General features: G+C 43.3%; 1 protein-coding gene, 1 long non-coding RNA gene and 1 pseudogene across 2 annotated transcripts; 1 reads left to right on the forward strand and 2 right to left on the reverse strand.

Annotated features, from left to right (window-relative positions):
• Positions 1–26,529: 26,529 nt before the first annotated feature.
• Positions 26,530–166,224, reverse strand: PREP (prolyl endopeptidase). Its single transcript, XM_055136906.1, has 15 exons — positions 165,520–166,224; positions 159,505–159,579; positions 135,888–136,021; positions 134,239–134,369; positions 129,038–129,247; positions 119,253–119,374; positions 99,790–99,895; positions 81,324–81,515; positions 75,842–76,039; positions 65,647–65,750; positions 37,668–37,804; positions 34,975–35,069; positions 31,523–31,654; positions 30,814–30,970; positions 26,530–27,287 (listed from the first exon to the last, which is right to left on the reverse strand). Exons 1-15 carry the CDS (start codon positions 165,562–165,564, stop codon positions 26,993–26,995), a joined length of 2,133 nt encoding a protein of 710 aa, XP_054992881.1. The 5' UTR covers positions 165,565–166,224; the 3' UTR covers positions 26,530–26,992.
• LOC129404708 (U11 spliceosomal RNA) lies at positions 55,684–55,844 on the reverse strand (annotated as a pseudogene).
• LOC129404414 (uncharacterized) lies at positions 73,758–75,852 on the forward strand. The gene is made up of 3 exons (XR_008629843.1): positions 73,758–73,859; positions 75,439–75,538; positions 75,725–75,852. It is a non-coding gene; the product is annotated as an uncharacterized LOC129404414 (long non-coding RNA).
• Positions 166,225–288,358: the final 122,134 nt, after the last annotated feature.

The following is a 288,358-nucleotide window of genomic DNA, read 5'->3' on the forward strand; positions in this document are numbered from 1 at the left end:
CTGTATACATAATTCCAATAGCACATCAGTTACCTACCACCCCCTCAAAGATGCTATGCCCCTCACTGCCAACTCCCCACCCCCCACTTCCCAATTTCACTTGCAAACTTAACGGCAAAGATGACAAAGACTGCAGGTTCATTGCCGCTTTCTTCTATGCTGAATGCTGGTGATGAAGCTCACTTCATTACCAAGGACTGAGAGAATATCTGCTCCCTGCAGACCGGCTACTCACATTGGTTCATCTTTGGCAGATGTTGTCCGAGGGTACCCCGCATCCTGCAGGTAGAATTGGAAGCGTATCTGTAACACCCTAATTCCTGAGGAGAAGACTCTCTTCTTGATCTTCTCACCCTGGTCAATATTTCTAATCTTTTCTTTTGTTCTGTTTCAGTTTATTTCTAGGACTATCCTCCTTCTCTTTTTCTTTGATTTTGCTGTTGTAATGATGCACACAGCTGGCTTTGCTGTTCTACATTTCAGTGGTGGTATTCTTGGGGGAAGGCACACACCCCAGGGTCTGGTGCTCCCATACTCGGCCGTGGTGCTTGCCAAAGACTGTTTTCCTTTCATGGTGTTGCATGCATGGTGCTCACTCTTTGGTTGTCACCCACCCCTTCCCAGCTGTAGCGTCTCATTGAGTAGCTGTGGTGCTTACATGCATGCTTGCCAGGAGTGCTGTGGTGTTTGCATGCTTGTCATTGTGCGGACTGCTGGAGATCATACCCCCTTATTGTGGGGCTTGCACACCCCTGTCTGTGCTACACCCAGCAGTTGCTTGTAGCTCGAGGGATCATAGACAGCAGAGCACTCAGGCTCAAAATGCAGAGCTGCCAGAATCAGGCATGTGGTAGCACAAAGGATTCAGCTTGTGGCCTTTGTTTGTTTGTTGTTTGCAAGGCAGGTGCCATTAAGACCCTGAGCTATACCTCTGGGCCCCATCCTGGTTGAGTTTAAGGAGTCCATTTTCAACTTGCAGTCAGACCAAAGTCAAAATAAATGAACAAGAACCCCAGGATGGAGAGAACACCTTATTTGTTTAAGTCTAGTACCCAATGCACACTATACACCATTTAAATTTCTCTGTTTTGGAGTGATTTCAGATTTAAAGATATTTGCAACTAAGATTAGAAAGCTCTTCATCAGGCTATTCTAAAATTAGCCTCATTTATAACCAAGATATTTGGCAAGTTAAAAATTGACACAGGGATATTATTAAGAGAGACAATTCAGATTCCACTAGCTTTATCACTTCTATCATTTTTCTGATTCAGACTCCTGTCCAAGATATTGCATTGCCTGTAGTTATAAAGTTCTCCTTAATCTCTTCTGATTTGTAATAGTTTCTCAGTCCTTTTTTTTTTGTTTAGTTTAGTTTTTCATGAGCTTACAGTTTTGACCTTGACTAGTCAGGTATTTTATAGATACCCCCTCAATCTTTTGTTTGCTGCTTTAATGTGATTAAATTGGAGTTAAAAGGTGGGGGTATGGGGGCTGGAGCGATAGCACAATTGGTAGGGCATTTGTCTTGCACGTGGCTGACCTGGGTTCAATTCCCAGAATCCTATATGGCCCCCCGAGCATCACCAGGAGTAATTCCTGAGTGCAGAGTCAGGAGTAACCTCTGTGCATTGCCGGGTCTGGCCAAAAAAGAAAAGAAAAAAAATTAAAAGAAATAAAAGGTGGGGGTATGAATGCTACAGAGACTATGGCCATTCTCATCCCCTCATGTAAAGACACGTATGTGAGGAACTTGACTTAATTGCTGGTGGCATTTGTCACTGTTGGGCTAAGGGAGGGTTTGCTAGGTTGCTCCACTGTGAAGTTACTTCTCCTTCTTACCACAGTTGATCATTCGGAAGTAAGTCACTGCTTCAAAGGGAAAAGATTCATTAAGTTCCACTGACTCAAAGGTTCCATAAATTATCCGAGATTCTTTATAAGGAGGATCTTTCTCTCTTCCCCACTTATTTCTTCATCTGTGCTGACATGGTTTAAAGACAATTTTTAAAAGTATTTTTATTTATCATACTGTTATGGGTAGGGTTTCATGGACACAGTGTTCCCACATCACACCCTGCACCAGAGTCCCCTCATCCCTCCCCTGCTATGGTCCAAGTTTCCTTTTCTTATCCTACTCCCACCTCCAGGGTCAGTTCTGTAGATCAGTTCTCAGGTTCTGTTGCCATGGGTTTTTATGTGATCCTTTGGGGTATAAATCAATGCTATATTATTTATCTCATTCTCAACTTGTTCCAGCGCTGTCCATGAGAGCTCTTTCTGACTCATTCTTGAGTTCCTTTGACATGCCCTATCTTGAACATTTTTATTGATTTTTTGGGGGAGCTCTGCCTTTCTTTCTGGTACTACGATGATGCTCATAGCTTATTTTGTACTTTCCCTGTATTACCAGCAGCCTGTAGTTTACTCAAGAAGCCATAGTTCCTTTCACTGGAGAACCCCCAATTATATTTAATACAACCGTGATAGCTTTAGCAGAGTTTTCTATGGGGAAAACCTTGACTCAAAGCAGATCCACACGGGGCCCAGGTTGAAGCAAGGTCCTTTCAAAGAACCTTACAGCTGGCCTCAGGACACAGATCCTGAGGGTTTGAATCCTGTAGGAGATGAGGCAGGAGCATTTGTATCTTGGATTCTTAGAATTGCTGCAGAATAATGTAATCCTTTTGCCCAGTCTCATAATGGGAATTAGAATGCCCGTATCAAACATATCTAAGTCAAAGATGCCTTTGCAAATGGTGATCATTAGCCTTCCAGAGTTCATTTTAATATCTTGAGTGCCAATAGTTGTTTCAGTGTGAAACCTCCTCTCTCAGTCTTAGAGTATTGGAAGATGCTGTTGATAGATAGCATAAAAAAAGAATAGACTGGAGATTTCCTCATTGTGTATTAATGAGAAAACTGTCCACAAGATTTTTTTTGCCCTTGGACTAGGCTTGTAAGTAAAGGTATTATTATTAAAGGTACTTAATGTCATGAATTAATAATGGATCAACTGGATATAAGATCTCTTTCCCACCATAGCCATGACAAGGATGATGGATTGTTTCCCTTATCTGTCGCCATTGTCTTCCCACCATGGTGAGTAAGGGTGATAAATGCTAGGGTTAACTCTTTATTTTTCCTGCAATATTGCCCTCATTCTTAACATAGCTTCTCCAGGATAGGCCTGTGTCCAGGGCAGAAATCTTTCTTTCCTGTCTATAAAGCTGCTGCCAGGGGGCACCACTTAAGACAGACTCGGTTTGACCTTGCTATCTCTCACCTTTTGTAAGCCCAAAGGAATCTGGAATAGCAGCAGGCAGCGGGGAGCCGTACCTAGGCCTCACTTGGACACTTCACAGGGCAGATCTCTGTGACGCTCATTAAATATTCAGCAATCTATTCCCAGTTTAAAACAAACAGAGGTGATCTTTTCACCCTGTCTAGTGGAGCTGCATTACAACGGAAAAATGACTTCCCTGCTTCATTAAACATTTAGACTACTTCTTGGCTTGGTACAGCTGCCTGTCATCGTGACGGCTGATAAAGTGCAGCCGTGTAGACTTCCCCTTTAAAGATGGAAAACTTCCATCAGATTCTTACTGAAGATCTCTGGCAAAGATGACAGGAAGGGGGATGGGAGCTTTGGGAAGAGAACAACACACTCTGATTCCCTGAAAATTGGCGCAGATTCTCAAGAAACAAGTGTTAGAGCTATCAAATATGTATAAGCTTGATGATCGCATTATTAGCACTTATTTCTGGTCTAAAATACATTCTCTTGCATTGAAGTCGTGCTGGAAGCATGAGAAATTTCTGAGAACTCAGCTGTAAAATCATTCATAAATTGCACTAATATTCATAGCGATGATGACCTAGAAGACACGGGAAAATGTAAGCTTTTTTGCTTGTTCCTGTGCATTTGGAGCTGTTTGGCCTTTCCCGGTTTTTTAAAAAATTGATTTGGGGGGCATACCTAGCAGTGCTCAAGGGCTACTCCTGGCTCTGAGCTTGGAGATTCCTCTAGGGACCATGCAGTGCCAGGGATCAAACCCAGTCCTGCTTCGGGCAAAGCATGCCCTCCAACAAACGGAGCTTCCTCTCCACCCCCTTGTTATTATTGTCATTATTTAAAGGTTTCCATTTTATCCTATTGTGTTAAGAGCCTACTCATTTCTTCAGTGATTAACTATTTTTGTAGCATATCTTCACATGTCCCCACATAAGTATTGTGTGTCCTAGGAATTCAAAGAAATTGTGCAGTTAGATAATAATGACAATATCTGTATAGCTGTGAAGTGCTTTAACGTTGTGTTCACAATTTTATTTATCATTTGTAAGAGACAACATTGTGTTTCTTTTTCTACCCTTAAAATCAAGGAAAAGGTTAAAAATAGCAAGCATAAATTTATTTTAAAAAAGTATGGTCTCAAGTTATTTTGCTTTATTTTCACTTTCTTTCCCTTCCACCAGCATTTTTTTCTTTTTCATTATAGCCTCTGCCTCACGATCCAACTCCAAAAAAAAAGTCTGTGTTGTATAGGTCAGGTACTGCTCTGTGTTTGCTCAAGACAGTTTAGGGAATAATTCTCTTCTGGCTTAATTCTGCTTTCTGTTGATTCTTAAATATCATTTAGTAATGAAATCTTTTAGGTGACTATAACTTCAGAAACCACAGAGATATAAAAATAAGGTCTAGCCAAGTAACACACAGCCTGAGGATGATTCTAGGTCCTCTCAGTGGGCCTTATTTATTTTCCTTCTACTGGGATCAGATTTTTATCTTCAGTCCTCTGACCTTTATAATGTTCATTTTGCCCATCTTATCACAACCTTTTCTAAGAGGAGTTTTTTGGGCTGTACCTATATTTCCTCTGTGGTTCCTTTCCAGAAAACTTGGCTCTTGTCATCTTTGACTTTGAATGGATTAAACTGGGGGTTGGAGTGATAGCACGGTGGGTAGGGCATTTGCCTTGCACGTGGCCAACCCAGGTTCAATTCCCAGCATCCTGTATGGTTCCCTGAGCACCGCCAGGAGTAATTCCTGAGTGCAGAGCCAGGAGTAACCCCTGTGCACCACGGGGTTTGACCCCAAAAGCAAAATAATAAAAATTTAAAAATAAATAAAAGGATTAAACTTAGATGTAATCACGCATGAACAATGCTATACTTCCCCTGATGTGAACGTGAAGGTTACTGAGTCTTTCCCCTCCCATCATAGGACAGGCTACAAAATATTCTATTTCTGGGATCCTTGTTCCAGAAGCCACAGGAAACACACAGAGAGCTCATACTCAGAAACTGATTGGGTTGAGTTGTTCTGCTTCCTTGGTCAACAGCCAAATGTGTCACTTGCATTTTAGCATTTCTACTTAATTTTTGTGTCACATGTTTTTGTATCTCTTTGTTTTGTATGTTCCATTTGAAGTCTGGTGGCAAGCATTCTTACACGCCCACCTCCTGTGCGTGTATAAATCCCCATTCCTCCACTTTCTTTTGTGCTTTTCATATCTTGTTTTACTGGATCTTTCTTTTAATAATCTGGGCTATCAGATCTGAAACGCAAACCAGGATAAGAATTTTATTCATTTGCACAGAGATATAAACTCCCCAGAATCAGCAAACTCTTTCCTGGGAAGGGCTGGATAAAGTTAAGATACCAGTTTGTTGATTCTCCTTTCCTTGGACTTTTGGGGAAAAACAGTTTTACAATCTTATTATTTCTGCTATGGATTATGGTATAATAGAATTTCATACTTAGCAGTGCAATAGAATTGAACCTTGTCAACCTGGCAGGACTTTGATGACAACTGGTACATGACATGAAATTAGAGACCCCAGATGTTTATTCCAGTGTATCTGTTTTAATTTCCAAGTTCCTAGTGACATTTTCTGATGTATTTGGGTGGCTTATTTTAAATTTTGCTTGATTTTCCCCATTACGTTATTAGTGTCTCTCTGAAGGTAACTTGCTGGTTTCTTTGCTTATTCTCTTGTTTGTTTTTGTGGTATTGAGGATAAAATCTAAGTCTTGCACGTGCCAGGCATATGTTTTCCCATTCAGCCACATCCTCAAACCCATTTTCTTTTAGTTAATTGTCAGAGTCCATACTAGCTGGTGCTTGGGCCAGTGGCACATGGGACAAAGGGCAACAGAGCTGGGAACAGAGCCTAGTGTTCCTCCCACGTGCTAGGCATATGCTCTACATGCTCTATCACTGAGATACTGCCCTGCCCTCCCTCCAGCCCACCTTCCTGATTATTTATTTATTTATTTATTTATTTATTTATTTTTACTCTTTGGGTCACAGATGGTGATGCTCAGGAATCACTCATAGCTTTTCACTAAGAAATTACTCCTGGCAGTGTTCAGGGATGCTGGGGATAAAACTCAGGTCATCCATATGTAAGACACGTGCCTTACCCACTGTACTATCTTTTCAATCCTAAATCACCTTCCTGATTCATTTTATCTCTGCTTTCAAGGATTTTCCCTAAGTTTATTAAATACCCAGCAAATTTCTGACTCCAATATCCAGTAACATCAGTGCTCTCCAGTGTTGAATAAATGTCCTGTTGGCTTTTTTATTTAACTTACCAGCTCTCGTTTCACTGTGCCTTTTCTTTTAGCCTTTGTGGTCTGAAGACCTCTGTCTGCCTTCCATCTGAATAAGCACTCTGGGAATAAACAGTGAATTTTTAAGTTCTGTGCTACTCTAGCAACCTTATACCCACTCAGTTGGTCTGCAAAGCTCTAGTCAACCATAGTCAGCAACTTGGGCCAACACAGAGAAAAGCAGCAGAGCCTTCTGCAAGCCCTGAGACCGTGCCGGACTCTTCATCACTCAGCGCCTCACAGAACTTGGTGACAGGGACATGTGCCAGTTAGTCTGAGGGTCTTCCAAAAGCTTTAGTCTCCAACACCTAGTCAGAAGCCAATGGACTTGAACCATGAGACTCTGGTTCCAAATGATTTTCTTAGGGGTCTTTGAAGAACTGGCCTTCATAGAGCCCCTCTACCCTGGCCAGGGAAGAGCTGCCAGGATGTTTTCTAGCATATAACGGGAGATCCTTCACGAAACATGTCCGAACTGAATTCACTGTCAGCGCTTCCATAGAATTTTGTTTTCCATGGTTTGACAGTGAAGATGTGGCCACCCTCCTCCCCTCTCTACTCCTCCCTGGGTTGTAAATTCCTGGTGGCAGAGGCCTTGCCTCATTCCTCGCTCCACTGCCCTCAGGTCTGCCTAAGTCTTGACTGAAAATGCCTGTAGAAGGAACATCACCCAAAAAAGTTGGAAAAGTATGACTGAGAATGTGCAGATTCTTTTAGGTGTGGTACTTTGGGAGATTTGAAGATTTGTTTTGCAGTGTCTGGGATTGGCTTTTTGTTTCTCTTTCCTCTCCCATACTCTCTTCATCGTTGTCGGGGCTGGATGTGATGCGCCCAGGGTTTGTGTTTTGGTCAGCTGTGGTGTTTGCGGAGGTGCTCACACACTGGGGCGTTGCCTCCACCACATGTGCTCCCCAGAGGCTGAGCTTCCTGCCTCTGACACCTTTTTTGAGCGGCAGTGCTCACCCACGGTGGCACCCCTGTTGTGGCCCTTGCACTCAGCTGACAGCAGTGTGTGGGAAATTACTTTTGCCACTGGGGATCACATAAAGCAGAGATGCCACTGCTCTCAGCACACACGTGACACCAGGAATTTAAACTCATTTAATCGGACGCATGCAAGTCAGGCTCTCTAAACCTATGGGCTGTTGCTCTCAGCTCCCTTTTTGAAGTCCATATGGCAAGGGAATTGCTGTCTTTGTTTTGTTGCCATATCCAGCAATACCCAGGGGTTCCTTCTGGCTCTACACTCAGAAATTACTCCTGGTGCTGCTTGGGGGACTAGATGGGGGGGAGGACCTTAAATCTTGGGCTTAAGGTAGGGTTAGAACCTGGATTATGCAAGGCAAGTGCCCTAACCATTGTACTATCACTCTTGCCTCATGTGCTGTCATTTGACATCACAATTAGTGATTATTTAAAGGGCTTTGTGTCTTCATCCACTTGTCTTGGCATAATCACATGACTCAAAGGCAAAAATTGACGTGGTAAACCTGAGTTACATGGTTTGTTTCATCCTCAATGATCTTTTTTATCTGTCTCCCACCCCAATTTCCTAGTTTGGGGGGCTTGAGAGGAGGTTGGGGCCATACCTGGTGATGTTCCCCTATCTCTGTGCTCAGGGATAACTCCCGAAAATGCTCGATAGGACATACATATATGACACTGAGATCAAACCCAGATTGACCACATGCAAGGCAAGTACCAGTCCCAGGTCTTCAGTGGAAATTTTTACTTTTAGGGGAATTATTCAGTCCTATTTCATCAGGAGAAGGTGAATTATGAGCTAGAGAAACTATTACAGGAAGATGTAGGGCATTCTGAAGAATGTGTTTGCTCTTTGAAATATATTAAAGTACAGGTTTGCATTTTTCTGACCAGAAATATCTGGTTTGGCTTGAGGGAAGATTAGGTGTGCCACAGTAGGAATCAAAGAAAGATTCAGTATTCAACCTTTGACATCTAGTGTTGGACTTCTGGGTCTGCAGGGAAGCATTCACTCGAAAGGCAAACTTTATGGAGGAGCTTTAAGGGATGATCAGAGGCTGTTCTGGTGGTTACATCCTAAAGCAAGGCAGGAGCAGAGTGAAACCAACTGATGACCTAGGTAGGCAGGGTGTGTGAGAGGCAGAGAGAAGGAAGCAGGCAGTGATGGCGAATAGGTGGAGACAAAAGCAAAGATGAAAGAAAGAGGCCCTGCCCTTCTGTGGAGCTTGAAGAAGATGGAGATAGCCACTGATTGGTCATCCTTGGAGGGGAAGGAAGCCCGAGGCAGCTCCTGGCTCTTTGGTGCCAGCAGGAGGTGGGCAGGAAAGCAGTTGTGGCTGTGCTCTGAAGATGCAGTGGGGAGAGAGGCTCTGGCACCGGCAGTTAGGATGACAAAGCTGCAGAGTGAGAGGAAGGGGTGGCAGCAACAGCCAGCTGGTAGAAGTCCGCTGTCCTCAGCTATTCCCAGCACAGGAAACCAAACAGACCTTCCCTGTGTGGCAGACAACCAAGCTCAAAGGAGGGTGAAGAGAGTCAGAGAGAGAGAATACAGTGGGGAAGGCGCTTGCTTGCACCTTTGACCCCGGTTTGATCCCAATCCCTGGCACTGCACAGGGTCCCCTCAGCAGTGCTAGGGGTCATTCCTGAGCACAGAGCCAAGAGTATATCCTGAGCACTGCCAGCTGTGAGCTAACCCCTCCCTTGCAAAGGAAATAAAATCCTTACCTTTCTTCAGAAAAATGAGAATGTAAACTCAACCGAAGTTGGAATGTGTGAAGGCCTCTCATTTTAAAAATAAAATCTTTAGTGCAGTAACGTAATTTGAACTAAATTCAGGTCTACTCGAGAATTAAAATAGGATGGCAACAGCACTGCAGAAATTCAGAAATGAGAAGAAAAGCTCCTTGAGGCGCCCCTGAGACCACCCCCGAGATTCTGGTGTGAACCCCACATCTGAATCACGGAGGAAGCTTGTCAGAGGGCCTTTTCAGGTTTCTGCTGAGAATCTCTGCACATCTCTGTGGAGAGGACCCAGGAATATGTATTTTTAACCACTGCCCCCTCCCCCAAAGTGGCTCTGATTTGTAGCTGGAAGATTAATCTGTTCAGTTACTCAGGGGGTCATTTTATCACCACTTCTTCCTGGGCTTTACTTTTTATTCCTGTCCAACGGCAGTTGGAAACCACTTAAGGCTTAACACAGCAGGTGACTTGATCTTAGTTGCGTCTCTTCAAGCTTGTTCAGGGTCTACTGAGCAGAGAAACTTTGAGAGGATTTGGAGTCAGGGATACAAATGATGGGGCATGGGATGGATAGGGAGTAGTACATGGGGCTGAGGACCATTTAGGAGGGGGAATTGGTTGAATCTGGTGTTGTCTAGATTTCAGAAGGATTAGTCAGGGGCCAGAGCAATGGTACAGGGTTTCAGACACTTGCCTTGCATACGGCTGAGCCCAGTTTGATCCCTGGCACCACATTATCATCCTCCACGCATTACCAGATACTCCCCTAGAGCCCCCAAGATCAGGGACAGGAGTAGCTGGAGTATTGTCAAGGGACACCACCCCCAAAAGAAGAAATAACCCAAGGCTTCTTCCAGGTTTATGGAACATGTAAGGGTATTGGTTGAGAGAGGACATGTAATATAATAATATTGACACTACATATTATATAAGATATTGCATAGGTCTTTTAATAATTTGTCTATATATTTTACAAAATGTGTTATTTTGGGGGAGGGAGGGTAGGAGAAGAGTATTAGCTACATCTGGTGGTGCTTAAGGCTTACTCCTAGCAGTTCTTGGAGGACCATTTGCAATTGTTGCGGATTGAACCCGAATTGATCCAAACTATGGTATTTAAATATGTATTTCAATTTGGACATGATATAACCATTAAATTAGAAAGCAATATTCAGGAGGGAAAAGCAGTAATTTTACAGTGTAAAAGCAGGCAGACAGCAGCATAACTAACTGATCAGTTAGATTTATAGCACAGGAATATGTCCAGCAAACCATGCAACCCTGGCAAGAAACAACAGTACATCTTGCCAAAAACACATAGTCTCATTTAGTTATGAGAAACCATCCTACAAACTCAATATCCAAAAGAATATAGCAGTCTTTTTCAAAGGTGTCTGGGTCACTGAAAGGCCAGGAAAAACTGAGAAATGACAACTAAATACAAGATAGAATGTTGTGTAGGGAAAGGACATTTAGTGGTAACACTGACAAGCTGTTAATAGATGTGCAGTTCACCAATAGTCCTATGCCAATGGTAGATTCCAAATGATAATTGCCCTATGTTTATGGAAGATAAAACCATCAGACAAACACAGGACTTAAGGGTTATTTCTGCACTGGCTTATAAACTTTTCTGTACATCTAAATTGAAAAGGTGAAAAAAAATGCAACATTTTTTTCATTGTGCAACAATTAAAAATACTATTAAAATGGTGGGAAAGATAGTACAAGAGGTTCAGCACTTGTCTTGCATGCAGCTAGCCTGGTTCCATTCCAGCACCGCATGGTCCCCTGAGAACCACCTGGAGTGAACCAGGAGCACAAACACTGTGTTGCTCCCAAGACTCCCACTACCACCACCAAATGTTAATAAAACACACCTTTTTATTTTTTATTTATTTTTTATTTTTATTTATTTAGTAATTTTTAATTAGTGAATCACCGTGAGGGTACAGTTACAGATTTACTCATTTTTGTGCTCATGTTTCCCTCATACAAAGTTCGAGAACCCATCCCTTCACCAGTGCCCATTCTCCACCACCAGTAAACCCAGCATCCCTCCCACCCTCCCCAATCCCATCTCCCGCCACCCCATACTGCCACTGTGGCAGGGCATTCCCTTTTGTTCTCTCTCTCTAATTAGGTGTTGTGGTTTGCAATAAAGGTGTTGAGTGGCCACTGTGTTCAGTCTCTAGTCTACATTCAGCCCGCATCACCCTTCCCCCGCATGGCCTCCGACCGCATTATACTTGGAAAACACACCTTTTTAAAAAGATATACATCCTCAGGAATGAAAAGCTAGGTCCTTGGAATAGTGCATATTCCAGGAAGTTAATGTCTATGTAAATTAGTTATTTTCTAGGTGGGTCATAATTTTTCCTTCACGACCAGTTTGGCTTCATTCAGACTGCAAACTCTCTGTAGCTCTACCACGTAATGGTTCAGTGGTAGAGCACTTGCCTTGCATGTGAAAGGTCCCAGGTTTGACCCCCAGGGCTCCCATAACAAACAAAAATCTACCACCTGGATCTTTGCTCTCAGTGGGGTTTGCGGAACTGTGGGAACGGCTGCCTGTTGGATTGCTTCTGGGTGTCTCTCCTGGAACCATCCCTCCCAGGAGCCACCTGCTATTCTATTTGTTCCTTTATCACATAAACCTTAACGCCCCCTTACCACTGTTCTGATATCTAATAGGAGAGTTGAGTGTAAAGTCAGAAGTCTAGGTGCTAGAAGGAAGGCGGTTTCAGATTTTGCTATCTTCTGTCACAAAAAAACAGTGTTGGGACTGGAAAGATAGTGCAGTGGTTAAGGTGCTTCCCTTGTACACAGCAGAGCCTGGTTTGATAACTCACACCACATGTGATCCCCTGAGCACCAAGCCAGGAGCTATCTCTGAGCACAGAGCCAGGAGCATTGGAAGGTGTCATCCCTAAACAAACAAAATAATCAAAAGACAAGTGGCATTGAACAATTTTTTTTCTTCTTCTTTTTTGGGGGGTTGGGGTGGGGGGGTTGGGGATCACATCTGGTGATGCTCAGGGGTTACTCCTGGCTCTGCACTCAGGAATTACTCCTGGTGGTGCTCAGGAGACCACATGGGATCCCAGGGACTGAATCTGAGTCTGCGGTGAGCAAGGCAAATACCCCCTGTACTATCACTCTGCCTCTGAACAACCAAGATGGTTGAACTGGAGGGATATTTACACTTTGCAGCAAGACCAGAACAGTGAAGGAGCTGGGGAGATCGAGATGTATGTAGCATCATCAGGTACGTGCAGCCTCTGGGGATGGAGGGTGCAGAGACCCAGGCCCTGGGAAAGTGCCAGTCACAGGTCTAGTGCTTGGGAAACATAACACAGTGCCAATTCTCCCTGGAAGCTAGGGTGCTTATGTTTTGTTGCTGACCCTGATTTCAGGCTAACCTCACTTTGAGTCTCTCTGCAAAATGCCTGGAAGCTCTGTGTTTTCCTATCAACCTAAGCCTTTGTTATGTTGGAACCAGAGAACAGTCTTCTATTTTCATTGCCCAATGAATGTAAATCACATTCTAAATCTTCTATTACCATTAAGATAGTTTGCTTGAACCCCTAAGGTTATTTGATATTAAAACCGTCCATAAGTGGCCACCAAGACATTCCTCTTGAAAAGTAGAGAAAAATGATAGTTTTTTGAGCTGTTCACACAGCATTGAAAAGAGTCTGTTTGCCTTTATGTCTGTCTGCCTGCAGCCTGCTGTTGTACCCCAGAGCTCCCGGACAGAGTGAGGCCAGGGAAGGTTCAGGGTATTATTCCAAGGACTTCATGTCAGCAGGCCTGATGTTTGAGTCACAGTTGCAGACTCAGTAGAAGGAAGAGGGACAGCTGTGTCCTGAGAGGTGAAATATGATATGAGCTCTGCAGCTCAAAATAGCCATATCTGATATACAGGCTATCACTTCAGTTGCATGCCTCCCTCCCCCGCCCCCCGCCCCGCCCCACCTGCCTTTCTTAGGTGACACTGTGATTCTCTAGGTGGCTATTCTCGGATAGTGCACATCCAGAAATTCAATTGCCTCTCTATTTCTTCGTTTTACGATCAGACTTGATTTTGACATCTTTATTTATGTACAGTTTACCTACCGTGAAATCCACTCATTGCAAGTGTGCAATTCAATGGCTTTTCTGTAAATTTACTGGGTTGTACAAACACGACTATAAATTAGTGTTAGAGCAGTTTCATGACCCTCATAAAATCCTTTATGTGCAATTAGTTAGGTCCCATTTTCATCCCCAACTCCATGTAACCCTTTATGTATGTTCTGTCCTTAAAGATTTACCTTTCCTGGCACTGCGTATAAATGAATTCATAATGACATGGTTATTGGTGTCTGGCTTCTTTCACTTAGTATAATGGTTTTTGAGGTTCATTCGTGAGGTTAGCGGGTCAAAGTTAATTTTGAGATGGTGGGTTGCTACTGCTGAAACCCCAAAATTCCTCAAAGGAATTTTTGCTATGTGAAAAATAGTCCTTCTGCTTTTTCTTCCTCTCTACATCATTTTCCCTAACACTAACAGTAGTGTTAGACTAACACTAACTAAACTAACACTAATGCGTGTTAGTCTGACCCTGTTCTTTCACCTCTGGAAATCCTCTTGAATTCATGTGGCCACGCTGACTTGCCTTTCTAGCCTGGCCCACCATGCTTGGGTTTTTGATCAGCTATTGCTTCCTTAAGGCAATTTGCCCTGGCCTCCTAGATAATAGCATCCTTGGCATGCTTTATGGTTCTCTATTCTGAAATTATACATATATGTTTAAAAATTTGTATGGAAGCACTGTTATTTATAAAGTTATTCATAGTTGAGTTTTAAACATTCAATATTCTAGCACCAATCCCATCACCATCCACCTATGTCCCAAGGTTCTCTCCCCCCTTCGCCCTCATCCCCGCAAACCTGAACCTTGTGAAAAATAGTCTTCCTGCTTTTCCTTCCCTCTATGGCATTTTTAAGTTTGGTAGTTAGAGCTGGGTCTCATGTTTTCAGTGTTGTGGACTTTGTGATTTGGATATGTAGCTCTATGCACCTTTCCCATGCCACCCATTTACACTGTTCTGTTACATTTATTCCCCCTCTTACTATCCCCAGCCAATTTCTTTTTCAAACTGAGACATGGCTATGTGACACTAGTTTTAAATGTACAGCATCATAATACATGTGTGTGCTGTGAAACAACAATAAGTTGAATTAGCATCCATCACCTCCCATAGGTGAAAATTATTCTTCTTGTAATGTGAATTTCCAAGACATACTCTTGGCAACTTTCAAATCACACAGCCAAATAAAAATTGAAGAGGAGGGGGACCAGGAAAAGACATAAAAAATCCTATCAAGCCTTTATCAATAAGGAGTTTCTAATGCCTTTTTAATTAAAAGAAGGAAAATTACAATGATCTATGTCATCATATTCCATACAAGCCAGATATTGTACCAAAAGACCCTACAACACCTCAAAATCCAATAGTTCAATCTCACAGATGCAAAAATTAGCAAGAAAAAGTCCTCTAGCACATATAGAAAAATATGCATTGTGAAACAGGAATTCCAGAATTGAAGGGATTACAGACGATTCAATATAATTAAATATATTTCACCACATTAATAGGTCTAAGAAAACTCAGAGATTTAAATGTTATTTCAAAATATTTGGTATTTATTTCTAACATTTATTGGCATTAATCAATAACATCAAATGTTTCAATATATAATGAAACATTTTAATACTTATCTCTAATGTTTTAAAGGGGCTAATTGGGACAGACAATGTTAACTCAATGGTTGTGCACATTGGATCTCTTGCACTGCCAAAAACAAGGATAAAAAGATTAATCATAACAGATTTCTCCAAATTGTGCTAAATTTGTATGCAGTCCTGGAGGGTAAAATGGAACACATCAAGATGCCTATGAGAAAATGGCTTGGCATCGTATACTCTTGAATTCTTCAAGATGATATACAATTTTCACATGAACCACATCAAAAATAAGACTGGTCAATGGAATGGAATTAAAGTCTAGAAATAGTCCAGAGCATACTTTGAAAGTTTTTATGATAAAATGTACATTATTTATATGTTGCTGTAAAACAGTTTGCCACAAAGTTTGCTAAACATCACTTATTTATTGCAGTTATCTGAAGGCTGGGCCTTGCTTAGCTCTATTCTCTGTTTAGTTCTAGCAGGCTGCCAGGCAGATGTCACTGAGGCTAACTAGGGTGCCACAGGGAAGTGACAGGAGAAAAAATAAGTGATCTTGTGCATGGAGCACCCTTCCTTTATTCACTGATGGGAACTCAGTTTCCAAATAATGCTGCAATGAACACGGGATTACAGATATTCCTTAGAGTTGGTATGTCTATCTTGGTTTGGGTTTTTTGTTTGTTTGGTTTGTTTGTTTGTGGGTTATTTTAAGGATTTTGACTTGACATGAGATACACAGTCACATAGTTGTTCATGATTGGGTTTCAGTCACATAGTCTTTTAATGCCTGTCCCCTCACCAGATTATTTTTCCTACCACTATGCTGGAGCGATATCACAGTGGGTAAGGCATTTGCCTTGCATGTGGCAGACCTGGGTTTGATTCCTCCATCATTCTCAGAGAGCCCGGCAAGCTACCGAGAGTATCCCACCCACCCAGTAGAGCCTGGCAAGCTACCCATAGTATATTCGATATGCCAAAAATAGTAACAACATGTCTCACAATGGAGACGTTACTGGTGCCCGCTCGAGCAAATTGATGAACAATGGAACGGTGCTACAGTGCTAATGTCCCCAGTTTCCCTCCCCTCACCCTGCTGTCTGCCTCTATGGCAGGCATTCTCTCTCTCTCTCTCTCTCTCTCTCCTTTTGGGAATTATGTTTGCAATTGAGTTTTATGATAACCTTTCATAAAGGTACTGAAAGGTATATCCTATTACCTACTTTTGCACTCAGTTATTGTCCAGAGTGAACATTTCCAACTATTATTGTCATAGTGGTCCCTTCTCATCCTAACCCCCACTTGTGGCAAGCTTCCAATCATGGATCAGTTTTCTTGGACCATGCTAAGCAGTGCTTGGGGTTACTCTTGGTTCTGTGCATGAAGGTTGCTCCCAGAAGTGCTCTGGGACCATGGATTGCCAAGGACTGAACCCAGGCCTCTTGCATGCATCAACTACCTCTCTGGCCCAAGTTAGTATTTCTGTTTCTTTTAAATAAATACTTAGAAGGGAAAATTCTGAATTGTGGTAGTTCTATTTTATTTTATTTAGGAATCTTCATACTGTACTTCACAGCGGCTGAACTAATTTATATTCCTACCAACAATGGACCAGGGTTCCCTTTTCATCACATCCTTGCTAACACTGGCTATTTCTAGTCTTTTAGTCAGTAGCTGTTCCAGCAGGTGTGGGTTCCTTCACTGTGGTTTTCCTTGCATCTTCCCGATTAGTGATGCTGAGCACTTATTTATGTTCTAGTGGCCACTCATACATCTTCACTGGAAAATGTCTATTTGGTTAATCCTCTGCCCATTTAAAATGGTTTTATTTTATTTTTGTGATCACTTGGCTGATGTAGAGTGGTTAGTTTCGTCCACACTGAATTTCTCCTCACCATCCGTTTCCTGTATACATTTGGGAAGGGTGTTGCTGGGGGCAGCTCACATTCAAGGAGTGAGACGTTATACACTGCCTTCCCAGTAGTTAAGTCTCTCTATCAATGACATGAGATGATGCTCAGAGACTTCTCTTTTTCTATATTTATGCATCTATTTCCCCCAGCCCCAGGAAATAGCTCTAAAATAGATGATACATTAATGAGAGAAGTTCCATCTCAATAATTATCAGAGCGATGCCGGATGCAACCATCTGTGCTTTGAATGATGCCCAGAACAAATATTTGTGAATGAATATGTCATGTCTTAAAAGATGAGGGGAAGAGAACAATGTGTAGAGGTGACAAGAGGAATTCCAGGCAGAGGAATTCCAGCAAGGTGAAATGTCACACACAAAAGAACATGACTGGTATGTCTGAGGTCCGTCAGGAAGGTTTTGGCAAGGCTCTGGCTGCATGGCTGAAACTGAGCATGGGGGACAGTCCAGGGCATGTGTACAGACTTATGAGCTATTTTAAGGATTTTGACTTTTACGTGGGGTGAAATGAAGAACCAATGGAGGATTTGTTTGTTTGGGGGCCGCATCCAGCAGTGCTCAGGGGTTACTCCTGGCTTTATGCTCAGGGACCATTCCTGGAGGTGCCCAGCTGACCACAATGGTTTTTTTTTTGCTTTTTGGGTCACACCCGGCGATGCTCAGGAATGTTACTCTTGGTTCTGCACTCAGGAATTACTCTTGTAATGCTTGGGGGACCATATGGGATGACGGGGCTTGAATCTGGATTGGTGCAAGGCAAATGCTGTACCTGCTATACTATTGCTCCAGCCCCACAGACCACACCGTTTTGCTTATGGGAATCGAACTTGGGTAAACTGAGTGTACGGCAAGTTTCTTACCCTTTGTACTATGTCTGCAGCCTGCCAGCGGAGGATTTTAAGTAGAGGAAGGAAGTCCTTAGACTTACTTTGGTTGCTGTGCTACAAATTGGCTGAAAGGTCAAAGGCAGAAGCTGAAAGATTAGAAGGTTTGTTATATTAGCCCAGGCCAGCTTGTCAGCAGTGGAGATGGTAACCCAGGAGGCATGAGATTTCAAGTGTGTTCTTGCAAGTACAATAAGGCTTAGTTCCATAGGTGTAAAACTTTATGGTACTTAGAAGTCCTTCAACAAGAAAGGTTCATGCTTGCTTTCATACTATGTTGTCATCATCTTGATATTCCTTTTTTTCTCACAGTTTTACTGAAATCTCATTGATAGGTAATAGTAAACTTTAATATGTACATCGTGATGATTGCATAGGTATATATTATGGAGTGATTGCCATGATTAGATTAGTTAACACCTCCCATTCTTGCTGTTTATGTGAGTGTGGTGAGAACATTTTAGGTCTATTCATCAGCCACTTTCAAGAATATCATACAGGGCTGGAGTGATAGTATGGTGGATAGGGCATTTGCCTTGCATGCAGCCGACCCCGGTTTGATTCCCAGCATCCCATATGGTCTCCCAAGCACTACCAGGAGTAATTCCTGAGTGCAGATCCAGGAGTAACCCCTGTGCATTGCCAGGTGTGACCCAGAAAGAAAAAAAAAAGAAGGAAAAAGAGATTTTAGGTGTGTTCTTGCAAGTACAGTAAAGCTCAGTTCCACAGGTGATGGTAATGAAAAGTCCTTCAACGAGAAAGCTCATGCTTGCTTTCATACTATGTTGTAATTAATAATTTTGATATTCCTTCCCCCACCCCCAGTTTTACTGAGATCTCATTGCTAGGTAATAGTAAACTTTAATATGTACAATGTGATGACTGCATAGGTATATATTATGGAGTATGGCTAATATGGCTAACTATCAGTTACATGCTGTGCACCCAACTCCCGCAAACTTATTCATCTCTCCATCTCTGGGAACTTTGACTAACATCTCTTCATCTGTATTTACACCCCCACCTGCCTGAGTTCTTATAACCCCCCATTCTGTTCTCTTTTTCTATAAATATGGTACTCTTAGATGACATACATACATACATGAAAGGAAACATAGTATTTTCAAACTTTCCTTGCATTGTGCTCCTGAGACCATCGTTGTTGCAATTAGCAGAATTTCCTTTTTTATAATGATCGAATAATAATTCATCACATACACACACCCCTCTCTGTCCATTCATCTGTTGGTGATTTTCATATCTTGGCTATTGTGAATAATGCTGGAATGAAGAAGAATACAGATATCTCTTAAAGATTATGATTTTGTTATTAATTTTTTAGGAATGTGATTGCTGGATTACATGGTAGTTCTACTTTTAATTATTTTTAAGTTTTACAGGATGTTGATCTGATCACATAATATGTTGCAATAGTTTCCACCATAGCATTAGATAACATCTATCACATAAGTATAATTTCTTTATTTTGTGCTGAGAACACTTAAGAGAGCCTCTTAGCAGCTTTGAAGCATATAATAGGGTTATATGACTGGAATGTATATTAAATATTCACCAGTTATCTAGTTGCAAGTTTGTAACCTTTAACAATATCCCCTCCCCCCGCCCACCCCAGACTCTGGTCACCCCCAGACTGTCCTGTGTCTATGAGTTCAGCTTTTTTAGATTTTCCATCTAATGATATCATGCTCTATTGGTTTTTCCTCTCTCTGGCTTATTTACAAAGCATAATACCCTCAAGATCCATCATGTTAAGTTACTGCAATGGGAAGATTGCCTTCTTCACAGAACTGATACTTTATTGTATCTTTATCTGGTATATTCTTTATACAGTCATCCGTTATGCACAAACAATGCAATTGTGAGTATTTTGTCTTGTGCTCCCATTCTGCAAGCTGTATTTTAATTTTGTTGGTGGTTCTCTTTCCTGTACAGAAAAAGCTTGACGTTTACTGCAATCCTACTTGTTTGTTTTCACTTTTGTTGTCTTTGTATTTGGTCTAAAATCCCAAAACATCACCCTTGCAGACTGGTGTCAAGGAGCCAACTGGCTATGTTTTCTGCTAATTTTATGCTTCCAGGTCATTTGTTAAAGTCTTTTATTCATTTTGAGTTCATTTTTGCGTATGATTTTAGAAAATGATTTAACTTAATTGGTTTCCTTTCATTCTCTTCTCCCTTGAAAATTTTGGTGCTTTGTCATAAATTGGTTGATTCTATATGCACGAGTCTCTGTATTCTGTTCCATTATTGTGTGCTATTTTATGATGATACCACACTGTTTTGATTACCTGTTTTAATATAGTTTGTAATACAGCTTGAAACCAGGATGCTTGAGGTTGCTGGCCTGGCCTTTCCTTTTCTTAAGAATGCTTTGGCTATTCAAGGTCTTTTTTGGTTTTGTACAAATTTTAGCCTTGGGGTTAGTGATGTTATTTCTGTGAAAAATACCAGTGGAATTTTCACAGAGAAATACTGAATCCATAATGCTTTTGGTAATACATAGTTAAAATATGTATGTATGTCGATTTTGTATTCTGCAACTTTACTGAATTTTAAAAATTTTGTTCTAATAGTTCTTTTTTTATGAAGTAAGGTTTTCTATATATACAATCTCGTCTGCCAATAGTGACAGTTTTATTTTTCTTTTCCAATCTGGACAACTTTCATTTCTTTTTCTTGCCCAATTTCTCTTATACTACCTTGTTGAATAAAAGTGGCATCAAACCCAAGTAGGAGGCATTCAAGGCAAGTACCTTATCCTCTGCTCTATCTCCCAGGCCCCTATTTCTCCTGTTTTCATAGCTCCACAGCATCAAAAAGACTGAAACTACATGTGTGGAGTGTGTCCTCTTTAGTCCTCCTCACTGGGGCTCCAGCCCATGTGGGACAATTTAGTGACTCTGGGTGTTACCTAGGCCAGGGGCCTGGGCCTCTACACACTCCCCCCCTATGCCCTCCCCACTACAGGCCTTTGTGTGGGCTGGCTGCCCTGCCACCTTTCTTTTCTTTTAAAAATTTATTTTATTTTATTTTTTGCTTTTTTGGTCACACCCGGCAGGGTTACTCCTGGTTCTACACTCAGGAATTACTCCTGGCAGCGCTCAGGGGACCATATGGGATGCTGGGATTCGAACCCAGGTCGGCCATGTGCAAGGCAAACGCCCTACCCGCTGTGCTATTGCTCCAGCCCCTAATGTAGCTCTGTCATCCTTTTTGTTGTTCATTGATTTACTCAAGTAGGCACCAGTAACTTCTCCATTGTGAGACCTGTTGTTACTGTTTTTGGCATATCGAATACACCACGGGGAGCTTGCCAGGCTCTGTCATGTGGGCGAGGTACTCTCGGTAGCTTGCTGGGCTCTCCAGAGGGATGGAGGAATTGAACCCAGGTCGGCCATGTGCAAGGCAAAACGCCCTACCCACTGTGCTATCACTCCAGTCCTTATTTCACCATGAATACAGCTACAGACTTACAAACTCTTGTGATTACATTTTAGTCATACAATGTTTGAGTACCCATCCCTCCACCAGTACCCATTCACCACTACCAATGTTCCCAGTATCCTTCCCGCCACCGCCATCCCTGCCCACTCCCTACCTCCGTGGCAGGCACATTACCTCTCACTCTCTCTCCGTTTGGGTGTTACAGTTTGCAGTACAGGTACTAAGCGGCCATCATGGCATGCATCTCCCATCCCAAGCGAATCTTGCAACTATCATTTACTTAGTGGTCCCTTCTCTATCCCAACTGCCTTGTCCCCCAGCACATGAGACTGGCTTCCAAGCTGTGGAGTAAACTTCCTGGCCCTTATCTCTACTTATCTCTACTAATCCTTAGGTCTTAGCCTCCTATTATGTTACTTTCTATTCCACAAATGAGTGCAGTCATTCATCCTATGTCTGTCCCTCTCTTTCTGACTCATTTCACTTAGCATGATACTCTCCATGTCCATCCACCTATATGCAAATTTCATGATTTTGTCTTTTCTAACAGCTTCATAGTATTCCATTATGTAGATGTACCAACGTTTCTTTAACCCGTCATCTGTTCTCAGGGACTTGGGTTTTTTTCCAGATTCTGGCTATTGTAAATAGTGCTGCAATAAACATACAAGTCCCGCCACCTTTCTTCCCCAGATCTCTGCCCCCTCTCCACACAGCTCTGACCGGCAGATGTTTGCTATCGTATTTCTTACATAGTAACTTGAATTCCTCGATTTGCAGGGTTTCTGTTTGTTTGGGGGCCACGCAAGTTTACTCCTGGTTTACTCCCTGGCTCTATGTCCAGGGATTACTCCAGGCAGTGTTTGGGGGGGGGGGCTAGATGCCAGGGATTGAACTGGGATCAGCACATGCAAGGTAAGTGCCTTACCCCTGTGCTATCCTTCCAAACCTGCAGTCTTTGTTCTGTTGTTTGGGTGCTTTAGTCTTTCTGAGATGCGGTAGGATTCTCGGTGCGTCATCCCAAGCAGTTGTTCCTCTTATGAGGGAAAGAGACACAAGGTGTGTCTGTGTGGCCAGCTTACTGTGTTCGCTTTTCTCAATTCCAATTTCAATTCATTTATTCTAAAGTTCTTCAATTTTATTCCACCCCCCCAGTATTGCATTTTAATTCATATTTTCATCTTCTCATCTATTATCATTTTTGTCTTTTAACTTTTATACTAATCTTGTGATTAACTCACTATAATTGGATTTTTTAAATTTTCTATATGTTAAAGGATAGAAAAATGTATAGATTTTACACGTTCATGTTTTCATGTTGCTCAATAGCTCCCTCTTATTTTTGTTTGGTTTTTGGGTCTCACCCAGTGGAGCTCAGGGTAAGCTACACCTGGCTCTGCACTCAGGAATCAGTCCTGACAGTGCTCGGGGGACCACATGGGATGCCAGGGACTGAACCTGGGTTAGCTGCATGATCTCTCCAGCTTGCCCCCTTTCATTTTAACTTACAAAAAAAATCCAGAAATCTCCTCAGGCTGTAACTTTGAACATAAAATAAAGAAGAGACCTCAGTCAGAAAATCCTGTGCACGCACAGCATGGGGTCTTTGTGGAATCCTAGGCAGGGAGGAAGCTGCAAACAGTTTCTCGGATTGGAGACATAATGCAGTGGGTAGGGAGAGAGGAGGGGGGCAGGGGAGAGGAGAGAGGGGTTGATTCTCCTTTAGTGGGGCTTGGGAACTTCCACCAGCAGGGTGAGGCAATCAACGGGCCTCCCTTTGGCCTATAGCTGTGAAAAGTGGCTCACACCGGCTGTGTACACAGGCTGGTGTACACAGAGATGCTGGTGACCCGGAGTGAGGTAGGAGGAGGTGGACCAGGGCTCCCACAGCCTCTGTGGTCTTTGGACAACGTCTGCTTAAGCCTTTAAAAGTGCGTTCATTTGGATGTCTGCCCTTCAGCTGATGCTTACAGATAAGCAAAGTTGCCTTTCACAAACGCCAATTGGTCTGAGCCCAGAAAAAAACCAGTTTCTCGTTACCTAAAACTTTGTGGGTCTTATGAACACAAACCTCTTTTTCAAAGGTAACTTATCTTGGCAACTCATCTCTCAGGTACAGGTCTTCAAAGCTGGGATGCCCAATGGGCACGTGCCCGTCACTACTCAAGAAGAAGCTCCTAGTTTCCTCCTGATTGTGGGTGACTGTGTCCAGAATGGGGTTGACAGTGAGATGTGCCTTAGCCCCCATCTACCCACTTTGGTTTGTTGCATTTCACTGGGCCAGTGTCACTCCCAGGACAGGAGTTCAGAACCTTCCACGAGACTCTCTCAAACCAAGCCTATTTATTACCTTGTTGTTACAAGGCTAATGGGGGCAAGTGTAAAGTTTCTAAGGTCCAGTTCCTGCCCAGGTCCTGGTCAGGGAAGCTCAAGCCTTTGCCACATGACAAGATTCATACAGGGTTTGTAAAGTGTGGCCTGAAGATGAGCATGTCCACATGGTAATTACTTTGCAATGCTGCAGTGTAATTTATCATCTGCTTCTTCCCTAGAAAGGAGAGTTAATTCTTAGGGACAGGATGACCCCCCTCCCTCACCCCAATCTGGAACATGAAGGGATACAGTGAGCTAAATGGCCTTATTCACTGGCGTAGGACCTCTAGATTCTTCCTGATGTCTAGTATAACTTTTGCTTTCCTGCCCTCCCCCTTTTTGGGTCACACCCAGTGATGCACAGTGCACTCAGGAATTACTAGTGGGGGTGCTTGGAGGTCCATATGGGATACTGGGACTCAAACTCGGGTTGGCCGCCTGCAAGGTAAATGCCCTATCAGCTCTGCCATCACTCCAGCCCCTGCTTTCCTTATTTTGAAAGCCCCTCCCAGCTTTCCCACTTGTCCTTTTGTGTCTTTGTAACCCTTCTAGGCATTAGTTATGTGGGTTGTGTGGAGGCTGTAAAATTGTCTGATGAACATGAGTTAGACAATTTTACAGCCTCCAGACAGTATCTGGGAGCTTAGCAAAACTACTGAGAAACACAGTACAGTCAAGTCTATATTCTGGATGTGCAGACTAAACTTCTGGGCTTTACCCAATGTAGCAAATGTAGCACGGCCCCATAATGAGACACCTCAAACCTGTCTAACAGTTGTGGCAGCCATCCTACCCATGCAAGTCTGGGCAGTGTGTGCAGTTCTTGAGACTGGGGGTGGGGGGGGAGAAGAGGGGCACCTTACAGGGAAGGCTCCCAGAGATTTAGGAAGAAGTCCCACCTCACCTTCCAAAGATTAAATCTTAGGAAAAGTACTTTCAGTTTGTGGGATCAGCTGTTGTAGCACTGTCATCCCGTTGTTCATTGATTTGCTCAATGGGCACCAGTAATGTCTCCATTGTGAGACTTGTTACTGTTTTTAGCATAACTAATATGCCATGGGTAGCTTGCCAGGCTTTGCCGTGTGAGCGAGATACTCTCAGTAGCTTGCTGGGCTCTCCAAGAGGGATGGAGGAACTGAACCCGGGTCGGCCGTGTGCAAGGCAAACGCCCTACCCGCCAGCCCAAAACTAGACAGAAAATTATGCCTGGAAATGGACCTTGTAATTGGAGGCTAATTATGTGGCTGGCCCTTATAAATGTATCATTTTGTTCATTCCTTATAATCACTAACTGCAAAATGAGTTAAGGCTTTGAACCTGGACCTGACTGACTTCTCTGGAAACTGGGAATCTTTAACTTCCACTTTCTGCTGCTTAGGAGGGGGCCCTCGAGGGAAAGTAGGGCTCGATTCTCTGCAAACTTGAAAGTGCTCCAGACTGAGTGGGTACAACTCCGCTGTCTACACCTCAAATAACCCAGCTGATCCAGGAAAACACAGCCCCTGGGTTTGTTTGTGTGAATACATTTCATCTACTTTCAACCAGGGCCCTTAGTTCAAAGGCAGTGGGCTAAGGTTAGTGTTTCTCCGGGTTGATGTGATGTCGCTCTCTGCACGCGCTGCTGGCTTACTTTTCTCCAGGGTGTTAGAGCTGCTCTCACGGTCACTGGCAGCTCATTATATACAGTGCTCATTTAAACAACAGTACTAGAAACCCCTCTAGAAGAGAGAACTAGGCCTTCGGCTGTAAGTGGAATGTTTGCTGGGAAACAAGAGTTTGAGAGAGCTCGAAAGGAAAGTATGTATTTTTGACCTGGAAAATAGGAATTGCTATAGAAAAGTAAAAGCTATGGCAATAGTAATCTTGTAAGCTATTCTTTAAGATACTACAGGCTTGCCGTTCCAGCCTGTGCTCTCCCTTGAATATGGGAATTCCTTTCCTTCTACCCCCACTCATATCTTTGTAAATTTTATTCAATTAAAAACTAGCTTGTTCAATTAGAACCAAAAAAAAAGGTACTGCATACCAAATAATTATTTTTCTGGATCACATCTGATGAAGCGAGACAAGGAAACTGTTTTCTTTTCAAACTAAATCAGCATTTCTTAAATCCCCAAAAATAGTGGTTTATATACGAGATGTTAAATAACTTAAAGGCCGGAGGATATTACTGGGGTTAAGGCACTTGCCTTGTATGTGGCTGATGCTGGTTTGATTTCTGGCAGTACGTATATCCCCCTGATCACCATCAGGAGTGACCCCTGAGCAAGAGGCTATAGTAAGCCCTGAGCACTGTCTGGGTGGTCCAATTCTTAATTTTTTTTTTCCTCCCATAAGCATAACTTTATGGTATGGTATATTCTCATCTTAAAATTATATGAAGAGTTTAAGGGAAACAAACTATTTTAATGTATGACTTTTCCTACAAAGTGGTATATGGGAGCTGAGAAAACAGCCTGGGAACTTCTGAAATTTCTGATTATTAGATGCCTGGACAGTTCACTGAGGTCTTACATTTTCTACCTTAGGAACTCTATTTTCCAGAAATGCTTTGTAGCAAATTGACAGAGAAATAGCAGCTATATCCTAATTGGGGTGGGTTGAGGGGGGTGTTTCACACGTTAATCAGGAGCCGCCTCAGCCAGCTTCACCCGGGGCTACTGCAGACTTCACTGTTTAGAACCAAGTTGTGTGCAAGATGAGCTGCTCGGTCCCAGAGAAATGGTCCAGGATGAATCTCCTTCCACATCTGCCCCCTGGGACAAAAAAAAGTAACCAGAAATAAAGCCTCCCATTCTTAAATAGCATTTATTATTGTTGCAAAGAGGTCTTTCATGGGAACAACTTTCAGGTTCATTTAGAGATATACTGGTTATGATTATAGGAGCAAGTTTCACCAAAGTGCTAGATACAGAGTATGCCTGACTAGGAATCTTAATTCAGCAATCTAATAATATTCACAATGTACTGGCTGCCGCTTAGCTATTTATCCGAACATGCCTTTATTTAAACATGTGCCTGCCTGGGGTGGAGAAAGAGAAAACACCAAGGTCTCACTAAAAAGAAGCCTAGAAAAGATAAAATTCCGGCAGCAGTTCTGGTCCCCTGCAGTCCACGGGGTGCCGGAACAGTGTTCACGTGGTGGTGGGGGAACCAGTTCACCTAAAGCCTGGTTGGTTTCTTGGTTTTTAACGGTGTGAAAGCCCTTGAGGTTTTCTGCGGCTGTTAGAAGGGGCAGCGGGGAAAATGCCCTTTTATGGAATCCAGTCGATGTTCAGGCACCGAGCGATGAACGCAAACATATCTGACACTTCCTCTATGACTTTGGCTGTGGGCTTCCCGGCCCCGTGGCCCGCCTTGGTGTCCACGTGGATCAGCAGGGGGTTGCTCTGCTTCCGGCTGCGGCCCACAATGTACTGAAGGGTGGCGATGAACTTCAGGGAGTGAAGGGGGACCACGCGGTCGTCATGGTCGGCGGTGAGGAGCAGCATGGACGGGTACTGGACGTCCTCTGCGTCCGGTAGCTTCACGTTATGCAGGGGCGAGTACCTGGAAGGTGACAAAGGTTTGAGTGAGGCTGGGTGCCCAAAGCTGGCGCTGTGGATAACCCAGGAGGGCTGGTGGGCACCGGAACCCTGGAGTTTACCAGCCTAACTTTACTGCGCTCCGTCTGGAGAGGCGAGTCCCTGAATTGTGGGCAGGATTGTTCTAGTACTACTTTGTTTGTTTTGTGGGCCACACCTGCTGGGGCTCTGGGGACCATATGGCGAGATGAGGACTGAACCTGGACTGGTTGTTTGCTGGTTCTAAGTCCCTCCCCTCCCCTAGTACTACTGTTTTCTACTATAGGTCAGGTCAAGAGAGAGTTGAAGCAGCCCCAAAAGGCCAAGGCTCCAGGAAGCTCTGTCATTTATCTGCATGCCACTCTGGACGACCATTAGACATTCATGGGCTTATGTAAGAATCCAAATTATTAACACTTAACCTCCTTCGGGTCCAGGGGCTAGGACGCAGCACTCTCCCAAACTGGGCACACTTTCTTGAGTGGGGTAATTTCGTTTTTTCTTATTCCTTTCTAGGTGACACCAGGTGATGCTCAGGGCACCACGTGGGATGCTGGAGACTGGACCTGGGTCGGCTGCGTGCAACGCCTGTTACTATGATTCTGGACCCAGTTTTCTTTTCTTTAGACTTGCTTTTCCTGGGTACAAAGGGAGACTGGATTGACTGTGGTGATCACAGCTACAAATCTTGCTGGCTTTTGTCTTTTTGGGGCCATACCTGGCAGTGCTCAGCAGGATATGGGATTCTGGGGACTGAAACTGGGTCAGCTGCATGGAAGGACAATACCCCACTATCTCTCTGACCCTGTGCGCTATCTAGAAACATTTCTTCCAGGTTCAGCCTTGCAGTCTTCCCAGGAGAAGCCTCGGTGCTAGCTGGGTCTGGTCACCTGCTAGCTCTCAAGGTCCAGAAGAAAGAAACTGGCTCTGGCCAACAGAGGGGAAGCCAGTGGTGGCAGCACCATCTGCACTTCAAGGTAAGCTTCCAAGGAAGTTAGCAAAAAGACTCATGCACTTAAAATAGTGACTGAATTTTTCTTTCCCATTTTTTTGGGGGTTGAGGGGCACACCCAGAACTGCTCAGGTTACTCCTGGTTCTGCACTCAGGAATTACTCCTGGTGATGCTTGGGGGACCATAGGGGATGCTGGGGATTGAACCTGGGTCAGCGACACGCAAGGCAAATGCCCTACCTGCAGTATTATTGCTCCAGCCTCTCTATTAAACTCTTCACACTTCAAATATTTTATACTTTTTACTGGACTGGGGTGATAGCACAGTGGGTAGGGCATTTGCCTTGCACACGGCCGACCTGGGTCTGATTCCTCCGTCCCTCTCAGGGAGCCCAGCAAGCTATCGAGAGTATCCTACCCACACAGCAGAGCCTGGCAAGCTCCCCGTGGCGCATTCGATATGCCAAAAACAGTTAAAACAAGTCTTACAATAGAGATGTTACTGGTGTCCGCTCGAGCAAATCGATGAACAACAGGACAACAATACTACAGTGCTATACTTTTTACCAGTTAGAACCTTTTCAAAGGAAATGCCCCATGCTACATACAGAATGGAATACTTCAGTAGCAAATTAATTTTATTTTTTTAGTCATTAGGAAGTTCTAGGTTCATGCTCACTCTCTATAAACAGCACAGAAATGAGGGCCAGAGATGGCTCAGTAGGCTGGAGTGCATGGGTGGGTCCCTGGAGCACCTCCCCCAAAAGACGCCAAATACCCCTTCTGACTAGAACGGTGGGAAGTTTTCCGTGGTACGCCAAGAACACAGGCTAGCCAGTGCTGAAAGAATGCCAAATGTGAAAAGGAAGGAGAAAAAAATACAAAAAGTAGCTCGACATCTAAAATCTAAATCTAAATCAGAGATTCATAAATTTAGCTGACCCTTTTTGGGGGTGGGGGGAGTCACTCATCGCCCACTGGGGGGTGGTATCACTCCTTTGGGAAACACACTGATGGCAATGCTGGCCTCTGCCTCATTCTTATCACCCAAATGGTGCAGTGCTGAGGGAATTAAATGGGGGGACTTGCACAGGATTACAATAATGCAGGACTGTAGTCTCAAATGCATGAGGAGGGTGGACTGTGCACAAAACAAGCTACTATTCTAGTCTATTCCTCCCAGCTTCTCTGCTTAGAAGAGGAAATCCCTACAGAACTGCTGGAAGATAAAAATGATGCCGCTTACGTATTAGGTTCGGTGGTAACAAATCCTCACACAAAGTTGGCAGTTGCAGACAACACTCGGCTCTTGAGTCCACAACCTGGGCCGGCTCAGTTGAAGTCTCATGGGAAAACTCCAGGAAGTGGCTGGGCAGGGGTGCTAGAGGTCCCCCGCCCTCTATCATCAGAGCAGCCGTGGCTTTAGCTCTGCTGCATCTCTGACTCAAGTGTCTCCATGAGACTGAGCCTGTTCACATGATCCAGATGATCTTGGTTTGGTCTTTGAGAATCTGTCTGGAGCCACACCTGGAAGATTCAGGGCTCACTCCTGGAACTGCTTAGGGGGAACCAGACACGTTGCTGGTGCTAGAACTGGAGTCGGCTGCGTGTAAGGCGAGTGTCTTACCTGCTGCTATCATCTCTCCAGCCCTGACTTCTTTACCTGAGGGTCATTATGTGTCACAGTAACCACAGTCCAGTCCCTTGACAGCAGGGCCTGGGTGTTCGAATAACTGGGGGTGGGGTGGGGATCTGCAGGGCCTAGCAAGTGTTCTTACTAGTTAGAAAACAGATGGAGACAAGAAGAAGACAGGGGAGGTATTTTCATCTTTGCATCTTTGAAGTAAGTTCCCGTCAATCTCTGAATTCTGGGGGACACTGACTTCCTCTCTCCACCGGAAATCTGAGAATAACGTTCCTACTCCCAGTCTGTTGATTAACAATGTACTTTTGTAATATGTTAAATAAGTACAGAAAACAACACTAATGAAATACAGAAAATACATTTAAAATATGTGATTGTGTTCAAAGTCAACTGTATATTCTATTATTTTTTGGCAGGGTAGGAATGGGGTAGGGGGTTTGAGTTATTCCGGGCTTTGTGCTAAAATGACCATGTGTGGTGCCAGAATATGAGTCAGGGCTGTAACCACTTGCATGCAAGGTTATGACCTTGCCTCCTGTAATATCTCTTTGTCCCTCAATTATATGTTTATAGGGGAGGGGATATTAAAAAAAAAAAAAAAGATAGGCCGTAGAGAGAGTACAGTGGGTAAAGCACTTGCTTTAAGTGCAGCTTACCTGGATCTGATCCCTAGTATCCCATATGGTCCCCCGAGCACCGTCAAGAGTGATTCCTGAGCACCAAGTGAGGAGTAACCCTCGAACACTGCTGGGCGTGGCTCAAAAAACCAAAACCAAGGTTTTTTTTGAGGATCTGTGTTGTGCAAAGGGAAACTGATAGCCAATACAAGCACTGACGGGAACGGTCACCCTTTGACTGTGCTCAATGCTACATTTACTGTTAACAAAAATAAGTGCATGCTAATTAAAATCTTACTTGATAAGCCATTCAAAGTGTTGTTTGCTGTCTGAGCACCCGTAGTCAGTGGTCCAGGCATGGCCGATGGTGTATTTATGGAACTTCAGCATGTCCATTACTCCCACTTGGGCGATAACACAGCCAAAGAGGTCAGGACGCTGATTTGCACAAGCGGCTAAAACCCGAGGAAAAAACAGAAAGAGAAACAGGGAGACAGTCCATGAGTGAATGTCAAAATAAGACAAATAGCACTTAGAAGCTTTCAGAATACTGGTTGCCTTTTCCCTTAAATCACACGCCTGTTGACATGTGACTTGGCTCAAGCCGTGTTGGTTCTGGAATGGTTTTCCTTTCCTCCCTCCCTCAGGTTACCTAAATAAAATCTATTTGCTTCACTATTTGTCTTCTTCTGGAATTTTTTTCTGCAAGAACAGGCCACAAGGCTGAGAAACCTGGGTGAGGTCAGGACTTGATTTTCCGAGAGGTGTGAGAGCTCCTGCAATTTTGCCTGTCCTGGTGTTTCAGGCCCTCAGTGCTGAGGGTATGGTAGTAGAAGGGTGGCCAGAGTCAGGAGGACACAGTCCCCCTTGGGGGATCCCCACTCAACCCCTTGCCAATGCCTCTGCAAAAACCAAAGTGCACCCGGAACTGCACTTTGTATCTAAAAGCCTCAGTATCACCTAGGAAGGAAAAGCAATTAACAATTAAAAACCAAAGCGGTCCTCACCCACTAAGAGGCCTCCGTTGGAACCTCCGTTAATAGTCAGCCTCTTGGGAGAGGTGTAGCCTTCCTTGACGAGATACTCAGCAGCTCGCTGGAAGTCATCAAAGCAGTTTTGTTTATTGGCCAAGATCCCACCTACGAGGCAGCAGAGTGACAGACAGTTCATCACCCAAACAGACAGTTTAACCTGACAGGGAATTTAAATGCTCACGGGGTAGTTTCAGCTCTTGACCAACTTCGAAACCAAGGGGCTACTGTGACAGGCAGGAAAGCTCCTGACTTTAGAATGTTAATCCAGTGTGCAGACCCAGCAGCAGTCCCAACATCACCAACCTAAGACGGTGGATGTGTACTTTCCCCAAGCTCCTAGAACTTCCAAAGGCCAAGGGCCCAACGGGAAGAGGCTCTGTAGGATCAAGGACAGTGAGAATGGGGCCAGAGCAATGCAGCATGTGGTTGACCCAGGTTTGATCACTGGCATCCCATATGGTCTCCTGAGCACCACCAGGAGTGAGTTCTGAGTGAAGAGCCAGAAGTGACCATTGAGTACTGCTGGCTGTGGCCCCCAAACAAAAATAGAAAAAAAAAAAAAAGGAAGAGGGAGAATGGAGAAATGAGAGCGTGTGGGCCAAAGAACAGCTTCTGCAGCACAAGGAAGCCCCACACCTGCAAGAAGTGTATGGTGGTGGGGGTGTGGGGGTGGGGGTGAAGGGTGAAGAGATGGTGGTGGTGGGGCGTGTGTGTGTGTGTGTGTGTGTGTGTGCGCGCGCGCGCACATGCATGTGTGTGATGGTGATGGTGTGTGTGTGGAAGAGGGTGAGGTGGCACGTGTGCATGTGCGTAATGTGTATGTGTGTGTGTGTGCATTTCTGAACAATCTGGGATGGGCACATGATGAAGGGCAGTCAGCCCTGCAACCCGACCCCCTCCCCATCCTGCTATCCTCCCCATCTTAGGCAGACCCGAGCGCTCTAATTAGATAGCCAAGATGAACCACTTCTTGCAGAAATTCAATTAAGGCTGAAGCGGTGCCACTGTAGATTTTTTCCCCCATCTCAAAACAAATGTTATTAAGATTTTAATCAGAAATTATGTGGAGAATTAGAACGGCTAGGATTACTTGGTTTCCAGAAAAGCCATCATTTTAGGTTGACAACTGTATTTTTTTTAAGAGCATTAAATTTTAAACCCAATTAACATGGATGGAATTTAGATTTATCAACGAGCCCCATGTGCTGGACTCTCCCTGGGAAAGATGCACGTCAGGCTCTTGCCCTGCCTGATCTTGGAGAACTTGTGGGTTTGAGCACAGTGTGCTTTAGCCTGAGCCAAGCCCCCACCCCGCACCCCTTCGCCTTCCCAGACCACCCGATAATAAGTGAATTCACCGAGCAGGGTTCCTCTGGCTGATCAATGGTCTCTTCCCTCAGAGTGCAGTGGGCCCTGAAGCCCACAGGGGGTTTTATGGAGAACTGTAGAAAGTTCTCTGAGAAGGCGGCCGCAGAAGCAGCAGCCCAGGCACTGAGGGCAGACTAGGCACCACCCCCATTCCCCAACGCTTGATTCACACAGGTGAATCAAGTAAATCAATTAAATTAAATAAAGTAAATTCAATCGGGTAAACTGAGGCGGGGCTAGATTTGGCCGCCAGATCTGGGATGCCAAGCAGACCTCCCATGGATGCAGGGATTTTTGCCATTATTTATCCTCCTCTTGTCAGTCATCTTTAAAAGTTACCTTCACAGGACGATCGCCACGTGATTAAACTCTTAACATCAGCACAAAATAGAAGGGATCCGCTGAATTCAAACGGCACTTCAAATATGGCCAGGGCCAGAGAGACAGCACAGCAGGTGGGGCATTTGCTTCTCATGCTGCCGGCCTCGATATCCCACATGGTCCAGGAGCTGCCAGGAGTAGCCCCTGAGCATTTCTGGGTGTGTGTCCCCAAAACAAAACAAAAGCAAACGCGGAGAGGGCTGCAGAGTTTTCAGGATGGATGATGTGGAAGCAGCCGAGCCAGGCCAGGCCAGGCAGGCCTGAGGCCGGTGTGCTGGAGAGTGAATAACACTCATGCCTGGTAAGAGTCTCACGTAGTGTGCGGTCTGAGGTCAACCCTAGGGCTGCACGCCCGCGGGCCTTTATTGTAGTGCCAAACCCAAGAGGTGCCTGTGACAAATCTGCTTTCATATCTCTGCGGGTCTCCGGGGATTTGACTGGATGCAGTGAATCAGAACCAAGAGACACGGGTGGGAAGGCGACTATTTCAGATATAAAGGAAAGGAAGAGATGGGCATTCGAATAAAGCTTACTGGGCGGGGAAGATGGCCCAGAGGGCTGCTGCGAAGGCTGTGCATGCGGGAGAGCCGGGTTCGATTCCTGGCATCATTTGGTTCCCCAAGCACTGCGGGGTGTGACCCCACCCAGTTCCAAATAAAGGTCATCGCTCTTGAAAAATGGGGGGGGGGCGTGAAGCTGAGTACAGAGAGGGTCTTCAGTTAAGATGGGCTTCGGGCAGAATGGACTGTGGTGACTGCAGTATTGAAACCAGGAAAGGAAAACACGGGGTCCTTATGCCGAGACGGCACGTGACACGGCAGAGGGTGAGCGGCAAGGCTGGGAAGGGGTCACTTCCCCACGGTCTGGAGAAGAGCAGAGCCAACAGAGAGGACGACCCCCGCACTTGGGATAGCGGAAATACCTTGACTAGGAGCGAGCCAAAGAGTACAGACAGTAATAAAAGCTGGGCAAACCCAGGAGGCCAGAGAGTCTCATCAAGATTCACATCTGTCAAGATAAAAATGTGTCCCAAGGAGCTGGGAGAAGAGATAGCATAGTCGGTAGGGCGATTGTCTTGCACGCAGCAGACCTGGGTTCAATCCCCAGCATCCCATATGGTCACCTGAGCCTGTCGGTAGGATCCTTGAGTGCAGAGCCCTGAGCATTGTGGGTGTGGCCCAAAGCCAATAAATAAAGTGCACCATGTATTACTTTAAAAACATCTGATCACAGTGTACGTGAATCTGAATGCTTCTCCTTCATTAAAAAAAAAAAAAAAGTAAAGGTACTCGAAGTGAATCAGGAGAAGACTGGGTGCTTTTTTGTTTGTTTGTTTTTTGCTTTTTGGGTCACAGCTGGTGATGCACAGGGGTTACTCCTGGTTCCTGCACTCAGGAATTACTCCCGGCGGTGCTTGGAGGACCATGTGAAATGCTGGGAATCGAACTCGGGTCAGCCCTGTGCAAGGCAAACGCCCTACCCCCTATGCTATGACTCTGACTGGGAGCTTTTAATGGTAGTGTGCAGCCTGCAATGGGTTTAAAAAGCTCCTGGCTTTTCCCTTATTGAGCTGAGTGCTTTTCTGTTCCAAATCCCCCCTATTCTAGCCCAACACTGACCATGACCTTGACCCTGTCATCATCATACTTGTGTGAAAGCCCCCAGTGAATCTTTACCTTTGTGCCACGTCTCCCCATACTCGCCGCCACCTCTGATGTTGGCCACCGCCAGGACGCCGCCCAAGTGTCTCACGAAAATCAGCCTGGACACGCTGGGAGGGAGCAGAGGGGAGAGTGCGTCACCCACCGAGCCCCACCGCCTCCCCAGAAATACCCCAGGGCACGGGGAGCTAGCGCAGAGCTTCTCAGCAGTTTCATAGAACTTGATTAAAATGAAAAATATCTAACTTCTGATGGTTATTTAACTGTCTAGCTCACACTGGATGAATTTAAGCATTCAGTATATCCTATTTTTCTACATGGGTACAAAGTTCACTCTCTAAGCCAGGACTCAGGTTCACAATCCAAGGGGAGAGGAGAGGGAGAAGGAGAGGGGGAAGGAAAGGGCGAGAGAGACCTTCATTAAATACTGATTCCATCTCTACACAACTTTCTGAACAAATGACTGCTACGGGATCCAGCCTTTGTCTCCTACTCATGTGCCCCTGTTTTATTCCAGCCACTCCTAATTAACTATTCAAGTGTGAAAAACCACAAGACACCCTAACCACACTTCCAAACAGATTTTAAACAGGTTTTCCAGGTTTTTTTTTTTTTTAAAAAAAAGACATTTAGATGTTATACTGGATAGTAGATAAGAGAGGTGTGGGTCAGGGTCACAGAACCAGAAATGAGTGCTCAGGGTTAGGGAACGTTTTCTAGAAATAAAAGAAAGTTAAAAAAAAAAGCTTTTAGGAGAATGATGAAGACTTTTTTTTTTTTTTTTTAAGTCATTTCCCCCTTTTACTGGGGCTTCCGCAACTTGAAAGAGAGCACAGACCTCTTAAATTAGCTCTGGCATGGTTGCAGCACAGACCATGCTAGAGCTAATTTCCAAGGAATGAAGAGGAAGGGAGAGATGCATTAGGCTGTATGTGACCATGGTTAATCCCTTGGCCCCCAACATTTGCCTGCACCTCTGACAGCCTCCTTTGAAACTAGCAGCGCATCTATCTCCTGGGTTCTAAGAAGGAATGCAGCTCTCACGTCCAGCAGGGTAGTTTACTAGCTACAGAAATGGAAGAAGACAGGCAGCGTTATCCCTCAGGAATCACTGTGGCTGGCCCCTCGGGGGGCTGAAGGCCGTAGAGAACAGCATGTGAGTTTGACCTATTCACCGCATGAAGCTGCAGCTTGCATTTCATCCCTGTGAGCAGTAAAGGGTACAAATGAGGGCATCACATCATCCATGGTTTGCTCTGAGGGCTTCGGGGAGCCTGATGAACCAGTACCCACTGGCTTTAATCAGACTCCACTGGCAGGGTGGCCACACTGCAGCCTCAAACCCGCCAGGGAGGGCTACCATCTTGCTGCCGGGGAATCTTGCCAGGAGAGCTGGGAAGCCCAGGAGAATCCTTCAGGCCCTGTATGGAACAGGGCAGGGGCGACAGAAAGTCCACAGCACGGCTGCCATGTAGCCTGTGAGCCACTGTCCCCATGCTCTCCTCACTGCCTTCTCTTCACTGTCCTAGAGGGACACTTCATCAATCTTCTGAGAATATTGCCCTACGCAATGATTTCACAAGTGCTGAGGTTTCTTACTAACCAGAGGTCAAATCAAACTCTTGCCAGATTTTCAAGGCAGGTGAGAGAATTTGGTTCTACACCTGATGGCAGGGGCCCTGCTAAATGCTTTGTCAAGTCTTCAACAATTAGCTGAGCTCTCTACAGATATCAAAGCCAAGTGACAGTCTTCTGGTATCAAATGTGGGACAGCTGGTCCACTCCACTCAGCAGATTCCCTGGGAACACATTCACTTCTTCCTAATGGGAAAGTGCCCGCTTGAAGCTGGGTGCAGACAGCACGGGGAACTCTGCTCAGGTGATGGCTGTAAGCTGGCACTGTGGCCAGAGATTCTGTTTTACTCAACAATTCTCAAGGCAAATCCCACTTTTACTCCCTGACATTCATGACTGATAAAAGATAATCTTTCTGTAAAAAGCAGCTATAGAATATGTGAGAATTTCTGTTCCTGAAGAAAAATTACCTGGGAATAATTACATACAACAATAATCACACACAGTAGTTTGAAATGAAGTCAGATTGTGGGGGTCGAAGAGACAGGATAGCGGGCAGAGTGCTTGCCTTGCATGAGGCCAACTCAGGTTCCATTCCCAGCATCCCGCATGATCCCCTGAGCCCACCAGGAGTAGGATGTCTGAGCAGCGCTGGGTGTGGCCCCCAAACAAAACTCATAGTTATAATAAGGTCGTATATGAAAAATCCACCTCTGGCTGAGAGTTAAAAGGCTACTTTTAGACTCCAGGCTGCTGAGAAACATGTCATCCACAAATGACTTTCTCTCTGCAGACGTAGATACTAGGGGCAGGGGGTTTGCAGCACATGACACACATGGACAGCGGAGCTTCCTTTCCTCCACACCTCAACTGACCCCCTGCAGCCCGGCAGCCTCAGCTCTGAGTACTCAAAACACCTACTCCACTGAGAACGTGAGATCGACTGGTAACGATCCTCACACCTCCAACTGAGCCTGCACACAATCCTAACCTATAATCCTAACCCGCCAAGAAATAGCCAACGGTAGTTAAATAAGTCAGGAAACACGATGGCATCAGCCAGCCTCTGGTTTCACTGCAGTGGCTGGAGAAGTTCAGAAGTGCCCTTAAGGCCCGAGGCTGTCCGTGCTCACCTGTAGTTGGGGGTGATGGAGATGTTGAAGCCCCCATAGCCGTAGAGAAACGCAGGGTGAGAGCCATCCAATTTTATACCCTTTTTATGCACAATGAACATGGGGATCTTGGTACCATCCTTGCTAGAATAGAAAATCTGGAACACAAAAGAAAAGCAGAAGAGTTAGACTGGGCACTATTTAGTGACCATGCATACTTTCCCAGACTTCTCCATGGGAAAGGTGCGCAGTTTGTCAAGGGCTGGATGAAAACAAAGCACCACTCAGAGAGTGTTTGCAATGAAGTGGGTTCCGGGTTCTAGGGGGAGGGTGCGACGCCTTTGAAGACTCTCCCCATTCAGCTTCAGTTCTTCATCCCCATGTATGACCCTCACAGCTGCCCCCCAGGACCTCCATGGGGCACAGAGAGAAATTGCATTTGTCCTTGACCTTCGACCACCTCCACCCCTCCCTCCTACACTCAGAATGTCACCCCCGGGTCCTTGTGTCAAAGGATCAATTCCAGATTTTACTCCTAAAGATCATGTTTCAGATCTACCTTTATCTTTGAATGTTAAAAGACAACTGAGTCATGGCTATTTTTCATTTCAAGTATTCTATGGTAGCAACAGAAAAGTATCTTTTAGAGAATAGGAGAAGATTAAAAAAACAAATACTAATATTCCTGGTTAAACAGAAACCTTTATTTTTCCAGTACTTGATAATTAAGGATCATCAAACTTTACTGAATCTCAGTGGCCTCAGGCAAGTTTGGTCAGTATTACTACATTCATTGCACCTTTCTTATCTATCTATTTATTTATTACGTCACATCCGGCGATGCACAGGGGTTACTCCTGGCTCTGCACTCAGGAATCACCCCTGGCGGTGCTCAGGGGACCATATGGGATGCTGGGAATCGAACCCGGGTTGGCCGAGTGCAAGGCGAATGCCCTACCCGCTATGCTATCGCTCCAGCCTCAGCTCCAACATTTTTCTTTTTAAAGGTAAAAGGAATCGGGAGAAAAAGAATAAAAAAATGAGAACATTAAATTGCAGTCAAGCAAAAACGGGGCATGGAACGAAAGGCTACCAAAAATTCGATGGCTTCTCCACAAGACTTGAAATCTGGGGAGGGTGCTGTTTTCCTCGGTGCTAGGTGGTATCTTTACCCCAGTGACCAGCTGCAAAGACCCAGCTCGGAAGGGCATTGATCACCTCACATGCTGGTCAGAGACATAAGCCTTTACAGCCCGTGTCACTGGTCACTAGGAGTCAATAGTCCATGCGAAGGTACAGGACAGTATCCAGTACCAGCCCTTGGGAATGAGCAGGGGTGCGTGGGGAGTGGATCTGCAGAAAGGCACCTGGGGCCACCGGAGCCCCCTGAAGGTTGGCAGTTCGATGAAACTCTTTCTTTTCGGAAACATCGATTGAAAAAGCATTTGTTTTTGACTCTGGAGAGAAATGCCGAGAGATGCAGAACAGTTAGAAGGACTGCAGAAGACGCCGCCGAGTTCCAAGTAACTGGAGAGAACACGGTCTTCGAGTTCTTCAGTGCTGGTTAACAGCCACGTGTAAAGTGCAACTGCGGAAATGCAGATTGTGGCGCTGGACAAATACATTCGGGAAACTGGCTGGGGACTAATGGGCTCCAGCAGGGCCTCCATGCAGACCAGGGAAAGTCGCGTCACCACCACCACTGAGGCAATCACACCGAAGGAACAAAGCGTCTAGCACACACCGCTTACTGCTCAAAACTCTGACAGCCACCTCAACCCCTCAGCTCCCTGCAGCCCAGCTCAACCCCCCATGAGGCCATGCTCTCCCCAGGCACAGATCCGCACCTGCTGCCTCTCATCGCCTTGGACCCTCTTCTGCTAGCAAGCGCCCAGCCTCTGGGGCGGTCACTGTAATGTCTCTATTCGTCCTAGCCCTGAGATTTTAGAAGCCTCTCTCTACTCATCCTTCCCAAGGATGCCGCATTGGAGGCTCTTTCAGGCTCAGGGGAATGAGACCCAGCTTGCTACTGGTTTTGGCATATTAATATACCACGGGGAATTTGTGGGGCTCTCCCATGTGGGCAGGAAACTCTCGGTAGCTTGCTAGGTTCTTGCAGAGGGAGAAGTAGCTTATAGATATCACTATCACTCTTTCTAATTCTGCAGCTCTCCATGAGTCCAGGCCAAGGGTATCCTTCTAGAACACCACCAGGAGAAAATCTTCCTTACGCCCATAGATACAAATATATCCAAATTTGAAGGTGATGTGATAGAGTTGGGAAAAAGTGCTCAAAAGCAAGTGGACCCTGCGAGGACAATTAATCACAACAACAACAACAACAACAACAACAACAACAACAACAACAAAATCACAACAACTCCATACAAAAAAGGTTGTCTCCGTTTTGAAATACATATATTGGTAGCCTACACCATTTCCACTGACAGAATGGCAAGTGATATCTATTTTTTTTTTTCTTCACTGCTCAGGGGGTCTGGGGCCACACCCAGTGAAATTTGGCCTTGTTGTACAGGTCAGATGGCTCAGCACTTGGATTCCAGGTGGCGGCCAGCAGGGCCACCCCCAGCAGTGTTAGAGAGACCGTAAGGTACTGAGGAAGGATTCAGAGCTAAGCTAGTGCCTGCAAGGCAAGTGCTCCAGCCCTTTGCATTATCTCCCCAGCCCCGGATACTAAATCCTAACTTGACTCTTCAGTAAGAGAGCAGATTGAACCAAGTCTTCTGATAATTATAGTAGGACTCCATGTGGGCCTTTCAGAAATAGACATTTTCCATCACACACGTTTTACTTCTTTGATTCAGTTGAGACTGACTTCCTCATGAAACCTCTTCCCTAAAAGAAACATTTCTTCAAAGGACTTTGGGGGGCAATTTCCTCCTACGGCTTTGCACTCGCACGGCGAGGAGCAGAGGTGAGCCAACAACTTGCCTGTATTTGCTTCTCACACGAGGGCTACCCCAAGAGCTGTACCTCCAACTCTCCATGCACAGGGCCTGAGTGTGACCGATGAGCTACAAACGGCAGCTGGGTGGCAGCTCCAGTGGGAAAGACATGTGCCCCAAGTGTGAGAGGACCTGAGTTCAATCCCCAGAACTACATGCCCCCAGCACCCAGGTGTAGCTCTGAAGGACCAAGAGCACCCTTGGGTGGAGCACTCAGGGCAACCGTCTCCCAAACCTCCCAGCACCACGATGCATGTTTCCCATTTACAAAAATAACCTTCTCCCACCTGGCTTCTCTGCCAGAGAACAATCCCACAGGTGCTGGACAGCGCCCCCACATATAAGCATTAGCTTATCTCCAAGTTACTCTGGTACAGGTGGATTAGGCTCAAACACTAGCTCCCCGGTTTGTTTCTGTTACTCCTACCACCACAGTTAATTCCAGCAACTGAAACCAGATCCTACCCCCACACATATCCCCCACCCCACTCCTGCCCCACGATTCCTGAGGAGTCCGTTAGGGTCTCAACTTCCTGTTATCCAGCATTCTGCAATGTTTTTTCTTTTCCATTTGTGACTTTTTGAGTCATACCTAGTGGTGTACGTGGTGTTGGGGAACCATACCGGGTTTGGCTGTATGCAAGCCAAGTGCTTTAACCCCTGCACTACCTTTCCAGCCCTCTTCAGTTCCATTAAGACTGACGTGGATGATGTGGATGACGTGGACTGACGTGGATGACGCGGACTGACATGGATGAGCAGTCAGGTGACCTTACAGATGCCCACGTGCTTCAATGTCAGGACTGTCATGTTCTCCTGCGCTGTCACTGGGTGGATGGGTGGGCACAGGCGGTAACTACACTGCATGCCGGAGATGGATGAATGAACAAGACTCGATCACTCCTTCCCTGACGGGACTAAACCTACAGAGACCCCGGCATGATCAACGCCCTGGCACAGAACTACGAGCCACCTTAGGATGCCAACTGGTCTTTCTTCATCACATCTCCTTCCCTGTCTTACTTCCCAGAGTAAACCACTCTTGGTTTTTTTTTTTTTTGTAAAACAAAAAAAAAAAAGCAAAAGCAATGAAAAAAAAAAAAAAACAACAACCCTTGCTATTGTGATACCCAGTCTCTAGGCTCTCTGGCTTTCTTGCCCTATTTGTACCATGGGCTGTGTTGTGTTTTTTTTTTTCTCTTGTTAGGTCACACCCAGCAATACACAGGGGTTACTCCTGGCTTTGCACTCAGGAATTACTCCTGGCGGTGCTCAGGGGACCATAAGGGATGCTGGGAATCGAACCTGGATGGGCCATGTGCAAGACAAACACCCTACCCGCTGTGCTACCGCTCCAGCCCTGGTGCGGAACAGTATTTTTGTGTGACAAATCCCCCAATCATCTAATTCTAACCCAGTCCCGGGATTAGGTATGTCTCTGCGCTGTGGGGTGCCTCAGCTCCCGTCATCACAAACCATGAACACCGGAACCTGTGCTTTCCCTGCCACATGTATTCCGAGCTTTTCTTCCTGTACTTGCCTTCCAACACCTTTACAAGAGTTTCCCTCACATCTTCTTGCTCCCAAAGCCTTCTCAAGCAGCTGTTCACCACAGTTCCCAGTTTCTTCCACTTCCAACCCCACCCATCTGCACCCCATACTCCGTGTACTCAGCCGTGCTTATCTCCACAGAGGCCATCTGTGTGGCGCTCTGAGAGAGCCTCCCTGCCAACCGCCTTCGCCCTCCACAGCCCTGGGCGACAGGAGCACTCAGCTGCGGTCCTCATCCTCACCGCCCAATTCTGTAGTCCCCCAGCGACTACAACTTCGCTCGTGTTCCATTTGCTCCCTTTCTTAAATAAATAAACAAGACTTAAGACTTTCTTACCCAGACAGGAAAACCCCAGACATAACCGAAGTGCCCAGCCCGCCCTGGTCCTCTCCCCTTTGCCTGGCGAGCAAACGTTTTGCCAGCAACACTGTCCCCAGCACCCACAGCTTGCACTCAGCCACCTCTATGTTTCTGTCCCACCAATGTTCTCACCAAGGGCATCCATGGATGCTTCTGTCATCCATCTTGCCCTTCCATTCCCCTCTCAGCCCCACTGTTGCCTGCTCTTCCCAACTTTTCCCTAAGTGCACCAGGGCACACTTACTTATTTCTATTCACACACAGCTTTTATTAGTCAGCAGGACACAGAACTGTGCTGATACTACCCGACACATCGCAACCTCCTACTAATTCCTCATAAAACAAGACTTGGTATTCTTTTTGTGGTAAAACACCCAAGCCTACCTCATTAAACAACACTTATATTTACCTTCCATTTCACTAACTAAACGAGTGCATACAAGTTTGTTTAGCCATCCTATTGTAACAGATGGATATTGAGACTCTATTATTTGTTATAAATAATGATACCATGAATTCCGTGTAAGAAATCTTTTCCCGCTCATGCTCCAATTTCTCTAGGACATATTCTTAGGTGTAAGTTTGTTAAACCAAAATACATGCACATATAAAAATTGAGTAGATTTTGAGAAACAACTCTCAAAATCTGATCTATTATCATCCATCTAGAGAGCAGGATCACCTGTCACCCAGCACTTTCTGTTAAACTGGACTTGATTTTGCTTGTCTATGAGGCAAATAGTGCCATCTCACTCAGGTTTGTTTTAATTGTTTTTAAAATTAGCAAAGATTTCCATCTATTTATTAATCATTTTGTCACTCCCTCAGAGAACAGTTTGTCTTCCGTTTCAGTTACTTTTATGATCCCTTTATGGAAACTCTTCCATCACCCAGTGGTGCAATAGGGATATTTGCTTTTTTTCCTGCCCTGTTTTGCTTATAATTCCTCTCAGCCTATCAGCTGTCATTCTTCCCCCTTAGACAGGCTATGCACTCAGGGACTCTCCAGTGTACCTGGTGGAACTGGGGGACTCTCACAGTGCTGGGGACTGAACTCAGAGCCTCACATATGATAGGCATGTATGTGGTCCATCACCTCAGCGAGCTCCCCATCTCCTGCTTGCTTTTTTTTTTTTTTTAAACTTTCTTTGTGGTATTTTGAACAGGACTTAGATAGACAGGACTCCCTCACTCCAAGTTATAAATATATTTGTCTCTATTTTTTATTTCAAATTTTGTACATTTCTATTTTAAATCCAAAAGGCTGTATTTTTAGGTGTGATATGGAATCTTAACTACTTCTCTCCAAAAGGCCAACTATTACACACCATTTAACAACGATCCTTCCGGACTCCGTTCAGAAGTGCTTGTGCTGAACTAATTTCTTCCTATAATCTCATCTGCCCCCGCCTAGGACTATTATGAACTATTATGCTGGTTCTTTTCTTTTTTAAAGGGGGAGTGAAGGGGAGGGGGAATGACACATACAGCAATCTCAGGGTTTACTCCTCTCTCTAAGCTCAGGGATCACTCTTGGTGGACTCAGGGGGACCATGTGGGATGCCAGAGATTGAACCAAGGTTGGCTGCAAGACCAACACCCTACCTGCTCTACTATCACTGTGGACTTACTCTGGGTTCTTTTCAATTCCTTTAATGTTTCCCACCATCCTAATGGATCCATTATCAATTTTTTTTCCTCTTGATCAAATGTTGCTGTTTGGGCAAATTTTTCTGTACTTGGTCTTTTCTCTCTATGGGCTGGAGCAATAGCACAGCAGTAGGGTGTTTGCCTTGCACGCGGCCGACCCAAGTTCGATTCCTCCACCCCTTTCGGAGAGCCCGGCAAGCTACCAAGAGTATCTCGCCCGCACAGCAGAACCTGGCAAGCTACCCGTGGCCTATTCAACATGCCAAAAACAGTAACAAACAAGTCTCACAATGGAAACATTACTGGTGCCCGCTCGAGCAAATCGATGAGCAATGGGATGACAGTGACAGTGACAGTGGTCTTTTCTCTCTGTAATTGCCCTCTGACCTCTCGGACGGTGGGACAAGTACCTCCCCCCTTCCTGTGCTGCTTGGTGAGGGTAGTGAGCAGATCACTCAGCAGCTTTGCAGAGGGCTGTCGTCTCACCCTCAGAAGCCACATGCCCCAGACATCCATGGATGTGGATCCTCGTTGGAGTCGTCTTTCTGCAGGCAGGAGCAATCTTCCTCAGACGCCCAATTGCCAGCCCGCAGATTCCTCTGCTGTGCCAGGACCCCACCCAGTGGCAGGCATTCTGCTCTTCAGTTCCCCCCAAAAGAGGCTGCCTGGGCGCTCTCTCCTGGACTGGCAAAGCCGCTCAGAGTGTGCTATTCCGAGCGTCAAACACAACTGGTCTCCCGGCTCACTTGCTCAAGTGGAGCAGTGGCAGGAATATTAGCATGAGCTACTCATCTCCACAGGCAAAGACTGAGGGTCGTTTCTATTTGCATAGAATACAAATACAAGCCCTTAGTGCTTGAAGAGTAGACAATTGCTCAAGTTTAATTCCACTGGGCTATTTTCCCCATTATTCAAGTTTACTGTTACTAGAATACCAGGTTCCAGTTGGAAAACAAAAAGACAGACTTTTTTTTTTTGCCTGATAATAAAATAGAAAGGGAGTGGAGAAATACATCCCATGCCTTCTGTCCCCCCCCCCTTTTTTGGGCTTTTTGGGTCACATCTGGTGAGTGGCTCAGGGGTTGCTCCGGGCTCTGCCCTTAAGAACTTCTCCTGGTGGTGCTTGGGGGACCATACAGGATGCTGGGAACTGAACCCCAGTTGGCCACATGCAAGACAAATGCCCTACCCCCTTACTACTGCTCCGAGGTGCCCCCCACCCCGTTCCCCATGCTTTCTGAAGGCTCCACTGTGGGCACATCCCTTCCATGGGATAGTAAATGTTTATTTGATTTGGGTTTTTGGGGTGCACCTGGAGGTGCTCAGGGGTTTACTCCTGGCTCTGCACTCAGGGATCACTACTGCAGGGCTTGGAGGACCACACAGGGTGCTGGGGTTGACCGTGTGCAAGGTAAGTACCCTACCTGCTCTCTATTAGCTCCAGCCCTGGGATACTAAAAATTTTAAGGCATCGTTGATGGCCAGAAGGACAAAGGGCTCCCAGGGTTATCTCACAGGCACCCACTTGAGTCACAGAAAAAAGCCTGACCTTCAAGGGCTAACGGCTCTGCACAGGAGCTGATGTGTCTCATCTGTCTAACCTCCAGCTGCCAGAAAGAGGTTGTCGGGTAGATCCAGCTCAGCAGGAACTAAGATGCGGATGTGAGCAGCAGGGTCTGTCCCTGGCACAACCCTCAACAGACTACAGTCTCCACCACAGAATCCAAGACGGACAGACTGCACACGAAGCACCATGCTATTGATACCACACAGAAAATAAACATCCTAAGTACAACTCAAAATCTTTTAGAGTGAACTGCCCAAAGGTTTGGTCAAACATTGACTTTTGAAATCAGTGCAAGTGTCCCTTCTGAATTGAGCTCCCCTCCCCTTTAAACACGTAAGTGCTTCATTTTAGAAACTCCCACAGCGGTGGAATGATACTGCACACCTTAAACCAAGAACATCAAGCAAAACACGCTCTAAGGAAGCCTGAGGAAGCCCATGCTGTTTCTTTTTTACTGGGGGGAAGACACTGTTATGCTCTGGGGACCACGTGGTAATGGGGTTTGAACCTGGAGCTCCTGTATGCAAAGCATGAGCTGCAGCCCTTGGTATCACATCATCATCTTTATAGAGCATTAAAAAAAAAAAAAAGGTTTGTTCTGAGCAGCTGCAGCCTGTGCCACCTGGTGAAAAAAAGCTGGTGTCAGTTTTTTTCTATTAAGATAATGTCAAATTCTAGGAGTTTTAAATATTTCACACAGCGGCAGCAGCAGCAACAATAAACCAAGGAAGACACCTACCTAAGTAACATAAACTTGAACAAACAATGTGTATGGCGGAGACAAAGTACAAGGCGGAAAACATGAGATTGGCCACATGAGAGTTCCTCAGGAGAGAACCCTGAGCACAGAGCCAGGAGTAAGCTCTGAGCACTGCCATCAGTGACAAACAAAACAAAAACAAAAACAAAGAAAGAAAGAAAAAGAGAAAAAGAAAAAAAAGGAAAAAGCAGTGAAAGAATTTTATGGGAAAGATGATAAAATGTTATTGAAGGACATAAAGAAAACACAAGTGGCCAAGTGACTGTACATATGAGCACTCAATATCAAAGGTGTCAATCTTTACTCTGTCATCTTGCAGTATCATTAAAAAAACAAAAACCAAAAAAACCCCCAAACAATTCAGATATGACAATGGCTTGTCACATGTGAATCTCATCTAGTCGGTCACCCTCTCTTATTTTATAAATGACACACTGAGATCCATGAAGAACTAAGATAAGCTCCCTGCCAAGGAAAACTTGTGGAAAACCATCACCGTTCTCCAATCCCCTGGTCTAAGGTTTTCCTACTCTACAGCCAGGTAAATCACTCTCAGCTATTATTTCTTTAGAAATAACTTCATTGGGTATCAGCCCATTTTTTGGGGGGATGTAAAAACTTAAACATAAACTACCTTCCTCTTCCGCCCCCAAGACATTATCATTCAGTTGCAGGGAGTCCAGGAGATAAATATTCTGCTAGAGATATTGTGCTTTATTTGCTTTTCTGTTTTTATTATCCTCTTAGGGATTTAAACATGCCACAAGCCATATTCCAAATTACCAGGAGTATGATTTTTTAAGCAAAATGAGTCTGCCTTAGAATGATGATGTTTCTCTGCTCCACCAGCAGCATTACCACCTAGAAAACAATAATAACATCTCACTATATTCTGCTATGACATTCGACTACGATTTTTCTGGATGCCAAGAGTATTCTTTTTAAAGGCTTCACAGATAAAATTCACAGATGAAACATGAAATGCTCATAAGAGACTCATAGAGACACTCCAACTTTTAAAGCAATCAATTAAACTTACAGCAGCTTTTAATTCTGCACACTCCAAACTATATTCTAACGAATGATGAGCAAAGAAGAGAGCTCATCAGCTCCTTCAACCCACTTCTTTAAATTAAAGAAACTAATGAGGAGAAGAGAAATAAAAATTACATTTCTATAAGGTGCGAAGGTATTAAAAATGCCCCAGCCGAGTGTCCCTTTCCAGAGGTATCTGGAAAAGTACTAGGTGATTTTTACCCTGGGAGTGTGGGGAGAGGTTTGGTTGTTGTTGGTTTTGGGGTCACTTCCAGCATTATTCAGGGGCTGCTTCCAGCTCAATGTTCAAGGAGGAAAAAAAAAATCTCTGTAGGTGGTGCTAGGGATGGAACCTGGGGCTCCAACCTATGCCTCCGGCAGGGAGACTATGAGTTCTCTCCCTAGCTCTCAAAGTTGTTCTGGCACAAGGCAGTAGACACCAAATTCATGTCCCACTGACTTGTCAATGTGGACTCCATAGAGGAAATAAAGACTTTGCTCTTAAGAGGAAAAAGCGGGACGAGTCCACATTAATGAAGTGAAAGGATATCCTTGCCTGCAAGAGAATGACATCAGCTGTGAAAAGATCCACAATCTCCACCAGAAGATTTCCCTCTGAGATGCGCTCATTCAACAATAGGCTCATTTTTGCTGAGACACTCATAAGTGGGCAATCATTGAAGCGTCGGAAAAACAGTCTTCAGTCCCACAGCTGATCTGGCTCCGATCTGGTGTTATCTGAGGCACAGGCCCACACTCTCTCACCTCCAGTAACGGATGCGCCTTATGGGGACAAAGGCAAACTGTCCAGGCAGGGCAAGCCCTTCGCAGACAGGAATGATGGTGTGTGAGAGCAACTCCTGCCTAATTTTAGAGCTTTTCAAGTTTAAAAGGAGAATGTTCAAGGAAGGGTGTCAGGCTTCCCCAGTTATCGGAGATGACAGAGGCCACTTGCATGGGCCTGGAGTAAGTGTGGCAGAGGCCTCTGACTAGTAGCTGAGCAGCCGTGACATTCTATGCTCTAGGCAAGCAGAGATCAAGGCAAGCCGTGGCCCCAGGACGGAGCGGAAGCAGAACTCAGCTGCTGGGGTGAACAGGCATGGAAGGGCAGCTGAGGACTTCGAGGGAGGTGCCCCACATTTCTGTGCTGTGCTTAGGTTAAAAATACTAGCCTGGCATTAGAAGGTTGTAATACTTTGTTTTCCAGGCATTTAACTTGGGCAGAGTGAGGAGGAGTTAGTTTCAAAGTCTCTTCTGGGCAGAAAGGACAAAGGGAGATTTCTATTCTTGATGTGAGCCAAAAAAAAAAAAAAAAGTGCACCAAGGCTCTGCGGACAGAACCAAGAGATGAGCCCATCCCTAAAAAGGCTATCGATAACATTTTCTAGAAAATCAGAAACAAATATTAGGTATCAGCCAGTGCCAGAGAGAGTGGAGAGCTGAAGGCACTTGCCTTCATGTGGCCAACCCTGGTTCAACCCCCAGCATCACATATGGTCTCTTGATTGCCAAGAGTAGTTGAAGTCTTGATCGCTACTGGGTATACACCCCTCTGCCCCCCAACACTCCCAAAAGATACCAGTCAGATCCACATTTTTTCATAAACTCATTAGATTTCCTTAGTCCTTAGAAAACAACGCAGGGGCCAGAGAGATAATACAGTGGGGTGGGACATTTGCCTTGTATGTGGCCGACCCAGGTTCGATCCCTGGCATCCCTTGTGGTAACCTGAACACTGCCAAGAGTAATTCCTGAGTGTAGAACCTACTTGTAGCATCACTGGGTCTGCCCCACAAAGCCTAAAAATAAAATAAAAGAACATAATACACTTGATTTGTCTGAAACATGATGTAGTTTTTACCACGGGCCAAATACTATTTAAAAGACTTTATAAACCTTCTTCTAGCTAATCCACCTATGAGGATTAGCCATTTCTCACCACGAATATCTCCAGTTCTTGAGGTGTCACTAGGGGAGTTTGAGTCCCAGCTGACATATCAGAAGATGGGGACCGGGGGGTCGGGATTCTGCCTGGCCACTGAGCACCAGGCTCCATGCTCTGCAGGCACTGTCTACAATGAGTACACCCTTAACTCTCCTCCAGGTGCTCTACCAGAACCCTCTCCCATTCCCCCCACCCGCCACCCTTGACACCTTCCTGGGTTCCGGCATGGGGTCATGCACTGTTTAGCCTGTGAACCCAGAAGGCTGCCCAGAAAGCAGCAGGCACTTCAGAAAACAATACTGGGGCTGGCGCTGCAGCTCAATGGGGCGGAACTGACACTCTGCTCAAGGCCTTGCGTCCACTCTAGCTTCACATGTTCCCCATTAGCACCTCTGGGTGTAGCCTGGTGGTTCCACAGCATTGCCAGGGAGGCTCCTATAGAAAGTAAAATACGGCCAGAGAAATAAGACAGGGGCTACAACACTTGCAATCCATGTGGCCAACCCTGGTTTGACTCCTGGCATGGCATGCCGCCCCCCACCCCCACAGCACCTCAGGGAGTGGACCCCGCCCCCATTAAAGAGCTGGTAGCAGCCCAAGGGCTGAACTATCCCTGCTGCCCCCAATTATATTATTATATACAGAAATATAATAAATGTTAGATTAAAATGCTCAAACTGAACCATAAGTTTCAATGTAAGAAACAGCACATTGTAATAACGGTAGTTCCTCAAAATGAAACAAGAGGCAAGGGCCCCAGGGATGCTCATTTGCAAAGGACACCTCCATGCAAACAGGGAACGAGGGGTATGTTCCCATATGTTCCCAGCCAGCCTCACCAACGGAATAACCTCCAGCACTGCCACCAAAGTTCGTTCCCTGGTGAGCACAGTGACCTAAAGCATGTGACCCCAAAGGACCCAGGGTGTGGGGCCGGAGGGATAGCACAGCGGGTAGGGCGTTTGCCTTGCACGCGGCCGACCCGGGTTCGATCCCTGGCATCCCATATGGTCCCCCAAGCACCGCCAGGAGTAATTCCTGAGTGCAAAGCCAGGAGTAACCCCTGAGCATCGCTGGGTGTGACCCAAAAAGCAAAAAAAAAAAAACCACACCAAAGGACCCAGGGTGTGAGAGCCGCAAACTGGGCATGTGTGACCCATCACGGTAACAAGAAGGAAGAAAGGAAGGGTGGGAGGGATCCAGATAAGGAGCCAAGGTGGTTTAGTCCAAACAACATGGATGATATGCATCTCTGAAGAAACACAAAAACACAGAGACATCACTTGCTGGATCCCAACATCTCAGGTCCCAAAGATATCCTCAGATGCACAGGATCAGAAACTACACCGCAGTGTAATGTCAGCTCCAGGGCAGATGCCAAGGAACGTCTTTGTATTTTGTGTGCAGGAGGAGCAGAGGGTGGGGAGGGGCATACCCAGCTGTGCTTGGGGCTTCCCAATGCACCGAATCATTGCCAAGAGTGATTCCTGAGTGCAGAGCCAAGCGCAACCCCTGAGCATTGCTGTGTGTGGCCCCCCTTAAAAAAAACAAGAGAGCAAAAATGCTCGAAAGGTGAAAAATAATAAAATCCACATGAACTCTGACTGAGGCACCTGAGAGGAGGTATAAAATGCAGATGGTCACAAATTTCTAGTATTACTAATGGAAAGTATTATTTTTAATGAAAAATATTTAACATCTGGCATTTTTCTTAAGCACAGCTGTCAGTCTGTTCATTCAGAAACGAGGCTGAGTGACACGGCCTTCGGGCTTTTAAACTGTTTAGGATAATTTGCAGCATAAAAACCCAAGTGAATACTTGAATACCCATCTCAAATCTCGATGCAATGAAACAGTGGCAGACCACTTCATTTATGGCATCAGAACAATAATAACTGAAATACTGAAAAGTCAAACTGCTCCTGGACCGTGGGGCCACAGGACAGAACTGCAGCTTTCACAGTCTGTGGTTTGAAGCTGTTCCTTCCTAAGGGTGAATGGCCAAGAAGACCAGCGGTGCGTGTGCAAGCAAGTGGTCCGCACCCCCCAATTAACAGCAGCGGTGACAAGCGCCTGACAGCCCACAAGTGGGCAGAGTTGTCCAATGGCTGTTCTTTTGTTTGCACATTCAAGGCAAAAGTTAAGATATACCAAGACACAATGAGGAGTAACTGTCACTCTCACTATCATCCCGTTGCTCATCGATTTGTTCGAGCGGGCACCAGTAACTTCTCTCATTGAGAGACTCACTGTTACTGTTTTTGGCATATCCAATACACATGGGTAGCTTGCCAGGCTCTCCGAGAGGGGCGGAGGAATCGAGCTCGGGTTGGCCGAGTGAAAGGCGAACGCCCTACTGCTGTGCTATCGCTCCAGCCCAATGAGGAGTAAATGAACAAAAAACCATTTCTTTTCAAAATTGGTTTTGGAGCCCCACCTGGCAGTGCTCAGGGGCTCCTCCTGTATTGGCATGGGATGGTGTGTGTGTGTGTGTGTGTGTGTGTGTGTGGTTACTCCTGGTAGTGCCCCGGGGACCAGGTAGTGCTGGGAATTGAAGCCAGGGCCTCCCGCATGAAGAGCCTGCACTCCAATACTTTGAGTGATCTCCCCAAGCCCAACAACAACAACAAAACTGCTGGGAAATAAATAAATAAATAAATAAATAAATAAATAAATAAATGTCTGGGCTGCCAAGCAGGAGACGTGGCTCTCACATTCAGAGATCCGCACGTGTTCTGTCGGGTGCCTCAGTGCTGCTGCCGCTGCCTCGGCTCCCCCTCCACCTGATGCCTCGCAGGCCACACGCAGGCGGAGGAATCAACCACTCGTGCAGGGAGGAGGCAAGCGAGAAGCCCAGCTGAGATGATTTCAAGCGGCTTCCAGAGCAACTGGTGGGAAGCCCTGAGGACAATTTATTACCTGGCCGGGGCACCCGGGTGCAGAAGTGGGGTCGTGCCGGGAAACACGGGGGGCACAGACGTGGTCAATGGGAAGAAACCAGAGCTGAAGCATGGAGGTGCATCGCCAGTGGCACCGGAGAAGCAGCTCACCAGGGAGGGGGCGCACAGGAATTTGGGGTGGGGGGAAAGAGGGGAGAAACGAAGGCGAAGCACATGGCACACGGTGCAGAAATACTGCTGAGGACACACACACACAAACACACACCCCTCCCCCCCACTCCCCGATTTGTATTTCTAACCTGACCGTGAAATGTTCTATACATGTGCGGTAGAAAACCTGTAGCAACTGTCCTCTCTCCAGCCCCCACCCCCAAAACAACCTGCAATGATGAGACAGATTAAATTTCTTCTTTTTTTTTCTTTTTGGTGACTACAAAATGCTTCTCAGGTTTCCTTTTATCTCTCTGTACAACCACGAGAGAAAGATTTGGGCAGCTAAAAGTGTGGAAAGAACAGACCCACAATGATACACACACGGTGCATGCATGCTTTTACAGTCACCAGTAACGCGGGGGCTTAGAAATCCCAAGTCTCGGAAACAACAAAAGCCGAGGATGAGTAATGGGACTGTGTTTCACGGAGGCCTAGGACAGCACTTGGCACCTGGGCGATGATGGATGGCCCATTCGACGGTGGATGGGGAACGCGTGCTGCGGTGAGGCCACAGGGCACGTGCAGATGGCCCGGGAACGGGCACACCGAGCACAAACACTCATCGGGTGAATGTCCTGCCATCGCTTTATGACCTGGTAAGGAACACTCCAAACCCAGGGCTGTCTGGACAAGCCTCACTCCAGACGGCTGGGGCAGGGATGCTCCTGTACGGGCAGGAAGCATTTCGCATCCGTGCAGAGAACAAGTGCACCATCAGGCAGAGAAAGTAATGGGGGGGGGGGAGGAGGGAGAGGGTGTTGGAAATGTGAGCGCTCGAGCAATGCCAGGGAGCCAGCATGACTGTCCTACAGAAGAGGGGGAGGGAGGGTAGGGGGCTAGCCCTGGGTTGGGGGCAGAGGGTGGGTCTGGCCATTCCTCTAGGCGATGGTCAAACCAGCAAACAGAATCACCAGACATGCTACGTATGAAGTCTCTCACCGTTCTGGTGACGACAGCAAGTAGTCACAACCTTTCACTCTAATTTATACTGGGGTGCGGTGGGGGGGGCTTCTGACTATCAGGTACCTGGGGGATGACTGGGAGATCATGAGGTGCTGGAGATGGAACCCGGGACAGCCGCAAGCACCTTCACCTCTGTATTCTCCTTCCAGCCCCAGTCATCTTTTTGGGGGGATGTGCAACACCTGGGTGTGCTCAGGGTTTACTCTTAACTCTGTGCTCAGGGACCACTCCTGGTGGGAACCCTATGCGGTGCCAGAGACAGAACCAGAGTTGGCCACATGCAAGGCAAATGCTCTAACCCTTCCGGGTACCTCCTTTAGACCAGGGACCTCCCTGTGTCTTATCACAGACCCAGCCAGCTAGTCTGTGCATGGATGTACCAAGAATAGCAGATCATTCCACAGCAAGCCTGCCACCCTCTGGGGTGGGCTGTCCATGGCGGGGTGCAGCTGGAGGGGTCACCTGTGGTCAGCAAGCATCCCCACTCCCAGTTGCCTGATGCCTCCAGCATCATCTTGCTTCCCTTTGACAGTTCTGAGGCAAGGCTTCCACACGGACACGGATGGGAGGAGAGCCTGAGAGCCAGGAACAGAATTCTGAAGAGGCCTGGGGGAAGCAGATGGCTCAGATGAAGCTCTTGGATCAGCCTGTGGTCATTAGCAACTCAACCAGCCTCAGGGGGTTCCAACGGGAAGTGAGTTTTCTGTGTTCTTTAGTAAGTAGGAGAATAACATCACAGACAAGAAACAGTGTGTTCGGGACACAAACTCTCTGATGATTTTCAGGGCACTGGAGAAAAGAAGAAGGTCCTCAGTCAGGGGGCAGGGAGCTGGTATGTGAGTACTCACAAGATTTTCTGGAGTTTCTTGCTATTAAAAAGACAGAACAGGATGGGAGACCAACACCTAAGAATAGTAGAGATAAGGTCCAGGAAAATTGCTCCATGGCTTTGAAACCCATCTCATGCGCTGGGGGAAAAGGCAGCTGGGATAGAGAAGGGACCACTAAGTAAATGATGGTTGAAGGGCTCGCTCGGGATGGTAGATGCATGCTGAAAGTAGACTATGGACCACGCATGATGGTGACTTAGTACCTGTATTACAAACCATAACACCCAAAAGGAGAGAGTAAGAGGGAATGTGATTGCCACAGAGCGGGGGGATGGGGTGGGGGTGGCAGGACGGATACTGGGAACATTGGTGATGGAGAATGGGCACTGGTGGAGGGATGGGCACTCAATCATTGTATGACTGAAACTTAAGAAAGTTTCTAAGTCTGTAACTGTATCTCACTAAACGGTGATTCACTAAAACACAAAAGACAATATTCAAACAATCAGCGTTTGCAAGACTGGAAGGGAGTCAAACTGCCAGGATGCCTGGTGCTCTGGGCAAAGCATGAGGCTGGGCAATAAGGAAACCCCATTTCCAGCAAACAGAGTTTCTCTTCTTTCACGGGGCTGTTGGGGCTGGCAGGGCATGTCCCACCCGGGCTGTTCTCTCTCCTTCCAGAACCCTCTGCTCCCCAGGGCTGGGGCTGGGGCTGGGAGGTGCACTACAAGGGGGCTGTGCAGACCTGTCTCGCACCATGCACAGAAGACCCTTCAACATGGATCAGAGACCTCCTCGGTATCAGACCTGAAGCCACAAACTGTACCGCAGGAAGCAGGGGCAGACACTGACACCAGAGGCACCTTCAGTGCCGCAGCCCCACCGGCCACGCAAAACAGAACCAAAGCCAAACAAACGGGACTACAGCAAATCAACAAGCTTCCCTACTGAGGAAGGAAAGAAGACCAGAATAAAATGACATTCTCACAGATGGGGGAGAAACTATTTGCCCACTACTGATCTGACAAAGAGGGCTGATAGCCAAAATCTATAAAAGCACTGGTAAACCTTAACAACAACCAGCCCTGCTAAACAAAATAAAATAAAAGGGGGGGGGGGAAAGAGATGAAAAGAAAGTTCTGCAAAGACATACAGATGGTCTTCAGGAAACGCAAATCAAAACAACAATGAGTGGCACACATCACAAGGAACAGAAATAGTGCTGGGCGGAGACAGGAGGATAAAGGGACCCTCATTCAGTGCCCCCGGGGACCTTATATTTTGGGGGCAGGGGGGGTGTCCGCCAGAACCAACTATCACCAGCTGCCCTACTGCCAAAAAATCATGCTTCTGAAATCTCTCTCTTTTTTTTTGCTTTTGAAGTCTCTTGATGTCGATTCCGCTCATACAGCAAGGGAGCTGCCCGACATGTGCCACTCATGGCAGAAGCCCTTCTTTTGGGGACCTTTTTGAAAACAGAGTATGGATGCTTCTCAAAAAAAAATAACTGAACTTCCACTGCAAAATAGGACACTTCTAGGTTATTAATGTAACTATACAAGTTAACCTAACCATGTTAGTTCGCTACCCCAATGGGCCAAGGACTCTATTTCAGAAAAGACAGTTGTACTCCTAAATCTACTGCAGCACTATTCGCAATAGTGCTGACCTGGAAACAGCCCAATGCAGCCTCTTCATTTAGAAAATGGAAGTCCTGACAGCACTGAGTGCCAAGGATGGTTTCTCTGTGTGGAAAAAATAAAAAAAAAAAACAAAACCCAAAAAACAATGTAGAGAACACAGACAGACACTGATGTGCTGTGTACACATCAAGGTGCTACTTCTTTCGTGTGTGAGTGTTTGGGGCACGGGGTTGAGGGAGGGGAGTGGGGAGAGGGAGAGAAGGCGGTCGGATCACATCCGGTGGTGTTCAGGGGCCTGTATGTGGTACTGGGATCCAAACTGGAGCCATTCACGTGTGAGACAAGTGCCTTAGTACGTCAGAATGAGTTCCCAGGGACAAGCGAGAAGAGGGACTGGGATGAAAAGCTGCAAACTGTGTAGACGCTCAGGATATGAACCATGCCGGGATGGAGCGTGGCGGAAGGTGAGCCAGGCACAGTGGCGACGAGAGTCAGGTGGCCGGTGGGAGGTGAGTGGTGTGGCATAGGGGTGGGGACGGGGGTAAGGCAACCCCTGGGCACAGGTGTCTATGCTCGGCACAGGCTGGGCCCAGAACGTGGATAGTCCCTGCAGAGACCCTCACGGCCCTCCCCGCCCTCCTGCACCCTGCACGGGGAGGGCACAGTCTCCTGCTCTCCCAGGAGAGCTCAGGCACCCTGGATCCACACGGAAAGAAGTTCATGGCGCCAGGAACATCTTTCCTCCCACACAGCAGTGCCAGGTCAGGAATGGATCCAGGGCATGGATCACCAAAAGCGCCCGTTTATTTTCCCTCCTCTGCCATGCACTGACCGTCTGCGGGGAGGGAGGGCAGAAAGCTGGGTGGCAGGTGGCGAGCCCGCAGGAAGCCCGAGAACACGTGCGCAGCCAGACCCTGATGGCACAGGAGCCTCCGGCCTCAGGAACAATGTGGTCACAGAGCAGCAGGACAGGCTAACCCTCCCTCGGGAAACGGTAACATCACAGACCTGTTTCAAGATGGTTTCTTGGTGCCTTTAATGCGTAGTCTAATGTCACTGTGTATATGCTTATACATACACACATACATGCTTACACATGCACAAGATTAGGTCTCTATGTGTATACCAAAAGTGCAAGTAGATATGGCCCTGGAAATCTCCATTTAGAATATACCAAGGAGACTGGAAATGAGTATTAAATAGCGCATTAGAAGTGAATTTCTGGTTCCTTACTTTCTCTGATGTCACATGAGAGTACTTCTATTGCTTCACTGTTTCTGTATTCCCTAGATACCACTCAGATGTGGGCACATACATAAGGAGCTTAGGAATTCAAAGGCCTGAATTGTTTTAGAAGTGGGAATGAAAAAAACAAAACCCACCACAATCAAGTTATACAGAATGCAAGGTACTTACCCTGGTAATAAAATATGCCAGGATTAGCCTAGCTCTGCATTCTAATCTTGGCTGTGTTACCCATGGGTGGCCTTTCTTAACATACTTACATTGGGTGTAAGCCAGAGTGATAGTAGTGGGTAAGGCACTTGCCTTGCACAGAGCTGACCCGAGTTTGACCCTGAGCCCCACCAGGAGTGATCCCTAAGAGCAGAGCCAGGAGTAAGCCTTGAGCACCACCAAGTATGACCCAGAACCAAGAAAGAATGAAAGTGAAAGAAAGAAAGAAAGAAAGAAAGAAAGAAAGAAAGAAAGAAAGAAAGAAAGAAAGAAAGAAAGAAAGGGAAGGAAGAAAGGGAGGAAGAAAGGAAGAGAGGAAGAGAAGGAAGGAAGGAAGGAAGGAAGGAAGGAAGGAAGGAAGGAAGGAAGGAAGGAAGGAAGGAAGGAAGGAAGGAAGGAAGGAAGGAAGACACCGATGGTGTCATTTCCTCCTGGGTGAAGAAGAGAGCACTCAGCTAGATGGATGCTTACGTACATAAATCTGGAAAGCAGAAAACTTTGGTGGGCCCAACGCCCATCACTGGAAGACTGATGCAGGCTGGGGAGGGCCGAGAGGCGGCTCTGAAGCCAGGGAGCAGGCCACCCCTCAGGCTCAGGCCTGCCCCTCCCGCAGGTAGGCCCGGTGAGTGGAGGCCGTGCTGCAGCCTTGAGAGGGGGACAGCACAGGAGGACAGCCGAGAGCTGGTCCTCCACGTAAAGAGCAGAGCCCTGCCCAGATTCAAACCCGGGTGTCCTGCCCTGCCGGACAGAACCACTCAGAGGTCCTCTCCAAGAGTTCCTCAGACTCTGGCAGCCTCACTTCTTCTCCAGGTTAATTCAGGAATACCCTAGGCTCAAGTGCTCGGATGAACATTAAGCGTTCAGTGTCTTTCTCCAAGGGAGCAGAGCCTCTTTGCAGGGTTCCCCCCACCCCCGCACTATGTCATTTCTGCTGTATGAAATGATGGTTGGAAATGCGGCTTCTTCTTGTCGTGTTGCTGAGATGTGGGTACCCGGCCACCAGGGGGCATATGGGATCCTTGGGAGGTGGGGACCACGCGGGAAAAGCCTTTGCTGAAGACTTGGGAGAAAATGGCTACTCGGTCACCAATATCCACCTATCCTTTCCCCTAATAATAAGGCCCAACTTAAAGTTGGGGACATTTTCTGCTGGGAACAAAACATCTCTAAGCCTCCAGCGCTGGCTGTAGCCTTTTGAGTCTGGCTTCACCTAGAGGGTCAAAGAGACCGAATGGGTATTGCTATCGGCACATCCCTGGCAGCAGGTGCCTGCTCTGCTTGCCTCTCTTCCTGCCTGCCTCCTGCTTGCAGGCAGGGACAGTGAGAGTGTGGCCGGGACCTCAACAGCCTCTGAGGACCATGAGGTGGTGCTGGAAATGGAAGCCAGATGGGAGATGCTTGGATTCCTTCCGTCTTGGCCACCACTGTCCCAGGATGGGTGACTCCTGCATTTCTTTTGTGAGAGGGAAATAAATGTCTCTCTTCTTTAATCCATAGCAAGTTCTTTCCCCCTCTTATTTGTAGTTAAATCTAACCTGAATGAACACCTCTTGAAATTCAGATTAAAAAATCATTCACATGACAAAAGGTTAGTACTGTTAATGTGACAATATTAAGCTCCAATGAGAAGGAAGTGGCTTTCTACTTTGTACAGGATAATAGAACAGAACCTTGTTCTGAGTGTGGTCTAGCTTTTTAGAAAGCTGGGACTCATTGTTAACTCTGGGTAATCAGAAATCTACAAACATCAATATCAGTAAAACAGATTTCATGGATCTCAGAAGCCGTGATTCTCAGAGCAATGAAAACATAAATTTAAATCCGTAAACTCAGTACAGCTCTAGACACATAAAATACAAAAACACTTTAGATACATGTCAATTGGTCCGGTCAGCTCTGGTGCTGAGTTTATTCAGAGCATAAACTCTGACAGTTACAACCTTGCATTAACAATAAACCGAGTGGTTTCCTTCAAAGAGAATCTTGCCATTCAGACTAAATCAATACCCAGTGACTCGCTGGCATCCTGGCAAAGGCAAGTGAGCAAGTTCTCATGATGCCCCGGGCTCCCTTACCCAGTGGCCCTCCACTGGGGGCAGTCAGCAGGGGGCCTGGGCTGAGCTGCCTTCCCTGCTCCCAACCTCACACGGACTTTACAGCCTCAGAACGAAGTTCAGAACGGTCTGGAGAGGGTTGGCAGCCCCACAGCTCTGCTCCAGAAATCTGCTCAGGCCGATCCACGCAGGAATCGTGGCTCATTTCTCAAGGTTCCTGTGAGAGTTTCTACTCAAAGTGGGTTCCCTACCTACTTTCAGGTTACTGCCCAGAGACAGCTTTACAAACAACAACAATGATGATGACAACGAACTGACTTATGGCACGATGGGAGCTGCAGACACTGCAGACAGGGATGGGTAACTACCTCGGAAACAGACGTGCTTATCACCTCTAGAGCTGATACGGAAAGGGGAAGAGACAAAGGCGTGCCCTCTGGATCTGAATATTAAGCCGTGAGTCCCGAATGTGTGGCGACACAGAGCATTCTGAAGGGCAGGAATCTGCTGGGGCAACAACATACCATCCTGGAGCACGTAAGAAAGAAGATGGAAGGGGCTGGAGCAATAACCAGCGGAACCTGGGTTCTATTCCCAGCATCCCATATGGTCCCCGGAACACCACAGGAGTAATTCCTGAGTGCATGAGCCACGAGTAACCCCTGTGCACCGCCAGGTGTGACCCAAAAAGAAAAAAAAAAAAGAAAAAAGATGAAAGTTGAGGTAAGAAAACAATGTCAAGCCCTTTAATCAGATGCAGTCACCCAGGGACCCTTGTATAACCCTTTTTCCCCCTTCTTTTTACAGGTGACAGCTGGCAGCTGGGGAAATTGGGTGGCATTGGGGATCAAGCCTAGGCTGCCTGCATGTAGCATGCATGTGCTGCAGCTGTTGGAGCTGTGTCCCCAGCTTCCAAAGTTCTTTTGCAAAACATTCCCCTCACTCACTCTTCGCTAACATGCTCTGAAGGCTTGGGACTTGGGAGCACATGGCGAGACCACGGTGCTCTAGAGACATTCTCAGCAGTTTCAAAAGGCAGCCCGCCAAGGGCGTGGGTGAGTCAAGGCGCATCAAGAGTGGATGCCACGAGCTCTGCACAGAACTTAATGAGTATTAAAACAATGATTAATATTCTGAGAGCATAGCTGGCATGCTGGCAACTCTTAATTACTTATCACCCAGGTTCGAAAAGTCTAGAGCAAATTACAGAAAAATTCCCACTCCTCCTCCCAAGACATCTTGGTAGACCCAAAGAATTACCTGTTTAACTTTTTCTGTTCAGCAATATAGCCAAGTGCTTAAAGAATGGGCCTGCTAGTTCATATGCATGCCCTTCTCTATCACTCAGGTAAGGTTATTTCTGCCCAATTCCACAGAAACAGGAATCAAGATGATGAAGTCAATGCAACTTACAATTCTTGCTATTTTCTACGATATTGATTTAGGTTTGCTTTTACCCCATAAAACCGAGCCCTTCTTCCAATTTATTGTCTTTTACAAAATGTGGAAACTTGCTCATCGAGTTTATCCACAGCACATTCAGTTCCCTGTTCTTTTTCTGGTCTATAAAGTTTGTCTTTCCTTTTAGAAGGAGAAAAAGTCAATCTCTCAGCTGGCTGAACAAAAATGAGATACCGAGAAACCAGAAAGGACGTTTTGCTACGCTACATTCCTTTGTAATTCTGCGTTCCACCACGGTGCAAACTCTATTTCATCCACGAGTCAATTGACAAAGACGCTAAACGCACAGCATACCAAGGTGCCAACTTCTTTCTTCTTGGGTTTACTGTGAAATTCTGAAATGACATTGCAATGAAAAGGCAGGGGGCAGTCTCTGAGTGAAGGGTGATGAATCGGGGGCTATAGAAACACCCATCCCTCAAAGCCCGGCCAGCTTCTGCCTCTCCAGGGAGAACTTTCTCTTCCCTCTGGCCGGTCAGTGCTCTGGAATGCCAAGTTGACCAAAGCATCATTCCTTCATCTCAGGGCTAACATCCACTGGTTATATGACCTTTCAGAGAGGTTATGATTCAACTTCCTTAGCCTGATGACAAATTTCCCAGTGCCCTGCCTGGAATTCCCCTGCAAAAAGTATCTCAGGCTGTCCATTACTTTAATATGTTGGCCAACTAAATCAAATTACCACTGCCCACCCAATTACTGCCTCTGGTTTTAAATAACAGAAATGAGCTAAGGAAATAGCTCAGCGGCAGACCTGTCTCATATGTGTGAGAACCTGGGTTCAATTCCTAGCACTGCTAAATTTAAAATAAAAAAGTAAAAAATAAGTGAAACAATACTGGTTATAAATGTAGAATGATTCTAGAGATAAATTATCACTATTATACAAATGATGTAATCCCTAATGCTCATTATTTCAACTTTTATTATTTATGATTTTCATTTACTGTTTGGTATGGTGCCGGGAATCTTCTTTAAAAGGCACGGAGAGGGGCTGGAACAACAGCACAGCAGGTAGGCGCTTGCCTTGCACGCGGCTGACCCGGGTTCGAGTCCCAGCATCACATATGGTCCCTCAAGCACCACCAGGAGTAATTCCTGAGTGGATGAGCCAGGAGTAACCCCTGTGCATTGCCGGGTGTGACCCAAAAAGCAAAATTTAAAATTAAATAAAATAAAAAAAGGCACGGAGAGCAGAGGTGATAATCAATGGTATGTGGCTCAAGTCATTTACAGTAAGAAGCAGGACTAGGTAAGATTTGTCAGCAGCAGATTTGATTACCCTAAGATGAAATTCTCCACTGTGCCCCAGACAGGTCAGAAAATAAATACTTCTTCCAGGAACTGATTTCCAAAATGAGAGTCCCGAGAGATACTGGTTTTCTCCCCTGGCTGGCAGTGGGGATGAGGGATGAAGGCCATGTCAGCTCTGATACACACCAGGGTGACGTGGAGAGCAGTCCTCTGGTGTGGACTGACAACGGGTGTATCTCTGCTCCACTTTCTCACTTCCTCAGCCTCTCCTGCCCCCCACCAGGAAGACGTGTCTGGTCGTAGCCACCGCTCATGGCAGGGAGGACCAGGCAGGGGGATGGGATGCAATATTTGCTTACAAATGATAATGTGCTTCACTGAATGGTAACAGCCGGGGCAATCTTTTTTTTTTTTAATTATTATTTTGGGAAGTAAAAACAGATTTTATTTAGAAGTTTGTAGGAAGGGGAAGGAAGGAAAGCAAAGGAAGAGAGAAGTAATGAGTTTAAGGGCGAACAGGGGCTGCTCCAGAGATAAAGAGAGCCAGGGCAACCCTCTTAAAAAAAAAAAGAGAAAAGAGAAAATCACACCATAAATACAGAGAAACACTGGGGTGAAGTGGAATGAAAAGGGAGTCTTGCTCTAAAATCCATAACTAAACACAAAAGATTTTCTTTTTTTCTTTTCTTTTTGCCAACTGCTGAGGTTTTTGTCGCACACTGTCACGTTACTTCCCAGCCCAGCACACACCCCTCCCTAAAAGCCTGCTCTTACAACAGCCAGTCAGCCAACGCCGCTGAGAGCCTAATTTCGACTCGAGCACATCTGTCATGCTCGCACTGCACACCAACGTGTGGCTGCATCGCTTGACGCCGAGGCCACTGCCAACGTCGGGGTTTCAAGGCATGCGCGTCTATGCTGGTGGGACATCACAACGCATCTCAGAAAGCATTTTCACACAATAAGATGTTCTTTTAAGCAGCCCAGTGCAAAACGTCCAAAGCAAAACATCCAGCACATTTATTTCAACAGTCACCCCAAGACCTTCCGTTGGCATGACACAGAGCTGGGCTCACTCCGCGGGCTCTCTATTCTCTACGACCATGGGAATGAGCAGAGCGGCACTGGGATCCACACAGAGCAATGCGTGAAGACAGTTCCTCTGTTTACGGGCCTTCCACGAACCTCTTCGTGGTACCGATGAAGGGTATTGAGCAGCCCAACGCGAGGGGAGTTTTTCTCTTTGCGGAGTGCCAGGCACAAGCGAGTTGGGAGTTCTCCGACCATGGTGCCAGCAGCACCGCCCAGGCCCACGCCGCTCTACTGGGCTCTGTGGTCTCCTGGTGAGCGGGGGCAGGGCTGCGGGGTTTCTACTCCACGCAAACACCTGCATCTGTCAAGCCTCCACCCTGCCTCCGCCTCCATTTCTAGATAAAAACAGTACACAGGAGGCGGCGATGAGTATCTCTGTCCTGGGGAACACTGGGAAAGCACATCCCTAGAAGGGAACAGACAGAGCCCTGCTAGTGGGCCGGAGATGCCACTTGGGTCACTCTGTACAATGCTAAGAGCGACACTGGTGTGGGACATGGCCTCCCTGCCAGCACCACCTGTTCCTCCCCCTTTTTTACGAGCTAATTGTTTATGGGAAGGTCAACAAGAGGAGAGTGATGTTTAAAAATATACAGCAGTGGGGCTGAGCGCGAGACGGGCCGGACCACATGGTCTGCGTGCTGGACACTGGGTTCGAGCCCTGGTCCCCAAGGACCAGGTGAATGATTCCCAAGTGCCAAATAGGGAGGACTCCTGAGCACCATGGGATGTGGCCTCCCAAATATGGGGAGGAGGGGTGGGGGTGGTGTGTGTGTGTGTGTGTGTGTGTGTGTGTGTGTGTGTGTGTGTGTGTGTGAGTGATGCGCCTATAGGTGGCAAAAAGAGAAAAACAGCAAAGACGATGGCCGCAAAGGGATTTTTCACACTGTACACAGTACTACAGTTCGGCAGTAATGACAGAGCTGTGGTGAATTCATGAACTACCAGTACCATGAAACACGGGCCAAAGGTGGCTGGAGGCCCCCACTGGGCACCTCTCCACGCCAACGGCTCTCCCTGAACAATAAAACAAGAAGCCAAACATTTCTAACACTAACTTAAGCACTCACAAAAAGTTCTAACATTGATTTAAAATGTCACTGCCAGATAACTAACTGACAGACTCTCATAAAATGCTAGAGGTGCTTCAATGAAGAGACATTATCCCTTGCAGCAAGATGTAGCAAAAAAGCTAAGAGGCTCACCCCACGCCTCCCGGTGAGCACCTGGGCGGTTCCAGGTCTGTCTGATAAAAGCTTGGGCAGCTAGGGACCATGTTCTGATGCCACAGACACTAATTATACAGTCCACGGAGCAGCAAACTTTGCTCTCAAGAGCCAAATATGAAGCACTTGAGCCTTTATGGGCTGGACAGCTGCACCCACTCCGGAAAAAGCATTGTGGCAACTGTGGACCCCATAAACACCTGGGTGTGGCCTGTTCTCGGAGAAACAGGAGGTCTGCTTGCCAGTTCAGCATAGAACAGTGGCTGGCAATCCGCTGCCCTGGTTTCTGTATATAGAGCCTTATTTATGCTGATGAGAGCCAGCCTACCCTCAGGACCGTTTTCAGAAGATGAAGGGAGGAGCACCATACGCCAGAGCCCCAGCTTCCTGGAAACACTCTCAGGTGCTCTTTGTTCTAACCAGCCTACACCACCGCTGCTGCCTCTTCCCGAGGCATGCCTCATCCATCGAGGGGGTCACTGCATTCCTGAGTGACCTTTGGGGAGCTGAAGCAACTCAACTAGGAGGGATGGTCAGCAGATGCTCAACTTGTTTTGCCATGACAAGTTAATTTGTCCACCCATTTGTTGGTTGGCCTGTTGGTCTGTCCCGATCCATCCATCCATCCATCCATCCATCCATCCATCCATCCATCCATCCATCCATCCATCCAGGTATCTTGTGGAGTGCCAGGCAGAAACACACCTGAACCTTAGATCAAAGAGACAGACTCCCAGCACTTAAGTGAATGCTGATGTAGAACAAACCTGGGTGTTTATTTTTAATGCTAAAATATCTGAGTCACAGCACACCCCACTCTCAAGCCAGTGGCCTGCCCAAGCAGTGTTGCCTTGAGGGCTACTGCGGAGACCATCCAACAATAGGCTCCAGCTGACCTTGGGAAGAGTGGCCCTGGCGGCCAAGGACCAGGCCCTATGGCCCATGGACATAGCTGAGCTCTGTCCGCTGTGGATTTTTTCCTCCTATGCTTCTGACAAGCCAGGATGGGACTTGGCCCCGCCCTCTGAGCCTAATTTCCAAACCCTCATGTGATAGAGACGCAGCGCTCAATACCTGGACTGTCTGATAATCAGAAGCATCGATCCCTTTTACAGTCACTTCTCGGAAGACTCTTGGCTCCAGTTCCTCTTTAGTAAGATCACAGTGATAAATGATACCTAGAAAGAAGCATAAGTCCGACTTTAGTCTACAAGACTGACTCCACTCAAGGGGCAAGGACCACGGAAAGAGCAAGGGCGGAGCAGTGGGTGGGCACACAGGTTGTCACCGAATCCCTCTCCAACAGAATGCTCACAACCGCCTGGTACCTGGACGCGCCTGCTCTTCATCATCGCCATCACAACGCCATGCTCCCTTTCGTCATCATAACTTCCGTACACATTCCAGAAGTTTCTCCAAGTGCTGGGAGAGTAGGCTTGAGAGTTCTCATCACACACAGAAGTCAGAAGAGAGTTACGATCATGATAATAACCTGACTTACTGTGGTGACTATTGCGCCAAATGTTATCAAATCATGATTCTTATCAATATAATGCTGCCTCAATTAAATAAAAAGTGCAGGAAAACTTTACCTAGAGCCACTATGCACAAGAGGCGACTACGATGGAAAACTTCAGTCCACAGTGAGCCTGGGCTCTCGGGACTCATGAAACTTGGCATCTGTGGACACGAGAGTGACCAGCAATCAGGGACCAAAGGAGACTGAGCTGCTATTTTGATGAGCCAGCAAAGATACTTTGGTTGATATTGTTTTGGGGCCACACCCAGCAATGCTCAGGGAAACTCCTGGTTCTGTACTCAAGAACTATTCCTAGCATGCTCAGGGAACCATATAGGATGCCAAAGGTCAAACCCAGGTTAGCTTCGTACAACGCAAGAATGCTACCCACTGTACTATCTCTCCAGCCCAATTTATCTATTTTTAAGTTATAGGTTTTTTTTTGGGTGGGGGCGGGAGGGGCAAAGGGTTTGGGCTGTACTCAGGACTTAATCCTGGCTCTGTGCTTATAGATCCCTCCTGGTGGTACTCAGGGAACCATATAGATTGCTGGGGATGGACCTGAGTTGGCTGTGTGCCACTATCTGGCCCAAAGGTATTTCTCATTTTCAAAATTTTGCATTATCCCATTTTGCTTTCATGAAAGAGTAACTTAAGTTCCTATTTTTTCCAATGGAAAGAAACGCCCAAGGATTTTTACTTTTATGACAAAAGGCCCAAAGTAGAAACTATCATTTAGTATTAAAAAAAAACCAAACAAACAAAAAAACATGGGGCTGGAGCAATAGCACAGCGGGTAGAGCGTTTGCCTTGCACGCGGCCGACCCGGGTACTAATCCCAGCATCCCATATTGTCCCCTGAGCACCGCCAAGGGTAATTCCTGAGTGAAGAGCCAGGAGTAACCCCTGTGCATCGCCGGGTGTGACCCAAAAAGCAAAAAAAAAACCAAAAAAAAAAACCACCTGGGGCCATACTTAATGGGGCTTAGGGACTACTCCTAGTGTTGCATTGGGGGGCTGCCCCCATGTCGTACTGGGTGTGGAACTTGGGAATCCCTTTGCACTGTCTCCCAGGCTGTTCAGAACCTATTTTTGCAGAAGCTGCTCTAGAGATCACACAAATCCCAGGTGGCGAGAATGGCACTGCCAAGATCCTCCCTCCTGGGGTGACTTTATAGGGGATGCATATCTGTCACACCATTCCTGCTTTTACTCTAACGTTCCATTTATTTCAGGGTTTATGTGTTATTTGGTATGTTAATTTTAAGGGACTGGGAATGCTCCAAATTTCTCCAAATAAATGGCAGTTGCTTCTTCGCTTTACAGAATGTCAGTCAAGGAAAGATTTCTCATAAACGCTTTGCTTTGGGAGAGCTGGGGTGGGGAGGGGGAATGTGTAATTGTACAATAGAAACTGATTAATACACAGCAAGAACCCTAGCTTATTGACCAGTAATTACCGCTCCATTTCCTGAAATAAGTGCTCCTGTTCTCTAACACTCAAGAACCGTATCAGAGAAACAATAAGTGAGCCGAGAGTCGTTACTGTTTGAAAACAATGACACGGTGGTGGTTTATGAAAAAAGAATGAGTCACCCAGCGTGGCTGGTGTGGAAACAGCCCTCCCACAGAATACTTTAAACATATGCTGTCAAGTATATGATCCCAATGCTTGTTGGAAAACCAGAGTCCAAACTGTACTCCCACGGGGCTCATTCCAGTGGATTGATCATATATGAAGATGGTGGCTTGCTTCCTTCTCAATGACTCTGAGTACAGACTTCCATCCTTGTGCCTGCCTGCCTCCAAGCACCGGCAAAAATTCCATATTTTGTTTTATCAACAGCATGTGACCTCAATGTCCCTCTTTGCCAACTGTATCAAGGGATTAGAACAGGGAGTAAGACTCATGCTGAAAAGGGGGTTGGGCCACACGATTGATGTTTAAGTTACTCTCAGATGCCTGGCAGCGTCCAACTTTCCGTATAAAGCAGCATCAAACTATTGCCAGGGTGCAGGGCAGGCTGGACCACTGAAGAGCCAAAGTGGCATCTTTATTATTCTGAATTAAAGCGGCCAGCGAAAGAGCCAGGCAGGACAGAGAGTTGTGAGCTTCCCCGCCGGCTAAGTCAGGGGCACCTCTTCCCCGACTGATGTGGGAGGAAGGAGACAGCCGATGGCCAGAGACAAGGTTTTCAGGGCTCATTTCTCCCGAGTAAATAGACTGCAGAATACCGTACTGGGTGAGGGCCATACTCCCAAACCTGCTTCAGGCTGTCCATTCCCCACAAGCCTATGGTTTCTTTGAGTCAAGGGTATAGATGTGAGCGGCTTTGTTCCTATCCTCTCTTCAATTCTGAGCTCTAGGGGAGCCACCAGGGGTGGACTCCAGGATCTCACAACCTTGGGGATAGCTCCACAACCACAGTCCATGGACCTGACTCAGACAGAGCCTGTGTCCATGGAGAATCCATCCCCCCCCCCCTTCTTCCTCTTTCTGGGTTCCTCCCCTATACTACAGTCTGGGCACACAATCTAATTTATAGATGCACCGAACACTGTACCTGCCTAGATAAACATCATCTTGAAGGAAAGGTTACTTTGAGGGGGTCCTCCCCTCAGGAATGCTGGGGCTCCAGGGGGATACACCTGGTGGTCGGAGACCCTGTGATGCTGGTCTGGCTCCCACCCCATCCAGTGCAGCAGCACTATGGGACACCAAGGTGTTCCTGGTGGTACCTGGGGGACCAGGTGAGACAGTGATGAGACACGGGGGTCACCCTATGCACAGTACGGGCTCCAGTCTTTATGCTATCTCCCTGGCCCCTACATTCACTGTGGAAGATCTTTGTTCATCACAGTATAGCTCCTACTTTCTCAAAACACAAAAAACATCTGAATCGTTAAAAAAAAAAGAAAGAAAGAAAGAAAGAAAGAAAGAAAGAAAGAAAGAAAGAAAGAAAGAAAGAAAACGGAAGAAAAAAGAAAAGAAAAAACCTTCAAACAAATAACCCGCCACCAGAAAGACTGCAGAGTGCACACCGCCCTTTGAGCTTGACCTATCATGAGCAGCTGTGGCCTGTAGTAAGGACAGGACAAAGGAGCCAGGACACCTTGCTGAGAGTCCCTTGGGCAGGTGACCTCGGGTATGTCACCGAACAAGAGAATGCAAACTCCCTAGCAGCTGCCCGTGTCTCTGGGAAAGCTGAGAAGGTAGATTCTAAGGGATTCCAAGGTGGGGAAGCGAGACGAGCTCAGAGACAGATGCCCAGTGCCTTTTGTCTTGTGCAGAAGTGGTGCACCCTGAAGGAGGCGGGGCCAAACCTGAGGGCGGCAGAGTTTACTTAATGGGTCTGATCAGTATTTTCTTTCTTTGATCATTTTGTTTGTTTGTTTGTTTGTGGTGAGGAGGCCTCCCAAGAGCTGCTCAGATGGCCTGGGGCCAAGCCTAGTTAATTTTCAGTCAACCAGGTCAGATGCTCAGTAGTGACCTGAGGATGTGGGGATTGCCCAGCCCAGTCTACTGATGTGTGTTGGGGGGCAGGAGTGGGAGGGCGCAGAGCTGCATCAAACACCCACAGATGCTTGGGGAACTAAGTGATGGCACGGAGGGACTGAACCAGGGCTGGCTGCAGGGAAAGCACGCATCTTAATCTCTGTACTCTCCTGATCAATAGCCTCTATTTATAGATGACTCTGTTAGCCCATGCCACACTGTTTTCAATTGTGAATTGCCATCATCCCATGATGCACTGTGTCCTGTCTGAATTGGCTTGGTAAAGACAAGAAAAGTGTAGCTTGCAAAACCCAACAACGACAAAAATCCAATAAACCCATTCGCAGTTGGGGTGCGGAGATGAACAGACACTTCCCTAAAGACAAATGGATGGCAATGACAAAGACACAAGAATGGAACTCTCGTCCACTGCTGGTGGGAACGTCATCTCATTCAGCCTCTATGGAAAGAAATATGGGTATCACTAAAAGAGAGAAAAAAAAAGGAATAGAACTCTCATATAACCCAATGATACCACTGTTTGGCATCTACCCCCAAAACATAAAAACATTAATTTGAAAGGGTATATGCACCCTTATGTTTATCACTGCACTTAGTCCAACAGCCAAGCTATGGACACAACCCAAATGCACAAATACAGATGAATAGACCAAAAAGTTGTGGTGGATATATACGATGGAATACTATACAGCTCAATAAGAAACAACAGAAATCATACAATTTGCAACAACATGAATGTAACTAGAGGATATCATACTAAGGTAGTCGGGAGGAAGGACAGATACAGGATGATTCACTCATATATGAGACCCACAGATCTACAGCGAGGTAGCACTACAAGGGAAGAACTGATCCAGACAAATGAGTTGGGGGGGGGGTTAAAAGGGAAGGAAGCTGGGGTTCTTTGGGGAGGGAGGGAAGTACCCTGTTGGATATTAACCCTAAGTGTTTCAGGCTTCATCAGTGCATTGCCCCTTTTTCTTCCACAGAGAAACTTACAGTGCTCTTGCGAGCACCCCAAATTGCCGGAGTTTATCTTTAACCTTTCTTTAGTGCTTTTACAATTTCCCAAGTCAGACTCTGGACTCTGTATTTGTTTTAATTACTTGCTTTTCTGGGCAGAGCCTGGCACGCTCCCCGTGGTGTATTCGACATGCCAAAACCAGTAACAACAAGTCTCACAATGAGACATTACTGGCGCCCGCTCGAGCAAATCGATGAACAATGGGACGACAGTGCTACAGCGCTACTTGCTTTTCTATTCCCCCTATAGCCTTTTTGTATTTTACTATAGAGCAATGTTCTTAGCTTAAACACAGGAAGACATTAATTAATGCTATGCTCCTAATATTTGGGAGTTGACTGACTCCGAAATACAACTACTTTTGGGCGTCTGTCATAATTACTTGACTCAGGTTTCAGTTGCTGTAGTTCTTAACACCTGACGAAGGGGGGGGTCTCACTGTAGGACTGGAATGGACCCAGGGCAAACAGCAAAGCTACCCTGGCATCGAAATGGGACAGTTTAGAAAGCATAAAGGCATGTTCTTGATTGATGCAGGCCATTATGATTTAAGAGACAGGACCCCCACAGGGAAGGACAAGCTGAACTGCCTGAGGGCTTAGCCTGGGATTTATGGGAAAGGCCTTGCATGTCCTTGGAGCCCAGAAAATAAGTTTTAGAACCCAGATCTCTTATTGTGCTTATCTAAATAACTGCAAGTATTAATAAGAAGGAAACTTAATTGTTTAGTGTGTACAACTAAAGGAAAAGAGAAAAGCAATATAGAGGTCCCTGGGAGACAAAGTATCTCCTTGAGTTAATCCCCACAAGAGAATTGCCTCTGCCAAAATGTCTTACCTTTGTGACGAACAATCACACCTAGATTCTATGCCTCACCCCCCCTTCAGATGTTCTATAAGTACGCTAGCAGCTCTGCATTAATTGGGCCATTTTTAGTATCCATCTGTGGTCCCCCGGCTCTTTGTTCCTCTGCTGGGGAGAACTGGGGAGGACGGGGGGCAGCTCTGGACCACCAACACACACGTCACACACCCCACGCTTTTTTGAACTCACAGTACCCTGGTGATGGATGTGGTGCTGGAATCATGTCCATGAGAAACCACCAATAACAGTACTGTCAATCATAGAACCCCAATCATCAGAAACAAATTAAATAAAAAAAAAAAAAGAAAAGCTGAACTTGGAGTCAACATCCTAGAATCATGAATCAGAGAGGACTGCGTTGTGATTTTTTTGGATGGTGGTGGGCCATACCCACAGTGCTCCGGGAATAGGCAGGCAGGGGACTGAACCCGGAAATCTACAGACACAGCATGAGCACATGAAGCTAGCTCCCTGATGCTTTCGTGGTCTTTAAAGGAGAAAAAAAAAAGGTTTAAGGGAAAGAGAGATTTGGATTATGCAGAGGTGCTTAAGGCCAGATGAAGAGCTATGGACAAGGAGATAGGATAGTCTTTTGCCTTTCATGCGGCCAGCCTGGGTTCGATCCCCAGCATTCTTTATGGTCCTCTGAGTCCACCAAGAATAATTTCTAAGCATAACAATAAGCTGTGAGCACTGCCAGGTGTGGCTTCCAAACTAAAAACCAAACCAACCAACAAAAAAGAAGTGCTAGCCTTGCGGAGAGGAGTTGGAAACATATAAACACTGCTTTCTCAGGCTCCTCGAGCACCAATCAGGAAGGAAGCAGATGTGACTGGCTCGGTAGTTCTCGCTATAACCTGAGATAAAATGTAAGGAGGCCAAAGAAACGGGAGCAAGAGGCAAGTCTAAAAGAAGTTGCAAAAGCACCAGCAGTCAGATCTGGAAGACTGGATGTATTATACAGAGATGGCAAAAAAAGGTAAAAGATGGCCCTACTAAAAGCAACAATGCTTACATTTTTTTTAGCTTATCTCATTGCTGGTGGGGTTTAAATGCAAAGAAATAGCATCATTTAAAATAAAAACAAGTCCTTAAAAATTTCCTTGTGCTCTGATACCCCTCCCCCCCAAAAAAAAGAAACCCTCATTTATATGCCCACTCTCCTACCACTCACACACACACACACATACACACAGACACACACACACACACAGATGTTTGTGGCAGCTTTAATCATAGCTGAAAAAACATGGGAGCAACCAAGATATTCTTTGGCAAAGCACGAGAAAGGTAGAGAGACTGGGGTCCATCTGGAGGTGTGTGTGTGTCTCTCTCACTCAGTTGGAAAAGCAAAGAGCTGAGCCAGGAGAAGACCTGGAGGAAGCTGCGGGCAGCTGCCTGAGTACAAGAAGTCACGTGCAAGTTTACACACTACAGGATTCCTACTCGGGGCAGATAAAGGCGGCAAAGGTGGAATTTGGAGAATGAAAATATTCCGCAGGAATCCGTAACAACAAACACATCCCCTCATGCATGTGCCACACCCAACATGTGCAACACCAAGACTGAGTCTTCAGATACAGGGCTGGAGTGAGTATGATGCGGCAATGCAGCCTTATCATCTGTCAGTGATGCGGTGGCAGGAGGTCGGGGGTAGGGGGAGATGCAGGTGGAGGATGGGGGCATAGCCAGAAAATCTCTGTATCTTCTCAATTTTTCTGTGACTCTAAAGCTGCTCTGAGATTTTAGTTTAAAAATCTTCTGTTCTGAGTCAGAGTGACAGTACAGTGGGTAGGGTGGGGTGGGGCTGTTGTCTTGGACCAGCAAGTCTGAGTTTCAGCCCCAGGCTCTGGTTTTAGCTATGAACTGTGTTAAGAAGCTTTAAGAGAAAGTAAGCGAGAGGCAGATGCAAATGAATGAGGAAAGGCAAAGACGATGACACAGGAGTCACGTTTGCAAGCCTGCTAAGGAGCTGTGCAGCAGCAGAGAATGAAACACTCTCTCTCTCTCTCTCTCTCTCTCTCTCTCACACACACACACACACACACACACACACACACACACACACACACACACACACACACCGCAGAGAATGAAACTCTCTCTCTCTCTCTCTCTCACACACACACACACACACACACACACACACACACACACACACACCACGCGTGCGCCTTCTTTCCAACCTCGCCGTGCCAGTCCCGGGTAGTATTTCATAGTTTGGCCCAGAATCCGTCATCTCACACCAGGACAATGAGCCCTTTCATCCTAGAGAATAAGCTGATTCCTGCAATAAACGGCCATGCGGGGGTCACTGAGGAAGTTTACAGGCCTCTGGAGACTCCAGTCTGTATGGAGAACAGGTGAGTCACCCCTCATCTGTGCTCCTCTTCGCCCTTCACCCATTTGAAAACTGCTGAAGCTACTGACACTTCCCAGAGTGAACCTTCTGGAACGAGAGCAAGCTCGGAAAATACATGGAGGACGGAGGACCCAGAGCAGGGCGGGGGGACCGAGCTCAGCTCTCAGGAGAATCTCGTTTTCCTTGGCTACTGCCCACACGCTGACGCTGTGTCCTGGGCTCTGGGGGATGAGAGGTGAGGCTCAGGTCAGCTGGAAGTGGGTTCCAAGACCCCCACATTCTGGGGCACATCCCACAACCCCCCAACAACCTGGTCCCGGAAAGGCATGTGGGAAGAGCGTGGCAGGCATTTCCGGTACCCTCTCAGACCTGGGTACAGAACATCATGAATGTGGGCTTTCATAACCTTGAACAGTAAGCTGCTGTGAGGAAAAATCCTTATCGATGGCCTATGCTGTGAGTCTGAGGTGCAAACAACAAACAAACATAAAACCTCAAAGTGGATGCCACATCACTGTGTGGCCAAACCCCCAGGCAGCTAAGGCAGGAAGTCTCTAGCTTGCCCTGCTCTGTCTTCATATACTAAGAACCAAATCGTGAGACTCACCGGGGCTCTATGGGGAGCTAGAAAAAAGAAACAAGGGCAGAAAATGGCGCAGCCAGATCGCTTTCAGGACAGGGTTTGCCCAGTCACCTGCAAACTGCCAACCACACTCGCTGGGACCGGGGACCAATGAGCATGCACGCACCTATAGTCCCAAAAAACATGGCAGAGGGAAGCGAAGACACAGAAAATTCCTGGCACGGCAAGAAGAGTGTGACCACCATTAAACAGACATTAAAAAAAGAACCAGAGAACTACTTTCACTCTGGATCCTATGAACCCAGACCATTAAACGTATCACTGTCATCCCGTTGCTCATCGATTTGCTTGAGCGGGCACCAGTAACATCTTCATTGTGAGACTTCTTGTTACTGTTTTTGGCATATCGAATACACCACGGGTAGCTTGCCAGGCTCTGCCATGAGGGCGGGATACTCTTGGTAGCTTGCCGGGCTCTCCAAGAGGGGCGGAAGATTCCACAATTCATTTTGCAAGTTTTTCCCCCAAGTAACACGTTTTTAACTATATTAGATGTGAGGCTGCATTTTTTTTTTAAAGTGGTATTTTAATTGTACTTAACAAAAGCAAACAACTTTCATTAGGGAGGAGGTGAGGCTCCTGGTGGTGTTCAGGAAGTGGGGAAGGGGCACCAATTGGGCTAATGGTTCAGGACAAAGGTCCAAGGATGTGATACAGGACTGAAGGTACCTGGGACACCCCAGCAGGGCTGGGGGCCTCCATACCTGTACTTGCTCAGGGTAACTATGAGGTACCCGGAATTGAACCCAGTTCTGCCGGGGTGCTAGAACTGTTGCATCATCTCCCAGCCCCTAGAAAACAGTTTTTACAAGTCACATGGGACTTAACAGGCTTGTGTAGGTATCTATCTGCACTGCGGACACAGAGGTCAAAGACTGCATCCAAAGTTAGACTAATTTTTTTTTTTCCTTTTTGGGTCATACCTGGCGATGCACAGGGACTACTCCTGGCTTTGCACTCAGGAATTGCTCCTGGAGGTTCTCAGGGGACCATATGGGATGATGCTGGGAATCGAATCTGGGTCGGCTGCATGCAAGGTAAACGCCCTACCTGCTGTGCTATCTCTCCAGCCCCTAAACTAAGTTTTTGTCATCAACCTACACAACACACAATCTGGTCAGTCCCCAGAGCAGAGATTCAGAACATAGGGGTAAAGGGAGTTTCAGGTGTTCACATTCCTCTGTTAAGTGAATTTATGTCTGATTGGTCTTATTTCCATTTAGGTAATTCTGGCTGCAAGGCAGGGTCTGTACTTTCAGTTACACAGCATCACGTGCCCATGTCTTGAAGGAAAACCCGAAAGAATGAATTTTCACCCTGCACAGAGCCGGGACTCTCACCTGGAGATAAGAAGGATGTGAACTGGTAGAAGATCTCGGTGTCCTTCTTCTGCCCGCTGTAGCCCACGATGCTGCCCACCTCGAGCGGGAAGGACTTGAGGAGCGCGCCGGTGGCCAGGTCGTGCAGCTGCAGCGTGTTCTTCACGTCGTGGAGGTAGCACAGCACCAGAAAGTTGGACCGGACACACGCCACCCATTCTGAAAAGAAGAGCAAAGCCTCATGTGGCTGGAAAACAAATCCCAGGGAACGAAGTGTTCCCGAGCCAGCGGCTGTGCTGGTGGCCATGAAACTGGCAAAGGGATTAACTGTCGTCGTTCTCAAGGCACACGGCCAGTTCCCAGTCTACTGCTTTAATGCAGGATAGCTACGGCCCTGTCCAGAGGAAACGGGATTCTCGGGGGTGGGCCAGGGCGCTCTGGCGATGTTGGTTACATAGAGCGGGTGGCACAGATAACCTCGCTCCCTGCCTGCTTCGCAGCCAACAGCACCCTCCAGGAGAAGCAGGAGGGGAAACGGCCAACAACAAATCCCACAGGCCTGGACTCAGAGACGCTCAGACTTCTTTCTTGCGTACATCAAAACACACTGGGGTACCACAAAGGGGCTTTTGAGGGGAGCTTGAAAAATGAACCAGGGAAGAAACTTGTTCAGCCTTTCTCAGAGGGGAAAAAAAATTACTCTGTGTACCCCACTCCCAGAAATCCACTTACTATAAGCAAACAGAAAGTGCCCCCTAACTGCACTCAAGGTATCAGCCCCTGAGTGGGGGGAAGACTGGGGTGAGAGACACCATCAAGGCCATGAGATGACCTTGGACACACGGGAACAGAGAAATGCAGGAGTGTACATAAAGGAGAGCACGATGCAAACTCAGGGAGGCTCTGCCTTCCATCGGGTGCATTGGGCAAAGCAGTGTGACTCGGTGGGGTGCTGTTCAGAGCAGGACAGCTCTGGCGGGGGGATGGCGACTCAAGGAATGACGGTCAGGCTTGGAATGAGGGGAGGAAGAATACAGGAACTGCAGAGAGGAAGGGAGCGAGAGACTGATACACAGAAAATCATGCTCGAGAAGAAAAAGACGCACGTGGGGCTGAGGATACAGTTTAAATTACTCTCTGGAGCATCTGTGGGTGTGAGGGATGGGCTTTAGTTCTTATCGGGGCTCCACTCTGAGACAGCTCTCAGCACTCCAGAGTGACATCAGGATAACATGAGTGAAGTTGCGTGTCTGCCTGACTGCCGGCTAGGTGGAGGGGGTTGTCATGAAGAGGGAGAGTGGAAGCAAGGGCCAGTAGGACTGGTCCACGGTTGGAAGCTTGTGACAAGTGGTGGTGGGGCAAGGCAATTAGAATAAATAAGGGACAACCATGAAAATGATACTTGGAAATGATTGCTCTGGACAAGAACTGAATGCTGAAAGTAGGTAAAGGGTTAAACCTTTCAGTATCTGTATTGCAAATCAAAATACCCAAAGGGAGAGAGGAAGAGAGGGAGAGAGGGAGAGAAACGGAAGAGAGGAGGAAAGAGGGGGAGAGCGTCTGTCTGATTGGTCTCAATATGGAATATTGAAGATTTTCCCCTTTGCAGTCTTGAGAACTTATACACTTTCAGAAGCAAAATACCCAAAAGAGAGAGGGGAGAGAGAGGGAAGGGGAGAGAGAGAGGGAGAGAAAGGGAGGGAGGTACGGAGGGGGGGGGAGAGGGAGAGAGAGAGAGAGAGAGAGAGGTGCCTACTATAGAGACAGGCTGGGGGTAGGGTGTTGTTGGGGGGGATTGGAACTGGGGACACTGGTGGTGTGAAATGTTCCCTGGTGAAGGGATGTGTGTCGGGACATTGAACGACTGAAACCCAATTATGAGCAACTTTGTAACTGTGTATCTCACAGTGATTCCATTTAAAAAAAGAAAAGAAAAGAAAAATAAAGAAAACACAAAAGCAGGCAATCAAAGGTGGGGGCGGGGGAGAAGCAGACCTGGAGGGGTGCCAGTGGCCCTGGGGATGAGGCGGGGAGGAGAGTGAGAGGTAGAGGGTCAGTTCTCAAGAAGGAAAGCCCCAGGATGTGGTGCTGTGGGGGTTGGGAGGAGGAGGAGTTACAGGGTCACGGTCCTGCCTCCCGGGCTAGGGACAGGCCGCTCCCAGGCAGAGACGGCAGGGACGAGGGGAGAGGTTGCAACACATGGGCAGGACCAGTCTTAAGATCTTACGCCTCAGACCGGGGCTTCTTGACGCGGCTTCTCCTCATGACCCAAGAAACGAGCAGCTCAACCTTCAAGACGTTACCAGTCACCAACAAGAACAAGACATTGGCCAGAGGGAACATTGGGGTCACAGGGGGGCCTTGGTCTTATTTGGTTTTCCTCAAGGGAGGATATAAAGAACTCTTTCATCTAAGAGTGATTTGATCACTCTCCAGGATCATTTTCAAAATCCCTGAATCAAGCGATAGAGTTCATGTGGCCTTCCTGTTTTATACCAAGTATGGGGCAGGGGGCAGAGGATAAAGTAAATCATTTCCTCTCAAGGAATAATCAATCCATGTTAACTACAAATGTGTCAGAATTATAGAACAGACAACGTGAATGAGAAAAGGACAAGGTGATTTACAGACTGTCTTTAATAAAAGCTCTGACTTTATAGCTGTACTTTATGACTCATCTCTCGTTTTTATTCTCAGTAGGGCACGCTGTGCTAATGATATATAGGAAATTCAACTGTGCTTCCCTTTGGATTGATGAGTTCTAGGGAATATTGAAGGCTTTCCCCTTTGCAGTCTTGAGAACTTATAAACTTTCAGAAGCAAGGTTATAAAAATATATTAACCCTCTCCCCCAAATCTCTGAACATCGATTTGCATTTCATTAGATCCACAAATGAGAGAGGATGTCACCGTAAGGCTGAGTGAAAACTGCTTTGGTTTTCAAAGCCAGACCTGGCTCTTAAATGCCTCGGGGACGTATGCACATCACCGAGGGCTGCCGATCAGTTTCAGAACACCTCAGCCCTGGAAAACACAGAGGGTGTCCTCGAGTTTGGTGCCTTGAAATCGTTTTTAGATGCACCCATGCATGGGGCCCATCTATATGCAATGCAGACAGGACCCTAAGAGCAGCTGTTGCCATTTGGGGAAGGGACGCTCCGTTCCTGTCTCAGTCTGCCAGGAGCACTCAGGCCGGAGTCATGAAAAACAGATCCTTTGCTTGAAGATGTGACAGAAATGGCTCCCAAACCACCGACTATAGTCATATGGTCAATTGTGGGTCCCTTATACAAGTAAATCAGATCCTCATAAATGAGGAGCAGAGTGTACAGATGGCCTGGAGCAAAGTGATGAGGGAAACGTCCTTGCAAAGAGCACACTGGGGTGGAATCCAAGCAATGATGTACAGAAGTGATGTAGGCAGGCAGGCAGAGAGGGAAGGCCCTTCCCAAAGCAATTGGCAGTCAATTTCCTGGGAAGTAATAGCTTTGAAGTTGTGAAGGCCAACCTTACAGAAAACAGGATCTGAGGCCTGGTTAAGACCCTCACCTGGTACCTGCAACAGACTCAGAGAAGCTCCAGCAAAAACAAAGAGCCAGGAAAGGTATTTCAAAGAGGAACACCACTGCTCCCAACCCCTCCGTAACCTCCTTAGCAACGGACTTTGACCTAGGTAGAAGCTCCACATGGGGGCAGACTGGAGAAACCCTATAAAAGCCACCTTCAACAAAGGAAGGACAGGCATATAGTGCCCGAGCCCATGTGCTGCTTGCGCCCACATGGCTTGAGCACATGTGGTGCCCAAGCACACGTGTTGCCTGCATCTCCCCTGTAGAGATGTGTGCTTTCATGCTTTCCTGCCTAACGCTGGGACTCGTGTAGTGGCTCTGTCCACCCTTGGGGAAGCCCAGGTTCTCTTCTGAGCACACTGAGTAATGTGCTCCACTCTCCCCCACTTTCTCTTCCTCCTTCCCTTCCAAACCTGCAAATAAAATTTGTTTCAAGTCACTGCTCGTCTACTCCTGAAATTCCTTTCTGTGAGGCGAGACAAGAACTCAGTTAGCCCTGGGTCCTGGGTGGCAGAGGTGGATGTGGAGAAAGTGACCGTCTGTCTCCACCCCGCTTCACATAAGTCACCCACGGGGCCCACCGACATCAGATGGAACACCAAGAAGGCAAGAGAAGGTCTGACTGAGCACGTGAAAGGAGGAGCCCGGGACGGCCAAGCTACCAGAAGATCCGAGAGGAGTGATTTGCAGGAAAAGAGTGGGCACGAGATATTGGATCCTGTCCAGTGCACAGCAGGTGACTTCAGGACAAAAAAGGTGGCGTAGGACAGTCAGATGTCCAGGGACTGAAGGGCATCCCAAGCTGATACCCAGAGAAGCGCTTCAAAGGCTTCTCCAAAGGCTGGAGGAGGTTGGACTCCCTTCTCCTCATCTAAGGCCGCTCTCCCCTAGGGCCAGTGGAGAAAGGAACCTCTTACATTCCAGGATGTGAGTCAGACCCGTCTCCTGTGTAGCTATACTTTGATTCACTTAACAAAAATCAAAATCCATCTAAGGATTGGGACCACTGAGACAGTATAGAGGTGAAGGTGCCTGCCGTGCACGCGGCTGATCCTGGCACCACACACGGTCCCCTGCACAGTGCCAGAAGTGACCCCTGAACACAGAGGCAGGAGTAAATTCCTGAACACGGCTGGGTGTGGCCCCAAAACCAAAACGGTTATCTACAAAGGGATGGCTCTATTCGGAGACAGAGTCACTCTGTCCATCTCAAAAGGCATCGTTTCCCCAGTCCTGCATCTCACAACTGGGACCTGGACACAGCCACTGCTTTTAGCCCCAGCCAGCCCAGCCGCTGGAGCGTGTTTCCAACAGAGAAACTTCCTCGGCTGGACGGTACCGAATGCTCCTTTGTGAGCTTCAGTCCCATCAAACCCTGGCAATAAATAATTGATGAAGTAGCATTTCATTTTTAGCAAAATCACAGAGGAAATGAATCAAAGGGGCCGTAAAGGGACGCGGCAGTGCTGCTGATAAGGGAAGCCGGGGAGGTTCTCAGGAGGCTAATGCAGCTCAGTGCCCTCCGTGGCCACGGCAATGGATTTCAATTAAATCTGACAATGGCCTATTCTCTTTGCTAATAAGGACTGAGCATTCACTCCAAGATCTGTGGAGTAGGTAAAATGCGAACAAAGCTGAGAGTGAAGGCTTCTGCATCTAAATGGTTCTAAATGCTAAATGGGAGTGATTATCACTAGATAATAACTACACAAAGACCACTGATTTAAAAAAAAAAAAAAGCAATACCTTTTCAAGTCTGGATTCACAAGCTTTCACCTTTGGTACAGGGGCCCTCATCTAAAACTTCAATCACAAAAGCTGTCACATGATAGCTAGCTGCTGTATTTTGGCACAAAGGTTGCGAGCTGCAACCCTTGTGTTGGGTTTCCTCCCAAGACACATGCTCCCATTTTCAGGCGGCATGGCAATCTCACCCAAGACATCTTTCTCATGCTCGGGAACGAGCACTTTCCACTTGGACTCCTCAGGGTCCGTGAAGTCGATGTTGATGAGGCGGTAGTTGGGAGAGTGGAGATTGGTCTTGAAGGTGAACACGGTCCCCTCGTTGGTCACATAGTCGTATTCTCCCTCAAAGTTGTCGATGAGTTTGACCCACTTCAGGATTCCTGGGGAGAGACCAAGCACCCCAAGTCACATCTCTGGCACTGAAAACAGTAGTGGTGTGTGTGTGTTGGGAAGGAAGGGTACATGTTTTCTGCATAGGGCACCTGAACCCGAGGCAGTACCTGGAAGATCTGAAGCAAGAAAAAGTGAGACAATGTGCAAGTATATGTTAAGGGTTTATTTTTGTACGCATTTTGCTTGTTGCAAGATGAATTTTGAACGTATTTAAGACTTCGCATCGACAGAAAGTGTCACTGTCATCCTGTTGCTCATCAATTTGCTCAAGCGGGCACCAGTAACGCCTCCATTGTGAGATTTGTTACTGTTTTTGACATATTGAATACGCCACGGGTAGCTTGCCAGGTTCTGCCGTCCAGGTGGGATACTCTCGGTAGCTTGCCAGTCTCTCCGAGAGGGGCGGAGGAATTGAACCCAGGTCGTCTGCATGGAAGGCAAACGCCCTATCCGCTGTGCTATCGCTCCAGCCAAACAGACAGAAAGTGTCAGGTGCAGAAATTGAAGGTATCAAATTCAATTTATGTCATGTGAAAGGAAGAACATGTTCTTGATTCTTTTGTCTTAAACATTTCTTGGAAATGTTAAGGTGTTCACTACCAGTATCTACTTGGTTCACTAAATTTAGAGTATTGAAGGGAGAAAAAGAACAGGGCTAGAAAGATAGTACAGTGGGTAAGAGATAGTACAGTGGCACTTGTGTTGCACATTGCCAACCCTGGTTTGGTTCCTGGCACTGCATGTGGTCCCTTGGGCCCTGTCAGGAGTGATCCCTGAGCACTGAGTCAGTAGTAAGTCCTGACCGCCACTGAGTGTGGCCCCCAAACCAAAATCAAACCCGTACCTAAGACAAGCACCACAAATAACATTTCAGAGGTTTTATAAATGTTACAAGTTCTAGGTTTTCCAAACCAGCATTCCTCAACCATTGGTCCAGACGTACTGAAGGCTGAAACCCACTATTCTAATGCAGTGGAGGTGCTGGTCTTCACATCAGAAAGTTTTAAGAGGGGCTGGAGTTGTAGTATAGCAGGTAGGGTGCCTGCCTTGTACATGGGAGACCTGGATTCAATCCCTGGCCCCCACATGGTTCACTGAGCCCACCAGAAATGACTGCTGAGCACAGAGCCAGGAGTAAGACCTGAGCACAGTCTGCTGTGTGCCCCCCCCAACTGGCAAAGGCTTGTTAAAAGGCTGTTCCAAACTACTGAAAATCAATGCCAGATCTTAGCTATCCAACTATCTTCTACCTTCAATTTCACAGTGAAATTGCTACAATAATTTAGAGTTCATTTATATTTCTGGAATCTTTCAAAGCAATTTACATTCATCATCTCATTCATCTCCATAGCATATATAATTTGATACTGAATTATTATAATTTGTTGTTGAATTACATTTATCAGAGAAAATGATAAATAATTTCTGCCAGAAAGGTTTCGATCAGATTTAACTGGATTAAAACCCCAGCTCCACCACTATTCAAGTTGTGTAACCTTGAAAGAGCTCTAAGTCTCATTTTCTTTAATATAAACTAGGGATATGCAAAGGCAAAATTATTTTAAAATGAAAACTTGAAGTCATGCATCCCAAACTGAACAAACATCATTTTACAATAGACAACTGAAAGGAAATGATAAAATTAGCAGCTAAAAAGTCCACAGCTTTCTTACATATTAGCAATAGTCAGAAAACAAGGAGAATGGGCTTCATTTATATACAAAATTAATAATACTTTGTAATGTGCTTAGTAAAAAATGTGCAATCATTCTGAAAAAGAAAAAATATTTTCTAACTAACTAGAAAAACAACACCTCAAATAACACCAGACATATCAAAATCCCTAGCAAAGAAAGCTCAATACTTCATAAATGCAAATAATCCCAGAGGAAATCAACAAACTGAACATAGTTCAAATAGATATCCAACTGAAATATTTCAGCGAATTTGGCAACATCATTCTAAAGTTCATCTGCAAGAACAGGCGCACAGAGACAGTTAATATATTTCTGACATTTCTTATAGCATCATGATGCTTTGAACATGACCCCTATCCTCTGGGAGGTAATTATCCTGATGGTGATGGTAATTATTGTTTCTTATTTTGCTGTCCCTTTTCTATTTTAATATGTATGCACCAATGTGAATCTTGCCTCATGTACAAATGTTGCATATAATATGATGTATAAATTTTGTACGTGAGATTATATGACACATATGCTTTTGTATCTTGACTTCTTTCACCTGACAGTATGTGTGTGAGAGACTGTTTATCCTCTGCTTACTTGCTACAGATTGTTTACTTGTCTAAATCTTCCTGTGCTCAAAGAACACATCATACAATTTCAATCTTTGAAAATTTGTTGAAAACTAGTACATGGCCTAATTTTATTTTTTTTTTTGTTTTTGGGTCACACCTGGTGATGCATAGAGATTACTCCTGGCTCATGCACTCAGGAATTACTCCTGGCCATGCTCAGGGGACCATATGGGATGCTGGGAATCGAACCCGGGTAGGCCACATGTAAGGCAAACACCCTACCCGCTGTGCTATTGCTCCAGCCCCCTAATTATTTTTTTAAAGGACTTTTAAATGTCCTTTAAAAATACATATATATATATATGTGTGTGTGTGTGTGTGTGTGTACTCTGCCATCTTTGATTTAACTAAGTCTGTTAAATCATTTGTGAATCATTTTGCTCAAATCAATGGGCTTAAAAATATGAGGGGGCATTTTTCTCTAGCAATCACGGAAACAGTTTGTTAAAATTTTCTTTGTAGATTTACCTATTTCTATTGATTTACTGTATTTCTGACTTGTTCGGGGGCCGTACCAGGGGGTGCTAAAGACTTACTCCTGCACCTGTGCTCAGGAATCACTCTTGGGGTGCCTGGAGTACTGGGTGTTGGGGCTGAAATGCAGGCTGGATCCATACAAGGCAAGTGCCCTACCCACCAGACTCTGCTCATCCCGAAATTTGTTGTATTTCTGATGATTTTTGCCTTTGTAATTTGAAGGGTATTTTTTGGGGGGGAGGAAGAGGGGCACACCTGGCAGTGCTTAGGGCTTACTGATAGTTCGATGCTTATCCTTGATGGGCTCAGGGAACCGTGTGTCGGGGATCAAACCCAGGCTGACCACATGCATGACAAGTGCCCTACCTGTTGTACTGCTTCTCTAGCCCTCTACTTTTTGCACTTCGAAATTGTGCTGCTAGATGTGAACAAATTAAAATTACTGTGAACAAAATAGAACCTCTAGTACTGCCTTTTGCTTTAAAGTCTACTTTGGTTTTTTTGTTTGGTTGGTTGGTTGTTTTTTTTTGTTTTTTTTTTTTTTTTGGCTTTTTTGGATCACACCCAGCAATGCACAGGGGTTACTCCTGGCTCATGCACTCAGGAATTAACTCCTGGCGGTGCTCAGGGGACCACATGGGATGCTGGGAATCGAACCCGGGTCGGCCACGTGCAAGGCAAACGCCCTACCCGCTGTGCTATTGCTCCAGCCCCAAAGTCTACTTTGATATTAAAGATAGCTGTATTATTTTCATGGTGATATTATGAGTCAGTTGTGTTCAGCAGATGGCTGGTCCCAATTATGAGCTCCTCATTTTCTGGAAAGATCTCTTCTTTTCCAGGATGCTTAACTACTCTTTAAATACTTCCCATCCTTTTGGGTGGGCTGCTTGCTAGGTGATTTCTTTACATCTGCATTCTATTCTATGTCACAAAGTCTCTCTTCAGCTGTGTCTAATCTTGCTCAACCTAATGCATCTGTAATGTTGTTAATGATGTTTGTTTTTATTTTTAGAAGTTCTACTTCATCCTCCTTTACAATATCCTGTTTCTTCCACTTTTGGAGCATGGTATATTGCTGCATTTGATCACACTGGGGATGGCTACCCTCAATTCAGTGCTCTGGGAGGTGCTGGGATAAAACCAGGGATAAAACCTGGGGTTCCTGCCTTGAAAACACACATGCGAGCCCACTGAGCTACCTACCCACCCCCAATATCCTCTTTCTTGCTTATGCTTTCAAGTTTCTCATTTATTTTTAAAAGCAGCATCGTATTGGCTTATTATTATTATCTCTTTTAAAGATATTTTACATTAAGGGCTATGATGATTTTATTCTGCTATATTTCCTATTGTATTTCTCATGTTGGTGAACTATTTTGGGGATTTGTGATTGATTTATGAATTTTATTTTTGTTGGTCTCACTTGCAGTTTATTCCAGTCTTCCCTCTATCTTTTTTTTTTTGATTTATGAATTTTTATTGTGAACAGCTGATTTTTCTTAAAATATTATCTGTGAGTATTTTGGAAAGCCAGGATGAAATGATAATCTTCCAGGAAAAAAAAATGCTGTTATATGTTCTTGGCAGGCTGCAACCAATCTTAATGAACTTTTAAGTTTTTGATGAAAGGACTCTGGAAACTCCAGGTACCATTGAGAAAACCAGGTTCAGGAGCTAGTGAGATGATAAAGGGAGCAGAGGACTTGCTGGCATGTGGTTGACCTGGGTTTGATCCTACGTACCCCATACAAGGCCCCTGAGATTCGCCCAGAGTGATCTCTGAATGCAGAGCAAGGAGTAAGCCCTGAGCACAGCTTAGTGTGACACAAAAAATTAAAAAATTAAAAAATAATTAAAAAAAAGAAAGAAAAATGAAACCTGGTCCATGAGGTGGTCAGTTTGGCTTAGCTAAATTCATGTTCTTTGGAGACTGCCCTCCCCCAGTGCGTGTGTACACACACACACACACACACACACACACACCCCTACCCCCCGCAAGGTAGAGAGAGACATATTTCCTCACTAAATCCTTTTCTGCCATATTCCCAAGACACACACACACACACACACACACACGCAAGGCAGAGACAGACAGATTTCTTCACTAAATCCTTTTCTGCCATATTCCAAGCCACTGATGGTCGGTTCATTTCTCAATCACTCTTATAACTGAGGGCATCTCTCATGAGTCCCTCACTACAGACAAACAAGCTTTCTTTCCATCCTCAGAACCCTCGGTGGTCATGAAAGGAGAGCTCAGCTCCTAAGGCCCCTGCACACACCTTCCCAGGAGGTCCAGAACAGGCCTCTCCAGGACGTTCCAACAGGCCTTGTTCGGAACAGGTATTCCCAAGACAGGCCAGTCTGGCACACAGACTGTTCCACGCTCGGGGCAATCAAGGGCCTAGAGAAACTTTGGCTTCCCTCTTAATTATCTAGAAGGCTTTAAATTGGGGATTTGCCCATGATGGAACTTACTACCGGAAATAGCTTTTTTATGACCTTTCTGTATTGCAGGGTAAATAATAATGGAACATCTGTTCTTTTCATCCTATGAATTAACCTCTTCCCTCTTTGACACACTAGGATTCTATCCCATTTGTAAGACTAGAATGACATCCGACCCTCTCTTTTTCTCCTTAGACCTCTTCAGTCTACGTGGGCTCCCAGATGTAAGTCCGTTTTTTCTCTCACTAATTTGTTTGATGTTAATTTGATTTTTCTCACCAATCTGAATAGACTTGAGAGGGATAGGGGGGAACTTTTATTTCTCAAAATCTCTATGGTTTCTTTTTTGGTGTACTGAGTAGCTATATATTTAGCAAGATGCTTTATAAATTATTTTCAACCTTTTCATTATGTCAGTGGGGAGGTTATTCAAAGCATCTAACCTGCCAAACTCCCACAAATTACATTTAATTTTCACAAAAGGTTGAATTCTGGATCTGACTTACATTTTTCCCCCCAGTGACAAAATGCCAACCTGAAATGCAGATGATGTACTCAAAGGTAACTGCATCTTAGTTTACGTAAAACACAGGAAGGAAAACAAGATGATTTCTTAGGTGAATAACAATAGAAGAAAAATACGTATAACTGGCACTGTGGTATTTGCAGAAATTAGTAAGGTACATTTGTTTACAGTAAGCATACAACATGGTGTTCTACCCGATGACATTTGTGGACACAGAATCTTGGGTCAGTGAAATGTCAGATTTCCTTAAATGTTTCCCTGTAATAAAGCATTTCCAGACGGCAAACCTTTACTTCTCAAAGGTCTGAAAAGGTCGGTAGTCACTGCAGTGGTATTTATGATGACAATAAGCCCCACACTAAAAAGTCACTGGCATTTTCCTACTATGGCAAAATAGTAGTTATTTCCTCCAGTACTTCTGCATGATCAAGTAAGACTGAAAAGGAAGCTCACTTGTTTAAAATAACGTGGCACCAATGACCATCAAAACAGCAATGAAGTTTGTGGTCATTATCTGCTACTTGATTCCGAAGTCTCGTCTTAATGTTAGTCATAAATTTAGGAAAGCAGAAGGATTTACACAAATCCGGCTGTAAACTCTGGAAGACAGCTCAAAATACAGGTGCTCATCAGACAGTGTTTTTAAGCAGAAGCTTACATAATCCTTTTGCTCTTCTGAAACCCTTGTTCCTTAGGGCTACTTCACAGCATAATTCAAAAAAAAAAAAAAAAAGTTCTCCATTTGAACGAAGTTTACCTGTTCAGTTTTGCTATTCACAAGTGAGAGCACTTTTGATTTAAATAGAAACCAAGAAAAGTAGAGGGACATAAACTTACTAACCAGCTCCTTTTTATGCCCACTTTCTGTAAGTGGCATTATTCATGCAGCAGCCAACAGAATTCAATTCCAAATTTCTCTATATTAATGTTAAAATTACTTTTTACACACTGCTTCTTGGTAGAGGGAAATGATTTCTTGAGTGAAAATTAGCTTACAATACATCATTGCGTGTGCTACCTCTCAAGTCTCAGGAAAAATCAATGGTATTGATTGGTATTGATGGTACTTTCTCAGGAAAAAGAAAAAAAAATCAATGGTATGAACTATGTCTCATAGAAAATGTTTTACAAGCACTCTAACAATCAGACCTAAACAGTGCTTTTATACTTTACACAATCTGTAAAGAGGGTTGGGTATTACAAGTACACAAATACTAAGTGGGTGCTGAGACTGAGGGAAGAAGGAAAACTCCTGTTCTTATGGGCCTGATGACCTCTCTATCTCACGGTGATGGTTGACTGAAATCTTTACATGGCATGGGGAGGGCTCTGGTGGCACAGTAGGGCTCAGGGAATGTCATGCTTGGCATCTCTAAGATCTTGGGTCTGATCACTGGCACCAAGACCAAACAAATAAATGGGATTCGAAAAACCCACGGGTCTCACCAGTTTTGTTTTCCTGACAATAAAACTAACCTTATTCTAGAGGTTTCTGAAAAGACGGCATAAGACAGAGATCTTCCCTGAATAACAAAGGTGCCATGACCTCATGGCATACGTTAATCGAATATATTGAAGTAAAAAAATGTATTTAAGACACTTAACCTTCTGAATATCATAGCTCAAAATATAGTATATTAGCTTATAGTTAGGGAAATCATCTAACACAAAGCCTACTTTATGATTGTCTTTTTTTGGGGGGGGGTCACACCCCGCGATGCACAGGGGTTACTCCTGGCTTATGCACTCAGGAATTACTCCTGGCTGTGCTCAGGAGACCATATGGGATGCTGGGATTCGAACCTGGGTCAGTCGCATGCAAGGCAAATGTCCTACCTGCTGTGCTACTGCTCCAGCCCCTTAAGTCATATTTATTGAATACTGAGTAAAAAAAAAAAAAAGACCAATATGATATCATACCTGAGTCTGCGAAAAGATCAGAACTCAAAACTATGGGTTCTTTTGAATAGATACTGCTTTTGCATCACCATAAAGTCCTAAGTTGGGAACTGTCAGTACCTATGTAGGTGAGCACCTGGCCAGAGGAGATGCTAAATACTCACTACAACCAAAATCCCAGAATTCTTCAAGGACATAAGTAAGTTAAATGTGTCTTCTGAACACGCACAACAGAAAATGAAATCTCCATCTCTCCCAGCATATACCCATTTTCCTAACAACTCTACTAGTAATTTTTAAATGATGAAAATTACTATTTGAATCACTGATACTTACTTTACCTCAATTCATGTTCTTAAAAAAAAAATCTTTATTTTGGGGGAAGGGTCCATCAGGCCAGAGGGCTCAATGCTTATATGCAGAATTTCCCCTCTAAGTCAATACTGCAGCTGGTACCTATAAACTAGTGATCATCTGCTTTGGATTAGCCAGAGATGGATGGATGAAGAATCTGAATGTCTGACAAGTACCAAGCTTTCATCGTTACATGTAAAATGCAGTGAAGATTAATTTCTTAGGCAGACAAAAGCGAATTTTTTTTAATGACATAAAAGCATTAATATAAAGACGCAATGAGCACTGATAACTTCATTAATCTAAAATGATCTAATTTGGGGCCAGGGAGATAGCTCTAAGGGCTAGCATGCATACTGTGCAAGGCTCGGGGTTGATTTCCATACAGTCCTCTGAGCACTGAAATGAGTCCTTAACTAAATGCTGGGAGCAGAACTTGAACTCCTCGAGATGTGGCCCAAAGTCCGATGAAAATTACACAATAAAATAAAATGATCCAATCTTACACAGAAAAGCAGAGAGAAAGGTTAGTGAAAGTCTGGATGAAATAGAGGATAAGCAGATACATCCTTTCAGAAATCTGTATGTCAGCCACATCAACTCTCCCCCAAAAAACACCTTCATAAAGGCTGTGACAGGAGCAAAAGACAATGTTAGGCGTTTCCAGGCTGGCTTCACTGAAGCAGAACTTGACTAGGTTACTAATGGCACTGACACAATGTCTCACCTAAAAATTGCTTCCTCAGGATTCTATTTAAAAGCCTTTGATAACATTTCAAATGTACTTAGAATAAGCCAAATGACCTGTGATTTTTTTTTTTTCGGGAGAGAGGGGGCTCTGGACTATTCTATAAAATAGGGAGCAAAAATATTCTGACCGTCTATAGAAAAACAAAGAACCAAAGAGAAAAGGGAACAAACAAAAGAAAGAACATAGAGAGGAGAGGGAGGGATCACAGAGTTTTCAAACTCCGAGATGTCCTAACTGCACCTGGGCACGTGCCCTAGGCCACAGTCCCTCTGACACACTCTGGACAGGTGTGCAGATAGTGTCATCACAGCTCCTGCTCAGCAGTCAGCTAAGGACAGAAACAACAGGTGGTGCTCACCCCTAACCCCGACACAGCCCCCGGTACAGCGTGGGCATCAATGCCTGTCTCTTTAGAACCAAATATGACATGTGCAGACTCCTACAATTCAGATTGGACTTAAGGTCTATATGTGGAGGGGAGGGGGGGGCAAGCAATAGTATAGAGGGTAGGGCATCTGCCTTGCACATGGACGATCAATGTTCGATTGCTGGCATCCTCTATGGTCCCCAGAGAACCTCCAGTCTCTCTCTCCCTGGCTCTCTCTATCTCTCTCTCTTCTCCTCATTCTCCTCTCTCTCTCTCTCTCCCCCTCCTCTCTTTCCCCTCCTCCTCCTCTCTCTTTCTCTCTCTCTCTCTCTCTCTCTCTCTCACACACACACACACACACACACACACACACACACCCCATACAAAGAATGTCTGTATGTTGATAATATAAAGAAGTAACCAATCTAAATTCTAAAGCTGTGAGTAGTCTTCATTTTCCCAGTAAAAATATTTGGAAATATACCACACAAAAAGTGAAACATGTAAAAAAGTAAAATTAAAACCATCACTTGTATTTTTATGGTATGAGCAAATTTTCGAGAATTTGTAAGGGTCCACATTCTTAAGAAAAAGAAACATCTGAGGTCAGATATTTAACTGTAATGTGAAAAATATGTGAAAAGTTATTTTAAACTTGTCTACCCCTAGCAACTTTCCACAGAATCAAAATAAAATTATTTACACCAAACCTAAGAAAATAGCTTCCTAATGTAATTATAAAGAAATGTTCTTGATGTAAAAATGCTAGAAAATATAGTTCAGAAAATCTAGGCATCAATCAGTTTCTTGTAGGGTTCAAGATGATTAATTTCAACTCATCTGTAGGCATGAATCACCTTAAAATCACAGGAATCAAGACTCAGCTGTCTCTCCTACTGCAGAATGAGTAAAATGTCATCTTTATAGCTACCTTGATGCCTCTCTTCACTTTTGATGCTAACAAGAAACAGAAAAAGAAAGTAGAAATTGTCTGCTCATAACAACCTCCAGGATTGGAGAAATGATGTACTTGACCCAACATGCCGAGAGTCTAATAAGGGACAAAAATTTAATTAAGAAAAAAACAACAACTTAGGATGCTGGAAGGATAAAGCTTCAAATGCTCACAAGCCAACGATCCGTTTCAGAGGAAAAGTGCCTTATCAAGGGGGGCCACTTGAGTCCGAGATCCAGAGAGGGGCAGAAGTCATTTGAGAGGAGCTGGTGTCCACCGACAATTTGGCTTTAGAGAAAAAGATTATTCTGACTCTTGCTAACATGGAAATGATTTTCTCCAGGCTTCTCGCCATAGGTGTCAAGACCATGGCAAGAGGGAGAGAGGTTGGGGCTGAAGCCCAAAGAGAGAAAAGGCAGCTATAGAACTCAGAGCCCGTGGGGAGAAGCAGGAAAATGAGTATGAGGGTGGGGAAATGTGTGTGAAACAGAGGAATTCTTAATGAAGGCGGGCCAGATTGTGAGGTATTATCTCGGAAATAGGACAAGGGCGGGGGGGGGGGGGGAGAATCAAGTCAGATATGGACGGTGATCAAACTCCAAAGACGTGGGATTCTTTCTAAACTGCCCCGTCGGGATCCTGGCTACCATCGGGGTGTGTAGCTGGCACAGACTGTGGAGGTGCAAAAAGTAGCAGAGTTGAGAAGGTTGCTCAGAGGAGCTCTCAGACAGTTGGTGTCACCGGCCAGGCATGGTGCGAAATGTGGGGCATTTCACGGAGAGCAAGATGGGCAAGGTCTGGCTCGTAGGTAGCTCACAAATCTTCAGACAACATGGTTTTGTGTGAAGAGCAAAAGAAAGAAATCAAAATAGGAAAAGGCATCAGAAGGGCGAATCAGAAAGGGAAAAGTATGAGCCAAAAGCTTGAGGAAGCATGGGAACTTCTAGGCTAGACAGGCCTCCACTCCCGAAGACAGGAGAGACCCGGAATATGGTTTGTGGCAACCCGTCGAGACGGGGGTCCAACTGGCTATGGAGAGGACCAGTTCTGCTGTTTTAAACACTTGGATTATCAGACCAACACCTAAGGTCCAGATGATAGGCTGAGTGCTGTGTCTCCACAGAGGTAGATGAAGGCCATCAGGGAACCGGACTGCTTAGAGAGAAAGGTAGTAGCAGAAGAAAACTGGATTCACTGCAGCTCCTAGGCAAAAGGTTATGACCGGCAGTTTGTAAGACCACCCTGTTCTTAAGAAATCCAGCAGACGCAAACGATAGAGAAGAGTTCTTCATGAAGAAGCAAAAGGTAACGGGGCGGGGAAGGTTCTGGGCATGGATGGAGCACAAAGCAAGCAGCTGGCCAACGAGAGAGAGAGAGAGAGAGAGAGAGAGAGAGAGAGAGAGAGAGAGAGAGAGAGAGAGAGAGAGAGAGAGAGAGAGAGAGAGAAGAGAGAGAGAGAGAGAGAGAGAAGAGAGAGAGAGAGAGAGAGAGAGAGAGAGAGAGAGAGAGAGAGAGAGAGAGAGAGAGAGAGAGAGATCGGACCTTGAACTTTGCATGGTGCAATCAATGAGCAACCCATCCAGTCTCAGAACGAGCTCTTCACTCTCCAGGGTCAAGCACTTCTGGGTGAGAAGGAAAGAAAGCTCAGTGGACTGCTGTGGATGCTCTGTGTGCATAAGACTCGGGTTTGGCCCCCAAACCACAAGCACAGCCAGGAGTGACCCCTAAGCACCGAGGTGCAGCCCAATAAGAAACAAACAAAAAAGAGCCAAACATGTTTCCACCATGCTTTTAGGTAGTTTTGTTCTCTATGCTTTCATTTTTTCTTTTTTGGGGGCCCCACCTAAGGGCTTACTTCTGGCTCTGTGCTCAGGCATCACTCCTAGGGTACTTGGGGGAGGGGGTTCCCATATGAGGCACTGGAGATCAAATACAGGTTGACTACATTCAAGGCAAGTGCTCTACCCACTGTACTCTTTCTCTGGCCAGTTTGTTGTATTTCTGCTGATTACTGCTCTTTGTACTTTGGGGTTTCACCTGGGTGTGTGTGGGGGGAGCACACCCAGGACTGCTCAGGGCTTACCCTTGGCTCTGTGCTCAGGGATCACTTGACCCTATATGGTGCCAGGTAGGTCAGGTGCAAGGCAAATACCTCACCCAGTGAACCTGCGCTGTCTTTTTCTGTTAATTAAATTGCCACTGGCCACTCCTGTGCTTCTCAATTAAAAAAATATACCTGCACAGACAGTCTTCTTGAGAGACAAAGACAGGAAGGTTAGAAAGCATTATCTGAAGAGAAATTAGTTTCACAGACAGGTAATTTAGCAGTGCTCTAAAAATAATTTACAGATGTACAAAAAATGTTAATTCTCTCTGCCTTTAGGATTAAAAAGATTAAAATAATAGCAAAAAGGCTTTCAAAGGGACAATAAATTTCAGAAATACAAAATTACAGATTTCATAACTTTGAAATTAATTTTCAGATACTAGATATTCAGATTTACTTCTAATATTTAAGGCAACTAACATGTAAGTTAAAAGCTAACTGAATCTTCCCCTTAGAATAACAAAAAAAAGAATAACAAAAACTGAGAATTGGAGAAGGAAAGAGAAGGAAAAAAGAATCCTGGACATCTGAAAGCCTGGAATTTTCCTTTATGAACCTGTAAAATAAGAACATTCACCTCATTTACTCTCAATAGAGGTTACATATCTACTTATGTTTTCTCTGATGAAAAGACCTTTTTGATTATGAATTTAATTTTGCAGGAGACAAGTCATTATCACTATCTGTATTTACAGAAGCTTTGATATTGAAGAGAAATGTTTTGTTAGGGCATCTGAATCGACCTTTCGATGTTTACTAAAACGAAGTCTGTTTATTCCAAATATTACTCCTACCAATAAAGAGAAAAGAAAGGAACACTGAGAATCTAATCTATGCCAGCAACTCTGCTCAGCCCTTCCCCTTGTATTTTTACTACTTTTTTTGTAATTACCCATGAAGTAGATATAATTCTCTTATCTGTAGACATAGAACCAAGAAGGGGGGGGGGGGGGAACTTTGCTATGGTTACCAGTTATTAAGTGGTGATTTTGAGCTTAAAAATATCTCTTTGATTTGAAAGTCTTAAGATTATCATACCAATATGTTCAACTCTAGTAGGAATCATTTAACATTTTTCACTTTGGAGGCTACGGTTGCAGTGAAAACTTGGGTTCAGAGAGACACAGCGGTGAATCCCGGAAGACAGCAGACCCTGTACTGAGCCACTTCCACAGGGGCACCTCAGATGGAGCGGGTGTGCCCTCTCCGCTGGATACAGATGAAATCCCAGTGGCCAAGAGCTTCCAGAAGCAAAACCCAGGTACTCGGGCTCAAGGACTAAGACTGCAGGCCACTTGGTGGCAGCGGAGACAGGCTGTCCCTTCCCATCTCCCCACCTGCTTGGGGTCCTGGCTGTCACACCCACGAACCGCCTCCGGGTGCTATCTCAGCACATCAATGGTCTTGATCCAGAGACTCCCAAATGAATCTCAAAATGGATTAGCTCCCTACAGAGATATCTCTGGACCCCAACCATTTACAGTTTTAGAATTCCAGAAACTTGCGGCCACAAAAGCAGCGGTGCGATCTCTCATGATATTCATAATAAGCAATAGAAAATAAATTATCTAGCATCTGCCCCTGGCAGGCAGGCTTGAATGGTGGTGGGAAAATTTGAAATAAGGGTGGTGGGAAGGTGTAATGGTGGTGGGATTGGTGCTGAAATATTGAATGTAATCAATTAATGTGAACAAACTTATGAAAATAAAATTACAACAACAACAAAAAAAAACCCCAAAGAATCCTTGGGTTCAAGCCCTGGCAGGTAGGGAGTTTGCCTTGCATACAACCGACCTGGGTTCAATTCCTCAGCCCCTCTCGGAGAGCCCGGGAGTATCTTGCCTGCACGGCAGAGCCTGGCAAGCTACCTGAGGCATATTCTTTTCTTTTTTTCTCTTTCTTTTCTTTTATAAATTAAAAAAAAAAAAAAAAACACAACAATCTGAACATTCTTGAATCTTGTTTGATACAACTTACTTCTGAAGGTCAGGGTGGAACTGATTTCCATTTAATCCTTTTCAGTCCACCACGACGACTATCAAATGCTCAAAGCACTGGCAGAATCCCAGGAAGACCAGCTCACGGAACAGCTACCTCCATTAGATTATTCAACAAATGCCAGCAAAGCCATGACTCTTAAGAGGAGGAGTACGCCCAGAGCCATATGCAGAATCCTGCAACTCTCACTGAAGAGCCACCTGCACAGTGCCCCCATCAGTACACAACACAGTAGCTTCAAATTCACACAGCCTTTCACTGCTTGGGATTCTGCTTTCTTGCCTACAGGATATTATATACTTTTCTTTATGCCTTGGTGAATTTTGAACATTTACTAGAAAGTGAAATTAGGTAAGAATGGAAAGACATGTATGTGCTGTTTTCTTTCTATGCGGTCTATCCATGAGCTCATGGGGATGGTTCCTCTTGTCTTTTCTTTTCAAATTTCAGGCACCGTGATTTACAATACAGTTAAAGATAAGGTTTCATGCATGTAACTTACCTACCCCCGGAGTGTCCCATCCCCCCTACCATAATAAGTTCATTTCAGTAGATGAATTCTTAGGCTCTGTCGCCTTTGGGCCATTTGTTATTCCTTTACTGTGTTTCTTTATAGGGGATGGTTTCCTTGATAAGTGAACTGGGTTAAGTGACTGTTCCCAATTTACCTGCCGAACATTTGGTGTTACTATGATGCTATTTTTGTTATGGATGGTTATTTTTACCACACCTGGCAGTGCTTAAGGCTTACTCCTGATTCTATGCTAGGGCATCATTCTGGATAGAGCATGGGGACCATATGCGGTGCTGGGGGTCTAACCTGAGTCGATCACAAGGCAAACTCCTTAGGCCCTGTGCTATGTTCCCCACCCCTATGATGGTTTTATGCAGATGCCCAAGGAGATCACCTTAGAAAATCTAGATGGGCCTGAGTTACTTAGCAGAAAAACCTGGCAGAGCTGAGGCTTCCCGGAGAAGAAATCCAAGCAGTGCACAGTAGCTCTGGTATGTTCTTCCTGAAGATTCCACATGAATCTGGCCCATCTTGCAACCACAGAAGCCAATTCCTGCCAATAAACCCCTTGACTGATGATTTCTTACTGGTTCTGCTTCTCCAGTTAAAACCTCATGGATGCTGTCACAGACATCAATATCTCACCAACAGAAAATACCTAAGAATGACCTGGGCAATAAATGAGCGGTTCGATATAACCCACAGACAAGAGCTTCACAATAAAGTTACTGGACTACTACACATAGCAGTCAAGCACACTGATGAACTTGAGTTTAGATCATGACAAAATGATCTTAAAGTTCCCCTGGTAGAATTTTTTTTTTAAAGGCAGAATAATTTGTACAAGAAAGGAGAAGTAGGTGGCATCCACCTGGCACATTATCTCACCTGCACTCTCCACTGAAGCTACATAAAACCAGACAATGAGCCAGGACTGGCTGAGGGAGGTAGCTCAGCCGGAATGTAGGACCTGGATTTAGAGCTGTCCCATAGGGATGCATCACATTAGCAGGGGGTCCCAGGGGCCTCCCCTTACCCTTCATATCTGCTGCTCGGCATTGCTCACAATTGTTTTCAGGGGCCTACTGTACCTCAGTTCTCTTCCTTTGGGAATCCCAATCTCTAGGTATCACTGTGAAAAACTTATTTGCTAACACTGCAATAAAATGGGAAGGGGGAGGAAAAGTGTGTGTGTAGCGGGGGTTGAGGGGGCGTTCGGGGGAGGGGGAAGAAGAGGTGGGGGCATGAACTATAATATTAGCCCAGAGGTTAGAAAACAAGGTAAGGGTTTCCTCGAGTTTTGCCCACACATTCAAGTTCCCAAGTATTACTATCCATTACTTAAGGGTGGAGTTTCCCCCCTGTCAGCCAAAGACCTCCAGAACCCAGTCACGGATAAGCCTTATACATGAAGGGACTGGCAGAGTAACCTCACGCACGTGAGGGACCCGGGGCTGAGATCTCCAGGCCTGCTCGAATCAGGATTGGGCCTCCTCCACCCAGATCCCCCATTTTCCAGTAGCTTGGCAGCTATACCCAGGGACTGCCCTCCGTGCCATGTAATCCCATCAACAGCCAAGATCCAGAGACAATAAAACAAAGGTCCTGGAAGCGGGAGGCCACATTAGCAGTCTTGACCTTTTATAGCCCAGTTCTCCCTCTCAGAGAACCTGGCAAGGTACCAAGAGTATCCTGCCCGCACAGCAGACCCTAGCAAGCTCCCTGTGGCATATTCGATATGCCAAATACAGTAACAATGATGGATTTCATTCCCCTCATCCTAAAAGAGCCTCCAGTGCAGCACCACTTGGAAGACCCAGTAGAGAGAGGCTGCTAAAATCTCAGGGCTAGGACAAATAGAGACATTACTAGCGCCTGCTTGAGCAAATCGATGATCAACGGGATGACAGTGATACAGTGATACTTAAGGGATATGGCAATAGCATTTAGCATATGAATGATTAGGTGGATGGAATTTTCTTCTATATATCTGGAGTAGCTTTAAGCAATTTGCATTTAAAAATCTGTCAACATGTCTTTTTATAACAAGCTTACCTAATAACTTAAAGACATAATGAAGCAATAAATAGAAAGTGAAAGCAGCGTTCTCTGGAGAAAGAACACTGTGACTGGAATATTTAATAAAATGGAAAAAGGCAAAGTCCTTTCCACTGTTTTAACTTCACAAGGGAATACTGTGAAGGAAGGTTGGCACCTTCCTTCAGGTTGGAGCTGTTTCTTAAGAAGGGCCACCTGGGGGTGCTGGGATCTACAGTGCCAGGGATCAAACCCAGGGATTGAATTTTAAACACTCTTAGAGCCCAGTAAACAATTTGTGATCACATTTTATTCCTATCACAGAAAGTAAAATTGATGTGGTTATGCGATTTTCTGGATATCAAAATAGTAGGGTATTTCTGGCTTTGTAGATAGGAAGAGGAGCTTTATTAAAAAACTATATTTACCGTTAGAACATTAGGATAAGAACTGTTGTATAAATGGAATTCTGTCATATCTAAGAAGGTAATTAATGATGGAGATTGTCAAAAAACCTTAAAATGATTCCATGCTGAACCCTCACACACACAAAAAATCTACATATTTTCTTTTGTAAAGTTAGACAGATTAGATACCACTAATACTATAATCTAATAGAAAAGCACTTAATCCAGCATCTTTGTCAACCACTTCTAAAATGTATTCATTATTAACTATACCAAAACATGGTATAGTTCTTTTACTGGCTTTATCTGGGTGCCAGAATATTTCTCAGCATTTGGTGGGGGTGGGTGTTTTGAGAATTTTCAACAGTTAAAACTGTTAACCCTTCATGTTGATGTTGGTATGACAGAGAAGATGCTAGCAGAGAACAGCATTTAAAATAAGTTCTCTTGGGGCCGGAGCAATAGCACAGCGGGGAGGGCGTTTGCCTTGCACGCGGCCGACTCGGGTTTGATCCCCAGCATCCCATATGGTCCCCCAAGCACTGCCAGGAGTAATTCCTGAGTGCAAAGCCAGGAGTAATCCCTGAGCATCGCTGGGTGTGACCCAAAAAGCAAAAAAAAAATAAAGAAATAAATAAAATAAGTTCTCTTTAGAATTTGTAACTGGCTGGTTCTAGGCTTAGTTTCATGATACCACAGTTTCAGAAACAGTATCAGTCTCCTTGTTCGTGAGTCTGAGCAGTGAGGCACTGCCACAGATGGATTTTCATTGGTCTGGTTTCTCCTGCCTATTTCCACCAGACAACGCTCACACTTCCCAGACCAAAGGAGCAGCTTCTCCTTTATCTGCAATGCTCACAGGCATATGCAGAATATAGAATAGCTCTCAATCCACAGAGAAAATGGTAAGGCCAAAAATTGCTTCATTCAATTCCTGGTGGTTTTTATGGAATATTACTGGAAAAAAAAATTTCTCATGACCTGAGATGATGGGGTTGAATGACAGAAGGTTTCTTGGGAAATCAATTAGAAGACAGAGATAATTGCTTTTTAATGGAGCTTCCTGATATAATTACCTGTGTTTGGAAGATAACTTACCAGTAATGCCATTGGGTTCCTGCTGTAGGTCACAGTACCAGAGTCGGTTTACTGGATCACATCCCTCTCGTATTGATAACAAGACATAGCGACCATCATCAGATAACTGCAAACAAAAACAGTGAAGAGATTGAGCAAATATGTAGCACTGCCGTCCTGTTGTTCATCAATTTGCTTGAGTGGGCACTAGTAACGTCCCTATTGTGAGACTTGTTGTTACTGTCTTTGGCATATCGAATACGCCACTGGTAGCTTGCCAGGATCTATTACGCAGGTGGGATACTCTTGGTAGCTTGCTGGGCTCTCGAGAGGGACAGAGGAATCAAACCCATTTATATATATATACATATCTATATATACATATCTATATATATGCATATATATATATAGCACTGCACTGTAGCACTGTCATCCCATTGTTCATCGATTTGCTCGAGCGGGCATCAGTAACGTCTCCATTGTGAGACTAGTTACTATATGTGCAAACATATTCATACATAATTATATTTATATATAAAAATTCATGTATATATTTTTATATATGTGTATTTAGGGGGATCAGACCCAATGGTGCTCAGGGCTTATGTTTGGCTCTGTGCTCAGGGATCAATCACTCCTGCAGTTTCGGGGGACCACATAGAGTACCAGGGATCAAACCCAGGCATCAGATCAAACAGGTGGAAGGCAAGTGCCCCACCTGTTAAGACTATCTCTCCAGCCCCCAGAATATATTTCTTGTGACAGTGACAATGACAGTGACAATAGTAAGTAAAAAAAAAAATCAAGATTACACTCCAATATGCAGTCTTGATCCCAAAAGTTAAAACTGGATTTTAAAAGTTATCAGGAAAAAAAAAAATGAACATCAATACTAACTTATTTTACTCTTCATCAGGGGTTTATTTTAACAAAACATAAGGAAATATTTATGCAGAAAATATCAGTAGATAAAAGAATATAATGACTCAATGTGATTTTATTTCAAGACTATTTTTTAACTGAAAATATGTGCAATCTGTCATTTTGAATACTAATATCCCTAACTGAAGTTTTCTGATGGGTTATGTATTTTTACATGTAATTAAGTTAAGAAAAATGGGTGTGGAAGCAAAAATGGTCACTGTGGTTACACTGGTCACATTAACAAGTCTCTATCACAAGGTCTACCTTCAGTTACCTGTACCCAAGATGTTAGCAATTAAAAACATAAAACAGTATACCTTTATGCATTTCTTTTATAGTTCTATGTGGAAGAATAAGTATATATATATATATATATATATATATATTGGTGGGGTAGCTTTGGGCCACACCAGGTGATGCTCAAAGGTCACTCCTGGCTCTGTACTCAGGAATCACTCTTGGTGGTGTTTGGGGGAACTATATGAGATACCAGGGATCAAACCTGGGTCAGCAGCACGCAAAGCAAGCACCTACTCACTGTACTGTCTCTCCAAGTCCCTAAGTGGAAGATGTTAAGTAGCAGAAGGAATCTTGATAAAAGCATTGCAACAAACTACTATGGTTTTGAAATTCCAAAATTATTTTGTTCTTGGTTTTTTGTTTTTATTTTGGGGTCCTACTCAGAGGTGCTCAGGGCTGACTCCTGTCTCTGCACTCAGTGATTACTCCTGGCAGGGCTTAGGGGACCCTATGTGGAAACAGGGAACGAACTTGGGTTAGCCACACACAAGGCAAGTGCCTAAGCCACGGTACTACTGCTCCAGTCCCCCAAATTCTTTATACATGACTGTTTACAATTCTTAAGATTAATAAACATTAAATTAGGTCAATTACTTTGTCTTGGGGCTGGAGCGATAGCACAGGGGTAGGGCATTTGCCTTGCATGCAGCTGACCCAGGTTCTATTCTTCCACTCCTCTCAGAAAGCCCGGCAAGCTCCCGAGAGTATCTCGCCCACATGGCAGAGCCTGGCAAGCTACCTGTGGCATATTCAATATGCCAAAAAACAGTAACAAGTCTCACAATGGAGACGTTACTGGTGCCCACTTGAGCAAATCGATGAGCAACAGGATGACAGTGATACTTTGTCCTACCTGCGGCACAGAATTCCAAATCTAGGAATATGCCACAGTCAACTGATTCATTTTCCTACCCAAAACATTTATATTTCAATTTTCTTCTATTCTAGGCAACGCTGTAAAAATTCTTGAACAAGGGCCGGAGAAATAGTACAGTGGGTAGGGCATTTGCCTTGCACACAGCCGACCCAGGTACAATCCCCAGCATTCCATATGGTGTCCTCCAGCCCAGCCAGGAGTAATCCCTGAGCACAGAGCCAGGAGTCAGTCCTGAGCAATACCAGGTGTGGCCCCTCCAAACAAAATAAAACAAAAAAATCTTAAACATGTGGTTGTTTGTGGCTTCAAACACAAAATGAACCGCTGCTGGTTTGCCCTGCAGACTTCGGGCTTGCCAAGCCTCTATAATGACATTAACCAAGTGCCCTCTTCCTCTCACCTTCCCTCCACTTCCCTACTTTGGTTTTGTTTCCTGAGGAAAAGATCTCTAGTCCGAAAGTAGGGGCAACCACTGGCCCACCGCTCTCACAAAGCACAGTCCTGCTATGGCTATCAACTAACATCCATGAACAGTTGCTTTATCTATTTTGTTGAGTTTTCTAAGCGTTTATAACAGAGGGCAGGCAAATACCAGTTAAGAATGTCATGGTCAGGATGAGACAGGAATGAGGGGCAGTGTGAGACTAGAATGCGAAGCTCAGAGAGACTGGAACAGGTGAAAGGGGAGCATGGAATAAACTGCAACTGATCAACGAACTGGCTTGGCCCTCGCTTCCTCCGTCCATAACATGGGTCGCCCCCGGTGGGGGAGCAGCCTGAGACCACCAAACCCAGACGGCAAGAGGGAGCCCGCCACAGCCTTCCCCAGCCACCCGGAGATTATACAATTATAGTCCATTCAAATTTATTTCTAGTTGTTCAACATAAATTTATTTTATTTTTATGAAAAGGCAAAAGTTTGATGCTAAAAGATTGCTCTGGATTTAGGCTGCATGGGTTTTAATGCACATTTGGTACTTACTAATTTTACGACTTGTAACAATTAACTGGGATTCTCTGTGCCTGTTGTTTTAACTGATAATGGGAAGGATAACATGACCCACTCTTAAGTATACCATAAAAATAAAATTACAAGTGATATATAATTAAAAAAAAGAACATCATGGTCAAAATCAAGTCTGTCATTTATACTTTTAATTATTTGGGCTTTATTTTAAATTCTAGATGGCATACTTACATTTTGGAGGACATATCACAGAATATAATTAAAATACATAAATGCAAGAGTTAAAAATGTAATAGAAGTGGGGCTAACTTAAGATATCAATGGTTGGGGCTAGAGCGATAGCACAGCGAGTAGGGCGTTTGCCTTGCACTCGACCGACCCGGGTTCAATTCCCAGCATCCCATATGGTCCCCTGAGCACCACCAGGGATAATTCCTGAGTGCAGAGCCAGGAGTAACCCCTGTGCAGAGTCAGGTGTGACCCAAAAAGCAAAAAAAAAAATATATATATATATATATATCAATGGTTAATAAAAAAAGATCACAAACAACTTTGTAACTATGCACCTCATGGTCATTTAATTTAAAAAATTTAAAAATTTTAAAATAAAAATAAGATATACTGAAACATTTCCGTCTATCTCATTCAGTAGAATATTTCTAGTGCTCTCATTTCCTATTGCAATAGTATTTCTATGAACTATCTGCAGTCTTTGGAAGATACTTTTCTGTAAAGGTAAAACTGTCAAAGAGAACAATGGCTTTGATTTGCTGCACTGCTCTTACCAAGCCTATAACACTGATTCCTGGCAGTGTAATATGAGATCCTGCTACGGGCCATCAATTTTGCTTTCCTTTTTTATTGCAGTAACTCCGGTTTACAAGACTGTAAGTTTTAGGAGTCAGGTTTATATCAAACACGTTAGCACACAACACCCACCACCAAAGTACCAGTGACTCTCGACCACCGTCCACTGGAACCTCTAGCCTGCCCCCTGCCTGGCAAACTCAGGCAACCTCAGTTCTGCAGTCAGAATTTAAGTGTTTGGTTGAGTTTCGTCTCTTCCTTTGCTTCGTTTCTTTATAATACATAAAACTGGAATCACTACTCGTCTGTTTTCCTGAATACTTGTACTTCACTCAACATAATTCCTTCCAGTTCAGTCATGCTGCAAATGCCAAGAGCTTGTTATATTCTTTTAATAGCTGTATTACAAGCAATACACATACCACACCTTAATCCAATTATCTGTTGTTGGGTATGTGGCTTGGCTACTGTAAATAAATTTGCAATGAACACAGAAATGCATCTTTTTAAATTTATGTTTTTATGATGATAGGATACCTTGACATAAAACTGCTGGACCTATGATGTATCTATTTTCAGAATTCAGAATAATTTTCACACCTATTTTCAACCCAGGTTGGGCTAATTGACATTCCCACCAACTGTTATGAGGGTTCCTTTTCACATCCTTGATTCTGATCTTTTTCATCCACAACATTTTTAAAAGTGATTTTAATTCTCATTCCCTGATAAAAAAGTAATGAATGTATTTTTTGTGTGTTTTTGTCTAAGTCTTTAATCTGTGTTTCTTCTTTGGAATAGTGACTATTTAAGCTAAACGGAAGTGGTCTTTCTTCTGCACATGGAATAGTCTGGATTTTACTTACTGGCAACAACTTCTTAATTTGTAGGAATTAGATGCCAGTTTTCTTAAAATGTCCAACCAGTTTCCATCTATAGCTTTGTTTCTGTAAACCAGCCGTTTGTTAATTATTTCTGTATAAATTAATCACAATAGGTATGTATCCCTAAAAACCCATGATTTTTAAACAATTAGTGCCAAAATGAATGTTATTATGTTAATATCATTCTCAAAAAATAATACTTGGGAAACAGAAGTAAGATTCTACATTAAGTTATAGTTTTAGAAAAAGAGTCTAGAAAGTTCTGTTTAATTTAGTGGCTCCTTGTGACATTTTTTTCTGAGTTCTGAAGCAGGTTCCTTTCCCCAAAATGAATTAAATTTTACTGTGAGAGTTTATGACACAAAATACACCTAACAGTGAATAGCTCAAGAGCATTCAATTTATCTTTTTCCGTATCCCTCATTGTCCTTTCTGTTTTGGAGGAAATATTGCTTTGGAGAAAATCTCATATATATCATAGATTTATATTAATTCTTCGTCCCTTTCTCATCCTCAATGTATTTCCACATTACCTGTTGTGATGTTTTACTCTGGTAAATGAACATATGCCTTTATTTAGTTCTAAAAATCCAATTTAAGACTATTTTATTTTCAATAACTGTTACTGCTCATATGTAACCTTCACATTTTACATTTTTAATATTCTACCTACCTTATTTTCCCCTTTCCTATTTGTTCTGTACTGATATATATATATATACATATATATATATTTTTAATTTACTGCTTTTAATCACACCAGCAATGCTCAGGGCCGATTCCCAGTTATATGCTTAAGGGTAACTCCTGGCAGTGCTCAAGGACCAACCATGTATGCAGTGGTGATGAGGGTTGAACCAGGGTCACCCATATATGAAACACATTCCCTAACCCCTATAATATCTCTGGTTACTTGATGTAAATTATTTAATGAAATTGTTCCCTTGAGCAGTCTGGAAATTGTATGTTCTAGTCTGTTTTACCTGTTTCTTAAGTTTTTCAGAAACACAAACACACACACAACTCTCTCTCTCTCTACATATATATATATATATATATATATATATATATATATGTACACACACACACACATATATATAGCCTAGAACTTTAATTCCACATATATATTTATTTTGTTTTGTTTGGGGGCCACACCAGGAAGGGCTACCACTGGCTCTGAGCTCTAGGGTTAATCTTTGCAGTGTTCAGGAACCATGTATGGTGCAGGAAATTCAAACCAGGGTCAGATATATGCAATGCAAGCCCTTGACCTACTCTACTATCTCTCCAGATTTCTACCTATTTTTAAACCCCTTCTATTAAGAATATCATTAGAAAGGACCAGAGGAGACAGCTCAATGAACTGAAGTTCAAGCTTTGCATGCAGGAGTCCCAGGTTCAATTCCAGGCATAGTCTGGTCCCTCCGACCTCCCACCCCTCACCCCCAGCAACACAGGGAGATCCTTAGTACGAAACCAGCAGGAGATCATTAGCACTGGTGTGGCCCCCAAAACAAACAAACAAGAGAACTATCATTAGGAACCTCATAATTACAATTCTGTTAAATAAAATGCAGTCTCATTAGTACTTCATATTTTTGTTCTCTTGTCCTTTAAAAACAGAATCCTTACAGCTAAGTGCTTAAAGTAAGGTTACACCTATCACAAAATGATAGTTAACTAAGCTGTAGTGAAGACAGAGCAGTAAAATTCCATGGAAGGGGTACACTGAGCTTCTAATGACAACTGTCACAAGCACATCTAGCTAATGAGTTTTTCTCAGCATTTCTGGTTGGACTAACAGTTGTAGCAGTTTATATTTAATCTCAGGCAGGAAGTCCCAAGGTTACAATGCTGTTAGGCTGCCAATTAAGCCAGTCATTTTCGATATAACTCTCTTCATCACAGCACAGAGACTTTATATAGCCACTAAACAAATTTGCTTAACTGCCAACAACTGAATCCTCAAAGATCTCAAATTTCAAGAACATCTAAGTCATTGTCACCAAAATATACAGAATAGAAATGCTCCTCTCCCACTCAAACCTAAGTAATAATACATATAATTTAGACCTGGCTACCCATTGGAGTTTATTTGGAACCAGACAAACTTCCAGCTGATGAGGGCACTTGAATCTCTACAGAGTAACGTGAGTTTCCTCAAATCTGAATAAAAAGAACAGAGAGAAACAGGAGAGCAAAGGACCATGAAAAGTGTAAGCCTCATCTCATAAAATGCTGTTTTCTTTTTCTTTAAAAGAGTATCTAACAATAACTGTATTTTCTAGAAGTAATAAATCTATTTATTTATTTATTGGTTTCTTTTTTTTTTTTTTTTTTTTGCTTTTTGGGGTTACTCCTGGCTCATGCACTCAGGAATTACTTCTGGTGGTGCTTGGAGGACCATATGGGATGCTGGGAATTGAATCCAGGTCAGCCTCGTGCAAGGCAAACGCCCTCTACCTGCTGTGCTATGTTTATTTCTCTTGTTTGGGAGCCACGGCCAACCTTGCTCAGGGATCACTCCTAATTGTACAATAAATCTAATTTAAAATTACTGACTTTTTACAAGGTCACAATTAATCTTAATCCGACCAATCATGAAATAAGTAGCTCTTAAATCCATGCTTTTCACAAATTTCTTCTATGCCTATATTCTTCTACACAAATTTCTTCATGTTAAAACTTAATTCAAGTCCTACCATCCATGTAAATATCAACACAAACAAAATTCTGTAAATTTTTAAGGTGAAAAATCACATTTGCCAATATTGAATCAAATTGCATTCCAAACTGTGTAAGTAGCAATGAAATAAAACCTTTTACTGTTCTTATTACTGTCAATACAATTTTAAGTATTTCCCTAAGTGACTTTGATGGTCTAATTCTGTGAAATCATTTGCTGAATTATAGAGCACTGATTAAATATCATTAGAAAATGTTAATTAAGAAAGAAGATAGTAATTAACATTTGTATTACTTTAGAGGAAAGATGTACACACAACGTGGTATTCCACAGATGGGCTAAATAACACTTGGTAATTATCTGGTACTGAGATTTTCATTTTCCATAACTGGATAAGCCTTGGTAAGCTGAAAAACAAAACCAAAGACTAACGATCTCTCTTTTACTCCTGAGTATGTAGGAGGTCAGAATTAGTTACTGTCACCAAAGGTGGTTGGATTTAGTTATTTAATTATTTATGTATGTCTTTTTTGGTTCCACCTGGCGATGCTCAGAAGTTACTCCTGGCTCTGCACTCAGGAATTATTCCTGGCAGTGCTCCAGGGACCATGGGATTCCAGGGATCAAAACGTGGGTCAGCCGCCCTACCCGCTGTGCTATGGCTCCAGCCCCAAAGGTGGTTGGTTTTAACAGTAAATTTCCTTCCACTTCCTTGCTAAGGATGTTTAGTCAACCAACATTACCAACAAGTCAGCTTGCTGCTAAACTATATTCTAGAACATAGAGATTAACAGGACAGGGCTTCAAGAGTTCACGTTAGGTGGGTGTGAGAGCCAGGGATAAAGCTAGAGAGTCGAACATGAACAGAGAGGAGAACAGAGTATGATGGAAGTTCAAAGAAGACCATCTAATGGGAGGAGATGTGAGAAGGGATCTGAAAACGCTTTGAGAAAAAGTACCGAAATAATTCTGAAAGGGGGTTAGGGGGCATGGAGAGAGAAGAGAGAGCAATATACTTGCCTTGCTTCGTTGCAGTTGCAACCATGGTTCAAATCCTGGTACCACACATCCCTTGAGTACTACAGGTGTGACTCCTGAGCACTGCTGGCCGTGGGACCCTCCTCCCCCTTTCCAATAAAGGAGGGTAGGAAGAAGAGGTGGATTAAAGTGCCGTAAGGACAGAGGTGGGAGGGTCTTGGGCACTCTGGTGCTAGTGAAGGTGCCGTGACTCTGAACAAAGCCCCATATGTTAATACTACACGACACTGAGTATTAAGAATAAAGGCTATACTGAGAATCTCTCCACACATGGGTGAAGTCCGAAAGGAAATTTTTAACAAGATGATCCACAAACTCCAAAGGAAAGCAGCAGTGCTTGACCTTTTCCACTCTTACACCACAGTGTTAGCACAGGTACCTGGCTGAGAGCCGAGGGGTCACACACCTGAGTCTCACCCGTCATCCTGAAGGCCACATCTCACGGAGGCACCTCAGCACAGGGCTGGGACCTGGTGACAAGCACAGCCCAGGCAGATGGGCACTGGGAGCGCACAGCACCCCGCCGCACGGCCCCAGGGCCACACTTCCTTCCCCTCCTCCCCCAGGGACTCAGGAGCTTGGGTCAGCGCCAACTCCTCTCACGCTCCGTGAGGACAGTGCCCAGCGCCTCTGAGGAGCTTCTCCAGGGACCAGAGGCCTCCTCACAACTCAGCTTCCCCCTCTGCTGCCGTCTCTCCCCCAAGCAGGCAGAGGCTCGGAAACAACTCCCACTCGACCCCAGCAGCTGCTTCCCCTGGGAGAGGACCTGTGAGGAGCTGCCGGACATCACGAGCACCCTGCGACGTGCACACACCGGGAAGTGAACTCACGCAGCCCACAGCCACCGCGCTTTCCCACTTGGTCTCCTGGTGGCCCAACAAGCAGAACCATCTCCCTGCCTGCGTGCTGTGCCGACAAGACACGGAGCGAGAGTCAACAGAGGGAGAGGCGGGTTGTCAATCTGCAGCGAGGGCTTCACGTCACTTGTTGTAGGGCCTCATGGAACTTGCTTTAGGGCTAGGGATCGGCCAAGCTGTGAACTCTCAGCCTCCCTCATGAGATTCTCATCTCTGAGAATCTGGTACAGGAGGAGTCCCCTCCCTGCAAGGGAGAAGGGAAAGAAGTCGTGTGTGGTCTCTCATCATGGAGAATTTTACCTTAGCAGGAGAAAATATTTATCAAATGTTCACACACACACACACACACACACACACACACACAGAAGCGCCATCCAGGTCCAAGCAGTGCTACAATTTTAACCTGGGAAGTGTTGGGGGGGATTCCCCCACGCAAAGCCAGAGCCTCAGCCCTTTGAACCATCTCCCTAGCTTCTGTTTGAAGGGGGCAACCAACACAAGCTTCCATACTCCTCCGACTGGCCAAAGGGTAAAGGTGCTTTTACGAAAGACATTACATTGATTCATCAAAAAACATTTCGGTTTTGGAAAACATAGTGCTAAGTCACACTATTGGGGGTGGAGAAGCCTCCCAAAGGGGGTGCTGGGGGCGGGGGGAGACTTAGATCCACTCCTGGGCAACCAGGCCAGCGTTTTTCATGTCAGGGCCCCAAGGAAGTGGTGCTGCTTGGGCACTGCGATGCCAGGGACGACCATGGTCATCCAGAGGCACTCAGGGGCCTCAGGCCACACCTGGCAATGCTTGGGAGGCCGTGGGTACCAGATGGAACCTGGGCCCAGTGAGCACTAAGCAAGCACCCTAACAGTTATCCTCTCTCTCTCCCAGCCCGAGGTATACTTCATTCATGTGTGCCAGCTACTTGACCAACCAAGCACATTTGGAACAATAAACCCTCGAACCCTGAGTCACTTAAAAAAAAAAACAAAAAACACCAACCTAAACAAACACCCAGGAGTCAGAGAGATAGTACAGAGGGTGAGACATTTGCCTTGCACAAAGAGAGCCCAGGTTCAATCCCCACCACCCCATATGGTTCCCCAAGATCCCTGAGCACAGAGCCAGGAAAAAGCCCTTAGAATAGTTGGGTGTGACCAAGAAATAAAATTAAAATAGATAACCATAAACCAGAACACGACCTCCAGCAAACTGTTATTTTTTTGCTTTTTGGATCATATCCAGCAGTGCTCAGGGGTTACTCTGGCCCTGCACTCAGGAGTTACTCCTGGTGGTACTCAAGGGACCATATGGGATGCTCAGGATCAAGCCCAGGTCGGCCACGTGCAAGGCAAACCCCCTACCCACTGTACTACGGCGCCAGCCCCCCAAATGGCTATTCTTATAAAATGTCTTCATGTGAGAAGGTGATCCACTCACACCCGAGTCTGGGCTATGTTCTATGTACACCAGAAGACATCATGTCCCATCACGGGCTCATTTTCAACTATAAAACTACAGAAATCTGGGAAATAGAAGTAATGTGTCAATACTAGCAGCTTCTCTGGAGGATGAAATGAGATTTTCGCATTTTATTTTAAACAAAGCTATATTTCATTATTAATGCTAGTAGTATAAAAATGTTCAGTTGATGAATTTGGCTCTTCTCAGTCTCAATACTATATAATAAGAACAGCTGGGCCTTCTAGATAACCTGGATAAGCTCATTTTTCTTCATGCACCTCATGTTGGAGAGGAAATTAAGAGATCACTTATTAATGCTTTGAGCCCTAAATCATTTATATGTAAAACTGTCTTTCAAAACAAGGGATACTTGGGGGGCTGGAGTGATAGCACAGTGGGTAGGACTTTTGCCTTGCATGTGGCCGACCTGGGTTCAATTCCCAGCTTTCCATATGGTCCCCCGAGCAACTCCATGAGTAATTCCTGAAAGCATAAACCAGGAGTAACCCCTGTGCATCGTCGGGTGTGTCCAAAAAAAGAAAAAAGAAAAAAACCAACCAACCAAGGGATACTTGGGATACAGTGGGTGGAGCATTTGCCTTGCATTCAGTTGAGCTCAGTTCAGTCCCTGGCATACCATATGGTCCCCAGACCCACCAGGAGTCATCCCTGAACACAGAACCAGGAGTAGCCCTGGCTGTGGTTCAAACACCTCCTCCCTTTCCTCCCCCCCAACTCTCCCCTATCTTAAAGATTGTCCGTTTAGAGCCAGAGAGATCATAAAGGAGAAAAGCACATGCTGTGCACGTGGCTGGCCTGGCTTGATCCCCAACACACGATTCCCCCAAACACTGTCAGGTGTAGCCCTAAGTGCCAGCACAAGATCTGAACATCAATGTGAGCTTGGGCCTCAAAGGCTGAGAAGTGCCTGCGGAGGCCTCTGGGAGTCCCCCCAAGAACCTCCCTCCCTCACCCCCCAAACACACAACAGATAGCACTGTTTATTTACCCCCTTATAGAGCAGTAACACAGGGGAAGGGAGGGAAAGGGATGGACCAGCAAATCAATGTTCCTACAATAAAAGCCAACCAAATTCCATAGGAGCTGTTCCCTGCAGGCAGTACAGCGTGTGAAGCTTTGCTAATGTTCAAGCCTTCAGTGGGTTTTTATGTTGTGTTTTGTTGTTGCCTGTTCTGTTTGGGGGCTACACTGGCAGTACTCAGGGCTTCTTCCTGGTTCTGTGCTCAGGGATCACATAATGCAGCACTGGGCGAGCCGTGTGCAATGCAAGCACCTTAAACTCTGCGCTATCCCTCTGGCCCTCCCAGGCATGCCGCCGAGCCCTCCTGCACCCTAACCAGCACAGATGTGTTCCTTCCCCGCAGTGCTGCTGGACAGCACATGAACACGGAGCCTCGGCCACACAGCCCAGTGCGAGCCAGTTCAGAGAGGGCCGCTCACTGACCCGTGTGTGCTGACCAGAGGACCCCAATCTTGGGGAGCCAGTGGGAAGGACAGAACACCCAGAACTGCACAAGATGAGGGTGACAGAAACAGCAGCCACCTTAGCTCTACTCCGGAGGTCAAGGAAATATAGACAACAGAGGTTTGGAAATGCCACATAAACCAAACATGCTGAGAATTCCCCTTGGAGCCCTCAAGTCTTTGTGTGTTTCCCAGACAGACTTCCATAAGGCTGGAGAGACAGTACAGGGGCTAGGGCACTTGCCTTACACTTGGCTGACTCTGGTTCGAGCCCTGGAATCACCTACAATCCCTGGAGCACTGCTAGAAGTGATCCCTAAGCCTGGGCAGGCGGGGGAGCGGGACAGAGGGGAACACAGCCCTGCCCTTCCAGGAGGTAGGTGAGCCGTGTGCATCACTAGGTACTGCCCCCAAACCAAACCAAATGGAAAGAGCACTACACAGTGGACATATGTGGCATGCCCGAGACCCTGGCACTGCACGTCCCTGCTTCCTAGTCCTGCTGTGATACAGTTCAGGAAGCCTTCCCCCCGCCCCCAAAGCATCACCACTGTGTCTCCCAGAATATCTATATAACAGAGGTTGCTACGGCAAAGTGGCTTCCTTGAGTCAAGGCCAGGGGCCACCCATGTCTAATGCTGATGACTACCTTGCCCAACTATAGGGTGGGTCCAAGGCAAGGTCCCTGGGCATAGGCGGGAATAACCCCCAACCACTGAGCCAAAGCAGCTGCTGAGCACTGCCAGGATGTCGCCCCCTACCAGGCTAACAGAAATTATACTACATGTAGCACTGTAGCACTGTCGTTTCATCGTTCATCAATTTGCTCGAGCGGGCACCAGTAACATCTCCATTCTGATACTGTTTTTGGCATATCGAATATGCCACAGGTAGCTTGCCAGGCTCTGCCATGCGGGTGAGATACTCTCGGTAGCTTGCTAGGCTCTCTGAGAGGGACGGAGGAATCGAACCTGGGTTAGCTGAGTGCAAGGCAAATGCCCTACCTGCTGTGCTATCGCTCCAGTCCATGCTACATGAATATATAAATATAGGTTTCAATTGCTAGGGACGCCAAGGAGCATGTAAGAAATGGGTGATGGTGATGGAGATAAACAGTAAGTATTACGATTAGGATTATCTGTAGTAATGAAAACTTTAAGAAAGAGGTGGAAAAGAATGAGGTTCCCAGTCTAGGGATTTGGCGAGATCTTCTCCGAGCGGCTGAGTATTTTCTCCTTAACCCTTTCTAAAGGGACCTGATTTATTACAATCTTCATTCAAGAGCACCCTCTGCTGGGAAAGAACCTCAAACTGCAGCCACTTCTGTTTGCTTTTCAAATCACTGTGGTTTTTTTTCCCCTTTTGGTCCCAAACAAGCATCTTATAAGTGGACCACTCCTCCTCTCAGGAGTCTATTCAATCACAGCACACTGCAGTGTTGCCTCCGAGCCAAACCAGGTATCTGGTTCCTGCTACCCCCAGGGCAGGGGGTGTTACAGCTCCCTGTCCCGTGCTGGAGACCAGAGAGGAGGCAGACACAGGCCGAGGCGGGCAGGGGAACACAGCGCTGGCCCTTCCAGGAGGTAGACACCCATAAGCTCAGGGGCACCAGAGAGGGAGCTGGCCTCAGGTCCACTGGGAAGCGCCCATTTCCAGCAGAACTGAAGGACAGCCGAGAGGAGTGTCCATCTCCAGGAAACCCTGAAGGTCAGCCAAGGTCTTTACAACCCACACGAGGGAGCCACAGGGTACAGAGCTGCTGGGAACTGAGGGGAATCTCACCACCCAAGATGGAAGAAAGGAGGTGGCATGCAGTTCCACGTCCTAGGAGGAGGCAGTCAGGGGACACGGTGCACAGGGCAAGAATCCTGCTCCCCTCACCCACGGCTCCTCCCTGCTGCTGGGTTTACCCTCACTGTATTTCTCACACACTTGTCCTCAATAGCTTCTCTAATTCTGTAATTCTTTTATACCAGGGTTTCTTCCTATCCAGGTTTTTCTCCATAACCAAGACTTCCATCAACTATGGATTTAAGTGGGGTGTGTTTATAAAAGATTCCCCCCCCCTTTTTCATACCTTCTATAAATGGACCAGTTAGGGAGATAATGAGCCACTAAAATTTTTCTTTTTGAATGTTTGCCCATGTTATGTTTCTCTGCTGTGTGCAGGGAAGGGTTGAATGGGAGAACAAGAGAATATGTTTTAACAGTAAAATTTTATACCCTTTGGAGTATTCATAAGTAAAAAGCATGCTTTCCTGAAGAAATCTTTAGCTTCTGAACTAATAACTGGATTTCGATAGACCTATCTTCATCAAGGTAAAAATATTTGGTTGATACAATAACAAAGGCTGCAAGTAATTTATATTAATACCTCCAGTATATTAATACCTCCCCCCTGCCTGGCGCAACCCAACACCATGAATAAGCAAGAGCAGGTAACCAGAGATGCTGGTCTCTCACCAGAAAGGCTCTGGGGGGTCGGGCGTAAAGCCCACAGCTACAGCCTGATCCCACCAAACCGTCCAACCTCTCTACCATTCCTCCTCCTTCAAACATTGCTCTGCTTTGTGCCCTTATAGGCTGTCGTGCCTTTCCCAGAGTGCTCCATAAATGGAAGCAAACACCACGGACTCTCTCTCCTCTGTCTTCTCTCACTGAGCCTGAGTACTTTGCGATTCACCCCCATGGCGGGGTATATTATTAACAATGCATTCCTTTTCATTCCCGGAGTTTTACTTCTTCACCAAGACACACAATTTGCTCATTCACGAACTTGTTAATGGTTAACTGTTATCATCAGGAGGGTGATCAGGAACAGAGCCCTTCTGAAACTGCATATCCAAGTTTTTGTAAGGGGAGAGTGAAGATAATAATAATACAACATGCTCTAGGCTAAGACAGAGATTCACATCCTCGCCCCCCCGAGAGTCTGCCAACTGCTCATCCAACTCACGCTGACTGTCCATGTAAAAGCACGTCCACTAGAGAAATAGGTGGGTTTGGGCTGCAGCCTAATCACTGACAATCTGGTTTGGATCGTACCCATTTCGCAATAGGTCTCATTCCTCCACTGTCCAGAAAACTATGGGTTCCAATGGGTCAAAGGCAGTTGTCCTGGAGACAACGGCCTCCTACCATAACTTAACAGACAGCTCAAGGCAAGGGCGACCTGTCCTGCCAAGGCGGAGAGCTGAGTGCGGGAAGGAGCCAAGTCTGCAGGAACCTGGATGGCAGGAGAGAGAGGGTCAGCAGTACTCCAGGACCCAGCCGCTCGGCCCAGCTTCCCGCCGTGCTCTGCAGCCACACGGACACACCTTTCCAACCAGCCCCTCTGCTTTCACATCAGAGCTACCCTCTTTTCACTAGGAGGGGGCGGTGGCCTTCCCAGGTGGTGCTCTAGAGGAACAGGGGGACTGGGGAGGTGGGGTGAGTCCCCAGGCAGTGATCAGGCAATCAGGTCTACAAGGGCTTAGGGATGCAATGCTGCTCAAGGGTCCACACTTCTGGGTGCTGGACGCCTCCCAGGCCATACCAGGAGTGAGCCCTGGGCACAGCGGGGTGTGGCCCCAAAACAAACACCATCCCCCACCCCCCACACACATACACCAGGACCACACATACCAAAAAAAAAAAAAAGAGAGAGACAGAGAATGAAAAGAGAAGTCTGTCTTGACTCAGAAATGGCATACACAGTCTACGGCCACACCACCCTGAACATACCCAATCGCATCAGAAACGGCACACACGGCAGACTGAGGCAGGAAGGGGACGCTGCTCCCCCACCCTGAGCAATGGGCGGGTAATTCTGCAATGAGACTCACCCAAGCATCAGGAAGACAGCGAAAGGGAAATCTCCACCCACTGTGATTAACTGGGCCCACGGGTTTTCTGATTCTCTGGATTATTCACTAGCCAGGGCCCTGATCCAACAGAAAGTGCAGCGGGAATCCCTCCCTTCTTCGCTAATGTGCCTCCAGGTCTTCTGGGGCCTTGTTTTTCTCATCAAGCCAACACTGCTTTGGTGGACGCAAATCCACACTGCCTCGTGTACTGCTCTTCTCGTAAGAAGTCACTGTGCTGTTTCTGGGACCGCCTTCCTTTCTCGCACATGGAGATCTTCCACATGCTAGGACCTCCCGTGCCCAGGAGGCAGTGCCAGGGGCTGCACTCGGAAGCTGATCACCATCGCAGGCATTTCACTTTGTCCATGCAATGGAGTGATCACTGCCTTCTCAAGATTGCGGTGGTGATTATTCTATTAGACAACTCGGGGTACACAGAGCTCCTGAATGCCTGCAAGGTATCAATCCTGAGCAGAGCCAGGAGTGCGCCCTGAGCACAGCCGGGTGTTACCCCCAAATAAAAATTAATGAAGAAGACTGCATAAAGGTAAGTGACATAGAGGTGGACATCTGGCGAGTGAGCAGTGCAAGGATGACCTGATCTACTGCAATCCGCTTTTCTTTACAGTTGCTGAGCTTACAGGCCAGAATATATACCTGTGAAACGCATACCTGATATAGCTCCATGTGGTTAAAAAAAAAACCTGGCTGTCCATAGCAGCCTTATCACAGACTTTGCAACATTGGCCCCCTGAGGTGTGCTGGAATAATCCAAGAAGACAGGGGTGTGTGTACTTACTGTGTGTTTAAAGGTACATTTGGGGGTGTGCACTAATTTTTTTTTCCTGAAAAGGGGAAAAGGGAAGGTAGACCAAATAAATTTGGAAACCTCTGGTTAGACACAATAATGTCAAGGAAACACCCACATGTCCATCAGAGGTGAAATGACTTATAATATTCAGCTATAAAAAGAATGGGAATTCTGATATCTGCTATAACATGGATGAGCCTTGAGGACATTACACTGAAATAAAAAATCACAAAAGAGAACTATTATCTATGACATTTTTATGAAGTAAGTAAAGGAGTCAAATCCATTGAAATGGGAGGAGGATGGTGGTTGCCAAGACCTGGGGTGGTTCAGGGGTGGGGAAGTCCTAGTTTGATTGGTTTCAGTTTTGCAAGAAGACAATGTCCTGGAGACAGAGTGGAGCTGGCTGTATAAAACTGAGGCTGAGCCTAATGCCACTCAATTCTATATTTCTAAAATAACCAAGACAGTACATTTTATCACTTAAAAGTAAAGACCTTTTTGAAAAGTGCTTCAGTCAAATGCTAATGAATTCTGAGTATGGTTATAAGAGGTGTAATCCTCCTGTTAAACTTGGGTTCTTGAGGCATATATGCCAAAATATATTGATGTATTAATATACTAACATTTAGCTTAATATTTTATGGTATTTGTACTTTGATTAAAATAGATCTAATACAACACAATTATTAGTTCTGAGGTTAAAAACTTTCTCCAGGAGAGCATGTTTTTTATTTATGAACACTCCAAAGGTAATAGCACTGTGGCACTATAGCACTGTCATCCCGTTGTTCATCGATTTGCTTGAGTGGGAACCAGTAACATCTCCATTGTGAGACTTGTTGTTACTGTTTTTGGCATATCGAATACACCATGAATAGTTTGTCAGGCTCTGCAGTGCGGCTGGGATACTCTCGGTAGCTTGCCAGGCTCCCTGAGAGGGACGGAGGAATCAAACCCAGGTTGGCCGTGTGCAAGGCAAACGCCCTACCCACTTTGCTATTGCTCCAGTTCCCAAAGGTAATATAATATTTTATTATTAAAATATATTCTTGTTCTCCTTATTGACACATGACTAGATATAATTTTTTTAAATGTTGGCAGCATAATTATCTCACTAATTGTTTCACATGCATGAAGGTAAAAATGAGTATTATTTTATAAATCCACATACATAAAAGTTTTGATTATGAAGAAAAACTCAGCTAGGAAGAAGAAACTCTGGCAAAATAATTACAGAACCAGAAAAGGTTTTAAAAACGGGCATGTGAGAAATACAGGGCAAGAGCAATCACACGAGAAGTTTCTAAGATGGAGGAGTTGCAAGAGAGGAAAGAAAAAAATCATGGTTAGCTCATGTAATAGAAGTCGTATAAATTCACCTTTAACATGTTAGCATCTCGCAATTTTTCTCTTTAAAGGCCAAAGTAAATATTCTCAGCTCTGGGGAATACAGGACCTTTCATGGCAATTACTTAATCCCATGGCTGTAGCTCTAGCTTGAAAGCTATTGGCGCTGGGGATACAGCTCAGCAACAGTGACATTAGCCTTGCATGGGGAAGGCCCTGGATTCACTCCCTTGCACCTCTTCCCCCTTCCCCCCCCACAGACCCCTGGTGCACCTCCCTCTTCTTCCCATGCTCAGCTTCCCCCAGCCCCTCCAGGAAACAAATGGGTGTGGTTGTGTGCTAAGAAAATTTGTTTTGCAGTTTCTGTTCTGAGGATGGAACTAAGGACCTCAGACGTGTGAGATGTGCAGTCCACCACTTAAGGAGCTTCAGAGGAACTAAATGCACTTACTTATCTACAATAAAAAAACAAACTGATAGTAGGCTACATTTTGCCTGAGGGCAGTAGTTGGCCAGGTCTCCAGACATAATTGGGGAAATGGCTTAATGAACTGGGGCAGATGCTTTGTGCTCAGGAGGCCTGAAATTGATCCCCCACACCAACCGGTCCCCTGAACACCACAGAAACCTCCAACAAAATCAAAAGAGAAAAGGACTCCTATTCTGTCCTGCTCATCTCTCAGAGAATTTTCTTCTCTCAGACAAGTTCAATGAGCTGGAAAGCTTCTCATGAAAATGTGATCAACAGTCTGTGTATATAAGAACACTGTTTCCCTTCTTAAAAAATTCTTAGAACTCAGAAATGGGGAACTGTCAAATTCTTATTCCAAGCACCTTCAAGTTTCCTCACAGATGATTGTCAAAATACAGCATGAAGTCGGGGCCGATAACCACAAAGATTCGTCACTACAATAAATGTTCATTATGGTCAAGGCCCCCGAGAAATGGATGATCTAGAAGATGGGAAATTATCTAAAAGATACATATTTTAGTGTAAAAATAAGTGAACAATTATGGAAAAAGAGAAATGAATTCATGCCCTCTCCCCCCACTCCCCACGCTCACTGGTACACACTGTATCTTTATCAAACAAGATTCAATTCAAAGACATCTACCCTCCATGAAGATAATCACATAAGAAGATTATTTATATGGACAATCTGTGAGGGACTGTCTCATGGATAAATGCCATACCTCAGCTCCACCCATCCATTTAGGTTCATCAGGAAACTCGGCACACAAAATATCTTCTGACTGATCAGTTCCCAAGACATGGTAGTAGAGCTTTTGGTGGAGATTTGTAGATGTCTCTGTGCCTGCAGGACATAAAAATGTAGAATTGCAATTGGTGACTTTGTTTTTCGCTTTTGTTTTTGGATCACACCAACGGTTCTGAGGGGTTATTCCCGCCTCTGCACTCAGGAACCACTCCGGGCTTTGCTCAGGGGACTATATAGAATGCCGGAGATCAACTCTCGGTCAGCAATGTGCAAGGCAAGCACATGACCTACTGTATTATCACCCTGGTCTCCATGGTTGGTGATTTTTTAAAAAAAAATCTCTTCCAGTCATGTCATACAATGTTAGAAATAGTTAAAAAGTTAAACATCTATTTGCAGGATACAGGCTAGTATACAAAAGCCATTCACTCTCCTATACACCAGGTAAAAATTGAACAAAACGCCCACAGACATATGAGGAAAACTACATAACTCTACACTGAAAGAAATTAATATCTGGGGAGATGATCCAGGTGTATGGATAGAAAGTCAATATATTAGTTTCAGTTCTTTCCAATTTGATATACAGATTCAAAGCAGTCCCACTTATAACTCCAGTAAGTTTTTTTGTGGCCAGTTATCCATTTTGTGGAGTCAAAGAGGAAAAAGCTCAAAATAACCAACAAAGGGGCCAGAGAGATAGTACAGTGGGTAAGGCACTTGCCTTGTATGCAGCCCATCTGGGATCAATCCCTGGCATCCCATATGGTACCCTGAGCACAGCCAGCAGTAATTCCTAGGTGCAGAGCAAGGAGTAACCCCTGTGCACTGTCAAGTGTTGTCCTCAAATCCTACCAACCAACCAACCAACCATAAAGAAATAGAAAAAAACAAAACAACCAACACAATATTGTAGGAAAATAACAGAGGTTAAGAACTGATCCTACCTTACTTCAAGATTTACTCTATAGTATGACCGAAACCCAATCATGAACAACTTTGTAACTGAATACCTCATTGTGATTCAATTAAAAAAATTTTTTTCAAAAAGCTGTATAAAATGAAGATCATATACACTGGTGATGTAACAGTTGAACAGGATACCTAGAAATAGACCTACATAAATTCCAATGATCTCTGACAAAGAAAGCAAGTCAATAGAGAAAAGATAGTTAAGAACAACTCTATGAAACTCCCAGAAGAGAACACCTGAAAAAGAAAACCTAGATGACCTCTAGTTTGGTGATGCCATTTTAGATACAACACCGAGAAGTCCTGTTCTGTGAAAAGAAAAAAGAATAAGGGGCTGGAGCGATAGCACAGCGGGTAGGGCGTTTGCCTTGCACTCGGCCAACCCGGGTTCGAATCCCAGCATCCCATATGGTCCCCTGAGCACCGCCAGGAGTAATTCCTGAGTGCAGAGCCAGGAGTAACCCCTGTGCATCGCCAGGTGTGACCCAAAAAAAGCAAAAAAAAAAAAAAAATAGAAAAAAGAATAAGCTGGACTTCATTAAAATTTTTAATCTGTGAGACACTGTAAAGAGAACAAAAAGCCACATCACAGACTTGGAGAAAATGTTTTCAGAAGTTGTATCTGATAAAATATTGTTACCCAAAACCTACAAACGAACTCTTAAAACTCAACGAAACGAAGGTAGGAACATGATGGCCAAATAGGGAGTCCGCATCCTCCCGCTACCATGGCAAAAACTTAGATTAACCCCAGAAATGGATCCCAAATTCTGATGAACAAGGGGCCGAGCTGAGAGGGAGCCTGGAGACAGATGCCCTTGCCAAGAGAGAAACTCCCAGCACAGATCGATAAGCTGCCGTCAGGAAGAGAATTCTTATGGTATGAAACCTTCTCTGGTGACAGGGACGGCTAAGACTGACTTCCTAGCGCCCCCCTCCCCCATTCTACAGTCATATACATACAACACTAGAACAGGAAGTAAGAAACCAAACATGGCACCGAGGAAAGGGCAGGCATCATCCTGGTGACCCCTCAACAGCCTCGCTGCTGGGCGCCACGAGGACAGCCCATTAGCTCAGTCACCAGCAGGCACTGGCGGACTCAACTCGCCAAAGATTGCTGGTAAGAGGCCACAGGAGATCTCGCTTCTCAGAAACAAGCTACCTCAAACAAGCTGCTTTGGTGGGCTCAAACCACGCCAGCCGAACAGCTAGCTCCAGCCAGCTCAAGCTAAAAGCTGAGACTTGAGGCACCTGTTTGCACCAGCAAAGACATCTTGCCCCTCTCAATTTCATTCTGACTGCCAGTAAGCAGGCAGCATCCCTAAAGCAGAAAGCAGGCCATGGGCCACCCCTGAGGAAGAGTCAGCAAGGGGAGACGATGTGCATGCTGTTCACTCCCGCTCAGTCCTTGAAGGCTCGCACTGCGACCAAAGGCCCATCCATCCCTTCTGCCCGCCTCACACACAGTTGTCTCAGTCACAACCCAGCCTGAATGAGCACAGAAGGGCAACCTGGGGCTGCCAAGCACTAGCAACTTTGAAAGCCAGACCACCACTCCAGCCCTCTCCATCTTGGTACGTGGGTACCTCTGGGCACGTCTAACTTGCTTAAAGTTGGCATATAACTAGTTGTCACTGGGCACTCATGACTGCAACCGAATGCCTTCCAGGTCTGTTCAAACTTGGCCTCTTGGAAGTCCTGAAGCATTCTGGGTTCAAAATCCTGATCTTGGCTTACTGGAACTTGGTGCACAGGTGTCCCTGGACACTTGCAATTTTGTACCCAGCTTACTTACGGGTCTGTTCAAAATCCGACACTGGGTTCCTGTAACAGCATGGCCCTGGTCACCAGCCAGGACTGCCAAGCACTGGCCCGCTTGGTTGCCATAGGAAAGACACAGGTGACCCTGGGCATCCACGAGCTGCAACTTTGGGTCACTGCCCAGATCTCCCCAAATCTGGTGCACAAGAACCCCTGAAGACCAATCATTTTGAGTCTTTGGTTGCAGCACAGACCCTGTCAAAAGCAGACCTGCTGATGTCCAACAATAAGAGGCTGCTCAGGTCCGCTTGAACTGAGCACTTAAAGGCCGGACCTGACACCCTCAATGCAGTCAAAGAGTCCATCTTGCAAATTCCTGAACTTGTCTGAAGAGCTTTCCCAACACAAAGCACCTCAAGCTGGGAGCAGAGAGCAGAAAAAGCCACTTTAGGAAATGGTATTCATAATATTCAATAGACGTTAAACCAAAATAGGTGAAAGACTTAGAGGTAAAATTTGCTCCATGATACTGACTTAGCAGGTATTTCCAGGGATACCTGGTCAGTATCATTCCCTTCAACTGACAAGGGAAATGAAATGATAAGTCAGTATCATTCCCTTCAACTGACAAGGGAAATGAAAGCAAAAATAAACAAATAGGGTGACATCAAACCAGAACACTTCTATACTAGCAAAGAAACATCCTAGTGGGTGACAGAAAATACCCATAGACTATATATCCGATAAAGTCCTAGAACACAAGTTATAATATGAATATGCAAAACACAGTAACCAAAAAACAATTACCCCATCACATGCTGGGGAGAAGAATTGAACGGACACTTCATTTGAACAGACATCCAGACGGTCAGCAGGGATGTGAAAAAATGACCTCTGTCACTTTATCAGGGAAATGCAAGTCAGAGCACTGAAATTAATCCCGAGATCAGTAAAAATGGCTGTATCTGACAGGGCAGAAATAAGTGTCTTAAAGGCAGAAACAGAGAAAGCAGAATCCTCATTCACCATTGGTGGGAATGAAAGCAGGTTCAGCGTCTGTGAAGAATGGAAACGTCTGGAAAAGTTAAAAACAGAACTACTTTGTGATTCAGAAATCCCACTCCTATGTATCTATTTCAAGAACATAAAAACACCAATTTGAAAAGATATGCACATACCCATGTTCATTGCAGTGCTATTATAATAATCAAGATCTGAAAAGAACCCAAGTATTCCCAACAGATGAGTGGATAAAGGCTGTAAAAGGGTGTGTGTGTGTGTGTGTGTGTGTGTGTGTGTGTGTGTGTGTGTGTGTCTACACCCACATACATACTGAAATACTATTCAGCCCTTAGAAATGAAGAAATCTCTTGGGGCCAGAGTGATAGCACAGCGGGTAGGGCGTTTGCCTTGCACGCGGCCGACCTGGGTTCGATCCCCGGCATCCTATATGGTCCCCCAAGCACTGCCAGGAGCAATTCCTGAGTGCAAAGCCAGGAGTAACCCCTGAGCATCACTGGGTGTGACCCAAAAAGAAAAAAAAAAAGAAATGAAGAAATCTCAGAGGTCAGAGACATCGTACAGGGTTAAGGGGCTGACCTTATGTATGGCCAATCTGGGTCCAATTCCCAACATCCCATATGGTCCCCTAAGCCTTGCCAGAAGTGACCTCTGAGTTCAGAGCCAGGAGAAAGCCCTGAGCATGACCTGGTGTGGCTCCAAAACCAAAAATAAAAAAAGGAAGAAATTTAAAAAATCTTGCCTTTTGATACAATATGGAACTAGTCATACTAAGTGAAATAAGACAGAAAGAGAAAGACAAATACTGGATGGTATTGCTCACCTGTGATATGTAAGGAAATGAAGCAAGGGAATCGATATTGTCCACTGAAAACAAACCTTTAGACTCTAACCACATTTTTGGGGCTGGGATGGGGGTATGGTTGATGAAAGAGTCTGGGAGATAAGTAGATTGATACTTTCGTGATTTGAAGAATTTGTTAAAGCATATAAACATTAACGCTATTGTGTTATCTCAATAAAAACTAAATTAAAAAAAAAACTACCAAATAAATAAAAATAAAAACCAACTTAAACTCCCTAGTACTAAAAAATGAGTGCACGCAGCTCACCCTGGTTCAATCCCTGGCACTGCAGATGGTCCCCTGGATCAACGCCAAAGAGTCACATCTACGCACAGAATCAGGACAGTCCCTAAGCACTACTTGTGTGGCCCTCAAGCCCTCCCAAAATGAAAATAGACTCAAAAACTTGATAGACACCTCACAAAAGAAGGTAGATAGATGGCTCATATAGATGCTCTTTACATGTCATCTAGAAAATCTGAGCTGATGCAGTGAAATGTCACTATTTTAGTGATATTATCACATACATCACATACAGATTTCCCATTTTCCAGTAGCTAGGCAGTCACACCCTGGGACTGCCCCCCGTGCTGTGTAATCCCACCAAGGGCCAACACCCAGAAATTTAAAGCCAAGCTCCCAGAAGCGCACGGCTGCTTTGCAGCCACTCGACATCTTATAGCCTACTTCTCCCTCTGGGAAAACCTGGCAACTACTGAGAGTTTCCTGCCCACATGGGAGAGCCTCTCAAACTCCCCATGGTGTATTCATATGCCAAAACCAGTAACAATGCTGGGTTTCATTCCCCTGACCCTGAAAGAGCCTCCAATGCAGCATCCTTGGGAAGGACGAGTAAAGAGAAGCTTCTAAAATCTCAGGGCTAGCTTTTTTCCGCTGCTGCACGAGCATGATCCCAGAGGCCAACTAAACTACTTTGGACACCAGCAGCTTGCAGAAATGCCTCTAGACTGTGAACTGAGCCGATGCCCCATGTGGCGCCGGCGGGTAGGGTTTCTCTCTCCAGGCTTTTCCATCTTATGAGCACCACAAAAGGGAAGTAAAAGCTTGCAATGATGCAATTTCTGGCAGAATTTTCCCTGGACTTTATACAGAAATCCAAAACCTAACATCTCTTAATTGTCAGCAATGTGAAACAGTTCCTTTTTAGCAGGTCTGACTTTGGGGGGAAACTCCAAACAATAATAGTGAGTTTTTTGTTGAAATATTGAAGGTAATCAAAGTAGCAGCTATGTCTCTAGACTGTGAAGTAAGCCATAGGCCCCACACCGTCCAAGGAGAGGAAATATCCTTCTTTCTCGGTTTTTTCCCTTTCTGGGGAGAAACAGCGTGGCATCCGCCATATTATGATGTCTAGTAAGCAGGTACGAACTTGGTGGTGCGGGAAGGAGAAAAAAAAAAAAGAAAGAAAAAAAATTATGTACTTGGAACAGCGGGACTTCATATCTCTTTATTCTCAGCAATGGAAAACTAATTATCAAATGCTTCCTTGGCAGTAGGACTGTCTTTTTGGGGGGGGAAACTCCAAGAACAATAGTGAGTTTTGTGTTGAAATATGGAATGTTATCAAGGTAAAGAGAAAATGAAGTGAAATTTATCAGTTACGCAGGCGGGGGTGGGGGCTGGGGGGTGGGAGGTATACTGGGGTTTTTGGTGGTGGAATATGGGCACTGGTGGAGGGATGGGTGTTTGAGTATTGTATAACTGAGACATAAGCCTGAGAACTTTGTAACTTTCCACATGGTGATTCAATAAAATAAATAACTTAAAAATAAATAAATAAAATAAAATCTCAGGGCTAGGATGAATGGAGACGTTACTGAGACCACTTGAGAAATTTGATGATCAACGGGATGATGATGATGAAGGTCACATACATCCATTAGACAGTGCAAACTCCACAACACTGACATTACAAAATGCTGGCAAGAATGTGGAGCCTGTTGCTAAAGAAAATGCAAAATGGTAGCACCACTTTAAGAGATGGTCTGGTCATTTATTCTAAAACTAAACTTGTTGCTACCATATTCTGCAACAAGGTGTTCCTTGCCACCTGTCCCCAGAAGATGAAAACCTGTGTCTACACAAAAGCCTGCATTTAGATGTTTAGAGTCTCCTTATTCACAATTGCTATAGGTAGAAGCAACCAAGATGTCTTATATACTATAGCTTGGATATGTGGCTTATCAGACAATAGAATATAATTCAGTGCTGAAAGGAAAATGAATTATTGAGTCATGAGAAAAAAATTGGAGGCAATACCCTGCTAATGAGACCAATCTGAAAAGATCTTATATCATCTAATTCCAAATAGAGCACCATTTAGAAAAAAAACCCTTTAGAAAATATTAAGCTGTGGAGAGAGTAAAACTGATCTTTGTAGTTGCCAGGGGTCAGGGACAGATAGATGAATAGATAGAATATGGGGAATTCAGGTGGTGGTAAAAATTCTTCATATGGTACCATAGTGGTACGTGCATGCTGTTACCCATTTGTGTGTGCCCATGAAACATGCACCACCAAGATGAATCCCCAAGTAAACTATATGCCTGCATGACCTGGCAATAGGGGTTCTCTGTACCACTTTGGTGGGGGTTTTATTTTGCTAACAGAGGTGGCGATACATACGCAGGAGGGCACAGGCCACATAGGAAATTCACTTCCCGCTCAATCTTGGCCATGAACCTAAAACTTCTTTCATTAATAAATATTGGTTGATTTCAGAGATTGTTATGTGATGCTATTTTTTAAATGAAATATACCAAACTTTCAGCACAACAAAGATAAACGGGTTTTTTCCAACACACACACACACACACAAACACACACACACACATACACACACACACACACACACTACAAAGACAATACTATAGTACTTAAAAAGCTTTATGATACTTCACAGATTTCAACATTTTTGTCTAGAAACACTGGAAAGAAGCTTAAGATCCAAACCACTTGCTTCATTCCTAAAGACTTTCGTCACCTAACCAGAGAGATGTCAAGAGCCTCTCAATAAAGGTGGGGTAAATTCCCTGCTGGGAGAACATGTTGGCTTTAATTACGCATGATTACGAATCATTACTACTGTTGCCACTGAAAGTTAAGGGTGAAAAAAGCTCCCACATTTTTCACCATTAACTTAATAACCTTGTTCTCTCGCAACAAATGCCTAGTTATCTACTTTTTTGGACACCTGAACTTGGAAAGAGATAATGTTTTCTAACTTAAAGCACTCTTCACAAAGGCTGTGCATCAGATATTCAGAACAGAGAGGTCTTTCTTTAACCAACATCCTTGAGAAAAGTAAATCCTACTTTGAGCTCTTTTTGTACTCAAAAGTTTTGCAGGATCTAATCATAAGTCAACAGAAAGCTTTCCAATGTAACCAGAAGAGGTTTTCAAAAAGTGACGTCCTTCTAGTCCCTATTCAACTGCGAGGACACCAAAGAAACAAACACAAAGAAAATGTACCTAAAAATGACACCAGAACCGAAAGTCATGAAAAGGGGACAGCTCACGCTAGACAAAAGCACTGAGACAGCTGTGCCTCTCACCACCCCTTGGCTGGCCAGCTTGGAGCCAAAACTTCACACCTGAGCTCTGAATCCCTAACAAAGGGATCGCAAAGCCCACCCGAGAAGGCCAACCAAGAGAACTTGAAAATGCAGTATGCCATTTGGAAATCTGCTGCTGCTCCAAGAAAGAACAACATCATGCAAAATCTACAGCAGCCTGGGTGGAAGCGGAGGGGATCGTGCTGAATGACGCCAGGCAGCACGAAAGGGACAGGTATGGAATGAGCTCTCTCGTCTGTGGGACTTCAAGGATACACAGCGAGGAAGCAACGAAGACCCAAAGGCAACACAATGGGGAAACTGGCACACACAACTGAGCTGAAGGCGGCTGAGAAGGGTATGGGGTTGGAGGAAGGGGAGGAAGAAGGCTACACTGGTGACACGTGTGGTGTCAGAATTATGTCCAGGAGAATCCATTTAATACCATAGTATTGTCAGCCAAAAATGAATACACAAATAATAAACACAAACAAAGCTGCCGCTGCTGCTGTGGTATTAGCAAACGGCTTATACCTAGGCAAGGTAGATGAGATGGGACTGGATCCCTCCTGCCTGGCAAGATGAGTAGAAAAGGGGCTAAGCAAGAGGGAACACTGTGCAATAAAAGAGGAGAAAATAACTGGTGGCAGGACCATAAACAATGCCACAGCTCCGTGATCTTGCTTTCTACTCTGCCCACTTCACAACTGGCTTGATCTTCTCCAACTCAGCGAGCTGCTGGGTTTTCAATAGTATCTGTGGAGCACTTCTGGCACAATTTCATTATGTGATTTGGTAATTTCCAAGAAAAAATTTAAAAAATTAAAAAATAAAGAAGTAGTGCCAAGATAAATGCAGCCAACAAGTGATCTGAAACTTCTAACTAGAAGTAAAGAGGTCAGTGACCAAAGAAAATGTCCTCTTTCAAATTTAAAATCACTGATCATCATTAAATAACTTGGTTTGGGAAAAAAAATAAAAATTCATCCCCCATGAAACCTTGGATGATATAATAATACACTGGTAAGAGATAGACTGCAGGTAACAGCTCCAAATTTTATCAGTTCTCTCATCTTGCTACCTCTGAAATAAGGGCTGGTTCTATTACTTCCTTCAGCGAACAGGAAGTAAAGTAATCTTGACCCAGTACTAAGCCCAGGATCACAGAGGTTATCCCCTTCAGCTCTATGTCTCCATATCCTGTTGCCCTGAACAAGCTGGGGCCAACATGCCAGAGGGTAAGACACACTATGAAGCAAAGCCAAAGTCCCAGTCATGTGAATGAGCTACGTCAGGATCAGCCGACCATTCCATAACTGACCACAGATATGGAACATTTCAACTACATACAAGAGGTCTGACTGGACAGTCCAATATCACAGAGATAAATGGTTATTATTCTGCGCCATCAATCCACAACCATGCTGGATTCAGTGTCTTCTGAAGTAAACTGGTTCTAGATCAATCAGTCTTTGCAGGGTTAACATCTTAAAGCCAAGTGAAGAAGTCACAATTTTACTGTGCCTTCTCTCTGTTTTCTAATTTCTAGTTCACCAAAAACGTTTCCTCACAAGTCAGCTTACCATCACTTTTTCCATCCTGTTGAGGATAGGAGTTGTAGAACATCCCCTTTCCATCATGGGTCCAGGCCATACAGCTGAACTTGACTCTTTCAAGCACATCTGGAAGCTCTTTGGCACCATCAACTTTCATGAACTTGATTGACACCCAATCAGAGCCACTGGAACTTAGACCATAAGCAAAATATTCGCCATCTTCACTGAAGGCATAGCCTGTGGAACACAGGGGAAATCACAGAATGAACATGAGCATACAATGCCTCCCCTAAGCTCGAGGCCCTCTCTCTTGTCTGACAAAGCTAGAGTTCTCTCTCACACCTGGAAGCAGAATGTGACAACAGAAGGAGCAGAAAAACTGGCAGGGAGAAACTCGGGGGCTGATCCCAGCTCTTACGGGAGTTTGTCTTCTGACTAGGTAGGTTTCCTAGCCTGCCGAGTCTTCTTCTATAAAACGAAGTATCTGATCATCTGACTGCAGGCATGCCTCCACTCTTTAATTTCTTTTCTTTTTTTTTTTTTTTTTTGATGTTTGGGTCACACCTGGTGATGCACAGGGGTTATTCCTGGCTCATGCACTCAGGAACTACTCCTGGCGGTGCTAAGGGGACCATATGGGATGCTGGGGATCAAACCCGGGTTGGCCGCGTGCAAGGCAAACGCCCTACCCGCTGTGCTATCGCTCCAGTCCTCTTTAATTTCTATAATCTCTAAGGCAGTTCAGTTCAAGGCTGAGCTCCCTTTGGGATTTTCAGCACTTGATTCATACACTAACGGGAAGATGGGGGAAAGAAACCACTGCTTTTAGGAATCAGGAATGATTTCACATAGCATGTTATAGAACAAATCTGGAGTCGTCAGATGATACCTGGAACATATGCACACTATTTGAAACCATGCTACATCCTCATTTTCTGAATACTGCTGACATTCAAGGATTAATGTCTATACTATCTGACCACCACCAGATCAAGGAATTTTGAGGGTTTGCAAAAAAGGTTCATATAACAGTGTAAAAAAAAAAGATTTTTTTTCCTTTTTCCTCCTCTCCTCTCCTCTCCCATCCCCTTCCCTCCCCTCCTCTCCTCTCCTTTCCCCAGTAGTACTCAGGAGCTACTCCCAGCTGTTGCTCTAGGGTTGCTCCAGGCAGTGTTTGGGGGACAATATGTGGTATCAGGGACCAAAATAGGGCCTCCTACATGCAAATGTGTGTTCAGCCCGCTGACTTGTCTCTTTGGCCCCTGCACCTAATTCTTTATTGCCATAATAGATGGAATGACCTGGCCACTAATGGAATATTTACTGACAAATATTGACCAGTTTACATTGGTTTTCCTACATTTTTGTTTATTGAGCCACACCCAGGGGACTATATGGGATGCCAGAGACCAAACCTGGGCTGACCACATGCAAGGCAAGCATCTTACCTGGTGTTACTATTTCTCCGCCCCGGTTTTGATAATTATTACAAATTAGGAAGTATACAATAATAGTACAGCAGCATTTGATACCAGACACTGAAAAGAGAGATTTTCTCTAGTAAAGTCTGCTAAATTCTAAGGGTGAAGGGAGGTGTTTGAAAATTATTCTAAGAAACCCACTATTTCCAGAATATTTTCAGAACTTTATATTTTTCCCATGAAATTTCTATTAATGGGAAATAACCTTAAAATTTTATCAAAGCAGGGCTGGAGAGATAGTACAGGGGTAGGGTGTTTGCCTTGCACATGGCCAACCCAGGTTCGATTCCCAGCATCCCATATGGTCCCCCGAGCACCGCCAGGAGTAACTACTGAATGTAGAACCAGGAATAATCCCTATGCATCACCAGGTATGACCCAAAAAGAAAAAAAAAATTATCAAAGCCTACTTAAAATTCCCATAATAGTCAGGGTTATATGTAAATACAGTAAATACATACAGGCAAGAATTCTAAATGGTCACAGGGAGAAAACAATTCATTTTTTTATATATTAAACTCACCAGTGTTATGGCTAAAGTTTTTCTATTATCTATACAGAATTAGGATTATTTTCAGGAAATGTTTAGTAAAACATCCTGATGGCAATGTTTACAGGGGATTGGAAAGAGAGTACAGGGGATAAGTGTTTACATGACTGATATGCAGCCGATCTCTGGCAACAAAGGTCCCCCCCGTCCCCGACACCACTCAGTGCAGCCCAGAAGGCCCCCAGCATGGCTGGGGTGCTCTGGTCTCCCCAGCATTGCAGAGCCTGAGCATCCTGGGGCCCTCGCACTGCACAGTCAGCCCGGCTGGCCAAGAATGAAAGGGAGGAAACCACAACCTGACCTTACCCCTACCCTTTGAGTACCACTAGAGAGCCCCGACCCTGGCACAGTAAGAGAAAAATAATCATGTTTTAAAAAAATTATACATCGAGGCTGGAGAGAGTATAGTAGGTAGGGCATTTGCCTTACACACAGCTGGCCCGGGTTTGAGCCCCAGGACCCCAGCTGGTCACCCCACCAGGAGCGGCCCTTGAGCAGAGAGCCAGGTGTAACTCAGCATTGCCAGGTGTGGCTCAAAGACCAAAAAAATGATTATAAACGATCAAAAGGACATGGATATTGACTCACACTGTAACTTCCCTTTAACACAGGAACCTGGGAGACTGGGACCAGGCGCCAAGTTTAGCTTTCCCTTCTTCCATGAGGACCTGCCGGTAGCAAGCATTCCACAAAGGCTACTGGAATGCGGTCGGGGAGATGGTGCATAGGGCCGGCACAGCTTGCATGCTTTGCAAGTTGGGAGGTCTGGTCTCATCCCAAGCACCGCTTGGTTAGACCCCCAAAATAAAACCAAAATAAACAAATCAACAAAGTAAATAATTAATAAAATAAACAAATAAATAAATACAGCAAAACATAAGACCCATGGTTTCAAAATAGAAATCTCCTGGGTGACGGGAGGGAAAAGGTTTTCTCTCTCAGCCTTTCCTTTCCCCAGCGGCATGGTGACCACCATCTCATAAGGCCCATTAAACAGAGGTACAAGCTTGCAGTGACTCGACTTCTGCAGAAATTTCTCTGGACTTAATTACTAAAATACCAGAAATCCAAAACTGCGTGGCCACAACCTCATGTGCTCTTCATTCTCAGCAGCAATGGAAAACAAATTATCAAATGATGCCTTTTCGGCAGGTCTGATTGTTGGGGGGAAATTCCAAATAATAATAGTGAGTTTTCTGTTGAAATACTGAATGTAATCAAAGTAAAGGGAAAGTAAAGTGAATCAGCCACACAAGTGGGTGGTGGGGGTGGGAGGGAAGGTATACTGGGGTTCTTGGTGGTGGAACACTTGCACTGGTGAAGGGATAGGTGTTTGATCATTGTATGACTGAGACAAACCTGAAAGCTTTGTAACTTTGCACATAGTGATTCAATACAAAATTTATAAAACATGGGGCTGGAATGATAGCACAGTGGGTAAGGCATTTGCCTTGCACGCGGCCGACCCAGGTTCGATTCCCAGCATCCCATGAGGTCCCCTGAGCACCGCCAGGGTAATTCCTGAGTGCAGAGCCAGGAATAACCCCTGTGCATTGCCAGGTGTGATCCAGAAAGAAAAAAAAATTTAAAAAACAAACAAACAAAAAAGAAATCTCCTAGGTGAATTGCCAAGATTAACCTCCGTTGAAACTAAATGAATTCCTATGCAGGGTCTATTGCTGCACAGAACCAGGGTATTCAATTCATTTATAACTCCAAGCTCAAATTCACAGAGGAACACTCATAAGCTGACTGGCATCTTACTTTCACGACTTTGTATGAGGAACTGTCATTTACAAACTGCTTGGGAGAAGGAATCGGAATCCCTTAGGACTGGATGATTTAATCAAAGACCCTTTTGCACTAAACTGTTGAGATATTTTTTGTTGTTGTTCTCTTGGTGCCAGGAATTAAATCCAGGGTCTCCCACGTGCAAGGCATGTGCCATTTAACCCAGCCTTTGCACTGAACCATTGCATGGCTTTAGTTCCCCTGGGGAGGTGAATTCCCACCTGCCAGATTACAGAACTCTGCCCTTCAGACCGCTCAGAATTGCACCTGTGCTTTCCCTGCAACTAGACGCTACAGGAGAAACGTGGCGCTAACTCCACTAACGAAGTCCAGAACACTGGCAGGAGATGATTCTCGGGGTGGGCGATTACTTAAACCAGAGGATCACAGAACAGCCAGCTTTCTCACTCCCATCAGTCCTTCCCAAGCAGGCAATAACCACCAGAGGGGGTGCTGGATCCACCCTGGGGGCTGTGACAGTCTTAACTGGGAGCACTTTCTATTCATTCACTTAAAGACTGATTTCCAAGATCTGGAAGGGTGCCAAGGTAATGGGTAATGTCTGTTTTTTGTTTTTTGGTTTTTTTTTCGGGTTTATTTTTTTTGTTTGTTTTGTTTTTTCTGAAAACAACGTGGGAGTTTGGGCACATCAACCTTACCACGGTAACATTTGGAAGAGGGAGGGATTATCTTGTGGAGTTCAGGGAAACATGTGGTGCTGGAGATCAAAGCGGGATCTCCTGCAATGCAAAGCATGTGCGCCAGCCCCCTGAGCCCGCTTTCTAGGTCCTGGTATGATAATCTTTAGGGCTGGCGCATGAGGTTATCTTGGGGGCAAAGCTATTTAGGACACATACAGTAACTGCAGTCTCTGTTCAGTTTTAAACCTGTATCTTCAGGGAACCGAGTACCAGCTGTCCAATTTCTACAAGACTGAATTTCCGCCCCCCCTCCCCCTTATCTCTTAATTCTAACACACTAACCATAATCTAAATTTTAAGGCTCTTATCACTGTCCTCCCCAAGGGCAGAGAGCTGATAACTAGTCCTTCCAATTTTGTGTTGCTAGATTGGAACACTTACTGTCTCTGTTTTAAATTCTCATCAGATGATTCAAGTTTTTCTAATCAGCGCTAGCTTGCAGGGTTTGCATAGGGAGTGACGGTTTCACTTCCAGGGCCCAGAAACCCGGGAAGCTAATTTGGGTCCAGTGTGAATTATGCTCCAGTGAGGCTTCATGCCATCCAAAGAACGTGCTACATGTATGATCTAAAAATACTGTGCAGAGCAAGCTTCCCTGCCAGGGCGGGCGCAGCTGCTCCTCAGAACTGTCCCCACAACGGTCCCCGCTGTCTGCAGCCCCCCGAGGTGGGAGGCGCCCACGTGCCAGCACTGCTGGGACCTCACCTCGAAGTGCCACTGTCCCATCATCAGAGAGTGTGTTGGGGTCCAGGAACACTCGGGCTTCCCCCTCTAAGGAATCCTGTACATATAATACTCGCTGGTTCTGCAACCCTGTGTTGTAAAAATAGAAATACCTGGAGGAGAGAGAAGGCTTTTGTTTAGTTGGGGGGTTTTCGATTTGTAGAAACCGTGTGCAAAGAACTAAATACACAGAGACAAGGGAAAGAAACACAACACAAAGGTTCGACTGCACACAGGCCAGGCCAGAAGCACAGGCAGTAGCTGGAACACGCCACCTGAACTGTTTTAGATATTCAAACCATGGCCTGCCGTGCTGGACGTGGTACGTGGTACCAACTTTAACATCCGTATTACGGTTCACAGAAGTATGTTAAGCTGCAGTAAATATATTAATATACTTTTACTTATTCATATCCAAAAACACACAGACAGCTAAACAGAGGCAAAGACTGTCTTACAGATGAAAGTTGTAATTACTATTCCAAGAAAGTGTAACATCTGGATGCCACAACAAGATGAAAATTAAGGATCAGCTGGATGGAACCTTGTATGAAACATAGAAATTCACTAATATTAGCAATCCACTAAGAAGGGGACCGATGTTTGTGTATGTATGTACATGCACACACCACACACTGTGGTGTGATTTCATCCCCTCAAAAATGCCACAAAGAATCTACGTTTTTAATTGCCCCATGTTGCTGGGCAGTGGGGGGCATAGGGTCACTTCCGGTGGTGGTAGTCAGGGGGCCAAGTGGTACCAGGGCCCCATGCACCAAATCCTGTGTTCTGTCTTCTCAGCCACATCCCTGGTCCATAAAGATTGTCTTATGTGACCAGTGTGCCTATATGTCTTTGAGTAATAAACTATACAAGCTGTAGTTGACTTTTTCTTTTTAATAAACAGAGCAAATTCTCTAAAATGAAATACTTCTCTAGCCAGCTTACTGAAACCAGGGTCTGTAAGCCACACCTCCCCCTTTCCCCTTTTTTTCCCTGTTGGATCACACCTGGTGATGCTAGGGTTACTTGGGGAACCATATGGGTTGCCAGGGATTAAACCCAGATCGACTGCATGCAAGGCAAACTACCCCATGTACTACACTTTTCCAACCCACATCTAAAATTCCAAAGAAAATTTAGGACAGTGGCTCCAGTGAAACTGAGAAAAAGAACTAAGGAACAAGTTGGTGGGTGAAAAAAGTAAGAACAAGAGGGATGAATAATAAGGCGTTGCCTCTTGGCCCATTTCAATTCTTAGAAGAAATGCATGTAACAAACATTCAAGTAGCATAAGCCAAAGATAATTAATCTTATTGGCAAACAAATCTCTTCTGACATCTATAAATCCTATCTCTCAAATTACTAGTCATAAGAGAACAAGAATTTCCAGTAATCTGGAGTTCTTCTTATGCTAAAGCTCTACTACTTTTCTTAATCCTGACTTGAAGAATTTGGACAGTACCAACAGTCAATAAAGTATCACTTTTATACTTGAGCACAGGACTAAGTTGGTTTCAAAGAATTCAATTCACAAATTAGGTTACTAAGGATTTATCTTTACTAATTTAAGAAATACTCAGAGCAAGAAAGACAAAGGAAAATGGTGAAATGAAATCAAGCTCACATACCGCTTTCCTTTCTTGAAATGGCAACTGTACTTGGGGTAGTCATAGAGCTCAGTCATTCTCTCTTTGTACAGACCGCGGATCGGACATTGCTCGAGGAATGGCACCGTGATCTTGTTCTGGGCCTCCACAAAAGCCTGAAAAAAAAAAAAGCATTACAATGGGACAAGGCAAATCAAACATGAAATGTCCCCCCTCAAATGTTAGCCAGTCACCGAGATCAGCCAAGGACCACTTCCTCAACAACGAAGCAATCTCAACTCACTTCAAATCAGAGTGTTACAAAGCAACGCTGTTTCATTAGCTTAGCTTTACTGACCTGAGACTCGAGAACGCTATGAATCTGCCCAAAAGCGTGCAGCTAGGAAGTGGCTGCGACCATTTTCCACTCCGAACACATTCTCTCACTGCTCCCGGCAGGCACAGTCCATAAACGCTCATACAACACTCATATATCGTATATCCATAAACACTCATATATCACGGCTACTTCTCCTGCTGCCAACCCTTCTTCCCCTGTCCCCGTCCAAGCTGTTGGAGTAAAAGACTCAAAGTTGGTGCTATAGGGTTCCTTAGCATCCGTTTTATGACTTAATTTTCTAATGCCCATGACCTGGTCAACTCCAGGGAACTTTGCAAAAAATTAAAAACATAAAATTAAAAAAAATTAATTTAAATGGATAGCACTGAATAAGAATCTCAACCATGGCTTATAGGAAGACGGCTTGTACGATGGGACAGAGATGGCCTATAAGAAGTCAGGGACTCTGCAACAAAGCCGAGCAAGGAGTTGTTTTTGTTTCACACCGGACCGGCTCTGTCTAACTATCCAGCGCTGATAACTAAGCAGTAAGAAAATTTACAATAGTATTAAAAACCTGACCTCATAAAAATCCACGTGTGACTATCTGGAAGAAATAAAACAAGAATGAATGTGTCGGGCTCTTAATTCAATGGGAGGTTTAATCAGAGATCTGTGAGCAGATTCATTTCTTAGGAGAAAACTTCAGGAAACAACAACAGAACGGAGTTTGAACGGCAGACAAAAATACAATTATTATGAGAGCCTACTTTTGCAAGGATCAGTTAAGGTCTAAGGGCCCATCCTCCCTTGAAAAGATCTTCTACTGAGCTCTCCTACACAAACCACCCACCTCACACCAGAGCACCGAAAGAAAGTTGTTCTAAAAACTCAATAACGTTCAGTATGCGCTCGGAAACTGGAGAGGAAACATGCAAAGGGACTGGGGCCATGCCAGCGTGCTCAGAGCTTACTCCTGGCTTTGCACTGAGGGATCACTCTTGGCAGGGCTGAGGGGACCACCTGGGTTGCTGGGGCTCACACCAGGGTGTGCCACAGGTGAGCCCAATCCCTCCCTGCTGTACTATTAAGGCTCTGACCCCTAAACAACAATTTTTGCAAGTAGACCAAGTCAAGAAAAATAAGACTGCAATGGCTCACTCTGCTTATTTTTATTCAGACAAAATATTCATCCTCCGGTAGTTTGAGAACTTAAGAAAGGCGCCGCCACCGGGAGGTACCCTGCATGCTGCCTGACAAGAGGCTAGCGTCCTCCTAAGAGGAAGACACTTATTCCAGGGAGGGCAGCGTGAGAGGCCCCGTAGGGGTTTTCAGCTGTGGTGAGATGTCGCAGCCCTGCAAAGATGGGGACCAGCAGCAGCAAATGCCAAGGCCCTGGGGCATAGGAGCCCGAGGGCATGAAAGATCAGAGGGTCAGCAAGGCTCAGAGTGGGCAAGGGAGAACACAGCAGTCAACTGCAGACGCAGGCAGGAGCGAGACCACGTAGCACAGATGGGAACCCATGGGGTCGCGCCTGCTCGAACCATAGTGCAAACCAGGTCGGAATGTGGAAGAACAAGTGTGCAACCTTGTCACTTTCTCAACTCTTTTTAGGAGAGGGGGGAGGGAGGGCTGGCAGGGGTGGGGGTGGGGGGAAGACTTCGTACCCTGTTGTGCTTCTTCGGGTTTATTCCTAGTTCTGGCTTCAGGGATCACTTGGGGTTCGGGAAAGCTATATGGTGCTGGGACTCAACCCACGCTGGCCAAAGGCAAGAGCCTTGACTCCTGCACTCTCTGTCTCTCTGTCTCTGTCTCTCTCTCTTTCTGTATGTCTCTGTCTCTCTCTGTCTCTCTGTCTCTGTCTTTCTTTCTGTATGTCTCTGTCTCTCTCTTTCTCTCTGTCTCTGTCTCTCTCTCTTTCTGTATGTCTCTGTCTCTCTCTGTGTCTCTGTCTCTCTGTCTCTGTCTCTGTCTCTGTCTCTCTCTCATCTTACAAATTTTGAGCAGGTCACACCCAGAGTTGCTCGAGGGACAGGGAGGCTGCTCCTGGGCCAAACTGGGGCTGGCTACACGCAAGGTAAGCGCCTTAACCACTGTTCTCTCCCTCTCCCTCTCCCTCCTCCCCTCTCTCCCTCCCTTCTCCCCTCCCTCCCTCCATCCCTCTCTCCCTTTCTCTCTCTCTGTTTCCCTTTTACGAAGCCCACCCATTCAATAGGGGAGCTAAAGGAGGGCAGTTAGGACCTTGGGGGCAGCAGCTCATGGAGGGACACGGTCTGTACAGTAAGTGGCACAGCCACTGGGCTGGGGGCAGGGCAGAGAAAAGGGCATGCAGCCCTCCAGGGCACGGCCTGACTCCCACAAGGGCCTCACCAGCACATACTAAGTAGATGGCAAGTGACGAGGCAGCAGGACTGACCCGGGCCCCTCCACTGGGGGAGGGGGGTGCGAGGTGCCCTGCAGATATGTCCGTCCCCCTCCTTATCCATGCCCAGAGGAGCCGCAGAGCTGCTCTCATAGTACAATCCCAGCTGCTACAAGCCATTGGGCTCCAGCTCAAAGAGACACATTGTTGAGTTTTTTTTTCACCCTACTAAAAAAGATACATCAGCTTTCCTTGTTAAAACGTCCATTTTCTGCTAAAACTAGACACACTGGCTTTTCTCTTTAAAAAAATGCCCATAAAACCACTGTAGCAGGCGTAATACTGCTCCTGAAGAATTCTAGGGTGGTACATCCAAATCTGTCACCTCCCACCCACAAACGTTAGTCCCTGACTTTAAATAGAGCAATACTTAAAAGACTGCCTGCAATCTTCCAACTCAAATAACGACACAGCAAAATCAGTGCTCAAGGAGCTAAAATGGCTCAAGTGCTTTCTTAACACGTATCACTACACCTGGGGAATTCCCCTGCCCTTTTTTTTAAAGGGGGGAAGAAGGTGCACCCAGAGATGCTCAAGGCTTACTCCAAGCATCAATCACTCCTGGAGATATGATGCTCAGGGACTGAACCTGGGTTGGCAACAAGCAAGGCAAGGGACTAAACCCCTTCCTGGGGGTTCTAGAAGTCCTAGTTCTCCAGCCCATGAAAACTCAAATCCTTTTTTTTTTTTTTTTTTTTTTTTTTTTTTTTTTTTTTGCTTTTTGGGTCACACCCAGCGATGCTCAGGGGTTACTCCTGGCTTTGCACTCAGGAATTACTCCTGGCGGTGCTTGGGGGACCATATGGGATGCCGGGGATCGAACCCGGGTCGGCCGCGTGCAAGGCAAACGCCCTACCCGCTGTGCTATCGCTCCGGCCCCTCAAATCCTTTTTTATGACGGGGATAGAAAACTTTCTGTACAGGGGCTCTTAGGAGTTCATCATATGCCAGTCATAGTTCTTATCATTTAACCTGGAAAACATCTACCTGGCCATTTTTACGGATTTAATCATCTGGATTCTTGGTCTAAATATTAGGACACACATCTGTGGGGAAGGGAGAACATGAATAAGGAGAGAGAAAAACACGAGAGGCGGGACTATGGGATAGAGAAGCAGAGTGGGGAGTAAGTGAAAACTCTGTTCTCCTAGGCCCTTCGTCACCCACCATCCCACACAGGAGGATGTTAGAAAAAAATGGAATTCTGAGAGTCCATTCAGGTCACCTGTCACAGACTCCTACAGCGACACACGGGTCTGATTTGGCAGTGTCTGATGAATAGGAAGACACTTCCCTGGCAATCAGCAACTGCACAAAGGTTAAGAACCTCCGCCTTTCATTCAATAGTTCAACAAAAAATTCACTATTATTATTTGGAGTCTGTCCCCCCCCCCCCCCCCCCGCCAAAGTCAGACCTACTGGAAAGTAAGCATTTGATAATTTGTTAAGAGATATGAGGTCGTGTGGCCACAAGAGCGGCTTCGAGGGTTTGGATTTCTGTATTTATAGTGAGTTTTTTGTTGAAATATTGAATGTAATCAAAGTAAAGAGAAAGTAAAGTGGAATTTAACAGCTACACAGATGGTTTGGGGAGAGGTTTACTGTGGTTCTTGGTGGTGGAATATGTGCACTGGTGAAGGGATGGGTGTTTGAGCATTGTGTAACTGAGACTTAAGCCTGAAAGCATTGTAACTCCACATATAATTCAATAAAAAAAATAATAAATTAAAAAAAAAACCCTCAGCCTTTCTCATTTCATTAGAAAGCTACAAATCGAGGTTGCAGTCATGAGAGATGATTAACATCCAGGGGCCTGCTGCCCACCATGGTGCCAGCAGGTAACAAGATTGTAGGAATTAAACTGTCAGGAGGGCCCAGACATGGCGTAAAGGGCTCGGTGCGACTTTCACAGGCAGAAGACCCCTGGGTTGGGTCCCTCTGTCAGGGTGCGAGCACCACTGCGAGTTGTAAATGACAAACACCCAAGCACCAAAACTCAATAACAACAACAACAAAAGGACCAAATCTCATGTTAAATGTTCTTTCCATCTGTCACTGTCACTGTCGTCCTGTTGCTCATCAATTCGTTCGAGCGGGCACCAGTAACGTCTCCATTGTAAGACTTGTTACTGTTTTTGGCATAGTGAATACGCCATGGGGAGCTGGCCAGGCTCTCCAAGAGGGGCAGAAGAATCGAACCCAGTTCAGCCGCGTGCAAGTCAAGCACCCTATCCGCTGTGCTACTGCTGCAGTCCATAGTAGAATATGAAAAAAAGGAAGGAAAGAAAGGAAGGAAGAAAGCAAGAAACAAATGTAGTAGGCAAAGCACAGTTCAGTTTGGGGGCTGGATAATCCTTCACCCTAATTTCAAAAGTGATTTTTTTAAGCTGTCTTTATATGTACTATGTTTTGATTCAGAAAAATCTCTCTTCTTTTCACAATTTTTACCTAGGAATAAAATGACAGAATTACTCGTGAAATGTACAAACAACACCATAATCTCACGAGAGGAATTAGGAATAAAGAAAGGGCTGCCGTGGAACAAGAAAACAATTCCCAGGAGAGGGCTGGGAAGGCTGGGGGGAGGGGGGCATAGGCAGTCAGGGTGACCAGGACGGGGCTGGAGTGATAGTACAGCCTGTAGAGCACTTGCATGTGGCCGCCCTTATTTCGATCCCCAGCATCCCATTTGGTCCCAAAGCACTGCCAGGAGTTATTTCATATTTGCAGGGCCAGGAGTGACCCCTGAGCACCACCAGATGTGCTCCCTCCCCCCCAAAAAAAAGATGGCCATGAGGAAGGGTGGCCAAGAAAGTGGCCCCAAAGGTACAGGCCTTGCATGCACAAGACCTGAGTTTGATACCCAGCTGAGCACTGCGGGGTGTGGCTCTGGGGTCCCCTACACTGCTGGGCCCAGCAATTAACCATTAGGACAGGCACTTCCCGGGGCTCTCAAAAGAAAATAATAGAAAATTAAAAATATGTGTCAGCTCATTTGTGGAATATAAAGTAACAGACTGGGAGACCAACACCCAAGAACAGTAGAGATAAGCACCAGGAGGATTACTCCACAGCTTAGAAGCTGGCCTTGCATGCTGGGGGGGAAAGCAGTTCAGACAGAGAAGGGACTACCAAGTAAAGGGTGCTAGGAGGGCCTGCTCGGGATGGAAGATGCGGCCTGAAAGCAGACTACAGACCGAACATGATGGCCACTTAATACCTCTACTTCAAATCACAACACCCAAAAGGAGAGAGAGAGAGCAAAAGGGAATGCCCTGCCACAGAGGCCGGCTGGGTGAGTGGGGGGAGGATGGGGTGGGGGCAGTTGGGAGGGATGCTGGGACCATTGGTGGTGGAGAATTGGGCACTGGACCATTGGTGGAGAAACGGACACTCGACCATTGTATGACTGAAACTCAAGCATGAATGTTTGTAAGTCTGTCACCGTACCTCACGGTGATTCACTAATAAAAATTTTTTAAAAAATGTGTGTCGGGAGGAGAGATGGGACTAGGGATGTGGCTCAACCACAGAGCACTTTGTCATGCAGGCATCTCTGACAGGTTGTGGGTTCAATCTCCAGTAGCACATCAAAGGCAGAGAGATAGGACAGCGGGTCGTATACTATCTAGGTAGTATAGATTGTAAAGTTCTTGCCTTGCATGTGGTCATCCCAAGTTCTATCCTCAGCACCCCCTAAGGTCCCCTGAGTGACCAGGAGTGATCCCTGAGCACTGCTGGGGATGAGCCAAACACCAAAAGGAAAAAGAGAAAAAGATACACAGAGGGACTTGTAGTTGGGACCCACTCAGTTATAGAAATGACCTTCCTCCACTCTTGTCCTGCACCAGTAAGAATACACACACTGCAAGTCACATCCCACACACTTTGAGGACTTTCTGCTGCCAACTGGGTATAAGCAGTAATTAAATAATGTAACTACTCAGTTACATTTGGACTCATATATAAGTACATGTAAATGTGGATGACTTACTAAAGCACCCATCAAGGCCCAGTGGGAAATCAGGATGGCCGGAGGGAGCAGCGCCCCTTGGAGGCCAGAGAACTGAGCACCAGTGAGCTGGTCTGAGGCTCGTTCTCACCACACAGGTGGTGGCTGGCTCTAGTGTCACTGCATGCGGGAATGTTCTGGCACGGACCCAGAGACAAGCGTTCACTGCCTGGGTATGCTGGGTGCTATCAGGCAGGACCACGCCAAGGTGCCTCTTATCCAGACGAGGTGCTCCAGATCCAGGCACGAAGGTGGGGTCTGGAGAGTGACTGTGATCCATCAGTGAGTCTGGGGCTGCTCTTCTGTCTCGCTCAACTCTGGGTGTTTCTAGGTACCGGAAGTAGGCACAACAACCATGTGTCTGAAGGAACATTACGAACTACGCTAACCTCTTCCTATGGCCTTAATAAAAAGTAGCCCTGCTTACGCTGTCAGGAGGACAGTCTTGGCATCAATTCTCTGCAGGCGGCGGGCAATAAGGAGAACTCACTCAAGTGACCAAAATCTTCCTTCAGGGACAGGGGACAGGCCCTGGAAGGTAGACGTGATCTCATCCTCTGGGGCAGTAAGGGCTGTGTGAGCCTTCGAGAGGAGAGGCAGGGCCCCTCCTTTCCTGCCGCAGGGGACAGGGTGCTGGGAGGCAAGCCATCAGAGAAAGGCAGATGAGCTAAGAGGCAAAAGGGGGAAGTTTCCAGAAATATCACACACACACACACACACACACACACACACACACACACACACACACACATGCTTCTGGATCCAGTCCAGCCCCTGGTCCTCAATTACGTGAGCTACTTAGCTCCTTTCTTGAGGAGCGCGTCAGAGCTGGGCTGCGGGCCCCCTCATCCAGACTTCTAACCCAGTTCTTCCCAGTGACCTTAGGTCGGCGAGTAAACAGGCGCTGGGAGGGCAGGAGAGCGGGGAGAGGAGGAAGTGAAAGGCAACTTACCCAAGGGCAGGCCAGGGAAGGGAAGGCTGGAAAAGCGATGTGCTCTGAAGGCGGTCTATCAGAGTGTGAGGAACAGGGGGTGAAGGGTGGGGGGAGGAATAAACTACATCTTCAAACAGAAAATGTTTTTAAAAATAATGAGCTGGGGGGGAAAATCTTCAGCGGGGCGTGACTGGGGGGGTTGGAGCACAGCAGTCCACAGTGCTCAAATTCTAGTCCTGGTTCTGGTTTTGTGCTCATGAGCACCCCCTGGTGGTGCTTGTAGGACCTTATGTGATCCCGTGGATCAAATGTGCAGAGGGGCTGAATGCCAGGGTAAGTGACTTACCCCAGAACTGGAACATTAAGAGTGTAACAACTGAGCAGTGCTCAGGGGATCAGGTGGCCAGGGAATGAATCCCAGGCTCCTCCACGCAAAGCCCTTAGAGGTATTTCCCTGGCCTCCTAGAACTACTGCATTTAAGAAGAACAAAAACATCCAAAAGTCTTTTCAAAGCAAATGAAGAAAACAGGAGAAACATCACGGGTAGCCAAAATTAGAAATGTTAAAAAGCATACGCCCACGAATATAAAGAATAAAGTCATGACAAGAAATATTCCACATCATTCCAAGCTAGCGAATTTTAAGCTCTCAAAGACCTGGACAATTTTCTAGGAAGTGCAAACTAAAATTGATCCAAATGGAAGGTGTGACCAAAATAATAACCCCAAGAGGAACTAGAGGAAGAGAGCCCAAGAATTAATTGTAATAAGGGAATTATTCCCATAAAGTTCTAAAGATGAGGTCTTTCAAATTACTAGGGAGATCATTTCCAAGCCATTGAAACTGCTCAATTATAAACGCAATCACAATCATTCACTAAACATCCACTGTATCTACCACTTTGCTGCATGGTTCAAAAAGCTCTGGCTTAATTTTCACCACAGTCACACAACGGTTTTCTCCAAATTATAAATCAGAAAATGATAGCTTAGAGACTTGAAAAAAAAAAAACCACCAACTAATGTCTCACATTGTGTAAAACTGTGAAGATTCAAGAGGATTCAAACCTGTTTTTCTACTTCTAAAGCTGCTCATTAAATGATAATTATTCGCTATTGCCTTCCCATAAACAAACAGGTTCCAAGATCTGTAAGAGTTCTCATTAGTGGCTGGGTGTGTGTGTGGGAGGAGGAAGGTGGGGAGAGGGAGGGGGAGAAGGGCAGGAAGAGTAGAGGTATGAGGGGTTGAGAGAGAATAGGGTAGGAAAAAAAAGTTCTGGATGGAGAAACAAGTCAGAAAGCAACACCATATCCAGTTCAGTGGCAGTCAGCACAGGGACAAGGTCAAGGAGAAGGTGGGCGATTTCACAGAGCTCCAGAGCACGGGGACTGGCAGAGAGCTCACTTTCAAATCAGTCCCAGAATACAGGAGAGTCCTCAAGCCTTTGTGATGACACAGGTCTTGGTTTCCCCCAGAGAGGTGACCCTCCTACGAACAAATATGCTCTGAACAACAGGGAGAGATCTATTAGCACTTTCTGCCTTGAAAGGAGGTGCCTTATGGATGAAAGGTCTGGTTTTGTCTCTGAGCACACCGAAGCATTCTCTAGGGCATTTTTCCTCCAGCTCTCTGGGTAAATCTTAAGATTGACCAGGTGAGGTATTTAGAAAGCAGGTTTCCACTGAAACCAGGTGCTTCAAACTTAGAGGCTGAGGGCCAAAGAGAGAGTACAGCAGGGAAGGCACTTGCTTTGCACGTGGTCCAACCACACCCCTCATTCAAACATAAAATTTGAGCATTCTTTTTTTTTTCTTTTGGGGTCACACCCAGCGATGCACAGGGGTCACTCCTGGCTCTGCACTCAAGAATTACCCCTGGCGGTGCTCAGGGGACCATATGGGATGCTGGGAATCAAACCCAGGTCGGCCGTGTGCAAGGCAAGCGCCCTACCCACTGTACTATTGCTCCAGTCCCTGAACATTCATTTTCTTAAACAAGTGTCACCATGTATGTTATGACCAAGTTTTCCCCTGGACATGGCATAAAGGGATGGTGAAAGAATTTCAGATACCTAAGTAAGAGAAAGCCAAGAGGCTGGGGAAAGTCTGAGTTCTTTAAGTTCCTTCTTTGTTCTGTAACAAGTGTTTTCCTAAAGACACCACCTTGCTGCTAGTATTTGTCGTGCAAAATCTGTACATCAGAAGTTTCCAAACTAGTTCAGCCAATTGCCTCCTATTCAGTAAAAAAACCTTCTCATCAGCCCCCATAGAATCCCATCTCTACACTAACAGAAAGAGTGTACCCAAGGCTATTGCTGTTTGGCCCTGGATTTTTCCAGCACCCCTTCAGGGTGGATCACTCACTTTGGGGAGCACTGCTACTGATAATCAAAGCAGAGCAGAGTAACTGGTTACTGGGAGAGCCCGGTGGTGAATGAACACCAGCATTTTTAGTATCACCTGCTCCCTTTTTTGTAGGAGGGTGGGGTTAAGAGAAGGTCACACCCAGCAATGTTCAGGGGTTACTCCCGGTGGTGCTCAGGGGACAGGATTTGAACCTGGGTCAGATGCATGCAAGGCAAATGCCCTACTACCTGCATGAAAGGCAAATGCCTTACTACCTTGCTCCAGCCCCCGCCTACTCCTGAAGCGTTCTTTCCCTGACGGTGAGCAAAGGTTGGCGTCAGAGACATGACTAAGACATGGCTCAAGTCTCCTTTGGGCCCTGACCCCTAGTCGCCCAGAGGCTGGCTAAGCCACAGCTTTCCCCAGTCTCTGGTCCTTCTGGGTTAGAATGCAAATGCCCCTCTGCCTTGCTGCAGATACAGTCTGCCTTGCTCAGTAACCCAGGCCCAACTGCACCAGATGCTTCTATCTCGAGGCACCCAGGAAAACCATGGGCAGGAAGAGGACATCTAAGGCTACGGAAGACAGACTCAACGGTGAACCGATGGCATTTGCGGCGGCCAGCATCCCTTCTGTCTCCATGGCGCCCTCTCTTCGTCGCCCTTCAGTCCACAGCATCATCATTTCCACCCCATCAATTCCCAGTGTGGCATCCTAAGCCGTGTCGAGGGTCAGGGAAAGGAGGCAGACGCTCTGGCCCGGGGCTTCCGCATCCCTGGGATGATCATCCCATCTGCAGAGCGGAAGGGAGTTGTTCCCTAAGCACCTACATTTCAGAGTGGCTTACTGAGGTATGTGCTTATAAACTATCATAAGGCAGCTTTTCATAAGCAGTATGAACATTGAAGATTTTAGGAGGCTTGGGGTTGGAGATAATGACATGGTAAAATATTTACCTAAAGCACCTCCTAGTCCCACTACAGAGGAGCCAACTGTGATTCTCGAGCAGGGCTCACACGTGGAAGCTTAATGGCCGGAAGGGCGAGTTCCAGGCCAGCTCCACCAGTAGGGCGGAGGTGGCATCAATGGAAAAGGGACGCTCCCACTCAGCTTTGAGGTCATCTGTGACCCAGTTTAAACACTGCACTTCAAACAATGAAAGCCATTTAGAAGTCAGAATTATAAGGGGGCTGAGGAGGTGGGAGGGGTGGGGGGGGTGGGTACCGAACACAGAGATTGTGTCTTTTTCTTTGAAACCAGAAATTCAGGGCTGGGGAAGACAGCTGAGTGGGAGAGCCCATGCCTTGCACACTCAAGGTCCTGCCTCCATCCCTGGCACCGCCAGCAAGAGGGGAAGCATGGCCAGGAACTGACAGTGTGGGGGCACAAAGGAAGGAAGGAAGCAAGGAGGGAGAGAGAGAAGGAAGGAAGGGAGGGAGGGAGGGAAGGAAGGGAGGGAGGGAAGGGAGGATGGGATGGAGGGAGGGAGGGAGGGAAGGAAGGAAGGAAGGAAGGAAGGAAGGAAGGAAGGAAGGAAGGAAGGAAGGAAGGAAGGGAGGGAGGAGGGAGGGAGGGAGGGAGGGAGGGAGGGAGGGAGGGAGGGAGGGAGGGAGGGAAGGAGGGAGGGAAGGAAGGAAGGAGGGAGGGAGGGAGGGAGGGAGGGAGGGAGGGAGGGAGGGAAGGAAACAAACAACCTGTACTTCAACTGGAAAGCTGAGCTGTTTAGTTTTATACTGAAAACGAAGAGAATCCTTCAAGTTCCCCTCTCCAGAGGGCAGCTGGAGAGCACAGGTGGCAGCCCCACCTGTCAGTGGGCAATGCCCGTTGTGCTCAGTGCTCACACGCTGGGCTCTGCTTCATCCGGAAGACAAGTCCTTCGGTGCATGCTTTTCTGTGGGCTGCCACTACATCCCGGGCGCTCAAAGAGGGGGAAGAGGTTCATACGCCTAAACAAAGACAATGACCTTCACCTGAGACGCCAGCTAGGCCCCTGGAACAGGGAAGCAGAGCTGTGGGCCCGGCTTTGCGCGGTGACCGGTAAGTTCCATCTGCCCAACCCTCCTAGCGGAAAGGGGCTCCCGGGACAAAGCTCAGCCATGCGCACAGCCAAGGGTGGTCCTCGAGCCTTCAAAGATCAGAGTAAGACCAGAGGATGGAACTGGCTCCCAGGACTCCGGCTCCTGCCCCCTGGCCGCTGCGGGTGCTGGGAGGAAGCGTCCTCTGCGGGCTGTCCCTCACTCACAGGCTCCTCTGCACGCCGGCTGAGGCGAGCACAGTGCAGAGAGCATCCCGCCAGGGCAGGACAGAGTCACAGGAATGCTTCACACTACACAGGCTCACAGTTAACCCTGCAAGGATGAAACACAAGCCCTCAGGGCCACAGAAGGGAACAGATTCCAGGTGGAAACAGGCAGCAACCCTGTTTCCACCTGGAGATGCAGCCGCGAGCCGCTCTCCAGCTCTCTAAGAACTCAGGCTACATCAATACCCAGCCCCAGGCCTGCCTGCCAAGGAAGGAGACAGGGCTGAGGCAAGGAGCGGGTGACACTTCCAGGTGTTGTCCCAGCACCAACAGAGGACATCTGTTCCTGTCTCCTGCCCATCACCTCTGTCAGCAGGGTAACGGTGACATCTGACTGACGCCACAGGGTGGGGCAAGGACTGGGAGGACAAACGTCCTAAGAGAAGAAAATCGAGCTGTGCATTCCTCCTTTTATTCTTTTGAAACAGACGGTAATTTTACTTTACTTTTTCAGTGGGAGAGGGGTGTCAGGTTGAGTCACATCTAGCTACTCAAGTACTCCTGGTTCTGTGCTCAGGAATCACTCCTAGCAAAGCAGGGGTGGGAGGAAGGCGGGGAGGGACACTATTTGGTGCTGAGGACTGAACCCAGGTCCTGCAAAATAAACACCTTAACCCGTGAAGTATCTCTCTGGGCTCACTTGACTTTTGTAACAGGGAATGGATATAAACAAGAACACAGCTGGGGGCTACTTCAGTCAGAATCCTCTTCTCAGGACCCACACAGGAAGTGGTGCTACAGTTAGTCCCAGGACAGCTCTACAGAAGGGAAAAGAACCAGCTGCTGGAGACGTGCAGCTGATAACTCCGCACGCGGTTACCAGGACGGTTTCCGTGGAAGCTATGCCTGGCAGTGCGCTAAGGACAGGCAGGTGGCCCTGGAAAGGTATAAAACCTTCCTTTCCTGTAGGTAACAACTTCAAAGAGACCAGGTTGTATTTCTCAAAGAACTTCAGAAAACTACAAGGCTGAAGATTCATCAGACGGTATGAGAGATGGAGACTTCTCAAGCAGTTAGTTCTAGAACTTGTGCTGCCAGTCACAGAGAAAGGGGGGGTAGGGAGGAGCCCTGTTCTTTAAAGTGACCAGAGAGTGAGACATCAGCTTAGCCAGGAAAATTATTTTTTTTTTAATTTATTTATTTTTAATTAGAGAATCACCATGAGGGTACAGTTACAGATTTATACACTTTTGTGCTTATACTTCCCTCATACAAAGTTTGGGAACCCATCCCTTCACCAGTGCCCATTCTCCACCACCCGTAAACCCAGTGTCCCTCCCACCCTCCCCAATCCCATCTCCCCCCCACCCCACCCTGCCACTGTGGCAAGGCATTCCCTTCTGTTTTCTCTCTCTAATTAGCTGTTGTGGTTTGCAATAAAGGTGTTGAGTGGCCGCTGTGCTCAGTCTCTAGCCCTCATTCAGCCCGCAACTCCCTTCCCCCACATGGCCTTTGACTACAATGTAGTTGGTGATCGCTTCTCTGAGTTGACCTTTCCCCGGAACGTGAGGCCAGCCTCGAAGCCATGGAGTCAACCTCCTGGTACTTATTTCTACAGTTCTTGGGTGTTAGTCTCCCACTCTGTTATTCTATATACCATAGATGAGTGCAATCTTTCTATGTCTGTCTCTCTCTTTCTGACTCATTTCACTCAGCATGAAACTTTTCATGCCCATCCACTTGACTACAAAATTCTTGACCTCCTTTTTTCTAACAGCTGCATAGTATTCCATTGTATAGATGTACCAAAGTTTCCTCAACCAGTCATCCGTTCTGGGGCATTCGGGTAGCCAGGAAAATTATTAACACACTCCAGTACCCAGGGTAGTGCCCTTGGCCAGCACACACACAGAAGTTTCTGGAATTTCCTGAATGTGAGGTTCATCTGTGGAGTGAAGAACAAGCTGTGATTGTCTAAAAAGTCTCTAAACAGGGACCGGAAAGACTGGACAGCACGTAGGGAGCTTGCCTTGCACACGGCTGATTCAGGTTTGATCCCCGGCATCCCATATGGTCCCTGAACACCACCGGGAATAATTCCTGAGTGCAGAGCCAGGAGTAAAACCCTAGCACTGCTGGGTGTGACCCAAAACAAAACATCCCTGAACAAGAGAAAAGTCAACCTAATTCAAAAAATGGGGAGAAGAGATGAACAGAAACTTCTTTAAAGAAGATGTACCAATAGCCAGATAAGTATGGGAAAATACATCCTACGTCACTTACATCAGGGAAATGCAAATCAGAACAACACGAACTAGATCTCACACCAGTGAAACTGGCACACACAAAAACAGTTCTGGAGTGGATGTAGGAAAAGATGACCCCTCATCCACTGCTGGTGGGAATATCGAAGGGTTCAACTTTCGTTGGAAAAACAATATGGAAACTTCTCAAAAAAGTACGCATCGAGGGGCTAGAGCGACAGCACAGAGGGTAGGGCATTTGCCTTGCACGCGGCCGACCCGGGTTCAATTCCCAGCATCCCATATGGTCCCCTGAGCAACACCAGGAGTAATTCCTGAGTGCAGAGCCAGGAGTAACCCCTGTGCATCACCGGGTGTGACCAAAAAAGAAAAAAAAAAAAAGGTAAGCATCAAGCTTCCATATGATCCAGCAATTTCACTTTATGGCATCTGTCCCAAGGGTCCATAAACTCGGCTCAAAAAAGTCATCCAAATTCCTAAGTTTATTGCAGCGCTATTTACAAGAGCCAAAATCTGGAAACAACCCAAGTGTTCAAGGAACAACCCAACGTTCATGATTGGATAAAGAAACTATGGCATAGATACAATATCACTCACCTATGATAAAAAGAGAAACCATGCTACTTTCTGCTACATGGATGGAACTGGAGAGTATCATGCCAAGTGATGTCGGCCAGAAGGAGAGAGAATGGTCTCTCTCAACGTGGGATGGATAGAAGCACAGAACAGGAGTAAGTAACAAATGGCCAAACGCAACAGAATCTGAGAACTCGTCTTACAGAACTGAGCTTACCATGGCAGCGGAACTACAGGGTTAGGAGGCAGAGAGATTTCAGAAGGGGCGCTGAGTGGAAGGAACAAGTCACTCAGGTGGAGGATGTGGTACTTAAACATGTGCACATGCCTAGAACCCTACCCTTAATGGTATTCTAAGACTGGACCACCACTGTAGCACTATCATCCCATTGCTCATTGATTTGCTCGATCGGGCACCAGTAGCATCTCCATTGTGAGACTTGTTGTTACTGTTTCTGGCATATAGAATACACCATAAGTACCTTGCCAGGCTCTGCCGTTTGTGTGAGATACTCTTGGTAGCTTGCCAGGCTCTCCAAGTGGGGCGGAGAAATTGAACCTGGGTCGCCGCATGCAAGGCAAACGCCCTACTACTGTGTTCCAGCTATAAGACACGGTGACTAAAATTCTAAAAAAGTCTCTGGATTTGGCAATTAGGTCACTGCTGAAGAGAATGGTCTTCCCTGAGGGGAGACAGGAATAGAGGAAGGTGGTTCGGCTCTATCAAGGGGGCATTTATGGATGGCATTATGACCAACAGAGAATGATGGTAAGATCCCAGAGATGATCCCAGTGGGGCCCCTCTCCAGGGGCCAGAAGACGGTAGATAGAAGGCAAAGAAAGGCAGTGTGGGTTCACCTGTCATGGGAAACAGGTACAAGCACTCGAGGAACATTTTGGAAGTGAAGAGGATGAAGTGAGCTGCATGCATGCTACTGTCAGTGAGTGGGGACAGACTTCTCCAGTGCTCCAGTTTGTGTACTGAAAGTAGATAAAGGACCAAACATGATGACCTCTCAGTATCTGCATTGCAAACCATAATGCCCAAAAGTAGAGAGAGAGTATGGGGAATATTGTCTGCCATGGAGGCAGGGGGAGGGTGGGAAAGGTGGGGGTATACAAGGGATATTGGTGGTGGGGAATGTGCACTGGTGGAGGGATGGGATCGTTGTGTGAAAGCTTGTATCTCTCAGTGATTCAACAGAAAGAGAGAAAGAAAGAAAGAAAGAAAGAAAGAAAGAAAGAAAGAAAGAAAGAAAGAAAGAAAGAAAGAAAGAAAGAAAGAAAGAAAGAAAGAAAGAAAGAAAGAAAGAAAGAGAGAAGAGAGAGAGAAAGAGAGAAAGAAAGAGAGAAAGAGAGAAAGAGAGAAAAAGAAAGAAAGGAAGGAAGGAAGGAAGGAAGGAAGGAAGGAAGAAAGAAAGAAAGAAAGAAAGAAAGAAAGAAAGAAAGAAAGAAAGAAAGAAAGAAAGAAAGAAAGAAAGAAAGAAAGAAAGGAAGGAAGGAAGGAAGAAAGAAATTGTGCTCTAATCAGCTTCCTAAAAAAGTCCCCTCCTGACCTGCAAAGAGCAAGATGGAAATGCCTGTTGAAAGGGAAGAAAGGGCCGCCTGTGGGGACCTGTTATTTAGATTCTTTAATCACATTTAAAGACACCCTACCTCCGCCTCTGGCACCTCATGTCAAAAACTGCCAAGGTTTCCCTAGTGACCTATTTAAACTGGTGAGACTGCACCCTGGTTCACACCCTTCTTTGAGAGAAGGTGCAGCAGGGAGGGGCCGGAGCAGTAGCACAGTGGGTAGGGCCCTTGCCGTGCATGACACCAACTTGGGTTTGGTCCTCAGCACCGCACGTGTTCCCCTGGAGCCTGTCAGGAACCAGCCCTGAGCATCACTAGGTGTGCCCATCTGAAATTCCCTTCCAAAAAATGACTAGACACAGTCCCAGGTTTGATCCCTGGCATCTCGAATGGACCCCAAGCCCCATCTAGAGTGATCCTTGAGCACGGAGCCACAGGTGAGCACTGAGCACTGCTGGGTATTCTCCCCCCCCAAAAAAAAAATAAGAAAAGTGTGCATTATACTGAGTCAGAGAGAGCACAAAGATTAAAGTATATGCCCTGCATGCAGCTGACCCTGTTCAATCCCTGGCATCACATGGTGCTACCCCCCCCTCCACCCAACACCCCTCCCTCCCTCCCCAAGCACTGCTAGGTATAATCCTGGAGGCCCAGGCCCTAATCCTCGCACTGCAGGGCCCAAGCAGCACCGCATCCTCTACCCCCACACTGAACTGATGGCCCAACTTTCTGGGAAGCAGCAACAGCCCCCCGGGCCCCTGAGCACTGCTGGGAAGCAGCCCTCCCCAAAACAAGAGTCTGTTGTACTAAGTAGATATCTGAAGTGCTTTGAACCCAGAGCTTTCCACTTCTGCTTAGTTTCTGTGTGCACACCAACTCTCCCAGAATAATTTTTAAAAAGGTAGCGTGCGAGTCGGGACCCTTTGGAGCACTGTGACCATGCTGCCTTGTTTCACTTCGTATTCTACCTGAGGACTTCTGCATGTTTGCAATTAATTCTTAGAGTCTAATATATTTCAGGGGAGTGACAGGGGCCTGAGAGGGAAGGACCACCCTAGGGCTTACTCCTGGCTCTGCACTCAGGGATCACTCTGGCAGTGCTCAGAGCTCTGTGTGTGCTGCTGGGGTTAGAACTGAGAGTGGTCACATGCCAGGCGAGCGCCTTACTTCTGCACCATGTCCCCAATCCACAGCCCTGTAAATTTGTTTTTTCCTTCCTCCACACATTCTTCTCAATCATCAAATTCTTCCCAGTTCTACCTTCAAAATACACTCATAGAGGACAGAGGGTACAGCGGGTAGGGCGCTTGCCAATGCCCAGGACCGACCTGGGTTCAATCCTGGCATTCCATATGGTCCTCTGAGCACCGCCAGGAATAATTCCTGAGAGCAGAGCCAGGAGCAACCCCTGAGTATTATTGGGTGTGGACCAAAAAGCAAATTAAAAAAAAAAACACTCATAACTGGACCCTCTTTCATTACTGCCACCTCTGCTGTCACCTTCCATCTGGGCTAGCCTTTCCATGATTCTAGAATACCTCGTGCTCCTGGCATGCTCTGGGCCCACTAGGGTCAGACAGAGCAGGATGGGGATCAGTGCTGGGGACCAAACTCAGGACCTCACACATATACCCATATACTATACCCTACCCACATATCCCACCCCACAATGCCACTCTGTTTTGTGGGGCTACTCCTCAGGTGCAGGGGATTGAAACAGATCCGCTGTATGCAAGACAAATGCCATGCAGCATTTGATATATCCACTATATCATTCCCCTCCACCACTATTCCCACCCTCCACCCCGCCCACCCCCCAGAATACTACTCTTTATTTAAGTTCTTTTTTTTTTTTTAATTTTTCTCCACATTGGCAAAAGTTCTGAGGGAGCTTAAAGTTTTGTAAACAGTTTAACTATCCCTCTTTCCCACCCCCACACTCAAATTTACAAAGCAAAGGAGAGCAGGAGTCCCAATTTTTAATGGTACCCCGGAGCTCCTCGTGCTATTTTGATCACAAGTCTGTATCAGTCTCTGTACAGTCACTGTACATGTGAAGAGGGAGGTGGCAAGAAGGGAGAATGACGATCCCAAAGAATAAAAAAGAGAAGCCAAATATAACCACCCAAACCACTCTCAGAGCAACTCTGGCGTGACAGAAAGAAAAGGTGTCCCCTGAACCACTGCAAGGACTCTTAGCCTTAACAATCTTTCCCCCTGAGGCAGCTAGGGTGGCCTAATACTTAAATGTGACTGTGTTATTTCCAACATTAGTTGCCCTCAACATGCAATCTCAGCCCTGCTGCCTTCAGCCTCACCTCCCCAGTCAAGCTCAAAGGCTCGACTGTTCTTATTTCTTCCTTGCTGCCACCTTCTTCTTTACATTTTTTTTTCCTTTTGAGGCGTTATGATTTACAAAGTTATTCAGAACTGAGTTTGGGGAACTCAATGTTCCACACCAATCCCTTCACCAGTGTCCCCTTCCCTCGATCAATGTCCCTTTCCCTCCAACCCCAGCTGGCCTATACAGCAGGTACCTTTTTCTCATCTATAGGCCTGTAATTTATTTCCTCAAGCAAAGTCACCATATTCTCCTTAAAACTACACTTTTGTACCAAGCAAAAATTCTTGAAATCTTTCAGTTATAACTAATGCCCCCAAAGAGCACATTGCTGGGCTGGAGCGATAGCACAGTGGGTAGGGCATTTGCCTCGCATGCGGCCGACCCGGGTTCGATTCCCAGCATCCCATATGGTCCCCTGAGTGCATGAGCCAGGAATTAACCCCTGTGCATCACCAGGTGTGATCCAAAAAAAAAAGAGAGAGAGAAAAAAAAAAGAGTACATTGCTAGATTTTATTTAGAAGTAACATTATTTTTCCTATAGCCTTGCCAAGTCTTCTTCAGTCTCTACCAGGCAGGCTATGTTTCATGATTAATGCTAAATACAAGTGCTTCAGACTGCATGTTTACTTTCTTACTTTATTGAACTCATTAATTCTAGTTTTCAGTTATTTCTCTTATGTTGTCTGGTCATATAATTTATAATTAGAGATGAACTTCTCTCCTCAAAATTTAGTTCATGTTCTAAACTAAACTGAACTGTCCAAAACTGAACAGTTCTAAACTGAACCGTCCAAAGTTCAAAGGTTTGCAAACATATTAAAGAAGTAGTGTTAGAGACATTTTAGCCTAGTGCGTTAAGCTGTTTTGAATGATTGCTACCATCATGCTAAACGGATGTTATTTCTACTATAGATATTGGATTTTCTTTAAATTGTTTTTAACATTAGGATAATCATAGAGCTTTAATCTATTAATGGTGACCCATTCTAAATTCTTGTGATAAATTCTGATATTTATTTTAAAATGACTTCTAACTTTGTATTCTTAACATCTATACTCACAAGAAAGGCTAATCCCTAAATTCATTGTCTAATACGGCAGCCACCAGTCACCTATGGCTAACTGAGCACCTGAAATATGGCTGATCTAAACTGATGTGTGCTAAAAGTATAAAATGCAGACCTGATTTCAGGGGGAAAAAAAGTTAAATATATTAATGATAATTTACATCATATGAAATAGCAATATTTTGAGCAAACTTTATTAAGCAATATATAGTACAATTCCACCTGCTTCTTTTACTTTTTTTTTACAATATGAAAAATATTTTTTACAATGGAAAAATATGAAGCAGATATATGCATTCTACTGAGCAGTCCTGGTAAACTGTTTCATCTCTACGAAGCCTCTCAAGGTTAGTTTTATCTCTGAGAACCAACGGAGTTGGGTAGACCCATGCATCTGCTATAAAACGAGTTACGCAGGCCTTGAGAGCTTGAAAGGTTTTACCCAGTTTCAACTCCCCACAACCGTTTCTGAGAATTTTGTAAGTAACAAATCTGTTTTTGTACTATGTAAAGGATAAAGTCTTAAATGCTGGGGAGTCAGAAATGGATGACCTACATTAGATGCTAGACTGTAAGTTTTCAAACGTTACCTGGCTACCACACTTCATTTTCAGAAATCTCTCTGTGCCCTTCACCTTCTTTTAAGTGAACAAACAGAAAATGGTCCTTATCACATCTGAGGTTACTCCTACATCCCTGGCCTGGATCATTCCTGTGCCAGGTGTGGCGGGGGGGGAAGGGGGTGCTGGGGGGAGTAGCATCACAGGGTCACAGGCTCTGGGAATCACCATGCTAGACTAAAATCGAAGCCCTCCAAATGACACCATTTCAGATCTCAGTGTAAAAGAGCTGCCAGAGCGCCTCCCTTCCTGACTAGTTTTCACTGGGAAAGGTAACCAGCAGCTTTTGTTTTCTGTTTTGGAAGCTATGTGAAGAGTCTCCCCCTCTTTAAGGCTATCACACCTCCACACATGTGCTGAAGCTACCAGTAGGAAACGTCTTGGTTGCTCTCATTAGAGAATCACACTGACAGCAGAATCTGACCCGCCAGATGTCACATGACAGCAGAGCCTTGTCAGCCCGAGGACAGAGCAACGGAGAGTGAGTGTGGCAGTTGCAGGGGGGAGGGGAGGGAGGGGCTGAGGGGCTGAACAGTCAGCAGGGAGTGAAGGGCCAGCCTAGGGTCCACAGGTTCACTTTACAACGTTGCCTGGGAGGTGAGGCATGAATACATCCTTCCTTCAGCCTGCAACCCAAAGCTACTATTCCAGAGTTTTTTTTGTCTTTTCTAATTTTTTTTTTTTAAATATGAAGTTGATAACCACTTGGGTGCCACTCCTGGCTCCAAGCTCAGGGGCCTTAAACACATGAGTCCCTCACTTTCTTCATCTGTACAACAATGACCATGAGATCTCATTAAGAGTTTGAGAACTGAATAGGAGGATATCTAAAGCTACCAGAAAAGTGTCTGGCACATAAGTCAGCCTTCGAGAGCTATCCAATACCAATGAAAATAAGAGTCTATATTCCAGTATCATTAGCTTCTGACAAACACCCAGTGCAAGATCATTAATTAGCAAAGTCTCATCCACTAATAAGTGGCTTGGCATCCAGAAATCTAGTCATTATCAACTAAGGAACAGCAAGGAGTATAATCGTTAACACATAAAAAGGCACTGTGGCACCCTGACATTGCTGAATCACTCAATTATCATCAAAGGTGGAGTAAGTCCAGGTTGTACCCAATACTTCAGACAACACAACCATCACAGACCGTACCTGCAGACAGTTTCCCAGAGCTGCAGGGGAACTCCATGCCCTCCCCTGGTGCTTTCCCCACATTCCCAGTTCCGCAGCTGCCCGGGACTCTCTAAGCCCAGAGCATCCTTGTCGCCACTCAACCTACAAATGATCAGGTCACCTATGGCAGAGCCAGCCCGACCCCTGCCCCTCCCAGCCTTCCCTGCCACTCTACAGCCCCTGCCCGCTCCCAAAGGTAACCCAATGCTTCTCACTTGAGTATCTTGACGCACCTACCTCTGTAACTCAACATTTCTAAAAAAAAAGAAAAATGAAAACCCAAAATGTTGATGTTCTCACCCATTTATATTTCCTGGAGGAAACTAGGAGAGGGGAATAAATAGCAGGAGATCTCCAAGAGGTGGCATTGAGAATAGACACGTCGAAGAGCCTCAACCACGGGCAGAGGAGGAGAAATTTTTAGAGAGAACTGGTGAGGGGGTAGGGAAAAGGTAGCAAGCACGTATGTGGGGACCAAGGAAGGAAGAGGGAGATGACCTGGGGTTTTATCTGAGCAGAAGAACCTCTTTTTGCCTCTCGTTTCTCCTCTTCCAGAGAGCACTGTGCCTGAGCCCTTCGCCCTGCTCCTTTCCTCATCAGCTCTTCCCCAAGGACAGGGAAGGAGTGGAATCTGCAAGGCTACTGATGAGGGAGCCTGGGATGAGGGCTGTGGGATTAGTGGGAAGGGGACAAGCCCGATCCCTCTGGTCAGGTCCACACTCGGAGAGAACACCTTTCTGGCTAATCAGAATTACGCTGTAAACCAGGAAGCAGTGGGAGAGATAGAAGGGACACAAGACAGGGGAGGAGCTAGTCACAGACTGAGAAACCATGAGAATCCAGGCAACTTTTCTTTTTCTACAAAAAATGAGATTAAATTTTTTTAAAAATTCTCCACAGGCTCTAAGCAGCTGAGATACACTTCTATTAAGACCTATCTGCATGTTCGTTAACAAGTATTAATATCTAAACATGGTTATAAAGAGTCGAGGAACTTGACAAGATCAAAGGAACAAAAATCCCTCAAACAAATGAACTTGGCTGACCACAGACCACGCTTTTAAATCACGACCCTCAAAAAATAAGTCCTGGACACTTCAAAGAGGAAAAACTAACCGAGGGTCCTGGCACAGAAAGGCAACTTCATTCATGAAATGAGAGTTCCATCGAAATGTGATGTTTCTCCAAAAGAACAGGAAAGCTTTATGTTTGCAGATTGGGCAGAAAATTCTCCCTGAACCACCACTTTATTTCTATTTAAGAACGTTCTTATAATTTGTCTTATGTTTGTCGCATGAAAATTAATAGCAATTGAAGACCAGCATTCAGTTCAAACCTGTGTTTGTTCAATATGTAGGATTTTCTTTCCTTTGCAAAAAAAAAAAAAAAAAATGCATCAGGCATTTTTTTCCCCTTTGCATGATTTCTCCTCTAGGTTTTTAATTTCCTTTAGTTAAAAAAAAAAAAAAAGAAAAAAAATCAACTGTTTTTCTTTCTAACATTTTCAGTTCAAATAAACGGTTCCCAGTATCATTATATACCATAAATGTCAGTGAAAACAGTTATGTGATCTTCTCTGAACAGCAACCACAACAGCAACAACAAAGAAATGCTTTCCTCTTTTCCCCATGAATTGTTTGACATAAAATGGTGGCAACCCTCAGTAGAACTTCAAGGAGGTGGAGAGCAAGGTGCTGGCTCCCCGGCCTTGTCTCTGATTCCAAGCCCCAAATACCTTTGTCTGCTCACTGTCGGGGTCTTCAAGCCACGCGTAAGGGTCAGAGATTTTATGCCCATGGTAATCCTGGACCTGCGGAAGACAGAATATGGCATCAGATCATTAGTATTCCACTCCTGAATACGATGAAGAAATAGAAAAAGGATAATTCCAAAATAAAAACAACAACAACAAAAATTTGACACACTGGCACATCTGTCCCAAGTGCCCCAAGAACCAAGCTGGGGGTGTTCCAGAGGAGTCAAAGCACCATCGATGAGAAAACATGTTTTCACTGGAGATCGGAGGAGACAGAGAAAGGCTGTCGGGGCGGAGCAGAGCACCGCAGAGGGGCTGGCTGCGCGGGACCCACCATGCATGTGCTCAGCTTTCCAGTCCTGCCAGTGACCAGAAAATCACCTGAGAGTACACACAGAGACCATTTTAACCTTTCCGTCTAAGCTGCCTACAGGCAAGCTGCTCACATGTAGCATAAAAATTCTAACTGACATCAGCTGAAATAGCAGATAAACAATGCCAGAACCTTTCTTCCCCTTTGTATAGTCACTGTTCCTTTTTTCGTTGGGGAGATAGGAGGATGGGACACTCAGTGATGCTCAGGGCTTATTCCTGGCTCTTGTGTACTCAGAGATCACTCCTGACAGGCCTTGAGGCCCCGACGGGGTGCCAGGGATTGAATCCAGGTCAGCTACATGCAAGGCAAGTATCCTATCCACTGTATTATCTCTTCAGCTCCTCTCTTCCACTGTTTCGTGGGGCCAGGTGTGCCTCTTCCAAAAAAATTAATAAATAAAAAGAGGTACTTAGCCATCACCCAGAATACCCTCCCTGATAGTCAAGAAATAAACTTACAGTCTTCACATCAGGACTGAGCGAAAATCAGAGATCCCGTGGGGCACCGGCATCAAAGACAACCAGAGATCTCTGAAAAGCACCAATTCCCACACCTGGCCTAGGGGACTGAGTCTGAAAGACCAAGTGGGAACTAACATTCCCCAGTGACTGTACTTAAAGAAATTACCCAAAGAGAAAAATCATTACAAGACCTTTCCACGCAAGGGGCCGGAGAGACAGTCCAGCGGGTAGGGAATTTGCCTTGCCATCCGTGGCATCCCATATGGTTGGTCCCCTGAGCACCACCAGCAATAATTCCTAAGTGCACTAACCTAACCCTTGAGCATCACCAGGTGTGGTCAAAAAATAAAAAACAAACAAACAAAACCCTCTCCAACTTCATATTATCAGCATTAATCGCATTAACTGAAACCTCACTGACATGGTCTTTCCAATTAACTCTGTAAAGTTGATTGGAAAGGGTCAGGGAAATGGCTCAAAGGGCCAGAGCATGCACTTTGGACATGAGACCATTCCCAAGTCCACAGGGTCCCCCAAGCAAGTGGAGACAGCCTCGAGTTTGGCTGCATGCAAAGAAAACACCCTACCTGCTGCACTATAAGCTCTGGCCCGGGCTGAAGTTTCAATGACTCCTCCCTTTGTTCTATAATACCAGAAGGCACAGACTCTTCTCTAAGAACAGCAAGCATGCACCTGGAGAGAGGAAGCTCCGAGTGCTGCTTCTACTGCTGGGGAAAACACCAGTGTGAGCACAGTCTCACTGAACACCAGGTTCAAAGGACCAGGCTTTGCAAGGACCTTGCAGCTGCCCTCATCTGCAACCAGTTGCACAGACACCTGGAAGAATGAGAAGCTAACTGTGCAACACCCAGGAACTGATCTCATTTGCAACAACTGAGAGACAAACATTAGGAATCTAAGACCAGGCCTAAAACACTCCTGAGGAGTCCTCATAAAATAACATTCTTTCCATCCTTCCTCAAAAACCCTTCCTGAATCCTGGCTGATTGCTGCCACTGACTGAAAGCTTTCTATCATGTCTTCTCATCTGCAAGTCTTTTGCATTTTGCACGCTTTGACGTGGTATAAAATATGCTCCAAATAACCACCTCTTTCTAAACACACACACACACACACACACACACACACACACACACACACACACACACAAATCAGAAAATGTTTTAAGTTACGAAGGCTCTCCCAATCCAACCTTTTTTGGGGGCATGAAAGCTGGGCCGGGGTGGGAACTGAAAACAATCCCAATAATTTGTCCCCAAATACTCCTCGGAAGAGATGGATCAGATGCTTTTACAAATATTCCTCGATGATGATGATGTTACGAAAAATTAAACACATCCAGAGACTTAGTGGAAAAGATGAAACTGAAATGTTAGCTTTATGACTAAGTGAAGGTGTTGCCAGGCGCCAGACCCAAAGCCACGAACACACATTGAATATTCACACTGTTGTCCTGATGCTTAGAAGCCCTGGAAGGTTCGATGAAACCCACGCCCTGGATGACATTTGGCAGGGTGTGATGCAGAGAGGCTAATCCGGATAAAGACCCCTCTTTTGCTGTTTACCCAACAATCACAGTGAGCTAGCAAGCACAGTGCCAGAGACTTCAGACGCATCTCATCAGTTCCTCGAGATAAGGTTATTACTAATAGTTCTGCCAGACCACGAGACTGAAGCTAGAGAGCGAGAGCAATTTGCAAACGCAGATGGTTAGTAAGAGAAAAGCTGCCATCCACCCTAACAGTCGACCTCAAGCCCGAGGACTTAACTTCTGGTTCACAAGCTGGGCCAGGTGGCCCAGCCTGACGTAGACTCAGATCTCGGCTGGACCTCCACATGCTTCCCCTCCCCAGGTGGTTTACTCTGAGGGAAACCCACCCCCCTCTGAACCAGCATCACGGCCCAGACTGCACTCAGTGACTGACCAGGCATTTTAAGCCAGGACAAGAATGGGATTCCAGGACGATCCTACCATCAATCCCAGGGGCCAATGTTTCTTTCACAAAGCAAAAGCCTACAAATGGGTGGTCTCTGCCACATCCCCGAAACTCAAGCTGTGTAGAATCTGATGCTCTCCTTGGGTGAACAACCTACAAACCAGCCCTCATGGCCCCCAAGCTGCTTTAAAACTACAACTCAAATTAAGGCACTGCTGACTATCTAGGTTTCGCCTGTACTGACTTTGTAACAACTCAGCATAGAGCGCACCTGGCCATGCTTGCTTTTCTTCTTTTCATTCCCTGTCCCCCACGCAAGCTAACCCACCCATGAATGCTCTAGACACAGTGGCCTTCCTGCCATCCTGTAAGCAAATGCGAATCCAATTCCACCCGGTCCAGGCCTGCTTAACTAATGGCTTTATTTCTGTGACACAGAGGCCAGGAATACCCTTTTTACCTTAACCAAACGGCCAATTTCCAAGTTCAATTCACATATCCTCTATTCCCTTGGATATAAATTAATCCTATACAGTAGGTTCTCCTGTCATTCTGGAGAATCCAGACAGATTCTGTTTTGCTTTGAGGCCACACCTGGTGGTGCTCAGGGCTTACTCTGATTCTGCGATCAGCGATCAGTCCTCATGGGCTCGGCGGGCCTTATGGGTTACACCAGGGACTGAATCCAGGTCAACCACATGCAAACCGAGCACCCCACCCATTGTATTATCTCTGCAGTCCCGACAGATTCTTTTAACCTGTATGCCAGGTCTGAATTTCCTGACAGCAGCACCTCTGGAAATGGATAGTGGCAGAGCCCAGGAAGTGTCATGGTTTGCAAATTTCAGCTCCATAGGGAAGGGCTCTATCAACCAGGATGTCAAGGTCCTGTTTGGGAGACAGCCAGTCTAGGGCAGAAAGCTGCTCCCAGCTAGAGGGAATCTCCAAGATCTGCTGCAGAGACACACCCCTCCTAAAAATCTAGGCTACAGTTTGAAGAGAGGCCCAAAGCCAGGATTGAGCATCAGGACACGGAGAGAGGAAAGAGAGAGCCCATGACGTAGGCTATCGGGCTGGGATAATAATTATAACAAGGATCCCGAGACCTCAGTCCGGCAAAGACTGTCCTGTGGCCCTGAGGCTTCTGGTTCTCATCGTTTCTTGAGTGAATATTAGGAAGTAACTAGAGAACTGAAACTCACAGTGTGCCTTTCCCGAATTCCTGGCTCATCATTTCGATGACATATTCATAAAAATCTCCACTCAACCCCTTCAGGATTTACTAAACAGACGAGTGAACTGCAGGACTTCGGTACCCAGAGGAGAGAAAAAAGAAGCAGAAAGCATCCCCCTCAACCATCATACCCCTACTCCCCAAATCTAAAACTGAAATTATCATACCACATAATAATTTCTATTTTACCTATGGAAATGCACAGATCCTCAAGTACCCAAAGAGACTCCTCCCATGACCCAAGTCTGGCACTCTGCAGGCCTGGAGCATCGGCGGAGTGAAGGACTGAGGCTGGAGGGTCTCACTGAAGAAGCCAGGAAGTGGAGGTGAGCTAAGCCAGCCCTAAAATTTCATACATGGGAAAATAACCTAAGACAGGTATTTTCTTTTCTTTTCTTTTCTTTTTTTTTTTTTTTTTTTTTTGCTTTTTGGGTCACACCCGGCAATTGATGCACAGGGGTTACTTCTGGCTCTGCACTCAGGAATTACTCCTGGCAGTGCTCAGGGGACCATAGGGGATGCTGGGAATCAAACCCAGGTAGACCACATGCAAGGTAAACGCCCTACCTGCTGTGCTATTGCTCCAGCCCCAGGACAGGTATTTTCAAAGGGCATCCAAATACAAGATGACACAACCGGAGCTAGCTCTCCAGTCTCCAATAGGTGGAATTGCCTTCCACCCACGTACAAAGAAACCACACTCTTAACCACAAGTAGCAGTTGCAGAGGCTATTATATGATTGTGAAAAACAGCAAACAGACCAAGAAACCCAAGTGACCAGATGGCCCTGGGTTGGTCCAAGAGTGCCTCTGTGCCCCTTCAGTCTTAATGCTGAAGCCTCAACCCCCTTTACTCGAAAGAAAGGTGAGCTTTCAATTACAGACTTTTTGGGCAGAAGCTGGGTCAAACCCAACACACACACCTATGCTACACAAAAATATTTTCATTCTGATTTTCTAAGCAATCTGAGAAATTTGGCTGGTCCTAAGAGAACCATGCCCACAACATTTGGGTTCATTCCAGCTCTTAACACGCCAAATGAATTTTTTTACACTAAAAAAAAATGGGTGTTTGCCCAGAATTCTGCCCACCCGATCTCCAGTTACTTGATGTTCTCCTACAACTTAAGATAAATGGTGGCACAAATTTACAAGAAAGGTCATTCCTCTGCCTTCTAAAGCCTCCTAGTAAGTGCCATCAAGGAGCCTCCCCCGGGCTTCCGTGTGTTTGGGGAAAACTTGGGACGGCTCAGGCCACGCCGAGGAGGGATCTCGGCGGCTCCGCCTACCCCCACCGCCAGGTTAGTCCTGGCATCCTCCCTGCGGGGGGCGCCCCCCTCCAAGCCCAGCACCGGATGTAGGGCCGGGGTGGCTCCCCCAGAACACACCTTTTCCGAATGCAATGAATGAACTTCCACTCTAAGGCTTTTAAAAAAAAAATTTTTTTTTAAGCATGTGTTAAGTTGCAAAAGTTTGCTTTTGTCTCTCCCTGGGTTGCTTCCCGGGCACGCGGGCTCCTGCCACGCTATGTCAGTGAGGAGCCCGAGAGAAAGAAAGAAGAAAAAAACGCTCCGAGCGCCCACTCCTTTCTGCACGCGCGCTCCTCCCCGGGGCGTGTGCCCCGGCGGACCCGGCGGGCTCTCGGCGGCGGCGCGGCGGCGGCCACGCGTGGCCCTGGCTTGGCCGCCCGCGAGCAAAGCAGGGGGCGGCCACGGAGGTGGGGGGTGGGGGGCTCGGGCGGCGGCGCGGGAGGAGTCCCGCGCCCCCCTCCCCCAGCCCGCTTCTCCCAAACAAAGGCCGAGGGGGAGGGGAGGGACGCCCGGGGGTGGGGGGTGGGGGGGAGAGCGCTCCGGCGGGCGGACGGCCTGGGCGGGGGTGGGGTGGGGTGGGGGGCGGCCGAGCACGCGGCGCCCACCGGGCCAGGTGGCGCGGGAGGGCGGTGGCGAGGGCAGGGCTGTTACTCACGGAGCTCTCGTCGCGGTACACGTCGGGGTACTGGAAGGACAGCATGGCCAGGGGCGGACCGTGCGGGGCGCGGGGCTCCGGAGCAGGCGCGAGCGGGCCGGGCTGGGCGCGGGGCGAGGCGGGGGCCGAGCAGGGAGCGGCGGCGGCGGCGGCGGCGGCGGCGGCGGCGGCGGGCGCGGGGCTGTCGGCCGGGGCTGGGCACGAGCTGCTCGGCGGCGCGGCCGGGCTGGAGCAGGAAGCAGCTGTCGGCGCGGCCGAGAGCCCCTCCTCGGCGGGCGGGCCCAGCAGCGGCGGCGGCAGCAGCAAGAGGGAGCGGGGCTCCGTCTGCGGCGGAGCAACCTGGCTGGACAGCTCCCTCTGCAGTAGCGCCGGAGTGCAGCAACCTCCGGGCACCGCGGGCAGCGCCGCGCGCGCCGGCACCCCGCTCGCTCCCCCGCTCGCTCTGCAGCCGGGGCGCGACTCCGCCCGCACCCCACCCCGGGGCCTCGGCCCGCTGCACCCCAGGGCGCCGGCGCCGCCGCGTCGGAGCCTCGGGCTGGCTCCGAAAACCGTGGGTCGCCCGGACCGCCGCCGACGGGCCCCTCTGCTGCCGGGCCGGACCTCCGCCAAGCTCAGGCGGGACGCGCTCGGAGGTCGGGTCGCACGGCCCCCACCCCCGCCCTGCCACCCCCGACTCCCGCCTGCATCTTTCTGCTTGGCCTCCTTCTTCCGAAGCCTCGCCCTCCACTGGAGCCTCCCTCCAGGAGAATCCGCTGCAGAATTTGCCTACTTAAGGGGCGCAGGGGGAAATCTCATCTGCCCTTTCTTCCTGCCTTGGGGGAGCAAACCGAATAACTTCAGAGAGGTCAACGGGAGGAGATCCAATTCACTTGCACTAGAGCTAAAGGGAAAGACGGTTTATTTAGCTCCAGAGCTGAGAATGAAACGGTCCTGGTCCTGGGGTATCAGGGAGAGGGAGGGCTTCAAATTTAAAAAATTAAAAAAAAAAACTGCTCTTTTTAAAAAATTTTATTTATTTTCTTACGTTATTTCGGGAGAAATCGTTTTTTGAATTGGCCAAATCTGGGTAAATTAAGAAATCATGTAGATCTTAAGAAATTACCCAAATCTGGGTGTTCTTTTTGTTCTGTCGGTGTTTGATAGGGGGCCACGCCCTGCTGGAGCTCAGGGGCTATACTTTTGACTCAGTTCTGTTCTAGGGTTCGGGCTTCAAATCTGTATCTCCCACTAACGGTTCTTTCTTTGAGTTGTTGTTTCTGGGGAGCATCCTAAATCTGAATGAGCTTTATTTTATTATTTTTTTTTTTTTGGTTTTTGGGTCACACCCGGCGATGCACAGGGGTTACTCCTGGCTCTTCACTCAGGAATTACCCCTGGCGGTGCTCAGGGGACCATATGGGATGCTGGGATTAGAACCCGGGTCTGCTGCGTGCAAGGCAAATGCCCTACCCGCTGTGCTATCGCTCCAGCCCCTGAGCTTTATTTTTTTAAGTTTTGGGCCACACCCTGCCAGTGATCAGGTGCAGTGTGGGTTGGTGGGGAGGAGGTTTTAGGCCTTAGAGGTCCAGCATGATCAACACCAGCCTCCAGCATACCTGCAATTAACTTTCTGAGCTATTCCTGCACTCTGTGTATTTTTTCTGGGGCCACACCTGGTGGTGCTCAGTGTTTACTCCTGGCTCTGCACTCAGGGATCACTCCTAGAGCTGCTCCTGGAACTATATGACTATATGAGGTCCCGGGCATCCCACCCAGGTGTGCCACGCTGTGCAGGGCAAGCGCCCCACCCACTGTGCTGTCTTTCAATCCCCTCTACACTCTGTTCCCCAGCTTCATTATTGAATAGTAAGTTTCCCTCCACTCATGCAAGGTCACCATTAACCTTACTTCTAAGTAGACAACTGAAGAAAACTTGCTCTGGACATCTCTGTGAATGAACATTATTGGGGAGGCTGATTCTACACTTAGGAATCAGTTACCCCCATCTCCAGCAACTAATGTGGAGGCAAAGAGAATTTTGCCACACTCCAACTTTCAGGACAGAGGGGCTTCAGACGGCCAATATCCACTGTTGGCTGCCCCAGACTTGGAGGGAAGAAAATAATGGATGCTGCTGAGCTGGAAGAAAACAAACTCATCTCCCTTCCTCCCACCTCTTCTGAGTATTGAGCACTTGTGAGATTATGGAAAAAAGATGGGGAATCCATATGCCAACCAGGATCAATAAATGCGCCCTTGGCTGAGATTTACACCAGTTGGGAGTGGACTATAAAGGAGCGTAGGAAATCATGTGGGGGGATTCTGTGGATCCTACCAGTTCCTTCATTTCTCTCTTACCAACTGTTATCTCCTGAGGGGTAGGGCGGGGGCAGGAAGGAATATTAGACAGGATGTTGACCTCAACCTTAGATTTCCTCATCCCTGGCCTGGGGGGAAGACCTGATCCAGTCTTCCTTCCTGAGTCATTGGGGAGAGTTTTATAGCCCCACTAATCCATCCACACTATAGTGTGAGACCTGGATATGACCTCTGTGTTTTGTATTTCTGGTTTCTTCAAAGTCCTTGGAGGAGGGAATCCGTCCTTCATATCCTGAATTCCAAGTGGACACACTATTGTAAGCTCATGTTTTCATTTCTCTTGTAATAGCCTCCCAACCCCACGCCTCATCCATAGTTGAATGTCTCTTCACATGGTGGGGTATTTGAGAATTGGGTTTCACATGTGGCAACTTGAGACTGCCCCATTCCAGAAGCACCCACTTATTGATGCATACTTAGCACAAAAAAAATGTTTGAGGGCCAGAGGGTCCTTGTACGTGGCCCATCAAAGTTTGATCCCTGCCACCCATATGGTCCCTCGAGCCTGCCAGGAGTGACCCCTGAGCATGGAGCCAGAACTAAGTCCTGAGCACTGTGTGGTCCCCAAACCAAAACAAAACAAGTGTTCAAGGTCTCACATGCTGTGGTCCGACATTCCTCGTACCAGCGTCCACTCCATCTTCCCTGCCTGTCACCTGCCCTGGGGACTGCCAGGTTTTGCCCTACAAATTCTGACCCACAATTCTGCCATTTTGTGGGAGTTTTGCTGGGGGGACAAGTTAAGCCACATCAACGATGCTCAGGGTTTATTCCTGGCTCTGTGTTTAGGAATCATTCCTAGAGAAACTCAAGGGACTGTATGCAGTGCCAGAGATCAACTTGGGTCAGGTACATACAAAACAATAATAGACTATGATAGTCTTAACCCCTCTGGCCCATGGTGAGAGTTCTAAAGAAAAACCCGGAACACCTTACCTACCAGATTAACCTAACAACAGCTATAAGAGCCCCACAAGCTACCAAGAGTATCCCACCCACATGGCAGAGGCTGGCAAGCTCCCCATGGCGTATTCAATATGCAAAAAAAAAAAAAAAACCAAACAAACAAAAAACCAGTAACAACAGTCTTACAATGGAAATGTTACTGATGCCTGCTCGAGCAAATCAGTGAGCAACGGGATGACAGTGACAGTGACAGTATAAAATAAACACGCAGTTTTCTTTCTGACCTCGGGACTATTTCTTTGGTTTTTAAAAAGTCCTTGTGTCATCACTCTTAGAGCTACAGTGAGAGAATTGGATTAAGTGGGATTCTTACTGCAGAACTGGTCCTGTTCCTCTGTGGGTCCTTGAGTTATTGTGTGTAAAATGAGCATACACACACACACACACACACACACACACACACACACACACACACACCCCAAACTCCTGATGTTTGTGAAGTTATGTATTTGATAGCTTTACGAAGGTAATTTGGAGTTTCCAGATATTCTGTGTCCAATCTCTTGCTGGTTCCCTACTGGTTCCTCAGTACACTGCTTTTGCTCCACACTGGTCTCTTGCTGGTTCTGTTCCTCAGCCATGGGTCCTGTGTCCCTGGATGCCCAGAGGTCTGTGACTGACACTCTGCTCTGCCTGTCCTTGCTGATGCCTCCTGCTCTTTGTCCCTTTGGCTTTTCTTTATTCTCTGGCTCCCTGCTTGTGAATGACAATTGCTTTTCCTGTCCCCTGCCTAGGCACACAGGAGGGGTCAGAGGCTGATATCTGTCCATCTAGGCTCACAAGCCTGGTGTCAAAGAAGCTCATGGAGGTGAGACTTTAAATGACCAATAATGGTAACTAGATACCTGATGCCCTTCCTTCTCCCCACTTCTCCATTAATTGATTCAAAAAATTTGATGATTCTTTAGTTCTCTGGTTCTAAGTGACCACTTAAGTGGAGAGGTAGGAAGCCCAAAACTAATGCTAAGATTCAGAATGAAACGCTTAGGGCCGAGGAGACAGCGTAGAGGTTAGGTGCCTCAATTTTTCCTGGGCACCACACATTGCCCCTACCCCCAGCACTGTCAGGTCCTAAAGACCACCAGTACTACTAGGATGACTCTGGTGGTCCTTGCTAGTAAAGAGCCCTACCAGGGCCTATGCGGGCCCTCACATGAGCCACCACTGGATGAGAGTGATTCCTAGGGCTTCACTGAACAGTGTAGAGCCCGCCCCAGTAAAAGAATGAAATGACCCTGAGTGACTACAGCCACACCTCTGGGCAGTGATCTGGCTCCTGAAGGACTTTTCCCTTCAGTGTTCAAACCATCCGTGAGGGGTGGCTCAGCTTCTGTCAGTGCTAAATTTATGGATTTGACCTTTGCGGGAACTGTAACTCTTCCCCCTCTAATGTCCTTCGCTCAATTCTGCCAGGTGTTAAAAAGGATTTGTGAAGTGGGTAGAATTATAGCTGTGAAACCTAGATCTTTGCCATCTCCTCAGCATCCCCACTGATGATAGGGCTGAATTCAATCCAGATTTAAAAAAACATCTTGGGCAGAGGAATAGATCAAAAATGAACCTGAAAGTTATGCTCATTAAATAGAAAGACTTTGACTGTCTAGGAAAAGTCCCCTTAGAACACACCTAGATGCCAACTCCATGTCACCTCTGTCAGTGGGAAGACTCCGCAACCCAGGTATTTGCATTGGAGGGCAGGGGTCTGGGGCATTACCTGACAGGACCCAGGGCTTATTTCTGACTCTGCTCCAGGATCATGCCTGGTAATGCTCGTACCAGGGAATTATATGGGTTGCTGGGGATCAAATTCAGGTTGGCTGAATGCAAGACAAGCACATTAACCCCTGTACTATCTCTCTGGTCCACCTCTGCATTGCGGGGGTTGGGGTGGGAAGGACACCCAGAGGTGATTAGTGCTTACTCTGGGCTCTGCCCTCAAAGAGCACTCCTCGCAGTGCTCAGGAGACCATATGAGATACAGGGATCAAAGCTGGGTTGGCCACATGGAATCTCTATACTATCTCTCCAGGCCTCTACATCTGCATTTTTTAAGTGGGTGCCTAAACACCCTTGGTATTGATGGAATAGAGAGAGAAATGGAGAGACAGAGCGGTCGGGAGAGAGAGAGGTAGAGAGACAGAAAGAAAGACAGAGAGAAGGAGAGAGACAGAGACAGAGAGACAGAAAGAGAGACAGAGACAGAGAGAAACAGAGAGAGACAGAGAAAGAGAGAGAGAGAGAGAGAAAGAGAGAGAGAGAGAGAGAGAGAGAGAGGTTAGGCTCTAGTTACTGCCAAGGCAATGTTGAGAACTGCAGAGCTGTAGCAGCAAAAATACAAACCACGTTGTGGGAGGGTCTTCCACATGCAATTTTCCTGAGTTTTTCAAGGAGGGAAATACCTCCTTGGCCACTGAAAATCAGGTGTATGACTTGACTTGTGAAGCATGGAGTAAGGAGAAAGAAAGACTTCCTAGCCAAGAAAGAAACCATTGTCAAGGAGCAAATGCAATTGGGAAGAGATTTCTAAGGTGTGGAGCTTTGACCTGGGGGACAGGGTGGTTAATGCCAAATACAAGATTTCACACACTGGGGAGGAAGGCAGGAAACTACTAGATATAACTGGAACAGCTTACTGCCATTTGGGTGACCTCTGATAACCTTGAAGGTAGATGCTACACTGGATTCCAGTTGCTATAGTAATGGAATCACCAGAAGGCGACTTCAAGAACCTTGCTGATAGACACAAGATTGGATCTTTCTTCTATGTAACAGATGCAGAGGAAAAAATTTAACCCCTGACACCAAAAAAGAAAGGGGGGGAAAATAGATTAATATTACCTGCAAAAATCCCCTAGGTCCAGATGGTGTTACTAATGAGTTCTATGCAACCTTCTAAGACTATCTATCACCATCTAAACTCTCCTAAACAAATGCAAATTCCTCCAGTTTTTTTGAGACCAAGGTTACCTGCTACTAAAAGCAGACCACTAAAAATAGAACTACAGGGACAGAGAGACAGCATAAAGGGTAAGGAGCTTGCTGAGGAAGTAACTGACCCAAGTTTGATCTGTGGCACCATCTTTGGTTCCGGAGCATTGCCAGGATTGATCCCGGAGCAAAGAAACAGGAATAAGCCCTGAGCACCAACTGGTTGGTCCAAAAACAACAATCTAAACTACAAGGTGAGGAAAATGTTTTTAGTGACTGGAATACATACAATGCATGCAGGTTGCCTTAGGTTCTGTCCCTTGCACCATAAGGTTTCCCAAACATGGTACTAAATGTGGCCCCAAACAATAATTAAACAATAAAAAAGAAAAGTAATAATCAAAATGTATAATTTATAAAACTGAAGATCAACATTCCAAAAAGACAAATGCAAAGATCCTCAATAAAACTTAGCAAACCGGGGCTGGAGCAATAGCACAGCGGGTAGGGCATTTGCCTTGCATGCGGCCGACCCGGGTTCTAATCCCAGCATCCCATATGGTCCCCTGAGCACTGCCAGGGGTAATTCCTGAGTGAAGAGCCAGGAGTAACCCCTGTGCATCGCCAGGTGTGACCCAAAAATTAAAAATAAATAAATAAATAAAATAAAACTTAGCAAACCAAAGACAATTGATACTTTAAGAGAAATATATATTGTGGTTAAGTAGGATTCATTTCAGGTATGCAATGCTGGTTTGATATACAGGAATCAATTAATATAAATATTATATTATATTTATATAAATATAAATTTATATATTTATATAAATATACGAATGTAAATATGTATATATTTATATAAATATAAATATTAACAAAGGGAAAGATAGAAATCATTATGATCATATCAATAGAGACAAAAGAAAGCTTTGACAAGATTCAAACTGTTTTAAAATAAATAATCAAGTGGTGTTAAAGGAACATATCTATCATAATAAGATTAAACACAATATATCAACTGCTGGGCTGGAGCGATAGCACAGCGGTTGGGCGTTCGCCTTTCACGCGGCCTACCTGAGTTCAATTCCTCTGCCCCTCTTGGAGAGCCTGGCAAGCTACCGAGAGTATTGAGCCCGCTTGGTAGAGCCTGGCAAGCTACCTGTGGCGTATTCGACATGCAAAAAACAGTAACAATAAGTCTTTCAATGAGAGACACTACTGGTGCCCGATCAAACAAATCGATGAGCAACGGTATGACAGTGACAGTGACAGTGATATCAACAGCTAACTTACATAACGATGAACCCCAGAGTTTTTCCTCTATAATCAGATGTAACTAAAGGAAGTCCACTCTTACCTCTACTATTCAAATAATTTGGGAAATGCTAGTCACAGCACTTGGACAAGAAAACAAAAGAAGGGATGTCAATGGAAAAAAAGTAAATCTGACTTTTTTAAAGAAAATATGACACTATCATATACATAGAAACCATAAAATCCCACACTAAAACTAAGTACATAATAATACAGCAATGTGGCAGGCTACAAAAGCAACACACAAAAACATGTTGCATTTCTGAGGGCCAGAATGATGATAGTCCAGTGGATAGGCACTTGCCTTGCATGTGGCCAACCTAGGTCCCATCCTCGGTATTCCTTGTGGCCCCCTGAACACCACCAAGAGTAATTCCTGAGTATAGAGCCAGGAATAATCCTAAAGTGTTGACCCCCAAACAAGCAAAAATGATGTATTCCTCTATGCAAACATCAAACTATAAGACAAATACGTCAATAAAATAATTATACACAGAGACTCAGCATGGAAGTCATGGAATGTTTAAGTTATCTTCCATGGGACTGGAGAGATGGTATAACTATATGACTTTTGCCTTGCATGCGACTGGACCCAGTTAGACACCAGTTCCCCACCTCCTGCCACCCCCAGTACCTATTATGATTCACTGAACCTTGCTAAAAGTGATTCCTGAGTGCAGAGTCAGGAATAAATCCTGAGCACCTCCCTGCGGCCTCCTCCCAAAATTTAATTTCAAAAAAATCAGTTTAAAATCAACTGGGCAGTGATTCTGAGGTGTTTCTGGTCATGCTTGCATTTGCTACCTTTCTCAGGTGGAAAGGGTCATGAGTGGAAATATTTAAGCAGTCCTGCTCTAGCACATAAGATCTGAAAACAGTCTGCAATGCAGGCCTTTGTTATTTAGCACCCACAGAGCTCTAGAAATGTTCTCCTGGTCCTTGCCTGAGACTCTCACCTGACTCCTGACCGAATCCGCAGCTCCAAAGTACCTCTCAGGTCTGAACCCTGTGCAAGGTTCAGGATGCACAATGTGCAGACAAGGAGGGATCACAGCTGGAAGACAAAGAAAAGGCCTGCCAGGGGACCCCACATTGAGGAAAGGGGTCATTCAGATCCTCATCAGCCCCAGTCCCTCCATCTCCACGCTGAGTCTAGCATCCCTAAGACACTCAAATCCTCAGAGCTCTCTGCTTGTAAACACTCCACCTCTCACTGCCTTGACTTCTCCCCTGTGCTGGCTCTGTTGACCTTTTTAAGTTCTGTTGGAACTTTTGTAACTCTGGATGTGACTTGATGTTTTCCGAATGAATTCAGATGAAGTAGTGTCTTTGACCCACATGCTCACTTTCCTTCGCCCTGCTCAAGACCTCTCCTATCCTCTGGAGTTACTGAGTGGTAAATGTGCTCTTCTTTGGAGGGCCCTGCTCTCTCTCCTAGCCCCCTAGGCAAGCATCTTCATCTTATGCTATCTCCCTGACCCCACAGCCACAACATTTTCCCAATTTACTACAGTTTCTCTTATGTGGATATCATATTCAATTAGTTAATCCTGAGGAAGTAAATCTGCAATCAAGATCACTGTGTTCATCTTATTTATAATCATAGTTTAACCATTTCACTACACTTCAAAGCAGTAGACAGCCTCTCATAAGTAATCTTTTCTACCTATAGCATATCTTGAGAAAGCAGTCTGTAAAACTTTGACTTGTGACACCTAGTTGACTAAGGGTTTGACCTAACCCTTAGGAAAACCTCTGGTGTTTAAGTTTTCTCACTAAGAGCTCAAATCCCATTTAAAGGTTGGTGACACCAGGGCACCTTGGGGGGAAGGGCAGGTTGAGGCTCCCTCCCCACCCCAAGCAAAATCCCGGCAACCAAAAACCTCCAGAACCCAACCACAGTCATGCTCAAGGCCACTCACTCTCTACATGCTCGGATGAGCCTCACCCAAGAGGGAACCAGCAGAAAAACCCAGGTACGCGGGCCCCGTGACTGAGACGTCCAAGCCCGCTTGGATCAGGACTGGGCCTCCTCCCCTCAGCTCTCTAGTTTTCCAGTAGCTTGGCAGTCACACCCACAAACTGGCCCTGGCATCATATAACCTCATCAATGGCCAAGACCCAGAGACTATAAACTAAAGATCCTGGAAGAGAGCACCACAGAATATCCTGGAGAGACCTCTTATATTCTAGCCCACTTACATACCCAAAGTAGCACACATTTTTTTGGTTTTAACATACTTGCTTGTATTCTCTTATATACGAACTTAAATGGCTTCAGAATGAAATACAATAACCTTCACACACTTCCTTCTTATTGTGGTGGGAAGTACTCAGTGGTGGGATTGGTGTTTGACTATTATCTGTAACGAACTATTGTGAACTACTTTATGAAAATAAAATATATAAAAAATTGTAAAGGTAGGTGACAGAATTCCCAGCTCTATACCAGGCTTACTATTTTCCTTACCTTTTTTGTGGAGGTAGAGAGGAATCACTTTATTATTTTTATAAAAGTATTACATGGAGGGGTCAGAGTGGTAGGCACTTACCTTGCATTCAAGCAACCCAGGTTTGATCCCTGGCATCCCATATGGTCAGGTCCCCTGAGCACCACCAGGAGTAATTCCTTCGTGCAGAGTCAGGAATAGCCCCCAGGCATCACCCAGAGTGGCCCAGGCCAGAAAACAAACAAACGGCATTACATGGAGACTTTATCCTGTCTTGGCAATATGACTGACTAAATAAGTCCAGCTAAAAAAACCAATTTTTATTACATGGTTACACTCCCAGGAATACTTTGTTCATTTCTTCCAAATAGGCCGGCCATTAAAAAATGTGAACCAAAAACATCAGAGAGAGAAGCAATAGGGTCACAAGATAAAGAACCCCAAAGGGTACCATTGACTTTGCATTCTGTGCCAATAGTACCCTCTGGACTAATACAGAACACATTTCAGAAAGGCTGCCTAGAAATTCAGTGACTATGTCTCAGCCATCTATCACGGAAACCCTCTGGGGGAAAGCATGCTAACACAGACCCAGAGGCTTTCTACTGATTAAGTCAACCGCAGTTTAACTTACAAAGATGATGCAAGAAAATGACATTGGCTTCTGGTCTATTAGCATCAAGCACTATGTTCCCATGTCTTTGCAATCCTGTATATTGCAAGGAGCTGCCAGCTTTAAAATAGCACCATCATTTCCTAAATTTCCTTGTCAAATGACTAGGTTCTATCAGTAGAAAAAAAAAAAAAAGCAATGAGGAGGCACATAAGGAAAGATTTTTTTTTTTTTTTTTTTTGGTGAAGCGTTGCATTGGCAGGTCCCTAGATCAATCACTCCAGGCTACAGCAGAAGCTGCAGTGTTATCAGCAGTGACAAACCTTGGATCCCCAAGGTGACAGCAGCAAATCCAGCAATTTCAAAGCAACCAGAGACTGTCTCTCAGGTTCATGGAGTGTTGGAGTAAGTGGGGGCTGCATCCCTAGGATGCAGTGGGAGTACTCTGACATTGGTTCTGTGCAGTCTCAGGAGATGGGCACGCAGGAGACTTGCATGACACCTCTTAAACTTTTTCTTTTTCAACCTTAGAAGAAACAGTAGCTGCCCAATCTCTAGGTAATATTTCTTTTTTTTTTTACTTTGCTTTTTGGGTCACACCTGACGATTCTCAGGGGTTACACCTGGCTCTACACTCAGAAATTATTCCTGGTGGTACTCAGGATGGGATGCCAGGGATCAAAGCTGATTCAGCTGTGTGCAAGGCAAATGCCCTACCCACTGTACTATCACTCTGGCCCCTAATATCATATTTTAAAAAAATTATCAGACTATCCCACTAGTGCAACACATTTCTTATATTAAATTCCCTCTTTGAAATATTTAGCACTTTTCTACCTATAATTTTTCAAACCATAAAAAAGAGTCAAGAAAGTAATAACAAGCAACAATATTTAGACCTTATGAGAGTTTTAAGTATAGAAGAAGTCAAAGATATAATATAGAATTCCAAGATAAGAACTGTTTCAAGTAAAATATACCATTCCTTTGGGAGTGGAGAGCTTTTCAATGGACATGTGTTTTGCCTGCAGGAGACTTGAGTTCCATCCCTGGCACTATATATGATTCCCTGAATAGCACAAAGTTTAATCCTCCCCTCTCCATCCCCCCACCCCCAGCCCCACACCTCTTACCCCAAGCACTGAGCATTGCTGAATGTACCCCACCCCACGTCCCCAAATTTGCCAAATAGTAACTTGCACAAAAAATTTTTAATTTTATTATTATTTTTTAATTTATTTTTTAATAAGTGAATCACCGTGAGGGTACAGTTACAGATTTATACATTTTTGTGTTCATGTTTCCCTCATACAAAGTTCAAGAACCCATCCCTTCACCAATGCCCATTCTCCATCACAAATAAACCCAGCATCCCTCCCACCCTTCCCAATCCCATCTCCCCCCCACCCCACCCTGTCACTGTGGCAGGGTATTCCTTTTTGTTCTCTCTCTCTAATTAGGTGTTGTAGTTTGCAATAAAGATGTTGAGTGGCCATTGTGTTCAGTCTCTAGTCTACATTCAGCCCGAATCACCCTTCCCCCCCCCATGGCTTCAAACCACATTTTACTTGGTGTTCCCTTCTCTATCTGAGTTGCCCTCTCCCCAGAATGTGAGGCCAGCTTCCAAGCCATGGAGTCAACCTCTTGGTACTTATTTCTACTATTCTTGGGTGTTAGTCTCCTACTCTGTTATTCTATATTCCACAGATTAGTGCAATCTTTCTATGTCTGTCTTTCTCTTTCTGACTCATTTCACTTAGCATGATACTTTCCATGCTGATCCACTTATATGCAAAGTTCATGACCTCGTTTTTTCTAACAGCTGCATAGTATTCCATTGTGTAGATGTACCAAAGTTTCTTCAACCAGTCATCTGTTCTAGGACACTCGTGTATTTTCCAGATTCTGGCTATTGTAAACAGTGCTGCAATGAACATAAAAGGGCAGATGTCATTTCGACTATACTTTTTTGCTCCTCTGGGATATATTCCCAGCAGTGGTATTGCTGGGTCAAATGGGAATCCAATTTCTAATTTTTTGAGAATCGTCCATGTTATTTTCCAAAAGGGCTGAACCAGGCAGCATTCCCACCAGCAGTGTAGAAGGGTCCCTTTCTCCCCTCATCCTCTTCAACAGTGGTTGCTTTTGTTCTTTTGGATGTGTGCTAGTCTCTGTGGTGTGAGGTGGTATGTCATGGTTGTTTTGATCTGCATCTCCCTGATAATTAGTGATATAGAAGACTTTTTCATGTGCCTTTTGGCCATTCGTATTTCTTCCTTGGGAAAGTTTCTGTTCATTTCTTTGCCCCATTTTCTGATGGGGTTTGATGTTTTCTTCTTGTAGAGTTCAACCAGTGCTTTGTAGACCCATGATATCAACCCCTTATCTGATGGGTATTGTGTAAATATCCTTTCCCACTCTGTAGATTGTCTTTGTATTCTGGTCACTGTATCTTTTGCAGTGCAGAAGCTTTTTGGTTTAATGTAGTCCTATTTGTTTATCTCTGTTTCCACTTGGTTGGCCAGTTGCATGTCATCTTTGAAGATACCTTTTTCTTCAATATCGTGGAGGGTTTTGCCGATCTTTTCTTCAATGTACCTTATGGTTTGTGGTCTGATATTGAGGTCTTTAATCCATTTTGATCTTGCACAAAAAATTTAAAGGAACTAAAATATCTAAAAATAAACTAAAATATATGGAAATAAAATATCTGGAAATAAGTATGGGAAAATATAGGTAAGCTAGAACATAGTAAATTAAGACTATTTTCCAGAAAGAAACGAAACAAAGCCCCTAGATATTAGAGAAGAGAAAAGGCCCATATTTGTGCATTGCTGTATTTAATATTGAAAAGATAAATACCAGTACTAAATGTTAGAGAGATATTAATTCTTATACAATGCTGATGAGAACATAAATTGGTACAATAAATATATGAACTGCAAATATTCTATGATTTAAAAAATTGATAGAACAAATACATAATCATACCCAGAGTTTTAATTTCCAGTAATTAGAAAGTAAATGGTCAGTATAAAATTTGAAATAGTGATTAACAAGCATGATGCACTATTTTTTATCTAGTAGCTTGCAAACTACACTTTTTAAGTACAAATAAAATTTTCAAAATACTGGAAAATAACTAGCATGCTAGAAAATAATAAGTATACTCAAAATACTAGAAAATAGAAAAATATAATATGTTTAGAAATTAGAAATAAACTTCTAAATATCCATGGGTCAAAGAAAAAATGATATAAACTGGAAAATGTTGGAAACTAAACAGAAATGAAAAATAAAATCTTGTGACTCTTAGAGAAGGTAGATATATATTTAAAAAATTTGGGGCCATATCTGGCAGTGCTCAGGGCTTACTCTTGGCTCTGCTCAAAAATCATCTCTGGTGGTTTCAGGGGACCATATGGGGTGAGAGGGATCAAACCTGGGCTGGGTGCATGCAAGGCAAGTGATGTACTATCTTTCAAGCCCCCAGGTGAAGTATAATTTGGAAGAAATTTGTAGGCTGAAATGCTTCTAAAATTAAATACAAAAATTTATGGGTTAATAAGTAATGCATCTATTTTGATCGCTGGGGTGGGGTCAAAAAGGGATTGTCAAAAAAGGATTGTTCATCATCAAAACCCTGAATGAACGGTTTGAGGTTCTTCCTGTTCCTGGAGCAAGCAGATTCACTGGGCTACACTAGTACTCGACAGGGACAAATGGAGACGTTACTGGCGCCTGCTTGAAAAAAATCGAAGATCAACTGGATGACAAGTGATACAAGTCATCTATTTTGGAGATTGGGACCACCAAAACAAGCTTAAGGGATCTGGAGTCTGTTTCAGTGGTACTTGGCCAAGAGAGCCAGATGGGCCTCTAGGCTACTTTCAGAAGTGCTCTGAGGGGTGGGGGATATGTTGCCACCAACAGGTCAACCTGTACCTGCAGGGCAAGTACATCACCCCCAAATTGCCACAGTGCCTTTGGCTGAACTCCAACAATTTGGGGCGAAGTTTACCAAGAAATTAAATGGCCCAAAGTTAGGTATGTGGGAGACACGCCCACAAACCACCTCCAGCTCAGCTATAGTTCACTCATTGGCCTTAATTTCAGAGACCCATAAATAAATCTCGAAAGATACCAAAAACAGTAGTTAATCTCGGACCTGCACATGGACGAACAGACGGGGATAAATTGGAGGGGGACAGGTTGGCCTGTGCCTGCCCAAGCAGCCGCTTGCTTCCACAATCCTAAATTGCTGCCATACTCCCGGTCTGACTCTACTGTCTCAGGACAGACTTTACCAAGATATAATCTGCTGAAAATCCAGGTATGAGGGTTTTGTGACTGAAATCCCTAGGCTTTCTTGGAATTGGGATGGGCTACCTTCCCTCACTTTCCAATACTCATGGAAGCACTGGCAGTCACCCCCATGAAGCAACTTCAGCACTACCATGTAAGCTCTACTACTGGCTTTGCTTCAGAGACCCATAAATAAATCTCAAAAGAAATCAAAAGCTGCAGTTAAGCTCGGACCCACGCATCGCTGAATAGACCAGGGTAAATCGAAGGGGGCAGGTTGGCCTGTGCCCACCCAAGCAGAGCCCCCAGCAAACTCTTGCATCCACAATCCAAAATCACCACCATACCCCTGGCCTGACTCCACTGTCCCAAGATGGACCTCACCAAGATTGAATCTGCTGAAAAATTGGGTATGCGGGTGTTGTGACTGAAATCTCCAGGCTTCCTCAGGTCTAGAATGGGTTACCTCCCCCTACCGCCCATACTTCCTGAAGCTTCGGCAGTCACATCCACATCCCAAAGCAGCCACGCAATTGAAAAGCTACTCCAGCCTTACTGTCCAAAATACCAAATGCCCTGAACAAACACCATGACCTCTTAGCACCTGTATTACAAACCATAATGCACAAAGGGAAAAGGAGAGAGAGAGCAAGAAGGAAAGTGCCTCCCATAGAGGGAGCTGGGGGTGGGGGTTGGGAGGTTGAGGAATGGTGTTGTGGAAATGGGGGACATTGGTGGTGGGAAATGTACACTGGTGGAAGGATGAAAGCTGGATCATTGCATGACTGAAACCTAACTATAAACAGCTTTGTGGTGGTCTATTTCATGGATATTCAATTTTAAAAAATTTAAAAATTGTAATGTGGAGTTCATGCCCAGCTTAATCAATGGCTGAATAAATAGCAGTACTCCTACATTAAATAAACTATATGTAAAAAAAAAATGTGCTCTGGGGCCAAATATACTGGGATAGAATTCGGCTTTGAGAGTGCAAGTTCCAAGTTCATTGAGCATATCTTTGATACTAACATCTATTTTTTAATTAAAAAATAAAAAATAATCCCCTTAAATTAAAAATAAATAATAATGGGGGCATTCATGATACAAAGATGTTGACAGTATCAAAGAGCCAAAATTTTGTTCATTGGAAAGGTTAATAAAATGAGTAAGACTTTGCTAAAAGACCTTTATTTGAACCAAGAGAAAATGGAAAAATAAATAAAAACAGATGACAGCAGAGAAAGTTATGGATGATGCAGACGAAGAAGACATTGTAAATAATTTTATGCCAATAATTTTAAAATTTGGAATAAATTGGGAAATATTTTCAATAAAGATGTCTTTTCAACACTGACATAAAATGAAAACAGAATTGATCTGTAATTTAAAATAGATTATTAACATAAAAAAATCCAAGCATATGTATTTTCAATTTATCAAACATTCAAGGAAACTGTTATCACTATCTCACACAAAGCAGTCAGAGTAGAGAAAAACAGGCACTAGCACTCAGGTCGTTTAATTAGGTTCACATAACCTTAATATAAAAGCCTGGTTAGAACAAGATGAGAAAAGATCATTATAATAGCTAATATCACTTTTTAATATTTGTTCCCAAACAGCAATGCACAGAAAGCACAGTTCCTTATGTCTGGGACCAAAAGAAGCAGGAATAAGAAGTCCTTTTAAGCAGTCTTGTTTCTGGTTAAAAAATGGCTATCTAGGGGCCATTTTTTTAATGGTTAAAAAATGACTACATAGGGGCCATTATCTTAGTACAAAGAACTAAGATAATTGTACTGATCACAGTCAATATATCCCTATTCACTTCCTGACTCCTTATATGGTCTGCTGATCACCATCCTGGGACACAGAACCAGAAGTAAACCCTGAGTCGAGCTAAGTGTGGCCCAATAACCTATTCTTAAACCAAATGGATATATAAAGGCCATTGCATTCTTATATACAACAAATGATGCCAAAATAATTTGATCTAACATGGATAAACTAAAATTGAGCTTATATTGCATGTTATACATAGAAATGAACTCAATATATATTAAAGACTTACTCATGAAAGAAGGAGCAATAATTTTTTAGTAGACAAAATGGAAAATTTTCTCTTAGTTTCATAATGAGAAAGATATACTACATAAAAACTTTAACCATAAAGGAAAAGAGTGATAATTTTGACTGCAGTAAAATTAAGGATCTTTGTTCATCAAAACACATGATGAAGAGAGTGAGAGGATAAGTATATATTGATGATAATTCTATCTATGATGATTATTAAAATCTAGTTTGGGGGCTGGACAGTGCTACAGTGTGGGTAGGGCTTTTCCTCACTCACTGTGAACCTGTGTTTGAGCCCTGGCACCCTACATGTCTCCCAAGCCTGCCAGAGGTGATGCCTGAACTGAGAGATAGGAGTAGGTGTGGCTGGGTGTGGCCCCCCCAAAATCTAGTTTGTAAAATAATAGTTTTTAATTAAGTTATTTTGGTTTTGAGCCACACCATTAGTGTTCAGGGCTTATTCCTGGATCTGAGCTTAGGGATACCCCTTGGCAGAGTTCAGGGCACCAAAAGGGCATCAGGAGACAGAACCGAACATGGTTGTATGCAAGGCAAGAGCCTTACCTACTGTCCTATCATTCTGCCCCCAACAAAGAATATGATTTGAGTATGAGAAATCAGCAGAAAACACTTACAAGACTAGTAGGATATGGGCAAAAAGATTTATATAGCATCTTCAGGGGCTGGAGCCTGGATTTCAACCCTCAGCATCCCATATGGTCCAATGAGCACCGCCAGCACTAATTCCTGAGTGCAGAGGCAGGAGTAACGCCTGAGTGTTGCTGGGTATGGCCCCTCAAAAATCTTAAGAGAAGAAGAAATACAAATGGCCACTTAACACATGGAAAGGTATCACTTGTATCACTGTCATCCCGTTGATTTTCGATTTGCTCAAACAGGTGACAGTAATGTCTCCATTCGTCCCTGTCGCATGCTAGTGTAGCCCAGTGGTATCTGCTCGCTCCAGGAACACGAAGAGCCTCAAATTGTTTGTTCAGGCTTTTGACGAAGAAATCTAACCACCTCATAGGTGGGTGGCCACGTGGTCTTTTGATATCCCGTGGAATCCAGTCAGTAACAGCTCTAGTCCAGCGGTCATCTCTAAATCACATTACGTGTCTGGCCCATCTGATTTTTGATGCCTTGGTAAAAGAGACAGCGTCCCTATTTCTTGATGGTCGGAGATTGGAACTCCAGATTCCTTCTCTCACTTGAGTGATATGTAATATTTCAAGCATAGCTCTTTCAATTTCTCTTTGGGATACCTGAATAGTGTTCTCGTCCTGTTTTCATAGGGCCCAGGTCTCTAAGGCGTATGTTAGTGCAGGAAGAATGGTGGAGTCCAAAATATGTGCCTGGAGCCGGAGGTTCTTCATCTTCTTAACCACTTCTTCAACACTCTTGAAGGTGTTTCACGCTGCTCTCTTCCTCCTGCTCAGTTATGGCGCCAAGTCATTCCTCATGTTGAGTTCTCGACCCAGGTACACATAGCTGCTGCATTCGGAGATGTTCATTCCATTGAGAGCAAATGGAACATCAGGGACTAGTTCACTTTTCATAAAAATTGTCTTGTAGAGATTCATCTGCAGTCTGACCTTTCCACACTCATGGTTGAAGTGGGCCAGCATTTGTGCCGCTTGGCTAATGTTTGGCGTTATTAGAACGATATCATCAGCGAAGCGGAGGTAGTGTAGTTGCCAACCAAGTATCTTTGCTCCCATTTCTTCCTGTTCCAGTCGTTGCATGATGTTCTCGAGGGTGGCACTAAAGAGTTTTGGTGAAATGGTATCACCCTGCCGGAACCCCTCTCTTTATGTCAATGATCACTTCCTTGTAGAATGGTGAGATCCTGGTGGTGAATCTGTAATACAGCTCGGGGAGGATCTTGATGTACGGAATTCGAACATGGAAGGGTAGCTTCTAGTATTCAGAGAAATGCAGATTTAAATAACTAGTGTGCAAAAATAAATCAATTTTGAAAAGACCAAATGTAGGAAGGAGAGAATGTAGAGCAAGGGAAACACTGCTCATGTACTACATGGGAAGTTTGGATTAGTATAAAGAACTCTGGTAAACAGTTTTGCTCAATCCAGTAAAATATACATATTCTCAACTGTCAATTCCACTCTTCTCTATTCTTAGCAGATATTTAGATAATTGTGACCCAGTGTAGAGTATGCACATACAGGAGTGGTAATAAGGGTTGGGGAGAAAGCTCATGTGGTAAATAAAACACATACTTGACATCTATAAGGTCCCAGGTTTGATCACAGGCATTGTGTGACCCCATTGTCCTTGTCCCCCATACCTCTGGATGTGGCCTCTATAAAAATAAAAGAATATTTATGCAGTAATTTTGTATTAGTACTGCTAAGACTACAGGCAAAATATATGAGCGGTTCAGTTTTTTAATACAGATTCAATCAAGAAACTGGTGTATGCACACATTGGATTATACGATTCATTAGCATTGTAGCACTGTCATCCCGTTCTTCATTGATTTGCTAGAGTGGGCATCAGTAATATCTCCATTGTGAGACTTGTTGTTACTGTTTTTGGCATATCAAATAAGCCACAGGTAGCTTTCCAGGCTTTGCCGTGTGGGTGGGATACTCTTGGTAGCTTGCCAGGCTCTCTGAGAGGAATCGAACCTGGGTCGGCCACGTGCAAGGCAAACGCCCTTCCCGCTGTGCTATCTCTCCAGCCCATAGAGGAAATAAATCATTTAAACTCATGACTAACTGATCTTGGATTTTCTGGCGTAGCCTGGTATCAGAACACAAGCACCTCAAGACTATTTTGTAGGCTTGCTTTTTTATTCTGTAAATTCCTGGAGGGAATCTTGTCTCGAGGGAGTCTGCTAAGCCATCTCCAACTCATGCTTCTTTTCTGGGCTTTGAGGACCAGAGACTGCCTGATATGTTTTATAGAAGACAGAAGGAAAATATAGAGCTGACCTCGGATGCAATGATGGGTGCCTTTCAGGTTGAAGAGGTGAACAATGCTTTTTTTTTAATTTAATATTTTATTTTTAATTAGTGAGTCAACGTGAGGGTACAGTTACAGATTTATACATTTTTGTGCTCATGTTTCTCCCTTACAAAGTTTGATAACCCATCCCTTCACCAGTGCCCATTCTCTACCAAAAATAAACCCAACATCCCTCTCCCCCCTCCCCAGTCCCATCTCCCCCCACCCCACACTGCCACTATGGCAGGGTATTCCCTTTTGTTCTCTCTTTCTGATTAGGTGTTGTGGTTTGCAATAAAGGTGTTGAGTGGCCATTGTGTTCAGTCTCTAGTCTATATTGGGCCCGCATCATCTTTCCCCCACATGACCTCCAATCACATTTTACTTGGTGTTCCCTTCTCTGAGTTGCCCAAAATGAGAGACCAGCCTCCAAGCCATGGAGACAACCTCCTGGTACTTATTTCTACTATTCTTGGGTGTTAGTCTTATAGTCTGTTATTCTATAGTCCACAGATGAGTGCAATCTTCCTATGTCTGTCTCTCTCTTTCTGGCTCATTTCACTTAGCATGATACTTTCCATGCTGATCCACTGAACAATGCTTTTTGCGACACCCTGGAACCAAGATCAAAGGACCCGGTTAAGAATCTGAAACCTGTCAAACTAAAGAGGAGTCAAAGCAGACATCAAAGTTAGGAAAAGAGATCCAGAGTGTGGGGTCAGGGGAAACCAGAGCCGGTGTGAATCAGGAGCTGAGAAATAATAAAGGATACAGAGAGTGTTGGGAAGGTCCGAGAGGAGGCCCTGGCAGAATGGTTACTGTTTATAATATTTTGCGCTTTCCAGACTGGCTGTTATTTGTAAGGGCCCATAAGAGAGCGGAGGATGGGTGGTGCAGCAGAGATAAAACATTAGGAAGTAGCCCCCACAGCCCCACCTTTTATGAGCAAAGAGAATGTGCCAGCTCTCCCAGAAGAGAGCAGTGGGGCTGTCACCTGGCAGCTCTGGGAGTCTGTCTGCCTCCCTTTCTCTGTGAGCATTAGCTGCTGTCTTGGGAGGCTTCAGGACTTATCCTGATAACCAAGAATTCCAGTGTCCCAACTCAAAATTTGCTGTTCTCTGGGCAAAAAAGACAGAGGCCCTAGGTGCTCTTCCATTGCTTCTATGGATTCTGGACTCAAGGCAAACCCATCATAGTAACCGTAGGTCACATGTCCTTTTTCTTTTTTTGGCCTACCTAGGGGGCAAATCAAGGAGATTTCTAATACTGCGTTAACTTTTATTTTCCAGAGAAGGGGGCACACTCAGCAGTACTCAGGGCTGACTATTGGTTCTGTGCTCACGGATCATTGCTGGCAATGATCAGGGTACCATATTCAGTGCCAAGGATCGAGGGATTGAACCAGCATGCCAGGCAAGCACATGAAAGTGTGAAAGTACAATAATCCCTATACTATCCCTCAGGCCCAAGAAACAAAATAAAACCAACCATCCAACCAAACTAATGACATGGAGTCCAACTGATAAAAGAAGACAATATCTTCCTCCTCTCTTCACTTTGGGGCAAGGAGGATAACCCCTCATTCATGTGGCTGGCAGTGAATATGGCCAAAGGGCTTAAGTTTCCTGGTAGCACAGTGCCAGCATCTCCCATGCTGATGCTGATGTTTAAAAGCTGTGTGCAGGAGAGAATGAAGTATCAAGATTTCACCCGAGGAAGAAGCATCTGAGATACTTGAGGGCTCCTGATAGATTGTCTATAGTTCAATTTATTCTGATCCTCTGCTCCTCTCTGGCATTTGAAACAGGCCAATGCTCACTGGTTCATTTGCTTTGGAGTGAAGTACATACCAATTCCTAATGGTCACACTTGTCAAATAAGAAGTATGGACTCGCTCCTTCACTTGTATCACTTGTAGTCCCATTGATCTTCGATTTGCTCGAGCGGGCTCCAGTAACTTCTCCATTTGTCCCTGTCACAAGCTAGTGCAGCCCCATGATATCTGCTCGATCCAGGAACAGGAAGAGCCTCAAATTGTTCATTCAGAGATTTGACGAAGAAATCTGACCATCTAGTTGGTGGGCGGCCACGAGGTCTACTGATGTCCCGTGGAATCCAGTCGGTAACAGCTCTGGTCCAGTGGTCATCTCTGAATCGATTACATGACCGGCCCATCTGATTTTTGATGCCTTGGCAAACGACACAGCATCCCTGATTTTTGACCGTCGGCGGAGGTCAGAACTCCGGATTCCTTCTCTCACTTGAGTGAGACATGATATTCCCAGCATAGCTCTTTCAATTCCTCTTTGGGATACCCTAATAGCGTTCTCATACTGTTTGCGTAGAGCCCAGGTCTCTGAGGCATATGTTAGTGCAGGAAGAACGGTGGAATCGAAAAGATGTGCCCGGAGTCGGAGGTTCTTCGTTCTCTTAACCACCTCTTCGATGCTCAGGACTCACTCCTATTTTTTTTTTTAGAGATATTATCAAAGCAGACAGTTTTATAAGCATTCCCCTGCTATTCACAGGCTCTGGCTTTAAACTTGCACTTGCCAAACTCTCTTAGGCCTAGTTATTAGATTTCAATGTTCTCTGTTCTGCCCTCTGCTGGCCGAACGCAGATTTGGTGGCTCTCCTTTTATTCCCGTGAAGTACTAAACTTCTGATGAGAGAGCTTTACTCTAGATCAACTATATGATCAGTTCCAATTTCCCCTGGGTCCTTTGCCTCATCTGATGAAGTTTCTATTTGTTACACAAAATGGAAATTCTCATGATATTGTACAGTTCTGACAAATTTTGCATGAGGTTCTCAAGAGGGAGGCTTCCCTTGTTAAGGGTGTTTGTCAGTTCAGGACTCAGTCTCTTCAGCATATTTTCCTATAAGGTCAAGCTCTAAGTATTCTCCTATTTTCCTGACCACTGATCTCATTCTGAATGCATTTTAATATTCTAACTGTGGAATTAGACCTTCTTCTCTGAGATACTATACTCTGGATGCTTACAGTGATATTTGATTAAAACCATCCCCATGAAAACACATGTATACCACCTACAACTACCAAGGCTCTCATCCTGAGTATGCAACCCCAAACTGACTGTCCCTAATCTCTGGAAAGAATGAACGGGTATTGAAAAATATAGTTATTATTAAAATATATCTCATCACAACACAGTGTAAACACAAGACATGTTATTAAGAATTTATATGAAAATCTGACTTGCCGTAATAATTAAAAACCCAAGCAAGAATATAAATTTCTTAGATCCCTTCTTGCCTTCCTAGGCCTAATTTTAGGGAATCCATTCTCTTTGTGTATCTCTCTTTCTCTCTCTGTCTCTGTCTCTGTCTCTCTCTCTTTCTCTGTGTACATCTCCATCATCAAAACCAACTTTTTCCATAGACTTTCACACATTTATGAACTATTGATGGAAATTTTATTTGATGGCCTATTTGATGGCCTATAGGATTTGATGATCCACTAACACATTAACATCAACATCTTAGTCTCATTTCTAAATGTTACCTAATTTGGTGTTACTCTGTTTCCTTCCTTTTTTTTTTTTGCTTTCATTTTTGTTGGTTATCAGGAACAGTCATTCCTCATATCTATTTCCTATTTAATTGTTTTAGTTATTACATCAATCTTTTTAGAATTTTCGCAGTTTTCATTCATGACAAATTTTACTTCTTATGCCTATGTAAGTGCATCTTGAAAATGAATAAAAGGGGGCTGGAGATAATACAGCATATATTATAGTTATAGTATATATTATAGCATGTATTATAGTCTTATAGTTAGCAAAGGACAGTCGGGTGTTTCGAATACTTTTCCCAACTTCTGCCGCATCAGTCAGTCAACACTGCTGCTCTTCTCTCTTTGAGGTCTTCCTTTATCGCTTCTCTGCACAGCTTTGCGAGCTCAAACATTAGCTTGTGATTGCCTGAGGCTTGTGCCAGACCACATTGGTGACTGAGCTCGAGTTTCCAAAGACAGGCGACTCTTTGTGGCTTTCTCTCTCTCTGCATTCCTTGCACAATCATGGAGGTGCTGAACCAGTCGATGGTATTCCTTGTTGATTTTGTCAATGAGGAATTGACAACTGCTGCCATGCACCAGGCTGCTTTCCGGATGCTCGGGCCGAGCCTCACGCATGAGTGAAGTTCCACAGAACCAGGTAATATGGAACTTTGTGACCTTGAACTCTAGGCTCAACAGGACCTGGGAACAAAGATCCTCTGCCTGCTTCTACCAATCTCCGGTGACCCAGGGGTCACACTCATAAGACCCACCCTGCCAGTGCCAGATAAATTCCTCATTGGCCGACCTCCACTACCCAAATGCCGCCACGCTCCAGGCCGCTTTCCAGACCACGTGTCCGCGAAACACTTCCTATCCATTTTCCGTCATTACCGCACCATTTTGATGGGGTTCAAATATGGTATGAATCATCAGAACACCTATAATGGCAATTAGAGGCCGCCCTTTAGGCCTCCAAAAGCTTCTCTTAGAGAGCCCGGCAGGCTACTGAGAGTATCCCGCCCACACGACAGAGCCTGGCAAGCTACCCGTGGCTTATTCTACATGCTAAAAACAGTAACAACAATGGGCCTCATTTCCCTGACACTGGAAGAGCCCCCACTACAGCAGCATTAAGAAGGACAAACAAGGAGAGGCTGATAAAATCTCAGGGCCAAACTAGGCTGCCAAAATGAAGAAGGACTAAAATGACTGTTTGCACTTTTAACACATGTACACTGGCATCAGAAACATCCATCAAGGACCTGATGGTGCAAGCGCAGAAGATCAAGTAAGACATCATTGGATTGACCCAGACGAGAAGACATCGAACACATCACACTGTTTTCGACACTGGAGAAGAACTGCTCCTTGGAACATGTGACAGTAGAGGCGTCGGTGGTGTCAGCGTCCTTCTCAACATGAACTTGGACATGAGCATTGATTCATTGGAATGCCTAACAACCAGAATCGGATGCTTACGTTTGACTAGATATAGCTCGTTTCTGGCAGTTTCTATCTTTGTTGTCTATGCACCAACATTCACTACAATGAAGAAGAAATTGAGAAGTTCTACATGGAGCTGGAGAAGTTCTATAAAGAAGACCACGCTTCTACAAGGTCATTGTCAGTGATTTTAATGCAAAGGCAGGACCTAGAAGTTTACCCGAAGAACTCTACATTGGGACCCATGGCCTACAATGAAACGAACAGGGTGAGAGACTGTCTGAGTTCATCATGTTGACCAAGACCATCCATGGTAACTTGCAGTTCCAGAAGGCTGAATCTAAACGTTGGACATGGGAATCTCCTGGTGGACAGTTCCTCAATGAAATTGACCACATCATATTCAGTCGATGGTCTTGCCTGACCGGTGTTGTTGTTGTCCCAAAATTTCAAACAGGATCAGACCACCATTTCCTTTGTGCAAAATTGTACTTCATGGAGCAGGGAGTAAGGGCTGCAAAGTTTAAGAAGAGAACTCCCAAAATGACCATCAACTGGGAGCTCTTTGGCACTATTGCAGCAATATGGGAAGATGCCATTTTGACAACATTGACAAGAAAGTAATTTTAAAAATAAAGTACAAATACTGGGTCAGGTATTAAAATTTTATCAGTTTTCTATTATATGCATAACTCTCAAATAAGAGTCACTTTCTATTTTGGGAGGGCGGAACACTCAAGGATCACTCCTGGCAATGCTCAGAGTTACCAGTGGAGTACTGGGGATTGAACTTAGGTCAGATGCATGCAAGACAAGTAGCCTACATTATTGCTTTGACACCAGTAAGACTTAACAGTCAATTATAGGTTATATCCATGCACAAGGGAGAAAATTAAACAATAAAAATTTAAAACTACATAAAACATATTGCTTTCTCAAACATTACATCATACTTTTATAATTAGGATTTTTTTTTTGGTTACCCAGTGATGCTCAGGGTTACTCCTGGATCTGCACTCAGAAATTACTCCTGGCAGTGCTTGGGGTCCATATGGGATGCTGAGGATCAAACCTAGGTTGGCTGCAAGGCAAATGCTCTACCCGTGTACTATCACTCCGGCCCTATAAATGGGATCTTGATGGGTACTTCAGGAGTAGGTTTTCCAACTCTTGGGAATATATCCAGGAGAGGCAAAAAGGTATAGTAGAGATGGCATCTGCATTTCTATGTTCATTGCAGCACTGTTTACAGTAGCCAGAATCTGGATAAAAACAGAGTGCCACAAAACAGATGACTGGTTAAAGAAACTCTGGTACATCTACACAATGGAATACTATGTAGCTGTCAGAAAACATGAAGTCATGAAATTTGCATATAAATGGATCAACATGGAAAGTATCATGTTGAGTGAAATGAGTCAGAAAGAAAGAGACAGACATAGAAAGATTGCACTCATATGTGAAATATAATATAATTGAGAAGTGCAAGTTTGCAGTGATGCAATTTCTGGCAGATATTTCTCTGGACTTAGTTACTAAAATACTAAAATATAGAAACCCAAAACCGTGAGGCCACTAGGTGCGGTCACTTGACCTCATACCTCTTCATTCTCAGCAATGGAAAACAAATTGTCAAATACTTCCTTTTCAGCAGGTCTGACTTTAGGGGGGAGACTCTCCAAACAATAATAGTGAGTTTTGTTGAAATATTGAATGCAATCAAAATGAAAGTAAAGTGAAATTTATCAGTTACACTGATAAAATTTGAGGCAAGGGGGGGCTAGGGGTGGTGGTGGGGGGCTCGGGTGTGGGGGGCTAGGGGTGTGGGGGGGCTAGGGGTGTGGGGGGACGGGGTGGAGCTATACTGTCATTCTTGGTGGTGGAATATGTGCACTGGTGAAGGGATGGGTGTTCGAGCATTGTATAACTGAGACTTAAACCTGAAAACTTTGTAACTTTCCACATGGTGACTCAATAAAAAAAAATTTAAAAAAAGAGTCGGTTTTCCATTCAGAACTGTATTTTTCATGTACATTTAATATCTACCATGTTCTAGGTAGCATTCAAGGAGCTGGAGATTCAGAAGTACATATGCCAAACACAGTTTATGTTTTCCTGATGCCTAAGAGGGGACATGACTGCCATAGGACCTATAAGATCCATAGGATCAAGTTCTGAAAAGTCTCCTTAGTTTTGAAGGTACAGAAAGGGGTTTCCTGAGGCAATTATGTTTTTCTTTTCCCTGGACAGAGTAAGAGTCAGTAGGTGAGAGTAAGCAGTGGGGTAGGTGGGCTATGTTCTACAAAGCCCCAGACTGACTGTAGCTGTGTGGGTTTTTTGATTTTCGATTTTTGCTTTTTGAGTCACACCTAGTATTGCACAGGGGTTACTCCTGGCTCATGCACTCAGGAATTACTTCTGGCGTTGCTCAAGGAACCATATGGGATGCTGAGAATCGAACTCGGGTCGTCTGCGTGCAAGGCAAATGCCCTATCTGCTGTGCCAGGTGTGTGGTTTTCATGAAGCTGCCAGTGTCACTACTGGCAACTAAAGAAGGAAAGAGCAATTGTGAGTGGGTGGGTTATAAGGACCAGGTCTGACAGCAGCACATAGAGCCTCTTCTCAGATTCTATTCATCATCTAACCCAGTCACAGTGCCACACTACCTGCAAATGGACGCCCCCACCCTCCATGCAAGGAAGGAGAGGCTCAAGGGCACAGCTGGCTGTCTCTGCCAGGGGAATGGTAGAATGCAACTCAGAACCTTTGGTCACACTTTCCCCTACAACCCTTTGTCTGTTTGATTCTAATTCTTTCCTAGTAAACATCTTCTTTCAGTTCCTAATTCCCACAAGTAAAGGCATTTAGGCCCTGTTGGATGGTCTCCGCTCTGCCCACCAGACTCTCCTCAACCACTATTAGATGCTTTAATCACTTGCCTCTAATTCTTTACCCCCTAGGCTGTTTCCTTATCCAGCTCAGCCTGTTTTTAAGGAAAGAGTTTAATCTGCTGGTCAGTTGGGAGTAGCCAGAAATGCTGGTTGGTGAATCAGTAGGTGGTACTCTGTGTCAGCAAGACACCCATTCCAGAGCAACACATATATCATAAACTCAAGGACAGAGTCACGCTCAGAATACAACACTGGCTCACTTGACCTACTTCCTCAAGCCTAAACTTTCAAAAAGAGCAACCACACCCAGACTGACCAGGGGATCATTAAAAACAGGGATGTCAACATGCTTTGAACTCTCTGCCAACCCAAATATTTCCTCTGAGTGACTAGCTTTCTTCACATTGAACTCAGGAAGGGCAAAGAAGTTCGACCTGTCTGGGTTGGAGAGCTCTGTGAAATGCTTTCCTCGGGGGTTTCTCTCTGGGAGGTATAGAGAAAGGTGTGTGTGTGTTATTTTAATGGGAGTTGGAGCTCCTACTTTCAGAATTACTGAAAGCCCTACTTGCTATTAGGAAATCCCAGGGCTCTTGGTTAAAGGTCTCATTGTTAGCTCCTTTCTTTCTTCCACCTGGGTCACCCTCTAAGGGATCTGTTCGCTCTATGCTGTTTTCTGGGTCATTTTCATAACACTGTTAAGGTATAGGTGAAAATGTAAAAATGTGGAAGTACTATTCCTCATCAGGCCTTGAAACTTGCAGAGGAAGAGGGATGGGGACTTGGCTGATAAGAAATTTGCTATTTGTTTGTGCTCCTAGGGTTGACTCCTCAGTGTTCAAATTCAGACATTTCAAAACTAGATACCAGTGCTGGTGGTTCACAGAGGCCAGCATGAGTATGATGAAATAAGTAGTAGCTGGAGAAGAGAAACTGCACGTTAGACTTTTTAGATTTCCCTTTACTAATTATGCAAGTCTTCGAATTGCAGGTAAAGAATTTATCTACTGAGCCAGAGAGGTTGTATAGCAGGTAGGGCACTTGCCTTGCATGCTGCTTATCTGGGTTTAATCTCTGGCATTAAGTATGGTCCACTGAACCCTGGCAAGAGTGATCCCTGAGCACAGAGCCAGGAAGCCTGGAGTACTTCAGGGTGTGGCCCCAAAAACAAAAAAAAGAAAAAAAATCAGCTACCTACTTTAAAGCCAACTGAAGTATTATATGAAACATTACTATTTTGATACTGCCAAAAAGCATCACATAGTTATTTTTGACCACTTGATTCTTAGTCATATTTCAAATTAAGCTAGCCCTATGAATAAAACTTATGTCATCAGTAATGCTCATCTTTCATTTTGAGTTTATTTTTAGATATTTCCCTAAAATCTCTCTTCCAAGAAACCCTCATTCAGTCACTTCTACTTGACTCATTGCTTCATTGTTTGCTCTTATATTACATTCCTATTACAGATGTAGTGAGGTCAATATCTGCCAGTTAATGGTGCGATAGTAAGCAGTCTCCAAACCCAGTGATTTAAATCAACAGAAATGTATCTCTCTTCCCTCATGTTCCATGTTGACTCTTCATATATAGGCTCTGAGATACCTGGTTTAGATGGAACCAGTCTCCAATCAGTCTCCAATTTAATATGTATTCCATTATCACCATGTTAGAATGAAGAGACTGCACACTGTCTTAGAAAGCTTCTCTATGGAAGTGGTTGTGCCATTTCTGATCACATTTGATTGATCAAATGAGGTCACCTGATCAGTTAACTACAATTAATCAATTAATTACAAGTCAAAAAAGAAGCAAAGGATAGGTTAAATGAATAATGACTACCTTCAATTTGAATATGTCTTACAATTACAAACTACTCTCTTAAACAACTCAGGGAGAAAATAAGGATAGGTTAATATATATATTTTAACTATCAACCTAGTGAGAAGGTATGTATGAAAAAGGGCAGAAGCAGCTATGCTGGCAAGGATGTAAAGAAAATGGAGCCCTTACTCATTGTTGGTAGAAATGTAAATTGATTGGCCTTTATGGAAAACTGTGTGAAGATTTTTCAAAAACACAGAACTACCACATGAGACAGCAATTCTACTTTTGCATATCTATCCCAAAACACAAAAACAGTTCAGAATGGTATATGCACACTTAAAGATCATTCATATGATATATTCGCCCAGTGTATAGAAACAACCCAAGTCCCTAAAAACATATGAGTAGTTAAAGACCATTAGGAATATATACACAATGGGATACTACTCAGTGCTAAGAATTGTTGAAATATTGAATTTTAAACATTAGGAATGGAATATAAGGTGTCATGTTAAACAAAGTAAGTCGGAAGGAGAAAGACAAATACAGGATGATCTTACTCATGTGGTATATAAAGAAACAAAGCAAGGAAATAGAAATAGAGAGTATCCAAAGAAAACAAACACTTAGACTGTTGACAGAACTAAGCTGTGTGTGTGTGTGGGCGGGGGGGATTAGTGGGGTGGACAGGAAGGGTCCTATGGGAAGTAGTGGAGGAATGCTGGCACTTTGGTGGTGGGTGTGGAATGGTAGCGTTGTTCCCCTTGAGCTTATAAATATTTATACTCTTGTAAATCAATGTTACCTCAATAAAAAAAACAAATAACAAATTTCTCATTTTATATACATAGAAAGCATGGCTTGGAAAGATTGGACAATTAGTTTCATGGTCAAACACATTTCTCTTTTCATTTTTGGGGGCCACACCTGGCGATGCTCAGGGGTTGCTCTGGTCTGCACTCAGGAATTACCCCTGGCAGTGCTCGGGATGTCAGGGATCAAACTTGGGTTGGCTGCGTGCATGGCAAGTACTCTCTCTACACATTGTAGTAGTGCTCTTCCCACTCTGTTACTGCTCTGACCCACAAACACATTTCTTTTTGATTGGGTTATCATTATTTTCGAGTGCTCATTGTTATTGATCATCTCTTATTGCTCAACATTAATTTTGTAGCATTTGAATAAAGTGCCAATGCCGTGGTATGAGCCTGTGCTCTGAGTAGCCAAAATCCAACATTTCTTTAATTCTGTTGCTATCAGCAATGGAGAGAATTCCAAGGCTTCTGAAATCTCCGTCATTTATCTAGGTATCTCAGGGAGATACTGTGTGCTAACATAGTGGTCAGCCTAGTGCCATGTATCTTTTATCTTTGTCCCAACTCTCTGGAGTTTCAGTCCTGTTTCTGTTAAAAGAATTTATGACCCACCAGTAAGGATACTGGGGTTTTTGAGGTAGGCTAAGGCCTCAGAGGAGCCATTTTCTTTTGCTTAGGAAGCCAGAACTTCATGTATCCTATGGCTGTGTGAAGGCTCTGTTATTTTTTTTTATGTATTTGGGGGAACCTCCCAAGAGATGCTCTGGGGAACATGGGGTGACTCCTGGCAGTACTTGGCTAACTGATTGATAGCTCAGTGTGAGGATGAGGTGCTGCTCAGATGCTGAGATGCTGAGGACCACCAGGGTCCACTACGTGATGCTCAGGGCCACACAGAGGTCCTACTGGACCCAGTACGTAAACCCTGTGCTATCTCCCACTCTTCTTTGACTTTTTGTTGGCTTGTTTTACCTCTTTCTCTTTCAGACTCAGACACTTATCTGTATCCACTCTATGATATACACACACCTTTGGGGCCATACATATGGGTCTCAAGTCTTCTTTCACACAACCTTTTCTCTCTTGAGTCTCAATTCTTCTCTCATGAAGCTGAACAGTTTATCAGAAGACCCTTCTTCAGTTACTTATGTAAATGGACTCCTCGTGAGTGTATGTGATCCTTCTTCCAGACATACTCATAATTGAGTATCCTATCAAATGCACTGAGCAAAATATGGTTCCTCCATAATATGACACAAATACTTCTAATTCATTTAATGAATTGTAGCATACCTGCATTGTCCGGTGTGTGCAAAGAGCACCACTCTAAATACTCTGCCACATACACAAATGAAAAGGGCTTGTGTGAGAAATGAACACTGAACCCCAAGGCCCAAACCTACATTCCCAGCTCATGTTGATTCCTCCTTGGGTGACCTTGGCATAATCACTTAATATTTATGAACTTCTTTTTTCATACTCAGAAAATAAACAGGGTACAAAGGATGACTTCTAAAGACTTCTTCATCTATGGACATTTGTGATTTGTGGAGAAAGCTGCTTATTATTTGAGGTTATTGTCAACAGGTGGCAGCAAAATCCCAATTTTTAGTGAGTTAAGCTAAGGCTAATTGCCACTGATGTCTCAGATTTTCATAGAACATTTATTAATTTGGTCCAATTTTGATTTGTCAAGTAAGTGGAAGTTCTGTATTTAAAGACTGCAGTATAAATAAAATATTCACTCTATGTGTCGTAAAATGAATTTAAAAGCATGGCTTAACAAATGAATGTTTTACAGACTACTGAACTTAATACTTTGATCCATTTCAACACTTTTCAATAAGCTTGTTGCTAAAGGGTAAGAAGCTGTTATACCAAATGATATTCTAAATAAATATTTATATGCTTCCTCAGCACAGTACTCAGCAGGCCTGGAGGCTCCTCCTGGGCATTCTCGGCCAGTGGTTTAGTATAGGGACATGATTAGGTGGTGCTGGTTTGGGCATGCAGTGCTAGAATTACTCGGACCACCCCGGCCATGCTTGGGATTCTGCAGGGGCACACGCTGATATTCCAGGGACATGTAGTGCCAGGGATTGAAATAAGACCAGCCCCATCCAAGGCATGTGCCTTAACCCCTATACTATCTCTTGAGTCCCTATATTTTAATTTTTAATTTAGACATGGAAGGAAGGCTTTGTGGTTAATTTTTGTACATTGTACAATTTTGGCATTTTTTTGTATTAAATATTTTTTGAGAGTTTGTCGCGCGCCGCTTTGTCCAGCGAAGAAACACGCAACTCGGAGATCCTTTTGGCTGCGATTTATTTAGGAACTTTCTCATGCGTTAGAGAAGAAATCAGGAAAGGGGACGTGGAGTAAGGTGGAAAAAGGGACGCATGAGGGAGAACCCACTAGCTAGGTGACCTCCCCCCTTATATACCTCTCGCTGCCTGCTTATGCCCACTGTCCGCATCTGATAGGTTAGTCACAGCTTATGGGCGTGGCAAGACATCCTGTTTCCTTATTAGGAGTTGTTTTCGAAGCACACAGGTGTTGATTACAAAGAGCGCTACAAAGCATGGTCCCATGGTGGCTCTCCACAATTCCCCCTTTTTTGTTTTAGAACAGCAAGTCTGCGTAGCGACCTCGGCCCCCTTGGCCTTACCCGTCATTGGGAGCACTCTCGCTTGTAGGTCCCTGTCTTAGGTTGGTCCAAGGGTCAGGTGGGTATAATGCACCCTTTCAAACTCCTCAACTACAGGAGGTCCCCTGCAGTTAAGGGCTCTCAGCTGCACAATACCTTTGCTACATCCAGCTAGACCTGATTGCTCCAAGCGAGATTATTGTTTCAAAGTTGCAAGCCAAAGCTTGGGGGATTGCTGTGCCTCCAGGGCCGGGATACCTGCAAATATCACGCCTTTGTAAATAGTTGTACTTGCTGCATTTTATATAGACACCAGGCAAAAACCCAAAGCAGCGAGAAGCAATAAGGATAGTAGTACTCCCACCTCCACCCACTCTTTGATAAAATAGAGGGGACTTCTACTCAGGTCTTATTAAGGTGGGAACGGAAGGGATTAGAGCAGGCCAAGTTGTAGCAATGGCCCAAAAAGCTGCTTCTTCAGCTCGTATCAACACAGAAACCAGGCTGAGCAGAAGCACCAGTTTCCACCTCTTGGTCTACTGGAGGTGCGGTCTTCCGTGTCAGGCGTTCAGGAATCCACACTGGTTCTGCCCTGTCCTGTGGAAAAACACAAACAGAACCCCTGGCCCAGGTTAACACGGGGTCCGGGCCGTGCCACTCACCAGAAAGAATATCCTTCCATTTAACATATCCTTGGCACACAGGGATCTTTGAAGAATGCCTGTCTGCAGAGGAGGTGCCCTTATCATCAATGATCAAAAAATTTAGAGTAAAAAGTGCAATAGAGGTTCTTTCTCGAGGGGGCCGTCCCAGGCCAACTCCCCCTTTTTGTTTTATTAGGCATGCTTTAAGGGTGGAATGGTCACGCTCAACGATGCCCTGCCCTTGTGGGTTATACGGGAGGCCATGAGATAAAGAGACTACCATCTGGGCACAAAATGCGGTGAATTTAGCAGAGGTGTATGCCGGACCGTTATCTGTTTTCAGTTGGGCTAGGATGCCCCAGGCTGCCCATGCTTCAAGGCAATGAGAGATAACATTTGTGGACCGCTCTCCAGAAAGGGGAGTGGCATGAATGATACCGGAGCACGTGTCCACAGATACATGGAGATATTTGAGCCTGCCAATTCCGAGAAATGTGTAACATCCATTTGCCAAATGCATAAAGGCACAAGACCACGAGGGTTTATGCCCATGGAGGGGGCAGGAAGAAAAGGGACACAGTGTGAACAATGTAAAACAATTGCCCGAGCTTCGGCTCGAGGGATTTGAAATCTATGTTGAAGGGTCCGAGAAGAAACATGGAAACGGTCATGAAAATTTTTTGCTAATTGTAAAGGAGACTGAATAACAAAACAAGATGGTCTAGTGAGTGCATCAACACAAGCATTGCCTTCTGCTAAGGGACCCGGAAGGCCTGTGTGAGAGCGGATATGTGTGACAAAAAATGGTTTTTCACGGGTCCAAAGAATTTGCTGTAAAGCAGATAACAAGGAGGCTATCGAGCTGGAGGCCTTTATGGGTCCTGCTACCTCGAGTGAGCAAAGAGCATTTACAACGTATCGTGAATCAGATATCAAATTGAAAGCAAAGGGGCAATGCTCAAACACTGTCAAGACAATGCGGAGTTCCACAACTTGAGGAGACGTAGTTGGAAATTGCATACGAATAGGATCTTGACCCTCTATCATATAAGCCCCCCAGCCTGTACTTGAACCATCAGTATAAATGTTTGGAACATCCTGAAGGGGTACATAAGAGGTGACTTTGGGGAAAATTACCGGATGGGTTTTAAAGAAGGTCATTAGTGGATGTTTGGGATAATGATTATCAATAACATTGGGAAAAGAAAATCGAAGAATCGCCCAATCATCATGTAAGTTACACAAAGAAACTATTTGAGTGGAATAATCGCAGCTTCCTCAATAGGAGGGTCAGAATCCCCATTAGCCCGTCCCTGCTGAAATTGACGTAGCGAGGGATAAAGAGACGGACGGGTCATGGATGGTTCTCGGGGCCTTCCTCTCTTTTTTGGGGCGCGTCCCTCCATCAGTGGGGTTCCCCTAGAGGCCTCGCTTTCCACGTCCGAACCCTCCTCTAGCTCAGAGGCTACAATGCCATGACGGCTGCCTCTGTCCTTCTTTGTGTCTTCTAACACTACTTGTCCTGATTGTACGGCCTTATCGCACTTCTGATCCTTAAAGTAAGCATAGAAAGCAAAAATGAAAAGACAAAGGGAAAGACAAACAAACATCCAACCAACAAACGAAACATACACATCCATGGATATTATTGTCCTGACTCACCACAGGAACTTGATCGTCATGACTTCTCGTGAACCTTAGTCCTGACTTACCACAGGAACCTCATCGTCGCGACTTCTCGTGAACCTTAGTCCTGACTTACCACAGGAACCTGATCGTCACGATTTCTCGTGAACCTTAGTCCTGAATAAATCGCAGCAAGTTCTGAATCCACTGGGGGGGTACTGGAGGTCGGGTTCCCCGTACGGGCCACCAGCTGTCGCGCGCCGCTTCGTCCAGCGAAGAAACACGCAACTCGGAGATCCTTTTGGCTGCGATTTATTTAGGAACTTTCTCATGCGTTAGAGAAGAAATCAGGAAAGGGGACGTGGAGTAAGGCGGAAAAAGGGACGCATGAGGGAGAACCCACTAGCTAGGTGACCTCCCCCCTTATATACCTCTCGCTGCCTGCTTATGCCCACGTGTCCGCATCTGATAGGTTAGTCACAGCTTATGGGCGTGGCAAGACATCCTGTTTCCTTATTAGGAGTTGTTTTCGAAGCACACAGGTGTTGATTACAAAGAGCGCTACAAAGCATGGTCCCATGGTGGCTCTCCACAAGAGTTGATAAATATAGAAACACGTGATATTATATTTTACATTTAGCGAAAGCACAGCAGATAGGGCATTTGCCTTACATGTGACTGACCCGAGTTCGATTCCTCCATCTCTCTCGGAGAGCCTGGCAAGCTACTGAGAGTATCCTACCCACACAGCGGAGCCTGGCAATCTCCCCATGTCATATTTGATATGCCAAAAATAGTAACAACAAGTCTCACAATGGAGAAGTTACTGGTGCCCGTTCGAGCAAATTGATGAACAACAGGACAACAGTGCTCCAATGCTATCACTACTCAAATTTTATTAAAATCAATTCCCAAGAACTAGTAACTTGTAAAATCTTATTTATTTATTAAATTTTTGCTGATTTGACTAGTTTGAAGTTAGTGGACTATTTATAGAACTTGGACATTTTTACAATCCAAAGTTTTGTTATAGTAAACTAGAGTGCTAGTTTTAAATTGCATGTGGTTAAAGTGTCAATACAAGTGTCTTTATATAATTTTTAACTTCATCTAATATCATTAATAAACAGTGAGTTGGATAAAAAGCTATGAAAAAGACCTGAAGGTAGGAGCTGAATTGCAGGCAGTCTCTTAAAGGAACTGATCATTTAATACTGTGAATAGTTAGGTAATATGCTGCTCTATGTGAACTAAAGAGAGGGTATGCAAACTATAGTCTTGAGTTCTTTCTGAATTACAGACTTGGGTGTTCAGTTGCCTTCATGGTAATCTCTACCTAGGCAGAGTGTGAACAAAAAAAGGATTAGCATGAACAAAAGAGAATTTTATATGAACATATATCTTCAAGTGATTTAGATAATCCGGTCCCTTGATTGGAAAATGGGAAACACCATTTCTTAGTACTGTTTGTATCTTTTTCTTGGGGGTGTTGGGTTTTTGGGTCTCACCCTGCGATGCTCAGGGGTTACTCCTGGCTCTGCACTCAGGAATTACTCTTGGTGGTGCTCAAGGAACTATATGGGATGCTGGGAATCGAACCTGGGTCCGCCGCGTGCAAGGCAAATGCCCTACCAGCTGTGCTATCACTCCAGCCCCCCAGTACTGTTTGGTTTGTATCTTTATAAAATTCTTTATATTAAAAAAATACATTAGTTTAAAATCAGTTCTAAAGTCAACCAGCAAGAGCAGAACAAACAATAGAGAAAGAGTAAGAATTAAAATAAGACCATAAAGTATAATCTTTATTGGTTGATTAGCAATACATGATTCATATAAAATTCTAAACAATATCCTTAAACTTTTATTGGGCTGGAGCGATAGCACAGCGGTAGGGCCTTCGCCTTTCACGCTGCCAACCCATGTTCAATTCCTCCACCCCTCTCTGAGAGCCCGGCAAGCCACTGAGAGTATCTCGCCCGAGCGGCAGAGCCTGGCAAGCTTCCCAAGGCATATTGGATTTGGCAAGAACAGTAACAATAAGTCTCTCAATGAGAGACATTACTAGTGCCCGCTCGAACAAATCGATGAGCAACGGGATGACAGTGACAGTCAGTGATCCTTAAACTTTTTGAATGAGTCAGAAACTCCTAGTTGAAGAAATTTAAACTCTCAGTTCTCCAAAGTTTACTTTTTTCCCTCTGTATCCAAACTTGCATGACTTCGATCCAGATACCATGTTCCTTTGTTTACAGAGAGTATGTAACCTCTTGTCTGTAGCTGTACTGCCCAGTGAGGCATTTACTAGCTATATGTGTCTCTTAAATGTAAATCAAATATGATGAAAATATAGTTTTCCAGTCACACTAGCCACATTTCAAGTGCTCAGCCTCAACTGACTGGTTGTTCTAGGCAAACTAACTAGAATGAAGCAGGTAAAATAGATGTCAAATATAGATATAGATATATCAACTAATATTGTGATAGGGTTGGGCCACACCCAGCAGTGCTTAGGGCTTACTCCTCGCATTGTGTTCAGGTACCATGCCTCCTGGTGGTGCATGAGGGATCATATGTGGGTGGTGCCAGGTATCAAACCTGGGTGAGCCACAAGTAAGGCAAGCACCTTAAACCCAGGAGCTTAACTATCTCTTGGTTTCAGCATATATTTTTTTATCATTATAAAAAGTCTTTCTGAATAGGCATTAGTCCAAGATATAGAATACTGTGGTTCTACGTATGTTTGGAATTCATCTTTCCTATAAATAATGTCAAATTTTTACAAATGGCAAGTATAAATTATGCACTGGAAGAAAATTGAAGACTGATTTTGACATTGCTCTCTGTAACAAGTGATTCCTCTTTGCATAGAAAAGTTGATGATATAATTATTGTTTGGCTGGAGTGTCACAAAAATAAAATGCTATCTTTGAAGAAAACGTGCTGTTTTTTTTCCTTAAAAGGAAAGGAAATCTTTTTCTATGTAATTTTGCATTACCTAAGACAGGAAAACATGTTTTACTTTCTACTATCTAGGAAGGTCTCATTATTTTCTTTCAAATATCTTGCTAGCTAACATTGGACATGTATACCATCCAATAGAAAAGTTAGGTAGGGGCCAAAGAGATGGTATGAGGGTAATTAACTTGTTTTGCACAAAGCCAGTCCTGGTTCCTGGAACCTCACTAGTTTTCTGAGAACCCAGCACCTTAGATAAGCACAGAGCCAGGGACAAACCTTGAGAACTTGATGGTGTGTCCCTGCCCCACCCTGCCCCTCCCTCTCTAAAAGAAAAAAAAAGGTTGACAGTATATTTCTTCCCTTTGTCTAACTTCATCTTGTAATATCTTGGTTGCCTGTGTTTAAGAAGAGCACAGTAACATGATATGTGGTTTCTGATGTTGTGAATAAATCTGGATCTCATGAGAGAATCCTGTCAGTGAACTCTTGAGTCTACTTTAGAATAGATATCATGATCATCCAACTCAAACATCTACTTCATCTCCTCTAGAACCTAGGGTTGTGGTAATATGTTGGCATAAAGTATTTTGTTCTACTAAAATATCTACTACACAATTTGTGTTGACAAGATATTCTAAAACAATATTGAAGAACATCATAGTCTTCTTTTATAGTGAAAATACAGAGATACACTCTCAATAAGGGTGAAAATACCTTTTCCTAGATGGCAAAATATTTTAATATTTTAGATGTATCACTTGTATCACTTGTCATCCCGTTGTTCATTGATTTGCTGGAGCGGGTGCCAGTAACGTCTCCATTTGTCCCTGTCATGTGCTACTGTAGTCCAATGGCGTCTGCTCACTCCAGGAACACAAAGAGCCTCAAACTGTTCACTCAGGGTCTTGACAAAGAATTCTGAGCATCTCGTAGGTGGGCAGCCACTCGTTTTTTTGATGTCCCATGGAATCCAGTTGGTAACAGCTCAAGTCCAGTGGTCGTCTCTAAATCGCATTGCGTGTCTGGCCCATCTGATTTTTGATGCTTTGGCAAATGAGACAGTGTCCCTGATTCTTGATCATGGATGGAGGTTGGAACTCCGGATTCCTTCTCTCACTTGAGTGAAATGTGATACTCCAAATACAGCTCTTTCGATTCCTCTTTGGGAGATCCGAATAGTGTTCTCATCCTGTTTGCGTAGTTCCCAGGTCTCTGAGGTGTATTTTAGGTGTAGTACTGGCAAACATATTCAGACAGATTCTTTAAGCCTAGTAATTGATATTGTAGAGTTATTTTTCCATGACACCTAACAATGGCTGACTAAAATTTTAATTTATTTGAAATGTCAGATTGAATCCTTTAAATGATTCCCACAATCTTACATAATTAAAATTTGGTATTCAGAGTACTGGGATGAAAGTGAAGAAATGTTATTTTTCTAGTATGGATTAATTCAGTTCTAGAGCAGAAATTTTATATTACCTAGGAAGTTCACCTAAGCAGCTTGATATCTCTGCATCTATGGAAATGTAGGAATTTGAAAAACTTACAGAATTAGGAAGGAATACATGAAGCAATGTATCAAAATTTAGCATGTAAAGCAATGCAAAGTGAGACCTTTCATTTTAAAAGTAAACTTTGACTCATGCCTAGATTAGTTTCTGTTCTAAGCAATATTGTCAACTAAGGCAATGCAAGTTGTACAATGGACAATCAGCACAACCTAGAATTTAACATCAATTAAGGCACTTTCTAAGGAAAAATTAATTATATTTATTTTTAATTTTTTAATTAGTGAATTACCATGAGGGTACAGTAACAGATTTACACATTTTCGTATTTGTGTTTTCCTCATACAATGTTCTAGCACCCATCTCTCCACCAGTGTCCATTCTCCACCACCAGTGAACCCAGTATCCCTCCCCCACAATCCCTTCCCCGCCCCCCGCCCTCGCCTCTGTGGCAGGGCATTCCCTTTTGTTCTCTCTCTCCTTTTAGGTGTTCTGGTCTGTAATAGGGGTATTTGAGTGGCCATTGTGTTCAATCTATAGTCTACTTTCAGCACGCATCTCCCCTTCGGAGCGGGTCCTCCAACCAGAGATTACTTGATGTTCCCTTCTCTATCTGAACTGCCTTTTCCCCCAGCATGTGAGGCCAGCTTCCAAGCCATGGAGCCAACCTCCTGGTACTTATTTCTACTATTCTTGTATGTTAGTCTCCTACTCTGTTATTTTATATTCCACAGATGAACGCAGTCTTTCATGTCTGTCTCTCTCTTTCTGACTCATTTCACTTAGCATGATACTTTCCATGTTGACCCACTTGTATGCAAAATTCATGACTTCATCTCTTCTAACAGCTGCGTAGTATTCCATTGTATAGATGTACTAAAGTTTCTTTAACTAGTCATCTGTTCTTGGCACTCGGGTTTTTTCCAGGTTCTGGCTATTGTAAACAGTGCTGTGATGAACATATAAGTGCAAATGTCATTTTGACTATACGTTTTTGCTTCTCCGGGATATATTCCCAGAAGTGGTATTGCTGGGTCAAATGGGAGCTCAATTTCTAATTTTTTGAGGAGCGTCCGTATTGTTTTCCCAAAGGGCTGAACAAGTCGGCATTCCCACCAACAATGTAGAAGGGTCACTTTGTCCCCACATCCTCTCCAACAGCAGTTGCTTTTGTTCTTTTGGATGTGTGCCATTCTCTGTGGTGTGAGGTGGTATCTCATAGTTGTTTTGATCTGCATCTCCCTGATGATTATGATGAAGAGCATTTTTTCATGTGCCTTTTGGCCATTCGTATCTCTTCCTTGGGAAAGTTTCTGTTCATTTCTTTGCCTCATTTTCTGATGGGGTTGTGAATTAAGGCACTTTGATACATCAACAGAGACCCTCAGTCATCCCAAGACATGGTAGAAGAGTAAAGAATGATTATTTTCTAAAGTTAGTGCCTAACATCCCTTAGGAGTCATTGATGTTGACACCTTTCTCTCTCTCTGATGTGTTCCTGCATATAAATTGAAACTTGCTCCGACTTTGAGCAAATAGAAATTTAGATACATCTGTGTTGACACCTCAGGGTTATAGAGCAGTATTAAAGCACAGAATCAAGAAATACAAATGAAATACAAATTAACCAAAATACAAATGAAATCAAGAAATATAAATGTATTTAGCTTTATATATCTGTCACTGTCATCCCGTTGCTCATCGATTTGCTCGAGCAGCACTGGTAACATATACATGTGAGACTTGCTGTTATTGTTTTTGGCATATGGAACATGCCAAGGGTGGCTTGCCAGGCTCTGCCACGCAGGCAGAATACTCTCGGGGTAGCTTGGTGAGCTCTCCGAGAGGGGCGGAGGAATTGAACCCAGGGCTTTATGTATAACTAGATAATTAATATTTTTAAGTTGCTGGGAAAATTTGAACAATTTCACAAAATTTTCGCCTATGAGCTTGAATCTTCCTTCTGAAATTAAGTAATCAAAAGCGAGGGCAGAGACTGGAAGGATAGTACAGGGGCTAAGCTGTTTGTCTCAAATGTGACTCAACCCTTATTGAACTTCTGGCACCATATATGTTCCCCCCACCCAGCACCACCAGGAGTGATCCATACACATACATACATAGACAAGGGAAAAAATGAAATTAACAAAGAGCCTCAAGTTAGGATGTAGCACCCAGAGAATAGAGGAGAATGGGCAAGTCTACGATGGAGTAAAGGCAAGGGCAGATTTTGATCAGATTGGTAGGTGGCTGAGATATAGATTACTTGCTCCTGGAGTGATAGTATACTAGGTAAAGGACTTGCCTTGCATATAACTGACCAGGGCTTGATACCTGGCACCACATATGGTCCCTTAGCAACACTAGGAATGATCCCTGAGCACAGAACCAGGAGCAAGCTCTGAGCACAGCTGGGCGTAGGCCTCCCCGTCCCCAAAAAAGTAAAAAGAAGAACTAGATTACTTAAGGTCAGTGGTATTTTATCACAGGAGGTCTTCATAGTTTGAGGACATGGAGAGTAGGGTTTGCTTTCTTACTAGCTCATTTATAAAATAAAGGGTTTAGGATATTTCCAAGATTTATTCTATCTTTAAATATATATTTTTGTTTGTTTTATTAAAATATACTAAAATTATATGTCATTTAAGAATATTACATTAATATTGATGCACAGATAATGATCTAAGGCAACCAGTGCTTTCATTTTTGAAGTTTTTCATAGCTAGCAATGGTATTTTAAATGACCCTTTGTGGATGAGTGTTCGAGCATTGTATAACTGGGACTTAAACCTGAAAGCTTTGTAAATTTCCACATGGTGATTCAATTAAAGAATAAATTTTAAAAAATAAATGACTCTTTGTTTATCCTTAATTTTATTTGCTATTTTAAATTAAGTCTTAAATTTTAGATTACTTTTAGATTTGCAGAAAAGTCACAAAGCAGTACTGTGAGTTCTCATGTGTATCATTCCTCATTTCTCTCTTATTAAAATATTATATTGATATTTGTAACAATTTATGTACTGATGCTCAGATTGGGACTGGACCTCTTCCGCCCAGATCCCTCATTTTCCAGTAGCGAGGTGGAAAATGAAACTGCCCCTGGTACCTCGTAATCCCATCAACAGCCAACATCCAGAGACTATAAAACCAGGCTCCTGGAAGCCGAGCTTCTTGGCCTCTCGACATCTTATAGCCTAGTTCTCCCTCTCGGGGAACCTGGCAAGCTACTGAGAGTTTCCTGCCCACATGAGAGAGACTGGAAAGCTCCTTGTGGCTTATTCATATGCCAAAACCAGTAACAATGATGGGTCTCATTCCCCGACCCTGAAAGAGCCTCCAATGCGGCACTGTTGGGAAGGACGAGTAAAGAGAGGCTTCTAAAATTTCAGGTCTAGGACAAATGGAGACGTTATTGACACCACTCTAGAATGTCGACTATCAATGGGATGATGATGAACCTTAACTAATGTCCACACTTATTAATATTTCCTTAGCTTTTGTTTATGTCTCTTTTTGTTCCAGAAAAGGTCATATCCAGGATATTACATTATAGTTACTTGCCACATACTCTTAGGCAGTTCTCAGTTGTGATAGTTATCTCTGAGTACTTTGTTTTTGATGACTTTGTGAAATACTCTTAAGGTATTTTATTCCATGTCCCTCAGTTTATATTTGATTGATCTTCCTCTCTTTTAAATATAGAAGTACTGTTATTTATTCAGCCATTGATTAAGCTGATTGAATTGGGCAAAATCTCCACATTACTTTAAAAATTTTTTTAATTGAATATACATAAGATAGACCATTACAAAGCTGTTCATAGTTAGTTGGGTTTCAGTCATACTATGACCCAGAACCTATCCCTCCACTAGTGTACATTTCCCCACCACCAATATCCCTGGTTTTCCTACCACCATCTCCCAACACCCCATTTCCCCCTCGCCCCACCACCACCCCAGCCTCCCTCTATGTGAGGCACTTTCCTTCTTGCTCTCTCTCTCTTTTTCCTTTTGTGCATTATAGTTTGCAATACAGGTGCTAAGAGGTCATGATGTTTGTTCAGGGCATTCGGTATTTTTATTGGGATGGTAAGAGTGGAGTATGGATGTGACTACCGAGGCTTCCGGGAAGTACAGGGAGATGGGGGAGAGGTAGTCCATCCCAACCCTGGGGAAGCCTGGAGATTTCAGTCACAACACCTGCATACCCGATTTTTCAGCAGATTCAATCTTGGTGAGGTCCATCTTGGGACAGTGGAGTCAGGCCAGGGGTATGGTGGAGATTTTGGATTGTGGAAGTAAGAGGCTGCTGGGGGCTCTGCTTGGGTGGGCACAGGCCAACACACCCCTTCGATTTACCACGATCTGTTCAGTCATGCATGGGTTGGAGCTTAACTGAAGCTTTTGATCTCTTTTGAGATTTATTTATGGGTCTCTGAAGCAAGGCCAGTAGTAGAACTTACATGGTGGTTCTGGAGTTAGTTCATAGGGGTTACTGCCAGTACTTCCATGAGTATTGGGAAGTGAGGGAAGGTATCCCACCCCAACTCTGAGAAAACCTGGAGATTTCAGTCACAAAACCCGCATACCTGGATTTTCAGCAGGTTTTATCTTGGTGAGGTCTGTCCTGAAACGGTAGAGTCAGCTCAGAGGTATGGTGGTGATTTTGGATTGTGGGAGCAAGTAGCTACTGGAGGCTCTGCTTGGGGGGACACCAGGCCAACCCACCCCCTCTGATTTATCCTGGTCTATTCTGCCATGAGCAGGTCTGAGATTAACTGCAACTTTTGATCTCTTTCGAGATTTATCTATGGGTTCCTGAAATAAGGCCAATAAATGAGCTTGTATAGCTGAGTTGGAGATGGTTTGTGAGCATGGCTCCCACATACCTAAATTTTGGCTATATAATTTCTTGATAAACTTGGACCCAAGTTGTTGGAGTTCTGCCAAAGGCACTTTGGAAATTTTTGGGTACCAGAACGCCTGAAGGCACCATCAGACGGTTGATGCACTTGCCCACCAGGTATAGGTTGACCTGTTGGCAACACTATACCCCCCGACTGATATTTCTCTTGATTTGACTGGAATTTGGGGCTTTTGCGAGAAAGACCACAGAGATAAACCATCTGTTTCATCATGTTGCCTTAAAATAGCTATTGACCTTGACCATCAAGACGCAATGTTTGTGGGAGTCTCAACTGTTCATTCTGTGCCAAAAAGATAATCGCAGTGCAGTTCACACTCAAGAGGAGGAAAGATTTCACTCACTTTCAAATCACTTCAAATAGAACTTTAGAGTAAGATCTCTTTTGTGTTTAGTCACAGTTATGAGACGACTAGGTAAGTTTGACAACTGGCAGTCTTATACGTTTTTACTAACTTAGAACAAATAAAAAAATTGCTGGGTCAGGAGAGGTTGTCCTTTAATAATTTGTTCTTCTCTCCTGAGGATTGTTCCAATCCCAGGGAATGTGAGACAGCATGGTTAGTTACTTCGCTCTCTCTTGAGGTCTGGTGAAATCAATTTATGCTTTAAAGGAGTTGGAAAACAGATTTCCTTCAAAATTATTTTAGCAAAGGGTTAAGATGATCTGAATCAACAGCATTTATAGCATGTTAGTAAATTCCAGCTATGTGATTTTTTTGTGGGGATTGTGGGGAAGCCAGGGGGTGTGTGGGGTTGGGTGGGGCGGGGTGTTGCGGGGCTGAGGATAGGGGTGGGGAAGGGCGAGGGAAGGAGCATACTGGGTAGTGCTAAGGGCTTATTCCTTGTTCTGTGTTGAGGAGTCACTTCTGGAGTGACTCTGGGACCAAACATGGTGCCAGGGTTCAAAGTTTATCTGCCACATGCAAGGCAATTGCCTAACCCACTGTACTATCTGGCCCACTATTTTAATGTTAGCATTTCTGTTACATTAATAATAGATTTTTAAAGTGTGACTCTTCTTGCCCAAACTAAAACATTTTAAGTCTATTATCCTTGTTCTTAAGTTACAAAATGAATATATATATTTTAATAAAAAATTAAAACAAACCAGAAATAAGTATGTAAAAGTCAAAGTCTTCCCTAACTCTACATATGGTTGAATTTACTGTTACTAACTGCTACATTCTTTTTGGCATTTAATAAAATATGCTGGTGCTGTTTTAGTAAACAAATCCTATTGTAACATACTATACAAAATTAGAGAGGAAAAAGATTTGCTTAAAATTTGACTTTGTTCATTTGCTACTTATTTAAGCAAATATCTATTGAATGCCACTTATATGCTAGGTGAAAGCTTGGTGAGGGTATAAATGATGGAAAAACAAAAATAAAAACAAAATTTTTCTGTGTGTGAAAGAAAAAATATCTGTCAAACACAGAATTTTGAAAAGTTGATTTATTGTGGTTAAAAACATGTTTGCCCTACTCATAGTGTATCTATTAATCAAATTAGTATATTAATGCCTAAACTATTTTTCTAAAACTCCTTTTCCAGTAATAATAGAATAAAACATAACAATTCACCTGGCAACAATTCATGAAACTCAAATTAATTTAAATGTAAATCATTTATGATTAAATCATTCACTTAATAATAGATATAAATAGCCTATTATTTATTTTTGGTACTTTATTAGGAAATTCTAAAAGGCAAAACCCCTTACAGAATCTATTCCAATTATTTGTGGACTCTTAATTTGTATAAATTATTCTATTATTCTACTCTTTAGAATGAACAAACTTTTAAGTTTTTACTTTTTTATAAACATAGTTTTCATATCCACATCACATTAATTGGTTTCTTAACTTTTCTAATATTTATAGCATTAACTTTTTATTATTTGTCTCTATAGTCGAACATTTAGATTCCCTCAGTTGGGAGTAGTTTGTATAATGCTGCTTTAGAGGCATATCCTGTTATTTAGAGATGTTTTCTAATATTATTATTTTCTCCTCTGAGTTGTTTTCTTAAGATATGCTTCTCAAAATAGGATGGGTTGTTTGGCATCTGATATGTATTGTCAAGTTGTTTTCTTAAAAAATACAACCTATTCATAAAAACTTACAATAATAGTGTACAAAAGGCTGTTTCTGAACCCAGGCCAACAGTATAATGATGAAATTCCATTAGTGCTATTCAACAAAACTCATATTGATTTATTGGTAAGTATTTGAATTTGTTTAGAAATCTCTCTTTACTAATGTAAGACATATGTCATCGATCCATAGTTCATTATTTCATGTCAAGACTGTTTTATAAAAGCAAAAACCCACTGCAGGCCGCCTGACATCTTCCATTGAGATTATTCTTGTTTTCCTCTGCCCACCATCTCTCCTGTCCTTTTCCTTGCCCCCTCCTTGCCATGTATCCATTATTAATTAATTAATTAATTAATCAATTTATTTATTTATACAAATTTAATTCTGAACTGCTTAAATTGGAACCAAATCAATTCAGTTGAAAATAGAGTACTGGGGCTGGAGCGATAGCACAGCGTGTAGGGCGTTTGCCTTGCACGCGGCCGACCCGGGTTCAAATCCCAGCATCCCATATGGTCCCCTAAGCACCGCCAGGAGTAACTCCTGAGTGCAGAGCCAGGAGTAACCCCTGTGCATCGCCAAAAAGCAAAAAAAAAAAAAAAAAAGAAAATAGAGTACTGAATGCCAATGTCATACTTCCTCAAAGGGCCTTGGACTCTCTTAGTAGCCTGTAAGTTTCTGGATTTCTGTGGGAAAAAGAATGATGCCATCTTCCAACCCAATACATCATACTTATTGAAAATTAATGATCTTTGGATGGAGTGAATCACCCACATGATCTGCCTTTTCTCAGGGAAAACATGTAGGGTCTTTGGTGCTGCTCATAAAGAGAAACTAATACAAAGGGAATAAGTAGCCCATAATATATTAATATATATTTTCCACAACAACCAAAGAAATACTGCTTACAAAGGTATAAACAACATCAGATCAGATTACCTGGGACAGTCCATAACTATTAAAATATAAGAAGCCTCTTTTATCAATGAGTTTTCTAAAGAGAGCCCTAATGTGAATCCACTAAGTCTTGCTGTCTGAACTTTGATAATTATGTGAAATAAGGGCACAAAGAAGGGGTTATCGATAATAATAATTTGTCAGCGGGAGTGTTCTCTACCTTTCTATGTGTTTTGGACCCTTCAAATGGCACCATTGTTTCCTTAGACAAAGCTGACCAGGCAACCCTCTCAGGAATCTTTGTTGCCTTCCTTGAAAAACACTTAAAACAAACAAGCCCCTTTCTCTTCCCATAGACAGTACAAGCAATATTAATGGTCCTCTATCTGTGATAAGCACAACAGTCTCATTTTACCTGACTTGAAAGGGTCATCTGTACTGTCAAGCCCAATTAACTTGTCTTACTCTCACACAAAGAAGAAGGGTTACCGAAAGGCCACATTATGCCCTATCTCTCGGCCACTCTAGTACAATGGCCTGATCAAAGGCCATCAAAGCATCAGCCAATAAAGGAAGACCTTGCTACGTTAGGATACTGGCATAGAGCCGCATATGGAAGGATGTGGATTCTTACTGAAATGTTCTGATGCCAAGGCACGGCTTTATATGTATCATGGCTTCTTGGAGGTTCAGAGAGGCCATGGGCCACTTCCCAGTTTTTGAAGAGGGTTATAAATCACTGCGGTATATTTTAATGTTTATGGATGATAACTTAATGATTTTAATACAAAAGCAATGCAATATAACTTGACTTTTCATAAGGTAATGATATGTTTCATATAAAAGATTTCTTATGACATGCATTACAGGTGGGATACCTGTGATGGGACAGATGCCTGAGTTCGAGTGATGAACGCCTTCTGTCAATCAAATACTTCCTTTAGAGAAAGAGTCAAAAATTCACATTTGAACCCCAAGCAAATGGGAAACCTGAGATAATTTACATATGGAATTATGAGATAAGTCCCATTTGTGAATATTTCAAGCAGGGCACAAAACTCAATTTTCTAGTCTGGTCCACAAGAGTCAGTGCTAAAAATCAATTTCGCACTTGACTATCTATTGGTATATTTGGTTTTGTGACATAGTTATGTATTTATATAAATAACCACACATTATATGTTTATAATGCTAGTAAGAAACAAATAAAATTACATATATATTTTCTATTTCTAGGGAAGCTTGTTTCTAAGTCATCTTAGATGCTTAGTTACATATGAATGCCAGGATGGTTCTTGCTTCTTTCAATGGTTCATTTTGATGTTTATACATTTGAATTTTCGAAGCACAAGTAAATAAGAATATATTATTTGATCTGGAAAAGGGAGGATTTGGCAGGGTTTCCAGATGTCCCATATGGATGGAGTTCTCTGGTAATTCTGCTTTTAAAAGAAAAGGCCCCCCAAACCCTCACGCACACATGCACACATGCAGTCATCCAAATGTACTAATATACATAGTGTGTGAGTCCCGATAAAACAATACAAAGTATTTGTTAGCTCAACTATTCTCAAAATATGCATTGTATTCATCATATTCATCAGGTTTAGATCCAGAAAACTGAACAAGGATAAATACTGAAAAGGGTTTTCAGTATCTAAACCTTTTCTGTATAAAACTGAAAGAAATTTATATTTCTACTAAGAATAAGTAGATTTAATTAGATTGTGCCAGGAATACACTCTGTCCAGTAGAGCAGTTAAACTTCCATATGTAGTGCCAAAAAAATATGTGATGCTGTATCTTTTGATGGAATGAGGATCTTAAAAATAAAACCAAGATAATTTTCTTTGATGTAAGTAATTTTATCTTTACTCTTACAAAAATAAAATTATTTTCAAGGTCTCTCAGGGTTTTGAAATACAATGTACTGTACAAATAAAATTGAATTCATCGTTACTGAAATATTTCTAATACTTTTTCCCCTTTTTAACCCCACCCCCACCATTTTCTTTTTTTTTTTTTTTTCACTTTTTCTTTCTGATGGTCCCTTTAGTTGGATAGGCCAAGTCATTGCTTGGAATTTAAAAGTATGACTGAAGATAGGGTGGAGCCAAATGGTGAAAAAGGGAACAATTTGAAGGTAGGACTCCACAATAGAAACCACATCAAAACCAGAATTAGACAGAGAATTCTTTTCTTTTCTTTTTTTTAAATTTATTTTTTAAATTGAATCACCATGGGGAAAGTTACAAAGCTTTCAGGTTTAAGTTTCAGTTATACAATGCTCGAACACCCATCCCTTCACTAGTACACATATTTCACCACCAAGAATCACAGTATACCTCCCCCCCACCCGTCCACCTCCCCAGCCCCCCACCCCAGCTTAGACAGAGAATTCTTTTTAGAAATTTCACCTAAGAACCCAGTTATCATCTCTGGGAGATTTTCCACTGTAGGACAAAGATCAGTGGCTGACATTGAAAACTAAGGAGAGTTTTGCCAGAGTCCTGGCAGAAAAACCTCAAACCTCTCTGATTACAGGCATCACTTACTACGCCTCCCTTCCTGCCCCCCTCAGGAAAGGACCTCTGCTGTGAAATTACAAGTGGCTGTGGTGTTAGAGATGCAGGACAGGAGAGTGCTGAGGAGTCTAACAGTTGGTAGGTATAGTGAGAGAATATGAAGACTCATGCTGCATGAAGCTTAATTGCTTGAGAACAGAATTCAGATGCAAACTTGTAAGGCAGAGGGAAGTAGGGTCAGATCTAATGAGCCCAGGTTACCCAGACACAAAACTATCTTTTCACATCATTAAATTTGGAAGTAAGTGACAGAGAACAGGAGGTTTCTGTTGTAGTTAGCACCAGGCATTATCTCCATTGCCTCTAGTGGTCTGACTGGGGGCCACCATTTCTGAGGTGAACCCCACCTATCCCAGGTCAATAGCAGAACAGGCTAGCAACTGACAGGTACTAAGCCAGGTCAATGAACCCAGTTTTTCTACAGTCTCCGATTGCCTGCTAGCAAATAGCTATGTTTTCACAAATCATTTTCAGCTACAAGACATGGATATTCAATCCCAGAGGGCAAATGTGATAACAGAGGTGCCAGCTGTGTAAAGTCTGGGTCACCACATAGATACCTATACACACAGATCTGTGTTAACATAGGGCATATGCTCCGGCAATATAGAACTCTAAACAGATTCTCACAATATAAGTGCTCAGAACAGGGGGTATTTTTTTCCCCTTGCTTTTTGGGTCACACTCAGCAATGCACAGGGATTATTCCTGGCTTTGCACTCAGGAATTACTCCTGGTGGTGATCAGGGGAACTTACGGGATGCTGGAAATTGAATTGGGTGGGCTGCATGCAAAGCAAATATCCTAATCACTGTACTATCGCAGGAGCCCGGCACAGGCAGTATTTGCGATGTAAAGTCTGTCTCCCAGGAAGCCATGATGATGATCCTTAGTCACTTCCCAGGTCCATCAGACTTTGACTTGATATTTGCTTCCCAATACCATCAATTCTGGGACAGAGTCTGTGTCTACTAGACCTCTGCGTTGTAAGGCACTCGAAACAAGAAATAACCTGTAGTCATTAGACACATAATCTCAGAACCACAAGTACGTTTTGTGAATGTGAGTGCCCGATTGTTGCTTCAGTCAGCTCATACTTAGGTCTCTACCTCCAATCTTGAAGCAATTAAGAATGGTGAAGAAACAGATATTTTACCTTCATCAATGGATGGGACAAAAGCCCTGGTAGGTCTTCAAATATACCAGGACTTTCCTGAGGAAGAATTTCAAGTAATAGTTCTATTGAGGTGAAGTGAACTGAAGAAATAAATGGAAGTAACCATCAACCAGTGCAGCTTTGGAGAAAGTATGAAAATACTTCAAATTAAAAAAAGCTAAGGAGTACTAGAGCTGAGCTAAAAAAACCCACAATTTAGAACTCATTATAGAATGGCAGACTAAAATATGAGTAGTTCTCTCTAGGACAAGGATGGAAGGTAGTTGGAATCATGCAAAAATGAAGAGAAACATATTAAAAATAAAAAAAGAATAATTTATGAGGTATCATTAAGCAGAACAAAATTTGCATACTAGAAGTTCCAGAAAAAGAAGAAAAAGACAGGATGATGGAAGAAATAATTGCCAAAATCTCCAAATCTCTGAGGCTTAATACATATATTATGATGTGAAAAGCACAAGAGTTATAAACAAAATTAACTCAAACAGAAGAATATCAAGAAGTACTGTAACTAAAATGATGAGAGAGAGAAAAGGAGAGAGAGAGAGAGAGAGAGGAGTCTTAAAAGCAGCAGGAGAAAAAGCAGACACATAAAGTAACCTCTTAAATTTCGTATCACCTATAAAATCATCATCATGATCATCATCATCATGATCATCATGATCATGATCATCATCATCCTGTTGATCGTTGATTTTCTTGAGTGGTCTCTGTAATGTCTCCATTCATCCTAGCCCTGAGATTTTAGAAGCCTCTCTTTACTCGTCCTTCCCAACGGTGCCACATTGGCGGCTCTTTCAGGGTCAGGGGAATGAGATCCACCATTGTTACTGGTTTTGGCATATGAATACGTCATGGGGAGCTTGCCAGCCTCTCCATGCATCTATAAAATAAATTTTATTTTTCTCAAATAAAATTCTATAGACCAGAAGAAAATGGTATGATATATACAAAGTCCTGAATGAGAAGAAATTCCATTCCAGCACTCTCTATCCTCACAGATTATCACACAGATTTGGAGGTTTGATTAAAAACATTTTCAGATAAACAACAATTAAATGCATTCATTAACTATAAACCAAACTTAAAAAGATACTAAATGGTCTTATGTAAAATCCTTAGAAGCAGTAAGCTACATAGAAAACAGAAAATGGGGGAAGGAAGAACAGAAATATAGGAGACTTAGAACAAATTCAAAACTTACTTGCTCTGACTGTAAAAGGGTGATAAGCTTGAATCTCAAAAGTAAGGGCATGGTAATTTTAGAGCAAAAATACTTAAGAGATAGTAACAAGTAACAGGAGATAAAAATTGAGTCTGACAGAAAATACTAAAAACCAGTCAGCAGAGAAAAAGGAAAAGTCAGAGAAATAAAACATATAGAAAAACAAACAAACCCCAAAACCCTCATAGAAAAATATGACAATAATTCATTTATGTCAATAATTTCTCTAAATGTTTATGGAATAGACTGGAGTGATAGCACAGCGGGTAGGGTGTTTGCCTTGCATGAACCCAACCCGGTTTGATTCCTCCATCCCTCTCCGAGAGCTACTGAGAGTATCCTGCCCGCATGGTAAGCTACCCGTGGCGTATTTGATATGCCAAAAACAGTAGCAACAAGTCTCACAGGGGAGACATTACTGGTGCCTGCTTGAGCAAATCGATGAACAACGGGACAACAGTGTGACAGTGCAGTGCAGTTTATGGAATGAAGTCCCAAATCAAAAGATACAGAGTGGTTCAGATACAAAATTCAACCTTTAGCTGCGTACAAAGGCACATTATAACTTTCATGGTAAATGTATGTTCAGAGTAAAAATGCAAAACAAATAGGCAAATGTCAGCCTAAAAATGTACTAAAGATCATACTGGTACAGACAAAAATAGACTTCAAGGTAAATGGAATAATGAGATAGGTATGGTAATTATGTATTGATTATGGTACTCATGCACCAAAGGGACTTGGTATTTATTAATATGGATGCACCACATGAAGGGACATAAAAGTTCTTAAGTCAACTATTACTAGACATGAGAAGATGTAGTTACGGTAATACAACAGTAGTCAAAGACTTTTAACACCCCACTTTTGTCCCTGGAAAATCAACTAGATAAAAAAATCAGTCAATAAATATGAATGATGACAGAAGAATTGGAAGAGATAGAATTACTAGATCTGTACAGGAATCTCCACTAGAAAAATTAAATACTCATTTTCTTCAGTGCACAAGGAAATTTCTCCATGATAGACTAAATGATGGACAAAAAATTTGTTTCCATAAAGTTACAAAAATAGAAATAATATAGTTTTTATACAGACCACACTACTTTGATCAGATCCCTGCCTTGTTCTTTTATTTATTTTATTGAGATTCTGTGATATGCAGTACTGTTAGTAATGATTTCTTGTGCACATAATTCCAACACCACAGCCATTCAGTATACCTTCCAACCTTCCCGAATATCCCTCCATTTTACCTCAACCCAATTTAGTTGTGTGGATTAGTACTCCCATTGTGTTGCCTTTGGCCCTTTAAAGCTACCTTATATTATCATTCAGTCCCTCTATGATGGTAGAAATTAGCTATAAAAAAGAAACGTGGAGAAAACACAAAAATTTAGAGACTAAACATAATACCACTTGATCAAAAAGGAAATCAAAGGATAAATTTAAAGATTTCGGAAAAGAAATGAGAATAAAAACACAAGCTATCAGAACCTATTGGGCACAGCAAAAACTGTACTATAAGTTAAGTTCATAGTACTGCTGGCTTAGGTAAGGAAACAAAAAATACCCCTTAACTATAGAAACTGACCTCATCACTGTATCACTGTATCACTGTCATCCCATTGTTCATCAATTTGCTCGAGCAGGCACCAACAATGTCTCCATTGTGAGACTTGTTGTTACTGTTTTTGGCATATCGAATATGCCACGGGGAGCTTGCCAGGATCTGCAGTGCGGGCGAGATACTCTCGGTAGCTTGCTGGGCTCTCTGAGAGGGACGGAGGAATCAAACCTGGGTCGGCTGCGCCTGACCTCTTATCTTAAGAAATATAAACAAACAACAACAGTAAAAAATAACATTCAAAATCCAAAGTATGTCATAGAAGAAATAAAGATTAAAGCAGAAATAAATAACATCTAAGTCAAGAAAAGAATACAAAAAGTCTATGAAACCAAGTGCTAATTTATTTTCATTTTTTATTTTTTGTACTACGACTTACAATACTGTTACTGAAAAAATTTCACGGACACAATGTTTCATTACCACATCCTCCACCGTAGTGTCCGCTTCCTTCTACCACCATCGTCCCAGGAATCTGTTCTACCCCCATGCCATGTTCCTAAGCATCTGCCACTGCAGTAAGCTCAATTCTATAGATCAGTTCTCAGGATCTGTTGCCCTTAGCTGTATTTAAAAAGAAACTATACTGACAAATCTTTGGCTATACTCTTGAGGACAAAAGATAAAACTTAATAAAAATCATACAAATAATTTATGCCATAAGCTTGAGAATCAAAAAGAAATGAATAAAGTTTTAGAACCCAGTTACCTCAAAAGATTGAATAAGGAAAAAATAAAAAACCTAAAAAGACCAATTTAATTAAACCCCCTGGTCATCCCAAATAAAACCCTAGGTACAAACAGATTTACTAGAGTTATACCAAAGCTTCAAAGAGGATCTATTACCTATCCTTCTCAAACTTCCAGAAAATCAAGGAGTCAGGAATTATTTTTAACAGTTAATATGAGGACAGCATCACCTTAATACTCAAAATAGACAGAAACATTACCAAAAAATGGTATTTTAATATTCTTAATAAAAATAAACTGAAAGATCCTCAACAAAATCTTAGTAAATGGATTAAAATAATACATCAGAAGGATCATATACTATCATCAAGTGGAATTTATTCTGAGGATGAAAGGATAGATTAAAATACACAAATCAATTGTAATATGCCACATCACAAATGAAATATAAAAATCATGATCGAATCATTAAGTTTCGAGAATTTTTTATAAGATTTGGCACCACTTCATGATCAAACTGTTAATAAAATGAGAATGTAAGGAACTTACTTCACTATTATAAAGGCAAAATGGGAACATAAGGAACTTACTTCTTCTTCTTTTTTTTTTTTTTTGCTTTTTGGGTCATACCCGGCGATGCACAGGGGTTACTCCTGGCTCTTCACTCAGGAATTACTACTGGCGGTGCTCGGGGGGCCATATGGGATGCTGGGATTAGAACCCGGGTCGGCCGCATGCAAGGCAAATGCCCTACCCGCTGTGCTATCACTCCAGCCCCCAACTTACTTCTTTCTTATAAAGGCCACATACAACTAATACATGGTTAACATCATACTCAGTGGTGAAAAGCTGAAATCCTCCTTAAGATTAGACTCAAGGGGAGAATACACACTTTCACCATAATATTGTAGTTATCTATAGCAATTAGGCAAGAAAAAGAAGTTTTATTGACAACTTCAAATACCTAGGAATCAGCTTAAAGAGGAAGTAAAGGACTGGTACATTGAAAATTATAAGTCATCTTAAAAGATACAAAGAAGACACAAGGAAACAGAAAATATTTCATATTCAGGTATTGGAAGAATTAACATTGTTTAAAAAAAACTGTCCTACCCAAAGTATTACGTATTTTAATCCGAACGCCATTTTTCTTGAAGACAAGAAAATAAAAATTAAAAAATAAAGAAAGAATCAGTGTTAAGGCCAGAGATAGTACAGTGGGTCGGGTGCCTGACTTGCATGTCGCTGACCTAGGTTTGATCTCCAGCCTAAATTATGTTCACTGAGCACTGTGAGGTGTGTTCCCTGACTGCAGAGTGAGGAGTAAACCCTAAAGAATGATTGTGGGGATGTGGTTAAAAAGGAATCCTTTTGGAACACAGTATAATGATCTAAGAAAAATAAAAATAGAATGACTTTATGACCCAGTGGTTCTATGCCTTGGCATCTATCCTGAGAACACAAAGAAGTAATTTGAGAAGATTATGCACATTTATATTCATTGCTGTTATATTTATAATAACTTAGATATGGAACCCAATGTCCAACAATAAATAACTGAATAAAGAAATGGTGTCATAAACCATTAGACCCTTAGAAAGGAATAGAACTGAGAGTTCAGTATATAAGCCCTCAGATGTACAGACAATACACTTATGACAAAAGAGCTAAGTACGTTAAATGGAGGAAGAAAAGCTTCCTCAACAAATGGTGTTTATATATATTTATATGTATATATAATGGAATGTTACCTGGTATGATAAAAGATCACTCCTGTCTATGACTCGAGGATGTCACTTTAAGTGAAATAATTCAGAGAGAGGATAAATGCTGGATAGTTTCATTCATATAAAATGAAAAACAAAGTGAAAAAGAAAGGATGGTAATAAACAGTGCTCAGTGAAAACACACCCTAAGACCCTGACATCAAAACTGAGGTTACAAATGAGGTAGCAGAGGAGATGCGATGTGAACTGGAGGTGATCTAAGGATAGTGGTGGAGGGGTTTGGGCACTTTAGGTGGTTTTTCCTAATACCTCAAAATAAAATTTTGAGAATAAAATTTTAATTTTATTTAAAGAATAAAAGTGCAACTGAATTGATTTGCTTTCTTTAAATATAAACAGCTGGAGTAATTCTGTTATCCTAAGGAGTTTTATAAATGAAGGTTTAATCTGAACGTGTAAAATGGTAGAGTAGGTCAATGGATATGGTGATGTAGTTTATCTGGATACAGAACTGAAATGCTGTACTTCTGCGCACACACACACATATAGACTTCATATAAAATGAAGTTATATATATAAATATATATATGCATGCAGTCTCACTGTCATCCCGTTGCTCATTGATTTGCTCAAGTGGGTGCCAGTAACATATAAATCACTGTTCCTGCAATAAGAATTTATTTTTTTTAATCTACTCTTAAAAAGGAAAGAAAGTCAATGAGATAAACCAGGGACTACTAGGAAATGGCAAATGGGCATAGTAGAACTCAAGAAACCAGAAACTCCTGGTACTTTATAGAGTGGAATGATGGTCCTTCCCTTAATTCCCCACTTAAGATGAACAGAAGATTGAACTGCAGAAGCTGAGCGTAGAATGTACAACCTTAACTCTGTTCTTTCCTGTCTTTCTCCAAATTAGTAAGTAGAGCTACTATTACAGATAAATGCAAGCATCAAGTACCCACTTCTGGAGAACTTTATAATAATCTTAGTAGATTTATTTTTATCAAGGAGATGCTTATGAGTAAAATAATTAGTGGATCTGTTAAATAGATGGTATTGACAATGTATTTGGCACCACTATCCACTCTAGTGGGCAGGTTATGCCCCCTACCCCAAGATGTCCACATCCTAATCCCTGAATAAAGAAAAAATTATGGCTGCAGGTGGAATTAAGACTTTCAATCTGCAAGGATTCTTATCACTGAAAGAGGTAATAGATTGGTCCAAGTAGCAGATAAAGAACGAATCAACTTTCATTGGTTTTGGAAAGAAACTCATACAGTTTCTAGAAGCTGTAAAAGTTAGGAAATGAATTCTCTCTGGGAGCCATTAAAAAGAAAGGGATACAGCCCTGTCACATTTTGATTTTTAGTCCAGTGAGACTTCTGTTGGACTTCTATTCTTCAGAACCATGAGGCAATAAAATTTCCATTGTTCTTTTGTTGTTTTTTGGGGGGCCTCCTAGTGGTGCTTAGGGCTCACTTCTGGCTCTGTATTCAGGACTTACTCCTAGCTCTGTGTTCAGGAATCACTCCTGGCAGGCTTCAGGGGACCATATGTGGCACCAGAATCCAATCTGGTTTGAATGCATGCAAAACAAGCACTTTACTTTCTTTTTCTTTATTTAGTTACTTATTTATTTATTTAAAAATATTATATTACTGTGAGATAGAATTACAAACTTTCATGATTAAGTGTCAGTTCTGAAATGATTGAGCACCCGTCCCTCCTTCATTTTCCACCACCAATGTTCCCAGTATCTCTCCTACCACTTCTACCCCATCCCACCCCCTGCCTCTGCAGTAGGCACCTTCCTTTTTACTCTCTCTCTGCTTTTGTCCTCTATTCGTAGTGGAGATTTGCACTGTTTCTTCATGTTGTTGTGTATCTAACGAGGTAAAGCCTTTAGGTTCACTGGAACTGTTCCCTCTGATTGCCAGAAAGAATTTTGAACAAGATCCACAGTGGTCAACCTTTTCCTATCTCTCTACTTTGGGGTATTATTATTTCCAATGCAGATACTAAGAGGCCATTATGTTTGGTCCTTAGTCTACTTTCAGCATGCATCTCCCATCCCAAGTAATTCCTCCAATCATCATTTACTCAGTGGTCCCTTCTCCATCCTAACTGCTTTCCCCTTAGCACATGAGACCAGCTTCCAAACCATGGACAATCCTCCTGGCCCTTGTCTCTACTGTCCTTGGGTGTTAGTCTCATATTATGTTAATTTATATTCCAAAAATGAAGCGTGAACCTTTACTTTCTGTACTATGTCCCCACCCCAATTTTACTATTTCACTCCACTAAATTTGTGGCAAATTATCACTGTAGTACTTGAAAACTCATACTCACTCTGCAATTCCAAGTGACATTCTTCTTGTCATACTAAGTAACCCACAAGAGAAGAACAACCATGGCATGGTTAGTTAGTAACCTGTACAGCATGATCTATTCATCGGTAGCAAAGCAAAGTATGTAGAACTCTATTCTTATACCCCAAATGGAGATCCTGATCAACCAGGCAGTAAGCTGTATCTCTCCCTCCCTCCTTCAAAAGTCTCTTCACTGGCCCCTAAGTCATAATTTTTCCATTTTGTCCAGAGTACACATGATAGAGGCTTTTACATGCTTGACAGGTTTTGATATGAGAAACTAGAGTTAGCTCTAGTTTCTCACACTGAATGTGAGAGTGTTTTGGTTTCTTAATTTCTAATTTAAGTCTGGGGACACAAGTGAGAGATTTGTTCAAAACAATCATTCTAATTTAAGCAAAATGCAAACAATGCATCCCAAATACTCAAAACCTGTATTCTAAGATGAAAAGGAAATGGTAATTTGGGCCAATTAAGAAGTTGATTATTTTTGCTATACTATTCGATGTTTTGCATTTAGGTTTACTGAACTTATGACTATTCAATTGAGGATTAAAAACTACCCCTGTAGACAGCATAAAGGTTTAATCCACCCAATAATTCTTTAGTATCTTTTCCTACAAAGCCATAAAATGATCAGAGGACTTTACATAAGAAACTAGAGTTAGAAATACTTCTGTCTACCCTCTATTCTCACTAAACGTTATATCTTATTAATCTTTCTCAGTATTGTTGATACTATGATAGTTAATGTTTATGTCAATCATTACATCCAAACCTTCTATGTTATAATGAGAAAAATTAAGCAAAAGTGATCAAGGAAATTATTTTAAGTGATTAGCTCTTGGTGCAACTGAGATTTAAATCCAGGACTCAAGGATTTTATTACCCTCATTCTTAACTGTGGCTTCCCATTCCTTGGGAAGAAATACCCTTTACAAAATGATCCATTTCTGTACTTCATAGAAGCATGTCCTTTTCATTCCTTTTTCTTCACCTATTCCAATCCTATCTACCACTCAAAGCTCATTCTTGCCTCAACTCTGTGATCAAAATATGCAGTGTCATATCCTTTGTCACACTAGCACAATATTTTGCACATAGGAGGCAGCTGTGGGGTCGTGGAAATCCCCTGGCCCTTGTCTCAAAGACAAGGACTTGAATATCTCCCTTCCTATTTACTAGCCATGTGGCATGAAATTCAATGAAAGTAAAGCAAAGCAGGGAAAAATAAATAATGCTCATCTCACAGAAGTAGTACTGAGATAATATCGTCCATTGTTCGTAAGTCATTTGTAAATTAATTTATACCCAAATATGAGAGAGAATAGGACTATGATAAATATACTTTACATTGCCATCTTGGTTAGTTAGTTTGGAGTTGGCTGAACTGCAGTTAATTTTATACGAGAGTACATTATCATGCCTCTAAGGAAGGTTGTGAGGGCAGGATTGTTTTTAAAGAGAAGGCTGAAGTGAGTTTTCAAAACAAACTCCAAGTGTTTGCTCAATAGACAACTGTGAGCAACTCCACAGAGTCTCTGGTCTCAAATTAGAGCAAAAAGGGATTTGGTCCAGACATAAGGAAATGCTTCATGAATATAAGACTGTGAAACCTATTATTAAGGAAGATTGTGGAGACAAATAACAGCCACAAATAAGTTACTTCATGCTGCCAAATTGACCAAGGAGAAAAAGAAACATGTTTATTTTTCAAAATGTGGACGTTCTGAAACAATTAAATATCTTCTCTCTCTAAATTGACATATTTTTGGTCTGGGATGGCACTATAAATTCAATTTGAGAGAGATTTAAATAATGGCATCTCTTCTGAGGAAGAAAACAAAATGAAGAAACTATTAAAAATAGAACTATTCAAAAGAACATATTGAAGGACTACTATAAAAGATTGCTCAAACATCATAAAATCTCTAAGAAATGGCCTCAATAAAATAAAAATCATCCCATATTGCTCCCTTCTCTTCCCCCTTAGATGACCTAACTGTTCCCCACCTTTGGCCCCTGTAACAATCTGTGTATCCGAGCAATCACCTCTATTCTGTTAAAATTGGGGGCCAGGACATCCGGCTTGGCAGGAAAAAGGGTAGGTGACAGGAAACAGGGCACTTGAAAACCTTTATGGATGTTACATAAGACAGGTGGAAACCTTAATTCTATGGCAGGCATCACTTCAGCTGAGCTGTACTTTGTGTCTTTCCAAAGGATGAGACAGTTTCTGTGACGACTGAATATTGACAGCAAATGTAACCTGAGTCTAGTTAAAGGTCACTGACTGTGCTCCACTCTTTACAATAAGCTTATCAGAGCCATCTCTTGAAATAATAGTCACTTCCAGCTCTCCTTCATCTTCTTCACTCTTTGCCCCTCGCTCTCCTCCCCCAGTCCAGCCCGCCCTCTCTGGCATGTATCCTTCAGCAAGGTTCTCTCTTTTCTTGGGCTTTTCCTGTTGCCATCACAAAGCGCTCAATGTCCATGTGGAGTATCTTCATCTAACCTTGAGTCAAAGGCCAGGCTTATCAGAAAAAAAATGCCTAATTTATACATCTTCCTTACAAAAAAGGGAGAAGGTATATTTTTTAAATGAACACTAAAATGCTCTATGTTGAAGTAAATGTCAAGACTAAGCAATTCCGTTTCCTAATTTCCTTAAAAAAGCTGATAGTGAAAAATGTTTCAACCACTGTGTGGTCTGCCATGTAGACAATGTTTCTTTGTATAGAAGTGTAATATATTCATGACTCGGTTTCCTTGGAAATATAATTAATAAATGCCTCTATTGACTTTGTCAAATGTCACCACTATGCCAGGTCTTAAGACATGTCGGTCACTTGTTAGGTTGAACAGCTGTGTTCTAAAGTCCAAAATTAGCAGGAAAACAAAAACGATCTGTCTTATTTTGTACCAAACATTACGTTGATTATTAAGCTTATCGGTGCAAAAAATCACTAAAATCTCCAAGTAAACATTCTAGAGTTGGTTTTCTTGTCTAGATGGTACCTAACGTGCCTGTTCAGAGTTTATTTGCAACTTATTCCAGTTTCTTTACATACTGTCTCTGGTAGCCAGGGGGATTTGTTTTTTTAATTATCTTTTCAAGCAATGCATATTAAATCAGAATTGTCCAGAGAACACGGAAGATTTACCATAACCAAAGAGGTCTGATTCATCTAGTCCAAGAACTTCCTCTGGCTATGTTGCCATTGTCTTTCTGCCTTTCCTGCTGTATGTCAGTCACACCAGCCTTCTTTCTTAAACTGGCTGCCTAAGCCTCTATTCAGAACCTTTGTTTTCCATGTTCCCTTTGCTTGGCGTTCCCAGGTACACACTCACTGATCTCCCTCCTCCCTGCCTTTGAATCTTTGTTCAGATTTTTCTTCCTCAAACTCCCAGATCACCGAATGATGAGAGCTCTTCTGTCACACACTCTCATACTTGATTTTATTTATTTTGTATATTTTCACCCTCCATTAATAGATATGTCTTCGGTGCTTCATTTGGTTTCTGGCTCTGGTAGAGACTGAATAAACATTCACTGTATCACTGTCACTGTCATCCTGTTGCTCATCGATTTGCTCGAGTGGGCACTAGTAACGTCTCCATTGTGAGACTTGTTACTGTTTTTGGCATATCAAATACATCAGGGGTAGCTTGCCAGGCTCTGCCAAGCGGGCAAGATACTCTCAGTAGCTTGCCGGGCTCTCCGAGAGGGGCGGAGGAATCGAACCTGGGTTGGCCATGTGCAAGGCAATGCCCTACCCACTGTGCTATCGCTCCAGCCAAATAAACATTGCTAAAATAATAAATGAATAGATGGGAGCTCAATGTAATGGGTAGATTAGAGTCACAGTTCTTCACAATAATTCATAGTACTGTACTGCAGTTTCTTTGTCACATGCTGGTTCATTTTAATCTTATTTTCCCTAGTCCTCAAACTCCCCATTTCTCCTATTTATTCAGTATCATGTGCTCCCTTTGGTGGCTCTGATCTCTTCTACTAGTAGGCTAGGAAAACAGAGTGAGGCCGCATTGGCTTTCCCAGTGAGTGATATATTAAGCACCTTCTTGTAACGTCTGTTTAAAAATTGTAGAAAGACTCATTTCAAAAAACAATTTAAACATAAACGAGGCAACTCATCTTTAAAAATATTCTCTTGAAGCAAGTAATCAGATCAAACTTAGAGCCATCCTATTGCTGAGTTCACATGTAAGCAAATTTAAACAGGAACAGGGCTGTAAAATGGTTTGATGATATCTGTGAGAGAATTTTGAAACATTCCCAAGTCCTGCATAAGGCTATTCCTAGTTCTTTAGGATATTCAGCTTACCATGGTTCCTGAGCAATAATCAGAAATCTAGCTACTTATGATTAAGTGCCTCTCATGTATTTCATGCGCTGACTTGGACATTCAAAACCACTTACACCCACCAAAGAGTTTCCATTTGTTATGCAAAACTGGAAGAACCTAGAGTCTACATCTAGTACTTTGGGACTTTTAAGATCCCATAATAATAAAAACTACCACTTGAATAATCTCTTACTATGTATTAGTTACTACGGAGCCTAAGGTGTTATAGCAATAAATAAATAAATAAATAAAAAGTACCTTAAATAAGAGAAAAAGTTTGTTAATAACAAAAGGTCTATTAAAAAAGTGCCTTAATGAGAGAAAAGTCAGTTGTTTATAGGCAATGCTCCAAGGTGTTGTAACTGAGCTGGAAAAGCAGAATTTCCCCACAAACTCACATTGCCAAAAGGAATGCTGCACTGTGAAGTCATTCAGAAACAAGACTGGTGGGTTGGCTTTGACAACATCAACACATTCATTCATATCTAGACTGGGGGAAACTGGTTCAAATGTTGGCTTTGTATGTGTCATTATATGCACAGATAAAGTTGGAAGGAGCTGGATTGCTAAGAATAAATGAATAATGAATCCTATGAGATACTGGCATAGTTATTACCACACTAGATCTATTTTTAGGCCTGAGGAGTAAGTCCTCGGGTTGATATAAGAGAAATTTATATTCCCAATCCCCAACTATAATGTTTTGAACAATTATTCTAAGTTTAAAGAATTTTCCACAGTACGAGAAAATACCTCTCCCTGAGAAAAAAAGTGACAGCATTTTTTTGAGAAAAATTCTTCCAGCATTTCTTGCAGGTAGAGCCCAAGTCTATGACCCAGACCCTGCCAATCTTATATATTTGTAGGATTTTGATTCAAAGATATGCAGCATCATGTGAAGTAACTTTGAAGAAGGCAGGTGGCAGCAGACACATCTGATTTGATGACAGTCAGGCCACTGGTTCTGGTGTCAGCTATTTAAGAACAGATAACTCAGAAGAGGAAGCTTGACCTCTGTTTCTGGCCAATTATGAGAGTTTCCCTCCCAATTTCTGACTTGGTTTGGGTTTCCTTAGCTTTGTACCATGTAATCAGAGCACAAATAGAAACTGTATGTTTGAGTTCCCTCAGGCTCTTCCTAGAGGTAAGGGTTCTAACTAACTTGGGACAGGGATTTTGGTTAACTTTGTAATTGGTTGTGTCTTGGCAATGGCTTTTGTGGGATAAAAACTCTACTTGTAGCTTAGTTATTATGAATAGTGAGTCAATTCAGGACTTTAAATGAGGTTTTTTATCTTTGGAGATTAAGGCAGTAGTTTTTGAGCAAGTGAAAAAAATAGATTTTGCTTAATTAAAGGGCTTCACTGGATTATGTTCTTCATTGTCAGAGAACCCTGCTGGTGGCTGTTATTTCCTGTGTCAAACTTCCTCTCATCCCTTAGGTTTGCACATATGACAATTAAAAGGGCTGTTTCAGCCACTGCCACCCACACCTCTTGCCCATAAGCACCTACTGGGTAGATTTTTTTTTTTAAAAAAACAACAACTCCAGAATATATAGTCTGGATGAGAAGAATTAGGACCTCTTTTTACATGCCTACATTTTGTTTCTTCATAATCTATATTTGCTATTACTTTTGAATATTCTCTACATGAGAGTCATAGACCAGGCTCATAACTAGACTCAAGTAATCAGGCATAAGAAGCATAATATATTCAATAAATATTAATTGAAATGAAAAAGGTTATTAATGACTGCATTCATCTGTGGGATATAAAAATTAGTATGAGACTAATATCCAAGGCCAGGGAAAACAGGGGTCAGGAGCACTGGGCGGTGGTTAGAAATTGCCACAAGTATGTGTGGGGTGGAGGATAGTTAAGATAGAGGAGGGTCCATTATGACAACAATAGTTGGAAATGATCACTATTGGCAAGAAATGAGTGTTGAAAAGAGGTAAAGGGATATACAAGATAACCTTTCAGTATCTGTATTGCAAGCCATAATGTTCAAAATGACAAAATGAGAGAGAGAGGAGAGAGAAAGAGAAAAAGAGAAAAGAGAGATTCCTGCCATAAGGGCAGGCTGGGGTCGGGGGCATGGGGAGGGAAACTGAGGGTTGGTGGGAAGGAAACTGGAGATATTGGTGCTGAGAAATGCACACTGAAGGAAGGATGGGTGTTGGAACACTGTATAATTGAAACCCAATCATGAACAGCTTTGTAATGCTCTCATGATGATTCAATTAAAAAATTAAATATATATATGGCATATATATGTATATATATACATATATATATATATATATCTTTCCCCCATGCCTGGCTGTCTTCACTGGGTTCCCTTGGAACAGGGCGGGTTGAGTTTCCCTCCCCGCCCTGAGCAGAATTCTGGTAGCCAAAAGACCTCCGAAACCCAGCCACAGGCAAGCTCAAGGCCCCTCTCCACACATTTGGATGAGCCTCATGCATGAAGGAACCAGCAGAGGAACCCAGGTGTGCGGGACCCGGGGTTGAGATCTCCAAGCATGCTTGGTTCGGAACTGGGCCTCTTCCACCCACAATCCCCATTTTCCAGTATCTTGGCAGTGCACCCACAAACTGCCCCTCCCGGCGCCCCCCCATAATCCCATCAATGTCCAAGATCCAGAGACTATGAAACAAAGCTCCTGGATGTGTGCAGCAGTATTCGCAGCTGCGTGACCTCTTATAGCCTAGTTCTCCTTCTCAGAGAACCTGGCAAGGTAATGAGAGCATCTTGCCCTCATGGCAGAGCCTGGCAAACTCTCCGTGGCATATCCGATACATCAAATACAGTAACAATGATGGGTCTCATCCCCCTGACCCTGAAAGAGCCTCCAATGTGGCACCGCTGGGAAGAACAAGTTAAGAGAGGCTGCTAAAATCTCAGGGCTAGGACAAATGGAGACATTACTGGCGACTGCTCGAGCAAATCGATGAACAACAGGATGACAGTGTTACATTGATATACACACATATAAATATATATGTAAAACAAATTGGCCCTCATCCACTGCTGATGGGAAAGTTGTCTGGTTCAACCTCTATGGAAAGCATTGTGGATGATAGTAAACTCAGAAATGAGCTCATATATGAGGCAGTAATCCCACTTTTGAGTGTCTATTTCTGGGACAGGAAAACATTCATTCAAAAGAACTTATGCACACCATTATTCACTGAAAAACTCAGTAAAACAGATAATATATGGAATAAATCTAGATCTCCAATGACAGGTAAATGGATCATGAAGATGTGGTATAAATATACAAAATGGAATACTACACAGATATAAGGGGTTATGAAATCATGAAATTCATAGCAACATGGATGGAACTTGAAGACATCATGTTAAATACAGTAAGCCAGAAGAAGGATAAACACATGATGAGATCATTCACCTGTGGCATTTAGAGTACTAGGATGATGTGGGGCTGGAGTGATAGCACAGTGGGTAGGGCATTTGTCTTGCATGCGGCCAACCCAGGTTTGATTCCCAGCATCCCATATGGTCCCCTGAGCACCGCCAGGAGTAATTCCTGAGTGCAAATCCAGGAGTAACCCCTGTGTATTGCCAGGTGTGAGCTAAAAAAAAAAAGTAGAATAATAGGATGAGGGAATTAAAGGTCTTCAAATGGGGATGATCTGATCAAACTTGGCTCCAGAGTACATGGAGGAGAAGGAAAGAAGGAGAGGAGCAGAGAGGGAAATGAGACAGATGAGAAACAATGAGGGCCAGGTCAGGGGATTAGGGTACAAAAGTGATGCTAAGGAATGATAGAGCCAAATATCCAAACCTGGAGTCAACACCACTGAAATAAAAAAGACCCAAACTTTACCAACTGAACTTAGAAAGGGTCCTGTCAAGAGGGCAGGCTGGAGGATGGCAGGGTATGTGAGAGAACCTGGAAGCATGGGTGGAGGGAAGCTGACATTGGCGGTGGGGTCGGCATTGCAATATTGTATGTCTAAAACTCAACTGTGAATAACTTTGTAAATCATGGTGCTTTAATTAAAAAAATGTGGGAAAAAATGTCCCTATTGAGCTAAAGGCCCTAGGGATTGTTGGGTTGCAAAAGGTCGAAACTGAGCAGACTATAAAAAGATCGAACAGGACCATTTGTAGGAAGAATGCATACATTTATAGGAATTATACATGGATTATGAAAATTATAGGAAGGATACACAGATTTATTTATTTATTTTTGCTTTTTGTGTCACACCCAGAGATGTACCAGGGTCAATCCTGGCTTTGCACTCAGGAATTATCCCTGGTGGTGCTCAGGGGACCATACGGGATGCTGGAAATAGAACCCGGGTCGGCCATGTGCAAAAAAAATGCCCTACCCATTGTGCTGTTACTCCAGCCCCAGATACACATATTTAAAGTGAAGACTTTTACCAGATTTGGAAGTGAGATCACTTTAGGGCTTTAAATTATTTCACTATAAATTTGCTTTACTCTTTCTTACTCCTTATCCCTCTCACTCCTTCTCAGAGCCTGTATAAGAGAAACATTATTCCCAACTCCACATGAAAACCCCTTTCAAGTGCTCTGCCATCACCCTTCTTTTCTAAACTCATGTAGCACCCGACACGGGCTTTCATTCAAGCCATTGAAAGATATGTGTACAGACAGAATTCTTCTCCAGTGACCATGATGTTACCTCACATTACTTTTCAAACAGAGCTCCAGAGAGTTATTACCAATTGTCTGAATATGTGTATTTCTCTACCAATTCCTCTTTCATGTTCTTTAAACATGTTCAGGTAGCTATGGAGCATCCTTCGAGAGAGTTGTTTTAGACTCAATATTTCTACTTTCCTGAGCTATCCGAGGTGGTCTTAAATCTCCATTACTCTCTTGGTAAGAGCAGGGTTTCATCAAATCTTATTTAGCTTACACAAGTTCTTTGGCATCTCTATTGCATGAAACAATAACAGCAAAGATGAGGGATGGTAGAAACCTTTTATCCTCTTTTGCATTCATTCCCACATGATTCATAGTTATCATTACCATTCTAGGGAAATGGAGCCTGGAGAAAACATACATGCTTATCACCTTTCTTACCCCACTAGGCAAAAATCACACTCCAAGAATGTGACTTTCTCTGAGTTACAAGATAATTCAATAAAAAGCACATTGAAGAAGATCCTGTACCAAGAAGATATTAAGCATTGTTAGCCTCTTATAAATTTAGCAACTGCTTTATTATAGACATTTACCTGGACCAATATTACTGTCACTTCATTGTTTTGTTCCAGAGAGAACACTTGCTGCAATCTTGTTCATATAGGATCTATCATTAACTATCCCGCCATACTTCTAAGTTAGTATGCAACATTAATGAGAAAAAAAAAAGAGAAGAAATAGATTTCTCCAAAAGGAGAGAGCTACAAAATCAAACCACTAGGATTAGAATCAGGCTTACAGTGACTCCATTTATATGAAGATAATATAAAAAAAAACATAGAATTGGAACACTAAGCTCTATAACTCTTCCTTGTTATTATTTCCAAATTTAGCATTTAGCAAAACTACATTGGTTAACCAAGGGACATACATGTACATATACAACTACATGGACATTCTATAAAAATGTACAGATAGAGACTTACAAATGAATCTCGGAACCAAGCAGTTAACCCAGAGATGCCTCTGAACCATGTGCCTATGTCTACTATGGTGTATATATATGGTATATATATATATATATATATATATAGTGTATATGCAGACATAAGAAATGCATTTAAAAAATTATTGGAGGTGCTGGAGGGCACCACTTAAATTACTATTTCAAGAACAGACAGCCAAAAGTCCAAAATACCCTATCCTATTCAATATTATTCAAAAATAGTACTACAAGTCCTAGCCAGGACTATTAGGCAAGAATAAAAAGTGAAAGGTGAAAGCCACTTAAATATGCAAACCAGAAGTAAAATGGGTCACTATTTTCAGGTAACATGAAAAGAAAAATAAAGACTACAACAAAGAATGTTAGAACTAATAATAGAATTCAGCAAGTTGCAGGATATAAAATCAATATCTCAAAACTGTTGCATTTTTATATTCAAATAATGAAGCACTAGAGAAATTTAGGAATCAATTGTGTTCATAATTGCATCAAAAATAAAATACCTGAGAATATATTCTATGAAAGAATATATAATAAAACTAAGACATTGATAAAAATTGAAGACAAATAGAAGGAAATATTTTATGTACTCATGAATTGGAAGAAAATATTATTTAAAAGTTTACACTTCCAAAGTGATCTGCAGATTAAATGAAATCTATGTGAAAATTCTAGTGGTAGTTTTCAAGCAACAGACAATCTTATACTTCGTGTGGCAAAGTCCCTGAATAGCCAAAGCAATTTTGAGAAAGAACCAAGCTGAATGAATCATAGTTCCTGGGGGGGCTGGAGCGATAGTACAGTGGGTAGGGTGTTTGCCTTGCACTCAGCCAACCCGAGTTCAATTCCACAGCATCCCATATGGTCTCCCAAGCACCGCCAGGAGTAATTCATGAGTGCAGAGCCAGGAGTAACTCCTGAGCATTGCCAGCTGTGACCCAAAAAGCAAAAATAAATAAAATAAAATAAAATAGAATAAATATCATAGTTCCTGATTTAAAACTTGTTATAGGTAGAGTAAACCAAACATGATGTTAACTAAATAAAAATAGACACATAGATCAATTAAAGAGTGTCCACAATTAAACCCATGAATTAAAAAATATTTTATTATTATTTTTTATTGACTCACTGGGAGATATGCAGTTACAAAGTTGTTCATCATTGGGTTTCAGTTATACAGTGTTTCAACACCCAACCCTCTTCACCAGTGTACATTTCCCACCACCAACGTCCCCAGTTTCCTTCCCACCAACCACCCCGCTCCAACCTATCTCTAAGGTAGGTACTTCTCTCTCTCTCCCTCTTTTTCCCTCCCTCCCTCCTTCCCCTCTGGGCAACATGTTTATAATAAAGATACTGAAAGATTATCATATATATACCTTTACCTACTTTCTGCACTCAGTTCTTGTCCAGAGTGATTATTTCCAACTATCATAGAGTCCCTTCTCTATCTTAACTGCCCTCCTACACCCACCCTTTCCCACTGTGGCAAGCTTCCAACCGTGGACCAGTTCTTCCCCTTCCAGCCCTTGTTTCTACTATCTTGTAAACCCATGCATTTATAGTCAATTAATTTATGATAGAAGAGCCAAATATCACATAATTGGGGATGAATAGACACACTTAAAAAATGAAGTTGGATTCACAATCTTATATCATATGTAAAAATTCCTAACTCCAAATAGATTAAAGACTAGAAAATGACCACAAATCTACTAGAAGAAAATATAAGTGGTAAACTCATTAACATTAGCCAATAAGTTTCTAGAACTGACATCAAAATCAAAGGCAACAAAAACAAAAACACAAGGAAAACAAAACCTGTCCTGTAAAGGAAACTATTAACAAATTAAGTAGAAAACCCTACCAAAGGGAAGAAGATGTTCGCAGTGCTTTTAAAATAAAGGTTAATAGATAAGGGGGCTCCAATGAGACCTGGATTTGAATATGGGTTAGATAACCGAGGAAGGTTGTGACTGCTGATGGGCCATGAAATTTAGCACAAATGCAAGTAGTTCATGAGTGTTCCAGATTTGGTCCTTGAAGCTGTCTGAAGTAACAAAAGGGCTCCCGGGACTCTATGGTGCTGGAGATGGAACCTTGGTGGGCTGCATGCCCCCTCCCTACTTCTCCCTGGCCCCACTAGAATAATTAATATTGTTTGTATTTGTAAAGTACACTGTGTGTGCCGTCACTCATTGTGGTAAAAGACCTAAAAGAGGGCCCAGTGTTATGCACTGCCTTTACTTCTGGGGGAAGCCAGTAGAACCTGAAAGACTTGTGTGTACCTTCTCCTTGGTAGACAATCTCCACATCAGAGTGGCCGGCTCCTGCTTTCCCCTGTTATAGGGGTTTTATTTCCTACCAGCCCACTGGAAAAAAAAAAAGGTTTTTTTCCCCCTTTCTGGGGGTGTAGGGTTTACACCTGACTGTATTCAAGACTTACTCTGTGCTCAGGATCACTCATAGTGAGGCTCAGAGGTGTGCCAGGGTCAAACCAGGGTCAAACCCAGGTGGGCCTCATGCAAGAAAGGCACCTTCACCACTGTGCTATTCCGCTCGAACCCACTGAGCTAATATAAAGCAATGGCAGGAACCAGGAGATCCCCATTCTTTATTATTTTTTCTTTTATATCACTGTTACTTTCACTGTCATCTTATATATATATATTAATAAATCACCATGAAATACCAAAAAAATAGATAAGGGGGCTGGAGTGATAGCAGAGCGGGTAGAGCATTTGCTGACCTGGGTTTAAGACCCAGCATCCTATATAGTCTGCCAGGCACCGCCAGGAGTAATTCCTGAGCACAGAGCCAGGAGTAACCCCTGAGCATTGCTGGCTGTTGCTCCCCTAAAAATAGCAAAAAGAAAAAAAAGATTAATGGGTAAATATATAAAAAGAACTCATACATTTCAGTAACTATAAAATAAAAATTTATAAAGTTGGTAGAAGAGGGACTGGGGAACCAGATCAAAGGGCTGGAGTGCATGCCTTGCACACTTAAGGCTTGATCTTAAGGACCTTAAGACTTGATCCCTACCACTGCATGGCCTCCTTATCACTAACAAGTGTTCCCCATAGCCTCCAGAACAATATGGATGACCCCTCCCCTAAAAACAACAAAAATGGGCATTTTGAAAACAATGCACAGATGTCTAACATATAACTGAAATGATACTCACTATCACTCATCATCAGAAAATATAAACCAAAATCATAGAGACCAGGGAGATGGTTCAAAGCACTGTAGCTCAAGCTTTAAATACAAGTCAGAATTCGATCCTGGCACTACAAAATCCTTGGAGCACTATTATGGGAGTAGCCACTGAACTACATAGTGATGTCTGACCTGAACAAAAAAAGCAAGCCAGAAACATGATGAGGTATCACCTCATACTTGATAGAATGGAGGTTCCTCAAAAAATAGTTTAAAAATAGAAATACTATACAATTCTGCAATTCTACTTCTGGGTATTTATCTGAAGAAAATTAAGAAAAACACTAAGTCAAAAAGATATACTTACATCTATATTCACAGCAACAACATATTTTTATTTATAATAGCCAAGATATGGAAAATCTACTCATTGCACAAGTAGTGTATTTTTATTTAGTGTGGCCTAAATAATAACCAAAAAAATCAGAAAACAAAATCCCCTAAAATTCATAGATGCTGAGATTGATGTTTGTCAGAGGCAGAACAGTGGAAAAGACAAATGGGTGCAGTTAGCCAGATACTTCTAGTTGAGAATAAGTTGTGAGGGTATGTTGTTCAGCAAATTGCTTCTAATTCTTTGTACTTTATAACACATTTAAGAGTTTCCTTAAGAGTTCTCCTTAGGAAAAAATAAAATCTCAACTGTGTTGTGACCAATGTTAGACACTGTGGTGATCATTTTTAGTATAAAAAAATGTATAAAATTGGGCTGTAGCGATAGCACAGCAATTGGGTGTTCACCTTTCACACGACCGACCCGAGTTCGATTCCTCCGCCCCTCTCGGAGAGCCCGGCAAGCTACTGAGAGTATGGATCCCGCACAGCAGAGCCTGGCAAGCTACCCATGCGTATTGGATATGCCAAAAACAGTAACAATAAGTCTCTCAATGAGAGACGTTACTGGTGCCTGGTCAAACAAATCGATGAGCAACTGAATGACAGTGACAGTAACCATTAAAATAATAAATAAATATTATTTATTTAAAAAAGTATAAAATTGTTAGATAGCTGAAATGTAATCTGATAGTATGGTGTAAGTCAACTATTTAGACAAAACCAACAAATGGCCATGACTTGGGTGACTTCTCTCAAACTCTCGTCTCAACAGCTTTGTTTATTTGCAAAGGAAAAAAATTAAAGCTACAAAATTACAGATGACTTTTACTAACATTTTTTGAGGGAAACATAGGCGAGAAGTAATTTCAAAGTGTTACTAAGAGCAAGAGTTCAAGGTTTAAGGACTCATAGTCTAAGCCTTGATGGTTAAGAGGTTTTTCTGGTTTGTTTGCTTGCTTTTTTATTGACTGCATGCAAGGCAAATGCCCTACCTATTGTACTGTCTCTCCAGTCCCTTGATGATTCAATCTTAAGTCCTGGAATGATGGTGGTGAGTTTTGAAAGTCAGGTAACACAAACACAGACCATTCTCTTCATCTGTGAACTTTAAAAACAAGAGACATTGAAGTTTGCAATAACTGCTGTGCCCATTCAGTTTTTAATTTAGAGAATGATGAAAACAATTAAAAAATAGAACTAAAGCAAATATATATACATATATGTGTATATATATATATCACTATATCACTGTCATCCCGTTGTTCATTGATTTACTCAAGCAGACACCAGTAGCGTCTCCATTTGTTCCAGCCCTGAGATTTTAGCAGCCTCTCCTTACTCATCTTTCCCAATGATTGGAGGCTCTTTCAGGGTCAGGGGAATGAGACCTGCTATTGTTACTGTTTTTGGCATATTGAATACACCACGGGGAGCTTGCCAGGCTCTGCCATGAGGGTGGGATACTTTCTGTAGCTTGCCAGGCTCTCCGAGAGGCATATATATTTTATTTTATTTTATTTTTACGTCCCCCAAGCACCAGAAGGAGTGATTCCTGAGTGCATGAGCCAGAAGTAACCCCTGTGCATCTCTGTAACATCTGTGCATCACTGGGTGTGGCCCAAAAAGTAAAAATTAAAAAAAAAATATGTTGCCACCAGGAGAGAAGCAAAGAAAGAATTACTGAACCTTTTTTATTCTACATATTTCCAAACCAGCAATTTTGGTGACCTTTAAAGTGAATTTTCAGAAACTTAAGTTAAGCACCCTTATTTTAGACTGGAAAGTACCCTTAGCACATTCTAGTCGGTAGGGTAGTGAGAGGGTGCCTATTGTGTGCAGCTTCATGCAAGATGAAATTGAAAGCTGGCTTTAAAATAACACATTTTACAAAATTCGGAAGCTAAAATATAATGCTATAATAACAAATTATTTCCTCATTTTTCATTAACATGTCTTTTTAGTGTCATGATGCCTATATCACACTGCTTCCTCACCAGTATACTGTGTACTCGGTATTCTTCCTGCAATCCTAAACAAGCAGTTACTATGCTTTAGGTTGACAATGTTTGAACGGTCATGACTGTGAAGAGATTCAGGTGAAGGCAGGTGTGGGCAGGGAGGGAATCAACATGCATATGTAAATGTTGCCATCTCTACCTGTTCTTGCTTCAGACACTCTGAAGCGAGATGGCAATTGAGGGTAAACCCTACACTCCACCTCGTGCTCAGGCATCCGTTGTTCTCAAAGCGGTTTGTTTCTGACGGTTATAGCTGCTGGATCAACACTTATTTTTTTTTCATAATGACTCAGCTCTATGCTTTGTTGCTGTAGGGTAAAACCGATGACAAATAATAAGACATGATGGTGCAGAGCTAGAAAGAGTGGACGTGACAACTAGCACTAACTTTTGGAAGTAGTATCTGAAAGTTCAGGCTCTTCAAGTCTCATGACAGCCTCTGCCAAATCTAAGACACCACAGGACATATTCCTTAAGCTTCTGACATTTCCCCAATTACCATTGTGTTGGCGAGATAATAGAACTCAAACAGAAGTTTTGATTTTTAGAGTGTCTATGTTCTGGGACCTTATAGTACAGTTGCAATAAATTTTACTTTTTATTTATTTTTTATTTTGGTTTTTGGACCCAAATTACCCAGCAGTGTTCAGGGATTAGTCTTGGCTTTGCATTCAAGGATCACTCCTTGCGAGCTCTGGGGATCATATGTGGTGCTGGGGACTGAACATGCGTCAGTCACATGCAAAACAAGTGTGCTAACTGCTATTCTATTGCTCCAGACCCTGAAATAAATTTTAAGTATGGATGGCACTGTAATTAACTGCTCATGTCTATTGAGACTAATTGCTCAGGTTTTGCCTTAGAGGTTTATGTAGAACTTCGTGAGATTGGCATTATTACTGTTTTTTTTCCCCCACTATTATTGCTTGTCATAAGAGGGGCTTGAACTCAGTAACTCATACGTGTTCTCAACTATTAGGCTACACTCTCAGCCTGGCAATAATACTATAATTCCCATCTTATAAATGGTAACTGCTTTGTTGAAGGCCACAGAGCAGGGATATCACCAGAATATAGATCCCAGCCTGGGAAATCAGATTCCTCTTGCCTCTCTCTTAATGTTGTTACCATTCTCTTTTTGGCCAACTAGCCTCAAAATGTTTGATCTGGGAGGGACTGTAGAAATTATGGAGTAAAAGAGAGGAAAAAGAAGCCAAAATAACATTAAATGGCTTTATGAGGACTCATATCTGAAGCATGGCAAAACCAACACTAGAACCAGTGTTTTTTTTTTTTCTATTAATTCACACTTTTTTTCTGCCCATGGTTTTTTATTGCCATTGCATCACTTTGTCTTATCCACTTCCTTCCTTGCTAACTACTCGCCTCCCTCTTTCTGTCTCCTCTGCTATTACCAGATTTAAGCACGAAATACCCTCTGCCTAGAAAATTGGTAATGAATCTAAGTGGCCTCCAGACTGCTTCTTTTCAATCAAAGGGAAATGAGAACAAAAGGATTAGCAATTATAAAATCCACCTTTCAAAAAAAAAAAGAAAAAACATTGACTATTCCTCTGTCATTTCCTAAATGTTGCCAAATTTCTCCTTTGTAATTATTGTTGTTTTAAAAACATCTTTAAAAAATATTCTTGCTCAATTCTCCTTTGTAATTGGATGCAGTTATTAAAACAGATTTCATACTATGGCTGAATCTTTTTGGTATTGTGCTATGTAAGCCACACTTCTTCACAGTTGTTCAGAATTTACCCAGGCTGAGGTTAACACACTGTTGTGCATGTTTTCTTTTCTGTGTATTTTTCTCTTTTCTTAGTATGGAAGTTTGGGCAAGCACCTTATTTTACTTGAGCAAAATTTGGGTAGCAATGTCCTTATTAACTCCAGCATTTGCTCCCATTAATTTGCTCTCTGTCACTGACAATTACTCTGTCTTTTTCCAGAGCTTTCGGCCGTCACATTTAAATAGCATGTTCTCCTTTTGGTTTCTTGAACTCAACTTAGTATTTTTAAGGTTTATCCATGTTATTTCAACTACAACTCTAGAATTAATATGTTTATTAGGGGCATCATTCAAGAAATATAAGCTGAGTCTCTAATATTGTTAATTTTTTCATAACAATGTGACAACTATAGATTAAAAAAGACAAGTCTGTCTTGGAGCATGCATTTTAGCAGAGAGAGAAAATGAAAATTTTCTATATGTGTACTAATGGTAATGTATAAAATTATCTTCTTGATAACATATATGTACTAGGTGTAGTTTTGAATACAGCACAAATGAAACTTCTTAAAAATCAGACTGATTTTTTTTTTTTACAAAAGTAGGGAAAAGGTGTCAATCAGACATTTCCCAATTAATATTGCTTTAGTTAGATAGTAGTAGGGTATGTGTTTGCTATCTGCTTAAGACAACATCAATTCAGTGAGAAGTCTAAAAATTACCTTCACGTGCCAAGAATCTAGTACAGTGGTAGAATATTCGCCTTGCATATGTGAGGTCCTGGTTCAATTCCTAATAACTTTAAAAAAAGGAATTGCCTTTATGGCCGGGGAAATAGTTACACATATATGTGTGTGTGTGTGTGTGTATATATATATATATATATATATATATATATATGTGAGACTCTGAATCTCCAGCACTATGTGCCCCCTAACTACTTCCTGGTATGACCTCTATTTTCTAAAATAATCATACTTAGTTGCCCATGTAATATAAGGGGTTAACATCTATCAATGAATTTGAACTAGTAACTACCAAAATAAATATAAATAGTACCCAGGTGATTAAAAAGCAGTATGTCTATGCTAATGGACTTTTGAAACTGTGATACTTTTCTATTGTATCTACTAAGTATTTCCCTTGGTAGTATTTGTATTTGTATTTGTCATTGCACGAAAGAGCCTGGCAAGCTCCCCGTGGCGTATTCAATATGTCAAATACAGTAACAATAACAGGACTCATTCCTCTGACCCTGAAAAGAGCCCCCATTGTTGGGAAAAATGAGTAAGGAGAGGCTGCTGAAATCTTAGTGCTGGGATGAGTGAAGACATTACTGGTGCCAGTTCTAATACATCGATGAACAATGGGATGACAGGGATAGTGACAGTAAATGGTACAATTATATTAGAGGAAAATTATAAGCAGGAATTAGGTATATGAAAAGTCTTGGAAAGTTTTAGATAGCCTTTTTGTTTTTACTTTTGGTCACCCCTTGTAGTACTAAACGCTTTCTCCTGGCTCTGCACTCAGGGATCACTCCGGTGGGGACCAGCAGACCGCATGTGATGCTGGACATAAACCTGCATCCCCCATGAGCATCCCCCGTGAGCAAGGCAAGTGCCTACTAGCTCTCCTATCACTCTGGTCCCTGAAGTTATTTTTTAAAGGTTTTTTTTTTTAAGAAAAATATTTTCTTGGAAAATTGGGTTGAAAAATGTGGCTTTTGAGTATAGAAGGAGATGGAAGAGTAGGCAGAAGGCAAAGGAGCCAGGATATAATTCAGTGGATCAGAAATCTATTCTCCTTTTCCTTCAAGATAAACAGCCCATATTCCTAGTTAGTGTCAAGTCTCCTACCTCTATACTAGATTCAATTGATATAACTGCAGCACCTCTTTCCTCTGCTCCTCTCTGCTCCATGCTCCATTATTTCCCTTTCTACAAAATCATTCCCATTAGAAATAAACTCCTCCAGCTTTCTTAAAATTATCCTTTTCTCAGTCCTATTTTCCCTTTTAATCACATTGACAAATCAGTGCTGTGTTTATAGTAAAATTCCCCCCATAGTTGTCTTTATTATCTCCAATGTCTTGTCCTCTATTCTCAAAATCTTCGATTCTTAATCGAAGTTTATTTCCAACCACTTCATTGTATGTTTGTACAGTCATTAAGGGCCTTCTTAGACCTTATTTTATTTAAATCATTAGCAACACTGCAATATAAAAAGTGATTTCCTAGAATCACTTATGTTTTTACTTGATTTTCAAGGCACATCACCTTTTAGGTCACCTTCACTAAACATTTCCATTATTAATTCACCTTTGTTTTACAATATCTAAATGTTGAATTGTCTCCTAGTTTGTTTCTTCATATCTCTCCTCTTCTCCACACTTATCATCTAGTCTAATGACTCTAAAAGTCATCCACATGCTTCTGTTGACCTGCAATAAACATGTATTGCCCAAATATCGCCTCAAAATCCAAATTTATATCTACTCACTCAATAATAGGTATCTCACTGATCACTTCATCCAAAGTGAACTGTCCTTTATCAGATTACTACTAAGTTCTCTCCCTTTTCCTCTTTTAAACTTTGAACTTCCTTTTAGTCAGATTTAAAAAAACTTGGCATCACCCTCACCTACTTTCTTTTTCTTACACTATAAATTCGGTCAATCAGTTGGTACTACTTACTCTACCTTTAAAATAAACCCAAACTTTGGGGAAGAAAATATGGAGACATTTCTCAAAAAACTAGGAATTGAGCTTCCAAATGACTTAGCAATTCCACTTCTGGGCATTTATACCTACGGTCCAAAAACTGTTCAGAAAAGATATTTGCACTCCTGTATTCTCTGTAGCACTATTCACAATAGCAAAAGTCAAACAACCAAGAACAGACTGGATAAAGAAACTATGATACAAATATGTTGGAATTTTACTGATTGTAAGAAAAAATAAAATAAAATAATTTACTGCTATGTGGATAGAGCTGGAGAATGTTACACTGAGCAAAGTTGGAAGGAGAGGGGCAGACACAGAATGATCTCACTCATATGCTGGATAAAAAGAGACATAGTAGGAAATAACAAACCCACAAAGGCAACAGAAAGAGAGCATTTGTGTTCAGTAGGAGGCTTCCTACAGGCAAGAATGGTGGGGAAGGGTCACTGGGACAATGGTGGAGGAAAGTGGGCACTTGGGTGGAGGCTGTTGTGCTGAAATCTTTTATGTATGAAACTCTACTAATAGTTTGTAAACCATGATGCCTTCAAAAAAAAAAAAGGCTGACTTCGAATGTGAGTGTGGAAAGGTTGGACTCTAGCTGAATTTCACCAAAACAATGTTCATGAAAAATGAACTAGTCCCTGACGTTCCATTTGCTCTCGACGGAACAAACATCTCCTAATGCAACAGCTATGTGTACCTGGGTCGAAGACTCAACATGAGGAACAACTTGGCGCCAGAACTGTGCAGGAGGAAGAGAGCAGTGTGGAACGCCTTCAAGAGCTTCGAAGAAGTGTTAAGAGGACAAAGAACCTCTGGCTCTGGGCAAATCTTTTCGACTCCACTGTTCTTCCTGAACTAACATACGCCTCAGAGACTTGGGCCCTACAAAAACAGAACGAGAACGCTATTTGAGTATCCTGAAGAGAAATCAAATATCTTGTTTCACTCAAGTGAGAGAAGGAATCCAGGGTTCCAATCTCCATCGATGATCAAGAATCAGGGACACTGTCTCATTTGCCAAGGTGTCAAAAATCAGATGGCCCAGACTCATAATGCGATTTTGAGACAACCACTGGACTAGAGCTGTTACTGACTGGATTCCACGGGATGTCAAAAGACCGCGTGGCTGCCCACCAACGAGATGGTCAGACTTCTTTGTCAAAACCCTGAACGAAAGGTTTGAGGCTCTTCGTGTTCCTGGAGCGAGCAGATACCATTGGGCTACACTAGCATGTGACAGGGACAAATGGAGACGTTATTGGCACTTGCTCAAGCAAATCGAAGATCAACGGGATGACAAGTGACAACTGATACAAGTGATTATTACTATTATCAGTTAACATAAAAAGAAATGAAATTTCAAGAAATTGAATAATAGCAAAGTTTGCATAGCTGAATGGTCATGATTCAAGTTCAAAGCTATTTTTTCTAAAGTCTTTGCTTTTCCCCCGACTCTGAACTGCTGTCTAAATTAAGATGTTTTTCTAGATCAGATGATGGAAAATCAAGTGAAACTAGCTTGGATTACAGAAAGGGTTTCATAGGAAGAATCACAAAATAACAAAATGGTTTGCAGAATTGTTCTAGAAAGAGTGGAGATGAGAACTGGGTTAAAGAAACTTCTAGGCACCGTGTTGAGGGAGGGGGTGGGGAGAGAGAGAGAGAGAGAGAGAGAGAGAGAGAGAGAGAGAGAGAGAGAGAGAGAGAATCAAACAAATAGAGACAGAGAAAGAAACAGCCAGAGAGATAGAGACAGAGAGATTAAGAGGGCCTGAGGGAATATTGAGAGAGAAGTATGATGATCACCAGCAGTCCCAGATTGAGATTCAAGCCCATCCTCACAGGTGACTTGAGTGCTCCCCTACCCATGTCTATATTATCTCTTCAAATATCGTCAACTGATTTATCATGCCTCATAATAAGCAAAGCTTAGAGAAAGAAAAGCAAACCATTCATAGCCACTTTAGAATATATCCTCATCAAGAGACACAGTAATGATCTGGGTGATACACAACCAGTATCTGACTCTGAAAGAAGACAAAGGGGGAGGTCTATCCCATCTTCCCTGCCTCTATTCATCACGACTCATATTATTTGTCAGAGAGCTCTGTGTTTACCCAAATTATCTTTTAAACTATTGTTTAAAAATAATAATTATCAAGGCTTAAAGGACACGCACCCAGAACTTCCTAAATGCGAATAATGCACAACCAATTTCTAAATGCTTTGTGGAGAATAGTGATGATATATTTTATTATCAAAATTGATCCCCTCTCAAGACTGATATAATCTACCAGTGCCATAAAAATACAACAGAATCAACTTATTGTATTTTAACTTGTTATCAATGTTAATGTGATAATATTACATGTATTGTTATTGTAACATGTTAATGGTAGATATTACCATGGATATATCGTCTAGTTGCTTTAAAGTCATGTCATACATAGGGTAATTGCAATGGTATCTCCTATTTTATTTTCTTTCACATTTTGTCCCAGATATTCTTGTTCAAATAAAAGTGTACCAAATTTCTCAACACATAAAATGAATGACTTATTTTTTTCTGAGATTTAATTGTGGAGGGTGTGGAGAAGGGTGGCACAGTTTCTTGTTTGTTTGTTTTTTCCCCTCTACAAAGTTTTTCTAAGTACTTTCAGAGGAATTTCCTCTGGGAAAAATTTGAATACCACTGATGGAGAGTAAGTGCCCTGTCCTGGCCAGACAGCTAACCTTCATTATCATCCACTAATAAAATGGGAATAAAAGTACTTACCCATTGCAAAATTCAGGTGTGGTTGTCAGGCTCAAAAGATATAATGGGGGGCTGGAGCGATAGCACAGCGGGTAGGGTGTTTGCCTTGCACACTGCCCACCTGGGTTCGATTCCCAGCATCCCATGTGGTTCCCTGAGCACCGCCAGGAGTGATTCCTGAGTGCAAAGCCAGGAGTAACCCCTGTGCATCACCGGGTGTGACCCAAAAAGCAAATATAATGGGGCTCCATCAATAGTACAGTGTGTAGGTCACTTGGTTTGTACATGGTTAACCAGGTTTGATTCTTGATCCTTGGTACCCCAGTGATACCTCCTACCCCAATGTAGTCCTTTGAACCCTGCAGGAATGATCCCTGAGCATAGAGTTAGGAGTAAACCCTAAACACTGCTGGATGACTGCACCCACCCCCCAGCCCCTGGCAAAAACCCTAAGCTCCAAAGGAAAAAATAATGAATTTTTTAAAGTGCTTATATAAATTAGTATATGCCTTGTACTTATAGATTATAAATATTTGTTGGCATGGATGAACATTTAATCAAAGAAACAGAAAAAAAATTACTGCAAGTCTCCTTTTTAAAAGATTTTATAGGAGGTGCCAGAGCAATAGTACAGTGGATAGGGCATTTGCCTGGCACATGACTGACCCGAGTTCAATTCCCAGCATCTTATATGGTCCCCACAACAATGCCAGGAGTGATTCCTGAACGCAGAGGCAGGAGTAATCCCTGAGCATCACTGAGTGTGATCCCAAAACAAACAAACAAACAACAACAACAACAGTTTTGTAGGCCTAGTAGTGTTGAGGTGGTGTCACATAGGGATACTGAAATAGAATATTTTTGCAGTAATTAAACATGACTGTCAGCTTCACTAACCATTTGATTATTTAATAAGATGATCTACTAATGGGTGTGGAATATAAAAAAAGATGCAAGCCTATAATATAAAGATAAATTATATGAGCAACAATGATAAATTCCACAAGTTCATAGTAAAATATCACTTGATTTAATTGGTATCACCATCAGTCAGACAGTTGATTAATCTAGCAACAAGGTGTAAATCCTATGAAATGAAAAGTGGAACTTCAGAATATTAATCCACTTTAACATGTTGTTAAGAAAGGAAATGAGTATAATGTATTTCCACTTGCCAAATGCAACAATTAGACCTATGGTTTCATAAATTATTTTGTGAAGTGAATAATTTTTCTCTTCAACAGTTTTGAGTTATTGGTTAAAATGGTGTCACATTTCTTACCTAAAGAACTTTGGAGAATAAATCAATCAGGAAGAGTGAAGGAATGTACTGTACTCTAAGGCTACCTTAAGAAAGACTTTACTGTACTGGCACAAATGACGGCTTTCTGTTTGAAGATCATCAGTTAGAGGAGGTTTGCAACAGATATTGAGAGAAACCAACACATTGTACGTACATTTATTTGATTTCTCTTCACACTAGAAACTGCACCTCTTTTTGTGTTTGAGTCTCCCCTAACATATCATAGCTCGTTTCCAGGAGATAAGTGAAGGAAAAAATACATGTCCCCCATTAACCCCTATAATTTCACTTTACTTTTCCTAGTAAAATTTGTGTTTTAAAACAACTACAACTGGGAAAACCCCTAAAATCAATAAACAGATACACCGTTTCTATAGGTCATCTTTCAGAAAAATCTTGAAAACCCCATCTCTCTCTCTCTCTCTCTATCTATCTATCTATCTATCCATCCATCTCTGTGTGTCTCTCTCTGTGTGTCTCTCTGTGTGTTTCTGCGTGCATCTGTGTGTGTCTGTGTCTGTGTCTACCGTGTCTATGTGTGAGTTGGCCCTGGAATGTGCCATTTTTTCTCCTCTTCTTCAGGTACTGAAAGGCAAGCCTAAAAAGGTACTGCCTTTTCCATCAATAGCCATAGTTTGGTGGGAAGCTGTTTGTTTTTCTCCTGAAGCCCATTTATGCCACTGACCATAACAAAGGCTTTTTAGGCTCAGAATGTAAGAGCAGAAGGAGCCAGCCACAGTTCTACAGTGGTAACCAGGGTGTTTTTGCGCCCCAGGCCGTTTAAGATTGCTTTACTCATTCACTGATAATTCACACCTAACTTTAGTTTAGAGAGAACAAACAGACCTAAAGGAATGTTCAAACTGGGCTTTTGGAAAAGTTAAAAAAAAAGTTCTCTTATAGGATAAGCTTTTGCTACAATTATGACTTCCTATCAGACTAGATCAATAAATATTTACTCACAGCTCTCTTGATTGGGAGATTATTTTGAAATAAATTTCAATGAATGAAAATATTTTTTTTTCTCATAAAAATTTCAGAATGTTCAGACTTTACCTAGAAAACTCTTTGGTGGCAGAAAATGCCAGCTTTTAGGCAAGTGACTTTTGTCTCCAGGGAACAATTGACTTCTGAGGTTCTTTACAATTAGGAACACTATGTTAACAAAAGCAAACCTTAGGTTGTACAGTAGGCAGCCAAAAATGGCCAAAATGGAGACTGCTGACCATTCCAGGGAAGTCTGTGCATGAATTGGCAATGTCTACTTTCCATAGCAGCTCTATGAGTTTACTAAATTCTTTATTACCTCAATATCTATAACAATTCCTATTGCCTTCCTTTACTATTATTTTTGAATAGTTCTGAATCCTTTCTTACCTTTTCTCAATTCCTTGGTTTATGTTTTTCTTTAATTTCTTTAATACTGGCAATAGAATTTCATTAATATTCGGAAAGGTATTTAGAAAATACACAGGCCATTAAAACCAGCGAGTTGTAAAATAAAATCAGAGAAATCAGGAAAACAATTTGATCTAAGGATACAATCTTAATTTTTGCCAAGTCATTGGAAAACTCTAGATTTCTGGAATATGTTATCCACCCCACTTGCCTGCCCCCTCACCCCTACCCCAAGACTAATTCAATCTGTAAGTGGTTGTAAAACAGCAATCTTTCTTTAGAAATACAGACTTTTCACATGGTTCACTTCACTCCCTGCATTCCTGTTTTACTCAGGATAGGGGCATAACAAATTCATCTTATTAACTCTCAGCATCTCATATCATGCTCGAGACATGCTGTGTGCTCAGTAATAGGGCACATCACTTCCACTATTTGATATGTCTCTCATATACTCATCATATGAGTATATGATGTATATGAGATGATGTATATTATGTATATGAGTATATGAGAGATATATGATATATAATATATGGCATATGAGTATATGATATAGCTGATCATATACTTCCCTACCTTAATAAAGCTCTTTAAGGAAACAATTATATCCTATTATCTTGAACATATTGTAGTGACTAGTAGAATTTAGCACATACAGGTTTTTTAAAAAACATATTTAATTGCAAGCAAATGAACCGAATGACATCAACCTGGTTTTCAAAAGACACACTATAGGTAACAGCAATGACACCCAAATATGTCCTTATCCTACTCCTGGAAACCTGTAAATTTGACTCTTTTTACCAAAAGGAACTTTTCAGCTGTGATTAAGTTAAAGATTCTGAATGGGGGAGACAGTCCTGGGTTATCTAGGTAGGTCAGAGCTAATCACGCTGGTCCTTATTAGAGTGACTCAGGGACATTCAGAGCCAGCAAAGGTGATATGGTTTCAAATGCAGAAAAATGACAGATGAGCATCCAAGAGGGAAGAGGACACAAACCTAGTACTACAGGTAGCCATAAGATGTTTTAAAAGGCAAGGGAACAGATTTTCCTTCAGCACTTCCAGGAAGTACCAGCCCTTGACATACATTGACTGCAGCCTAGTAAAATGATTTTGAACTTCTAACCTCTAGAATTCTGAAAGAGTGATTTGTGCTAATTTAAGTCATGGAATTTGTGATGCTTTGTTAGAGCAGAATCATAGAAGACTGATACAAGTACCATGAAGGCAATTCCTGAAAACTGAAAAAAAAGTAAGCCAATACCACATGGTAGACAAATGCAATGAACAACAGAATTAGGAGGACCCTTGCTTATCCTTACTGATCACTTGAACTGAGGTAAAAGGGTTAGTCTGTTGAGTAAATGGTGGATGTTTGTCCAGGATGTTTTTTTTAGACCTCTAGGAATAGGAACATTTTATTTTAATTTGTTTCTCTCAGACTGGTAGAAGATAAAATTCTACTTGCTATTGATTTATGTAAAACATATAATTAATTTTTTTGGACTTTGCCCAAAGGAGAGGGAAAAAGGGAAAATAGTGGGTAGACAGACAACTTCACCTGCAACCTTTCTAATACAGATTTGAATCTGGAGATATAAATAGGAGCAATCAAGTAAAAACAATGCAATATACAGATGGTTTTGGAGACAAATATCTTGTTTTCTTTAAGCCAATTCACTACTGCTGTGGTCTAGGCTTGGCCTCAATTCTACTTTTTAATTCCACAATTTGTGACATGTGTGTATATATCTGTATATATATGTGTGTGTGTGTATATATATATATATATATATATTATATATATCTGTGTGTGTGTGCGCACGCGCGCACGCGCACGCATGCGTGCATGAGTGTGTTATTCATCTGAACTAAGCTTACTCTTGGCTTATGAAACACGGGAATTGGAAAGCTGTTCTAAAGAATGAGCTTCCTCCTGGAGGGTTTCCCAAAGCTCAGCCTGCTTTAATTACTTAACCAAGAAGTTTTCAATGAACTGTTTTGAACCTGGCATTCACAATACATTAGCCTTGTACTAAGCGATAGCTTTATGACAGGAAGCTTTGTTAACTGGACCACCCGGGGAATGTAGTTTGGATAGAATATGGCTGCCCATCCACATAAAAATGTGGGCTCCTCTGGACGTGCCTCACCAGGGTTTCTTCCCCAGATCTTGTGCGTTTCCCAGGTGATTCAAAGTGTTGAACTTAATCCACAGAGCTTTGCATCAATAGCTTCATTTGTGGTTCCCTCTTAGGTTCTGGTTATACTAAGAATCAGTTCTCTGGTTGTGTAAAGGTGCTCAAAGGTTGTGAAGATTATGCATTCAAATATATGATAGCTGAGTTATGACAGAGCTGCTTTTATACAACAATTCCAGATTGGTTTTGCCAGCGAACTCTTTAGGATGTCACAAAATAATCCATTTCAGTTTTGATTGACTACACCATCCCCACAGGATTAAAAAAAAAAGTATCACTTAGTGAATAAGAATGTGGCTCAGAGTAAAGCTTATGCCTTGCATGTTTGAGGTACTAGATTCAATGCCTGATACCAAAAAAAAAAGTTATTTCGGTTAAAAGAATCAAACTCACTGAACATAGTTACATAATTTCTCTTTTTGAGTAACCTGTCTATAATTTCTACCCATTTGTTGAATAGTGTTTCAAACAAGTCAGTTGTCATACCCTGTCTGATCGCATTGCAAAATACATGATTTTCTGGTTTTAAATCTCCTTGTCTCCCAATTATATGGTAGGTCCTAGGGGTAGAGCACATAGACCAGATTTTACTTTTATTTCTTTGGTCACAGTTCAAGTGCAAATCCATGATTTCAGATGAACCAATCAAATACATTTTAGATTTTGGCTAGGAATGTTGGAACAAAGGATCTGCTCTTTTCAACCTAGGAGAATGTGGTTCTTAACCTGCTGGCAGTCATTTGCGGTCAGTATTATGAAATGGGGCTTGGAAATGGAGAACAAAAAAAACTGGTTCTTAGAGACATTGTTTGGATCCTGAATCACATCTTCTTGGCAGCTATTTAAGGCAATTATTTAAGTCAGTAAAGTCCTTTATTGCTTTAGTTCATGTTGACTTGGAGGCTTTTGTCATTTGTAACAGAAGGAATAAAAGTTGTTACAATGACAACTTTATACCCACACTAATACTGAAAATTCAGAAAGTGTCCAAATTTACTGGTTCCATGATGTCTATAAAAAGACAGTAGTCATATTGATGGACCATAAAGTCTTTCAACTCAAGGACTCTCAGAAATCAGAGTTGGAACCTTGGATATTGTCAGGGTTCCTCAAAATACGAACTCTTTCATTTGTCCCAAAATATGATTTTATTTAATGGTAGGTAGTACATGAAAATGGTTAGTTAAAATGTTGGGCCCTGTTATTTCATGCCATTTTCACTTTTTTCATCACGTATACTGCATATGAAATGTTTTTATTTTTCTTTTTGGGTCACACCCGGCGATGCTCAGGGATTACTCCTGGCTCTGCACTCAGGAATCACTCCTGGTGGTGCTCAGGGGACCATATGGGATGCTGGAAATTGAACCCAGCTCAGCCTCGTGCAAGCCAAACGCCCTAACCGCTGTGCCTGGATATGAAATGTTGAATTATTTCCTGCTATAAAATTCAAGCTAGGAAAAAGTAAAAAATGCATTTATATTTATCTATAAGTATTTTTGTGAAGAATAATTTGATATTCAGAAAAATGGTGATTTTTAAAATAGTTTATACAATCTTAATCAAATTTTTTGGTTATTTCCTATTAAATATTAAATTAGTATTAGTTTTTAGCAGTAAAGTTATAACCTGGAGGCTTTTATCTTTGCCTTGTAAGGATCTAAAATTTTCAGCTCTTTTCTTTCAGTGAGAGGTTTATTTTACTTCCCTTTCACAGGTAATTAACAAAGGCCTTTAAACAAACAGGCAGTTGTTGCAATACTAACTTCTAAAAAAACCAGATTATCCTTCATATTAAAAATTTCTAGTAGATAGGATTGCAGAAAATTAAAATGAATAAGAATAAATGATAGCACAATTGTGCAGTGATAAAATGCTTTTAGACAGTGATTAATATTTTGTTGACTAAATATCTAAATAACTAAAAATCAATTATGTTAATGAGGAAATTGTTTTATTTTAAAATTTATTTATGCCTTGGGTTTAATGCCTCCTGTATAGCTGTTTTGTCTATACTTTCTGTTTGTATGCTTCTTAAATGTCTTTATTCTCTTTTCATTCCACTAATTTGTTTATTTGTAACTTATGAACTGGGCACATTTTTGGAAAGCCATACCTGATGATGGGCTTACTCCTGGCTCTGTACTCACTAATAACTCCTGGAGACGCTCAGGGGACCATATGGGATTCTGGGGCTCGAACTTGGGTCAGCTGCAAGCAAGGCAAGTGTCTTACCAATTGTACTCTTGCTTTGGCTCCATGAACTGGGCACTTTTATACTTAAAAGGTGTTTGAATTTTCAGTAACTTTTATTTATCTCTGGTTGTAGCACTGCCATCCCATTGTTCATCAATTTGCTCGAGCAGGCACTAGTAACGTCTCCATTGTGAGACTTATTACTGGTTTTGGCATATCGAATATACCATGGGTAGCTTGCCAGGCTCTGCCATATCCCGGTAGAGTATCTACCGGGATGCTCTCAGTAGCTTGCTGGGCGCTCCGAGAGGGATGGAGGAATTGAACCTGGGTTGGGTGCGTGCAAGGCAAACGCCCTACCCGCTGTTCTATCGCTCCAGCCCAAAAGCAAACAACGGCCTAAAATACCTTGAAGAACATCTAAGTTGGAAGAGACATATGACTAGACACCGGCTTGTTTGAAATAGTTCTGCCAGTATGGTATTAGTGCCATGGAACAGAAAAAGCTCAGAGGTGTCCACACATAGTTGAAGAGTTGGCTAAAGACCTGGCACTACAGAACACCAGGAAATGCATATTTTTGTTGTTGATTTTGTTTTCTGGAGGGCCACATCAGGCGCTGTTCAGGGATTACTCCTGGCTCTGCACTCAGGAATTGCTCCTGGTGGTGCTTGGGGAACATATGGATGCCGAGGATCGAACCTGGGTTGGCTGTGTGTAAGGCAAGTGCCCTACTGTTAGTCTTGGGAAATGCACATCTTAGCATTGCTCAGATCAAGAGTCACAAGGGAAAAAATTAACCAATCCAGGTAGACTGCATATATAAATGTGAAAGTTGAAATGATGTCACTAGTCAACAGTCATTTATGCCACTGACTAATTATGCCATTAGCCAGTAAAATATAACATGAACAAATAACATCTCAGGATAAACAAATATTTCTTCAATGGGCCATGAAAGTTGCTCTTCATAAGAAAAAAAAACAAATTGGACAACATTAATATTGGTCCAGATCTTCACGGGCTCAGGACCAACCTTATCCATGAGAATGAATCTGCTGAAAAACTCAGGTAGTGTGTTTTGTGACTGAAATCTCCAGGCTCTCACGGAATCAGTAATGGGTGACCTCCCCCTATCTCCCTGTGCTTCTGGGAGCCTAGCAGTCATGCCCATGAACTGCCACTGGTGCCATATAAGCTAACTAATGGCCACGATCCAGAGACTCACAAATAAATCTCAGAAGACACCAACAAGTTTCAGCAATCCCTCCAGACCCCAAAGTCATCATCCACTTAAAAATCTAACTCTAGCTGTATCACCTATTTAAAACTTTTTTTAAATTCCTGAAGCGACATCTCATACACTACATCACTGATGTACCAAGAGTAGTGTTGGTTTGTTAAAAATAATGTTCTTTTGGGAATATTTTCTTTGCTCTATATGTGTACTCATTTTATTGAATGTAGACTCAGAATTGCTAATTGATAGGCCACACAGATTTAATCGGTACTGCCAGTGTCCAAAGTGGTTGTACAGATTACAGTCTCAGGACAGGGTCCTTACCCCCTAACTGGACTTAAGGTTTCTCAGCATTTTTTAAATTGTGATTGATTCTTGGGACTATACAGTGATATTAGTGAATGTCTAAATTTTCCTCATGACAGCGATATAGGGCATCTTTTCAGGGTTTGGGGGGAGGGTCTCAAGGGAGGCATACCTGGCAGAGTTCAGGTGTTACTACTGATTCATGTCTTGCTTTTTATTGTGTAGTCTATTTTTTCATACTAATTAATAAAATCTCATTATAGGTATTTTCTTTTAACATACACTGTTCCATTACCAACCCCGCCACCAGTATCAACTTCTTCCACAAGTGTCCTCAGGTTCTCTCTATCTTTATTTTAAACTGCATCTGTGTTGCTTTTATTCTCTCACATATATTCCTTCACATTTCACATTCTCACTAGTGTCTTTGTTAAATTTTTTGTTTGGTTGGTTTTTATGATTTGAGGCCACACCTGACGGTGCTCAGGACTTACTCTTGCCTCTGTGCTCAGGGTTCATTACCAGTGGGGCTGGGTGGGACCATATGTGTTTCCAGAAATCAGATCCACGCAAGGCAAGTGCACACTCTACAGTACCATCACTCTGGCCCAAGTTTGATTTATTTTATTTTTATAAAGTGACCGCTCAAACAAATCGATGAGCAACGGGATGACAGTGACAGTGAGAGTGTTCAAAATAATTTATTACATTCGATATTCTCAACATCAATCCCACCACCATTACACCTTCCCACCACCATTGTTTAGAATTTTACCACCACCACCCAAGCCTGCCCCAAAAAGCAAAACAGGTCTGAACTAATTTATTTTGTATTGCTTATTATGAATGGACTGGAGTGATAGCACAGTGGGTAGCACGTTTTCCTTGCACATGGCTGACCCGGATTCAGTTCCTCCGTCCCTCTTGGAGAGCCTGGCAAGCTACCGAGAATATTCCACCCGCACAGCAGAGCCTGGCAAGATACCCGTGGCATATTTGATATGCTAAAAACAGCAACAAGTCTCACGATGGAGACATTACTGGTGCCCGCTCAAGCAAATTTATGAACAATGGGATGACAGTGCTACATGCTTATTATGAAAAATCCACTAAAAATGATCCCAAATTAAGTCCTTGCTTAAGAGATTACTAACATGCTGCTACAGGTTGAGGCTTGTGTACTATCTATCTATCTATCTATCTATCTATCTATCTATCTATCTATCTATCTATCTATCTATCTATCTACCTACCTATCTATTTATTTATAACCTTTATGTAGAAAGTTGAACACATCATATGTCATCAGTATTTCTTAGTTTTTATCAAAATAGGTGTTTGCCTTTTATGCGGCCAACCCGGATTCGATTCCTCTGTCCCTCTCGGAGAGCCCGACAAGCTACCAAGAGTATCCCACTCACATGGCAAAGCCTGGCAATCTCTCCATGGCATATTTGATATGCCAAAAAGCATAACAACAAGTCTCACAATGGAGATGTTACTGGTGCCCACTCAAACAAATCGATGAATAATGGGATGACAATGCTACAGTGCTATTGATTTATTTATTTTGAGATGAGATCAGTTGCCTTTATTTATCTCAACACATACAATTTACAATATCAACTTCCAAGTACTTTTCCTTGCTATAATTTCTATAAATAAAACATATTTTTATCTGCACCATGTTTAGAATCACTATTTCTCTTTTTAGTGTTGGGGATTGGACCCAGGACCTCACACATGCAATTCAAGTGCTCTGTTATTGAACTCTATGCTCAGTGAGACTCACTCTTGTTTAGAATAAAAAAATAACCAACAAGTTAACTGACCAAACTACGTTATATCAACATTATGCACTAAATTATGCTACTCCATTCCACTGTACACTCCTAACTTAACAATCCTCCTCTGTGTTTCCCCACCCTCACCCCAGAGTGATAGCATAGTGGGTAGGGTGTTTGCCTTGCACGTGGCCGACCCGGGTTTGGTTCCTCCATCCCTCTTGGAGAGTCCAGCAAGCTACTGAGAGTATCCCACCCGCACAGCAGAGCCTTGCAAGCTACCTGTGGTGTACTCGATATACCAAAATCAGTAACAACAAGTCTCACAATGGAGGCGTTACTGGTGCCCGCTCGAGCAAATCGATGAACAATGAAACCACAGTGCTAACAGTGCTACAATACTTAATACTTCAGAATGTGATTTTTTTTCTTTTTGGGTCACACCCAGCAGTGCACAGGGTTTACTCCTGGCTCTGCACTCAGGAATTACGCCTGGCGGTGCTGAGGGACCATATGGGATACTGGGAATCGAACCCAGGTTGGTCGCATGCAAGGCAAATGCCCTATCCTCTGTGCTATCGCTCCAGCCCCCCAGAATGTGATTTTTTGAAATAGCACCCCTCACCTTTTTTTCCTTTTTGTTTTTTTGGGTCACACCTCATGGTGGTCAGAATTTACTCCTGGCTCTATGTTCAGGGATCCTAGAGGTGTTGGGGGACCATATGGGTTTCCAGGGATCAACCTCAGATTGGCTGCCTACAAAGCAAGTGTGTTGACTGCTGTGCTCTTATTTCCCTGGTCCTGGAAACAGGGTTTTAAGAGAGGGTCAAAAATTAAGTCATTAAGGTAGGCCCTAGGCTATTATCACTGGTCACATTATAAAAAAGTGAAGTGTCTGCTGAGATGATTACAGAGAGATTATGTAAAGACATACAAGGAAAGGCAGAGTCTCCTGCCCTCATGCCAGGCTGTCCCCACTGGGGCCCCTCAGAGGGGGTGGGTTAAATTTCCCTCCCTGCCCCAAGCAGAGCCCCAGCAGCTGAAAACATCCAGATCCCAGTCATAGCCATGCTCAAGTCTGCTCTTCACACATCGGATGAGCCTCATGCATGGAGGAACCGGCAGAGGAACCCAGGTGTGCGGGACCTGGGGCTGAGATCTCCAAGCCTGCTCGGACTGGGATTGGGCCTCTCCACCAAGATCCCCCATTTTCCAGTAACTTGGCAGTCACAGTCAAAATGGGCTATATTTTGACTTCAGTTTCCAGATTGCCCCCATGCCATTTAATCCCATCAATGGCCAAGATCTAGAGACTATAAAACAAAGCTACCAGAAGTGCATGGCCACATTAGTGGCCACGCGACTTCTTATAGTTCTAGCCCACTGATATACCTAAAGGAGCACACATGTGTTTGGTTTTAACATACTTGCTTGTATTCTCTAATATACATTCTCTGTCCCTCTCAGAAAGCCCGGCCAGGTACCGAGAGTGTCCCACCTGCATGGCATAGCCTGGCAAGCTCCCTGTGGCATAGTCATTATGACAAATACAGTAACAATAATTGGTCTCATTCCCCTGACCCTAAAAGAGCCTCCAAAATGGCACTGTTTGGAAGGATGTGTAAAGAGAGGCTACTAAAATCTCAGCATTGGGGCAAATGGAGACGTTATTGGTACCCACTCAAGCAAATCGATGAACAATGGGATGACAGTGGTACAGTGATACAAGGAAAAGATGGCCATGGAATGAAATGGTGCATGTATGAGCCAAAGATATCCAGGAGAGCTGACTGCACTAGAATCTAGAAGAGGCAAAGAAAATTCTTCCTTAGCGGGCTTCACTGATAGCATAGCGGGCAGGGTAGTTGCCTTGCATGTGGCTGACCCAGGTTTGATTCCCAAATCCCATATGGTCCCCCGAGCACCACAGGAGTAATTCCTGAGTGCAGGAGCCAGGAGTAACCCCTGTGCATCGCCAGGTGTGACCCAAAAAGCAAAACAAACAAACAAAAAAAGAAAATTCTTCCTAGGATTTTCAGTATGGCACAGATGGGCTATATTTTGACTTCAGTTTCCAGAATAACGAGAGAAAATATTTTCATTGTTTGAGTTAAGCTAGTTTTTGGTATTCTATTGTGGCTGCCCTACTGGCAGTGCTTTACCAGTTCTCAAATGCATGACAGATACTAAGTACATTTTTCTTTCTGCAGGTATTAAATAGGAGAAATAGAAAAGTCCTTTTTAGTGTTTCTTCACAAAGATAGGGAGTAGATTTTTGATGACTGTTTTCTTTTGGAAACACTATTCACAGTTAAGTGTTTTGTAAAGATGCAAGACGGGCTTCCTAAGGCGATTTTTAGCCTAATGCATATTTAAATAGTTCTCAATGCAATGTGAATAATAAAAAGATAATTCCAAATAATTTCTTACATTTTAATGGACTTATAACCTAATACTATGTTTATAGAAAAATATTAAACTTTATTTATTTCAGTATTAAGAGAAACTGCATTATACTTAGAACTAAAATGTTCTTAGATTAATAAATGTAACTACTGAAATTATACATGCCTAGTCCCCAAATTTCAATTAAAACAACTTTTGTTTGGTTCAGATTAATAAATGTCATAAAATTTAAAATGAGAATCTGGCATATAATTGAGATAAATTAAGTTATCCAAATACATATATCACTATATCACTGTATTACTGTCTTCCCGTTGTTCATCAATTTACTCAAGCAGGCACCAGTAACATCTCTATTCCTCTCAGGCTTGAGATTTTAGCAGCCTCTTCTTACTTATCTTTCCCAATGATTGGAGGCTCTTTCAGGGTCAGGAGAATGAGACCTATTGCTACTGTTTTTGGCATATTGAACACGCCACGGGTAGCTTGCCAGGCTCTGCTCATGCGGGCAGAATACTCCCAGTAGTTTGCCAGCTCTCTGAGATCAATGATCAATGATTTTCTTGAGTGGGCCCAGTAACGTCTCCATTCATCCTAGCCCTTAGATTTTAGCAGCCTCTCTTTACTCGTCCTTCCCAACGGTGCCACATTAGAGGCTCTTCAGGGTCAGGGGAATAAGACCCATCATTGTTACTATATTTGGTATATGAATATGCCACAGAGAACTTGCCAGGCTTTCTCATACGGGCAGTAAACTTTCGGTGGCTTGCCAGATTCCCCAAGAGGGAAAACTAGGCTATCAGATGCCATATATATATATATATATGTATCCAAATATATATATATCCAAATATATATATATATATAGATGAAAAGTTGCCCAAAATAAATTTTGGAAAACCCCCTGTGCCATTTTTTTCTCTCTTCTTACTTTTAATCAGCACTATAGTAATGATTGCAACAATATGGCTACAGATGCAAAATAATTTTTCTTCATTAACTTTAAAGCATTGACATTACTTGTTATCAACTCAATGGCAACATTTTAGCATCCTTCCCAAGTATCATGCAAAAAGGTATCAATCAATATTTGTTAAATATAATCTAGACTGAGGCTTGGTAATAAATAATAACATATTTCCCCTTAAAAATTGAGGTAAATGGAAAAAGTATAAAATGGGAACCTTGACCTCAGCAAGATACAATTGATATTTATATCTGCTGTTAGATTGATCAAGACTTACCAACTCAAGATCCATTTATTTCATGGTGCAACTTGTCTTGTTTGTTCCTTCCTTAAGCTTGTATAAACTAACACTGTATTTTCTTTGTATGTTTGAATTACTTTTCTAGAAGTTATCCACTGACAAAAATACACAGCTAGAACTCAGTTAAAATTACTGGGTTTTTTCAGTGTCTCTTTTTATTTTGTTTAATGACTTCATGCAAGTTGCAATAGAGGAAACACAAATTATTCTAATTTGAAAAATAAATATACAATTTAATACTAGAAAACATGGTATTGTTTGTATATTCTTTTGTATTTGGTCTAGCTATATTTTTTTTCTCTGAAGGAAGTCCAAAGGCCAAGAATATTTATAAGATGAATTTAGAAATGATAGAAAATATGAGAAGTCTGTTTCCTTGAAAATTGTTACCAACCTAACTCAATCTTTGTCATTTGGAAAGCTATAAATTTGAAAAAATACTCACAAGATGTATCCTTCTGACTCAAAGAAATTAAGAATTAAGGCTTAACTCATCACAGTTAGCCATTATGAAAACCAATGAGAAAAATCAGAGTGAAAGTTATGCAGGATTAAACTAAATGCATACCGGCAAGTTTAGCAATTTGAGATGTATCCCAAAAATCAATTACAAATTAATTGACCTGTGGAGGAGGGAATATAATTACCCGCTATTGAAAACTGACTATCTATGTGCTCAGACAATTGTAATTTTGTACTTGTAATTCTGTAAAATGAGGGTAAGGTTCTGAAGAGGTCTCCCCTTCTGCTTTGTTTCATGACTGGCTCTCCAGTGTATTTTGCAGTGGAGAGAGCTGTGTGTGACCTGCTAGCTAGCATCCAGTGGTGTGTTCGCTGGTTGGTGGTATGGCTCACCTCCAAGACACATTTCATGAGATGGCCTTGTTATTTTTATTTACATGTCTCAACCTATATCGGACTTACAATGTGAGTATAATCAAAGGCAACTATAGATCCTTCTCTTTCTCTCTCTTTCTCCTTTATAACTCTCTCTCCTCCTCATCCTCCTCTTGTCAGTCCCTTTAAAAAAAAAATTGAATTCATGAGCGTTCTCATTCTTTTGGGGGTTATCCAGGTCTTACATTGTACCTTGACAACACTCGAGGAACTCCTCCTGACTCTTTCATTTTAGGAAGGATAAGGATCCCCATTGATTTCTGAGCTCCTTGCCTTTTGGAGAAAACACGAAGAAAAATTATTTCAGGGTTGTCTATTCCTTTAAACTGACTGGCAGACTTGCCCCAGAAGTGTCTGAGAAATCCTGTACAGGGCATGGGTATTTGACTCTTTGATATCCTTAAGTCAGATGAATGCTCTTGTTTTCACTAACTTTCACTTTTCTGTACATATTTCTAAAAGCTTTCCTTCCTTTCCTCCTCTTAAAATTGGTTGTGTCAAACATGCCCTGACTGCTTTAGCATTACCTGTCTGGGGAAGGAGCGCTGGAAACTTTACATTTAAGTAGCACCTCCAAAAGTTAATGATGTGGTGCTGAAAGGAGGCTGGCACAAAGCCAAGTCTGGGGCTTCAAGGCTCAGGTGGGAAGGTCAGTTTTGTCCCCGAGGGGGGAAAGACACACACACACACACACACACACACACACACACACACACACACACACACACACTAAAAGGGGAAAAAAGCACATCAAATTCAGATGCAATATTTAAAATACTTCCTTCTTAATTTCAAAGTAACTGCTTTGGTAGCTAGAGAACTCCCAATGGTTAAAATTATTAACTTAAAAACCATTTTGCTTTAGTTTAAACAAAAACCTCTAAGTGGCCTACTTTCATTTTCGTCTGGTTGAACAGTCTGCGGTTATAATATTTAAAATAACCTTTTCAAATGATCTTGGTAAGGGAGTAAGGAAGTTTTAAAAAAGCCCACCAAACCTCAATTTTTGAAACTTTTTTTTCCCTGAAAATCTCTAATTTTCTAGTAAGGACTGGAAAATGATTGATTACATATGTTTCTTAAACTCTTAGAAGTAATAGAAAGTCATTTTAAAAAATCATTTCTTTGGCTACTAATTTTGTTTTTCATGAATTAAAAAAAATAACAGCTACCCTCGTCAAAGTGGAAAGAACAGAGGGTGAGACTTTATAGCTTAGAAGAAAATCTTCGTGGACAGAGGTCTACCTGCCAATAGACAGAAGGTTACTTATAGGCAAAGTGAGTGCTCTAGTTATCCCTGAAACTGCACTTATACAATGAACTATTTGGTTGGGAGGTGAAGGCTAGGACAGAAAGATTAATATACCAACTTTTCTTCACAACCGAGTCATTTGTTAAATAAAATCTATGGGAAAGCTGATGCCATAAAAGAAGTTAGATAGCATTACGGTGGCATTATCACTCTTGCTATCCTTGAACTCTGGAGACTTTAATGCTTGTCAAATAAGCAGTATTTAAACAAACTCCTCTACAAACCAAAAGAAGTCCGGGAAAGTTTATTTAATAGTCACCACAAACATTAAGTGGCATAAAAATTCTACTTTCTTAACTTAATATTGATAACACTCAAGTGTGCTGGATGAGTCTTTAAGTCCTAAACTTAAAGATTCTTTGTTCTACTTTTCTGCAGGTCACTAGTAGTTTCTACTAAATTATTTCCACTAAATGATTGCCGCAGCTTTAGCATTTTGAGTTGTTCAGTGTGTGCTAATAGAAACTGGCCACTGGATACTCTGGGCCACAGATGAAGGATGTGTATGCTACACTGAAAGGTGCACAGTGCTTCCTGTGCCATCACATCCTCCAAAATGTGAAAGGCAGCTTCTTGAATTCTCTGTCCCAAAAGTTACCCTTAAAAAACACCATGGCTGCAACCTGCTTTGTGATACATTGCAATAGTTTGCTATCTCTGACTTTTTTAAAAACAGATTTTTATGAAGCCGGAAATAATTTTGAATGATTAAAGTGTGACTGTTTTTTTCGTTTGTTTGTTTATGTGTAGTTACCTGTGATGTGAAAATATAGATTCCTGTATATTCTTATGGGTTATGTCCCCTTGGAGAATTGGTAAATTCCTGGCCTCTGTGTATATTTTTTGTACACATCCACAACTTGTATATCTTGTGACAAGTCCCTGAAGCTTGTTCAAGGAGGCCTGCAATTCACCAGCTACAGTTTGTTTGATTGATGGATTCAACTTGCATCTTTATAACCTTTGGAAATTGCCTGCATTTTATTGGTCTCTTGCTAAGGAAGCCAAGAATCCTTAAAACACACACACACACACACACACACACACACACACACACACACACAAGATTCCTTGAAATGCAGTGGTAACAATGAATCAAAAACCAAAATTAAAAACCTAATAACTCCAAGGATCCAGTTCTTTGAGGAAAATCTATATTATCATTTGTTTTTACAGTTGCTGAAATTGAGTTGGCAAGGTTCATGTTCTTTCCTTCCCTTTGCTGCCTGACCACCTACTTCTTCTACCTCCTCACCAACCAACCCCGGTACCCCAACAGAACACTTTCTTCTCTGTTCTGTTTTGAAGTTCTGATACAATTGCTAATGCATGCCCAATCTGGTTGTGAAACCAGATTTCTTTGCTTCAAAGTATACATTTTTTTTTTTGTCTCAGAACAGCGTCCCTTTTCTTTTCGAAAGATGACTCTAAGAAGACATTCTGCAAGAAATATTTCTCTGTCCTAAATTTGCTAAAATGCAGTGCATTGACTCATTTCACACGTAAGATATTGTATACTATGTCTTCATCAGGACCAACCAGTTCACTCTTTACCAGGAAAGGAGCTAAGTATAAACCGGTTTCCCACTTCCCTCCCTGTATAGCACCACGTCCTTACATTTACCACTGTTTAAGGGTGTTTAGGTCCTAGACATCCTAAAACAGCGGGAACTGTGAGGCCCTCTGGGCTCTTACCAAAAGCAACCTCTTCTTGGCAGGCTCCCATTAAGGGACTTTTCTTAAATTGTAATACTTCAATTTTCCACTAGTTGGGGCTCTTTGCAAAGAAAAGAAAACTCAGGGGCTCAAAACATCTGTGCACGGTATCTTTAAGCTATTTTGATTCTCTGAAAATAAGCTTGTTAATTTCATTCTGGTCCCAATATACCAATCAGGAGGTTGCAGTATAGTGTCAGATCAGTTGTACTTGCTTTGCTTACCTTGTTAGAGTAATCTAAGCCTTTTGGTATGATTTGCAGGGTTTCAGTTTACCCAACACATCTATTACAGAATTAGAAATTAGAAATGCATCAATAGAACATTTGGTACATAAGTAGGAAGGCCATATTTTTTGCAAGCTTTTTTTTTCTGGGCAGGGAAGTAGTCAATTAGCTTTTAAATAAGTGGCACAAAATCATACACAAATGAGGCACTGTGGTATGATTTGTGTATCATACCTAAGGACCAAAGTTGGCCTGGACAAGACTATTCAGTATCGTTTCTCTAAGAAAAATCCTCGGAAAATATCTTTCTGTCTCTCCATCTGTCTCTAAAATCTGTCTCTTTCTCTCTCCCTTCACCTGTGTCAGGTTTGAAAGATCACCTTAGCTAGTCACGAGTAATCAAGATCTCCCTGGGCTCTGCTTATACTTGCATTTTGTTTTCAGTTTGTTTATCCTGTCTCTCTCCACCTCCCCGGAGATCCTTTGGCAAATCTGATAAACAATGCCTTTTTCTTGCTTAAGGCAGAGAGTCCAGTCGAATACAATGGGAGGCCAGACTTGGCTGAAATGCAGGCTGCAGGTGTTCTCAGCATTGTGGTCATCTAAACCAGATGCTGGCGACATGAAGCACCTGCTTCCCTTCTCTGTCTACACTCCGAAGACAACCATTCCTGGGTAGACACGGCCAAAGAACGAGGCCGAAGCACAAACCACAACATCCTCTGACAGAGTGAGTTACCCTAGACATAGCTTTATAAAACTCCCCTTACATTCTCAAACACATACTTTTTGATTTGTGTGCACTATTTTCCCTGAGCCGATACCACTATCTTCTGAAGATACACAAACACACACAGACATACACAACAAAAATGTCTGCTAGAAGCATGAGAGGCATCTTACTTTCTCTCTGGATTATGTTATATAGAAAGACAAAACTGGCCATGGACAAGAGAGTGATCATGTTTATGGTCTGGTAATAACGAGACAGATGCCAAAGGCCTTGCATAGTCTCAAATTTTATGAACATTTCTACAGGTGTTGTAAATCAGAACAATCCAGAAAGAAGATGAAATCCTCTATCTTGAATGTTGAACATTAAATAAGAGATTAGGGAGAAACCAGTGCCTCCAAGGAGGAAAATATGCTGTGAGTACTGACCGTCAGAGAGGCTGGTTCTGGTATTTTTATTAAGAAGATTCTCAACTATATTACTTCAGTTCTCACTATTAGTAATAAATTGACTGCTGGCATATGTATACATGGTGAAACCCTTCATAGGAAATACAAACCAGTCTAGCCCCGTCCTACTGTTCATATTTTTATTTTCAATTTGTCACAAGTGTCCTTCTGAAATGGAGCCTGGGATTTATACAAATGAAACTTTGCATTTATACAAAGGGATCTATTTCTGTTTATGTGCTTACATGACATTCCTGAAAGTCTACAAAGAAGGCTTTGGCTTAGAATTGAAGCCCTGACCCTCTCTGCTCTGAGAGTTCCCATATCAGATACTGAGCCAGAAGGCTGAGAGGCCTGCTTTTTACTAGGTTTGTGTGTTCAACCCACTCTTCCTCCCTCTAAGAGCAACTCACCTCCTGTCTGTGAGTGTCTACTGATATCAGAGCTGAAGGAAGCTTTTGGAGTGTGTTCCCTGGAGCTCTGTAATTCACACACATTTATTTTTTGTGGCTGCATTCTTAAATTAGTTCTCTGAAGGCAAGAAGAATTCTCGAAATGAATGATATGGGGATAAGTTTATGGGCAGAGGAGACAAAGAGGTCAGGTGGAAAGAGAACAGTATAAATGAGGGATGTATGGTATTTGGTAAAAATGAATAGAAATTAACCAAAAGTCACAATATATCGCTGAACAATAACAATAGCGAAACTATTTGTTCGCTTCCTTTGAAGCCCACTTCCCCCTACCCCCTCTCAAGAAAAGGCACCCAAAGAGCAAAACCGGGTAAAAAGAGGCTGAAGTATGGAGAAAGAGAACTAAAGATAGTGCTGATGTGTGCTGCAGTGGAGTTTGAAATCCACATGGAGGTAGCTAATGGAGCGAAGGGGGTTGCCTAGATGATGATGAATATGAAAATAGAGATTACAACCTAAGATAAACAATACATCTTTTATTTGATATCACTGGAACTGTTTTCACTTATCTGCATGACGCTCTCTTTTGTGCCTCTTAATTTGTCCTTGAAGTTCTGTATCTAATCATTAGCTGAGCAACCAATAATTCTCCCTCCGTCCCCCACCCCTTTTTACAACCAACTTTAATCTTCGACTCAGTGAAAAACATGTTTCCCCTATCATAACTGGTTTAACAAAAATTCTCTTTCAAGTTTAGATTGCTCAGATACAATGGTTTTCCTGCAGCTTCATGCTAGAGAAAGGAATTTACATTAGAAAAGAGAGATTTATGATAGCATTGAATTTCCATTTGAATATGGAGAGTTAATAACATGCATATGTTTTTTTTATTATTATTATTTTAAGGTTTAAGCTATGCCATAGGCAAAAGGAAAGCTGGAAACTGCAAGGCTGGCAGTGCTCAATGAATAATTTAATCTGGATTTCATTCACAAACAGCAGCTCACTCCTAGGGAAAGGTCCAGTGCAGTTTCCCCAGATCGGAACTGGAGTAAGTGCCAGGATTTCCTGATTTGTTTACATTTCTCAAAAAACTTTTTTTCCCCCCTGGACTAGGACAGAATTAGACTTCCTCTTCCACTTTTGGCTCCTTCCAAGCTATTCTTGCTCAAGGTATTCTCTCCCCTTTCCCTACATTCTTCTTTGTTGAAGTCTCAGCTGGGTTCTTTTGTCTCACAAAAACACCCAGGAGGCAATGAAAGATGCTGGCGGAAGAGTAATGGCCGTCAAGTCAACAATAAGCCCACCGCAGACGGCTTTTCCTGGACACCTCAGGGTTTGAGCAAGCTTCCCAGTGAAAACCTTTGCTTCTGTCACTCACCGAGACTTGGAGAGGGTTCTGAGAGGCCAAGTGTGATACATCAAGTGACCTGTCTAAGTCCTTAGGTCCTAAAAGGAGGAACTAAAAATCATCTCTGTTCACACAGACTCTACTGAGACTGGTCACTCCGAGGGCACAACGTCAGCAGACACTAGCAGACGCGCATGGTTCCTCATCCGTGGCCAGGCAGCTGGGACTGGGATGCTGCTCATATCCCAGGGGCCCTCTATTCCATCCTGTTCTCCATCCTGTTTGCCCTGTTTGGTTTCACTTTCACCGTCTTTGGCCACCTATAATCTATAACTGTGACAAAGGCTTGTTTTGAAAATGGACTCAATTCATTTGTTTATAAATGCTTGGCAATATGGGATTAGTTCTTTTCCTTAGGAAGGGAGATGTGGTCAGTGGGCAATCTGCGTATATGAAAAGCAAACAGTTCGTTGGGGACCCACAAAGGCGAACAAGTCAGAAATTCAGATGCCAGTGGCAGGACAGGCACCTTAAAACAGACGAGTAACTCTTGTGTTGGGTGACTTTTCTTTTTCTTCTCAACCTTGTTTCTTAGAGCTTAAAGGTTTCTTGATTTCATCAGTTGTCACTTCTGTTTTGAAACATGTCTGCTGTTCTGACCCCAGGGATGGTTGTGAAAACTTGTCTGGAAGCAACTCTAGTCTCTGTTTTGGAAACCTTTCTCTCTGCCTTGTGTTCCCCAGGGCGGTCATGTCATTTGTCCTTTCGCCTTTCCTGAAAGTTCAGCCCAACTGTCCATGAGCAAGCAGATACCTTTACATGACTGTGAAACCCTGTGTATCAGCAGCATCCCAGAGTTATTTGTACAGAAGAAGTGTTAGAAAAATAAATTACTCTATCATTTAAAATTGATGGCATCAGGGAGGTCTTTGAAGCAAAATGTCTTCTAGATTCTTCTGACATCACATCATAACAAAGGGGAAATATTTTTAAAAGAATACTCAAGTCAGGTCTATGTGTCTCCTTATCTATCTCTGGCTATGTCCATAGACATACCTATGCAGACAGACATAACATCATGCAGATCCCTCTACTCCTCCTGGGTTATCTGATAATGAATGTTTAAGCACCTTTTCTGAATCTTTTACTAAAGTAGCTGAGTCATAAATCAAGACAATATTTAGATATTCTTAAATGTCCTCTCATAGCATTCATTTGCTCACTCCACTGACTGGCATGTCTTTATTTAAGAAGACTTAAATTAGGATCTTTCCGGTGACATACTATAGAACAAGACTGAGAAAATCACAATGTTTTCACTGAAAACTAAACACACATGCACACACAAATCTAAACACACATTAAGATACACCTAGCGAACTAAACTGCAAAAAGCTTCAAAGAATATTAGCACATTCAGAGACATGAGAAGATATATCCCCATCCCTCCCCCCACCTCCCACCCAAAGGTTGTAGGCAAGTGTTAAAAAAGAAACTGAGGGGGTTTAACCTTTTGATGAGGTTTAACCTATTTGACAATTTGATCTTGTTCTTCAATGCTGCTTTGAATTGTGTTATGTGACACGATCACTGACAAGAACATGTGAAACACATATTTCAAAATCACATCATGTCTTCACCAGGATTCAGAGGAAAATATCAAGAAAAACATCAATATTAAGTTGAATATAAGATATATCTTTGGAAAGGGAGAAGGGATGGAGCAAACAAAAGGATGATGGGAAAGGAAGAACAACAGATTTAGAAAATTTAGAATTAAAAACCTAAAATATAACTTTGTTTTAATCACATGTAAAGAATATGAATTCAATGGAAGAAAGTGATACCTATTAATTTTTGCATTAAAACACTATTGAGGTATAAATGACATATAAAATGGTACCTACTTAATATTTGAACTCCATGCATTTGAGAAACAATATGATACATTGATCCCTTTTATGTAATAAATGTAGTACCACAGATACCAGTATTTTTTTTTATTATAGTTCCTACAATATAGAAAGTTCTTAAGTATAGGAACTTGAAAGAAAAACAAATCAAGCAGCTTAGGTGAGAATGTTTTCCTTACATTTATGAATAGAATAAGCATTCTGTATGACCTTTAGATCTCTAGTTCTTGGGAATAAGGTCAACTGGCTCATTGAAAGGGGCCTATTGGCCCCTTTCAGTTTTTTTTGCGAAGACACGTGACTTTAAGCAACTTTAAGCTTACTGAACTAATTTTAAAACAAGATTTTTGTTTTCTAAAAACTTTTAAACTTATTTATTTATTTTATATCTGGGGCCACACCCAGTGGTACTCCAGGGTTACTCCTGGTTTTGCACTCAGGAACTACTCCTGATGGTGCTTGGGGGGACCATATGGGATGCTGGGGAATGAAGCCTGGGCTGGGTGTGTGCAAGGCAAAAGCTAGACCTGCTGTACTCTGGTCCCTGGCTGATGTTTTTGTGTCAGAGATTGAACCCAGGACCTCATAGAAGGCAAATGGTCTGCCACTGAACTCTATCCTCAGCCTCCCTGAAAGTTTTTTGCACTTGCCTTCATGTTAACTATGTCTCCTGCAAAGAGGAAATAAGAGATGAATCCATGAAAGTTCCATTGTCCAAGACCCCAGGCTGTCTGAAGATGGAATGGATTTCAAAGTGGCAAGTCCTAGGATCAGTCTGGTCCTGGTAGGCTGCAGGCTCACCAGAGTCTTTTACTAAAGTATTTTTCCTCTCATGCAAATGGTACACTTACACTACAGGAAAAGAGATAGTAAAGATACATGTTTCCTAGGTCTGTATTTCTATCTTCTACCATATTCTTAGTCTCAAAAGCACAAAGCCAATGCATATTCAACAAAATGTAAAACTACAGTAGCTTCCAATCCAGGAAGCAAATAACAACAAAAAATCACTTTTAAAGTAAACATTTGTGGTTGCTGTTATGGTGTCTCTAGTAATGGTGCTAGAATTGCACACTTAACTGTGTTGCCAGGGATTGTATCCACTGATGCTGGTACACTTTGTGATATGGACCTGAATTTGGGATCTAGCTCAAGGCCTCCCACACATGCAAGACAAGTGTTCTAGCAATAAGCACAGCCCCATGCCCTACAAATGTTTTCTTTTGATAATTTTCAGTTCCATGACCACAAATGTATATGTGGTAGACAGTAGATGAATGTTGATTCCAGATATATTTAAATGTTTTCATATAATTTATCAACTATTTTTTGCAAAAAGGAAAGCTTTGTAACCACATGCTTGTACTTTGAAAAATCAAGGTGAAAACTTTTTGTTACAAATGAAAAAATGAGATTCTTAAACTTGACTAGATATGAAACAAGCTTTAAGGCTTAAAGGTATATTGAGAAAAAACAGGATTAAAATACCTAAACACCTCATTCACGTTTGTCATTATCTAATAGAGATGTATCTTGGTAAAAAAAATAATGAAAGCCCCATGGTGGATAGACAATAAAGATAGTTCTGGTTATCTGGATCATGGGCAAAAGGTAAAGCATTGAGGGCTTCGATTCCTATCTTTTGTTCGTTTTCCTTGCTGGAATTTCATATTCGTTTCTGCTTGTTGGATGATTACACTAAATGAGAGCAGAGATGGGAAGCCAGCATTGACTCAACTCCTTCCTGTTCAGACTCTAGGGCAGACAAATTTGGTGTACTGGCTGCTTTTTGCTTTGCCATCTTGTGGCTAAGGGATTTCTGGATGTCTGCTAGTAATTAAAGATGCAACATCACACACTGAGGCAGTTACTGACGTAGGGGTTTCATCACTTTGATTTTCCTTATCTTCCTCATTGTCATACTTTCTTAGGCCAGAAAGGTCCCTGTGAAATGACTGTCTCAAAGCCTATATGTCTTCTGCTTCACTATCTACCCTATCCTCTGGCCTATTCCCTGGCTGTTGGATCTCCGTTACTTATTCATGTGCAGTAAGCTCAGCAAACTGTGATCCACATATGGGAACTGTCAGCAGGTGCTTCGAATCCCAATATCTTTGAGGGAGAGTTCTCCTGTCCCTCCCTCATCTCCCCACTCATTATTCTTTCTTGCCAATTGCATGCAGTGACAGTGATTGCTTGTGGCACAGAGAACATTCCTTTGGTTGTGATCAGTTGTGTGTTGACTATCTTGGACTTGAATGTCATAAGAGCCAGTACCCTTCCTTTACACCCTGCTATACAGATACATCATCCTTGGTGATGTGCCTTTGATGAAATCATCTGTTCCTTACAAAAAACCATTTTACTGCTCCCCGAATCTACATTGCCATGGCCTTGTTCCCATTGGCAGCCATCGAGCTGTAGCATTACTGTTGCTGCTGCTCAGGTGTGGGACTTGGGTTTCTGCTCATTGCTGCAAAGAGAAAGACTGGGGTCAGTAATAAACCTGTGTGGGGCTTTGACTTCTTGTTCTCTGCAGAGTAAACTTCTGTTTGGTACTTATCTCCACCTGGGCTTGAGAGTCTTTATCCAATAAACAGCTGGGTTCTCCACATCATTGGGGAAGGCACTTATCTGCAGCCATGGAGATTTCCAAAGATGTCTGAGGGGGAGCTGATGACTGAAATCATAGTTTCTGTTAAGAGAACAACAAAAGCCTGCAGAAACGTGAGCAGTGGATAGCAGGCAGTGATGGGAGGGATAACGACATAGAGGTTGTTAGCTAATTTAGTAGCGTGCCCTGTAGATCTGGGTCCTCTTGACATCTCATTTCCTCCTCCTGTAGTCAGTCTGTGGTGGGGTTGGATGCAAAGTTGGGGCTGAGTGGGCAGGGTCTAGATCTAGGAGAGGTGAATAACAGCTGCTGATACCCACTGCAGAAACCTGAAAAAGTATTGGCCTGACCAGCATGAGAATTGAAGTGACCTGATGACTATCCCTTTCCCACACTCAGTGGATAGTGAAAAGGCCTCTTTTCCAGAGAAGGGAAAGCTGGGACACATGGGGAGGATGTTGTCATTCCAGGCCACTTTGTGATTCACTGGCAAAACAAGATGAAATCACCCAGTTTCCGATTGTGGGATCCAGATGGGTCTTGGAATTTTTTAACCAATGGCAGAATGGTCTTCATTATTTCTTTTACCCCATCCTTATTCCTGTGATCCCTTTTCCCACCCCTTAAGCTTGATTGACTTAGGCCCCCACCCTCCCCATTGAGAGGGACCTTGGCTCGGACAAAGTCCACACCTACCACACCCAACCCCCTCGAAGGTCTTGTTATCTCTCCTGGAGTATGATTTAGTACCACATGACATGAAGATATGATAACCTGAACTCTCTATTACTTTGGAAAAGACTGCAGAGCAAAAAAGTGCTTGTTGGAATAGCTCTGTTGATTATAGCTGTGAGGTGTTATCTTGGAAGATGATGGAAAATAACCCAGAGCCAAGAGTTGTTTTGGATGGCTAAAGTGAATTAAAAAATAGATGAAGATCTGCCCACGTGTTAAGAAAATCCTCAAAGACAGGACAACTGTCAAGGTTGCACTTCTTAGCAGCTGTCACTTACTTTGCGTTTTCTGCTTCATCAGCTCTATAATCCTGCAAGTTTCATTATTAGGATTTCCTGCTACCCTCTTAGTTTTCGGTTACAGATTGACTAGGGACTGCCAGTAGGGCTGCTCTATTGATGTTTGCTGGTAGATTATCCTTGCAAAAGTCACAGTTGTGAAGTTTTTTTTATATATATTGTAAAGGTAATGAGGAATGGCAAGTCAAACACATTCCAAGGCCTCCTTGTCTGTGATGGTCCGACAACTACGCACGACACTGAAACACAGCCTCATTTCATAACAACCCTTCCTGTTTAAAATAGCAAAGCAAACCACCACACGAGCAGCAAACCCCGCTCGCTCGTGGGTGAGTTGACCAAGCCTGAGAGTTCAGACACTGCCTTTCAGCATCCTGACTGACACCCAGTTCAAGGATTCCTTTTCTCTTTTCTCAATGTGGAATGGAACTCCTTTTGTAAAGGCTTATGATTTATTGTCTAAAATTGGAACTGGGACAAATTCAAAGCAGGGTGAAAGGAAGTCTACAAAACAATAGCACCGAAATTCTCCCAGGGCTTTTTCAATGGTGAGAATTCAGAGCACCTGAGTTGCTCCACTGTGCTTCCAGCTCAAGATTTGATATAGTGGCAGCATGCCGAAGTGCTGTAATTTTGAATCCCAGTGGAAGGAGGTGGCCTCTTTTGATGGAATGAATATGGATAGGGAATTTTTTCTCATTAAAAAAATTCTACAATTTCCCAGGGATTAGGAAACCCAGGACTGGAAAGTTCTGTTTATAAATAAAAAAATCAGAACCCAGATTCTAGTCCTCGGTCCCCAACCTCAGGGATATATATGGAACACTGAAGGTGTATCAGGTTCTAAGCAGCTTGTATTACACACACAGAATTATTTCATCTTCACAAAGATCTCAGGGGCGTGGGATCTGTTATTATTCATCTATTACAGATAAAAGGATAACAAGGTTAAGTAATTTGCCTAGAGTCACATGACTCCTGAGTGGAAAAATTAGGATTTGAATCGTGAGCAGTCTCATTGTCAGATTCTAAACCCTCGGAACCACTAGTATCAGTATTAGTCTCCTAAGAAAAGTAACTTTCCTAGATTAAAGGATTGGAGTTACCAAGAATCTAGTAAGGACTAAGTTGTAGTTCCAAAGAGTTCAGCATGTTCATTTAAAATGAATCTACATACCTTTCTTTTTTCTGAATAATGATAGATAGGGAGAGCCCTACAAAAATCGTACAACATAATTGCTATTCCCAATTCTCTTTAATTTCATTCCCAGTTTGCTTCTTTCTAAAAATGAATGATGTGGCTTATATGTATGTATGTGTGTGTGTATGTGTATGTGTGTGTGTGTGTCTGTGTATGTATATAAAATTTTTTTTCCTGGTAGGCCTCTATAATGCTCCGGTTTCATTTCAACCACTTCCTAAACTTCACTGCTGAATTTAGGCCTTTGGCAGCTCAGATAACTACACTGGACTTTCCCCTACCTAAACTAACTCTTCATTTGGATTTGTCTTGCCTCATGACAGTAATACCTAGTTACCCTGACTCTGAAGTTCAAGTTCAGTTTTATTTCCCTCTTTCTTACAGAGAACCCCTCCCTCAGCCCCCTTCCTCAAAGAGTTAATCATCCAATCCTAATTTTGAAGGAACATCCCCTCCCATCCTTGCCCTTTCAGTCCCTTCTGTTCAAATTATCCCTCTTTATCTTTCCTCATCTGCATCTCTGTTTGCAGCTGCCACCAAATTCTTTGTCTCTGCCAGTGGGTAAGTTTACAGAATATGTATATTTTCCACCTGCCATCAACTCTACAGCTCCCACTCAACCTAAGTGGGAAAGGCCATTTGTGATGAGCTAATGGTACAGTGTTTCCCCAAGTGGCAGATGCTGGACCCCTGGCTAAACAATCCAGATCAGCAGTAGCCTCAGGTGTGATGGGGGACTGGAACACTTTCTGTTTGTTCCTTCAAGGAAGGTTAATTTCCAGAGGGTACTGAGTGCTGTTATTTTCTGAACAAAGGAGGCAGTAGGTCAAAGAAGTTTAGATCTTCAGATCCAAATTTCAAATCCAAGTTCAGCTTCTTCAATTTCTGCTTTTATTCCAAAGAATCAAAGGATTTTAGTCCTAGTCTTGGTCCCTGAATTTCTATCACATTTTTGTTTCATTTCCTGAGTTCTTTTTGGTAACATCCCACTGCTAACAAACTCTCTTCAATTTGTTTCCTAGTTGAATTTCTCTACTAAAATTTATGATAGTGGGTTGATTTCTTACAACTAGGATCATGCTTTTAGAAAATCTATTAAATTGTGTTTGCCAAATTTGTTGAGGATAGGGTCATATTAAATTTTCACCCTTGTATTAGTTTAGATTACTTGTTTCCTTTATGATGGACTGTTGTGTGTGGCAGAGATAATGTCTTCAGAGATAATGTCTTCATACTATTATAGTAGCTGGTTATGGATTAGATTATGTTCATAGAACAGCTCATAACTAGCTTTACTGTTTGTGCTATTACCAAAATATTAGACAATTTGTTTATATTTCATCTCCTTTTAGAGAATTTTTCTTCTCTTATAAGACACAGTAGTTGTGGAAACTATTGCTTCAATTGTCTTCTTATCTGCAAAGACATTCAATAGTGTCCTTTGTATAAGCTCCAATTGAAAATTTGTATTTCCTATGCTTTTGTCCTTCTGTGTCACAGGAACTCATGGTGTTCTGGCTTGTGGGCACTTTTTTTCTTCAATAGTAATTTTTCCTGACTTCAGACTGATGGAGTTACCTTCATATAATCTGACCCCCAAACTCCTCCAGATGAGACTCCAATTTCTTCAAAGATGCTTTAATTTCTGAACACTAACATGCTTCTGTGGAAACTGGAATATTGAGATTCACTTGTTCAACATCTGTACCACTGTCATCCTGTTGCTCATCGATTTGCTTGAATGGACACCAGTAATGTCTCTATCGTGAGACTTGTTACCATTTTTGGCATATTGAATACGCCACAGGGAGCTTTCCAGGCTCTGCTGTGGTGCAGGCGCGATACTCTCAGTAGCTTGCTGGGCTCTCTGAGAGGGGCAGAGAAATCGAACCTGGGTCGGCCACATGCAAGGCAAATATCCTACCTGTTGTGTTACATTATTGGAACTGGTCTCTTCCCAGAAGCACAACATCCATTGAAAATGATAACTCTGCTCTCATGGCACTCATTGTCTCACTGGGGTAAGTGGATAACTGAAGAAGCCTGGGAATGTGAGGAAGGGAGAGAGATTGAAGAAAATGGAATGGTTACTGAGCTGGCAGAAGAAGAGGAAGAAGATGGTTCAGGTAGAAGGGTGGCTCAGGGAATATCTCTCAGAAGAGTCATGAATAGGGAGAGTATTGAGAAGAATATAGGGAGAAGAAACCATCTAAGAGGAAAAACATGAGGAATTTGCTGGTGAAAAAGCCATTAGTGGCCACCAGCCTGACGTGCTCCAGAAGTGTGCCAACAGATCTGAGCCCCAAAGATGGAAAGTCATCAAAATACAAAACAGGCCTGGAGCTCAGAGGGGTCTTGAAGATTGGAGGCCCTATGGTTGTGTGATCCAGAAGGTATGTGTGTGTGTGTGTGTGTGTGTGTGTGTGCGTGTGTGTGTGTATCATTTAAAATTAATGTAATAGTGATTTACAAAGTTATTCACAGCTGAGTTTTCAACATGCAATATTTTAGTACCCGTCAACTTTCTCCACCAATTTTTCCAGGTTCCCTACCATATCTATCCCACACCCACCCTTACCCTGCCACCCGAAGCCTGACCTCTTAACAGGCACCTTTCAGTAGCAGTTTTGTAGGATTTTTGCTGTACTTGACTAGCTGCCTGGTACTTTAGGCCAGCACTGTTTACCAGATTGACATCTATTTTCTGCCATTTGCATCTGATTTATTGCCCCCACTCATAGGCAGCCATGCCTCACTTGGATGACAGGAAATCACATGGTTTCTTGGCTCCATGCACCTATCTGTTCACAGTGGGCAATGCCTAAGGAGCTCATTGTGCTTGTCCTCTGAAGTCCTTTTCCCACATCAGTTTTTTTTTCCAGGATGTTTCCAACGTCGCCATTGTTGTCGTCATCATCATCATCATCATCATCATCATCATCATCATCATCATCATCATCATCATCATTATCATCCCATTGATTGTCGAATTTCTCGAGCTGTCTCAGTAACGTCTCCATTCGTCCTAGCCTGAGATTTTAGAAAGCTCTCTCTATTCGTCCTTCCTAACGATGCCACATTGGAGGCTTTTTTAAGGTCAGGGAAATGAGACTCAGCATTGTTACTGATTTTGGCATATGAATATACCATGGGGAGTTTGTGAGGCTCTCTCATGTGGGCAGGAAACTCTCGGTAGCTAGCCAGGTTCTTCCAGAGGGAGAACTAGGCTATAAGATGTCGAGCTTCTGGGAGCTTGGTTTTAAGTCTCTGGGTGTGGGCCGTTGGTGGGATTACATGGCTCCAGGGGCAGTCCCTGGGTGTGACCGCCTAGCTACTGGAAAATGGGAAATCTGTGTGGAAGAGGCCCAGTTCCAATCCAAGCAGGCTTGGAGGTCTCATTCCCAGGTCCCACACATCTGGGTTCCACAATATCCAAAGTGATATTGGCTCAATATAGCCCTTTCCCACCATGCCTTGGTGTGTGTCAAGTCAAACATTTACAGTATGAATCACACTTTACAGTATGAATTTGAACACAGAATACTTTTTTGCTGCTGTTTTTTAGTTTTTTAGGACCACACCTAGAAGAGCTCAGGGTTTATTTTCTTCTGGCTCTGTGTTCAGGAATCACTTCTGGTGCTGCTAAGATGATCATATGGAGTGCTAAGGATCAAACTGTGGTCAATCACATGCAAGGGCAAGCTCCTTAGCAACTGTAATATATATCCAGCCTCTGAAGATACAATATAAGAATATAAGGACATATGTGGGAAATACCCGACATTATTCTCATGCTCATTTTTACTGTTCTTTAAGCTCTCCTTATAGACTGTATGCCTTCGAAAGCTGGAACTCTGGCTGGTACATATTTCTTCAACAGAAGATTTAATAGTCATTTTCCCCCTAGTAGTCAAGTTTGATTTGGAGAATATACCATTTTTAATGTCATTATTATTGTCATGAAGATTAAGAATATTTGTTAAGAGGCTCAGGGGATAACTCACTGACGAAGTATCCTCCATGCAAGCTTAAGGCTGCAAGCTCTATCCCCAGTGTCATTTCATTTGTTCCAAGAAAGATCTAAATAAGTGAGCCCTACACAAGCATGTGGGTGAGTACTGCAAATAAAGTATGTGGCTCCTGGCAAGCATCACAGCTGAACTTGCAAGCACTACCACCAAAAAGCTCAAGCATCACAAACATATGCATGCACAGACCCCGCCACCTCCCAGCCCCTGTCATCACAACAGCAGCAGCCAAGACAGAAAGGGATAAAGAAAGTGTTTGGGAGCACATGAAATGATGAAATGATGCCCAACACACAGTAGGTTCTAGGGACGTTATAATGATATGATGATTAGTGTAGTTGTGTGACTGGGTATAAATATGTTTAAACAATTGTTGAATAGAATTGTTTTTCAAGTTTTCCAGCTCTAAAACTTGATATTGACTTGAGTGAATACCTGAAAAAAATTTCAGGAAGACATATATTGTTCAGCTATTGTTCAATAAATGTATTTTAAGGAGATGAGGAAATAATCACAACTGCAGTATATCAATTTCTTTTTTTTAATCAGAAATACATGCAAATAGGTATATGAAAAAGTGTTCATTATCACTTATCATAAGAGAAATGCAAATAAAAGTGACAAACAGATATCTATTACCGCATATCAGTAAGAATGACCCACTCCCAAAAGTCCAAAACAACCATGTTGACAGGGATGTGGTAAAAAAGGTATCCTCATTTACACTGTTGTTAGGAATGAATGTTGTCTGATTCAGACTCTATGGAAAACATTGTGGAGACTTCCCCAAAAGTTAAAAATAGGACTACCATATGAACCATTGATTCCATTCTTTAGCAACTATCCCAAGAACAAAAAAGCATAAATTCAAAAAAGATCTATGCACATCCACATTCATTGCAATAGCCAAGATGTGGAAGCAGCTCAAATGCCCAGCAACAGATGAGTGGATAATTTACATGTATAAATATATATATACACACATTTATACACACACATACATATATAGCATGCATAAATACATACTATGAATACATACTATACATACTACATATACACATGTATATGTACAAATACATATACAATGGACTGCTACTGAACCATAATAAAAAAGAAATCTTGCTTTTTGTTGCAACTTGGGTGGAACCAGAACCTGTCATGTTAAATGATATGTCAGAGAAAAAAAATGTCAGTCAATCTCACTCATATATGACGAATAAAGAAATAAGACAGGGGCTGGAGCGATAGTACAGCAGGTTGGGCACTTGCCTTGCATGCGGCAGACCCAGGTTCGATTTTCAGCATCCCAGGCCCCCTGAGCACTGCCAGGAGTTAATTCCTGAGTGCAGGAACCAGGACTAACCCCTGTGCATCACTGGGTGTGACCCAAAAAGCCAAAAAAAAAAAAACAACCAAAGAAGACAAAAGAATTTTTAATGCCCAGTGAAAATAAATCCTTGGACTCTGAAAATAGAGCTAACACTACCAAATTGTGGGTGATGACGCGGGAGTGACTGCGAGGAAATGGGGAGAAAGGAAGGAAGTGGAGAACTAAAAGAAACTAAAGGGAAGCAGTGGAGGGTCTTTGGCACTTAATTGGCAATGGAAGTTCAGTAACTGTACATCAAGCTGTACATTAACGCTATTGTAACCAATACCTCTGGGCTGAAGCGATAGCACAGTGGGTAGGGCGTTTGCCTTGCATGAGGCCGATCTGGGTTGGATTCCTCTGTCCCTCTCAGAGAGCCTGGCAAGCTACCGAGAGTCTCCCACCCGCAAGGCACAGCCTGGCAAGCTACCTGTAGCAGTTTTGATATGCCAAAATCAGTTACAAATCTCACAATGGAGACATTACTGGTGCCCGCTCGAGCAAATCGATGAACAATGGAACAGTAACCAACACCTCAATAACAATATCAGAAAAAAATGTAGGCACTCATCTTAGTATGGAAGTAGTAACTTACTAAAGAATTTGACTTTTCTCTTGGCAAAAGGACAGGCAGTATTCATCCCCCCATATGGAGTCATCCCAGTTTACAGAGCACTACACAAACCAATGAACATAACTGGTGGCTTCTGTCATTGGTCACACACAAATACACACTGTGGTTCTTTCTGGCGGAGGAAGCCAGCCTCCCAGTCAGCTAGCACTCATGATGTGGTCTCTATTCTCCTCTGGTTAATGTCTCTTTCAGGAAACACACACCTGCCCTGCTTCCTTTTAGCAGGATTAACACTCTGTCATTCTAAAAGGTGAAAGTTAGAGAGGAACAGTCAGAACCCAATACTCAGTGAGTTCTCAGAGATGACAGGGAAAGTTGGAGGATACAGGCGAATTTTTCAATAATGTGGATAAAAGCAATCCTTCCTTTTTTTCTAATACTGAGTCCAGCTTTAAGGTTCTCTAGTTCCACCAGATATAAAGCCAAGTCTTTGTAGTGTGTTTTGATTTTTTTCCCCTTTTTTTTGGGCTTTTTTTTAATGTGAGCTGGCATCTTTCATGAAAGATAAAGGCATCAATTAACTATACTAGAAACCCTAAGGATAAAAGCTATTGTTGTGAACAGGAGTGAGGCACGCACATGGCATCAAGCAAGGGCCTGGAAACAGACTGCTGCCAAGGAAAACAGATGTCTGTCTCCTTTAAGGAGCCAAATTATGTGTATATTAGCTATTGCTAATCTTCTGATTGACTGGAGGATGATGGTATTGAGATTGATGGACTAATTCGGGTTGAGTGTAATTGTTGCTATTACTATTGTCACAATAAACTTTAAAATGAATTCAACCAACTAGTAACAAACAACAAACAACAACGAAAGAGCCGCTCAGTAGTTCTAACAGAAACGAATGTATTGAATCCAGAAATGACAAAGGGTCGAATTGGCTCTCCTACCCTTTGCTGTAACGATAACCAGCCAGATGTGGGTAGGGGAGGAATTCCCCCACTGAACAATGACTAAGAATGGCTAACTCACAATCATAGGATGCCTGAGACAATGATGAATTGTATATTCCAAGTCTATAAGAGACAATCAAGCGGTCACTTTCTTCCTCGTGGAATATACTTAGCAAAACCATGATAGAAAAATCTGTCTGGGAGTTTGCAAACTGTTTTTCCTGTTTTCCTGACATGGTCATAAATAAGAAGAAGTGCAGATGCTCATATTCTCTCCTTGATCACATGACCATGTTTCATTATTTTATTAGGTTGCTCTGATTGTTTCTTTCATGTTGTTTTTAAAATCCCTTGCACACGCTGTCCTCAGGACCTTTGAATTCCTTCCTTCTTTTTTTTCTCTCTCTTTCTGTTTCCTCCTTCACCTCTCTATTTGTCCTTTATTCCTCTTCTTTCTTCCCTCACCCTGTTCTCTTTGACATTTATTATTCCTGGGGTGTTGAAAAAGAAAGATACTAGAATTAAGTCTGGATTATCACCAGCCAGAATTAAGAGGAGCAGGAAGAAGTAAAGAGCGCCCAATGGAAACACATCCTGGTGAAGTCCTGTTATTATATCCACCATGTGTAAGGGTGCAAGGGAGAATGCACCCATTCTCTGGATTCTTGTCAGGTTGCACCCATAACAAAAAATGTATCAGAAGATTAGGCAAAAGAAAAGTCAATTTGATACTCAACACATGGTGTGTGTGTGTGTGTTACAAAGATGGCACAGCCACTCCTCAGTTTGAAAGAGAAGTGTATGAATTTCAAACTATAGAATGAAGTAAAGGAGCATAGGTGCCCAGAAGAGAGAGAATGACTTCATATAACAAAGTATTGCTTCTGAGTTTATGCCCTGTTTAAGATAGTGTTTTACTGATAATACGAAAGCCTTTATTCTAGGTAATCTGTATTCTTTAAAGATACATACAGTTTCCTTTCTTCCCACAGAACCTCAATAAACCTTAGGTACCCACAGGATATCTTGGATAAAACCTAAGTGACCATTTTTATTTTGTCTTTTGTTTGTTTGGGGGCCTTACCCTGCAGTGCTTAGGGCTTACTTCTGGCTCTGCACTCAGGCATCCCTCCTGACAGGGACTTGGGAAACCCAGATAGAACCTGGATCAGCCAAGTGTCATATTTCTATACTATCTCTCCAGCATGGCTAAGGGACATTGTTTCAGGAGGAAGGCTCCCCCTCCCCGCCACTGGCCAGTTTCATCCAGTTCTGTCCTCGCTGATTTTCCTACTCAGGGGTATATCCAGCTATAGAGTAACTTGAAGGTTAAATACCTTCTCCATGACTAACTTGGCCAGAAGAACCTGAACAAAAATTCTTAAGTCAGTCTTGAAGTTCAGGTTTACTTTCATGGTTTCTATTTGATAAGCAAGGCAGTGATGAATACAAAATTTGACTTAAACTTGGCCACATTTCTGGTCGCCCCCCGCCACCCCCCCCCCCCCGCTGCTTGTCTTTGGGGATTTGAGGAATGGGTGTAGAAAGGGGTCTGTGGCAGAATGAGAGATGACAAAGTTATAGGAATCTCAGTGGGCTTTGCAGTAATTCTGTTTTGTGTATCAGCTCTTCTGGCAAAGTCCTCCACAACTCTGTATTTACCTCAAGCACTTTTCACTGTTTAAACAGAAGCACCTTACTCTCCTAAAAATCTCACAAGTTTTATAGTCAGAAAAAGAGGATGTCCACGATCCTGTCCATTCTGTTCTGTTTTGAGGCCACACCTGGCATGAGGGATCATATGATGATGAGAATCAAACCCAGGACACCTCAAACATGAACGGCAAGTTCTCTACCTCTTAGCCATCTCCCCCACCCCGTGTTCATGTCCTGCACTGCCTAGTGGCCCAAGGTAATGCATACAAGCTTCCAAACACCTAGGTATTTCCAGATTCTGGACGGGGGTCTGCCTGGGTGCCACACATCTGGATTGTTGAAAACATCAGGATGTTTGGCACCAAGCAGACAAAACATCTGGGATGACTGCTTGTATTTTTCACTTTTTAACTGGATGTTTGGTGTCATGTAGACACAAGCTAAGGCTCTGACTTCATCTTGTAACAGCTCCCAGGCTGCCAGGCTGGCTCCAGATTCTTTTTATTGCAACTGACATTTTTACAAGAAAACTTCGCATTCTGTGTGATGCCTGTTGCTCTTATGCTCAGAAACAGATTCATTACTCAGAGGGGAGTGGGAGAAAGCAACTCAGCCTAAACCAACCCCCAAACCCACATGCTTGAGCAAGGGTTAGAAGAAGCTGGAGAATTTCAGAATCACCACTGTCTTCGTGAGCAAATTCATGACACAACTTTAGTAAGAGGGGGCGGTTGGAGAGAGAAGGTATCCAGAGAGTTAGAAATACCAGATCCCATTTACTAGCCCTTGGCTTGGCTCCCTCTCATATCAGTCAAGGAATGCTGTTGCCCAGGCAGAGAATGGTGGTGTTCCCTGTCTTGTTGGATGTAGATGGATAACAAGCGTCTAAATAATCCATAAAAAAATTATGATTCCACTGATGAGATGGTGGGAATGTCACAAGACTCAGTTTTCTGTAGGAGTTTGTTAGATGTTTGATTTGGTTTAGTTTGAGTTTCATAATCAAAACTAGGGCTTAAGTTACTGTACTTCTCCACTTTGGAACCATCATGCTATTGCGGAAAGTAAGTTATCAACAACTGTTTGTTGACCGCCTTTCATATGCCTGGCTATTCGTATGCTTGCCTGACTTCACACCTTTTCTCATCCCTACTATTGCCAAGTGTACTTACTAACTTTCCCGATGAGCTCATACTACCCACTCAGATGCACAGCCCTACACTAAGGCACAGAACGATCCCTAGCTTTAGAAAAGGTTTGGAACAGGTTCAAGTTCTGTTCCTTACTTGTCGTCTTTCTTCCTGACAGAAGATCCCTTGCCTGCACTTTATTCCTTGACATCCCATTCTTGACTGTGGATGTTTGGTCTTATTAGAGGACATTACCATTTATTTCTTCATCTTGGAGATGAGATTCTTTATCTCTGGCCTCCAATTCCCCCAATTGTGGACAATACTATTAGCTTTTGAAATGATAGAATTTGCTGCTTCCAATCTGTCTTACTGGCAACCACTGCAGTCCTGGATCTAGCATTGCATTGGCCTTTTTAAGATGCTTCTTTCCTAAATCCTCATTTGAGGTTAGTAGTTTTAAATAGTTTTATTACTGATACATATACTACTCTTGGTAGTAAATGTAGAATTTCTATTGCTCTTTCACAGAGCAGAAACTACATTTAAATTTAAATTTCAGCAGAAAATGAAAGTTAATGAAAGGTGACATCTCACCCAAGCTCATGAGTTAGAATATAACAGAAGCAAGACTGGAATTCAAACCCAGGATGAATTCCCAAGCCTCATGAAAGACATATCCACATGTATAAAAGACAACAGACACATGTAGCAATTATTGACCACTACCTCAGTTTGACCTGTAACCTTGCTTCTTTCATTGTCAAATTGTCAGGCCACAGTGCATTTATCTTCAGCATGTTTACTTTTCTTTATAAGAATGATTTGACTTGAGATTCTGCACCACAAGAATTCCTTCTTTTAATATTGGGCTGCATACCTTAAGTGCCCATTCTGTGGTGGGTATTGTGTTTTATGCTAAGAATAAAATTTGCATGATAATACCCAGGTTGAGGCTGGAGATAGAACAGTGGGTAGAACATTTGTCTGGCACATAGCTGACCAAGGTTCAATCCCTGGCATGTCATATGGTCCCCTGTGCACTGCCAGGAGTAATTCCTGAGTGCAAACCATGAGTAACTCCTGAGCATTTCTGGTGTAACCCAAAAAGCCAAAACAAACAAACAAACAAACAAACAAAAAACACCTCAGGCACTGTCCAGTTTAGTTACCAGTTGGCAGATGGTTTAGTTACCATTTAAGAAGACAGACAAGTAAAAAGGGAATTTCAGTGCAGCCTAGTAGGAATGGTGACATAAACTGTTTACAGTACCTGATAGCTAAATTTCCAGTTCTGAATCCTCCTGGTCTTCCATGCTACTAGTTTCATGCAACCTTTCCTCTACCTGACTTTGCTCCTTGACTTAGTTGACATTGGGTCCACTGAAGTATTCAGCCAAGAGGTCATTGTCACCCTGAACAGAGGTAGACAGGGATGTCAGTAGACATAGTCATCCCCTGAGGGACTCTGAAATTAAATTCTGCTCCATAGAGCTGGTAGTTCAATCCTTACTCAGGGCTCCTGCAGCTTCTTTAATTTTTTTTTTTTTAGTTTTTATATTTTATTTTTTCCCTGCAGCTTTTTTTTTCTTTCCTTCTTTTTTTTTTTTTTTTTTTTTTGCTTTTTGGGTCACACCCAGTGATGCTCAGGGGTTACTCCTGGCTCTGCACTCAGCAGTTACTCCTGGCGGTGTTCAGGGTACCATGTGGGATGCTGGGAATTGAACCTGGGTTGGCCGCGTGCAAGGCAAACGCCCTACCTGCTGTACTAATCACTCCAGCACCATCCCTGCAGCTTCTTATGCAGCTGGGGTACTATAGCTTGCAGGGTTTGAGGTATGACCTTATTTGCTGCCTACAGCTCAGTCAAAAGTTTATTGAGTTCATACAGATTCAGTGAAACATCCCAAATTTGGGGCTGTTACCTTTCTTAGTATCCCTTAGATATTCTCTAGGATTGGGGTCACAGTATTCTCTTGCCCCTGGACTGGGGTCCTGTAATTTATGGAACATGTGACTTTTGACTTGGGCTGCTAACCAGTTTACTTTCGTCATGGTTCATCTCTGGGAGAGACTTCCTGATGCCAAAGGTTACCTGAATCACATGTGAATCTTGGGACCATCATGCTCTTTCGTGAGGATCACTCATGAATCTATTCCATTTACACTTGATATTGTGCAATTTTTCAAAGAACCATAAGGATATAAAAGACAACATAATTTCTTTCAAAACACTGATCACATGTAATCACATTTAATAAGTAATTGTTGAAGGAACAAGAACAAATAAAGTGAAGGAATAAGAACAAATAAAGTTAAAGTTATAACCCAGGGCACCACTCAAATGCCACAGATCCTCACACATGTGGTCATTCAATTACTATTAGCTGACTTCAATTGGCTTAAGTTGAACTACAGTATATCTAGGGAGATAAGATTTATAGATAGTAAACAATTGAATAGCAATAAAATATAGTGTACTGAGGCGTCTCTGTATCCTATTGCCCTGTAAATATAGGAGATAGTTTGAGGGTTCAGATCATTAGCAAAACTTAGAGAAGATGAAGAACTTGAGATAAACTTTGGCCATTAATGCTTTGCTTTTCCTGTCATTTCACATGACTCTGTAGGTAATATTATTTGACAAAAAAACATTAAAAGTGTTGAAATATTATTTAAAGGCATTAATATATGAAGTGATCATTTTTTCTCAAACTGGGCAAATATGGATTGCCTAATCTGGCATGCCTCTTAAAAATTATTTTATTTTTAAATTAAGTCACTGTGAGATACATAGTTACAAAGGTGTTCATGATTGGGTTTCAGTCATACAATGTTCCAATATCTTTTCCTTCACCAGTGTACATTTTTCCACCCACCAATGTCCCCAGTTTACCTCCCTCGGTTCAGCCTGCTTCTGTGATAGGCACTTTCTCTCTCTCTCTCTCTCTCTCTCTCTCTCTCTCTCTCTCTCTCTCTTCTCTCTCTCTCTCTCTTCCTCTCTCTCTCTCTCTCTCTCTCTTTCTCATTTCTTTTTTTGGGGGGCATTATGGTTTGCAATAAAGATACTGAAACATTATCATGTCTATTCCTTTACCTACTTTCAGCACTCAGCTCTTGTACAGAGTGATCAT

This window comes from Sorex araneus, chromosome 4, assembly GCF_027595985.1.
Source record: "Sorex araneus isolate mSorAra2 chromosome 4, mSorAra2.pri, whole genome shotgun sequence".
NCBI classification, from domain to species: Eukaryota; Metazoa; Chordata; class Mammalia; order Eulipotyphla; family Soricidae; genus Sorex; species Sorex araneus.

Coding starts and splice junctions, on each gene's coding strand:
- PREP (XM_055136906.1), bottom strand. CDS start 165,564: ATGCTGTCCTTCCAGTACCCCGACGTGTACCGCGACGAGAGCTCC. Junction 81,516..99,789: donor GGAACCCAATGGCATTACTG/GTAAGTTATCTT, acceptor GTCTCTCCCCAG/GAATCCTGAAGTGGGTCAAA. Junction 30,971..31,522: donor CAACGGAGGCCTCTTAGTGG/GTGAGGACCGCT, acceptor CTCGGGTTTTAG/CCGCTTGTGCAAATCAGCGT.